The sequence below is a fragment of the Orbicella franksi genome, chromosome 2 (genome assembly GCF_964199315.1).
Source record: "Orbicella franksi chromosome 2, jaOrbFran1.1, whole genome shotgun sequence".
In the NCBI taxonomy this organism is placed as follows: domain Eukaryota; kingdom Metazoa; phylum Cnidaria; class Anthozoa; order Scleractinia; family Merulinidae; genus Orbicella; species Orbicella franksi.
In genome coordinates this window covers 18,839,937-19,089,511 of record NC_138146.1, presented here as the reverse complement: position 1 = coordinate 19,089,511, position 249,575 = coordinate 18,839,937, and the positions used below count along the sequence as shown (strand labels likewise).

General features: G+C 39.3%; 18 protein-coding genes and 2 long non-coding RNA genes across 28 annotated transcripts in view; 10 read left to right on the top strand and 10 right to left on the bottom strand.

Moving 5' to 3' along the window:
• The window catches only part of LOC145478471 (uncharacterized), a 14,183-nt gene extending 12,794 nt beyond the window's left edge, over positions 1-1,389 (bottom strand). Inside the window, exons 1-2 of the long non-coding RNA XR_014048267.1 lie at positions 972-1,389; positions 781-862 (exon numbers count right to left, since the gene is read on the bottom strand). This is a non-coding gene — a long non-coding RNA (uncharacterized LOC145478471). The remainder of the gene's footprint in view (positions 1-780; positions 863-971) is intronic.
• Positions 1,390-13,396: 12,007 nt separating this feature from the next.
• Positions 13,397-16,147, bottom strand: LOC145468563 (uncharacterized). The gene is made up of 3 exons (XR_014042221.1): positions 14,839-16,147; positions 14,379-14,445; positions 13,397-13,771 (listed from the first exon to the last, which is right to left on the bottom strand). It is a non-coding gene; the product is annotated as an uncharacterized LOC145468563 (long non-coding RNA).
• A 953-nt stretch (positions 16,148-17,100) lies between these two features.
• On the top strand, positions 17,101-19,351 carry LOC145478446 (uncharacterized). The gene is made up of 2 exons (XM_081456473.1): positions 17,101-17,541; positions 18,530-19,351. Exons 1-2 carry the CDS (start codon positions 17,445-17,447, stop codon positions 18,694-18,696), a joined length of 264 nt encoding a protein of 87 aa, XP_081312599.1. The 5' UTR covers positions 17,101-17,444; the 3' UTR covers positions 18,697-19,351.
• Positions 19,352-19,456: 105 nt separating this feature from the next.
• Positions 19,457-29,187, bottom strand: LOC145478445 (PACRG-like protein). Its single transcript, XM_081456472.1, has 7 exons — positions 27,984-29,187; positions 27,725-27,789; positions 24,628-24,718; positions 24,062-24,196; positions 23,820-23,927; positions 21,893-21,973; positions 19,457-21,338 (listed from the first exon to the last, which is right to left on the bottom strand). Exons 1-7 carry the CDS (start codon positions 28,215-28,217, stop codon positions 21,282-21,284), a joined length of 771 nt encoding a protein of 256 aa, XP_081312598.1. The 5' UTR covers positions 28,218-29,187; the 3' UTR covers positions 19,457-21,281.
• A 31-nt stretch (positions 29,188-29,218) lies between these two features.
• On the top strand, positions 29,219-30,233 carry LOC145478444 (uncharacterized). Its single transcript, XM_081456471.1, has one exon. It carries the CDS (start codon positions 29,349-29,351, stop codon positions 30,177-30,179), a length of 831 nt encoding a protein of 276 aa, XP_081312597.1. The 5' UTR covers positions 29,219-29,348; the 3' UTR covers positions 30,180-30,233.
• Positions 30,234-30,566: 333 nt separating this feature from the next.
• Positions 30,567-32,559, bottom strand: LOC145478443 (uncharacterized). The gene is made up of 2 exons (XM_081456470.1): positions 32,484-32,559; positions 30,567-31,574 (listed from the first exon to the last, which is right to left on the bottom strand). The coding sequence occupies exon 2, from the start codon at positions 31,562-31,564 to the stop codon at positions 30,659-30,661; it is 906 nt and encodes a 301-aa protein (XP_081312596.1). The 5' UTR covers positions 31,565-31,574; positions 32,484-32,559; the 3' UTR covers positions 30,567-30,658.
• Positions 32,560-34,467: 1,908 nt separating this feature from the next.
• Positions 34,468-37,867, bottom strand: LOC145478442 (G-protein coupled receptor 157-like). Its single transcript, XM_081456469.1, has 3 exons — positions 36,822-37,867; positions 35,068-35,280; positions 34,468-34,647 (listed from the first exon to the last, which is right to left on the bottom strand). Exons 1-3 carry the CDS (start codon positions 37,482-37,484, stop codon positions 34,468-34,470), a joined length of 1,056 nt encoding a protein of 351 aa, XP_081312595.1. The 5' UTR covers positions 37,485-37,867.
• A 2,679-nt stretch (positions 37,868-40,546) lies between these two features.
• LOC145478441 (tetratricopeptide repeat protein 1-like) lies at positions 40,547-52,872 on the bottom strand. Its single transcript, XM_081456467.1, has 8 exons — positions 52,384-52,872; positions 48,394-48,454; positions 47,084-47,196; positions 44,508-44,544; positions 43,847-43,936; positions 43,483-43,541; positions 43,045-43,099; positions 40,547-41,779 (listed from the first exon to the last, which is right to left on the bottom strand). The coding sequence occupies exons 1-8, from the start codon at positions 52,756-52,758 to the stop codon at positions 41,664-41,666; spliced, it is 906 nt and encodes a 301-aa protein (XP_081312593.1). The 5' UTR covers positions 52,759-52,872; the 3' UTR covers positions 40,547-41,663.
• A 2,242-nt stretch (positions 52,873-55,114) lies between these two features.
• LOC145478454 (fibroblast growth factor receptor 4-like) lies at positions 55,115-81,301 on the top strand. 5 transcript variants are annotated; one of them, XM_081456489.1, is made up of 15 exons: positions 55,115-55,271; positions 65,158-65,354; positions 71,086-71,367; positions 71,775-71,810; positions 72,545-72,841; positions 73,343-73,720; positions 74,589-75,137; positions 75,600-75,710; positions 75,946-76,109; positions 76,498-76,620; positions 77,334-77,404; positions 77,652-77,692; positions 77,958-78,054; positions 78,288-78,393; positions 79,388-81,301. In XM_081456489.1, exons 2-15 carry the CDS (start codon positions 65,279-65,281, stop codon positions 79,730-79,732), a joined length of 2,676 nt encoding a protein of 891 aa, XP_081312615.1. In that variant the 5' UTR covers positions 55,115-55,271; positions 65,158-65,278; the 3' UTR covers positions 79,733-81,301. The 5 variants fall into 5 exon arrangements, with proteins under 5 accessions (XP_081312615.1, XP_081312614.1, XP_081312613.1 ...); XM_081456488.1 differs by lacking the exon at positions 55,115-55,271 and adding an exon at positions 59,765-60,139; XM_081456487.1 differs by lacking the exon at positions 55,115-55,271 and adding an exon at positions 61,889-62,435.
• Positions 81,302-83,110: 1,809 nt separating this feature from the next.
• Positions 83,111-96,376, top strand: LOC145478465 (uncharacterized). Of its 2 annotated transcripts, none has more exons than XM_081456506.1 (2): positions 83,111-83,754; positions 92,451-96,376. In XM_081456506.1, exon 2 carries the CDS (start codon positions 92,600-92,602, stop codon positions 93,356-93,358), a length of 759 nt encoding a protein of 252 aa, XP_081312632.1. In that variant the 5' UTR covers positions 83,111-83,754; positions 92,451-92,599; the 3' UTR covers positions 93,359-96,376. The 2 variants fall into 2 exon arrangements, with proteins under 2 accessions (XP_081312632.1, XP_081312631.1); XM_081456505.1 differs by lacking the exon at positions 83,111-83,754 and adding an exon at positions 83,768-92,263.
• A 76-nt stretch (positions 96,377-96,452) lies between these two features.
• Positions 96,453-115,071, bottom strand: LOC145478466 (fibroblast growth factor 18-like). The gene is made up of 5 exons (XM_081456507.1): positions 112,922-115,071; positions 112,718-112,817; positions 112,465-112,633; positions 106,050-106,153; positions 96,453-100,419 (listed from the first exon to the last, which is right to left on the bottom strand). The coding sequence occupies exons 1-5, from the start codon at positions 113,017-113,019 to the stop codon at positions 100,144-100,146; spliced, it is 747 nt and encodes a 248-aa protein (XP_081312633.1). The 5' UTR covers positions 113,020-115,071; the 3' UTR covers positions 96,453-100,143.
• A 107-nt stretch (positions 115,072-115,178) lies between these two features.
• Positions 115,179-126,172, bottom strand: LOC145478464 (fibroblast growth factor 18-like). The gene is made up of 5 exons (XM_081456504.1): positions 125,301-126,172; positions 125,092-125,131; positions 124,839-125,001; positions 123,330-123,436; positions 115,179-121,175 (listed from the first exon to the last, which is right to left on the bottom strand). Exons 1-5 carry the CDS (start codon positions 125,351-125,353, stop codon positions 120,741-120,743), a joined length of 798 nt encoding a protein of 265 aa, XP_081312630.1. The 5' UTR covers positions 125,354-126,172; the 3' UTR covers positions 115,179-120,740.
• A 12,067-nt stretch (positions 126,173-138,239) lies between these two features.
• LOC145468553 (uncharacterized) lies at positions 138,240-145,518 on the top strand. The gene is made up of 5 exons (XM_081452296.1): positions 138,240-138,746; positions 138,982-139,039; positions 139,140-139,317; positions 141,323-141,426; positions 144,570-145,518. The coding sequence occupies exons 1-5, from the start codon at positions 138,646-138,648 to the stop codon at positions 145,017-145,019; spliced, it is 891 nt and encodes a 296-aa protein (XP_081308422.1). The 5' UTR covers positions 138,240-138,645; the 3' UTR covers positions 145,020-145,518.
• Positions 145,519-163,064: 17,546 nt separating this feature from the next.
• Positions 163,065-176,957, bottom strand: LOC145478462 (uncharacterized). The gene has a single exon (XM_081456501.1). The coding sequence runs from the start codon at positions 167,524-167,526 to the stop codon at positions 166,543-166,545; it is 984 nt and encodes a 327-aa protein (XP_081312627.1). The 5' UTR covers positions 167,527-176,957; the 3' UTR covers positions 163,065-166,542.
• A 1,302-nt stretch (positions 176,958-178,259) lies between these two features.
• LOC145478463 (uncharacterized) lies at positions 178,260-182,294 on the bottom strand. Its single transcript, XM_081456503.1, has 2 exons — positions 181,366-182,294; positions 178,260-178,912 (listed from the first exon to the last, which is right to left on the bottom strand). Exon 1 carries the CDS (start codon positions 182,291-182,293, stop codon positions 181,400-181,402), a length of 894 nt encoding a protein of 297 aa, XP_081312629.1. The 5' UTR covers position 182,294; the 3' UTR covers positions 178,260-178,912; positions 181,366-181,399.
• Positions 182,295-182,372: 78 nt separating this feature from the next.
• On the top strand, positions 182,373-191,626 carry LOC145478461 (ADP-ribosylhydrolase ARH3-like). Its single transcript, XM_081456500.1, has 3 exons — positions 182,373-182,870; positions 188,729-188,928; positions 189,826-191,626. Exons 1-3 carry the CDS (start codon positions 182,418-182,420, stop codon positions 190,241-190,243), a joined length of 1,071 nt encoding a protein of 356 aa, XP_081312626.1. The 5' UTR covers positions 182,373-182,417; the 3' UTR covers positions 190,244-191,626.
• Positions 191,627-198,853: 7,227 nt separating this feature from the next.
• Positions 198,854-216,394, top strand: LOC145478456 (fibroblast growth factor receptor-like 1). 3 transcript variants are annotated; one of them, XM_081456495.1, is made up of 8 exons: positions 198,854-198,954; positions 204,238-204,374; positions 208,857-209,150; positions 209,392-209,445; positions 210,586-210,681; positions 211,234-211,524; positions 212,153-212,539; positions 214,044-216,394. In XM_081456495.1, the coding sequence occupies exons 2-8, from the start codon at positions 204,308-204,310 to the stop codon at positions 214,667-214,669; spliced, it is 1,815 nt and encodes a 604-aa protein (XP_081312621.1). In that variant the 5' UTR covers positions 198,854-198,954; positions 204,238-204,307; the 3' UTR covers positions 214,670-216,394. The 3 variants fall into 3 exon arrangements, with proteins under 3 accessions (XP_081312621.1, XP_081312620.1, XP_081312619.1); XM_081456494.1 differs by lacking the exon at positions 198,854-198,954 and adding an exon at positions 201,526-202,920; XM_081456493.1 differs by lacking the exon at positions 198,854-198,954 and having other exon boundaries at positions 203,346-204,374.
• A 3,141-nt stretch (positions 216,395-219,535) lies between these two features.
• On the top strand, positions 219,536-234,661 carry LOC145478459 (fibroblast growth factor receptor-like 1). Of its 2 annotated transcripts, none has more exons than XM_081456498.1 (7): positions 219,536-219,672; positions 224,679-225,115; positions 227,985-228,059; positions 229,703-229,990; positions 230,661-231,035; positions 232,703-232,783; positions 233,509-234,596. In XM_081456498.1, exons 2-7 carry the CDS (start codon positions 225,040-225,042, stop codon positions 233,697-233,699), a joined length of 1,086 nt encoding a protein of 361 aa, XP_081312624.1. In that variant the 5' UTR covers positions 219,536-219,672; positions 224,679-225,039; the 3' UTR covers positions 233,700-234,596. The 2 variants fall into 2 exon arrangements, with proteins under 2 accessions (XP_081312624.1, XP_081312625.1); XM_081456499.1 differs by lacking the exon at positions 219,536-219,672 and adding an exon at positions 222,066-222,365 and having other exon boundaries at positions 233,509-234,661.
• Positions 234,662-238,957: 4,296 nt separating this feature from the next.
• LOC145480105 (fibroblast growth factor receptor-like 1) lies at positions 238,958-241,453 on the top strand. The gene is made up of 3 exons (XM_081458570.1): positions 238,958-239,860; positions 240,064-240,441; positions 241,104-241,453. Exons 1-3 carry the CDS (start codon positions 239,533-239,535, stop codon positions 241,451-241,453), a joined length of 1,056 nt encoding a protein of 351 aa, XP_081314696.1. The 5' UTR covers positions 238,958-239,532.
• A 718-nt stretch (positions 241,454-242,171) lies between these two features.
• On the top strand, positions 242,172-244,813 carry LOC145478458 (fibroblast growth factor receptor-like 1). Its single transcript, XM_081456497.1, has 4 exons — positions 242,172-242,613; positions 242,817-243,194; positions 243,857-244,144; positions 244,348-244,813. Exons 1-4 carry the CDS (start codon positions 242,352-242,354, stop codon positions 244,731-244,733), a joined length of 1,314 nt encoding a protein of 437 aa, XP_081312623.1. The 5' UTR covers positions 242,172-242,351; the 3' UTR covers positions 244,734-244,813.
• Positions 244,814-249,575: the final 4,762 nt, after the last annotated feature.

Below are 249,575 nucleotides of genomic sequence, written 5' to 3'. Positions count from 1 at the left end.
AATTTCTTACTTTCATTTAACCTATCTTGATAAACTGAAATTGACTGAAATGGGTAGCATCACTTGCAAGCTTTACGTTGCATGTACAAAACATTCTTAAATGTTGCCAAGTCTGAAACAGCTAGAGTATTGGGGCAGTATTTAAATAGGGTATCAAATTTTTGGTCAGGGCATCACTAGGGTAGGAGATATTGTAGCAAAAAGAAAAATCGATTTTGCCCTTAAATAGGGTAAGGGCTTTCGGAAGTGCCCCCACCCAATTTTTCTGGGAGTACCCCCTACCCTGTGGGCATAGGGAGGGGATCTGGTGGTTTCAAATTGACTGATACAAATATGTACTTTACAAGTAAAAGTATTTCCAACAAATTAATTTCCAAAACATATAGCAGTTTACACATAAGCTTAATTGCCATGTGTTGTCCCATTCCAGATAAATTACTCTAAAAAAATCTTGTTATGATTAAACAAAGACAAATAATTCATCTGAGACAAAATTATTCACCTTCTAAGGCAGACATAGCCATTCTATATATTTGATCTTGTCTGCTGTGTGTGTGGGGGGCGGGGGGTGGGGGGCGGTAACTCTCACGAGAATACTGAAGATATCGCCGGTGGGGGGCAACACTCACGAAAATACACATATGGGGGGGGGGGGATGGGGGGACATACATGATGATGCTTCATGCAGAACGAAGCTAACTTAGCAGCAAGCTGGAACGCGATCAAAAAGGGAAGAAATGCATATTAATACAGTTAACAATAAAAATAAATCAAATATACTTTGTTTGTCCAAAAAGCTTCCTTGCAATCCGAGTTCAATCGCTCGCCAACAAAGCTCTCCAGCTCCAAGCGCAGTTATTCCCTGAATATAACACAGGTACACTGATAAGGAGAAAGTCCTCCATACGAACAAAGCATGAAAGCACTACAAAGAAAGGTGCTAAATACACAGTGAATAAGACCAAATTAACCTTTTAGTCTGCCTTTTTTCGGAATCGTTTAACTTTCGCGGTTCAACATCATGGAGGAACTGTTGTTGCAAAGAATGCTGGGAGTGTTAACTCATCTCGCGCGTTACCCGCGCGAGTTGGTGTCGTGACTGTCCACATTTGATACCCTGTTTATGACCAAAACTGCTGAAAAACCATATACCCTTTGGGGGCTAGTATACCTATATAGCCCATATAAAGCCTGGTTCTCATATCCCACCGTCCTACCTGCGACGTAGTCGCCGGTTGCAGCTGAAAATGTTCAGCGATCTGTTCCAGTGGGTCTCCGGCGCATCGGCGATGGATCGCTGACGTACTCAAATTTGCGCAAAATGCAAAACAAATGGGCGCAATTTTCAACCATTCCGCAAGTTAATATGGATCGAATCGTCGTTGCATATATCCAAAGATGAGGTTTACATAAAATATTTTCATCGTCGACAGCCGCCGACAACCGCCGGCTAGCTTGCGAAGTTGAACTCAGCTCAACTGCGCAGGCAATCCCGCGGTTAATGTCTGCGACAGATTATACTTCGACGATAAATGTTCACATATGCAGTAACGGTGTCCCAGGTAGGCTTAAGGGAGATCCTCTCCCCCGGGATATTTTCATCCACTTTCAGTCATGCCTTCACGGATTGATATTTTACTTGAAGCTAATCAAGAGAGCTTAAATGAAAAAAAAAAGACATAACACGATGGATCAGGAGCCATTTCCCCCACGCGACATCCGCAAAAATCCTCGAAGCATGTACGCGCGTGTACCGCAGGCGATGGCGTAATTCGTTCTAAAAATAGAAAATTGTCCCATATCATTGGAACTCTTCTTACCACTAAGTTGGCTTAAAGGGAAAAAAAGAAGATTGAACGAAAAAAAAATAAATGGAGTCCATTACAAATATGAAAAACAAAAAAATGCTGAGTCCCTCTGGGGGGCTGCATGAACGCCATGCCTTTCCGAATCGAAGTTCAAAAATGTAAGCATTGGGCTACAAGGAGACTCCTTGAATTGGGTAGCCAATTTAACGGTACCAATATGCACATGAAATGTAGTTTTTGTTGACAGCCCTATTTTTCTTTGGAAAATGTGCTATAAAAGAAATGACAGACCTAATGGAGACTAACCTCTATGTAATTTGCAGCCTCTCTAACAATTGTCTCTTCTAACAATAGTAGTTGGCCTTTATTTAACAATTCAGGCCATAAGTTGTCCGAGGAAAGCTTTAATAGCTTATGAGGCTTATTTCTGGGCTGAGCCCAAAAGCATTCAAACTAAACCCTGAAGCATTTTAAATAGCTTTGCACCAGTTTATAGAATATTTTGAAATCATTTATTGCATTTTTTCCAAACCGAAAAATATTGGAGTACCAAATGAAATCCTTACTTTTTAATGTCTTCACCTATTGACTAGGGGCTAAGAAAGAGGGCTTAAAGCAAATAAAGGCATGGCTACATGGGTATTTTATGATTAGCCAGGTTTAAGATGTCTTTCTCTTAAAATAATTTTTAACGCTAACTTAGTTCAAAGGGAAAAAACAGAAAATTGTACGAAAAAGAACACTATTCAGTCCTAGCCAAATACAAAAAGAAACAAAAGGGTCCCCCTGCGGGCGCTGAACGCCGGCCCTTCCGAACCGAAGCTCGGAAATGTAACCACTGGGCTGCAGGGGGAATCCATGACATGGTTGGGAAATTTAACGGTACCTACGTGCACATGCAATGTAGTTGTATTGACAGCCTAATCTTTCTTTGGAAAATCTCCTATAAAAGAAATGAGAGACCTAAAGGAGACTAACCTCTATATAATTTGCAGCCTCTCTAACCATTGTCTTTCTTCTAACAATAGTAGTTGGCCTTTATGTAACAATTCAGGCCATAAGTTGACCGAGGAAAGCTTCAATAGCTTACATAAGGTTTATTTCTGGGCTGAGCTCAAAAGCATTTCAACCAAACCCTTCAGCTTTTTAAATAGCTTTGCATCAGTTAATAGAGTATTTTGAAATCATTTATTGCATCTTTTCCAAACCGAAAAATATTAGAATTCCAAATGAGATGCCTACTTTTTAAGATCTTTACCTTTTGGCTAGGAGCTAAGAAAGAGGGCTTAAGCAAATAAAGGCATGGCTATATGGGTATTTTGCGATTAGCCAGGTTCAGGATGTCTTTCTTTTAAAATAATTTTTAACGCTAACTTAGTTCAAAGGGAAAAAACAGAAAATTGTACGAAAAAGAACACTATTCAGTCCTAGCCAAAAAAGAAAAGAAACAAAAGGGTCCCCCTGCAGGCGCTGAACGCCGGCCCTTCCGAACCGAAGCTCGGAAATGTAACCACTGGGCTACAGGGGGAATCCATGACGTGGTTGACAAATTTAACAGTACCTATATGCTCATGCAATGTAGTTGTATTGACAGCCTAATCTTTCTTTGGAAAATCTGCTATGAAAGAAGTGACAGACCTAATGGAGACTAACCTCTATATAATTTGAGGCCTCTCTGACCATTGTCTTTCTTCTAACAATAGTAGTTGGCCTTTATTTAACAATTCAGTCCACAAGTTTCCCTAGGAAAGCTTCAATAGCTTATAAGGTGTATTTCTTGGCTGAACTGAAAACCATTCAAACTAAACCCTTAAGCTTTTTAAATAGCTTTGCACCAGTTTACAGAGTATTTTGAAATCAATTGTTGCATCTTTTCCAAACCGAAAAATATTGGAGTTCCAAATGAAATCCTTACTTTTTAAGGTCTTCACTTATTGCCTAGGTGCTAGGAAAGAGGACTTAAAGCAAATAAAGGCATGCCTAGATGGGTATTTTACGATAAGCCAGGTTCAGGATGTCTTTCTTTTAAAAAAATTTTTAACGCTAACTTAGTTCAAAGGGAAAAAACAGAAAATTGTACGAAAAAGAACACTATTCAGTCCTAGCCAAATACGAAAAGAAACAAAAGGGTCCCCCTGCAGGCGCTGAACGCCGGCCCTTCCGAACCGAAGCTCGGAAATGTAACCACTGGGCTACAGGGGGAATCCATGACGTGCTTGGGAAATTTAACGGTACCTATATTCACATGTAATGTAGTTGTATTGACAGCCTAATCTATCTTTGGAAAACGTGCTATAAAAGAAATGACAGACCTAATGGAGACTAACCTCTATGTAATTTGCAGCCTCTCTAACCATTGTCTTTCTTCTAACAATAGTAGTTGGCCTTTATTGAACAATTCAGGCCACGAGTTGCCCGAGGAACCAAAGCTTTAATACCTTAAAGGGGTTTATTTCTGGGCTGAACCCAAAAGCATTCAAACTAAACCCTTAAGCTTTTTAACTAGCTTTGCATCAGTTTAAAGAATATTTTGAAATCCATTATTGCATCTTTTCAAAATCAAAAAAATTGTAGTTCCAAAGGAGATGCCTACTTTTTAGGGTCTTCACCTATTGGTTAGGAGCTAAGAAAGAGGGCTTAAAGCAAATAAAGGCATGGCTACATGGGTATTTTACGATTAGCCAGGTTTAACTTGTCTTTCTTTTAAAATGATTTTTAAGGCTAACCAAGTTCAAAAGTAAAAAAACGAAAATTGTACGAAAAAGAACACTATTCAGTCCTAGCCAAATACGAAAAGAAACAAAAGTGTCCCCCTGCAGGCGCTGAACGCCGGCCCTTCCGAACCGAAGCTCGGAAATGTAACCACTGGGCTACAGGGGGAATCCATGACGTGGTTGGCAAATTTAACGGTACCTATATGCACGTGCAATGTAGTTGTATTGACAGCCTAATCTTTCTTTGGAAAATCTGCTATAAAAGAAATGACAGACCTAATGGAGACTAACCTCTGTGTAATTTGCAGCCTCTCTAACCATTGTCTTTCTACTAACAATGGTAGTTGGCCTTTATGTAACAATTCAGGCCATAAGTTGCCTGAGGAAACAAAGCTTTAATAGCTTATAAGGTTTATTTCTGGGCTAAGCCCAAAACCATTCAAACTAAACCCTTAGGCTTTTCTAATAGCTTTGCATCAGTTTATAGAGTATTGTGAAATCCATTGTTACATCTTTTCCAAATCGAAAAAAAATTGAAGTTCCAAATGAGATGCCCACTTTTTAAGGTGTTCACCTATTGGCTAGGAGCTAAGAAAGAGGGTTTAAAGCAAATAAAGGCATGGCTAGATGGGTATTTTAAGATTAGCCAGGTTCAGGATGTCTTCCTTTTAAAATAATTTTTAACGCTAACTTAGTTCAAAGGGAAAAAACAGAAAATTGTACGAAAAAGAACACTATTCAGTCCTAGCCAAATACGAAAAGAAACAAAAGGGTCCCCCTGCAGGCGCTGAACGCCGGCCCTTCCGAACCGAAGCTCGGAAATGTAACCACTGGGCTACAGGGGGAATCCATGACGTGGTTGGGAAATTTAACGGTACCTATATGCACATGTAATGTAGTTGTATTGACAGCCTAATCTCTCTTTGGAAAATCTGCTATGAAAGAAGTGACAGACCTAATGGCGACTAACCTCTATATAATTTGCAGCCTCTCTAACCATTGTCTTTCTTCTAACAATAGTAGTTGGCCTTTATTTAACAAGTCAGGCTACAAGTTGCCGGAGGAACGAAAGCTTTAATAGCTTACAAGGTTTATTTCTGGGCTAAGCCCAAAAGCATTCAAACTAAACCCTTAAGCTTTTTAACTAGCTTTGCATCAGTTTACAGAATATTTTGAAATCCATTATTACATCTTTTCCAAATCGAAAAAAAATTGAAGTTCCAAATGAGATGCCTACTTTTTAAGGTGTTCACCTATTGGCTAGGAGCTAAGAAAGAGGGCTTAAAGCAAATAAAGGCATGGCTAGATGGGTATTTTACGATCAGCCAGGTTTAACTTGTCTTTGTTTTAAAATAAGTTTTAACGCTAACTAAGTTCAAAGGGAAAAAACAGAAAATTGTACGAAAAAGAACACTATTCAGTCCTAGCCAAATACGAAAAGAAACAAAAGGGTCCCCCTGCAGGCGCTGAACGCCGGCCCTTCCGAACCGAAGCTCGGAAATGTAACCACTGGGCTACAGGGGGAATCCATGACGTGGTTGGGAAATTTAACGGTACCTATATTCACATGCAATGTAGTTGTATTGACAGCCTAATCTTTCTTTGGAAAATCTGACATAAAAGAAATGACAGACCTAAAGGAGACTGACCTCTATATAATTTGCAGCCTCTCTAACCATTGTCTTTCTTCTAACAATGGTAGTTGGCCTTTATTCAACATTTCAAGCCATAAGTTGCCCGCAAGCGTCAATAGCTTATAAGGCTTATTTCTGGGCTGAACTCAAAAGCATTTAAACTAAACCCTTAAGGTTTTTAATAGCTTTGCATCAGTTAATAGAGTATTTTGAAATCATTTATTGCATCTTTTCCAAACCGAAAAATATTAGAGTTCCAAATAAAATGCCTAGTTTTTAAGGTCTTTACCTTTTGGCTAGGAGCTAAGAAAGTGGGCTTAAAGCAAATAAAGGCATGGCTAGATGGCTGGGAGCTACGAAATAGGGTTTAAAGGGAAAAAACAGAAAATTGTACGAAAAAGAACACTATTCAGTCCTAGCCAAATACGAAAAGAAACAAAAGGGTCCCCCTGCGGGCGCTGAACGCCGGCCCTTCCGAACCGAAGCTCGGAAATGTAACCACTGGGCTACAGGGGGAATCCATGACATGTTTGGGAAATTTAACGGTACCTATATGCACATGCAATGTAGTTGTATTGACAGCCTAATCTATCTTTGGAAAATCTGCTATAAAAGAAATGACAGACCTAATGGAGACTAACCTCTATATAATTTGCAGCCTCTCTAACCATTGTCTTTCTTCTAACAATAGTAGTTGGCCTTTATTGAACAATTCAGGCCATAAGTTGCCCGAGGAAAGCTTGAATACCTTATAAAGTTTATTACTGGGCTAAGCCCAAAAGCATTCAAACTAAACCCTTAAGCGTTTTAAATGGCTTTGCATCAGTTTATAGAGTATTTTGAAATCCATTATTACATCTTTTCCAAATCAAAAAAAAAAATTGAAGTTCCAAATGAGATGCCTACTTTTTTAGGTGTTTACCTATTGCCTAGGGGCTAGGAAAGAGGGCTTAAAGCAAATAAAGGCATGGCTAGATGGGTATTTTACGATTAGCCAGGTTCAGGATGTCTTCCTTTTAAAATAATTTTTAACGCTGACTTAGTTCAAAAGGAAAACACAGAAAATTGTACGAAAAAGAACACTATTCAGTCCTAGCCAAATACGAAAAGAAACAAAAGGGTCTTCCCTGCGGGCGCTGAACGCCGGCCCTTCCGAACCGAAGCTCGGAAATGTAACCACTGGGCTACAGGGGGAATCCATGACGTGGTTGGCAAATTTAACGGTACCTATATGGACATGCAATGTAGTTGTATTGACAGCCTAATCTATGTTTGGAATATCTGCTATAAAAGAAATGAGAGACCTAATGGAGACTAACCTCTATGTAATTTGCAGCCTCTCTAACCGTTGTCTTTCTTCTAACAATAGTAGTTGGCCTTTATGTAACAATTCAGGCCATAAGTTTCCCGAGGAAACAAAGCTTTAATAGCTTATAAGGTTTATTTCTGAGCTGAGCCCTAAAGCAATCAAACTATACCCTTAAGCTTTTTAAAGAGCTTTGCATCAGTTTATAGACTATTTTGAAATTCATTATTACATCTTTTTCAAACCAAAAAATATTGGAGTTCCAAGTGGGATGCGTACTTTTTGAGGTCTTTAGCTTTTGGCTGGGAGCTACGAAAGAGGGTTTAAAGTAAATAAAGGCATGGCTAGATGGGTATTTTACGATTAGCCAGGTTCAGGATGTCTTTCTTTTAAAATAATTTTTAACTCTGACTTAGTTCAAAAGGAAAAAACAGAAAATTGTACGAAAAAGAACACTATTCAGTCCTAGCCAAATACGAAAAGGAACAAAAGGGTCCCCCTGCGGGCGCGGAACGCCGGCCCTTCCGAACCGAAGCTCGGAAATGTAACCACTGGGCTACAGGGGGAATCCATGACGTGGTTGGCAAATTTAACGGTACCTATATGCACATGCAATGTAGTTGCATTGACAGTCTAATCTATCTTTGGAAAATGTGCTATAAAAGAAATGACAGACTCAATGAGGACTAACCTCTATGTAATTTGCAGCCTATCTAACCATTGTCTTTCCTAGGCATGGCTTGATGGGTATATTACGATGAGCCAGGTTGAGGATGTCATTTTTTTGAAATAATTGTTAATGCTTACTTAGTTCAATGGAAAAAAACTTGTAAGACCTTGTTTACGTTATAGATCATCTTGAAATCGCTTATTAAATCTCTTTCAAGCAAATAATAAAAGGATAAAATTTTGTATAACATCCGTTCTTTTGCTGTTTTTTGCCTATTGGATACAAGCTAATCAAGAGAGCCTAAGGTGGGTGGTACCAGTTTTCTCGCGGCGGGAGTAGATCACCATCGTGCGTCACGCGTGAGTAACACGCTCGATAGAGGCGCGAGATTTAAAAGTCGGAGGACCAAAATGAATATGGCGGCGCGCGGCTTTTTACGAGCAAGGTCACTTTTTTACTGTTGGAAACGAAATTCGAATATAAAGGAGCCTTTACATGCTAGAACAACTTTACAAAGTTTTGAGCCGTCAAAAACCTGAAAACTGGTACGAGCCACCTTAAAAAAAAAAGAAAAGACTTGACAAGAGGGATATATTTTAAGGTCAGCCAGGTTTAATGTTATATCTTAAAATGTCTTCTCACCCCTAACTTGGTTCGAAAGGGAAAAAAAGAAGATTGGACGAAAAGAAATAAATGGAGTCCAATTCAAATATGAGATATGTATATATAAAAAACGCGGAGTCCCTCTGCGGGGGCTGAACGCCATGCCCTTTCAAACCGAAGCTCGGAAATGTAACCACTGGGCTACAGGGGGAGTCGTTGAATTGGGTAGCAAATTTCACGGTTCCTATATGCAAATGAAATGTAGTTTTTATTGACAGCCCTATCTTTCTTTGGAAAATGTGCAATTGGAAAAATGTAAGACCTTGCTTAAGTTATAGAGTCTTTTTCAAATCCCTTAGGAAATCTCCTCCAAGGAAAAAAAAATATTTCCTTCAAGATCAGTTCTTTTGCTGTTTTTCACCTTTTGGAACAAAACTAATCAAGAGAGCTTAAATAAAAAAGGAAAGACGTAACAAGATGGATATATTTTATCGTCAGCCAGGTTTGATGTCATATCTTAAAAAGTCTTCTCACCTTTAAGTTGCTTTAAAAGGGAAGAAAAGAAGATTAGACGAAAAGAAATAAATGGAGTCCAATACAAATATGGAAAAAAAAAAAATAGGCGGAGTTCCTCTGCGGGGGCTGAACGCCATGCCCTTCCGAACCGTGTGTAAATGTAAACCACTGGGCTACATGGGGACTCCTTGAATTGGGTTGCAAATCTAACGGTACCTATATGCACCTGAAAGGTAGTTTTTACTGACAATTTTATGGACAATTTATTACGTCCTGCAAGGCGCGTCATGGGAAATTCAACTGAGATGATATCTACCGAGAATTTTTAGTAAGGCTGCTACATTTTGCGTTGTTATATTTCGCTTTAAAGAAGCTGTTACATTTTACGTTAAAAAGTTGTTAAAATGTCGTTAAAGAAAGTGTTTCGTTTTGCGTCAAAAGTTGTTACAATTTGAGTTAATGCTATATTTCACGTTTATTTTAGCTTTTGCGTTAGTTGTTACATCCTGCAGCGTAACATGGATCTAGCAGGGCACACAAAGTCTGACACTCGCCGGGTGATACGCACCTTTGTGACTCAGGCCCCGTCCACCCCGGGGGACGGCTAGGGATTAGGGACGTGGGTGCTTGTCGGCAATTTTGAAAAGAACCCCTAAGAGATACCAAGGTCCTGTTTTTTTGGGCGTGGCATGAAATGTTCTTTTACCCCATAAGAGGTACCACACATTGTCCCTCCTGTCACATCTGTTTTTCGGCTTAGTACCCTCTTGGTTTCCATGTGACCTAGTCATATTCCAAAATTAGAAATTATCTTTCCTTCTGAGGTTTTAGTTTCATCAGATAAAAGACCCATAGGAACGGGACGTTTGGCAATGTTTTAGCTCGACAGAGTTGTTCTGGGTAGAACTTCACGAACTGAAATGCAATCCGAGCATTAAATTTTTTACCCTGGGTACCAGAGGTTTTTTCTCCCGCGCGGTGGACGAAGACCGACACAAGCAATAGAAATAAAGCACGCAAGAAAAACCTCTGGCACCCAGGGTATAAAATTTTGTCCACAGACAAACATTTCTGGGCTTGTTCAAGCTGATACACTTTGACACTTGAATGGGCTGATGAGCTATCATATCGCTAAGTCACACAACAGCTCTCGCGAAAAGCTTTGCTGTAGCAGAGTTGCTTCGATCTTATTCGCAACCTATTCGCACTCAATCTAACGGGGCTGAGTCGCGTAAAGCAGGCTACGCTTTTGTCTTCAGGCGAGAAGAAAAGTATGTTGGGCAAGGCGACGAGAGGTTGACGTAAGACTGGTCAGCGGGTACCTTGTTTTGACAGGTGTCAATTAACCATAACATGGATGTCAAATATCAAAGACGTACGCTGTAAACTAAGACTTGGTATTAGCTGGAGTATGGCCGCCATGTTGCGCGACGTCGTCGTCGTCGTTGGACGCACGCGTCCGCGCTTCAAGCCGCTAGCCGTGTTGACCATGAAAAAAGAGTTGCATGGATTTCTATTTCTATGCATACATGTGGCTCCGTTCCTATAGTTATGGTGCTCCGCCTGGCGGCCCTTCGGGCCGCCGGAGCTCCGCTATTACTTGTTTTGTTGCGAACATAAGCGCGTGAAATGTGGACGTATTTTTCGTATTCTTCGTATTTTTTTCGCGAAGTCTAAAACCTCCAATAGATCAAAGGGGTTAGGTAAAGGAACTTTTCATTAGCCGATGCTGTTTACTGTTATAACATGAATTTTCGGGTCACTATTACCGTTGATTGCCAGCTTAATTTAGTCTTGGAAATGGCTTGTCCGCCATTGGGGTTGTTTTAAAATTTGTAGCATTACCAGAAACTACAACTTGAGTCACGGAATTTATGTAACAAAAAAAATTTTCTGTAAGTAACATGTTGAAAATTTTTCAATTTTCCCGCCAAAAGACTTAAAAAAATACGGGCGTTTAAAATACGCGTGAGCCGTTTTTTTATTATTTTTTTTCTGTTTAAATATTTATTAACGTAAATACTACAAATAAAAGTTACAACTCAGCACACTGGTCTTATTACTTCTCTTTGTTGTTGTCTTTATTTCTTTCACAATGTTTAATTAAAGAACACAATTAAAAACCACCACTTGTAGTATCTGATTTCATCTTTGTCTCGCTCTCTTTACAATAAATAGTTAATTAATTAAGTAAAAATCACCTTATCTGATTAAAAAACTTTTTGGCGGGAACATTTGATAAAATTTGCACAGCGTTTCCCCTAGCAACCTTTTCCAGAAAAATTTTAAAGAGTTTACCTTTCAGAAGTTTTTTATCGCAAAAAATTTGTAAAGGGTAACCGTTAAAAAAATTCCCGCCAAAAACACTATTGTACCATCTCGCACAAAGAAACAACTTTGATTTTGTTAAATCAAACACAAATTTGTTTTCTCGTTTTAAATCAATCTATGCCACTCCGTTTTCAATTTTGAACGATCTAACTGATATTTTTTGAGCGAAATGATACAAGAGTTTCTCGAAAAAAATAAAAGAGAAAATGGCAAGCCGCAAATCAAGTTTAAAAAGTAAACCGAAAAATAATTTTACTCGGAATCGGTAAGTTTTAGAAGTCGTGTCCCATAGTAAAACGTTCTTTATCCAAACACTTAATTTGACACCCGCAAGATATAAGATTTTGATTTACAGCCATCTCTTGGTCTGTTTAACAACTTTGATCTGTTACACAGGAGCAAGACGACCGTTCTCGATTAAAATCAAATCATTCCCTCCACAATTTTACCAAGTTTCAGTCAAGTGTAAAGTGAAAGATCCTCTCCCTGACAGGCTCCGTACGGGCATCGTGCACAAATTTTCTTGTGCAAGCTGTAATGCTTGTTACGTCGGCGAAACAAGCCGACATTTCTCCACGCGCGTGCACGAGCACTTGTCATCGGACAGATCTCCTCACGTTTATAAGCATTTGCAGGCTTCATAGTCGTGCCGTACCTCTTGTAACTTAGACTGCTTCAAGATCTTAAGACTCTGCACCTACCAAGTACCAAGTCAAGCTTAAGGAGTCTATGTACATCAAGTGGGAAAAGCCTGACCTTAATCAACAGGTCAAACACATCAATTTGACGCTTTCCCTATAGCTGCACGCGCACGCGCATCTTTTTATTTCCGTTAACTTCGAAATTTATCTAGCGTATTGATTTCCAAATTATAATTAGAAACAACTTTATTCTCTGTTCCGGCAAGATATACTGCTCCGTTCTCTTGTCACTTGTAAAGATCAAAAGTAAAACAAACCACGAAGTCAATATTTGGTCACACGAAGATGTTTATCCCAAACAGTGAACAAAAATTTTCTAACTGTAGTAAGATCAGTAAAGGAGTTTATGGACAACAGATAAAACTAAATTGCAAAATGAAATTTCTATTCGAACTAAACGCTAGCTGTTTCCAACTGAGAAATGTTACTTGGAAGTTAAAGTGAAAATTGACGCGGACCAGGTGTTGAAAAGCTACAATCACGAACAACTAAGGAAAAGAGGAAATCCCCACAAAAATCGGACGTCAGTCGATCACGAAATTTTTAAAGCAATCTGTTTCATGAAGAGCCCCTCAAACAGTCATTGCAACTTACAGTAAACTGACTGAAATTGCTGATGGTTAAACAAACATGAAAACATCGAAAGGTGGCGCTTTTAATTCGGAATTAAAATTTTAAAGTCTAAAATGACAATCCCGTTACCCTCCCCTTTAAACCCAATTTTCCCGTTACAAAAACCACCGAGTGCCCAATCAAATTAGCTACTACTCCTATGACATAACCGAACTCGCATAACCAAAGAAGCAGTGCCACTTTAAAGAAAGCTCCACGCTGTTGAACCATCAACAAATTAAAGATTTAGGGAAAAAGTACAAAGCGGTTTGAGAAAAATTTTCAATTTGTAGCGACTTCTGACAATTCAATTCAGATTTTGTATGATCACGAAAAAGCCTGATTTGCACCTATTTCTGACAAGTCAATTTCCAATCGGAGAAACGATAATGTTTAGTTAGCCAATCAAGCAATCCTCCCTTTTAAAAGCTCTGATTAGATTCGTGGGAAAGTTCAAAGATTTTCAAATATATTTTATTTCTTTTGAATCCTGAAAGCCTATTGGAAAACCGCTATAAAGTATAGTTACAGAATCCTTTCGACACAAATGGTGGCTAGTGTATCTCGATAAACGAGTAAAATTCAATTTTAGTCCTGCGATCGACGAACGAGCGAACACGTTACTGTGCTGTTCATTGAAATAAAAAAAACTGAAGAACCGAGGACGACGAACTAGTAACGTTCTAAAGCAAAAAAATACAATACAAAACAAAACAAAACCGAGAGAACTAAAAGCATGTTTAAGTTTCAATTGTATTGCCACCATTTTAATCAGAAACTTATATGTATTCAAATTCTTAGCTTTGTCGTCTTTAATATTGAATTATCCACGGATCCTTCGTGAATTCCATCCTCTCCTTTCGTTGCGATTTCTTCCTCCTAAGATGAAAAAGACAAAGAGAAACTGCAGGTTAGGACAAGAGAACTTTGAGACATATAGCACACAGGGAACAAACCATACTCTCTGGTGCAAAAGATTTTACAAAGTTCCGAGGAAGAAAGTAAGGTTGAAAATCCCGTTCTCAAACTCATTAATAATTCATCAAGTTTAAACAAAGGAAATCATGACCGCGACGGTGTTTGGATATCTGATCTTAATTAGCTTTGATTTTTACGATTTTAATTCTCCGTTTTCTCCTTAGTTTTAGTTTCGATTGAGAAGATATATCAAATACTCAAGACAGTGTTTGACCACATTTCCAAACACCTTGAAGTTCGCCAAAAATATTCCGCTGCGCATCGTATTTTCAACTCTCTTCTCGGCGTTTGGAAATGTGGTCAAACACTGTCTTTCGTGTTTGATATATTACTTTCACATTGCTTTACTCTTCTACAAATAGGGTGGAGTCATTCCTCAATTTCTTACAGAATTGTCAGTCGTAAAACCGCATTTTCTTGTCTGTGTACAATTTCGAGGGAACCAGTAGGGAAAAACATTGTACTATAATGTAAAGGAGAAAAGAGAACGTGCAAAAATGTACACTTACCATTTATTTCCATGGAATACTAATGAATTACGTTCTCTTCCTCCTTTCGGCCATTTTTTGTCCCTAAATTAAGCAATGTAAAAATAACCGTCACGGCGATTTATAGCTAGAGAGCTTACTGCTAGTGTTAAAGAAAATCGTTGGGTAATTTTTCTTCAGGTTCAATTTCCAAGATACACTGCAACCAAACCCTGCACGACTCGGCTGCACGTGGTAACGGTTCTCTACGTTTACTCGCTCAGCACAGAAGGAGAACACCATGAAATATTGAACTTATTCTTCTAAATTATTTCTGCATCTGTTGTTGAGTTTTCAGTCGTGAAACCTCTACAGTTACCGAGTTTAGCAACGAAGCGATTTGTAGTCCAAGTAAATAAAGAGAATGTGAAAACTTGAGCGGTGTGAAAATTGTTCCGTTATATGCCGGGGAGCAAACATAACGTTCATAACACTCACCATTATTTTCAGTTTCAATGTTCCTTTTCGTCGTCTTCTTCAGGGAAAGAACCCAGGAAAGACATCACCAAGAAGAACCAGAAATCCACGTCTTTATACACCCGCGAACTGTTTGGTCTGACGCACATTCCACAAGTTGTGATGAATATGGATTACTAACTAGAACCATGGGTGCAATATAACTAGAGAAATAATTGAGAGTGTTAGTAAAAACTATTTTGATCATAACTACATTTTCACATGGACCTTCCAGCAGATGCATTTCCAATCATCTCAGATTTCCCAGTTTCTCATAAGAATATTTCCAGACTGCAAAATACCCTGCACTGAGACGCACTGACCGGGTTTATCACTGAATCATATCTGACTCCCAGCTCTAAAATAAATCCCATGGGAACCCACTCGGAAGCCATGCAGAATAGGAAAAACAGGGAACTCAAAGGGGAGCACGCAAGGAGAAAATGCGTGGTAAAAGGAGGGGAATTCGCAGAGAGCCCAGTTAGGGATGAGCAGAGGGATAGTAGAACCCACAGCGATTTCCCGGGAAAGTTATTGGTAAGCCGCCCACGCAAAACCTATAATGAAGCGCACGAGGGTGCGTGTATCGGAACTCACGGGATACCCGTGGTCCTGGCCCTGGGTAGAACCCCGGGGGGGTACTTCCAGAAAAATTGAGTGTGGGTGTGCGGCCCGCTTCCCAAAACCCTTGCCCTATTTATGACCAAAATCGATCTGCGATATTTCCTACCCTATTTATGACCTGACCCTTAAATCAAAACCCTGTTTCAGACCTGCGTTATGATTGGTTCCCTGGTTCAGACCAATGTTAAGTTACCATAAACATAATTTGTGAAGGGTTTTTGTTGTTTTTCTTTTCGATAATGATGAAAAAGTGGCTTCTTCTTAAAAACGTACCCATATGAAGGCTAGAGTGCAAAAACCATATCCTATTTATGACCAAAATCAGCTAAAATCTATATCCTATTTATGACCAAAACGGCTGAAAAACCATACCCTTTGGGGCCGCACATACCTATATAGCCCATATAAGGGAGTACCCCCCGGGGGTAGAACACACGCAAAAATAAGGGGATTCAGTGCATGGGATCAAACGATGGACGGACAAACGCCCGGAGACCTTAAGGCAAATAGTCGGGAAAAGTAGACGGGAACTTCAGTCGGGAAACCAAGAGGAAATGCATGGGACTCGGTACGATCGAACTGAGAGCTTTCATAGCCCCTATCTGATAACCGTTAGTTTTGGGCTAAACTGAAAAGAAATTAGCCTTGCAACTTTTCAAAGTTTGTTTATTAACTGAGAGCTTTCATAGCCCCTATCTGATAACCGTTAGTTTTGGGCTAAACTGAAAAGAAATTAGCCTTGCAACTTTTCAAAGTTTGTTTATTAAGTGCATTGTTGACTCTTTATCTAAACAAAGTCGTCCATGCTTTCTTTAAGTCTTCGCATATTGGTTAACAAGAGCTTAAATGATGGAGCTTAAAAAGAGTAAAGGGATTTTACAGTAATCCAGCTCTCAATCCTTTTCTTTGAAATCATTTTTACTGCTAAATTAGTTCAAACGAACGAGCAACACGGTTGCCGTACATTGCAACTAGGCTACAAATAGACGAAGAAAGTGAAAAGAGATGACAATTCAGTATTTCATGTTTTGCAACCCAAGGCCAAGAGCCCCGGAAAAAGACCTCAGACAGCTCAGCACTGTATTATTATATAAAATACCATCAAAAGAAAGCATGGGATTTCGGAAACAACTGTGCACGTAGGGAGCTTTTAAAAAAAGTAAACACTATCACACGAGAGAAACCCTTTACAACTTTCAACTACAGAATGCACGACAGCTTTGGACCACCCCATTTACGTGTGTCGAAATATGTCGGGGTAGAACGAAGCATAACACAGAGACACTACATCTACAATGTATCATGTATATATTTTAAACTCTGCTTTTTTGCACGACCCATAAGCTGATGACCTTTAATTTTGATCGCGCTTAAAGGTTGTCTGTCGTAAGTAGTCCTGTGTTTTGTAGTTTAGCTGACATTTATTACTTGATTAGCAGTTGACAATCCTCCACAAAGTTGCTCTTGTGAACTAATCAAAAAGCGCTCTCAACAAGCTATTTATACAGGGGAGTTTACAATGTAATGTGGTCATTCAAGCAATCACTTTTGGTTTTAGCAGCTGAAAATATAGAAGAATGACCAGATTTATTTCAGATGTTTAGACCTTCCCCACCCACCCCCTCCTTAGCCCACCAGCAGTGCCATGAAATTTTTGTTGCTGCAAGATTTCACAAACGAATGGCTGTGCCTTCAGCTGTGAGTTGTTGAAGATTAGAGATCTATTCTGTGTCAGATTGGTCAACCGACTGATTATAAATTCTGATCTGATTGTTAACTTGATTGAGTGAGTGATTGATTGATTGATTGATTGATTGATTTGATTGATTGATTGATTGATTGATTGATTTGATTGATTGATTGATTGATTGATTTGATTGATTGATTGAGTTTTAGGTAAATGGCATGGCTACTTCAATGATAACAGGGATTTCCCAGATAAGCCCCCAAATGGCAAGTGGAACATGGAGATAAATATGGAGTTTACAAATAATAAGCAGTTCACTGCAACTGGAAGTGACGAGGTTGGACCCTTCACTTTTAAGGATGGAAAAATAACAGGTATGGTGTACATGGTCTTATTTAACAATATTTATGCATAGCACCGAGTTGGCTATAATCATCTCTTATTATATGGCTGCGTCTCACAAAGACTGGGAACTACCGAATTCACGAACATGATTGGCTGAAATCGATATTGACCGCGGTCTAGATTTTCCCATCTAGACCGGCATCTAGCTAGACCGGTTTCATTTTGCGTTGACAAAGTAGCAAACTAAAATACAAAAATGTTCACCGTTTTCTTTTCTTTTCTTCTCAATCATTTATGGCACTGCCAAAAAGCCTGATAACAAAACAAACAAGTAAAGAGAACGAGCAAATTTCGGCAGGTTTAAGTTAAGCTCATCGCCGTTCGCAAGCAAACTGTCGGCAAACCAGTTACATTAAACGAATTAAAGTTTTCTTCTTTGCCACATAATAAACATCTAATTAACCGAGCCAAGTCGGTCTGTATGGGAGAATCTTGACCTCGGTCGTGGGTACAGACCTCACTGCGCTCGGTCTGTACTCACGACCTCGGTCAAGATTCTCCCATACAGACCTCCAGCTCGGTTAATAAGAGCTAAATATCCAACAAGCGGGGGAGAAATAATTGTTTTATTGAAAGTGACCCCAAGATATAGAAAAATAAAATAAAAATAAAAACACCCCCAAAAGTTATGTGTATGCTTACCTTATTTGTAGAGTATGGTATAATAATTTGCTCTTAGACCATGATGGCTAAGCCAATAAACTTTTGAACTGCATTATCCAATGATCCTGTATGATCTATTATTAAATGGCAAATTAGTCTTGAGGTAACTCTGATCAATCTGATTGGTTCATCCTTGGTTGGGATTTTGCTTTACAGAACAGCTCCATAAAAACAGTCACAAGTCGTGTGTTTTTTAGACAATGTGCTCCAAAAGCAATGTTTGTCGTGATGCAATGATTTTGTTTTGAGCTAGAAGCTCAAGGCATTACCAAGTTATAACTTTTTTATTCTCAGATGGCAAAGTATCGTTCGTCAAAGCATATGCTGGTCACACTGTGTGCTATGAGGGTGAAACCAAAGGAGTACAAATGGCAGGGCAATGGTGGTTTGATACACATCCTGAATGCAGGGGAGACTGGGCCATGTGGCCTGCCACAACACAGTCTGCAGGAACTCACTAAAACTACAAACCCCAACGATTGCTTGCAATTAGTTTGTATACCATAAAACACCATAATAATCACATTGGAGACTATTAAATTCTGTTAAATAGCTGATGCCATGTTCTTTTTCAATAATTTATATTTACTTTGCTTTATAATTGATGCGTGAAAAGCCAGCTATAATTTAATTCTGCTCTCTTCATGTATAATTGACATAAACAGACTTATTTCAGAAATAGTTATCAGACAAAAAAGTTTTTTTACCACATAAAAATTTTATTTACGTTTCTAGGTCTGAAAAAATATGTATCATACCATTGCCAGATTTAGAAATTACAACTTACAGGAATCCTGTTATTAACATTTGAACAGCATCAAAATCATAATGGCCTTTAATAAACTTAACTTAAGAGGATGTCAATGCTGTGAATGTTGTCTCTGCATGACAGATTTCCTTCCACGATTTCCAACACGAAAGACACTTAATTACTGTGTGTATAAAATGCAAAATAACCATCAATCAACTAGTATTTTAGAGATGCCAAATGTTGCCTAACTAAAATTATGGGCCACAATTTTTTTTTTGTCTGACCTGGAAAACTGAGAATTCTTTATGATGAGACATCCTCATTTTTTTGTGTTCATTCATTTGTCTCTAGGTCTGAAATTAATGAATTTTCAGACAAGGGTCTTGACGTCTCAGTGAGTCTAAGCTTTAACATTTATTATCCCTTATTTGTATTTTCTTTTTATTGTCTGGGGAAATAACATGACTGTATTGACTATTTACCATTTCCTTTATTTTACACATCCTGTACCATGTATAGTGCTTACAATCTGAAGAAGCAGCCTTTGCCACTCATTTTTACAAAACACTATGTTACATTAAAGCAAAGGAAATTTGATCAAGGGAAGGGTAATAAACAAAAAGGATTGTCTAAATTATATTGAGGGTCTATGTACATAATCCATAAAATATGTTTGAAAAATAAAACTTTCTTCCATGGTAACTTTATACTCTGAAGCTGGACAATTCACTAACATCATAATTTTTCTCAAGAGTAAATGTCTCTGCTTCATCAATCATATATGACAACAATAATAGATCAGGACAAACAGACACAGTGATAGCTGGTTACAACAACAAAGAAGTAATGCTACTTAAAGATGATTTTCAGTCCATACACAGTCTCGGCACCCCAGGGCCAATGTTTGTGAGTCTCACTCCACGGAAAGCGACAACCTCGTTCCCAAGGTCTCTCATCTTACCGCCCCCTCGTTCGCTCCAGGGGGCGGTAAGATGAGAGACCCTGGGAACGAGGTTGGGAAAGCGAATAGATGCTGCTCATACCTTATCTTTGAGGCAGTTTGAATTCTTTTCCCAAGATTTTCTTTGATTTTCACAGCTAGGAAACTGTTTCATAAAGTGATTTTGAAAGAACAAAACATTAAGCTTGGTATCCGTAACATGAAACTTTGAATTTACTTCATGTTGGTAGTAGCAAAATGTTACATTTTGTGACATATTACATGAGTCAAAACAAAAACATAAACAAACTCTCGAGATTGTGCTGTATGGACTGTAAATCATCTTTAAGTCCAATTCGTTCCTAGCCTTCTGCATCTGTTAAGAGTATTGCCCCCCCCCCCCCCCCCTCACCACCTAGATGAGATACCAGTCCATCACAAGTTAAAAGCATTTGGTCCTGAAGGGTGCCCCAACTATTTGCCATTACCCGTGAATTTACCTATTTACATATGTTTCTGGGTGAAGAGAGGCATTGTGCGAGTGAGATGTCTTGTCTAAGTCTCAGTAAAACCAGGGCTCAATCTGAATTCAACTGCATTAACCAATATTAAGCCACTGCACCTCCCTGGTTACAGATTGAAAATATTATTTATAAGTGATTTTGTGCTTGTAAATGATGCAAATTTTAAACAACCGTTTTGTGAATTTTGTACAACCATGCAGTTGTTCCGCACTGCAGCCAACGTGCTAATTTACAATATTTAATTATTATTGATAGATCATGCAGTTACATCAAACCAGACACGTGAGGGTAATTACTTTTAAAACTCACAAGATGACCATTACATTTCACTCTGACTAATAAATATGATGTGTCAAACTACGGTACAACTTAATTCTCTATACTAACACTTCATAATCAGGGTGCAAAGAAAATCAGTTTCCAACTTGCCCAAGATTCCAGCTTGCCCTTTGGCAAAGGTGTAACTAGGGTGTTATGTGTACAAGCCCAACAGTTAAAGTTGCTAACCCAAAAAAATTCTCACTAGCACTGCACAATGAAATAATTAGTTCAAGATCAAAATTGAAACTTACAATAATTAGCTCTCTGTTACAGTACTTCAATCTGTAATTTAAATTTCCTCATTTTTTTTTTTTTCACAAAAATCTTCACTTACCTATTGGGTAAGTAAAGGATAGAATCTTCTAACCTGAATGCAAAATCCACTAGTCCTGGACTATTGGATATGACTATCTTTGCATGCTGATAATATATTCGACACCTTTGTTTGTTTCTCTAGATAATTTATAACTTAGCTATGTTTTTAATTAACCCATATTTGATTAGACAGTGCTATAGACACACTGATTGATATGTTGGTATCTTTGATTTGATGATTGGAACACTTTCCTAAGAGGGAAAAAAAGAAAGTTAAAAAAATTAAGACTAATTAATGACTATTAATGACTACTGGTATGTTACCATGTTGTTATCAAGTTTGAGGTCTGTATTGTAAGATGTGGATTTTAACAAGGCTTTTCCTAGTGAGTTATTGACAAAATACAAAGCATCTAGGCCATGAATCAACCTTCAAAAGTCTAAGATCTGTTTGTTACAGTATGGACCAGGAGAACAAGACTAGCGATGGGATTTTGTTATATCTCTCATTCTTGAGCAATGAGAACATTTCAAGTCATTGATCGTGCATAGGAATCAGGTTATATACCTACACTGTAGAACATGGCCTAGTACAAAATTGATCAAGTACAGTACATATAATTAATATAATTAAAAATATTGTCTGACTCAGAGACAGATCAGTAATGATTTTAAGTAAAGAGTGATCAGCAGGTAAATTCAGTACCATTTACTGTTTTCATTGCACAAATTTCAGACACTTGACAATGCTAGGGTAAGATTGATGGCAAGTCAAACATCATAACAGTTAAGTCTGCAAAACTTACCTTTCCAACATTTTGTTCCAGTCTTTGTAATGCATGCAGGATTCTTTCTTTTTGAGTTTTGTCCATAAAACGTTTTGACACCTGAAGTAGACAACAGCTGGTGACTTAGGGATAATAGATTTATCCTGTCAGGTACGCCCCATAAGCTCGAGCCTGACAGTCAACATGCAAATTTTCTGCTTTTCTTATGACAAATTCACATGTCATTAGAATTGTACAAACTTGAATCTCTGCTAGCAGATCTATATCTTCCACAAAAGGACACAAAAGCTGTAGACCCTGCCACTCACAGGCGCATCTGACATATCACTTTTAACATACACGTAGATTGTACAGTCATGTACACGTACATGGGTATTGCTTCTCTGTAATTAACAGATTCTATCATACATCTGTATAGTAGTATATTTATCTACTAGCGGTCTATCATGAATGCCGTTCTTTGATAGGCTACTCTACTCGCTATCTATTCTATGATAGATAGTGAGTAGCGTAGCAGTGTACCCTTGCTAACAAAATGACAGCCGCTTCTTGGCGTATTCAAAGTGTCTGTGAAGAGGATTTAGATAAAGTTTTGAACAACTAGTAGATTTATACTAAAACAATAATAAAAAGGGCGTATAGCATTTTGGGCTGATTTTTATTTTTTGCAGGATTGAGCTAATTTTTGGCAGACAGACTTGTTTTGACATGAAAAGCATCATTACGTAATTGTTTTTGTTGATTTGTGCTTTGTTTTTGAGAAATAACATATGCAAAAAAACTCAGTTTTCCAAGCGGCATTTTTTGGAGGGAATCCTTCAAAGGTGGATTTTGACGCAGCGTGAATTTAAACTGTTACTTTTAGCGGCTTCAACGGCCCGGTTTTTTTTTTTTTAAAAAGATGTTTTGATTTTTGAAAGAAGTAGAGAAATAGACCGGAAAAAAAAATCGACCGACTTGAATCCGACCGGTTCAGCGCCTTATTCCCTTGCGCTAACGAAGCAACAATAAGAGAATAGTGTAATTATATGAATAATAAAACTAGCGGCAAATAACACGCTTTGGTGACTTCATCGTTTAGCAAAACAAAAGGTTTCTTTTGTTTTTCACTCAACAAAAGATCTCCAAAAGATACCCTTGGAATACTGAGTTTTTTGCATACATTATTTCTTGAAAACGAAGCGCAAATCAACAAAAACAATTACGCAACGATGCTTTTCATGTCAAAACAAGTCAGCCTGCCAAAAATTAAATCGATCCTGCAAAAAATAAAAATCAGCCCAGAATGCTATATATGCCCTATATATGCCCTTCAAATTATTAGATTATTCGCTGTCAATTTCTATGCGTGATAGTTCACCACTAAATTTTCTCTGATTCTTATTGGTTTAAATTGATCACGTGACGCGATAGTGTTCGTCCGCGGAGAAACACTATCAGCCCATAATGCCCGTCCATGGAAAATACCTGGATGGATAGTACTCGTCCATGAAAATTTTTCTGTAAAAAAGCGGACTTGTAGAAAATAAGCAATTGAAATTGTATTAGTGGGTTTTTGTCTGTTGTCTTTTTTATATTTCACATTTGGCTGTCACGGCTAACATCTCAAAAAGTTGAAAGTAATTCAATATGATTTTTGAATTGGCGCACAGAAGAAAATTTAGTGGCAAACAATAAAAACGATAGAGTGTTTATGTCTCGGAACTATCGGTCTGATAGTTGCGCCTTGGAAATTTGATTTTCTTAAAACTAGCATATTTGCCCTCCAAGTTTCGCTTCTCCGGCAAATATTTGTTTTAAGAACATCACATTTCCGCAGGGCAACTATCAGCCAATAGTTCCTCGAGAGAAACACTCTATTGTTTAAACAGAAATCTCGAGCTCATAATCTAATTGTTAAATATAACTTGTACAGTGCACATTTAAATACAAAGTTCAAAGTTACCTGTGGAAGGAGGGCTTTTAAATGAGGGTTAAGTGCTGAACCAACAACTTCACTGAGTTGTACCAAAGCTTCCAATGAACTGTAAAAAACTTGTGTGTCTGATGAAGCCTTAACACAGTCAAACAATTTAAACAGCATTACGTCATTCAATGTAAATGCCATGCATCAGGCCTGCATGGGATGAGACCTTTTTAATTTGGCTCAACAAGGCACATATATACACAGCAAGGATCAGATCTTACCAGTGCAGCCCTGAGAGGGACTATAAGTTTTGATAAAATCGGTAATGTCTGAGATGCAGCATCGTCTACTTCAAGCATTTCTCTAAATCCTTCACAAGCAACGAACATGTAAGGGTGTTTGGTCTCTCTAAGACCCTGTAATGAACAAAAATGGTTTTGTAACAATTACTGGGATTCCGGATCACTTTGCACATTGAATCTTCAGCATCTTCAGAACCATCATTTATTATATGATCTTGCAGGACCTTCCATGTATTCTTAACAATCTTGTATGATTCTCAAGGACCTTGCAATGACCCCAAGGGATCCTCCAAGATTCCACAAAATGTTTTGACTGTCTTCCTCAAGATTTTTCCAATTAAAATCCACATCCCATCAATAATCTTTTTTAGATTTTCCTAAAGTTGTTTAAGGATCCTTGAAAGATCCCCCATCCCTTTAGCTCGTTGGCAATCTTGCATGGCTTTTCAATGATGGGCTCAACTATGGAGTACATAATTGTACAATGTACAACCACCAAATTGAATTGAACTTGAACATAGTACTTAATAAAGACTTACATGTACCTCTGCTAAAGTAATTAACACAGGATCAAAAGACAGGTTATCAGGAGGAGTATTCCACTGAAGTTTGTGTTTAACAGAGCCATGAACCAACCTTGGAATTATAATAAAATAAACAAAGCAATACTGTCAAATGTAACCATTCAAACATAAATTGGGAATAACATGCACACTTGGGTTTGAGCCTAGCCCATCAGACTGGCACGTATCTCTGGCTTCTGTGTAATGAAGTAACAAGGAGTACTAACCCTCCCTGGATGGGCTGCTAGTCCACCGCAGGGTTATTTTACACCGGCCTGGGCTATAAGTCAGTATTGGCAAAACAAACTATGCTGCCCACTGCCTCTAGGCCCAGTTGATCAAAGGATGGATCACTATCCACCAGATCACTCTATATTGCTATCCAGTGGATAACATACTTCATTATATAAATACGAGTGAAATACCAAGATTTTTCCTTTTACTAAAAAATCGTATCTTCATCATGCACAGTGAAGATACTATTTTTATCTTTCACACTGTGAAGATATCATTACTTTTTGATAACATTTTTCTTTTGTCCCTTTAACTACACTTAAATTTGTTGATGTATGATCGAAACATCTTCGGATCTTCTTCGGTCATCTTCGGCAATCTTCGACAATCTTTGGGAAATGTTCAGAAAATGTTCAGAACCGTTCATCTGGCCTTCGGAACAACTTTGGAAAATCTTCGGAAATCTTCAGAAGGTGGTCAGACATCTTTGGAAAATTGTCAAAAACGTAGTCATTACTATGTTTATATAATAAACAGAATATTACATGGCTGCTTGTGGATACAAATTTACACTTCTCTTGTTCAACTCAATATCTCACTTGTTGGCTGCACTCACTCGTGAGATATTGAGTTGAACACTCGAAGCTAAAATTCATATCCACGCATGGGCATGTAGTATCCTCTATTTGTTTTGCCAATTTTTATCCACTGGATAATGATTTGTCTAGTTAAACAACTAGCGTGGAATAGCATTATCCAGTGTTTGTCAAGCCCAAGAACACAATATACAATGGTCCTGGTTATGACATCAGGACTCACATGATCTTAAGTCAAACAAACCAAGCACTTGACTGCGGTACCATCCAGTATATACATTGCTGTCATGAAAGTTGTGCTGGTCTAATAGTTAGTGCATCAAACTCCTAAGTTCAACAGACTTGATCATGACTGATTCTCTGCAGACACGATCACATGAGTATCCAATTACAGGTATCCATTTACAACTTGTTGTAATTGGATACCTATAATCATTGAATACCTATATTATCCACGTGCCAATTATGTGCACTTGGAATGAATGGCTCCCTTCTTAATGGGGTGTTTCCCTACTGTTTGAAACTTCTTCTGACTTTTGCTCGAAAGATGTTCTTAAAACTTTTTAATCTAGATTAATTTAAATTAACCTTTAATACAATTAATGTATTTCATAATTGGACCTCGTTTCTTACAAATTCAGGGAGTATTTACTACTCATAATTTCAGTTCGGCATTGCACTACATGCTCATGCGATTTTGAAATTACTTGCCTGATTGCCCCCTAAAATATTATTGTATGCAACTCAGTTGAGTTTTATATCAAGTAATTTATGTTTAAGCATTAGTCTCAGTATGGCAATTTATAGTCAATGCCTCTCTCCACCTAGGTGTACATGTACTTGTGTAAATGGATACTAGTGAATTTAGTGCTAGGGGAAACCCTGTGATGGACCAGCACCTAATCCAAGGAGAGAAGCAATTTTGTACTCTTGGCTAGTCCCTTCATGCTAGAGGACCAAACTACTATGTCAAGTAAGACCATCCTTGAAAAATAATATAACTCAAAGGGCCACATGTACATGAGCTCAGAGTGTCTGTGTCAGAAATGAAATTGTCCAAAATGTGAAGCCTAAATTTAACAATGATCACCCTAAACATTAACCATGCTGATATACCTGTAGGGTAATTTAGAGTGATTTATTTATATGTTTGTGTTGTCTAAATCAGGATCTTTAAGACTGTAAGTTGTTATTGGTCGTAGAGACATGGAAAGTTGATTGATCTGTCAGGAGCAGTAATTGTTGTCAGTTTTGGTCTGCCTATATTTCTCAGTTCAATTTGTGCCACAGAAAGGTCTATTTAGTGTCTATTTAATTTGCTTTGGATTCTTCACAACTAATGGCATCACAGTTAAATTGATCCTGACATAAATCACAGATTTCCATACACGGTAGGAGTCTGGATAAAAAAAATATTATTATATTCCCTTAATGTCATACCAAATGAATTTGTTAAACTACATTTCTCTCTGCTCATCATTGCTTAGTTGAAAAGATATTAAAGTAATAATGCAAATTGAGACAGATTATAGGTCTTAAAATGAATTATCTGTCTAGTTACACTATTCCAGACATGTTGATGAATTAATCTCGCAGATTATCTCCTGCTATTTACCTAAAAATATATTTTAATTGTTTTTAAAATGGACAAAATGCAGACAGACTGATAACATATATTTCATCACTAGAGATAAATTTGGCCAGTGTACACATACAGTAGTTCCAAGCTTATCACCACCACAGGCTGCACTCTACCATTTTTTTGTGTATGTGTGTGTGTGTCACCTGATTTTGGCTGGGATGTCATTACTAGCAAATTGCCCATACCCATTTACAGGTATGCACCACAGTCTGATATGACAGGGTACTTGCCAAACTCAAATCTGGAGCTCAAAGCCAAAGTTCGACATCCAATTAGAATTATATTTCAAGCTGGAAATACATGTATTTACTTTGAGTCTTTCTCTCAGACAGCAATACTAATTATGCCTTGTTTATGTAAGCTTACAAAAATATCAAGTAAATAATAAAACACAAAAAAGTAGTGATATGAATTACTAGTATTTCTGGCATGTAATAGAGATTTTAAAACTCATATACTGTAAGCACTGCAGCCCTTAATGTCAGCAAACTGAGTTTGGGCCGCCTGTATCACACTGATTGCACTTAATTTGACCTAATTCAATTTGCTGCTGCAATAATTCATTAATTTAATGTAGCAGAAAGGTTTTACGATTAATTAGACCCACCTGCAAGGTACTCCACCATTTGCGTAACTTGTAGCAAATGAAGACTTTGGTGTCTTGTCGTTGAACTAAAATCAAGGCCATAAATTATTAAGCTTTGTTTACTATTGTCAAATAAATTAACACAGTAAGATGAATCATTTACAAGTTTTACTGAAATCTTCTACACACCAAGATAATATAAGGTCTCAGCCAAAAGGACGCCACCAATTTAACTAAAGATCTACCCAAATGTGCAACAAGTCGAGCAAAACATGCTTACTGGGTCAACAGTCTTTGGATTCAAAATGTCTGAAGGACGTTGCTTCGCCGCTGACGTCGAGACTTTTGCAGCCGAAACAAGCTGTTTAGAACCACCATCAGAGCTTTTAAGACGTTTCTTGGCTTCACTAGTTCTTGGTATTGGTGTCTTACTACCTTGGACAACAGGAGAAGGAGTTTTCTTTCCACGAGAAACTACATAACTACGGTCGCCATGAAGCGATGCAAAAGCCATTTTCTTTTTGACAAGCTTTCCCCAACCGGGGTGGTGTAGAACCAAATGATGGGATATATTCCATGGGTGGGTGGGTGGGAAAGCTCTCTTAAAGAGCAGTACACTTGTACTTGAAAGTAACTATAGGGTTCTAATTTTTGTCTCGGAAAGTACACTTCAACAGCTTCCTCTTTTCTCTTAAATTGTCTTACGAGAAGCGAAAAATAGCGTCAAGCAAAATGTGACCGCGCGAAAACTGAGCCGATAACTGGGGAAAAGAGGGACTGCCTGTAGTCTATTCATATCACGGAACCAGTCAAGGGCCCAGTGAAATTATCAACTAGAAGTTAATGAGTCCACCCAGGTAATTGTCCCTCTTTCACACTAGGCCGAGTTACTGTCTTAACGGCGAACTCCTCTATTAACTATGTCTGGGAGCACGTGTCGCCAGGAAGAGCTCAGACGGGCTATCCACCTCAAGCGAGAAAACAGGCTTTAAGATCATCCAGTCAGTGCTTCAGAGAATGGTTCAAGTATCGATAAGTACATTTTTCTGCCCTTAGCTGTTCTTTAAGTTTTAAAATTTATTGTGGTTGGCAAGGCTTAGTTTCTGGATCATTGAAGTGTAGAGCAAACTTCAAAATGCATCTGAATTATTAAAATCAAGTAACAGATCAGGCGATCAAGTATAGTCTGAAGATGGGAGAGGGTGGAAGTTACCCCCTGTAATGGACTATACGTAGGGCGAGGAACTACGCTGAGTTGGTGTATAGGAAGGAGTGGGAAAACTATCATCTAGGTATCTAGAGGGGCTTTTTATAAGATCATTTCAAGAGAGAAGAAAACGTTGTGGAAAGGTGTTCGCAGGAGTAATTTTCTATCGAGGGGAAATGAGGGTGACTTTTTCTGTCAAAAATAGTATATAAAAGACTAAGAGCTTCGACCTCCTTGTGGAGCCTTCCCTTACAAAACTTTGTTGAGTTTCCCTCCCCCCCCCCCCCACCCCACCCCTTACCCAACGATCCATTAGTAAGCTAGCTAATAATAAATAATGAAAGTAAAACTGGTGTCAGCTGTGTGAATCTTGATACAACACAGAAACAGATAAGTATTGCGCTACTATAGGCAGATGGCTTTCCCGCACGACAGCGGATGCCTACAAGCGAGGACGGAGAAGAAACTAGTAGAAGTAGGGACGCTGAAAACTCAACAAAAAATGGGCTAGAGAAGAGTAGTCGACATCCAGATTACACACTAAACAGAGGGTGTATTTTAGTAGGGGCGTATTTCGTCTTCTTGGTGTGGAGGTTTATTAGCCTCGCTCTGTACTCTATCTACGCCACGGATTGTTTCTTACGCGCAAAGCTTGCCACTTTGAGATGCGAGAACTTCACGGTATATCCAAACCCGACGAGATTTGAAATTGCTTGGCAATCGTGTTCGGCTGTGAACAATTTCATCGCGATTGGGATTTTATTCAAACTGCCGGAGTTTCCTGGTTGGAACGTTGTGTCCGCTCGTCTCGTTAGACTCGCTCGGTTTTGGTCTTTCCTCTTTCAACTGGTCGTGGTGATTAGCTACAATCTGATGCTCTACTGCCACGAACATTTGGCTGAGAGCGCGATCATTGAAGTTGGGTTCATTGTCGATGAAATTACCATCACGGCGGTGGTTTGCTTGTGGAATTTTATACCCGCACCTCACGACAGGTCCGACGGCTTCGCGTGCCTCTCCGTGGCTTACAAACTGACACTTGTTGTGTTCTTTTTAGAAAACTTCTTCCTCTTTCTGTTAATGTCTTCTCAAGCTGCGTTGGACATTACTGGAATTCACGAATTCGAAACTAGATCGAAAGGTTTACAGGCGTTGGGAATTGTCTTCAACGCAACGGAGGCGACATTCTATTTTGCTGTCATGAAGTTCATGTGGAATAAACTGTTTGAAGGAGATGGGGAAGACCTCTTAAAAAAAGATACAATTTGAGCAAAAGTGTTACAGACACTTTTATATAAGACTATACGCCAACACGGCAGGATAACTCAGGATAACTCAGGATAACTCAGTCGTAAAAAAATAATAATAATCAGCAGGTGACACTAAAGATTTTGTGGCTCAGTGATACGTGCGAATTAGAACAAAAACTAATTACAAAAGTCAAAACAATACGAACTTATTTTAGTAACAAAGAAATAACAAGGCGTAGTGCCTAGAGCCAAACCACTTTTACTTCATGATTAGTCGCTGTTTGAATTTGCTCGAAAAAACCCATACGCAACGGGGGAACAACAAACGCTCGCGCGCTAGCAGTCTATCGCCACGGAAAGATTCTAGAAGTCTCACTGTACTCACAGAAAATTACTTCCTAGGCTTATCACAGACAATTCATGACAAAAAGAACCGGAATATGTACTTCATGAAGATTGATTTTTTGTGAGTACATTGAACCTGTTGGCACATGCGCATCAAACAGGCGGAAGACCCCTTCCTGGAGGCATGCCATAAGACTTAGGAACCCATTTTGTTTGCGTACTCTTTGGGCTAGATGGAGGGCTGTCTGTTGTTACACCTCGCCTCCTGTCCAGTTCCCGCATAATGGAAGGATCGAGCGATCCTCGGCGATGCTCGGGCTTGAAGCTTGAAGGCGCTAAGTTTAGGTTGACTTTAGGTTTAGTGGGAGGCGAAGATGTCATTCGGGTTATGAAGGTCGAACCAGAATCGTCCGACGAGTCTTCGATTGATTTCGGTCGTGGGGGCGTCGATAACGATGGCAAAATAACCTTGCCGTGCTTTTTGCCAAGAGTCGATAAATCCTCACAGGATCTCGACAACAGCATGTTCGATGGTGGGCTCGCATCCAAAAGGGAGGATTCCGAGCAAAGATTTTCGGAAGACTTCGACAAACTTCGGCTGAGATCGAGAGGCTCAAGATATGGCATTGATCCAGATCGTGGTCGGTGTTTAAGTAGCGTCTTGCCAGTCTTGCGATCGTTTAATGATGACGTCGAATGCGGCCTAATGCGATGATCACCTTTTGTTGACCCAACTTGCAATTGTAAGCGCTGTTTTCTTTTTTCCATCATGATCTGTTCCTGTTTTTCCTGCAATTGTGCCATCTTTTTAACCATTTCTTTTTGCCTGTTAGTCATCTGAGACATGTTGTATTGCTTCTGTCTCTCCAGATCTTTTACCTGCTTAGCGTGCCTTTGACTATGATAAATGTTTGACGCGTACAGATTCTCGATCGCGGAACGCGACTGAATAAGGAACGATTCATAAAACGCGTTTTCTACGGGCGAGCGTTCCTTTTCGGTGACATCTTCACTGTCGTCGGTGACAGTCACTGTCGGTGTGTGAGGCTCGTTTGACATAACGTGATAGCTGCAAGAAAAAAAATGCAATTGAAAATAATTTAGTTCAACAATGTGTAATCACAAATAAACTCAGCACATTCCTCGGTTGCCGCGCTGACTTGAATGAAACGCGCGGAAACGAACGCATGTGGCGCGTCCAAGTAATTAGAAACGCCGCGTGTTTTGTGTTATTTCAATCCCAACTTCTGTTTGTTGCATCCAAAAGAAAGCAATTTTAACTTAAAATATCGACTGCAAAGACCAGAACGAGTTGACTTTTTCAACAGAAAGAGCTCCCCTTCAAACTAGTAAATTAAATTTGAAACAGAAGTGCAAATCAACTTAAAAGTTCTTTTCATGGACATAATTAGCTAAATGATTTTCTTTTGTCTCGATTTTGCTCTTTCATTAAGTAACATCGGGACTTGTCTTTGTATTAGTAAACGGCCGAATATATACAACTTTCATTGCAAATTATAACTATTCAAAAGCGAAATGGAACATTATGAAATCAGCGTTATTGCTTTCTGTCCTTCAAGCAGAAATAATAGCCCATGAAAAAGTTTAGCTCATGCCATATATTTTTATGGCGCAATTGCAAGTGAGAAACTTCGGTCTAATGCAGTACACACTGTTGAGTATTAAAATGCACTTTGTGATACTAATAGAGAATACTACTGACACCAAATCAGCGACGATAAATAGGTTAATTAGAGTGAAAAACCCGCGGTCAGCCAGGCCAGATTTTGCGCGATAACTGAAGGGGTGCGATGTACAACATGCAATAAACAAATTTTTCCCCTGGAAAGACCAGGGGCAAGTGTTGGAAGTTGATGTCGTGTACAATACTTTGGCGCCACAATAAATAGACGAAGGCACCAGTCAAGCGGTACATTTAATTAAACCTGCCTGTTACCACAAGAAGTATCCTACTCACCTCAATCAATTCTTCTTCAGAACAGAACGTCTTCGCTAGCCGTGGGTTTAATGACCGATGCAGAGTTCGCTTTACTTTAACGTAGTAAAGAAGACCAAATCATGTTCCATTTACTCGCTGTTTGGCTGGAGATTGATATGTTATTTGCTATAGTTAACGAGCTATTATGCATTTGATGTTGGCGGCTTTTGTTCACAAAAGAAAGGTGACAGCACCGGCGATTGCTTTTAGCGTGATGACACGCGGCACGTGAAGTTATCTTTCCCCTCTCCAGTCCCCTACTTCTCTCTCTCTTCCTCTGTCCACAATGAATCCGGAAATAAAGAAGCCCACAGTGCAAAAGTTTGGCTAAAGCCCGGGTGGGGGAGGGACGGGAGGGGAAAGGGGGCCGGAGCGGCGGGGGAGATAGAACTCCCATCTGAAAATATCAGGGATGCTCATCGAATTTTTTTTCGCTGTTCAGAAAAGGAGCTTGCGCTTCTGGACCGGACTAGCGAGACCGGCGGAAATCGAGCCTAAAAATAAGAGCGTCTTTTGTTGTTACTGATTTCTTCGAGTGTACCCTAAAAGATGCTTTGACAGCTAAAGCTAGTGACGTTTCGTCATGAACACCCTATCCTAAGTGAGGCAGACGAGGAGCATCCCCAATCTTTTCATGTGGCCGTGATAGTCCTCCTGTGGGCTGCAGCTGTTCCCAATGCTGAATGGGTTTATCTGTTAGCTTCCCTTGTTTAGCTAAGGGCGCTTTCCATTTGTTAGAACTGGCCGGTCGGATTGGTCCGTCCGTAAATGAAATGCGCGAGTTCTGAGAATTGTCAGAACTGCTTCTGGCCAGATTGGCCCTCCTTATGGAGTAGGGCCGCTCAGTTTTCCCGGTCCGGGGCGCAACGCGGAAATTGCGCGGGAATTCTACGCGTTGAAAATGACTGTCAATCATCTCCGTCAACGATGAGCATATATAGTCGAACCACTCCACAACGGCCAGTTTGGGGACAGAGCAAGAGGAAAGAGGCTGTTGCAAAGAGGCGGTCGTTATTGGGAGGAAAAAGTGTAATTTGACACCCGTTTTTTCGAAGCTGTTTTTTTCGGGCTATATTTATTGTACATAAACATTTTAAATACAACACCATAAAAAATATATATGTAGGATTATGTGTCTTAGTTACCCTCCATCTTCTCTTTTATATTTGTTGATGAAGGATACTGAGTGCCCTTGGCGAAGAGTTCAGCGATAACTTTCAAACGTTTTGCGCGGACCTTTTGCGACTGGAATTAAGGTTGGTTGCAGAAATGCTGGCCCCGAAATTAATTTAGAATTTATTTCTTTATTTTGAAGGCTATGAATTGAAGTACGTGTTTCCATGTATTTTGCCAGCAGCAATGAAAACTATTGTTTAAAACTCGCTTAAACTCAACTACTGATAAGCTTAATATTAATTAATTCAAAAGAAATCTTTTCCTTGCTTTTTTGTCAACGCAAATTGATCAGTCTAGCCTAGCTGCAGTCACTTCGTCCTCCAAAGACCATGGAAAGCACTGAATAGCGCTTAACACTTCCTTAATTTCTTAACTCAAGCGTAAAATCTCTTCGTGTTATTGACAAGTCGGCCAATGTAAACCGAAACTGTTTATTACAATTGTTATCGCTAGTGTTCCGAGTTCCCTAGTTCCCGGGTAGAGTTGTCATATCGGGAACCATGTGTTTACTAGCCTGCGAACGGGCTCCCGGTGAGGACGGAAAAAAACATTCGGCGAGCGCGAAACAGAAGAATTCGGAGAGCGGAGCGATCGGGGCGGGGACAGAGCTCACTGGGAGTCTGTTCGCAGGCTAGTGTTTACCTGTACAATAGAACATAGATATGGAACTCTATGGACCAATCAGAGCTCGCGTAGCGTCTCAATTATTTTATAAAATCGGTAGAAACACAAAGACAATGTTTTCGATTTTTTTTTTAGAAAACAACCTAAAAAAATTAGAGTAAATTTATTTATAATCTATGCTACCATACGAATTTGTACTCCGAAGCAGTGGATCTTCCTCTACAGAGTTGAAAAAAATTCGCTGGTGACGACCACAAAGTTGCTGGAACCTTTCTCTTATCTTCTTAGAAAAGAAGCAAAACAGGAGGAAATTGGCAAAACCCTGGCTGTTGTCTCCAATGCCCTGAAACAAAAGCAAATTTGGGGAACGTGAAAGATTTCTACTATTGCATAATCTTTGTGAAAGTTATTAAATGATGGATTTTGATCTTTGCAGGATCTTTTAAATTTGAAATTGTCACCTTTAAAATCACATGCTACTCTAGCTAGATCTCCTAACAAAGTGTCCAGTGAGGGACCTACAGTGTACTAAGGTTTTCATATATCAGATTTTGAAAGTGTTTGAAGTGTTTTTTCTTTCTCAGGGAGAATAAATCAAAGTTTTCACTCTACCGTACCATGACAGGGGGAAAGGTCTGGAGGGTATGGCAGAGAGCAGGGGACAGATCTGACTGCTCCAGACAATTTTGTTACTAAAGAAGTGCCACGTATATCATAAATTAAACTAAGCCTTGCACATAAGGTAAAATGGTCCAACAGTTACCTGAAGTATGACGAGGACTTGCAGGGCATGGCTGGGACCAGTGTTCTGACAATCTGGCAAACAAGCTAGAAAGCGGAAAAACCTTATAGTCCCCCAGATGTGCACCAGTATAAAGACTACAGGAATGAGTATTAACTTTTGATCTGCCCTCTTTGCTACCTCCACAGATCTCACTGTTATAAAAGGACTGCCTGGCAAAAATCCAGCGCTCACCTAAAGAATCAAAAGCACAAACTGTCCACATCACTTGAATCAGATTTCAGTTGATCTCAAAGATTTCAATTTTTGTTCAAAACAGATTTTAAAGTGGCAGTCACCAAGACTTCAACTGCATGTTTTAATTAAGGTCTGTCAACGTTTTCCTAGTCATTCAGAGGCTAGTCTCTTGTGCAGATGCTCGTTGGACTAATCACGCAATCTTTCCCTCCCCCGCGTCGCGTGACAAGTTTTAAAAACGTCTGAATAAGAGGCTTCTCAGAGGCCGGACAACTTTATTCTGGAAGCGCCAGGATTTCAAAGCAGACCTTACGATATCTGAACATGGTCATTCTACAGACATTCCATAGCCATTCTAAACATTTCTTTCCCAGTGCCAGGATGTGTTTCCAGGAACAACATCGTTGCTAGTACCTAATTTCCCTTGATTATCAGAGAATAAAGGGAAGAACCATCATTCACATGAACTTTCTCCATTTTTACACTACTTCAGTTAAACAGCGGAGAATGGATACTTTCTGGAACAACACAACTCCTCCCATATATGGTATGATTGACTGACAAGTTTCCAAACTGAAAATTTGAATTAAACTTCTAAAAGTCCGGACGTATGCTTTGGGGTACGTAGCCTGTTTCCGAATATGCCGGCCTTAGAGTTACAGAACCATCTGTCAGGGAGTTTGCTCAGTGTTGCCATTGCAACGACAAGTTTAGCCTGCGTAGCAAACGTTCCCTTACGAAGAACTTTTCCGCATTCTGGCCGCGCGTAAATTTTGAAGCAAGAGCAAAACATCGACGAAGCAGGGGTTGATGCCTAGGGGAACGCTTGCTACACAGGCTACGACAAGGTATTATCACAGGACTTCGCCGCATCTAAATTACCACTTCATCGTTTATCTTTTGATCTACGTGACAGCCTTCTCGTTATTTTTAAGTCACGCAACGTAAAAGCTTTGAAATTTAAACGTGTTCTATATACATGTATTGCCAAATGACTTATCCTGTAGAGCTACAACTTTGTAGAGCGTAATTTACAGGACCTCATATCTGGTTAAACTAAAACCGCAGAAAGATATCGATAGGAAAATTATGCGTAAATTTAAATTGCGCGTAAATTGGAGCGAGAGCAAAAAAACGACGAAGCAGGGGGTGGTGCCTCGGGGACAGGCTACGACAAACTTCGACGCATCTAAATTACTACTTTAGACCTACGTGACAGCGCTCTCGCCATTTGTAAGTCACACAAAGAAAAAGCTTTGAAATTTAAACGTGTTCTATATATTGCCAAACGACGTATCCTGGCGAGCTACAACTTTGTAGAACGTAATTTTTTACAGCACCTTATATATGGTTAAACTAAAACCACAGAAGGAAACGTAAGTTTTTAATCTGAAATATGACAATGTCACATGACAACCGGCACTAAGAATGTTAGGTCCTCCACCCCCACACCCCCGCATGCACATGACTTCTTCCCTTTCAATATTGTTCAATCCCCACAAAAACTACAGTTCATAGCCCTAAACTATTTTAAATACCTGTCGCCGTATGTGCGTCTTCACCAACACGTAGAATATAGGAATGGTAATATAAGCTATCATTTCCCATGCCTTTCCAGTAACGCACATCCATAACACCATCATCCACCAGGCTTGATCATTTGAGATCCAACACCAGCCAGATGAACACACGTTTCCTGCATACCCAAATCCCTCCAACGCTAAGCATATCATTGCAATCGTCAGAGGAATTCCCAATGCCGTCACGTGAAATAACCTTAAGACCCGCTTTTCCCGTTCCAATGAAATCCCTCTGCAGATAATCAAATAAAAATATAACGACAAATAGACGGTCCAGAAGAAAGAAAATAGAAGGGCGATCGCTCCGACTGCTGCTTGAATTCGGCAACCGACGCTTGGCCCTGGACTGGTTCCCCATAGGCCTACAATATTTGCTCCAGCTACTAAAAAATCGCCAACAGATATAAACACGATCATTCGGCGTGAATTCGTTCTCAAATCAGGCCACATCCAGAAGGTAGCAAATATTGCCAACGTTCCAGCTATTGACAGTGAAGCTGTCGTGGTAGATAAGGCCTTATTTAAGCTTCCCTTTGCAATACTTGAGTGATTTAGCGTGTTTCCTAGAAGTGTTGGTTCGTTGGCCAAGTCGGAGAAATTCGCCTCGAAAAACGCGTCCATGCTGTGAAATTGAACTATGTTCGGAAGCGTGACCTGTTCTCGTCGATTTTAATACATGTAATTAAACCTTTAGCTTCAACGATGATAATCATATATATCATATGGTGCCACAATCATTTATAAGGTCCAGAATACGGTTTATTTATTCCTCGCCGCTCACTCGCACTAAAGGGTGACCTGACCTGATGATTTTTACATGTTAGTCACGCGTTAAAATCGTAAATAACAAATACTGTATTAATCGCCAAGAACATTGAAAAGTTAGGGAAGAAAAATACTTTGCTGACGCCCAAGGTAAACTACCAAGAAACTATAGTATTAGAAACTCTTATTATTTTAAATTGCTTATTAAAAGGCGAATCAAATCGTAAAACAACGCGTTGAATAAAAACATGCCCTTTGACAGGACGCTCTCGGCACGATAGTCAAGGATCGGCCGAGACAGGTATTTCATCAACCTACATATGTTCACATATCGTTTCTAAGCTTATTCATTGTCAGATTTATCACTTTCCCAACTGTATTTAGTTTTCGTGAAATTTCGCGCCACGGTTGAACTTAAAGATAGAGTATAAAAGTCCAATATCATTAGTACATTGATCACAGACCATTCGATAATGGTAACTTTTCTGAAAGCTGATCAAATGATTACTGACAACCACTGAGTGTCATGCGGTCATTGGTTGTTTCCTCGTTCGACCTCTCTCCTCGGCAGAAGCTTGTCCCCAGCCTCCGAACTACCAGCCTACGGTCAACAAGGCAGCACGAAAGAGGCCTCTGCAGAGGAGAGAGACGCCATGCATTATAAAAATGTCCTTTGCGGAAGATTGACACGCGGAGTTTTAATTTTATACCATAGTTTTGTCCAGTGGACTATTGGGCAAACTACCTAAAACTGCCGTGTTACGACCCGTGTTGCTATATGGCCGCGTCTCGCAAGGACTGAGAACCACGAAATTCAGCTAATCCGGTCTAGACTGGCATTTAGATCGCTCTACCAAGCATTTACTTGTACTTTTCACTTACTTTTTAGTTACAAAGTTTGACCCACCTCGACATTAAAGCTGAGCATTTTGTCACTTATGCCCTCCCACCTTTTCGCCGATCAAACTCTGAAGAAAGAATTTAATTCCGACAGCAATCCCTCTCCTGAGTAGAAGATAAATAAGAGGTTCTAATAATACGTAAAGTCAAAGAGGCAATTCACCTTAGCGCATGAAGGTGTTAAAAAATGGTCAAAATCTCTAAAGTTTCCTTAAATAAACAGAAAACCCACTGGTCGAGGAAAAAGAACAAGAAAAAGTTATCTGGGTTATGAGGAATGCAAGAGGAATTTTTTCCAAGGTGTGGCGATGTGTGAGCTTGGGAAAATAATTCCTTTTGCACCCAGGGTACTGTGATCAATACCCAAATAAGAAAACGTAACAGCACCGAATCTTTTGTGGTTCTTCTGCCTAACTTATTTGGAACCGGCCTATCGCCCTGACTGACTGTGTGATTTTTCGGAAAATATTTCCAGCTTTCGTTTTAAGGATGGTGTTAAGAAGTTTGAAGATGTCTTTCGAGTCTGCGATGAAAAGACGTTTGATAACTTGAACTGGCAGGAAGCTCTGCCTTTGGGAGTCAGTACATCAATGAAGCTACAATTGAAAAGGTAAAAGCAATCAGTGCTAAGGCAGCTAAAGGAGCCCCGTTATATCAAGACTCAGTGATAAAATGATGTGCTGAAAGACACGTTCAAGGGTTTATTATGCAAAGCAACTTAATCAGATGCCAGAACCGTGAACTCAAAACTCAGTTAAAGAAAACCAAGAAGAAAGAAAGAAGTAAAAAATTAATTAGAAAGCGATTGTGCTTCATAGCATGGTTTTTTGATTCCCATTGATTCTGCTTGCCCAAACCGCCCAGGTAAGCCCAAGGTAAGCCCAAGGTAAGCCCAAGGTTTCCTTAAGTCCCAGCCAAACGATCACAACATTTCAACGCAACATATCACAACGCTTAATATTGCTGGAAGCAACATGTTGCGCACGTTTGGCCACTCTGTTGCTACGTGTTGCGACATGTTGGGTGTTGTTGGCTCGAATTTGAAAATAGAATTCGAATTTGTGGATGTTGCATGATGTTGTAGTCGTTTGGCCGGGTTCGTGCAACAATGTTGGTCCCGGGCATGCGCAATGTTCCGGCTGTCATTTCTAGTATCAATAATGTCACACATATACAACTAGTTATTTTATAAGTTTCATTCTTTGCTTAAAATAATGTCTTTTGTCACTGTCTTTTTTTAAATTTATTTTGTTTCAATGGACTTGTATTTTATAATTTTCCTGCTTTCCTACTGTTCGGTGTTTCGTATTATATTCTTACCACTAAATTAGCTTATATGTGTTGTAGTTTGCTTTCACATCCACAACCCGAAGTAACTGTGGTCCTTCAAACAGAAAAAAGCTGAGTTACATTCAGTGGTTCGAACTCTGTTCTCGTAACAGTTCTTGTCGCACCACCGAGCTACGCTGAAACCAGTGACTGAACAAAAGATTGTGTGACTAGCCCTGGGAACGTCTACATTCGAGGCAGTCTCCTTCATTTTCATTTCAAATATAGTGGACCCTGCATTGGGCGTCATTTTACGATCATAAAAAGGCATAAGCAAATGTAGAACGAAAATATGTTCTGATTGATCTCTCGCAAGATTCCACTTGAATTTAAAAAAACAGGTGTGTTCCTATGCACTAATCACGTGAAAGTATCAACGCGATTGATCAAAGTTCAATGTCCATACTTTTTTTTTTGGCAACCTCTGCATCAGAACCAACAACAAAATAGACAATAGGTATAGGTTACCTTAGACGTTTTAGACTACGAGTAGTCCCTCTTTCGCTTAGTCCGTCGTGCGTGACGCGAAAGAAAACTGCGAGAAAGAAATGGCTGCGCGAAATCCTGGGGGGCGAGGAGCGCGCGAGACCATACTGAGGAGCACGCTCGTGATAACAGAGGTGAAACAACCAGGGGCACACTTTCGATCAACAGCGCAATTACCCCTTACGTTAATTAGGCAGAAAACAAACAGGAAAGCTAATGCTTTCGTGAGAGCTTTTCACAGATCAAGCGCTACCTGGCCATGTAGTCTGTACTTACTGTATATACTGACTATATCGTTAAGGCTTTTAGGGATACTCAACACACCACCCCAAATAGACCCTGAAGTGTCAAAGGAAAGACATTTAATTGGAAAGGCTTCTTATCCGTACAAACAAACAAACAAACAAGCAAACCGTGTTTCCAGACATTTATCAAACTCTTCCCTAGGGAACCATCCCCTCACCCTTTTCGCTACATAAAATAAAAGGGCTGTATTTAATGGGGCACCAAATTTTTTGTGTGCACTTTGCACGTTTCACAAAGTTCATATTGTTCCTTGTTTTCCATTAGTTATCTTTCAATTTGAGTAAAACATTACAATAGTTTTCTTTTGGGGGATCACACCTTTTGTCCACTCTGAAGGGACAAAATCGCAACCGGATCGTTTCACGTTGGGATTTGAAGCAGTAACGTCACTTAGCAGGTACATATCTATAACAAAGTTCACAGAAAAAGAGAAAACCACTGGAACCAGGGTTGCCATACATGGACAACTGAAGTACAATATAGCTCCCTTTGCTTATGAGAGTTAAGGTAAGATTACAAAGTAAAGATTCAAAAAAGGACACGCATCATTTTCATACGGTGCGCAGACATTTCAGGTAATAGCCACAGCAGTAAGTTACTTGGCAACAGGTGCTTCATTTTATGATGTCTGTTTTTATTGGAACTGAACGCTTAGATAATTACTTAAATTTTGATAGCATAGACTGCGATACAACATTTCATTTTTTAACTTATTTGAGCTTTTTAACCTACTATAAGCGGTATTCCTCTACCATCATATTTGACTCAGTCTCATTGATTAGAAGTGACTGTGTGCGAACGCGACCTATTGTCAGTAGCATAATTCTTTAGCGCGAGGCCTCAGTGCGCCGTGGCTGAATAACTGCAGCTAAATGCTGCAGTGCTTCCTTGATAACCCATAAAACCTCATCCTTAGTACAGCAGATATTGATAATAATTTCAAATTTGTACACTGGGATTACATGTAAGACCATTTAGAGTCCGCTGTTTCTTCTAGTTCGCAGTCATTCCATTTTACTTTTGGAAATTAATAGAATACCCTCCAGAACTCGGATCTTGTTGAAGTTTGAAATTGTCCGTGGACAAGCCGAAGGGTCGTAGGAAAACATTCCCCAGATCTTTAAGTTTTCCTGAGCAAAAGTGGAAACAACATGAAAATAAGTATAGCTACCTCAAAAATGAAACTAAATGTACCTCTCAAAACATTCACCATACGGTATTGAAGGCTGTTTTTGTTTTCCTTTGTTTTGTTTTGTTTTTTTTTTTTGCACCCTAGCTGAGGGAATCTTGCTAACAAGACTTGTCGCATACAGTCATGCTAATCACTCTCCAGGATTATTCAGATTTTGGACCCAAGAAATGTACATGTATATCCCGAATATCGCAAAAATAGTTTAAAAACTCGACAGTGCAAATTACTCTTTTGAAAAAAAAATGATAAAAATAAAAATAAAAACTTGTTGGAATTGATACATGTATGTGCAGGTAGCATGGGGAAGTATTGTAAATTAACAACTAAATATTTATCTTCTAGTAAATACAGACCTATCATTTCCCGAATATCCCGAAAATAATTTAAAAACTTGGTGCTACAAATTTTGTAACCACTGTCTTTTTTCAAGAAAAAATATATCAAAATTGTTGAAATTGATACGTGCATGTAGCATGGGAAAGTATTGTAAATTAACAACTGGTGATATTTGTCTTATACAGACCTATCATTTCCCGAATATCCCGAAAATAATTTAAAAACTTGGTACTGCAAATTTTGTAACTACTGTCTTTTTTCAAGGAAAAATATATCAAAATTGTTGAAATTGATACGTGCATGTAGCATGGGAAAGTATTGTAAATTAACAACTGGTGATATTTGTCTTATACAGACCTATCATTTCCCGAATATCCCGAAAATAATTTAAAAACTTGGTACTGCAAATTTTGTAACTACTGTCTTTTTTCAAGGAAAAATATATCAAAATTGTTGAAATTGATACGTGCATGTAGCATGGGAAAGTATTGTAAATTAACAACTGGTGATATTTGTCTTATACAGACCTATCATTTCCCGAATATCCCGAAAATAATTTAAAAACTTGGTACTGCAAATTTTGTAACTACTGTCTTTTTTCAAGGAAAAATATATCAAAATTGTTGAAATTGATACGTGCATGTAGCATGGGAAAGTATTGTAAATTAACAACTGGTGATATTTGTCTTATACAGACCTATCATTTCCCGAATATCCCGAAAATAATTTAAAAACTTGGTACTGCAAATTTTGTAACTACTGTCTTTTTTCAAGAAAAAATATATCAAAATTGTTGAAATTGATACGTGCATGTAGCATGGGAAAGTATTGTAAATTAACAACTGGTGATATTTGTCTTATACAGACCTATCATTTCCTCTTTCATTTTCTCGTGCTTGACCTTGATTTCTTCAGGTAGTCTCTGCATAAAGAAAATAAAACAATAATAAAACACAGAATAATTTATGAACCATGCATGTGTCTGCTACATGTACACCACCTATGAAACAAGTATCACCAGTGGCGGATCCAGACCTTGAGCTAAGGAGGGGGTGCGGCGCAGCGGTTTTTTTTTTGCTTGCCTTGCCGGCTTTTCTTCCTTCTGTGATTTTATCCTTTTTTACCTGAAATAAGGGGGGGCCCTAGATCCGCCAATGAATTCACAAATACACACTCATGTCACAGACACTACACAACACATGTACGATTCGGCTCTTCATTCTGACAACTAACTATTCTATAATCCCCAAATGATACATGTATTGTAGCATAAGAATCTACTACCTACAGTATTTCTTCACTTACCATCAGAGCTTCTCTGGCCACATGGGAAGAGCGATCTGCATCAAACACTTTCTGGTAATCTTATAACATGGATGAGAAATTTAAATAACAAATGAGTGGGAATTGTCTACATTAATATGGCCATGAATCTTAACTTTTTCCTAAAAGATTGCTATTTTCTGCTTTATCACAGTTCCTCAGATAATTCAATTAAACATCATTATCATGATGCATTATCATCCTGCATTATGTGGATAGCACAACCCCTACAACATGAAAATATCGTTTCAGTTGGTATACAAGTGAGGTGACACTTAAACATGTACATGTTTTTTTTTACGTTTTATCAAAGTTGTAAGCAGGTAAGAACTTCTTTAAATTTTACCCTCCAAAGCTTCTTCCAATCTGTTCTCATGTTCAAAGCATTGAGCTCTTCTAAGTCTCACTTTAAGGTATTCTGGGTTAAGGTCCAGGGCTAGAGAATGGAAAGCAAATAAATGCTACGGCTTATTGGCTAGGAAATTATCCACGTAGTTACATACATGTATAGCCACTAGGCTACAGTACCAAACAAATATTAGTTGTCACTCCATCCTCGATACTCACAAGGACTGAGTATAGACTCTTGATAGCATTCTCTCTGAGTTACAGTCGGTAACAATGTAGCTCAATTACATGTAGTCTTTCAAGGAATCACTGAAGAGACAAGCTCAATCATTATTTTCTTGATCTCACAAGACTTTATTCTTGACTCAGTTCTCACTAATTGATTCCTGATACTCGATTCTCATAAGAATCAAGTATTGTGTATTGAGTCTTGATCCTTGACTTGAAAGAGACTGTCAACTTACATTTGCCTGCTACCGTATCAATGAACAAGCACAAGCAGGTAAATCCATACTACAGCCAAGAAGTGTTACGGAAGAAATATCAAGTTGTAAGAAGAATAGTTACAATACACTGAGTTCATTGAAGTTGTAAAGGAGAAACTCATGAGAATTTTCAACTTAAGTAGAAATCCATAATCAGTAATCTCTACCATGTACCTTTTGTGCAGTCATCTATTGCCTCTTTATGTTGGTCCTATAAATAATTAAGTCAACAACTTCGGAGTAAGTCCCAATTTAAGTGGGTAGAGCATAAAATGATGTGGACATTAATAACACTTGCAGTCAGCATCAGTTTGTATATATACACAATATAACTGTAGATGAGCATCTCACTTTTTAAAAATAACACTTTGCATGTCTTCTGTTGTCAATCTCAGACTATGGGGAAACATATCTTTAAATGAACAGTCACTTAAGAGCAACCATCTCAATATTGCCTTGAGGGGTGCAAAATGACAAACAATTGAAAATCCTCAAACTCAGCCAGAATGTAGGTCTAGTGGAACTATACTGTACATGCATTCAATTTTTTTGAAAAAAATTACCCTAAGTTCAATCAGATGTTTTTGAGATGCACACCAACAGCTCTCACATCAGTTTTCAAGGCCTGAGGTGTTTACAACACATGACTTCAAAGACTTGATAGATCATCGCAGTTATATACACAACTTAAGCAGTCGTGAAATTAATGCCTGAAAAAAATTCAGGCCTGAACAGGATTTGCACCCATGACCTCTGCGATACTGGTGCAGTGCTCTACCAACTGAGCTATCAAGCCAAACTGGTCACATTGTGAGTTTGTAATATACCTGTAGATGGTGAAGAATCCAAGTGAATATATGAAATGTCATATATTTGAAGTGCAGAGAAAGATATGAAGACATGATTGATCATCGCAGTTATACACACAACTTAAGCAGTTGTGAAATTAACGCCTGAAAAAAATTCAGGCCTGAATTTCTTTTCAGGCGTTAATTTCACAGCTGCTTAAGTTTTGTGTATAACTGTGATGATCAATCATGTCTTCATACATGTATCTTTCTCCACAGTTCAAATATATGATATTTTGCATATTCACTTGCACATGACTTCAAAATTACCAACAAATAAACAAAAAGATATTATTCAAACAGATAAATACAATTATTATTATTATTCAAAAGATGATAGATTGCTTAACAATTTGAATGTTATATATTAAATAATTTGGCTGTACAGACAAGAATTTCTTTAAAATTTCTTTTAATTATATTATTTTTATTTTTTGGCTTATTTTACTGATTTTGGTGTGACTAAAACTGGCTAAATTGCAAGCAGAAATAAACAACTTGGTACATGACATGGTATCATAAAAATAGAAGCCAAAGAATGAGCACCCTTGTTCTTGAAATATTTGCAACAAAATTTTTGGGCAACTTAAAGTGGCCGAACACAATTTCCACACGTGCTCTTGCTAATGCCATTCAGCGCACGCACAAGGATTACACAAAGCAACCTTGGCGTCGATACAGCAATTATTTTATTTGGTCAATGCCCTCGCTATCTGCACTTTTTTTTTTCTTCATAATTGAACAAAGTGTATTTATGGCTTTACTCTTTTATCAAAAATGTGTGTTAGAAAAGGTAACAATGCAAAGAACCCAGCAATTCTCAGATTTTTCATTTTTACCGAAAGAACCCAGTGCAATGCAGCGCATGCATAGTAAGGCAAAAAATTGTGATTGAATGCGGAATAGCTTTCTTAGAAATACGCCTATTTCTCCAGAACCACTCGATAGAATTTTACGAAGTTTGGGCCGAAAATACTTTAGAAAACAAGTAACTGAAATATGGAAAAAAATTGAAAATTGACAGATGTGATTCTAGATATTCTAGTTAAACTTCTACAAGTGATAATTAAAGATCCCTCTGTTTAACCATTATTAAAATAGTGCTAACTTGTGAGCATTGTTACAATCTTGTTGCAAGCAAATGAAAAAGAAAATCTAACGACTAGATTTTCTGCAAAGAAACAGGACTGATTTTAAAGGCCTGTTTATATTTATTCATGTTTTGGCAATGGCACATACGTCAGCCTAGCTATCAAAAATCCGAAGTTTGTGTTGTTAACTTGCGTGTGGCCATTTTTGGTGACCAAAGGATCAAGCATTTTAGAGAAAAAGGAAATTGAAACACAGGTATCAAAAGTGTGTTCCGCCACCTTAAACAAGGAAATTTGACAACCCCAACTGAAAGTGGTACTGGGCTCAAAAATCCTCATTTCATGTCACTGTATTCTGATCGATAAAATGGTTCAGGGAGAGTTAAAAAATCTCACTTATTGAACTTAGTAAGAATAATTTTTTCGTATATATATTACATGTAAATAGTTCCACTAGAGCTACATTCTGGCCATTTTTGCAGATTTTCGATTTTTTTTCATTTTGCACTAGTCTTCCTCGGGCAATGACCGCTCTTAAATTCCTAGAGAATAAGAGATTAAGACTTTTGTTAATGGAGTGGAAGTCATTTCATTTTCTTTATTAACATATTTCTGTATGGCAAATGTTTCGGGGGGAGGAGAAATATTAAATGGAATATTTGACAAATTATAGTACATGTACACGTAACTTTAAAAAGTATGATCTTGCAAGAGAGAATTCACATCTATAAATGAAGCCGGTCTGTAGTTACAGTGTACTTGTAATGTGAGGGACCTAGTAACATGCATGCGGTAAAAACATTTCTCATACCATTTTGACTAGACAAGCTGCTCTGTTTGCATGGAATATAGATTTTTCCTTAGCAAAATCATTTGGACAGATCATTATTGCATTTGTGTATAATTCTTTAGCTTCAGGATATTCTAAATCAAAACAGAATAATATCAAAGTCAGGATAATGACTATACACTTGGAACAGATTTAGTTCAATAATCATGTGTAGATCCATGAAATGCATGCACATGTATCTCTCCTTGCCCCAACTACTTTGAAATAACCAAGGAAAGGGAGGTTACAAAAAGGAAAAGTTCTAAAGATACATGTAAGTATGAAGTTAAACTAGAACTTCCAATGGGGTGGGGGGTTTCAAAACAAAACACCTTCGGTATAGCAGTACATGTTGTATATTGATATATTTTCTGTATTCCATTTTTTTGACCCATAAAGATGCTGCCAGCAATAACTGGGAAATAGACTTTCAAAACTATGCAGTATTTAAAAATATAAGCTTCACACAAAACCAAGGTCTCTCTCCAATCTTGCTGGTCCCTGGAAGGAAACGTACAGTACTACAACTTGCCCAAGGCTAAGAGTTACATGTACAACATGTGTATAACTAAGATGACAGTGTGCAGAGAAAGTCGGGTAGCCTGAGGCTTATGGATTTTGCAGCTGAGCTGGTGGATTCAATCTTTTACTTGATGAGCAAATGAAGTTTTTTTAGGAGTAAAATTCAAATTAAAGAAGTACTGTAAGAAAACAATTTAATTCATTGTTTTGATCTTAATTTTTAATTATTCACAATTAATTGTGCTAGTGTGAACATTTTGGGGGGGCTAGTGAAAATGGCTGCTGGGCTAGTATTCATGTACATGTTACCGCTTGCCTAAAGGGCAAGTTGGAAATCTGGGTTGTTTACCATTTACACAGAGAAGCCGGTTCGGTGTGTGAAAATGGTAAGCAAAAATCCCTGATGGTATTGTAAGTTACATTCAGTTTGGCAGCTTAACATTTACTCGGCAATCCCCAATTTACTGAAAGAGCCCAGGACAAGTTTGAACTACCTTTCAAGACATTCTGTTTAGTTCGAATATTCCACGTCAGTCAAGCCAAATTTGTCTTTCCATTTACACTCTGACTGAATTGTCTGGAATTTTTGGGTAAATAGTACACAATATTGGTTTTTGTTGCACTCAGGGTAACTGTTTATAATTTGTAAAAGTTGTCTTTTAAAGTGAGTTGTCTGCAAGGGGGTTAGGAATAGGGAGTTACATGTAAGAGTAAAGGGATCAAAATAAAACAAAAAGTGATAATTATATAACAGTTAGTATTTTGCTTACCAGATCTTTTAAAGTAGTCATTGCCTCTGTCTTTATAATCTAGTGCCTGTGTCTTTCTTTCCTTTCATATAAAATAATAAAATGTCTGATCACAAAAGATTATTATTACTCTTCTAAATACACTTCTTGAAAACAACACTAAAATGAGCTGTAAAAAAGGAAGGGAAGAGCTCAGAGGAGTTGCTGGCCAGTAAGAAAGTGAATTCCCCTAGTTTTAAGAAATAGCAGGACACTGGAGCAGGATTAAGGTTGGTTTTCACTAGTCCACAAGCATAACCATAAGCACGATACTATGCTCAGATGCAGTAGGGAGCTGTTAAAGCAACATGTATCTACATGTAGAGTCTTTTTTGAGGAAATTGTCCCAACAAAGGCAGTAGTTATCAACATCTTAAGCTGCAAGCAGCCTCTCTTTTGCTTGAAAATCCAAGGGAAAAATGCAAAACAAGTGAGCGTGCAGGCGTGATATGCGAGTGGTGAAGCCACGAGCCGCAAGTAGCATAGGCATTGGAAGACAAGCGAAAAGAGAGACTGCAATAGTTTCATACAGCATTGACAGCTATAATCAAAATTATGATGAAAACGTTCGCTGACTAAAAAATTTCAAAAAAGTAATTTTGATTATGTCTCATCCTGGCTGCGCATCAATCTCTAATTGACAGCTCTGCCCATTTTTTTCTCAATTTTTTCCGCAAATCACTCAAAGCTGTATCTGGTGAGATGTGATGAGTGGTTCAACACCAAAGAAGCTTTTATTACTCAAGGAGAGCAGCCATTAGTATCTGAGGTTTGTTTCTGTGCAAGTGTTTGCATATTGATTTTCCATTGAAAACCGCCATTAAGGAACCTTGTGAAATCTTGAGCCAAGCAAGACAAAGATAAACATGGTATCCAAGATAAGAGGCAACATTACTTGCAACAGCATTAATCAGACCTAGCATCACCTGAATGCCAGTAACCAACTTGTACGGAATGGAGAGGGCAAATGGAGAGCTTAAGGTTACTCCAAACCTTTGCGGGTGTCCTCCAGAAAAAAAATCGCACATGAGGTTTTCAAGGAATCCCCCACAAATTACATATCAATAGAAGGGTTATGAAATGTAGAATTCAATAAAATTATATTCTGTTTTGCAGATTGCTTTCCTAAGGTGACAGAAGCCATAAATGGCAAATTGACTGACTGAAATTCCGGCAAATTTAACGCAATCGTTCATGCAAAATAACTGAGCAGTGTTAATCACAAAGAATCAATCTCTCAAAGTGTGTCAGTATTTTCTTTTATTTCTTTTGGTTACCTTTTTATAGATCTGTCAAGTTCCACTATCAAAAAATTCACACGACGTGTTGCATCAGAGTCCGCCATGAGAAAAGTATTTAAAATAAAAGAATTCGCCAACATGATTTTGTTCCTTATCTATCAGTAAAATAATGTTCTGGCCAAATTTCATGAAAAACCATCAATTCTACGTACCCTTTTAATTCATTTAAAGAGGAGGGATTAAAACTCTCAAAAAACGAGTGCAATTTTTTGCTTTCTAAAGATTTAAAAACGTGTCACATCTTCTCGGAGGGAGATGTCAACCTTAAAAAGCCGCCAGCCAATGAAATAGCAAAACCCCCAGCATTCACAGTATGCAAACTTGAGCTTCGTGGGAAAGCAATAGTGTTACAGTCACATCTTAGGCGCACATGTTTTAGGCCGGTAGTCAACAATAATGCGCAAAACAGAAAGAAAGTGATGTGCAACAAAACAAAAAGAAACTAAGGAGCAATTGCCAAAGCATGATTACAAGGAGTCACTCTTGACGGACATGAAATCTAAAATTAAAAGTATTTGATAACGGATCTCCAGATTAAGCCGTTTACTACGAAAAGGACGCTGAGGAGTCCATGCCTTTTGGGGATTATGACACCTTGACAGTTAATTAACTTTTATTACAAAAGTCTCTTTTCCCCCAAACTCGTGTGCATTTAAATATTTTATTTTCATTTTTTTTTTTGGAAAATCTTACCTTAAATAATGAACTACAATTTGCTTGAAAAAAAGAAAATTTGGCAAAAGTGGCCCCACAAAGGTTTGGAGTAACCTTAAAATGTATCTTGTAACAGCAATGAGCTAATTAAGCAAACTACACTAAAGCACATGGTAAATGACAGAAAAACAAGCATGAAGCATAAAACTAATAAAAAGATCCAGAAATCTAAATTGAAAATAGTAAGGCAAACATACAAATGTCGCAAGCCACAGAAGTCAAACAGAAGGAGACAAACTTAACATGTTCTGAGTTTGGTGTGTGTTGCATGTCACTTAAACATGTAAAGGTTACTAACAGCAGAGATTGGGAAGGCCGGGCGCCATGTGCATATGGCACATAAAGCTATGAAATGATGCATTATGAAAGTACCTACCGGGCCTACAACACACCCTGGCCGCGAAACAGGTAGTAAAATATACACTATTTTGTGGAAAAGATTTTCATTTGTAAAATTTTCAGTGTAATGACAAATAAACACAGGAGAAATCCAGATGCCTTTGCTCTTTAATTGACGTTATAAAAGCGTTTGTTTTGTTTCATCCCCAGACCTGTTACTCGGACTCTGCTTGTAAACAAGGTTCTTGCTCAATTCATGTGCTTTTTGTTTTCAAGGCAGATAGAATTGGCTGATTTGAATATGTTTTGCGTGCTACAATTAGCCAAATAATATGCCTCCGAAAGGGAAAGTTGCGAAATTGGAAAAGACTCAGAGATTGTTGCCGTTTTGAACTACGAATGCCGAGTCCGCCACAACAAATTGTGATCCTGAAAGTAATGACCAAGGTAAAGTGTCCAAGCCCTCTAGTTCTGAGGAACGAAAAAATTTTTGGTTAACATTTCATTGACTATTAGAGAGCTACTGGTGTGTTATGTACTGTTCATTCATAGCTCAAGTTTTAAGTTACAAATGCAACATAAATTGTCACTCTAAATCTAAAACTGGGCATGTTTCAGCGATATTGATGTCAGACTACTCGGTGTGTTAAGTTTAATCAGTTCCAGTTCAGAATTTATAGTTTAACCTCAATGAAAGGTTAATATATAATTTGTGGTAGCTATATTCTGTAACTGTACACTTAAACTGAGCTTGAAGTCCAGTAAAAAGTATAAAACAACAGAAATCAAGAATCACGTATCATTTTATGGCCCATTTATTTACCTTATTAATGGCTCAAACTTTTTATAAATGACCCATAACTTTCCAAAGCCATGGGCCATAGGCTCATTTGTCTGTTTTGCCTTCCCAATCCCTGTAACAGATGTGCATCATAACTTTATAGAACGGCCAATAGAATTACTCCATCACCAGAGTGCCGGACTTCAGAAATGCTGTATGAAACTATTGCAGTCTCTCTTTTCACTCATCTAATCTACCGCCCGATTCATTTGCAGCTCACGGCTTTGCATGTCAAGCTCGTACACTCACAACCACTCACTTGTTCTGCATTCTTCTTTGGGTTCTTCCTCAGGGATTTTCAAGCAAAAGAGAGACTGCTCACAGTATATAAACATATGACTGTGTCAGGTTATCCTTACGTGCTAGTTAATAAAGGCACTTCACGAATGTCAAATTTTCACCCCTGAAAGGAAGTTGCATGTCTGCATGTCTGCATGCAGGCTAGAGAGTACTCTGTAGCAAATATAGCACACTGTGTGGTAAATATGATTACAAAAGTACGCCATAACTTGTGATTGACTGCTGAGAGCAGGGAATTTGTGTCTTTAATTTTTAATTTGCAATGCAGTCCAAATTTAGACGGATTTACACTGCCATGCTATTTGAAATTTTCTTTCTCATTGCACTTGTCGAAATGCTGGTGCAATTTTCAGATAATTTCTAACATCACCAGTAGTCTAAATCCTTCTTAATATAGCTGTACTCTGCTCAGATTCGCACGATTATCTACAGTGTCTAACTACAGTGTCTAACTAAGCTCAATAACACTAATCAAACCTCTTTTTCTTCAGGAGACAGTTTTTCTTGCTCTTCAGCCACCTCCTCTTCTGGTTTTAGCTCATCATCATTTTCATCTCCACCCGGTGATGTTTCACAAGAGTCCATTTTCTCGTTCAATTCGTCGACAGCATCCTGAAATGTTTCACTTTCGGAATCCTCCCCGGAAAAATTAGCAATCACTTCTTCGACTATGTTAGCGTTTTCGAGTAATTTATACTTTTGCTCTCTAGTTTTGTCCGTTTTTGATTCTTCCCCAACATCTCCTTCGTTTTTTCTCTCTTTCCTCCGCAAAAGTTCGCTAACAGAATTCTTTCGTTCTTCAGAATCCTCGTCCATGTTGGACGCCATATTGAAAATGAGATAGTACGTCATATATTCGTCATGGAGTCGATGTCTATTCTGTGAATACCACGGGCATCTCGTGGGATCCCCGAGTGTTCACGTGGGAATGTGAAGTTACCCCTACGGCACCCCACGGTTTGCACGAGAGAAATTTTGTTGAAGAAACAGATGTTACCCAAGTTTAGTATAAACTATTGATACGAAACAATGATACGTAGCCAGTGTGTTGTACTTATTTATTTTATTTATTACTTATTTGTACTAACAATCAGTAATGGCAAAAAAAGAAATAAAAATATTAATTATAAACCATACGGTGAATCCGTACAGGAGACTATAACGCCATATGAAAACACCGTGCTATATAAATGTATCTAAAAAAGAAGAATAAAAATAAAGCATTCAGAAATTTGAAAATATAAAATATATAGGCTTATCGTGGTTAGATATGTGAAATTTTAAAAAAACTAACTGCTAATTCGTCCGTTCTATGGTCTAGTGGAAGGAATTTTTCTAGGACAGATTCATACTAACTCATAAACTGTAAGTATTATATTAAAGCTGGGTGTGAAAGAAAGCAAAAGACATGTGATAGGAGTGGAAATGCTGGGAAGAACACAGCAGTTGACTCCGAATGCAAATGTGATGGACAAGGAACATTACAGCCATTCGAGGTGCGTGACTTGTAGATAAGGACACAGCAGTATTGCAGCATGTCGAGCACGTTTTACCACTGCATTCAGTTCATGACGTGATGAGAATTCAGAACATGCAGCTTGGTAAACATACATCTACTCGGCTTTGTAAAGCGTTGCTGACGTCACAAATGATGAAGTTAACGTGAGCAATGGGTTAATGGGCACATCACGAACAATACGTTAATAAAGTTTTTTCTCCATATTTCTGTAATGTAACCTTTTTAATCCCCCTTGCAAGGACTTCCAGTGCAAAGAAAATGCTGAAAAATCAATATCACTTGACTCAAATGACTAAAAGAACTTTGATGAAAAATGTAGAGTCTGAAAAATAGAAAAAAGGAAGAGAAGAAGAGATCGTGTGGCATTCTTCAGCTACCGACAAGAATTTAAAAAATAAAATACTATGAAGTGTCTTTAAATTGTTGTATGCAAATTTGAAGCCAAACACAGGACAGATAAAATCTTTGGCAGATGGTATACATACTGAAGTTCACAAACCATAGCTCTCTTATAAACTTGGTATCATGTTACATTATATCAATCATTAAGTCATTTTTTTCAGGATGAAAAAAATTGGCTTCAATTCAAGAAAACCACAAAATAATCACAGTTTTCTGAGATAGAAACTCTGTGGACACCAAAAAGGTAAATAAATATTAATTAAGCAAACAGGAACACTGCGATATAAAGACGTGGGGGAGATTGAGAGTAAGATTACTTCAGATTACGAACAGCTAATTTGGATATTATTTTAGATTACTGAACTGTTTCGATATACAGATCTGTGACGTCTAGATGATGTCTTCTGAACGTTAAAACTACTGATAATAAGCTTTGCTCCTAATCTAAACCTACGTACTGAAAATCAATTCCTTCACTGACGTATATATGCCTCTTTAAGAGATTCGCGTACTGACGTAGCATATATCACATTAATTCATGGAGCGAAATCCTAATTAATACTGATTGTAATGCATATATTTTCCCAACGCGAATATTGAGCCTCAGACACAACTCACCGACTTCACAAGAAAGAAGCCTTTTACAAGCTGTATGTAGACTTACAGATGGGGTATAAACTGGAATTAAACTATTCCAGGGAGTTTTGAATTGCAACACCTTCGATTTCTTCATAAAGATATTTTACCCAGAAGGCATTGCTTTGAAGCTTTCGTTTTCTGTTGTTGAACCTCGCAATTTGATTGGTCTCAGTATTTTTAATATATTTTTGCTACTGATTTGAATATAAGTGCCTTGGTGCCGTGTACGAGTAGCACAAAAGAGACATCTGCAGTTTGCCTTGGACTTAGCTTGTGATCTGGTAAGTAAAAGTTTAGCTCATTTTCCCGAAAAACTTGCTTTTCCAGCATCCATACTCTCTCATAAAGAGCCTGGCAAAATGATAGAGGGATTTTGCGTACATTCGCGTGATTTATATTATTTGTGAACCAAAAATAAATGGACTTCAAAAGCACTATAAATGGTTCTTAAAATCCTTGCGTGTTTGAAAACTGAATTAAAGTAAACGTGTCGACATTCGATCAATCGTGAGTGAGTCCATCAAAGCATTTCAAAAGGTCTTTATCTCGTGTGTCAGTTCAGTTAGTGTCATTGAACAAAGAGTCATATTCGCTAAAGTAGCACCATTTTTCCTCAAGCATTGTCAGGTGATTTCTGCTCAGTCAACTTAAAATACATACCAGTTGACAAGTGGTTTCAGACACGAAGCAGATCTAGACATCCGCGTGAAGATCATGCTGAGTTTACGAGGATAAAAGTTCTTAGCCAGAAGGAGCCTGGAGATGTCGATGTAGGATACGACAGCTGAGAAGCCGGGCTTGCTAGGTATGATTTCAGAGTTTTATAATGTGCGCTCCTTTGGGTGATAGATATACTTGGCTGCTGGTCCTCCCTTCAGAATTGCCTAGCACTGAACTCATTCCGCTTGAGCATTTTTTTGATGCGAGGCTGTATTTTGTTAGTCACTGTGGTTGCAGGTTTTATTGTCTTCAGTTGAACATTCTCGCGACCTCTTCCCACTTCGATCATGATATTCAGTTAGAATTTAAACTAGATATGCTATCCTTGAAGCCTGAAAGGCTTCACATTTTGCCTAAACTGAACATGCCGCTCAAGGTGGTCGGTTGAGCCTATCATCATATATAAGCTGATACAACAGGTATTCATATTGACATCAAATTAATGTACTCAGTGGAGACGGCCAATTTATGTATCGGTACATGTATGGTTGAAATGCCGGTTCACATGTACAAGAAAAGATAGATATATCTATTCGTTCGTCTTCAATGTTATGAACCCTAAATTGCTTTAATCTAGATGGCTTTTGCAGTGATGTGTTTTCGGGAAATCTCTTAATTTACGCGTGAAATATGTCCAGATCATTTAAACATAATTTAAGAAAACGAATACAAGCTGGGATAATTTTAATTTAATACAGTCGACAAACAGCTCGGAGGAAATATACTCACAGAAAACGAAGCGAGGTTTTTTAGTCGTTATTTGCGAGCAAAAAGACTCGTTTATTTTTTGAGCGGCAAGTTTCAAAAGAGCTGTTACTTTGTGCTAACAACTTGCTTAAGGCTACACATCGCTTGATATCAGCTAACAGCCGGTAATAGAAAGGTCCGCTGATCCAAGTCATGCCATGACGGATCGATGGAGAACATTTGCGGTTAACTTTACTTCACGGAACAAGGCATGGCCCGTTTTAAGCCCAAATAATCTCTGGATGTAATTATTTTGACCACAGAACATGCAATCCAGCAAAAGGAATATAACGATTTTTGTTCTTGCAATAAAGGAGGACAGATGCAGTTCAAAAAGAACTGATCGAACAGATTACTTTTAGCACTGAGGTTCTTTCTGTATTGCGTTGTTCAGTACACCATAGTGACATTCTCAATTTTAACCGAAATTTAGCCTGATTAGTTATTCATGATTTGGTTAGCAATCTGCATTCTATAAAACTATACTTTGTACTGAATTAATTCTACATCAGTGAGTCGAGTTTAATTTGTCGTGAAGATTCGGTTATGGTCTAAGGGGGATCTAAAGCGAATTTGGTCTTGTAACGTATCAAGAGACGATGCTGAATGTATAAATTTTGTTTACATCTATTTCAGTGTCTATTTCTTTGCGTGGAGACGTTCTAAAATAAGGCCAGCAAATCCCTCCGTAAGCGCGTGATAGCTAGGCACCTGGAGAGGTTTATCACGACCCCAATGGCCATATTTTTGTGGCGGTGAGCTTGCCCATAATTTATGATTTCAAAATGGTATGACAATCGACAAAAACTTGCTAGCCTGTAGCTATATTGATTCATTTGTTTTAAGTTTTCTTTTCTTCCGATTTTTCCACCTGCGCTTCGTCAGTTGCACTTCCGCTCTCCATCGTAAAATGTGCTATTGATCATTTTGGAGCCAGTTGCCATCAAACACCATTAAAGTAGTAGCGGAGTTTTGAACGAATTTATTTTTAATCACAACATTTCTAACTGCCAAAGGCTAGCAGCTTAGAGCTATGGGTGGCAATCCGTTGAGCTAAAAGGCAGGTAATGGCTAAATAGTATAGAAAACAACAAGCTACCATGAAAAGCCTTTTAACTGGACATAGGCCCCACAAATTTTAAGATAATAACAAGTCTCACCACAAAAATGACGGAAATAACCAGCTTGGGCAAAAACAACTACCAGTGCAAATGATATGTAAGAAAAAAAAGGACCTCACAACTGTAATAATTAAAAATGACGAAATTAACCTTAACTGAAATAACGTAGGAATAGTTAAAAATAACTGCAAATGATGAAGTGTAAGCAACCTAACAAATGAAATGAAAAACAAACCAAGTAATGTTGTTTATATTCGTTACATCTGTGTCGCGTTCAACTTGCCCTGTTCACGGTAAAAATTTCTCGTTTGCATTAAAATATAATCCAACATGCATGTGAGCTATTTTCGGGTAATTTTGTAGTTTTTGCAATTGTTTCAAGTCCATGTTTACATTGAAAGGGCTTTTGGCTATATGTGCATGACACCCTGTTTTAAGTAGGTCGGTTGTATCTTACTGTTGAGTGATTGAGATAATGTTTTCTTGTGAATACACTATAAATAAATCATATGTGAAAAATGCAAATCGCACGATATAGAGCTGTTTTGAAAATGTTTTTCCCACAAAAGTGTAAAAGCTTACGCGACAATGCCGCTTGGTATTATGGGTAGTTATAGCTTGTCGTTGCTAGGTTGAGGTTCACAGTGGAAAGGTGAAGCATGAATACTCGTGATTGCGTTGTTTCCCTCTATCACACTGGAAAACCTTTGGCTTACATTCGATCAGGGCGACATTACACCACATTATCCACAGTACCTTTCAACATTGTCGCGTACAATGAGACGCTTTTGAAGGACAACTGTAACTTCCTCAAAAGAACTGTGTTCAACGGTCACACGCGTACCGACAGCTTGTCAAACACCAGGCTAACAACTGACTTCCTGCGGACAAGGTTTGTCCACATGAAAGATTTTGATCAATAAGGCTATTAATTAGTTGCTCTGTAATTTAAGATCAATACTTAAAACATGTATTCAAAGAAAATCTAAACCTGCTAGTTTCTTTTGTTGGCTAAGGCAATAGCTCGTCAAATGCAAGAAAATTTGCACAACCATTCTGTTTCCTAAAGAAAGAAAGAATAACAAGTGAAGATCTAAGGAAAGCCTTGAAAGAGAAAAGAAACGAAGCGGAGAGTTATTTATAGTACGTTATTTGCAAACGGAAAAGCAATATTGAGCGCACACTTGGATAGAGTCAAAAAACGTTTTACACGAACCTGACAACTGAATATCAAACATCTTAAGCATTATGGACAACCGTTTGTTCAACTGATTTAAAATGTACGTAAAGAGTGCTAGTCAGAGAAAGGATACATTTTTGAAGTTGCAGCACTCAGCAAGCGTCTGTCAACAATATCATGAGCTAACACTTCCAAACTCTTTTGGTTTTACATATTTAGTAAGTAATATTCACTATTGATTAATGTTGAAAATAGCGGCGTAAATAGTAAAGAATATATTGGCCTTTAGTGACAAACACGCTTCAGACATGCTTCTGTACCGAACGGTGCCACCACCAATAAACAACAAAGATATTCGCCGGCAAGAAAATGCTTCTGATTAACGTTACTATTGTCTAGAAACGATGTAAAAGGGACTTTCTTGTGTGAATCCAAGTTTCAGGTGTAAAATGTATATGACCTGTTAACGTCACTTGCCTTGTTGGAACATCCTCGTTTCAATTGTCTCTCTGCCACCCGCCACGCCGAGCTGGGGCAAGCCAGTTTTATATGTAATAACACTGATTCTCACACCATTTTTAAGCTTCTGTTTTACACAAAAAGGAGGATGCATAGTTATACAAAACATCGAAACAGTTGACACTGGTTGATAAAGTGGATATGCACAGCGTATTGTTATATCAATGATTTGGCTGTCGCCAGCAAGTCTAGATTATCAGTCTTGTTGTTTTCTCTTGTTTTCCCACTTTTGCAACTTCTAGGGAAGAAATTTCCCTTGAATCATTCTAAAATTAAATAATATCGAGCAGTTACAAAGTGATTGAATTAATTAAACTGCCGCGTATGCATAAAAGACATAAAACAACAACCTTGCAGTCAATGTTTGTGGTAATATAAGATTACTTGTCCAAAACGGGAAAAATGAAATACTTTACAACTGTTTCAGCTTTCACCCTGTCGTTTCACAATTAACAGGACGCCTAAAGTACATGTATTAGAAGCTAATGGAATAAGTTCTTTATTTTTAAGATCTTTTAAGTACAGTATACGCTGTCTGGTCGATATCTAATTTACAAACACTTTCTGTGAATAGATTAGCCTGATTATCGTACGCGCCACAGAGAACATCGCTACTTAATCTTATTATGGTGTGAATGAACTAAGAAGTTGTGGAACAAGTTGTTTTATAAATGAGTCTAACATGCCAAAGTGTACATATACTTTGCTGATTTATGTGCCAATTTTCCGGGATGTGACCTTAGAACTAAATTATTAAAATGACAAAAAAAAGTATAAGTAATATGGCTATGATAATTGTAGCGTTGGTCTCTCTAAGCAGTGGCGGCTCTAGGGGAGGGGCGCGCCCCCCCCGACTTATTTTGGGTAAGAAAAGAAGAAATCACAGAAGCAAGAAAAGCCGTTGGTGGCATAGGTGGTCTGAACAGCCAGCAACCAATTCTATACCAGTACAGAGCCGTTACTGATGTGATGAAAAAGCCCATCCTGCTTCATGTTAATTAATTTATCTTTTTTGTTTGTATACTGTTTGATTTTTCAAATCCGTTTTTTAATTACTTTTTATTTTTCTCCATCATTTGTTTTGTGAAGCGTGAATTACTAGCTTACGTTCTTATCCAAATATGTCCTTTAATTACCACCTTACGGATATTCTCTCGTGAGAAATATAATATCATTGGCTGGTTGTTGCTAAGCAATTGTTACAATCACAAACCATTTAACGACAAATATTACGACTAGACAGTAAGACCTAGAGGTAACATGCTATGAACCAAATGGTAATGCATCAAATAGATTGATCACTCATGCATGTGAACTGTGAATAAACAGCACAGACGAAGGGTTCGTCGGTAGCAGTCGTCTACACCGGGATTCAAAACTAAGAACGTAAGTAATTAAGGTGGAGCGATAACTTTCATGGGCTGTCAAAGTTTCATCTTCATGTGCTACAAATATCGTGCTATTTTTCAATTAGAAGTTGTAAACATTCGGGAACAGGAAAACATTTGGTTGATTTTCGTCGGATCTGTAGGTTAAACTGTTGCAGTTTTTATCAACTACCAGGCATTTATGTGATACCATCGTTGCATTATTAGTTTATAAAAGAGTAGAATCGTCCATTGTATCAAAAAGACAGACCGCGGATTGAGTGATTACTATCAGGAGTGCGAGTTTGTTAGTTTGCCTCAACTACGCCTACAATCGATAAGCCCAAGAAGCCAATCAGTATAAGAAGCTAGTGTTAAGTGATCCATACAAAATGTACTATTATGAAAAATTCTTGAGGAGCTCAAACAGGTAGGCTCGAACGTATCGCGATTACTGATCGTAGACGTGCGCTGCACACGATAATTTTTAGCTCATATTGTGTCATTCGTGGTCGCCCCTTGCTCATCGTGTTTACGTCAGTGTATATTTAGAAGTAAGCTTATGAACTTGTTAAACGGCTGATTAGTTCTTTTGTTTGACCTTTTCCGGACGTTTCAAGTGTGTTTTATGTATTAATGATTAGCATTTCTATTTAAGTTTTTTACAAGCCTTGTTAACTTTCAAATGGGAAACTTACTGTCACCGGTTACGTACATGCGCAAATGACCGTCACCTCCAAACATCGAAGAAACCCTCAACAATAAACACTAAAGTAGTGATGAAAAAAAAAGTCAAAAAAGAGCTAGCATGGTTAGGAATGATTAGGGATAAACAAGACAGATTACGAAGGACGAATTTGAAAATTTTCGTCCTAACTTTCCAAGACTCCCAACTTGACTGATTTCGCATAGAGTCTTGAACGTCGGTGACTCTGAAGAAACGCGGTGATGATCTCTCAGTTGACAAGAACAAGCAGCTAACTGTCTATCAATCCTCCCGAAAGTTCTCAGTTACTCTAATATCCTAGATACAGCTGAGCTGTTTTGAGAAAGGTTGTGTATGTTGTTGTTCAGTGTGTACGTGACAGCGTCGAAATGTATTATGGGCAATTGTGATCTACTTAACAAATAGATTCCATGCTGCTGCGAGGAAGAACGAATGTTAATGACGTCATCTATGCGTCTGTCTTCCAATAGATCATAATTAAGTAAGTGCCAATTAAAATGGACATTATTTTGGCTTATTATTGCTTGATTATCGTGATAGTAGGAAACAGCAGAAACGCGTGTATTCATGCTTCCTCTTCCTTCTTGCTGCAACTCCGTGACAAGCAACGATAAATTATTACTACCCATAATACCAATCGGTATTTGTGCACGCGTTTCTGCAGCCTTCTATAATCGTGTCCCGGCATCACAGCTCAGTTCAATACGTAAGTAGCTATAGGTACTTTGTCCATAGTTCATGCACACACAAAAACACGTATCAGGCCTTGTGGATGGGGCTAAGAAGTCATAACGGATCATACCGAAAATCATGCAGTGGTGAGAATATTTATAGCATTTTCCAGTTTAAAATTGGAAACCTGTCTTTGTGCACAGTACTTAAAAGCAATTATATTGGTTTTTAAATGGTTAATGTTCACATTCTTCAGAGTGCAGAGATAAGAATTGGCAATTAAAAGTCTTCAATTCATCAAGCGAACATTTATCTTAAGAGGATCCCAAAGGGATAAGTCTGCTGATCGTTTTTGGGTTTTCTGTTCATCGTTGATCAGTGATAAGAGAGTACGTAAACTTTAATATCCTGATGAAAAACTTCTTTCAGGAAAAAGATTCGATATTCTATGACTGAATGAGACACTAACCGCGATGATTAACATCACTAAGTTTTGTCTCAGCCTGTTCGTTTATTAACGATGTTGCTTTCGTTAGATGTTTAAGAATTTTCGATTCTTAGAATGTGTTATATTATTTCATAAATATCAAGAGGTTTAACTGAAGTGCATTTAACACTTTAAATATTCTGAACTGGTATCGCATTCAGTTACTTTTGCGATAATATCTATTCGCCGTTTGCGGTTTGAGGATTGGAGTAATGTTGATTACTCTATCCATCAGTTTGATGTCACATCACAGTTCTGATATCAGAGCCACAATGTGAACCCATGGTAATCACAAGGGCATTAGCTGACTAGCTATGCGGGCCAAGTATGCACCACTCCATGCGCGCCTAGCCTGCATGCTGCGAGCAAACTCCGACTCTCTTGGATAAGCAGTGTGGAGCCGGTTTACTCGTAGGCAACATTCCTCAGGTAAATTTTCTTGTGGTATATTTATATCGTCTTTCTTGGCACGAGGTCAAAACGGCTAGCTGTTGTATTGAACAAAGGCCTAAAAAACAACACGCTTGCCGCGTTGAGGTGCACGATATGGAGACCCCACGTATTTGAATCATATTAATCGAGCAACAAGTCTGTAAAAACAATCTTGTATTCTTTTTTCTTGCGTGCAAATGGCTTGTAAACAGACTCTTGAAATATCAAGGGGCAATATGACCAGAAAGCAGAAAAAAAAAATTGGCCGGAATGTCTACCGTTTGTTGACTACCTAGAATAACAGCGCACGGTGAACAAGGAAGACTACTCGAAAGTGCTTTTAAAACATTCGAATCCCACTCGAGTGTTTAGCACTCATGTAAGCTGCTACTGGCAACCGTTCTCGTGGCCTTCATCATGGTCTATCATAATTTGTAACTCCGTTAAATCCCGCCCTCGCAGTCGTCGTATTTTGTCGTATTTTCAGTATTTTGTCGACAGCGCACGAAGTTCAGTTCAAAGTGATAGCACCATATTGTATTGTTTTTCGTTTTTTTTTTTTTTCTCATGGTTTTATTTTTAACTTCTCCAGTCACATAAAAGCTTTTGGCATTGCTGCCAAACCTTTTTGAAATCAGAAAGTAAAGGAATGAAAGCGCGCCGGTTAACATTTCAGTATTTGTAGATGTTTTTTTAATATATTTTTTAGCATAAAAGTCGTAAATATAACTAAATGCAGACGGTCCAGCCGACGTCTCCAATTTTGCGCGTAAATAAAGCTCAATAGCGCCTACGTGTAGCTCTATGCAGTGAACAGGACTCAGTGGATTTCAAGGAAAGTTGGGTAGAATCCTCTGAGCGAGACTCTAGTGGTATGTAGTCTAGTTCGTGTTTCCGCAAGTGCTGAAGCAAGGTGGGTCAGGTGGAATTCAGCTAATCAAGGGCGCGCGTCATGCGATCACGAATGTCTTGAACAAACCTTTTAATGTCCTTAAAAGCTTTCACCAAACTGTGTGCACTCAAGATTTATCTCGTGTTATGTCTAGCTGTGGGGCAGGTGTCTTGACTCTGTTTTTTCTCCGAAGCAACAAGTGAAGCAAAAACAAAGAAGGTCTTTATCGTTTATAAATTTATAAATAATTCCAACTGATCACAGTTAATAGCTGTGCCGTTGTCAGCGGTGGCCAGCTGGTGCGATCTGCTGGAAAAGAAACTCCGCTCAGTGTTCCATGAAAACACACATGATGCGAACTCGGTGAGCTCGGCGAGATAGACGTTGGAGAAAGTGGAATTCAAATTAAGATCTGAAGTTATGCTATGTTGGATGATACCCAAGAATATTAAGAAGGAATTAACTAAATCACACTTCATTAAAAGCAACTTTCTAGAGAGATTTACGTTGCTCATTTGAGCCATCCAGGGGATAACTGGATCAAAACAACTTGTTTTCGGTCGACAGCAGGTGAACAGCATTTCACTGATATTGCACTATTGCGTACTCTTGCACGTCCAGTTTTTCAAGATTTCACTCAAAACTGGAGTAAAATTAAGGCAAGAGGGAAGTTTATTTTCTTGAAGGCGCAGCTGTCCGATTTGCAGGGATCTAAATCTCTCGCGCGCCATTGGCTAATAGCTCTGAGCCTCTTGGCTTTATATACTATTTGGCTTTTTGCACAACAATGGGTTGTGGATAATTGATCTCTTGAAAAAGCTTTTTGTATCAAGATGCCCGAAGTCTTTTGTTCTGAAGCTGCTATATTCGTAAGCAGTTGTTAAGCGCATCACTAACTGCAAACAAGAGCTTGTCATGCATCAGGAACGAACCTTCTGGAAAGGGGCAGCCCTCTCGGGACATGCTCGTACCCACGCCTCGGAACTTCGCAAACTCCAAAACGGTTTTTGCGCGTACGAAAACCCCTATGTCTCGCGCTCAACGATGTTCTTTAGCTCTGTTGGATCTCTATACTACTTTAGTATTCTTTAAAGTTGTAGCCTGTGGGAGCCAAAGTAAAGTGAACAGCGCATTCACTAAACACCGCAGGGGTGGCATGGAGAGGTTTTCTGTCACCGGAAGTTACTCGGCGTGTTATCTCAGCACGAGTGCATCTGACCGCTGTCAATGCGAGGGTAATTCGTGATCATTGTTCAGTTGACTGCACCTAAGAGGTCGATTATTGAATTCGTCCAAGTGTGGACAATCAACAACTTCGTAAGCGACCTAAATTACCCCTCGACACTTCCTAGAATTCGCAAAACGATTTTGGAAATCGAATTGTTGCGCCGTGTAATCTATGTTCAGGAACAGAGTTTTTCCAGGTATGTTAATTTTGTCTTGTTTATCAGCAGTAGACTTCGCAGGAAGTCGAAGTATTTCATTTCCTCTTCTCCCTTCAACTCGATTTGTGTGTTGTCCGTCTGTTTGACACAACAACGCGTTAAAGTCTAGGGCGCGATCAGTTACGCTGCGATTTTCTTCGTCAAGTATTGTTCGGCCACTACAAAGTTAGCTCATGTCTAATGCCCAATAACCCAAGAGTAAATAACTGGGAACGTGACATTTTGAAGATGCCGATGCATTCATAATTCATGAGTGTTTCCAGAGAAGTGAGCGAGTCATGTCTCATAACACTGCGGCGAGCTAGTTACTACAATTGACTCGCTATCAGGAGTTGCGAACGAAACATTTGTCCTTCTAACACTGTGATATTCATTATGACAGATTGACGAACGCCGCTGCCGAATATTTCACTGGATTGTGACTTCGTTATTGGACTTAACCTCGCTGAGGAAGAAATCAAGAGGGCTAAGATCAAGAAAGGGAGGAAACCGCTCGCTTTAAGATGCTGCTGTGGTCAAAAGCCTTGGTTTTTGCCTCGATCTTCATCGTAATGACAAAGGAAGTGAAGTCCTGCCCGGGTAAGTCGAGTCAACATTTTATTTTTAACCACGTTTTACGGGACTCACTAAATCCTCGAAAATGCGTGATACAGGAATGCGGTCAACAACGCCAAGTATAACTTTTACCCCACGAGACGAAATTGATTTGTAATCTTTATTGTTCATTACTACATGGTGTAATTCCTACTCGGTGCCAATTTCCTTAGAAATCGACAATTATGCGGCGCCAATTTGTATATGTTCATTTCAATAACAACTTGCTGCGCACCTAAGTTTTGTTTCATCCTCGTGTGGTAATTCACATGATCCACGCAACAGAAATCCTTTCGCTTTTCAGTAATAACAAATTTGCGGCATCCTTTCGCATATTTTCCGCCACTTATGACGAACTATTAAAATTTGTTACCTTTTGTAAACGCGGTCTCCATGTACCGAGCTTAGTTGCAACGTTTTAATTCATTGGAATTCCGTGTACCGGGCCGACGTTTTTCAAGAGTAGCTGTCATCTGAAGTGACCTGCAGGATTTAGAGTACGGTGTTTTAATGGAAATTAAGAGCAAAAATTTACTGAAACTTAACCTTGACCACGAAATATACCTCAATTTGAAAACAAGAGTTGATTTCATTGTATTACACTGTTATTGTTCGCGAACAATTGAAAGCTATTGTGGTTTCCACCTCCTTAGTGCAGATACGCATGATGGTTATCAGCTAGTCAGGTTTTGCGGCGCTCTATCTTACTTCTGGTACAGTAGATAACTGCATGTATAAGCTTTCTCTTTTAAGTTATATAAAACCAAGCAATAAATACGGAATAAACACCCAAGCCAGTGGCAGTAAAGCGTGTAATATTCCTAGGCCTTTGAACTGTAACTGGAGCTTTCAACACCATAATGCTTTAAAACGAAAAGTACAGCTACAAACTTTATTGGTAAACGAGCTCGAGCCAAAGTCGAGTCCATAAACAACACAGATGACTTCAAGATCACTTCTAATTTGCACGTTGTTCGAATTTACAGAGAAAGGCAGCGCTCGCTTTGAATCGAAATTACCCCAGATGGAACGTAATTAATTTTAAGAGCCAATCAGTTATACAATGGAAGGGTTAGATCACCGATGGAAATTGACACCAAGCAACACAAAGTCATAATTTATCTAAATACTGGTATTACAATTCGAAATCTCTCTGATAGCAATGTTTTGCTTTACGCTTCCATTGCCAAACGTCACTCAAATGAAAGGAAATCCTTTGACTGGCATCAATTTGATGCCACAAATATTTACTCGGGTTTTTTTGGATGGGAACAGTGAAGCCATTGTTCATAGCCATCTGATCTGTTGCCACGTTTATTTTGACTTGCAGAATTCGATAATTCGAACCTTGATTTGTTCTAGTCAGAAGGACCTTAAGCGGGCAGAATGGAGAGTGTTTTGAGTTTGGTTGTTCGGTGCTTGTAGTGTACTCTTTGCCTATCTGGTTGCGTGTAAACTTTAATTGTTTGCCAGTGTGGAAACCGGGAACAATGCTCGTTGGGTAATCACATTGTCTTTTGCAAAGGAAATGCCACAATGGCGTCATAGCAATCAACCCACGCGAGACCATTGCAGTTACGAGTTTTCCCAGCTTTTTCTTTTGTCAATAAATGTCAAAAAGCGGACAATTTCTGTCCGTATGGCTTAATTCTCTCTCCTACTACATGTATTCAAAACGAGAACAGAAACATTCACGACACTACAAAAGAGATTTGGCCACTCGTGTATTTAGTCTTGGGTCTTAATATAAATTTAAGATTTTCCTCGTCAGTTAGCCACCCATTGTTAAATGGACAGTTCCCTTCTAGCGTTGTTTTCTCTCTAAACAACGTTTGATGGTTCAAGAGAGCTTTTATCTTTGGAGATAAATTGTAGCCAAGAAGGCGCTGAATATATCTCGAAGTGAACAGCTGCCGACCATTTTTTTTAAATCGATCATTTTTAAAAACCTCTGTGGTAAAAATACAGCTAAATAGCTGAAACAAAGCTCAAGACTAAATCTATTCAAATGCTAGTTGTTAAGAGGTTCTTCTTTTTTACTTCAGTTCTGCAAAAAAAATACATTTGCCTTCTTTTTTGAAGGGCGGGGATATCTTAGCCATTACCTCTTGTTTTTACCTGAAATCATTCTACTATTTCTGTATTCGTGAAATCGTAATTACTGGAAAAGCACTTGTGATTTTGTCGTTTTCGCGTCCTGTTTGAAATATTATTCCTGTTTTTAGGACCCTCAATACCCGTTGTCCGGAAACATTTGCTCGTAGATCTTGCTCAAAATATCGTTTCTTTGTACAAAAATAGGATATTTTTTAAAACAAACCTTCCTTGACGTGAAAACGTTTAGAATTACGCAGGCATTCAAGTGGAAACGGGGATTGTTGGCTCGTCTTTATTTTAACGCTTGTTGAGTGCACAGCTCAGCATAGCCCCTAGAGCATTTTGGATTTTGTTTAAATTCTACCTATATACAAAAACAGTAAATTATTTCTGATGAGCATTTGACCTTGTGACTACAACACGAAAGTTAGACAAGTACTCTCTCGTGTTTTTCCATGTTCTGACCAGTGACCAATATAGAGCGGAGCTCAGCCGAACGCAACGCCCAATTAGCCAATAGTGCGAAGCCAAGGTCAAAATCTTGACGAACGTGCTGATTTTAACGGACATATAAAACTAAAACAGCAAGTTCTCAATTGTTGTTATCTTGTACAGAAACAAAATTAATCAGTTGGAACTTGCCGAGACAGAGTTTATTGGGTCCAACAGCAGTTCGGCACGGTGGTGAAGTTGTGCTACGTGAAAAAATTTCACACCTTAAAAAATAGTTGTTTAGTTAATCCTTGATTCTTTAGTTTCGAAAGTGCTCTCTTTAAGCGCTAAACAATGTGAGGTAAACTACACTGCATGTGTTGCTGCATCCCCGGAGACCCAGGGGCAGCAAGTCGGCACGATGTGATATTTCGGGCGACGCGATATTTTCGGGCGAAAGTTTGCATCAAGAATGGGAGAGGGGCGTCGTGTCGACTATTGTAGCTACCCCTGGGTCTCCGACGATGGTTTTTCTGTGAAAAGTGCAATGCTAAGGCTGAAGGATAAGGAAAATTCCGATTAGTACGTTTTCTCTCTAATGGGCTATTAGTTATTTCTCATCATTTTATTCATTTTCCTTGCCAGCGGTTGTGATCGCGCCCACTGCATCGAGGCGCTCAATGTTTTGATTTTTGTTCACTTGTTAATCCGTCTAAGATGTGTAATATAAAGAATATTTTATGGTAACATCTGCCATATTGAAAATGAACCAACCTGTGGAAATTAAAAATTCGAAATTTGCGGATCAAAATTTATTGACAAATTTAAAACTCCACAGATCTGCTCTGAAGCGGGCAGTCGTGTTTGTCAAAGTTCGCGGGAAAATATTTACAGCTGAAGGCATGGATATCGAAAGTCCAAAGCGCATTGCATAGTTGCCTACACTACACCTCATATTTACGCAATCACCAACAAAATCCCTTACCGGATATCTTGAGTTTACAGACTGGGAAGATTTGAAAAATCGTTTTGTCTTACTCTGATTTGCCACGTAAATGCATTGTAATATAGCCTAAACAATACCAGATGCTTTTGCATTTTTCTTTGATCCTAACACATGGTCAAACGCCGGTAAGTCTGTAGCTGTGGGTGTCGAATCGAGTTCGGTCGCCACTACGATTTCTATTCCCAGCGGTTCTTTAGTTTGAACAAAATAAGAAAGGCAACCCCGAGGGCAGGATCTGGGAACATATTGAATAGAGATTTTACAGTAACAAAGATTTGAATTCTTTGCTATTTTCGTGAATTCCTTCTGCCAGTTGTAGTATGCCGAAAAAGTAACCCACGTTTGACATAATTACGATAACTACACATTTCAATCATGTTTGAGGACTTTCGTAATCAATTTACAATCAGATACGTCGGAACTCATGATTGTATGTCTTACAACATATTTGTGTGATTATAACGATAACTATCAGAACTATATTTAATATATTAGCTTTCCGCACTAAGAGGTATTGCTCATGAGAGCGTATATTGCCTTTCAATTAAAAAATTCAATCATGTAAGATGTTTCTTCGTTCCACTGAAAAGCGAGAAAAAAAAATTAAAAAGAAAGATCTAAATGAAGATTTTAAATGCCGATATCTTTCGTCTCTAGGCGTTATCCCTTCAGTTAATTTCTTTACAGCATTAAAATCGACAGATGATCTCTTGGCGTCTTTGTTTATGTTGGAATTTCTTTCTTCCATTGCGGTCAAGAAAGACTATTAACCCACGATCACGAGAGAGAGAAAGAGAGAGGGTGAAGACCAAATATAGACTTACGTTTCGCGTCAAAGCAATTTTGATATTAGGCGAGCAGAGCCATTGAAACCGCAATTCCTGTTTTTTTTTGTACGAAACAGGAAAAAAGATTATTAAGGCTTGAGCAGTGAACGCGCCAGAGTTCCTAAGGATTGCCTGACTATAAAATTTCACATTAAATATCTTAGACGGAAAAACTGTGTCCATTCCCTTATTGATGTTATGTCATCTGGAGTGCTGTGTCTCAAAAGCGGAATTTCCTGCTTATAGTACCCCCTTGCCACCTCTGCTCTTTCAAGAGATTGAGCCTGATTGTGTTTTCACCCTATTTTTTGCTTGAAATTAAAAGTTACAAGCAATTCCAGCAACAAAGCTAGTATCAAAACTTCATCGGTAATTTGTTTTAGGGTCGCGTATTTCGGCGATTTACAATGGACTACTTCATAAGTGTTATTATTTTTTGGACTTCGATGTTTGCGTCAGGTGATACTTAACTGATACGTCCAAAAGGATGTAACTATAAATTCTTAGATTCATTTGTCGGAGATATTTTAAGGTTATTTAGATCAAGCTTCTTTGAATTCACGATAGCGGGTGCCGCGCTTTAAGCATAATTACGAGTTTCTCATAGTACTTACGAAAGAGTTGTCTGACTTTATCTTATTAAAAATTTTAGGTCAAGGTTAAGCTTCTCCAGCTATTTAATAGCATTTTTATAATAAACTTACAAGCATTTTGTGCTAACAAGATGTCAAAACACAGATTTACGGCAGTGATTGAGACCAAATTCTCTTAATTTATCACGCAATAAATTCAGAGCCAAGGTTATTGAAATATTTTTTAAACAAATAATGAATTAAAAGGGAACTGATCATCTCTCACAAGTTACATAGTAAAACCCGTAGATTAACTGTAATATCGAAAACCCTGAAGATATTACGATCTTTTTTTATTCATTTTGAGAGCTTGCAACGTTTATTTGCCGTCGGGTTTGACCCTCGTGCGGTCAGAGACACCACCATGTTGAATTTACAAGAGACTGGGAACAAAGATCAGAAAAGCACTCTGCTGACCACATAAAAACAGGTGGTTGGGGTCTGAGCCCATCTTTAACGTCAGATTTTACTTCAGCAATCAAACAGTCATTTGCATAAGTGCAAACTTGCAACTCCCTGAAGTTTGTGAATAGATAGACAGACGAACGCAAACGAGAGAAAATGCAAGAAGTTTACTTTCTTTACAAAATCTCAACTAAAGTTAAGAGATATATAAAGCAGAAACGATGACCCTGTTGCCAATGCGGCAAAAAGATTGCCGCACTTTGCGTCCAAAAATATCGAGCGCTTGGTTGATAAGAATTATTCCGCTTTTCTTTCAGTTCCTAACATCCGCAACAAGAGGGGAAACGAGAAAAAGATTGTTGACGTCATCGCAGGAAAGGATGTTCGACTTACTTGCCAGGTTAAAGAAAATGGCGTAATTACGTCTTGGCTAATGAATAACAAGACAATTAGTCCATCAGACCATCCGCGGATGAGACTCAAATTGAACAAATACTTAAAGATAAAGAGCGTTCAAAAAGACGATGCTGGATTCTACACGTGTGTAGCTGAGAATAACTGCGGAAGAAACACCTACACAATGCAGCTTTTTGTCGGAAGTAAGCTAACATTAGATACAGAAGAAACTTGCGACTAGCTATTTAACATATGACCTTCTCGTCAATACAATCACTTCCCTCTCGCCAGAAGTAAAGCTCAGTCAGTCGTTTTCTAGTTCATGGGCGTTAGCTAAAAACGTCTTTGAACTTGCGCTTTTCAGTGTTTATATATATATGAAAACCAAGCTTCAGTGATCGGATTAACAAGGGTTCAGTATTGAACTGAATTTCAGTAGTAAGTAGAACAACGCATGCGTACTTCTGCATCGTATCCCAAGGTTTCTGTTGTTTGCTTATTTTTCCCCAGCCTTCATAAGTAATTAGTCAGATAGTCAGAAGAGGCTCAATCCATACAGTCAGTTCTATTAACTTTATTCCGTCTTTTTTTTTTTCTTTTTTTCTTTAAGGTCCAACGAAAGACCCAAATCGAAATTCAACGCCTGGTAAGATGAAGGTTCTCTCAGTTTTAAGCCAACTATATTGTGATAATTACATGTATGATACCGTAGTAGTGAAGTAGCGGAACCAGGTTAGCATACCTTACTCAGTGAAAATTTATATTGATTTCAACTATTAAGGGAGCTTGCATCACGGATGGCAAATGTTGTGAGTCATAATGTTTCAATCCCATTAGGAGGGCCATTTGAAATCCGAATTTAAATTGTTTCTTCTTTGGTATTTAGGTTCACAGTCTGTAGACATTATTATAGCATTTTCCTTCGAATCCTGCACTTGGGCTCGTAGTCTAATTGTTCTATAGTCCTAACCATAAAAATTCACGGATTCACAATGGACATTGTTTTCCAATTAACTATTAGATAATGAGCGCAAGATTTCTGCTTACTACAGATGACTGGTATTGTGTGGTAGCTCAGCCAACCTGAATGCAGCATTTGCATCAGTATACTACAGTAGAAAAAAAAAAAACGTACTACAGTGAAACCTCGTTAATCCGGTCACCAACGGGCCACAAATATCTACCTGTATTAAAGAGGTGGCCGTATTGAATTGGTTTTTTAAATACGAAAATGACTGACTAAGCTTTGGTTTGGGCTAGAATAAACTGGCCGTAATAACAAGGTGACCGTATGAACGGGGTGGCCGTAAGGGGAGGGGGTGGGGGGGGGGTTCTACTGCAGTAGAATTCTACTAATTGTGGTTATTCTCTGCTTGTCAGCTGCTCCAAAATTCACGGTACCAGCGGATAAACTATCGCGCAGCCTACTCGCATTACCAGTCGGCAATTCAGTGAAGCTAGACTGTTCTGCTGATGGGCACCCCCGTCCTACCGTGAAATGGTATAAAGACGGGGCGCGGTTTCTGGAGAGAAAAGGTGGAAGCAGAATCTACTTGGGTCGGTTTACTCTCTTGCTAAACATGAAGGACTTAGTACCGACTGACACTGGGAAGTACACCTGTAATGTGAGCAACGCGTATGGATGGATCAACCATACTTATTTTGTGGATGTTCACGGTAAATTCAACTGACAGTCGTAGCATTAGAATTGTAGGAAAGAGATGTTTATCTTAAATCTTCTGATCACAATCCTTATTTCGATGCTTCATCAAGTCTCTACGGTGGTCAGTGTCATCAACAAACTCGTTCACGTGGATTTCCCTTAAGCTAAAAGTTAAAACTATGAGACTTTGTCTAAAAAATTGAAGTCACGATCCTTCATACGTGAGCTCAACCAGCAAGTCAGACAGTAATCATTATTCATCCAGTAATTCAGTAAGTTATTCAATCTGTCACACACTTACTCCATCAGTCAGTCAGTCAGTAAGTCAGCAAGTTAGTCAGTCAGTCCATCAGTCAGTCAGTCCATCGGTCCATCAGTCAGTCAGTCAGTCAGTCAGTCAGTCAGTCAGTCAGTCAGTCGCAATCACTCCAGTAATCCTTCCCCACATTTTTGTCCGTATTCAGTTCAGTTAACTATGTATTTTTTATTAACGGTAATCCCCTCTTCTCTTTTAGAACGAGCTCGTGCTGAGCCAGTGGTCTTGCCGATGGATAACGTCACAGTTTATGAGGGCGAAAACGCCACATTGTTGTGCAAAGCGTTAAGTGATTCTATGCCTCATTTCCAGTGGCTGCGATGGCATTCATCTCCTTCAAACGGTACGACCAACAGTACAATCGAACATCCACACTACGAAGTAATTAAACAGAACGTACAAGATCCAAACGAACATTTAGTTTTGCCACCAACCAACAATAAGTTTGATTTCCATGGAGTGAAGCTGACTTTGGTTAATGTAACAAAGAAGGACGAAGGAAAATACACTTGCATCGTGGGAAATGCTGTGGGTTACGCCGTGGAGCTGGCCTACATCATTGTTCGTGATCGGCCAGGTGAGAGCAATAATAATTTATTATATGGCTTGTTCTTGCAGCCGATATAACGCGCACTCTGATTGGCTAAGTGTAGGGCATTTTTCCCCCATGATGCCCACGGGCTGATTACGGGTCTTCAAAAACAAAGCAAAAAGCCATATAATAAACAACGTATTAACCTCGAATGTTCGGTCTTAATGAGAAAATCTCAAACCTCGGTCTGAGATTTTCCCGTGAAGACCTCACGCTTGGTTAATAAGTTATTAATAATAATAACACAACCTTTATTTACCCTCAGCAGTGTTTATAGCACAAAGGCTAGTGGGGCCGAGCAAAAAACTGAAACAAATGATTCAAATTGAACATAACATTGTTAAGAATCCTAACTGGCTAGAGGTAAACCAGTTGGATATTTACAAGTGTGGCCGACAATTTGAACTCGGGCCTAACAACAGATCCAAGTAGTGGTCAAAACAAATAAATGAGTGAAGGAAGGAAGGTCCAAGGAGGGGAGGGGGGGGGAGGGAGGAAGGGAAAGAGGGAGAGAGGGGAGGGGAAAGTGAGGGAGAGGGGAGGTAGGGAAGCAGGGGGAGGAAGTGAGGAGCGGAAACGTCATGAATTAATTGAGTGACTGGCTGACTGACTGACTGACTAACGGACGGACGGACGGACAGACCGACTGATTGACTGACTGACTGTATACAACTGCATATACATACATGCAGTTTTTTATTAAATGAATGGATCAATCGATAAAGCAACCATCAATCAATCAGTCAGTCAGTCAGTCAGTCAGTCACTAAATCAACCAATCAATCAATCAATCAATGTACTGTCACTAAGAATTCCATTTAGTACTGATTACTAAGTTTTTCTTGTGATTCAGAAACAACAACGTCGCCACCGGTGATCACAGACAACGCTTTAAGCAATGTCACCCATCCCCCCAACAAGAACTACGTTAGAACAGTAGGAGTCAGTGCCTTGTCAGCGCCAAAAAAGACTATTTATATTGTGCTGTTCGTAGCTGCTGCCGTTGTGGTTGTACTGATTCTTGGAGCGGTCATGTTCTACTGCCGTCGCAAGCTACAGTTTGCGAAAGGAGCTGGATATGGCGTCGTTACCAGCGCTAAACCAAACGAGCCCGCAGTCCAATATAGGACGCATGCGCCATCGATAGGTTCCTCTTCTTCTTACGGATCCACGGTTCCTCTGTTACGTCAGCGGAGTCTGCGTTCTAGACTGGGTTCCAATCTTACGCAGGTGTCAGAAGTAGACATGCCATTGGACGAAAAATGGGAAATTGACAGAGAACACATTATTTTGTCAGGGCTTCTCGGAGAAGGTGCTTTTGGCAAGGTCATGAAGGCTGAAGCCATAGGATTACCTAACATGCCTAGTTACAGATTCGAAGTTGCAGTGAAAATGCTAAAAGGTAAGATTTGTTCATATTTTCATGTTTTGCCATCCCTGGTGAAGATTCCTCCAGATCCTGGCCTAATGAAGAAGGATATAACGAAGTTCCGCTTTACATACCGCTGAAAAAAGTAACAATCTTAAGCGAAACATCTTATGGAAATCCCATTCCTTGTCCAAAGTAGTGAGCACACAAAGCGCGCAACAAACAAGTTTGTTTAATTCTTGTTTTGGCGAGTAAAAAGACGTAGTCAATTACAGACGTACAGGAATGGGTTTTCTGTCTGTCTAACTGTCTGACTGATCGACGGATTGTCAGAGATACAGATCGACTGACGGACAGACTGGATATTTTCATTATTTCGATGTACCACTTTAGTTTCGCTATTAACACTGTAAAAATGTTCTTATGTCCCAATCAGAGAGGAAAATTGATATTTCACGTTGGAAACTTAAATGTTAATTCATGGATTTATTTCAGAGGACGCCACAGATCACGAACTTGCAGATCTTGTCTCAGAAATGGAAGTGATGAAAACTATTGGAAAACACAAGAACATTATCAATCTCATAGGAGCCTGCACGCAGGGAGGTTAGTTGATTTCTAAAAGCAAATTAAACCTGGTGGCAGTTTTTTCCCCCATCGAAGTGTACGTGTGGAAATATTTCCCCTAAAATTTGATATGGCAACTGAGAAAAAATAGAGCAATGAATTATTAAGTACATTCAGTCGCCCTGACAATTTGTCTTTCCCACTTTATCCCTCTTGCTTTTCCACTAATTGTTGTGCAAAGAGCTTCATCAGTTTATCTCCAATTTTTTTCTAGGGCCGCTGTTTGTTGTTGTCGAGTACGCGCCAAATGGTAACTTGAGGCAATTTTTGAAAGACAGAAGGCCGACTAGGGAATACACGACAACTCTTACTCTCAAGGATCTAGTATCTTTCGCCTATCAGGTTGCGAGAGGAATGGAGTACCTTTCTTCGAAGAAGGTACGTAAAACTGATGATAACATTTTTTTTTGCGTGCAGAAAAGGTCGTAGACAGATTCGGCTAACGTGTTTAAATCCTTGTTGCCACCCATCATGGGATGCCGTTTTCTTTTGGGAGGTTACGGTTGTTCAGTTTGTACATACTCCCATGCGATCAGTTGCGAGTGGAAAATTGCACAATTGTAAACCTCCCAAATGAATCTTCACGTGATCTGAATTTGGTGGCAATGAGGATGTAAACAGGTTAGCCGGGTCCGTCTATTTGGCTACCAAAGAACACGAATTACACTATGTTGCATTTGTTTGTGTTTGGCGATGATATTCAAGATTTATTTTCTTTGAGTTACATTTACAGATTTACATTTTGATTTTTGTCTTAATTACTCAGTGCATTCATCGCGATCTTGCGGCCAGAAACATTTTGGTTGGAGATGATAATACCATGAAGATTGCAGACTTTGGTCTGGCACGGGACGTGCATCAAGTCGATTACTACAGGAAAACAACAGATGTAAGTAGCAAGGGATGTAGACCTTTAGACCCAGATCACACTTCGAACTTCACATGAGACGAATTAAATTGCAATTTGAGTCGATCCAAATAGGTAAAGCTTGACCGTTAGGTCCAACGTCGAACTTGATTCGAATTCAGATCGACCAACACGTTCTATCCGTCTTGGACGATCTAAATTCAGTCGGACGAACTCAGTTGAGTCAAACGTCGAACTTAATCATGAACTTAATTCGCTCAGCTTAGTTGGTCTCATGTGAAGTTCGACGTTTGACCTTCGCCTTAGTAAAACTAATTAGGAGCTTTGTGTGGATTCTAAGAGGGAGAATGAAATTGAAAAGGTGAATCATACAGTTACCTGTAGGACTAAGACTTGCAATTCTTTCTGATTCTTCGCAAAAGGCTAGTAATGACGTGTTTGCGTGCGCTTCTTGCCACGACTCAGTGGGGGGAGATGTTAATGGAGGCGTGAGTGTTTGGAGTAAGATTGGATGTCCCTCTTACGTGAAGTGTCCCCTTAGAGGACTTTAGATAATGTGTATGAAGGTGGCTGATTGCACGGTTCATTGTTCCCTTTCGAGAGTTGTCCCCATGCTAGAGACTATATCAAGAGATTCTGTAATCTCATGACCAGCACTCAATGCACCCTTTACATGTTGAGCAGCAGAGGCTCAACTGCAACAATTAATGTATGTCTTATTATCTCCTTATCAGGGTCGTCTTCCAGTGAAGTGGATGGCTCTTGAAGCTCTTTTTGATCGCGTCTACACAACTCAGAGTGATGTGTAAGTGAACTTGGAACCCTACTCAATACCAAAGCTGTAGTCCAACATTCTGTCATTCACATGCCTCACTAATAGCTATTCTTACTGATGCAATTAAAAATGTTTGATAAAGCATGTCTTTTTGTAAAATTTTCTCAAATTGTGCGCTGCGCCAAGACTCTACAATAAAGTTAAAAGAAGCTATTCTTAATCTAAATGTTGTTTCCATAGTTAATAATGCCTTTTTTGTATTCTTTTGTTCGTTTAGGTGGGCCTTTGGAATTCTTGTATGGGAAATAGTTACTTTCGGTAAGTTTAAGTCGATCTTTAATCTTTACTTCATATGATTGCCTCGAGCGAAAGCTAATCTGGTAATGATTCATAAGACTACAAAATGACTTGGGTACACGTTATAACATCCATTAACTACGAAGGAAAATAGACCTTTAACGGATGGGAATTGTCTTGATATTTCAACATATTCTCCCAACCAGTTCCACAAGATTTGTTCAGAGACTAGTTTTGAGAAATTGTCATTTCCCGTTGATTAATAGATTTGGTTTTGTGTCATTAGGTGGGTCACCCTATCCTGGCGTACCTTTGGAGAGCCTATTCGAACTTTTAAAATCTGGATTCAGAATGGAACAACCATTAAACTGTCCTGAAAATATGTAAGTAGTCATAAAGTTGTAACTGTGTGGTTTTCCATATATTTTATCTTTATGTTGGTCCAGTTACTGCGAAACGTCCAGACGCAAGTGTATTTACATCTTAGAGTCAGCAGACTATCAAACTTTCATAGAAGTGGATTGTCTCGTACAAACTTTAATTAGGACAAACTCAACTCGTGTAGAGTTTGTCCTAATTAAAATGGGAAATGTAATGTTTCCTTCGTTTCTCTTAGGTACGAAATTATGATAAAATGCTGGCAAGATTCGCCGACACGGAGGCCAACGTTTGAAGAGCTAGTTCAGGAATTCGACGCCATGTTGGTGTCCCTGTCAGACAAGGTGAGGGTTAGATATTACTCCACATGATCCCTTTTCAAGTTCTTCCTACTACACTCTATTTCATTTATTTCTCTTACTGTTTCTTCTGGTTTTGCGTCAAAGTGTTTACCGTGCCTTCATTTTCAATAAATGAACAAAATTATTATTTTTTGTCTGCGTCGGCAGACAAGTGAAACATTCGCTATTTGTGACCTTGAAGCTGATTAAGGTACAGAGGAAGCCCGCCTTACAGCCACCCCGTTAATACGACCACCTCGTTATTACGGCCAAAGCTCAGTAGGGCATTCTCTTATTTACAGAACCCCTTTAATACGCCCACCCCTTTAATACGGTTAGACTTTAGTGGCCCGTTAGTGACCGGATTAACGGGGTTCCACTAAAAATTAACCGCCCTAGCTAGTTTGACGGTGAAGCTGCCATTTCCAGCGGTAGCTCCCCATCGGATCAATGTAGGGGATTGCGAGTTGAGTGTTTGTTTGAGTGGAGTAGGGAGTTACACTTTTTTGCATCGACGTCATTCACATCACCCGCCTAGATGTATGTCCTAGAAAACGGTTAAGAGAAATTTGTTATAAATTGTTTTAATAGAAAATTGCTATACGCGAAAGCAGCGCGAAATTACTGGAAGTAGCTGCGAGTTTTAATCAGTCGATTAGACAATCAATAAATCAGTCAATTGGATCGATCAATCAGTCAACGAAGAGAATTAATATTGCACTCACTTCCACGCTGTTCCAAGTGTTTCACGAGTGTTGTCTGGAGTTAAACCAGTATGTCTTACAAGACGATAATTGTGTATCTCTAAGATAGCGTGCGCGTATATGATCTGTAAAGACTGGTCGATGTAGGAAGGGACTACTGGGCGCGTACAGGAAGGCAAACGTGAAAAAACAGATGGACAGACGGTAAAAGGCTAGGATTGTTTCTCTAACTCAATAAGAGTTGCGATTTATTTTACAGAAACTAACCCGATTTTGTTTAAATTATTTTCCAGGAATATCTTGATCTGGATGCATTGGAACCACAAACACCCACGTCTTCAGAACCGCCTTCAACGCCACGAAATTCATTAGGAACTGAACATGACACAGACAATGATGACAGAGATATTGACAATGTGTTCGTTGACAATACCAACGATATCTTGGAATCGCGTGAGAATGAACTTCCAGCTCGGACAAAAGAATCAGAGAACCTGGACACGACAATACCATTAACTCAAAATGGACATCATAAGGACACAACATGCGCGCTTCCTAAGTCGAGTTCTGACATGGAAGGCGATAAAAAACAAACGCGTGTCGTTACTTATCGTTCACCCATACACAGCGACGTGTGAACGCAAGTGGTATGAAGTAATTGTGGAGTCACGCGAACCGGAGTCACGCGAATAATCACAGTCACGCGATCCTGATCTATGGTTCTCGCACAAGTATTTTGCGGGTTGTGCACAAATATGGAAACAAAGTATTCAAGGACTGTAACACGAAGACTATCCGAGAAGATCCTCTCAGTGATGTACTGTACAACAAGCCAGCATAGATATTGTTCGAAAATATACTGAAAATTAGTCAACTACGATAATAAACCGAGTTAAAACGAAAAACATTCTTCTAACTAACGCAGAAATGTTAATCAATTGCCCATTTCCGAGTCGCCTTAAGCCGCAGTATCAAAACGAGTCTACGTGCGAAACCATTCACATGAAAATGCGTTTGGCCTACAGCTTCATTTTCATGCAAATCAAACTAATTTTCATATGAAAGGTTTTGCAAGAAGACTCGTTTTGAAATAGAGGCAAAAGGTAACTCAGAAATGGCCTATTTCTGCAGTGTTGGAAAAACATTATACCGAGTTACTTGAGAGATGGTTAAAGTGCTTTTAAAATGTGGAGTCTGCAAAAGGCGAAGGAAAAGCTGAAAAGAAGAAATAACTGATGCTTTTGTACAGAGGGCTGAAACATTAGTGTCTTTCTTCTACAAATAAGGAGAATAAGCACTGACAAATAGATCTATTATATCGAATATATTAAATAAATTTACTTTTATAGACAAGCATTTGTTTTTTTGGTACAGTAAACATGATTAAATGGCTGATGATTAGAGGTCGGGAAAGATAAAAATTCTTTTCGTGTTATACTGGAATTTTCACATGAATACATCAATCACAGCCAAAGAGAACAACAATGGAAAGAAAAGATTTCGCTTACTCCCACCACTCCCCTGTGTTCACACCTATTTCTTCACTCCATTTTACTACTACCGATTCCTCTCAATCAGCACACATTCTGTACCGATTTCAGAAAATTGAATAACCAGAAACCGTGAAATAAATGATGATTGTGCGGTTGTGCCACGAAATTTCCCGCAACGTTAGTGGACATATCTACTTTGTTATACCCAGAGGAAAATTTACATGTAGTTCAACGCACAGAGTTGCACCATATGTGCGTACCTTAATCTTATCAGCTTCAAGTCCATGTTTATTCTCACTGACAGCCAAACAGTTTTATTAATGTCAGATCGAAGAATTTGAGAAAAATGACCTGGCGGGCGAGAGCCTAGTTTGGGAAGAAAGGGTTCTTTGGAGTCAAGAAGGTTAAATAAAAAGGAAACAAGCCACAGGGTTACTTTCAGCCAATCCCCTTCCACCTGTCAGTTTGGCGCACGTGAGACGGGATCAGATCAGAATCACGTGACCACCAGTGACATGGGAAGCAAAAGCTCATGCACAATACCAAGTCTTTTCCCGTTTCTGACAATCACCAACCAAACATTTGATGGACAGGTCTACAGTGTTTCCGAGGGAGTCCTTCTAGTTGGAATTTGCTGTTTTTGAAGGGTCACCCTGAACTGATTGTTCACCGCTACTCTTACATACCTTCTCTTCATTCACTTTGCAAGAAGAGGTTTGTTTAGTGATAACTTCTATTTCGTATATGTTCATGTACACATACATCTGCATTGTTGTAACTGAATTTTAGACCGTTAGCTAGATCTATGTCCCTGTAGCGCTGGCGCTCAGGGGCGTAGAGAACTTTAGCACCCGCACTACTACTGTAGTGGAAACGTTGGTCATGAATCTCCCAATTTCCGTAGTACAAGCCTTGAATTTCAAATTGTTTTATTCACACTCTAAGTGAAGCTTGAGTGAGTTCTGGTGCGTATACAGCTGTTTCTAGAAAGCGTGCAACACAATGTCGAAAGGTATTATGGGTAATGGTGTTTCATTGTTGTTCGATCGATGCTCGTGGTGTTTTAGCGTCATTGAAGAAGACAACACAAATACGGGTATTCATGCCCTTTCCTTCGTTCTTACCGAAACACCATAAGCTTCAATCATGCAAGCCAAGATAAACTATCACTACTCATAATGCCTATCGGCATTGTTACGCATGGTTTTTACGCCTCTGTAGGACAACCTTTGCCGAAGCTGCAGTATTTCTTGCACTAAATCCGGAACAGACCAGCGCCCAAGACTTTTTGTCTCGTGTATCCCTCTTATCCAACGCTTTCACTTATTTGTAAGAACATTCCTTTCCACAATATTCCTTTTCACAAGATTTGAACTTTAGCATGAGTAGGAAACCACTCATGTAGTTCACGTTTCTAACGTCACAGTCGTCAAACAATGCCTGAGAGGGTTCCGGCATGTTAGAATCAATCAATCAATATATTTAACGTGGTCGGTACGCTTAGCTAAAAAGCTAGTTTACAGGTACGCCACGAAAAAAATTAGCTAAATTGTTGTCGTGTTACGTTTTTGCCAATTTCAACAGCAGCAAAGGGAAAATTTAATTACTCTCTCAATTGTCAAATGACTTGAATACAATTTCAGTGCATTCTTTAAGATTTTGGCATGTCTCTGTCTCTTATAAGTCTCGTATAACAAGGTTGAACCGCCCTCCATCTCTCTGACACCTCCCAATTAATTAACAGGGGTTGAACGAAATATTCACCCTTGCCAGGTCCGGAGTTTTGATCAGAAAAAATGCTCATACTAATAATAACTGGCTCATCATAACTGGCTATAAAATTTTTTGCAATAATTCTTGGCTCTCAAAGAAGTGAGCAAGATTTCAACTACTGCACATATTGATTTAATGTTGAAGCAATTGCTTGTTGGGCAATTTTCATGTATGGTCACGTGATTTTTAATTACGAATAAGGGAAACTTTTGATCAAATTAATGGACTTGGATGAGCGAATTTTGTTTCCCAACAGATAAAAAAAAACAAAGGGTTATTATTAACTCGCAGAAATTTTCAATCATGTTGAGGAACCGTTAAGTCAGTAATCTCTGTAGAGCGTAAAGTCTTGCCAGTAAGATAAACAGGAAACGGGACAAAGAAAGTAAGAAAAACAGGAAACTCGAGTTTGTTTTGTTCTCAAAACAATGGCAAATGCAAGTTAGCTAGTGAATATGTAGTGGGAGGTCTGGTTCATGGTTAAGGTATATACTTGGTTTTGTAAAGGATATGAACATGGACAACGAATGCACGTCACACTGGAACTTTGTTGAAGGCAAAATGATAGTGCTTCGCTTTTGACAAAACGCCAAAAGGTTTTCTGGTTCTATAATTACAAATATAATTTGCACTAATACTCGCCATCTAACAGGAAATGCCTTGAATTCATTTACTTGATAGTCTCGAAAAGACAATACCTGAGCCTTTTAATTGGAGTTATGAAAATGCATCCATAAAGATTTAACTACGATAAACCCTAAATTGGGCGCAAGACTACGAAGTCTGCTAAACATTAAACACGCATTTTCTAATGTCTCCCTTCTCCTTTAGAGTCGAGACGAGCTGCGTTTGCACCACACCTGATTACTTTCAAAACTCGTTCGGAAAGCTGAGTTGTTTACCCGTTTAAGATCTAATGATAGCTAATTTACTTTAAGCACACAGCACCTACAAGGTTAGTTTTTTAAGGCAATGTTTTTCGTCATCAGATACGCATGGAAAAACTTTGACTATATGGTATTTTTAGACACCGGTTAAGGTGCATTCTGGCTAAACTTCGTTCACAGATAATTTGCGTGATTAATGCGCGGGAAAAGTCCGCCTCTCAGTACACGGCTTGTCTTTGTTCACCGAACTTCCGGTCGAATAGGGCTCTTTGTGGCGAAGGTCCTAACTCGCTGAAACAAAAGTCTCCTAACTTTTTATGTCATAATTAGGCAACCAATGAATCGATCAAGTATTGTGCGAGTTGTCGTGGGTTAATCACTGCGAACGAACGGAAGACTGCACTAGTCCAAAAGCCTTCTGTAAAGTTTTCTAACTGCTTGCAGAAAGGAGCGTAGCCACTTTATATTACAGTACCCAGATAAACAACCAAGCAAGACTTACGCAAGGTAAGTTATCGAAGTCCTTATCTTTTTTTAACCGTGAAATTTATGCACTACTTTGACCAAAGCTGCAAAGAAAGCGCAACTGATCTTCGTAGACGCGAAAGAGCGGAAATCTGGTGTCGTTTGGTCGGTTTTGTGAGACCCAAAGTCCATAACCATGTAACAGATTTTGCTTATTGGGTGGCAGTAATGATGAAAACGTTAATCACAGATCACGCATGCAGGGCAGACGCACATTTTACCAACTTTGATGAAAGAATAGAGGTTGCATAAGATGCAGCCGGAAAAAGTTCAGAAGCAGCAGCTAAATTCGCGTCACTAAACTGAGCTATCCCCGGTGAAGCCGGAGAGCCAGGGAGTGTTGCTTCGTGAACGAAACAAAATGCGAGGCTTTAAAAGCGAATAAAAACACATAGGTGTCATCAGTCAGAAAAGAGATATTTTCATTCTTCGAAAACAAAGAAAGAATACTTGAGCTGTATAGCAGAAAGAAACCCTGTGTCGAATCAACTTTTGCCCTTGGGTCGACTTTCAACACAATCACTAGCGGGATTTACATGAATTTAATACCTTTGCTGATGATAGGACAGACTTTTTCGCCGGTGTCGACGTACAATGGACATACAGAGGAATGGATTACCTACTCAGAGTACCATGCATACAAGCATTGCCTTAATCCTTTGATTCTAAGAAGGCGAGCCATTGTAAAGATACAGTAGGCTTCCAGTAGCTAGTCCAACCGTTTTGAAACGTTTTCGGTCATTAATCGTGAAGAAGTTACATTGTACCATCAAAGAGTTAGAAGCTTGGCCACATGCATGCATGTATACTTAGGAAATTGCACCCGGCTCAAGCCTGGAAAACGCCTAAACAGTTCGTAGACTCTTTCGTACTGTTTCAGGTTGGATCGATTAAGTTAGCATGCTAACCCTTCCGACTGAAATGTCTCAGAAATGTGAACTTCTTCCGTCCGACGGAAATATCTAGCAGAGTCGAAACAGTAACTAATTTTGTTACTGACCGATATTGAGACGTACTCTAGTGTCTCTACTCGACAGTTCTGTCTCCGTTGATTCCATCAATCATCATCAGTTTATGACTAATTGCTAAACTGTATTGGCAATTATAGTACTTTCGTTTTTGTAGCTGAACACGCTGGCTGATAAAGAAAAAAAGTCGACTGACAAAATTCGCTTTAGGTGTGAAAGGGAAGTTAATTATGGCAGTAGAGAAAGGAATTGCGGACGATATTTTAGTAGTTAAAGAAGTTATACCGCCTCATTTATTCAGTAAGTTTAGAAAATTGCTTGTCACTGTTTATACTGATTCAATTCTTTTGCCAGCTAAACATTACTCTAACTGATTATTTGATAAAACTATCTATCAGCGAGAGATAACAATTAATTTGAGTTGCCGACAAAACTAATAAGTAATGTGTGTTGCTTTGGAATGGCCCCTTTTCGTGGAAATGATTTGCTCAGCTATGCAGTAGAATGGAATGTCGCCGTGTCCATTGGCTACATCAAAATCATGAGTGAGTGCAGCATGGAAACCACAAATCTGTTTAGATCTCGAAAACCGTCCAAGGAGGATGAACCTTTTCAACAGACCCTCGCAATGTTTACGAAAGCAGAAGGAGTAGTTGAAACTCCATTCCAGTCAAGAGTCAAAGCGATACAATTCTTAGTACAGTCCTATAGATATTTTCAGGTAATTGATAATAAGATCAACTTACAAAGCTTTCAGCAAATTCTCAGGCGATGTTAAGTGCACTTTAAGGACAGATACGCCTTTAACGCTACTTGTAGACGCCAGTGTTCTACATCTGTCTTTCATCATTTTAAACGTTTTGTAAGGAGGCAATCGTTGTACATGTTCCTGAACTCGTCCACACCCTAAAACGTTCCACCGTCTTCGAAACAGAGCAGTGTACGCTGTCATTTTTCACTGAACGTCTTTTAGCCATGGCTTAGTGGCCAAGATGGTTTCTTATCAATTTGTCATCTATATAGTCGTATAAGATGCGCTGGCAGTCTTTTAGCTCCTTTCCCCTTTTAGACTGTTTAAGTAGGCCGACCAGTCTTGGGCCCACGGAATACATGTTCTTGCGTCAACTGCTTTATCTGAGTGCCACTGAATTATTGCGTATTCCTTCACAAAGATAATTTTACAGAGCTATAGTAATTGACTGAGCGTATATCTAAGTAACGAAGACCTCATTTTCCCATAGAAATACACTCAAACTTGTTTTTAATCGGACAGACAGAAGTCAAGTTATGACAGTTTAAATCTCGTCCAGGCTAGATTAGACCATATTCATGGCATTCTAGTGAGTTATAACGGCCTTTCTTAATTGTTTCGGACGGGTATTTTTGACTGAGCTTCATCCGGTTTGAAAGACTTGTTTGCCTGTTATAGAGTTCAAACGGACTAAGTGAGCTCGCCAGTACCCAAAGCAGTCGGAGAGGCCGAGTGTTTTCCAGGGATGGATTTTTTCAAGTTACAAAAGCTTGGACTACTTCTAGTTTGACTGATGTTTAAACCACACGAGAGACTATGATCTAGTCTCTTGAACTATTACAATTTAATATACACTGTAACCGAGAGACCTCGATAGAATGCGAGAGAAGCAAAGCGCAGAGGCAGTTAGTGAGATGCGCAGACTAGTTCTTGCTCAAGCCACTTCGATGTTTTACTTCCCATTGTTTCTGAAATTTATGATTCTCCTGGGTTATATTCACTAATAACGTAACCCAAGTATAGGCTTCTAGGCGTTTCCTTCCTTCAACGCTGAGTCGCTTAACATTTCCAAGTGGACTTTTTCAAGCCTTAGTGAACATTAGAGGGTACAATCTGTGCATATTTTGGGGTTGGGATATTTGCTGGGTACTGTGAGTTCTCCAGCTGCAGAAACGAGTGGGCCAGGTAGCTCATCTTGGTAAAGAAATCAAAGTGCAAAGGAAAATAAAAATGACTGCAACTTTTAGTTATATAATGCATGGCGCTGTAGAGCTGTCTCTGAATATAAGAGAAACGTTGAAGCTAGAGAAGACATGTAAACAAACAAAGATACGTAAAACAGGTAGATCTGGGAGACATCAGACAGGAGGAGTCAAGGAAATAGATAAACACAATAAAGTTTAAAAACTAAATATGCATGTAAATTTTATCAGACATAATCCAGAGCTAGAGGGATCAACGCAGTTTTTAGCAACTGCAAAATAAAGTGTAAAATCGGACAGCATGGATATCAGACCTGAGCTAACAAAACAGCTAAACAAACAAACAAACAATCAGACAAACCAGCAAAATAGGAAAAGAAGTTACTCTACAGAAACGAGGTTTATATCGACGCCCATATATTAGACTGTATGATAGCCAGCTCTGACTATATTACTGAAAGGGTCACAATGTGATAAAGAGACACGGGAATAGGCCAAAAACTTCAGCCAGACAGTTCGCAGTTTGCAGGACTGAAGACCACTGAAATGAATTAAAAACATTAATAAACAAAAGAACAATCAGTTAGAGAAAAGTCTATATATTCAGAGATTGAATTTAACTACTAAGCTACTAAAAAAGCACACACACAAACAAATAAATATCAGGACAAAACACTTAGACAGACAACTGATAAAAAAACAACAGACAGATAGAGGTAAGGAGATCCACAACAGAAGCTTGCAACTGCTGAACTGACAAACCAAAAGTAATTAACTATGACTGAAAAAATGTACTTTGGCTGTTGAACAACGTTAATTTACAATATACGAGTGGAAATAAGGTTGTTGTCATAGTTTAGCACCGCAGGTAAAAACATGCGCGCGGATTTGGCATCACTCTTTTACAAAAATAAAAAAGATAAGCAAGGAACTGCTTGTGTTCACTTTGGTTGTTCATTTGTTTACTTCAGTTCCACGGGCTACAGTCTGTCAGTCATAAAAGGTTCAACCAGAGACAGTTTGGACTTATTTATAATTACTTGACGACTTGTTAACCACACCAGTAAGTCCGGCAATATTTTAATGTCGATTACATAAGTCTATCTGACTGGCTGTTTCTTGACAAAAGCCCTGCCTTGGCTGTACGTCGTTGATTTCTTGTTCGTAGCTGTTTTTGACTGACATAATTCAATTTTACGGATACTTTGCTCGAGAAATCAGGGCGTGCCATGCGCAATTCGGTGTTTGTTTAAAGTCGGTACTAGAAAAAAAGAGCAAAGCAAATATCTCGAGTACTTAATGAGGACACATTGAGTATGATCACTGAGAAAGCTGTAGTGTCTTGGAGTGCCACCTTAACAAGCTCTGACAAACGTACGAACAAGGAATACAGAATCATCACTCGATTCGGTAGACGTTACACAAATTCCCTTGCGTGAACAAGATGTTTTAGAGCCAAAGGAATTTGTTTAAGTTTTGCTCTTGGGTTGCGGTGAATATCGTTGCGATAAATCTCCTGTGTTTGATAATCCAATATGCCGCCGGTGTTTGTGTTACAAAGCCAGTACAAATCTGGTACTCGACATCTGTTCTTAACTGTGATAAGACCCTTAGTCTTTTAACTTCTAAATGAGGCGATTACTTGACTGGCAATGCCTTTGAGACAATCAAAGTCACGGAAACGATTTTCGTTTGACTCAAACTGCTTTAACTTCTACTGAGATCTAGATGTACTGAGTTGTGGAGGTTTTACTGTTGTTAAACTCACGAGACCTTAACAGAAATCAAGACCATGAAAGAATATTTCCTAACTCAAGTTAGTGGCAAAAAGTAAGAATTCTGCCGCAGCGAGACAAGTCCTTCAGCGGCTTGAACGACAGACTGATCGTCGACACAGCCATGCGCAATGCTGAGAGAACTCATTAGAAGCAGAGATCAGTGAGAACAAGAGAAGAGAAAAAGAACTTTAACCTCTCATCTTAAGTCGTCCTTGCATTACGTAACGCCTGATCCACTAAACTACAAGGGCACGTCTTCTACATGTTACTTGATCATGTTTCATACCATGGAACATTCTATAAACTTTAATCGCTGAAAAAAATTTTAAGAACTTGAAAATCCGGAAGGATCGAAAACGGCAGTACACAAATAAGTAACTTGATAAAATAAATCCTTTACATCAACTAATTAAGACGTGCTATGAAAACGTCTGTGGTGTATTAAAAAGACAAAAAATTGCTTATTTCCTGGCCTTACGTCGTCGTGTTAAGAAAATTGTCCATGCCTTGTCTACTTCCTATAAACACTTGTTTTATCGGATGTTTTATGCCACTTATCTCCTCGTCAATAAGCTTCCACTTTGTGTTGATATGAATGAAATTAACTGCCTAGTTGTATACTTGCTTTGCAAAGATTTTGAGTTCAATCTGTATTACCCTACACGATCGCTTTTAATTTTGTTCTGGCTTCACGGATCTCGGATTAGATATTTCAGTGCTCACTTATCATAACCCTATTCATGTCTTTTTCAATCCAATTTGTTTTTCCTTCAACGGGTTCTTCTGAGCTATGTCAAACAACATTTTGAGACAATTGGCTGTAGTCATGCAGTTACAATAGATCATAGTATTTTTCAGTCTGGCAAGTTTTAATGTCATCGACTTAAATTATACATGTAAATCGACCTCTACAGATCCTTAAAGAGTGTTATCTCTCTAGAATAAAAGGTTAAATAAGAATAAAAGGTTAAATAAGGAAAAAAATCTTCCAAACAAGCCCAAGACACTTCTACTCTTTCAACGTAAGAAACTGAGACAGGCAAATTGGCAGGTTGGTTTAATGATGGTCTCAATAGAGCTCAATGTCTATTTGGTTCTTTATCGTGCACGAGTCTTCCAATAGAAAATTAGGATTAATTCACTGGGTTATTGAATACGCACCTGGTATTTGTGCTCTGGGTCGTGCATAAGCCAGGTATCACCTTTGATTTACAAGAAGAGGAACATTTCACAGGATATTCGTATGACTAGCCTGTATAACTATGATATCTATCTAAATAAGAAATATATCTCGTACAGTTGTGTTTTTCTTATTGAAGGCGAACAACAAAAGTACGAAGTGGCTCTATCAGTGGCGTATGCTTCCCACTGATTCCAAAATTCTTTCATTTCGACTTTCATTTGCAGTAAAAGAAACGATAAGTATCGTAAATGGTGAAAGATATTGAAATGAGTATGAGAAAACACGCGAGAATCGGCTTTAATGAAATCTTCACGTCGGTAGGGAAAGCCTACAGTTTATCTTTTTTATCACCAATTTCTCTGTCTGTTCGTTCTCCAGAGAAAGTTGTTACCATAGTCTGGGTACCCTGTGTATCCACAAATAACGAAAATAAAATTTGCATGTTATTTGGTCGGGCGCTTAGTGTATCACGCACAAGCAATTATTATTTTACGCTCCCCGCGGCTCTGAAATTACGATTCATCCAAACTGTCATCCCAGTTGATTCATAAAAGCCCCCCATGTTTGCTGAATCAAGTTCTGTCGCATTTGGTCGCCTGAATTTAATTTGCTTGTGTACACACAGTGGCATTCCTTCGCAGCTCAGCTTCGCGGAGACGCAAAATAATTGGCAACGAGATTGCTGGCGTTAATTCAACGTCACGAACCCCTAAGCAGGTGTTTGTTTTGAAGGAAAATAGACCTATGGACAAAGCAGGAAACCCCTAACAAAGACGCGGACACTCTTCTTGAGCCATAATTACATTTTGGCACTTTCGGTTCCTTTTGAAGTGCAAAGGACTCGGTTTTTCGGCAGTTTTAGAAAAGAGATCGGCCCGGTTGAAGCAAAATCTGTTTAAGAAGTCTACGATCACGTTTAGAAAATTGCATTAGGCTCTAACCTGATCGAAAGTAAATATCTCGAAGAACGTACTGGAAAAAAGCGAGAAAGCTGACGACCGGAAACTATATTGTTTATGGAGATGCAAATGTGTATATTGTTCTTTTTCAGTTGTGAAAGTCAAGCAATATCGTTTTCTTTGGTTGTTTGAAAACGTTGGTAAATAACTGGACATTTTCTAAACAAAATTCCTTTTTCTCTTTCCCAAGTCAAGGAAAGAAGGATTGTAAAGGCTTAGTTGCTTTCCCAAACGCTAGCCTTAGAGCAGATCTCAAGGCATCTAATATTCATACATCCCTCCGGGCCAATACGCCACTTTCAAGTGTTGGGTTACCGGACTTGAAATGACGGTCTGTTCTCATCTGCATGCGCCTGACTTCAAAGCGCTCCACCAGATGATTAAATCTATTGAAAGTTGACATATTGGATTTTTCTAATTTCGCAGTCGCTTTTCTCGAGTGCTTGCTCGTTTCTCGACAGACACAGTTGTCAGCTTAAATCCCATCACACAAATCGGAAACTGACATCGGAAGTGAAGGGTTTTGATGGCATAGTGGTTGATGTTCATTAAGGGCGACTGGAACCCCCCCAAACGTGGGTCATCAATTACATCCATATCAAGTGTCTTAAAGGCTAGATCCAGTCCTGTAGTTTCTCTTACCGCACGTACAAAGCAAAGAAAGAAATACAAACATCCAACCTCCTGTCGCCGTCAAACTTGATCGCAAAATTAATGCAAGAAAAATGTTTTCAAAAAGTTGACAGCTGAAAGGAAAACGCGTCGTTAACTGAGAACCCTAAAAAGAAACGCAAAAATCGACGAAAACCGGTACAAGACTCAACTGAACCAGCTCACAGGCAAGACATGATAAACCTCTCTGGACTTTTAAGCAATTTGCAGAATATGTTTAGTATGTTCATTATGTAAATCTAAAGACACACGAACAAACCCTTTGTCTGCAGCCTTTGTTCTGACCAGAATGAAACCGGAAGTCACATTGAGAGAGACTGTCTTCAGCAAGCAATATGGCGTTTTAATAAACAGATAAACAGACTGCACTTCGAACGTGGAAAATTTCGCAATCGGTATTAGCTATACATCAGTCGAAGGTTTAGAGTAATCCTAAGGTACACGGGTTATCGTTTTGACCGTTTTTCCTTACCACGCACAACGCGAACGAGGAAAACGTAAATATCAAGCGAAGCAAATCCAGCGAAGGGGCGTGTTAGTGACGTCACAAATCACAATAACACAGATATGGCTTTAGTTCGTGGGCGGTGAATTGCATTAGCTTGTTTTGTGGCTCAAGGCAGTCGTTGCATTGTCAACTCATTCGAGTGCTCCACGCGTGTCCTACAACGTTGTCATCGATCGCTCGCAAGCCGTGAGCCGTTACGAGCAGGGTTGAAAAATTGTGCTTACCCACGCGGGCCGAGCCGAAGTGTAACGCGAGTTGGTATTATCTGCTGGCTGAATGGATAAGTTTACTGGCCAATGTCTCGATCAGTAAGAATCCGAACTACTGGCGGAAAAATTCCTTCATTTCCTGCGCGTGCTGGCAGTACGTTGGCAACACGGAACTTTTGTTGGATTTCTCTGGGCATTCGAGAACAATCAATCGTGCAAGTTTTCAATTAGGCGACTGTATCTTTTCTATCTTCGGTGTAGGTGAGAAAAACTTGTATATTATTTTTCTGCGGGAACTCCAGCTGTATGGCCTTCACCTCTAGCATTCTGATACTATATATAAACTGTATTTTGATTAACGTAATGTTAATTGATGAAAGCTTTATTCATGTTCATTTAGTCCCAAGGGTTTTCATTTGCTCAACGTACTTTGGGTTTAATTTTTCAGATCGCCTGTCGTTCTCTCGCTCGCTGTGGCCATATGATGGCGCTCGGAATTCATTCGCTGGATGTGGGTGACTTCGAGGACGCCTGATCCCGGCGAAATTAATCCAAATTGTTTTACGAGACGTCCATTTGAATGGGGATCAATGTTTGATGGCGGTAGAGACAGCGGTCACTCTTCACGAGAACCCACTGGAAAAGACAATTGTTTGGGAGAAAAGGAGCGTGGAAAACGACTCAAAACATCGCATACGACCACAGAATACTATTAGCAAAATTGACACGATAGCGAAGAAGGATGAATATCACTCCGATTACTGTGTTATCGCGGCCGCTACCAAGCGAACGTCGGCTACTACACCTCGCCAACCCATCTTAGTCGCGGATCGTGACAATCGACTCCGTTTATCGACACCCGCTACTAACAGGACGTTCAACGCATTTGTTAGGAGGCACACGGGAGGAACTTTACGCGCTCCACCGTCACAAGTTGTAACTTCACAACCGCGACCCACAGGGCCGGCAACACCGGTGCAATCGCGACCGATGTGTCGCGGTAATGTACTCCAATGCAAACATCATGAAGATGACGATATCAAGTTGTTTTGCTGTAAACGGGACGTGGACGTGTTAATCGACTACGCAAGTTGTATGTGCGGGGTCAAAGCAGTGTTGTATCACTGCTCAAAGGATTCCTTCAATGAAGGCAGTGCGGCAGAACACCCGTGCTCCTGCGGTCCCCCTCGTAAATCTTGCATCGGTAGATGGGGGTGCTTAGCGGCTTGTTCATTCTTTCTACCTTGCCTCCTTTGCTATGCACCTCTTAAAGGATGTTCTGAAATATGTGTATGTTATAAAAGACAGAAAATTGCAAGTAGGCAGCGACAAAGAAGACCCAAAGATCCCGTCTGAAGTGTCAATAACAGTGCGGGGCCCGGGTTAATTTATAATTTAGCTAAGCGGGTTCGTATCGAGCTCTCAAATTGAAATTTGTCTATCAAATACATATGCCTTATTTATACCCTCCTTGTAAATATCAAATTTGTTTAAAGAAGGCCTTCTGTTTTATAACTGTGATAGTCAGCGCATAATTATGCGAAGCTCTCTGGGGAAAAATTAAATCCTTTTACCTTCTGTTGTCAATAACATTGGCTAAGTATCCGACTTGATAGTAAAGTTAGAACAGCGTTTTCCTAGTAGCCATTTTGTGGCTTTTCTGTGCAATTTTCCCCAATTGGATTCTTCGACACTATTTCCACAAACTGAAAAATTGTGTACATGAATTTTCTCAGAGATAAACAATTAAAAATTCTTGTACAGTTTACAGCATTTGATGGTTAGCGTATACACGTCTTTAACTGTTACTCAACTCCCGCGCAACGGAGTTTGTATCGCTCAAAACAAATTGTGAACGCAACACAACGATATTCTTTAAGCGTCGAATGCACGGTTTATAAGTGATAAGCTAGAATTCACAGTGCTTGTAGTATCGGGCTTCATCGGCGCTAAGCTACAAGTAGTAATATCAATATTCAAGGACTGAAGAATCCTTCGTATCGCTGCACAGCATGGTTAAATCTCGGAAAGAATCACTCTTGTTTTGACGGGCACGGGGTGACTCGGGTCAATTTTTTTCGCTCAGATATTTCCTATTTAGAATATTGACGTGCTTCTTTTACATATTGAGCTCTAAGGAGATGTGATTTTTGTCTCATCCGGACCGAGCCCTCTATCAAGTTTCTATAGACATTTATCACAGCCCACTTGCTGATATTTTCTGTTAAATGCATGTGGCTTGAGATCGCGGCCCTGTGGCTCGGCAATAAAGATTTTCTTCGCGAAATCCGCAAACTTTTTCGCTTGGAAAACCCAGCCAGGTTTCTAATACTTAAATTAGATGATGGATATTCGAGTATTTTATTTATTCTGTTGATTTGCCCAATGCGAGGCGCTTTTCGCAGTATTGCTAATTCCAAACGAAGTGCGAATGTTTGTTGTTGTTGTTTTATCCTTTTGTTTCGCAAAGAGCTCAATAAGATTTGTAACTTTGGATGAATTATTTGGGAACTTAAGTTATTGCCTAGGCCTTTGCTACTGGGGCGGCTGGTGGCTAAACAAATTCCTGACTTATAAACCGATTAATTGTGGTTGAAATTTCTATCGCAACTGTCAAATTTAAGCCAGCAAGAAAGAGCTATCACATGATGGCTAGTGTTGCATTCATTATACTGCGGAGAACGTACGGACGCGCGCACTTTGCTACGTTAGTTAGAACTTACTACTTAAAGTTATCGTGTTTTGCGGTTTTTGAGAAATCCATATTCATGACACGAGTTCACGATACCCTAAACTTCATAGAGGTCAAACATGCTGATTGATGTACCTAATTACCTTTCGCTTCTACCGAGTTCAGGCAAAAGACGAGTTTAGGAGACTACACATAGAACAGACAACGGGCAAAGTTTATCCTCACCATTTTTTTTAAGTTGTTCATCGTGTTGACAAAGTCGATATTTAGTGAATTTTTCTATGAATCGCTGTCGACTCATTTGCGTACATTTGTTTGGTAATTTTGGGTTAAGGAGACGTATGTACTCTTTTTCTTGTCAGAATTTGCATCGGAATTTTTATGCTCCAAACAAAACATGTTCAACTAAAGCAGTCTGTTTGCAGAAATTTTTCGTGAGCTAGCGAAGGAATTCGATCAAGGATCTTCAAACCATCTTGCCGTTTTCCGGTTTACCCGTGATTTCTTGGTGTTATTTGTAACGAAAACAAATGAAAAATCGAATCCTTATTCTTGTATCTCCCTCTCGTCTCTTTGATTGTGTCTGTTAGTTTGACATTGCTAATGAAGGTGAACAATTACAAGAGGCTGAGAGGACGAGGACTTTAACATGAGTTTGTAAATCGACTCAAAAAGGAACAAAGTACAAAAAATGATTTCAACACAATGGTTTGGCGTGATCAGATGCAGAAAGCACATGTGAGTGTAGAATTCTTTGAAGCTTGAAAATTTACTTCGAGCAAAGAACCGTTTGAAATGAATAAAAACGTTTTTGTCAGAAACGGTGTAAAGGGTCGCGTTTCAATGGACAAAATTTACCCTGTAAGCAAAAAAGAAAAAATAAACATGATAAGAATAACATCAGGCGATGCTCGCTCCAACAATGACACTTCCCGTTATATTGACAAGGCGGCGTGAGAAAAGTTGATGGACAATGACGAGTTGGCGAGTCACTTTTCCGTTTAATAAACCATTAACAGGAAATGGTTCATTACAAGTTGCCCGCAAGACAAGCCATTAGGGCAGACCTTTTCACTCTTAAAGGAAGTTTGATGATATTGAGGTAGGGTGAAGGGAACTGAAGTCTCTAGCAACTGCTGGCAAACGCAAGTTATCAGTTTTTCGATAAGACATTCTGCTTTTTAGAGTTGAAAATGAAGTGTTCAGGACTTCGTTAAAAATAATATTTTGAAAAATTAATGGTATTGTAATTTTGCTTTTAATTTTAATTGAGCCTCCGAGAAGTTCTTGAGTCCTGTTTTAGAGAATCAGACGTCATTGCAAGCCGCAAAATGATCCGATATGAGCCACAATCGCTAAAATATTGATAATACCATAATTTCTTGTTCTCCAGTTACTGATTTTCACTTTTTTCTAGATTGTCTGATAAATAAGGAAATCGTACTTAATAACTCGCGCCACATTTCCAATCCGCAGGCTAGCATGTCACTTCTTTTTCATAACAAGCGTGTCGTCTTCCATACACTGAGAATTCAATGGCTTTCTAGTAACAAGTTTTTTTTGCGGCAATGATTATTCGAGAAGCACATCCGTTCGGAAGAATGGTAAAATCAACTTCAGAAAGCGAAGCGGACAATCGTAGCTTTGTTTCGCTCCGCGTTGCGGTCGAGCATAAAGCTCTAAAAATTCCCTATCTCTTGCATAATTACTGTAAATAGTCTGAGAGATAGGAAGTTCGTTATCTAATGAAATTAACGTGACGCTCTATAAGCTTCCTGCTGCATATTTCTGTGGGCTGACATCTAACCTCAGTCTCTGCAGTGCAGTCGAACTATGTGCAGGAAAAATTTCCGGTCCGGTTTTTTAATAGCGAAGAATTCAGAAAAGACAAATGGAAAAACTAAAAACAATAATAATACATATACAGAAAACAATAGGATCACACAGCAGCACACAGTACAGCCTTAGCTTAGAAAGAGTAAGAGAAAACAGGTCAAAACAGACCTTTGTTGAAATCTGTAGCTTTAGTATAAATAGTTTTTTAAACCTTTTGCTGCAAAAACATTCGAGTTGTGGATCACCATATTTGTGTTTCCTTCCTTGACAATCAGAAGTGATACTAGCGGGCCAAACAAAGGGGCCATAGTTTTATTCGCTCTCTGCTTTTCTTTACCAGCTTTCAAGCACGTGATATATTTATGGCGGTGAAAATGAAAGCAGCGGAAATAAGGTTATAAAAATCATTGACCCGGATATACCACTGTCAGATAAGAATTTAGATTTCAAGTAAATGCCAGACTTTTGGCACATAATTTAAGTTTGCAGTCTTTCTTATAATTAAGTGCCTTTTATAGAATTACTACGCGATATCTTTTTGTTACTTAACGGCAATCTCGCTTACCTTATGCATTTACCCCGTATGCATAACAAGGCCTCGTAACAGCTTGCAGCAGCAACCTGGCTCACAGATTCAACATGCGGGGAAAATGTAGCTACGCCAGCACAGACTTGAAAGAAGCCTGTTCATAATCAGCAAGGCTTGGGGGATGCTAATCACAGCAGCTCCAAAGCTGAATTGCGAACACAACTTTACTCTAGCGATATCAATAACCTTGATGATCATTAGGAGCCCTGGAGAACACATCATTTACAATATTTTACCAATTTTACTTATTTGCTTTGCTGAAAAAAAAAAAAAACGTCTTCCTAGCTTTTTTATAATTTCAGGATCCTCTGATTTTAATGAATAGTGACAGTCTTGTTAAGATTGTTTTCTACCTGTATGTACCATCGTGAGTTATGTGTGGTGTCATATTGCATCACTACCTCCCCACAACAACTAACGGTCAATAATAAGGCGAATTATGTACCCAGGGTGGCCGTTTTGAGGAGTCCAACGACGTGCACGTGACTTCTAAAGAAACGTGTGGTCAGCGTGTTCGGAAATGCCTCCTCGTCATCTTTTGCATAGTCATGTCGAGACGTCACGTGACATATTTTTTAAACAGGGATCATGGAGCTGTAGACTGAGGGTTGACCAAACTGGTGTAAAACGTCAAAAGAAGTGATGGGTATTTTGAAGATGGATGGGTCCCCTAGTTACGGCGTTTCCCTGGGTGGTTTAAAAAGAGATTTTGAGTAATCAGTAGATTGGCTTGTGCAAACGAGAGCGTTCCTCTAGGTTGTTGTTGGTGGTGTTTGCTATTATAGTAGAGAAGCAATGCTAACACTGCGTTGACATTTGTTTTTTGTTTTATTTTTTTCGTTTTTTAAATTGACAAGGGATTAAGTTGTTAATTCAGGGGGTGTTTTCTTGGCCCGAAAATCCGGAAACTCGAGAGAAGGATTTACTGAGGTATTCGAATATTTGAGAAACCGCGATGGAAGACCGGAAGGATACCAACAACTCAAGATGGTGACGGAGAAAAAAACACTTTCGAAGCTGAACAGTTTGTAGACTTAAGACAAGCACTTTACTGGCACGTTGGATACAATAACCGTCTGCTGCCATCAGTAAAACACTTTGTGAATACACGAGAACGAGAACAAAACGAGAAATTTCCATGCATTCGAACGCTCCAAAAATTAATGTTGTTGTGGATAGCGCAGAAGCCTTGACTGATACCATGTGCGTTAAAATTCTTTCCGTTCCGATAAGATATCTTTCGAATCTTTATCTGAAAGCAGATTGGAAAGAGGTCCCTTTCTTCTAGCAATACCGCCGTTTTTGGTTCCTGTTTATCGGTTATCTGCATCATGGAAGCCGTCTGCTGTGACGTCTAACAAACACCCCAACTCATCCCAGACCAACAACATGGCATGTACGCAAAATGAGCTGTTTTTTGAAACGCTAGAGCTGTAAAAACGTCATACCTCCCTGGCTAAATAACGTGTTAGGTTATGTATGCAAGTTTTACATATTGGAATCCTCTCTCACTTCCAGGTATAGTGTGGCTTTTACCACGTACTCTGTAACGATTGCCTTTGTAGCGCGAAAAAGCGCTGGAAAAGACATACAAGTCACGATTGGGTTTGGTCTTGTTCCTGATTGGTTGAAAAACACACCTTTTCCTTTCCAACAACCAATGAGAAGCAGCTCTAACGCAATTTGTGAAAGTTAAGTGATTCCATCGATATGAAGTTATTACAAAAAAGCTTTTACCAAGAGTGCTATTATGCTTTTCTGTAACATGAAGCTACTGTACTAGGAATATTTCTACTCCCCTTGGATGGGATGCTAGTCCATCGCAGGGTTACCCCCAGCATTAAATTTGTTGGTACCCATTTGCACACCTGGGTGGAGAGAGGCACTGTGAGAGTAAAGTGGCTTGCCAAAGAACACAACAAAATGTCCCGGGCCAGAGCTCGACCGCGCGATCCGGAGACGAACGCATTAATGACAATTAAATCTAGAAGCACTAAAAATTATCAAAAGCAAATAGCCAACGGCCACCATTCCACCGAAAGGTTATTAAATAAAAGACAGTATTGAAGGATAAATATATAGAAATAAATATATGAACGTTCGAAGCATTTACTTCAGTGAACTACATGCAGTCTGCGAGCAACTCTTAACTAACTTTTTGACAAAAGTTAGTACTAGCCAATATCTCCCTACAATACGAAAATAAAGAAGACCCACGACTGCAGATAAATTGTAAGAACCAACATTGAAAGAATTTTATCCAACTTGATACAGTAGATTGATTCTTAGAGAGGTACATTTTTCCCCCTTTCGACACAGTTTTGGTTTCCTTATTCTTTCTCCTTTAATGTCACAGAAAGGGAAAAAAATATAAATTTTAATTATTATGATTGGTAGGTGTCTTAGTACATTCTATATTGTAATGTTTGGCATGTCCTCGAATCGACATGCCAGGCAGTTATACGGCCCTTCAGTAAATGAAAGTCAGATTAGTTTTGTTTCACCCTGAAGCCTCGCTTTCTAACTGCAATTTTCTTAATGAGCTTTTTATAATAGACGCACTCTCAAAGCAAACAAGGATAAAAAGGATTTTCACGTGGAAACGGCGTAATGATGCAAGACTGTCCTGAGAAAAATTTCTGGTAGTCAAGGCTTGGGGGAGAATTTTGCGGAGCAATCATACATAAGTAACTTTCATGCAAAGCTTCTAACACGTTAAACGTTTTTACTCTAACTTCGAAACCTAAATAGCAACAATGTTCCGTTGCTTAAAAGGCGACTTCTTTTTCAATGACAAAGCAGGGTCCTTTCTTTGCCTGTAATGTCAGTAATCTCCCGCCCTCAGCCTAATTGCCGGGCGAGAAGATTAGGCTGAGGGTGGGAGAGGACTGACATTTCAGGCTAGGTCCTTTCTGCGCCCAAAAATTCACAGGCTTCGATTTAAAATGGAAGCTGTTTTCTCCGTTTTCAGTGCACGTGCGGTTTAGACCTACGTAGTAGCTCCAGGTGGCGATGTTGTCATCTTCATGCCCGTCTCCTATGAAGTGTCTTCCGAAGTAACTTGATGATTTTTCTAATTTTGGCCTCTCGGCGATACTTTCTTCTCCCCAACGACCTTGGTGTGAAATGACGGTAGATTTGCCGCTTGGCGCTCACGCTTCCGCTCCTTGCGCGCCCTCCTTTGGAGAAACCGATGTACCACTGTGGATACCTGACAGATTTGTATTGGTTGTACCCTTCAGACGTGATCTCTTCCTCAAAAATACATCTTTTCATTGTGGCAAATCTTTGCTTTTTCACCTGGATAATTCATTAAGTGGGACAAAATAAATGGCTGTTAGGAGATTCATCTAACTTTTGTAATTCTACAACTCTAACTGTTTTATTTTGCAATGTCTGTCTTAACAACCTAACAAACTTGCAATGCTCGCAAGTTTATTAGATTGATCAATTGATAACTAGTATTCTTGATGTGAATTCTCCTCACGCGTGCCATGGTAAAGGAATAGAAACCAGTAAGGAGAAGTTGTTTGTGGGTTTGGATTAAGAAATTACGAAAGCTCTAAACATTTTGAAACGATAAGCACAACGACATAAAACGTACTAAGACGTTTGCTTACTTCAACAATCGCTTTAATGTTAGAGAAATACCACTTTACTTGATTCGTGACGACGTGCTGATGTACATTCCTTTTTAGATAAAAATAAATGTTACAAGAACATCGAGGCTGAAATTTGCGAAACTCTAATTAAGAACATTTTAAGAATAAACCCGAGGCTGAGATTTTGAAAAGAGTATAATTTGGGAGCTGAAATGATTTGTAAATACAATACAATTATGTTTTTAACTAAACCGTCTAAGCCTATGAAGCATATAATCGGCAGAAAAATAAGAATATTCAGCCTGGGCCGGAAGAAAAAAAATTCTTATAGGAAAAAAGAATGTAATTGTAAGTTACGTCAGTCCTATAACGTATTTTAAAAAATAATTACGGCTACCCACACATGGAAAAGGCACCACTCTGGTGAAATTCGAAAAATGGTAAAGATGCGACGATACCCGATTAGCACCAGAAACCAATCCCGTAAATACATAACTATCTATTCAGAAGAAAAGGGTATGTTGAGATATTTTAATCATCGCCCTAAGACGAATTGAAAAGATCTGCTTGAAATTGGTTGGGTGGTACGTCTTCAAAAATTATGTTCATATTTGAGCGAAGAACAACCCTAATGACATGGTAATTCATTGTAAATTCCATGAATTCTGAATCACCTCCCCTACAAAACACCATGGAGAGAAAGATTTAATCCTCTTTTCGCTGTGGAAAACACAGGAGCAATGGAAAATGAAACCTGGACTGATGAAATTATTCTAATTTTCTTGAATTTTCGATTTCACCATTAACAATACAATCATCTCGCTTCATTTTCGCTTTTCAGTTCGTGTATTGTCGGGAAACCTCGTCACTTTTGTAAAGATATTACATAATCGTTATCTCGAGTAAAAGTCAAAACTTTGTCAGGTAGTTTCCATATGGGACAAACATTAGATGAAAATCTTCAAGTGTCGGCTTGTTGACAGGTTTTCAAGATCATTGTCAAAATGGGTAATGACTGTTTAATTTTGGATCGTAGAAGTTGTATTTTTAGACTGCTACTGTAACTTCCAGGGAAGTTTGAATTTTTTGAGAAGCACCCATGGAGGATTTCACCACAGCAACGATCCACAAATTCCCCCAAAAAGGACAGGGTTGTATTTCATTGCACCTGTGTAACTCCACTGCAGTTTTTAAAACTGACTGATTATTTTTCTAACAAACTGGCAAAAGACCTGTTTACACCCAACTATGTTGATGTACTGAAGTGCGAACAGCTATAAGGTATCACCAAGAGGGAACTGCACTAAAATTGGAGCGGTCTCTTTTAACTAATCAGTCGCGAATTTGCTAGAGATCATATTGGCACGACCCTCGCGCTCGCCCCTGTTAATGCTTGTTGACGGTCTGATCCCTCGGTTGCATCGTAATTCTGCCTTGACGGACAGACAAGTAATTATCGAATTACTTCTAACATGTTTAAAAATCCCCTGCGAAGATGAGCAATGGATAACAGGACATCCCAGCGGCGAGACAGTATATGGTGGAGTACATGTAAGCTTGGTTAAAAAAATACGATAGAACAACAAATTTTAGGTCTCAAAATGTTCAATTGTTAAGCTGTTAATTCGCGCTCATCAGCATTAAGTTTTACACCAGGGCTCAATCCAGTTCGCGATGAATTCTTTTGTAAAATTGTTTTGTATGGCTCGGTTACCACTAATTGATACTTTGAGAAGAAACTTGAGATTTAAATATACATAATTTTAATGCGGAAAGATTTATTAGCACTAATTGAAATGGTGAACACTGGTGTAAGCCGAAAGATCAGTTTCTGAGAACAAGGGTGTCCTACAGACATGCGCCGAAGGTCAGAAAATTAAAAAATTGGTTGACCACTAAATGATTTGTCTGTCCAATTCATCTGTGCTGTGAGGTTTTTCTTCTTCTTTTTTTTTTTAATTTTTTTTTGGTACATTCATAGTAAATTCTTTGTTAGGGAATTCTTGCCAAATATTTGTTCACAATGGGCGTACAGCTGCGATCAGAGTGATCAACTACCTGACGGCCCACATCACACGCATGGGGGTTGTAAAAATACAAGATTAGCGCAGCGACCAGTAGAAGTCAACAATAGCGAAGCGGCTAAGGAGCAGCCAACCAAGCCAAGAACATGAAACATTGCAACCCTGACACCCAAGGCAGGCTTGAAACAAGTGCACAATAGATGATGGGCTGGGGGGATAAAAAAGAGTGTTATGCGGAAACATGAGGCAGCCTTATGGATTGAGATGAGTCGATCAGCCACCGTAACATATTGTTTCTTACAGAGTTTGGCCCCTCGTAATATATATTGCGTGAAACAGCGTGAAGCGCACGAGCTGTCCGTGGGATAACAATCCATGGTATACATGACATGAATAGAATCTCGTGCAGTGAGATGAAAGCATTAATTATATTATCTGAAACATTTCGTTTTAGGTCTGAAATGACAGGCTTTTGAAGTGTCCTCACTAAAACATGTGCTCTGCTAACGTCATGGCGAGGCTTATTCAACAAGCGCAACACATGTTTGAGATCACCATACTGTAGTGAACCTCCTCAGGGCTGTAGCTTTCATCAGTCACTTTTTGTTGTTTTTGTTGCTTTTGTTCTTTACAGTCATCATAAACACCCTAAATACCTAGGAAGAGAATTTAACCATGAAAGTTGCCTCAGTCATAATTTTTTTTTTCTGGCTAAGGCCCTGTTCCTCAATTAAGCACCGCGGCTTATTTCTAAATTTAGGTTTTCCTTGGCAATCTCCATGACTGGACTATTTTTATTTCTACTTTTTAAAGCGCTGGAGTGAGTCAAGTATATTTTTAATTCATTATACTAATTAATGGAAACTATTTTGAAAAGACTACTGGGGTAAATTTAGTCTTCCTCCCGTTACGATTTACAAACTGCAATACTGAAAGTCTTATGTAATTTAAACTATGGGAAATAACATTCTCACTTATTCAGGGAGGGGCGCTCTCAGGGAGATGCGTTATTGGGCCACCAGTTGGGAGAAACTGGGAGGTTAGCCCAAAATTAGGGGACTGTATACATGCATTTCTTTTTTTCGCAGCGGGTATCATTTCTTTCGAACTAGGAGATTTTATTGACATAAAATTGATGTATAATGACTTGCTAAAATTAGTAACCACAAACATTTCAATTGCCAGCATAGCGGGCGTAAAACGGGGAAAACAAGGAGGGAGGGCGGGGGCAGAAGGATGGAGGACTCTCGTACTTTTTCCCTGCAGGCTAACATTTCTAAATACAGTGGATCCTCAGTCACTAACGGTCATCAACGGGCCACAAAAATCCGGTCGTCTTAGCGAGATGGCCGTATTAAAGGGGTTCGTTAAATAAGAAAATGACTGACTGAGCTTTTGTTCGGACCAGAATAGAGTGACCAGAATAATGAGGTGGCCGTATCTATGTGGTGTCCGTAAGGCGGGGATCCACTTATCTGCTACACCTGGTACAATCTGCTATCATTCTCGAGTTATCCAACTGGGGAAGAACGCTCGATGTATTTCGTACCTGTTCGCAGCATTTAACCTGCTTAAGTGAGCCTTAAGTCTTGTTCACTTAAATACTGATGCATATTGAACAGCATAACAGTGAACAAAACTTAATTAAAAAGCAGCTTTGAGATTGCATTGATATGCAGTATCTATTTAACAAATTAAATTCGAACCTTTGTAATTTTTTGATGGGCCCACCCCTGTAGTGAAAGGCTTGTTCACCCGAGCCGCCTTATTTCACATCTTTTAAAAATGAAAAGGGATTGTTTTTATACACCACTCTGGTCTGTATAAACAGGTTAAAAAATAGAAATGTTTAAAGATGTTTAGCTAATAGTGTGTTTCTTGTATAACGAGAAAATTTACACATGCATAAGACGTTACATTTGTCAAATGGCGAAATCTCCAATAAAAGACCTTATAGAGTCGATCAAAAGAAGCAGCCATGACCGGCAAGGAGGCGTTGAAATCTTTTAGTGGTGAAAGACGCTTGATAGCCAATCGAAGTCATGCTCGCATGCATTTACATTTCATGAGAGCAGCAATAAAAGGTAAAGCATGGATACGAGCTAAGTGGCCCATCAGGCCCGGGCTTATCCCAGTTTCTGTAGCATGAAGCGACTAGGAGTATTTCTACTCCCGCCGGATTGGATGCTAGTCCATCTCAGGGTTACCCTCGGCATTAAGTTCACTGGTACCCATTTATACACCTGGATGGAGAGAGGCACTGTGAGAGTAAAGTGTCTTGCCCAAGAACAAAACACAATGTCCCTGGCCAGGGTTCGAACCCAGACCGCTTGACCGGAGACGAGCGCACTAACCATGAGGCCACCGCGCCACCCATGAGAGCAGCAATACGGTAGCTTTATTTCAGCTACTGAGAGACAAGCTCATCACGGCAAGTTCCATTCATCAAAACCCTCAGCAGTGATCATAAATTCGCCGGTACCCATTTGTACACCTGAGTGGGGAGAGGCACTGTAAGAATTAAGTGTCTTGCCAAGAACACAAAACAATGTCCTCCGGCCAGGGGCCCGTTTCTCGATCGTCCCGAAAAGCTTTCGCACCCGGAAAGCCGTAGCAAAATCTCAAACCTTATGATTACATAACTGTTTATTTACATATTCTTAATATGACCAGAAGTTTCCTTCATACAAGATGTTTCAGGCGTATACACCTTTCTATTTTAGATACATATGAATTAAAAATGGCTTTGCGGGCCCGAAAAGTTTCCGGGACTTTCAAGAAACAGGCCCCGGGGCTCGAACCTGGACCGCTCGATCCGGAGTCGAGTGCATTAACGATGTGGCCACCGCGCCTCCACAAAATGCATGGTAATCACAAATTGTTCAGCGTAATCCTCATGTAACGAACAACTCTTGTGGGTGTGTCCGCACTCTAGTCTCTCTTTAGATAGTCGCGCCAGGGCAGTTCGAGCAAAGAGAGAAAGCATGGCTGGACAAACGAGAAGCTTCAGCCTTCGACAGTGACTGAACATTTGTCACACTATGTATTGCAAGCCAGGGTTTTCAGTGATACCAAATACGCGAGCTTGCATGAACTGTATAAGAAGAGACAATAGCACATTTCTAAGTTACCCTTCGCCTCTGTTTCAAAACGGGACCTACAAATATGAGTTTGCGTAGCCTAAAAAAAAATAGACGTTTCTGTGGGAAACATTTTTGTATGGATATTTTTGCACGGACAATCGTTTGGACGCAGAGGCAAAAGGAAACTAAGAAATGGCCTTTAAGGGAAACCAAATTCTCACCCTGGCAACGAGTTCACCCTTCTTGTTCAGGCAGAGATAGCGATTTGTACTCTCTCCTCGAATCTTTATTCGACCAAAGTTGTCAGACTCCAACACCAGCCTCGCTACAGAATGAATGCAGGATGATGTCAGGGTGGTTTTAAAGGAATACAACATGAAAACAGCAATCAAAATACAACGAGAATATAAGATGAATCTAAAGTAACCGAGAACCAACACTGTCTGTCTGAAGAGCGATGATGAAAAAGTAACAACGTATTGAGATTATGTTCATGTTATTTAAACAAACCTAAACTTATATAAACTTATACTTCTATAAAAAAAAATAGAGCTGTCCAACAGCATTATTTCATAACCCTCTACTCCCCAGGTGATTTAAAACTTAACCATGTAAACACACGGCTGTCTTGCAATGGAAATTTAGTTCGTATATAAACAAGCGATGGGAATAAAGCAAGACATTAGAGTGAATTTGTAGTATTCAACTAACGGGCGATAATTTCGTGGATAGTGTAATATGGGGCCGTTAAGTCTTTTTTTCAGCAGCTTTTTCTTGAGCGGGGGGAGGGGGGAAGTGAAAACAAATTATGGTTACTACGAATCAGTAAAAATCAAAAAAAAATAACCGGCCGTTGTTTCGTTGGTTATGAAGATAATGTACAAGAAAGTATTTTTCTCGGTGGTACAATGGTCAAGTAATCGGTAGCACCGGACTGACCTCTTCTGGTATGTTTACGAGAATCTATAATTATTTATGAGAATCTATAAGTCTGCGCTTAAAAATCCCAAACTACTAAAAGTGCTTAACTTAGGCCGGTTTTTGTATCAAAAAGTCACACTAGGTATCACCATTTGCTACTCCTCAAATAGAACTTTCTCAGACTTCCTTGGCATGGAATCTCACACTTCCTCATAGCATTTTCAAAAATTTGTCGGAAGCCATCGATCCTGGGTGAAGAGGGATTCATAATTGACACGATCTAGATCTAGGGTCTACAGGTCTAACGCTGCGATTAAGGTCATTCCCCTGTATTGCATTGCACATCCTTACTGCGCATAATTTATGGCGTCATTAGTGCGCGTTCGTGCACGCGCACATTGAAAACATGGCGGATTTGCCTTGATATTGAGTTCTGTTAGTTGAAAAATGGCTATAGCTCACGATCGAGCTCGGGCACCCGCAATTTTTTTCCAGTCATTTTAATCAACTAATCATTAGCTTTGCAGGAGAAAAGACTGATCGGATTTCTGTTGTTGAAAATTGAATAAATAAGGAAACTAGCAGCTGTACTGTAGTCTTTTCTATTTTGCAGTTTGATAGCCGTGGCAAGCAGTTTGGTTCCAATATTTTAACAAGGATATTGCTGTCTGTCAAAATCAAACTTAAAAAGTTTATTTGTCTCCGACACAAGTATTGACTGTAGTTTGAGGCGTGTTTTCATGAGTCTTGGCTCACAAAGAGTTTACAATAACTTGGAATGCGTTCTTGTAAAAAGCATTAAATAACTCTAAAATGGGACATTTTCAATGCCTTACTGGTTCTTAACGAGCATGGGCATCCCCCTTTTTTATTTTATAATTTAAGTTCTCATATGATAAATATTCATTGGACAAAGTTTGAATAAAAATCTATGTGCAGTTTTATTTCAGGGGAATTACCTTAAATCCAAAATTGTTTTCTGGGCCAAACTATGAAAGCACTGGGAATCAAGGAATGTAGCTGCGAGGAGGATTACTCCCTCTGATGGACTAATTAGGGAGGTTTCAACCGAAAGAGTATCTTTCTCAGCCTGGGGTTTTATAGGGGAATGGATGGGAATTTGAAGGTTAAAAAAGGATAGGAAAAACTGTTATTCAATTTAGGCGCTATTGATTAAAAGGGCCTTTCAAATTGTGTCAAACAAGGATATAGAAAAAGGATGTAGTGCTGTTATTGTAAATATTTAAAACGGTTACCATGATGTGGGATCTATTCGACAGGGCTACCTTACGGACAAAATGGCATATAACTGTGTAACGGTTTGGCAGAGCCTAACTGTATAAAACTTTGCTGAGTTGCTCCACCTGGGGCGGGTTTATAAGTACGACAACTTTCAGTTGTATACCAGATGGCAGAAGCAAAAACAACCTAACGAAGGTTTCTTCAGCTGCATAGGTTAAATCTGCTCCCTTGATAAAAATCGAGCGGACCAGCCTGGCGACATATATGTGTCCGAGCTTATCATGAGTTCCCGTCAGCGAAAAACTGTCTGAAAATCTGATCAACATGCAATGTTTCAGGGAAATACTAATTCATGCCGAGAAGATACCCGCCATTGTTTATTTTTCAAATTGTACAGACCAAACTCGGTGGTCCATTTGGTGGAACGTAACATACGGTCAAGTTTGAAAGAAAAGCTATGCTGAGGCAAATCCATTACTGAATTTGTTTTCATCAAAAAGAAATACTAAAAAATACATCGGTTTTCCCCTTGAATTCAAATTATTTACCGATAGGTGACTTTTTGTGATTTGCAGAATACCTCGTCGCGTGGAACTGGAATTACAACAGCTTTTTTTCCTTTTTAATTTGATAATGTGGCAGATCAATGGAAAATGTTCCTTGCGGATAGTGGAAATAATACAAAAAAAAATGCAAAATTCCCCGTATCCTCATCTTCAGAATAAAATAACTTTTCTGAGAACTAATTTGATCTTGAACCCGCTGCGTTTTTCACTGAGTTACACGGTTGTTTGTAATAAAGCTGGAAATTCTTCCACTCACGTTCAGTGAGTGCTTTGCTTGCACAGCATAGAAAAGTCAGGCGTGAGAGTGAAAACAGAAATAGAGAGAGAGAATAACGATAATGGAGAGTAACGGTCAACCTCGTTCCCAGGGTCTCTCATCTTACCGCCCCCTGGAGCGAGCGAAGAGAGACCCTGGTTGGGTCTGGTCACGTGTCTCCCAGAATCTGGGAGATGACAATTAAATTATTGAAGGGATGGGCGGCCTAGTAGGAATTTTGTCTATACTTAGCCCACGGGAGTGCGGGATGTGTTGTCACCAAAGTAAACCAAGAACGATATGTTCTGCGGCAATGTCCGGCGGTAGTATTCTGCAAACGTCGAGGAAAACTTATCCATCATCTAATAGCGGAAATCCAAGTCGCTGAAGGCTCTATGGTTCAGTGAAGGACGTTACATATTGTAAAAATCTCTTCAAGAAGGCGAATGGAGAATTACACACCGCGACCGAGGCTGTGTATGGAAGATCTTTGACTCAGCTTTACCTCAGAATGAAGTGCAGGTCTTGTGAGCGGCGATTAAATAATTCTAGAGAATTCAGGGCCTTTTAATTGATCTCTGAAAGTTAAGGTCACTTCGAAAGGAGCGTCAAAGGTTGAAAAGATCTATTGAAGTTTCACCGCGCCGTCGACGCCCCGAACTTTGCAGAGCGCGAAGGATAATACAACGAACTCGTCGCGGTATGCATTTCGCCGTCGTTGCTGATAAACTGGATTTATCTTCGACCGAAAGGAGGCTAGAAGAAGAAAAAGAAAAAGAAAATTTTTATTGTGTCGTTAATAAATTAGTGTACGTGACTCCAACGGTTCGTGACAATTGTGCACATTGTCATTTAATTTTCGATCTTTCGACCTTTCTTTACTTCACGCGTGTTTCTGAGGGGCACTTTTTATGCTGTGTTATTAGAAGAAATGGAAATTATAAGTAGAGTGGAGTCGTTTGATTATGTTACAGCATATTTTTAGAGATCGCAGGTCTGCATGGTTTCCGCTGTAAACTGCACGTCACTTCTCAGAGTGACACCTCTGTATAAATTTGCCATGCCGTGCTTATACTTTGTTTAGGTTCGTTTCTATTGCAAGATATGTTTTAAGGCTCTAAGTATTGGCTCTCCAGGGACAAAGATTAAAATATTCCTTGAACATCAATTTGATCAAGTGCATTCAAAGAAGAAACAACAATTACTCCGGGATGAAATTGCGCTGCTCCACGTCCACAGTTGAAATGACTGACTTTCCATAAATCCAGTGGGTAAGACGGCAACACTGAAAATCAAGACCACTAAATTGCCTCGAGACAGACTTGCTTAACCTTTAGGTAAACGTTGGAATAGATATTATTCGAAATTTCAGCCTGAAAGCTAAGTATTAATAAACGCCGCGGGTAATGGCAGTCGCAGCGCGATACTTCGAATTCGACAAAGCTCAACGTGACAAATTGCTGATTACAGAGGACCCCTCCCTGATGTTCTTAATTGTCAAAGTGGCACGTGACCAGACCCAACCAGGGTCTCTCTTCGCTCACTCCAGGGGGCGGTAAGATGAGAGACCTGGGAACGAGGTTGAGTAACGGTATCACCAATAGGCCATATAGGGCAGGGCAGGTTATTTTTGTTCCTTCCCGCCCTCTTCCCCCTGTCCCTATCCCTCTACGTCATGATCAGACATGCCCTGTAAACAGTTTGAAACGGAGTGGTTGGTATTGTTTGTTTTGCTTTTTTTTTTTTATTCTTATCCTCGCCAATAATAATAGTAAACTTGAGATGATTTTCTTTGTTTTAAGTTTGAATCTACTGAAGTCAGAGGAACTGTTAAAGTCCACTGTGTGTAATAGTAGAAGGAATTAATTTGATCATTCTTTCCTCCTTAGCACATCACTCCTATTAGTTTACTTAATAAGAGATTCGCTCCGCTTCCGGACAAAATTAGTCAATGAAAAATATGACCTTGTTTTTGACTCAAAGCGAGAGGCAGCTGCAAAATCGCAAGTCATAAGCTTTCTCTAAATGATCACAGAAGCGAAACAGGTGAAACAGTGCAGTGGTCGCGCGGATACTCAACAAAACTCCCAACACCGAACAACTGAGAAAATAATGTCAACGTTCAAGATGAATTAAGCTGAGAACGCTCATGATTTGTTGGACAAAACGATATCCATTACAAAAGAATTTATAATGTCAACTGAACCCGCAAAAATGATTGCACCCTACGATCCGTTTTGTCAGGCTATTAGTACAGGCTAGCTGAATAAACAGTGATATCAGTGCTTAATATAGAGAAAAACGCCTCAGACGAAAACACAGTTACTGGCTACATGTGACAAAAGATCTTGAACAACATCGTTTCCCAAACTACGTTTTTTCGGACGCATACAGTTATATACCGGTGAGAAAGCAGAAATAATTAACCGTTCGCTCCGGGGTATCAGCCAAAACAGTTTACACTAAATTACACTACTTGATGAAGAGAGCTTTGTGGCTTGAAATTTATTTTGCTTCGTGGCTTTAGATTTCTTTTTCGTCGCTGTCGATAGATTGGTATTTTTCTACCCCTGGCGGTACTGACTAAATGAAAATGGCTTTCTGTTTTGTTGAAGATCTTTCCTGTTGCAGAAAGGACAAAGGCAAACGTCACGATAACCTTTCTCAAGATTCTATGATTCTATCATCTAGCATCATCACGCCATCTGGCAAGACATCAGTTTGGATAACGTATTTGAAGAAACAATGCAAAAACCACAACTCACGAATCATTAGACGACAATTTCAAAAGAGACAGGCACCGCATTCACGCGAAACGTCCCACTCTAAGAGAAGAGACCGAGAGGAAAACTGAAACATGTGGGGTCCAGTTGGTTCCGATCCCTGTGGCGTAACGACCCAGCCCTAAAACCGGCAAAATTTAATCGAATAGGAAAAATCATCACGTCTTCCTTTTTACTTTTCTGGAAAGAGGCTTTTGAACTAGCTGTTTTTCTCTCACTTTCTGTGCTGCTTTGTTGACGGAAGAAGATGCACATGCTGAGAGACGCCGGTTATTCGCTTTACTTTGTAAACAATAGCGGCACATTTTCGCACTTACTTGAAGAAACGTGACCCGTAATTGAATGGAACAAGCCGCAGAATCCGTTCTTTGTGACGATACTGTTTTTTTAATATCCTTGTTAAAGAACAAAACGTACTTGAAGCTCACAGCAAAGCACATTTTCAGCTTTCGTGAGCGCATGGCTTCCAAGGAAGCTTTTCCATGTGGTACCCAGATGACCCTCAACATTTGCACTAATCACGAAATGCGGTTACCACGATATTTATCATAATGTAATAAAGAAACGTCGACAAAGGAGAACAAAATGATTGAAGGTAACACAAACGTGTCTTACGCCTATGACGTCGAGAAACTTAATGTCACTCAAGTAAATTGCTCTAGTTTAGCTGGAATATAAATGTTTTCTCTGAAAGCATCCGCCAACTTATGATACCCCAAAGAAATCACTGATAGAATAAGAAAACAATGCGAGTTTAAATTATTTAAAATACAAACTATGAATGGCCATTAATAGGAACCTTAATTCGCAACTACCAATCATAAACGAATCATTGATCATAAAAGGAGTTAACTTCCAATGCTCTTACCGAATCCTGAGCCGTCTCGACCGCGAGCGTCCAGCTCCGTTTTCATGATTTGAACGTGGAGTTTTGAAGCTCTCGAAAAGAGTTGAACAGTTCTTTTCACAGGATGATTGTTGTTGTCCGTTTGGTTTTTTTGACTCTCAACAAAATTGCACATGTTTCTCTCGTAAATCTGGAATAACGAATGGAAAAAGAAAGGTTCGTTAAAGATCTTATCGTGCGTAAGTGAAGGTGTTGATCAGTGTGTCTTACGTACCGGAATGGACTTGTTTGTAGGACAAGGTAGCGATTCTCCGCTTCTAGTTTTCCAGCTCCGGCTATTAGCCGCAGGACTGGTGCTTAACGTTTCTGGAAGGCTGAAAGAGATATGGAGATTTTTATCAGCTTAGACTGAAAGAATTAGTAACACACGTGTGACTGGTTATCTGAAACAGGACGTTTTCAAATTGTCAAGACTTACAGGATTAAAATAAGACCACAAATACCCAAGGTTGACAGGCTTGCCTTCATCGCAAAGTAGCAGAGAGTACAAACCAGACTAGAAGCTTGCAAAGACATCCGATGTGAAGATGAATCAACGAGGTCTCTACAAATTGCCCGCTTTTATACTACTCGTTGCAGGTCGTAAGTGGGAGGTATTGCCGACATTTTATCACCGTATCGAGTGTAAATGAGAAGCTTGCAGATGAGAAGCGATAGCAGTGGGATTTTATTAACGGTGTCCTGTTACGTTTAACCCCTGAAGTGAGAGAAAAGTCTCCATTGTTTAGGCAGTATGACAAATTGTTTTTCTAAGGATAAATTTCGAGGGCGGCGTTCCAAAAATACAAAAGTTTAAAACCAAAGAAAGAATAACCCGGATTATGTGGTAAAGTTTGAAATGAAGGATTTACAGGAAAGAAAATATTTGTTTTTGTCGTACCACAAACGAACGTTCACAAAGGTTTAAAACTGTAATATAATTGTATGCTCAGCTGAAGATTCAAATGACTCTTTAATTACGAAATAATTTTTGCTCATTTTATCGCCGCAATCATGATAACTGATCTGCGTGTAACGAACTTTCCATCATAAAAAAGGCGAGCCGGAACACTACTTCTTCACCACTCAAACAGTACTTCTCAAACAAACAAGATTATACAGTTGATCGTCTTGCATTATTAAGTAAGAGCACTTGACTATACAAAGCTTATTCTTCCAGTTTAAAAAACAAAAATGACAGGGAAAAAGGATTTATTTAAGTCTGATTTACAAACCGTTTACGCACCCACACATTTCCCTTTTTCTTTATGGACCCGGGTTCGATTTGGTCCTCCGGAAAAAAAAATCGATCTTGATCAAAAACATCCCGTCTCGATTTTTCTCACGTGGCGGCGAGAAAATGCGGGCAAAACATGCCTGAAGCAACGTGCCGGGTGCTTTTCTGAATAATTTAACAGATGTTAATGAAATAAGTATCTAAAAGGATAGTTTAAATTAAAAACAGAACTAGAAGCTTTGGATCGATTTGGCAAGTTGTTTTGCAATTATTTACGGGATTAAGCAGGATCTTGTTTCGACTGATGACTAACGCAGAGCGGTTTGAAAATTCTCACGGTGATTTCTCTCACTTCGTGTTTATGCAAAAACGTCCAAACAGCCTCTTAATCAATTAGGTTTCTCCTGAGCCTTGTTATCTGTAACCTTTTCAACTGCAATTTCCGGTGCTAAAGCGCTCTTGTTTTTACACACTTGATACCTGAAGCCTTGTAACATGTCAGAATTATACCGGTAAAGGTAGTTGAATGCTATATGTGCTCCAAACTAAATCTTGTCTTTGGAAAAACAAAATGAGTCGCCGGTATTATCACAAAAGTATGTCTCATTATATTAAACATATCTAAGAGTGGGATAACTAGTTGTTACTGAGAGCATCTTTGTCCTCTGCCAGGATGAAGTACAAACTGGAGTTTTCGGTAGGGTTATCCTTGAGATTCCGATAGTCCCACCTTAAGTCTAGGCTCTTTTCTCTACGCTCAGGTCTTCTGTGAGATACCGACTTCCCCTTCCCTTTCGCCATTATTTGGATGAAGTCAAACGAAAAGTCTTTATACACAGTTCCTCTTTCCCAAACGGGTTATAGGGCTGGGAGACCTTTAAAAGCAAAAGCCATTACGCTTTGAATGTAGTTCTGAATGAACAACCGAACAATTTATTCAATTTAATACAATGCATCTGTTGCGACAAATTGTTTTCTTTTGTGGAAACGGGGACTTTCACATGCAAGGCGCGCAATTAGCTAGTTGTCTGTCAAGACACACATGGTGTTGATGTGAGCTTTTCGGCAAGAAGTGGTTTTTGATTGAGAAATCTGCGCTTTGTGAGACGAACATTTTCCTTGCCAAATTCCTTTGGTCTCTCCGAAATTGACGCGTGCGACCTGTTCCCTTTCTGCATGGTGAGGTTGTTGAAGAACATTAATACTCCCACTCTCTCTCCGCAGTGCAGTTTTACAATTTTTAAAAGGTCATATAAATGTAGTTTGACCACCCAAGATGAGATTGGATACGGGACTTGATCAGCATTTGTTTTACTGTCCTCATTATGAAACTCTTTATTCTCACAAGACAATCAAAGTTATGGAACAGATAACCTGGGTGCAGACGTCTGCTATATCACGTCTGCACGCAGGCTATAGAACAGATTAGGTCTGAACAGGATATAAATGAAACCGCGCGAGTATGGTGGGAAACTGAAGAATAAATGACTGTTCAATCTATGCATAACAATGGTCACTATGCAAATATATGAGAGTGAGTTTTGGTCGTGGAACATTGGGATAATCTGACATCTGTTTAAAGAGTTCATCATGTCACACGTTCTATTGTCGGAAAGAGACAACCAGGAAGTTGTGAATTTATCCTCTTAGTTGCCGCAGGCATAATCACGCATAACCAACAGGATGATTTAATTTTCGAGATTTTGCCAGAAATATCATGGTTCAAAATCCTTCTCGGTTAGACTTAATCTGTATTAAAATTACAACAGGAAGGCTTACTGCTGAAAGGAAAAGAAACAGAGACTGTGATCGTTATATGGAGGACTGTGTTATTCACTTATTAGAGCGAAGCCGTTCAGCTTTGACCAAAACAGCCGAAGTTTTTTTAGAGTGCATTGGTCCACACTTATGGCGGCACGGTGAATTATACCGCCAATAATCAAAGAGCAAAGGGCCGAATGCGTGGCTGATCTCCCGGGATAAACCGGTATTTCACACCAAGTCGGTGGGACATACGAGTATTCCAGTTGATAGAAAGCGCGCTCAAAACGTTTGCGTCAAAACAACAGTGCTTCAACTGCTTGATGCCGCTTTGTATTCCTGAGTGGAACATCGTAAAATTGATGCCAGATGAGGCTTCCTTCGTCAAGTATCCGACAAGGATAATGGTAAGTTCTAAGATCACTTTACTTTTGTTGTATTGATATCCATAATGTATAATAGACAACACGACGGCAGTCGCCTCTCATCGTCCATAGCCATAAGAGAGACGGCTGATTAGGAATGCATTCCAGTGCGGGCTAACAATGGTTCTCCTTGTAGCTCCTTGTGATCAAAACCATCTCTGAAATATTGCCGTGGAACCCCATGGTATACTTTGTGTTACGCTGTTGACTAGTTGTATTACCCTTCGCACAGCACCGGCAGAAGAGTGATCATCCCAGTGGCGTTCTATTTATTTCCTGAACATAATCATTGAAGTATTAAAGACTACTGAAGCACGTGTGTACGGCCGGGGATCTTGCAAAGCTTGTTACAATTAGCAAAGAGAGTCACGACCACAGCTATGCTATAAAGATAAATGAGGATTATCTTGGAGAAATTAAAATCCAAAATGCGAACGTGATTTTGCCTCTCCCAGTCGTACAATGGGTTTGGTTTCCGTTGCTCCCTCGTGCCCGGTCGGAGGGGAAGTTAGCGGGAAGACCAGCGGCGCATTGCGGGCTAATTTCTATGTGGACTAGGAATTTGTTTTCGAATTTACCACGTTAGCGGTGGTTAGCAACAAATATTTTTTTAGCTGATTCCGTCATGTGCAAAATTTACCTTAAAATTAGCTTCGACGAGTGTGACTGGTAGAAATTCACGATCAAAACATAAGAATTGATTGCGGAATCCATAGCATGATTTCTGTCCAGCCGACTTTTATAAAGTATTTTTTTTTAAGTGCGAGAGTGCTTCAGGATAAGCTATTGCTTAGGGACACTGAGAAGAGAAAGTTTACAAGCCGAGGATAAGAACTCTGGTGATCTTCTTTAACGTGATAATTTAGTACTATTATATGAAATGTAAATGAACAACTAAGTCGATTCAACTTTAAAGCTTAACTTGGAATATCTCAGTTGGAAAATCATGCAACGAGAAGAGAAAGAGGAGTCTTTCCCAGCATGGAAGTATCAGTGAATTTGATTGTGTCCCCGAAGTTATAAAGATTAGTCAGAAAACTGTTTGTCTGACACACGCCTTTGTTGTTATGACCTTTTCCAAATTTTACGAAAATACAGCGCAAGAGAAAGCCCAGTAGACAGGCCAGAAACACGCACGTGTAAGTAAGTTGTTGTGCGCAATTCTTATAGAGCCTGAAACATTTGGTAATCTAAACGTGCTAACCTATAAAATTGCTCCTTTTATGCTGGATCCTTGCCGTGTTCTACAACAGATTCACCGATACCCGTGCAAAGAGTTTGAACTCCAGGGGGAGGCTTCATATAAAAAGGACAGGGATGCTCGTCGCACCTTTAGGGGTTGAAAAAGCGGTTTTGGTACCTCTCAGGGTGTTCAGCCTCAAAAGGTCCATAGCAGTACCTTTTAGGGTATTGAGCAGAAAAAATATTATAGGAGATAATTTATTTGACAATCAACTTTACGCGATAGAAGGTATTCAAAGCATCGTCTTTATCGTTATTGAAAATTATGAGTGTCAGTAAATGAATTGTTTCAGAATTGGTGCCTCGAAGGGGTGAGAAGAATTTGAAGCCACGCCCACAAAGCAGGATCTTGGTAACTCTTAGGGGTTCTTTTCTAAATTTCCGATGAGCAGCCCCCTCCTTTTTATATAGGAGTCCCCCCGGGGCTTGAACTAACTAATCAGACCCGATGTTCAAAATTTCCCACCCTTTTTTATGACATCAGCTTTCTTTGAATCGAGACTGGTTTATCAAGGAAGTTAATTAATTCCGAGATTACTTTGGATTCATGAGAGTCGTAAGAAAACAACAGCATATGGTGAGCTTAAAGGTGAGAACCTCTTTGTCACCTTCCGTTGTACAGTTAAATCGAAGTTTCGGCCATTTCTCTAAATTATTAAAGAACAAAAATTGAATATTTTAGAGAAAGTCTTTTGGTGGAAATTCTCGACGGAAAAACTCGGTAATTATTTAATTTGTGTGTACCTGGAATTAATTTAGCTCGAAGAGAATGAGTTTCATTAAGTTTCGTAGTTGGTGTTATTGTAATCTGGACGGTTATCTTGGTTTAGGCTTAGTGTTCTGGCCAGGTCAAATACTAAAAAGGAATTTTACCCGGCCTTTTTCCGGGAATATTTTATTTCTATTGCTGGAATGTTCTGTTCTTAATTTATAGTTATACTTTCTACTAACTATAGCCACAGCAGACCTTATTTCTTTAGTGGAGATCACTGGCATATGGACAGTTTTACCTAATGTTAAATATCTTCTTTCACCTCACACTTCTTGGTAAATGGAAGTACACTTTAATTAAGAAAAGGTGCTTATCCTCAGAAACACTTTAAAAGTCGGCTTCCTTCAGAGGAACTCTTGTAACACGTATTTTAACACTTAGTGAATTAATTTCTGTTTTGGAACTAATGACTACTTTTAAAACATTAAAATATTGAAAAGGCCTAACCAGTAAGACCACCTGTCTTCTTCAATAAGCTGGCCGAAATTGTTGTTTGTTAGAGATTGCATAACAATCTTTGTTTTGAGTGTTTCCGTACATTGCTGTGACTTATATTTTGATTAAATTCTGTAAAAACAATTCTTGTAGTTTTTATATCACTCTCGTTGTTTTATTTTGGTCAGACTCTCTTGGAATCCTAGAGAACATGAAAAAGATTTCGACTTTGTTATTTGATAGAAGGAAAATACGGAAATGATTCTCGTGCGCAAGCGCAGTACTACTTAGCGTGGACTGAGCAGGCCTTTACGTAAGCCTAGATTTCGTGGTACGGAGCGTCAGTTTGATACTTGATTGACAGTTTCTACCAGGTCAATATAAAAGAGCCGAAGCAGGGTTTCAGGTTCAGAAGTGTAAGAGATAGCGTTGTTACAAAATGAATAAAAAGAAAAAGATTAAAGAAGATGTTAGACGTCCATTTGCATGTGGAAGAGGTCGTTCCCCCCACGATCATTCTTTAACAATATCACCCAGTTGAATAAAGATTCAGTAAAATATCAGCCAAATTAAGTAAGAAAAAAATAGTCCTGAGTTTCATTATTGGAACTTTTAAGTCGTTAATTCGGTATACTTTTAAGTAATAGTTCCCTGTGCATCTTTGAGGCCGGGCCTTGAGATACTCTGCACGGATTGTTGCCAGCGTGTGTGGTCATTCCCCTTTAACTTCTCTTCCATTTGTTGTAGTATAATATTGACAATAGATAAAGGACGAACGTAGTTCTTACCTCATTACTGGTGTTCGTTTGTGAAGTGCGTTAGATCCCTAGTTAGATATCAACTTTGTACACATAAGACACAAGCAAACTCAGATTTACTCTTGCTTTGAGTCGCTGTTTTCAACTGGAACATTGTTTTCGATGTCACTCAATAATATACAGTAAATTCATATTATACAAAGCAAAAAAACATCAATAAGCCGTACATTTATGATCTAATATAGTGAAAATGTAAGTGGAAAGAACTACACCGGAATTATTTATAGAAATGAATTTCAGTTACATTTAACATCCATGATGATTATCCATATCTTGTAATGGCGGATAATCGCACTCACGATCGCTATCGAGCCCTATCCTTTTTACCAATAGTTTGTTATGACATAGGTGACGACTCAAGGGTCAGCAACACTCTTTACTCACGCCATCTGCGAAAGTCGCTTTTTATGTCAAAAAGTAAGAGCTTTAAAGAGGACAATATTCTTCTCTAAGTGAAAGTATTTCAAAGCCAAGGCAATTTCCCCAACGAGCATAAACATGAATAACCAATCACGGTTTAATTTAGATCTAATTGTTGCCTTTTAGCACAAAATAATAATTCTCTCGTGCAAACGCCGAGTAATTCAATTAAAATTAAGCAGCCTAGTCATAGTCAGGCGTCGTTATTGAATTCTTTGGTACTCGGTGCAGTTACAAGATTGATGATGCCTTTTGACTCATTTCGGATTTCTTTCTTTTTTCGCTGAGTTTAGCAACTGGTTCATAAGTCTCCTCGATGGCTAATTCCCTCTATGAGACTCGCCTGCAGGGAAACATGGTAGTTGTATCCATCAAAACAAATATCCAGTCCAAGATGATGGATATACTTACCATGATTCCCTGCAAGCACGTCTCGTAGAGGGAATTGGCCATTAACTCGTGTAAAGTGCTCTAACTAATCATTGTGCAAAACCAAACCCAACAACAAAACCAATCGCCAATCGCCATTCACAACGCATGGCACTCCTCGCGCCTGCCATGTCACCAGTTGCCAGTTTTTCGTTCGAGTTCTGATTGGCTCGTTGCACTTTGCGCAGCGGTAACACAATGATTTCTTTGCTTTCAGTCCTACCGCAGTCATAACAAACTTATACAAATTCCCATAGTTCTTCCACGTTTTGTCAAATCAATTTTCAGCGGTCGTGCTGCCGTCCGACCTGCATTTGTCTCCATGCAATTTCTGCTCGTTATTCTAAACTGATAATAAATTTAATCCAGCTATAACGAGGAGTTTTCCTGTACTTCACCTATTCCAACTTTGTTTAGCCACTCTTAAATTTATGTAACGAATTTAAAGATCGATTATGAAGACTCTAAGTAACTGAAGAACATCGCCTAAAGCATGCATGATCATGCTCATGCCAAGAGATTAGTTTCTTCGGCTAAAGACTCTTTTGGTGTGACCTTTTCCAGGCTCGTAAATTGAGAGAACAGAATCGTTGGCTTGAAAGATTACATGTAGGAAAACTGGTCTCTTCGACGCTTTTTCTAGAATCATGGGTGGCAGTTATTTATGAAGAATAAAGTACAGGCTAAAACAAGTGGACAAGGTTAAGAAATAGCAGTACTTAGGGTTTATCTTTCCTCTGTTCCCTGCGCTGCTCTTTCCGAAGCATTTTTAGCAACCTGTTCATTTTCTTCTCTCTCCTTTTAATCTTGGCTTTTTGTTTCTTTGTCTCTGGGTAGCCAGGGTGTGGCATTTTCCTTGTCTTTTCTTTGTTATTATCGCCTTCCTTAGCTCTGTACGCGCGCAGCAGCTGCTCAATGTGATCACGAAGTCCGTGATAAAGTGACTCTTGGACATTTTTTGTTTGAATAATGATCTTTGAAGCTCGTTCAATAAATTGAACGGTTTTTTTTCCCCTCTGTCCCTTGTGTCCAGGCCTCATCGTGCCCTTTTTTGACACTGCTATCGTCCAGCTCTCGTTGTAAGCCGAAAGGAATTCGGTGTAGTGGTTTTCCGCGTACTTCTCGTAAAAGACGCATCTTTTGGACTTAGTGGCCTGTAAGAAAGAACCTCTCTTTTAACCCATACATTAAATAAATTCTCAGTTGTGAAAGTATAACGGAATTACATATGGTGCTGGTTTAAACAAATGCTTGTAAACTTCTCTATAGTGCGCTAAATTTCGAAAATTGTCTCGCTAGTTTGTTCACAAGAAGCTCTATGTTACTTGAAAACACCCTCCAAGAGGAACAAAAAGAAAGACAACTACGCTCTTAATTAGTTCTCGGAGACAGCCTTATCAGCTGGACACAACACAATTGGCTTAAGGTAAAGCATACGAACCAAGTGGCCCATCAGGCCGGAATTTATCCCGGTTTCTTTAGCGTGAAGCGACTAGGAGTATTTTTACTCCCCCCTTGATGGGATCCTAGTCCATCGCAGGGTTACCCCCCAGCATTAAGTTCGCCGGTACCCATTTATATACCTGGGTGGAGAGAGAGGTACTGTGAGAGTTAAGCGTCTTGTCCATGAACACATTGCAATGTCCATGGCCAGGGCTTGAACCCGGACCGGTTGATCCAGAGACGAGCGCACTAACAATGAGGTCACCACGCCTCCCTAAAAAGTATGGGGTGAGTGTCTGGAAACTGTCGACTGAACGGCCAAACTTTTAACTGCCGACTGAACACTACCTAACCCGCTTTGATCTAGAACTGAACGAGCAAAATCTGAATAACTTAATTATAAGTAGACAGAATTTTCAGGGACACCTGGCTAATAGGCAAGCGACGGTCAACATTTGTCTTATAGTTGACAATGGCCAAACTGATAACTGAAAAGTTGGAAATGGGCAAAGATTTAGAAATTAACTGGAGACTCAAGTGTCAGACGAATATAATTTTGAAATGGGTAAACCATGTTATTTTGCTGGAGAAAAACGATTTGCTCCTTTGTTTTTTGTTCATAATGAGGGTTGAGCATTATTTAAATTTGACGGTGATGTGGATATTCTAACGTGGAGGTGCACTGACACCCCAAAGTCATTAATTAAATAATAATAGGTTCAGCATTCAAGGCGTGTAATCATGGCTGTCATTTTTGGCACCGAGTAACATCTAATTTTGTCATGATCATTTGAGGGAGAATTCATGTTTTGAACTTGAAGGGCAGTCAAAGGCAAATCTTCTTGTAATTACTTTGACTTTTTGAGTGACGTTTCCCTCAGAGACGCATTTTTACTTCTGGTTGTGTGTTCTTAAATTTTGTAATTTTACTTTGGAATTTGACTTGTAGTTAAAAAAAGGTAAAGGTAAATTGCGAGATAAACGCTTTTAAAAGCATTCTAAAACACGCCCTGTGCTAGAACGCAGCTATTTTATAACAGTTGGAGCCTAACCAGTACTTCTAGCAAGTGTATCGTGTTTCGAGATTAAAATTAAAGCGCCTTTTAACTTTAAGAACTTTCAACTATTTTTATTGGTTTAGTTAAGTAAGATTAGAGGGTTGTGACTATTGAAACTGATAAGATAACTATGTAATCTTTTGGGCGTCTTCGTGCCATTGCTGAAAAAAGTGAATAGCTACTTAAGATGGACATCATGCAAAATTTCATTAGCTCGAGCTAGCTCGTAAATGTAGCCTGCGTACAAAACCGTTAATTGTGCTGTTGAAATGAGCGGCCAAGAAAAGCAAGTTCGTTTGAGTAAATTTGGACTGACCTTGACACCAATCTTTTGTTGTCACGAAACCGTATGACACTCGCATCAATAGCGTAAAGTTTGCAAAGAAGATAATTTGGAAGTTCAGGTGGCCATACACGTTTTGACATGTTCAAGAAATCCGTTTGACTCTCTTTTGTCCTATCTACAGGGAATTTTCCCATGCGTGGGCTATATTGACAATGTGTCAGTCATATCCAAACATCTGGGCATCTTAATGCGAGGTAATTCTTTCAGGTTGCTGTGAGTTGATTGCAATGTTTCTCAATTCAAAATTCACCTTGGTAGAAAGACACCCCTAAGATGCAAGATCTTAATTTTTTGCCGGAAAAACGAAATTTCCCAGAAAAAACTGTCTCCCCGGGCCCGCTTCCAATGCAAATTTGCCGTATTCCCATGCACATAATCCTTCCTATTAACAAAGAATACACAGCATTTTGTAAACATTGGGCGCATAAAATAATGAAATAACCATAAGCAATAAGAGCTACCTTTCGTCCGATCAACGTTGCGTTCCTTTTAATGCACAGGTAATAATTAGTTAACGCTCCGCGGATCCGTACTCGCCCAAAGTTGTCGGATTCGATGACCAACTTAGCTGCAAACAAAAAAGAGAGGACACACCAGTTAGCGGCCATTTTTAATTTGTCAAACACCTCGTTCTGTTTGTTTACACAGGCTAAATTCAGAAAATTCTTTCGGAAACTTTCACATTGTGTCTAAGCACAGTTTAATTTATGATGCGTGTTACAGTTTATCAACTTGGGATAACACGCTTCTTAATCCTTCATGCTTTCCGACTTCAATTCATGATCACTTCACTGAATCTTGTACTGTTTCTATACCCTAAAAGAAACTAAATTAGCTACATGGAGAACGAAGCTGCTGCACAATTCTTTGCCAAATTTATTTTGAAATAATGTATTGTTACTACTTTAACGTGGTTCTTGTAATTGTATGCGCCACCTTGGGAAGGCTCACGTTATGTTCAGCAAAGCACAGGCAAATTCCTTGCTGCCAAGACCCCCAGCGTTGACAGAGTTGCACTAAAAGGCTTGATTGGGATCTCATAAAGCTATCATCGTTATATCCTGGCGCCGCTTTAGCGCAAACAATCGCTGACTGGACATAAATAGATTAAATTCCTTGCCTTATGCGATGACCTTAGTGTTTCTGTAGGGATTAGACTTTTTGCCGCTAATAAGGCTCGCTCTAAGACAGTGCACTGTTCTCGGTCATCAGCTACCCATCCTGTTCAACCCGGAATAAAGTACATTGTCAATGCCGTGTGCATGCTTTTTCCCACAATTTAATGATAGCATTAGCTTTTAACATTGCTCTGCTAAAATTTAGCTCATATTTATCCATGCTAAGCGCTTGTCGAACCGGTTACGTAAATGAAGTGCTTTTCACACCAAATAAAAGTAGCGCTCGGAACTTTTGAAACGGCTCCCGAAACCTCGCTTAATACTGGTTATTTATCTTGAGCTGGTAAGCTCTGAAGAATAAAGCAATAAATATAGGTAGTGCTTCTAAACGGAAGCAGAAAATAGTAACACTGTTGGAAAATTGTCTACAGAATATTTTGGATACGATCCTATTAAATGCCTCTTGTGAAACGTGTGAAAACGATGTCATGATCCACTGTTATGATGCGCTGCTGTACGTAACTTTAGCACTTGATATGCATAATCGCTTTACCTCGTTTGACGCCATTTATTTCAGTGTGTCAAGTGAAACGTTAGGTTTCATCTTAGTCTTAACCCTTTCAACTTGCATCGCAAGCGATTAGTTAAGTCAATTACCAACAGCCCACAACGAACAGCAAAAACAATAACTACGTACTACAATTCATACGAGCGAATTTGTGATGGGGCTTTCGTGAACTCGAAGTTGCCATTTCCCTGCTGAGTTCTCCACCGTGAGGCAATCATCCGCTTATCGTCTGGAAATTTTGACTTTAATGTTTATTACGGGAGCGACGCCAGAGTTTTGCCTACCGTATTTGTCACCATCTTTTCCTAGAGCGTCGATGCGCTTTCCATGTATGCGAAGGTGACTCCGACTGGACCTCGAATACAGCTGCGTCTCGCGGTGGAAAGGTAGGCTCCTCGTATCGCTTCTTCTTCTCTCTGCCCTGACGTGGTCTCTGAAGTAGTATTCCTGTGGTTGCATTATACACACGATGGTTATCTAACGCCAGTTAACAGTATTTTTGAATGAGACAATAAGTAATTAACTCAGTCCTCCTACCTCGTGGCTTCTTCCCAAAATGAAGGCAATCCGACAAATCCTTAAAAAAGATATCAGAAGTTAAATGATGTTGTACGCAATCGATTTTACTGGCGCAAAAATCGCACAAAATTCGACTGTAAGATCGAAAGTGTTCCTTTCACATCCTTTGGATGCGAAATCAAGGCAACATCTTGTATATATCAAGCGAATCGCTGCTCTATACTTACAGTGAAAACAACAGCAGGTGAAGTTTAAATGTCGCTGTAGACATCACATTCATTTTGTCTCAAATTGGAGCGCGAGTTACCAGCCGATCGAGAAAAACACAGCGAAGAGGAGAGAAAAATGTCCAGCATTCCAAAAACCCACACTCCTTGGTCCTCTTTCAATTATACCCTTTGTGATCGACCGCAAGGATGCCGCCTTTCTTTTTTGTGTCGTTTTTGTCCCATTATAACGTGGTGAGAGTTTGTACGTACCATTTTTGATATGCAGATAACAAAATTAATTAAGGTAATCGCTTACAATTAGAGTTGCGGTAGGTGGGCATGTCTGGTCTCCTTAAATAAACAACACGGGAGAAATGGAACAATTGAGTCGTCACAAAACGCCGCGACGTTTTACACGACTTCCACTGCATGCCGTTATCACGCCTGAATTTTGAAGAGAAATCGGAGCTTGGAACGCTAACTTTTGACGTGACAGCATTAAAAACTTGGCTCAATTATCCCATTTAAGAACGAATTAAGATGGGCGTGAAAGGGGGGCGGTAGATGAGCGTTATTGTATCATCATTGCGTAAACAACGTGTCAACATATCACTTACGAAAATTTCTATGGGAAAATTAGGCATGATCGATCCAATGCTGTCACAGTTTTTTTTACGTTACGTGTATAAATTTTAATGAAACTTGGCACCTCGGAGACACAATCAACTTCCCTGCGCACTGATTTCATGATCGTTTAGAGGAAGAAGAAGGCAGTACCTGCTGTTTGGCTACAGTGTTCACACGCAAAGCCATTGAGAAATGACAAGGGTGCAATCATATCCTGCTGAGATAATGAGCATTATAGAACTCATTCGAGGCCAAACGATATCGCTAGAGGACTAAACTGTGAGTTTCTAGGAAAACATACCAGCTTATTTGCTCGGAATAAGTTAATTTATAAACATTAAAGGTTCTCTCACTTGCGTGTGTAAGATTTTTGTCTGAGCTATTTAAACCTTTAAACCGTTTTGACGATCTAACATTTACAAGACTACTCTCTGATCGACTGGTTAAAATTGCCTATTTATACGAAGAATGAAAATGAAACCGATAATTGTTTTGCGGTCATGTCATCTCCCTCTTGGTTTTTTATTTTTAGGAACGTGCTATTTGCTCAAACCTATGTACCAAAAGAAATCTTCGAATGGAATAGAACCGAAGTCGATATGAAGTTTGTTAAACTGTTTTAGAAGACTACGTTTCGTAAACTCCCCACAAAAAAAAAATCGTTTTTACATGCATTTGTTTAAAGTGGTTCTTCATGATGTAGTTTTGGTTTTAGAAACGCGATGATTCCAATTTAAATAAACTCTATCCCACACGTTGATGTTAATTGCTTAGCTGATTGCGTGACTTAATTTACAATTATTTTTTTCCCAGAGTGCTGTGCGCTACTCAGTCCGCTTGCAATCATCTACACTGACTCTAACAGTTTAATACAAAGGAGTTAAAACTAGACGTTCATTTGTCTACTGATTTTTGGCTCAAAATGATAAGCAAAGATAAGTAGAACGTCTTGAACGGAAACTCTTTACTGTGTTTGGATTCAGCCATGACAGAGCCGGATAAAAACTGCAATGAAAGCATTACATTGGTGCAACAAAGATATAAGGCCATCATTTTTATTTTTCTGTAATTTGTTATTAATAGTGGATACCATGAAAACCATACTCTTGGGTCAAAACTGCTGCATAGAAGCAAAACTAACTTACAATAAGAGGCTTCTGATTGAAGTTTTTCTTTTGCTAGTGGTTGAAGGAATAATCCGAACAGAGCTTTTTTTCCTTTTTCTCTTTCTTTTCAAGTGTTGCATAGTTCACAAAATATTCTGTGCTAATAACCAGAAACTATTTACTTAAATCTCGACCCAAGTAAACCAAAGAAGAGCAAAGAAGGCATATGTTTCCGGGGAAAAAAAAATCTGCAAATTGTCACCGATCTTGTAAGTCTTTGGAAATCCGCGTAGTCCACGATCAAATGCTGACGTTCTGCCTCGGTAGTCCTCCAGGTTCTCAGCAACTTCTTAAAAGCTGTGCATCCGAGAGTAACTTAAGTGATGTTATGAGCTTTTGACTCACTACAGCTGGCTCGTGCTCCGCCGGACGATCCAGCGTAATCCTAGTGTTGTGATTTTCAGTTGTGATATTATCAAAATTACGGGGGAAAGGTTATTAGCACCTGCTACGTAACAAGGGAGAGGAGGTGATGGCAAAGTTATATACGCAGGTGGGAACAGAAAATGAATTACGAAACATGCCAGTTTCTACAGTTAATCTTACCGTCTAACAAGAACTTAATAACAAGGGAAAGGAAAGCAAAATGCAAAATTAACGGTGGTTAAATTACCTTTCTTAATATATTTGGAACTCGAAGACGCTTTTGGAAGGCGAAAGGGGCATACATAAACTGAAAGTTGGCCCCTCCTTGGAGGAAATCAAGGCCAAATAGTTTATACCATTTTGTAGCAAATCCATTGCCGGTGTGTAAGCATATACAGCTATAATATATGTGTGATATTTTATCCCTTGCACTGAAAAAAATTCAGACAATTTTACAAATTAACGCACCCTCAAGTAATGACCCAAAGTTAACCTTTGTATGAAGCTCATGAGTGATTTTTCCGGGAGAAAAAGATCTGTTTATGAGTAGAAACGGAAAATGTCTGCTTCTCCCCAGAGCTTGTCATCTTGTCATCTTCTAATCAACCTTCAGTGAAGGTCAAGGATGACTTGAGTGTTAATTTGGTTTTTATGAAGAACTGATTTAAGTTTCTTTCCTTTCTGTGTCGACTCACGGTGAGCGAAAAAAATAAAATAATAAAATTATTATTGAGTATCCTGACTCGTACACGAAATTCTTCTGGAACAGTAAAATGAATACATTAAGTGAATTATTAAAGGAGAGCGAATTCAAGATAGCGAACTCAAATAAGTTCTTAGCGATTTATCCACAACGCGTGAACGGAATTTGAAAAAGCTGCCAGGCTTTTTCAATTTGACATGAATCTTCATTGTACATTCGTAACTCATCGTAACACTCCTTTAAGGCTTAAGTGCATTCATATAGTAATTTTAAACAAGAGTAGACCAATAAATTTCAGTTTTATCTATGAAAATTTGTCTCAGTTAGGCATTGAATTTTCGAGGTCATGTTCATGTCAGTTTCCTTTTAAGGACGGCGAGCGCGTGGGAATGTTTGAAAGGGTGCGCACAGTGACGACAATTAAGAAAATTATCAAGTATGGGACCGTATGGGGTGATAATGATACCTCTCTCCTAACCCCGTACGTAGAATTGGTTTTATCCAAAGACCACACTGTAAACGTTTGCGTGCGTGCTATTTACATGTGGTTGCCTCCGTCTGTACTTAGTGAGACATATTTTATTGCTGATAAGTATGAGTAAGCACTTCAAAAATCAGAGAAATCAGCGTAGATAGATAGATGAGGCCAGTGGCTTTAGTACTTCATAATTATTGTTAGCCTCTTAGACCCTAGCTATCTAAGATACAAATCCAAGCATTGTTACTTTTCATTATGACAAAACAATTGCTTACTGTAAGATCAAATACAAAACAGCCTCAACTTGTTCATAAACTCGGTTTTAAGAAAGAAACGCAGATTTAAGTTGAAATTTTAGTCCCTCTGTTAAAAAAAAGAAAAGAAAAGCAATTGAAAATGACTTTTCTTACCTTTAAATTTGCGTGCGAAAATCTTCAATTCCCAGGAATCTGTGAGCAATACAATGCGAGTCAGGAGGATAGCAGAATCAAGAAGAGGATACCGTTAATTTAAAATCTCTCAACTGGTACTTTCAAAAATCTCTAGAAACCAGACACGAAATATCTGTCTGTTTTTTTTTTTTTTTCAATTCTTTAGTTGAGAAGTTTAAACTTAGATACATGTAAGGCAATCAAAAGAAATTAAACTGGGAAGGGAGCACCGCTGGCCCACATGGGTGTTCATACCTAATCCACATGCAGCAGTTTTAGACCTCTTCAAAACGAGTGCGTCAATTGGTTACCCACAATAGCGTAATGATGAAAGATCAAAACCAAGCTAACATGCCCCACCTCGACAATTTAATTAACAAGGGATGAATTCATTGGGCGTCATCGACAACTACCGCAATTTCTCACGAAACCTTTAAGACCACACACAGTTTTTAACGTCAACTGGGATAAAAATCATTGCTCCTAACTTACTCTTACTGAAGTTTTTAGGAATCAAGTCGAAGGAATGATCAGATTCCACTGCAACTGAGGTTTCCAGAGACCAACAATCGAACATTCGCGATCTGCATAAAGTGTTAAAGGCTTTTGTTTTAATCTGTCGTGTGTAATGATCTGAAGGTTGAATTGACGTATTTACATCATTTATCCATCATGGTGGATCACATTTTAAACCGCTTATTTTCAAATGCCATTATCTGCCAAATGTGCCACTCAATCGATTATTGAAACATTCCGCGTTACTGTTATAGAAATTTCATTGTTAGTTAAGCAGAAGACCTCAGCTCTCTTAATAAACTGACTCCCCAAGCCAAACTTATCACTTCAAATCAGTTTCCTCTTAGTTCTCCCACCAAGAATTATGATTTTCGGTGTTAAACTCCGTCATTCATATGATTAAACGCCCGACTTTTGTGCACCACACCAAACAAACATTTTTTTTTTTATCGCGGGAAAAATTATTATCTCTGAAGTAGTTAAGGTTATACGTTCCATGTGGAATTAAATTGCCCAATCTGACATTAAGTTCATCGATAAAGATAAACTAGTTTTAATCGAACTAATAAAATTACATCCCTTTTGATCGCAAAAGCTCATTTCTGAAATCACCGAGGGGATAATTTTATCACCGGTGAAGCATTATCTTCTTGATGACTTACCACCTTGTAAATCTTTCCTGTTGTTCAGTTCATGACTGAGTTATTATTATAAACTGGACATCTCTCTATCGAATTCCCAGCCACACCCATAAACCATGGACCAAAATAAGTGACCCTGGTAAAACTGTCTATCGATCAAGAGAATCTCCCACGGAATTTTAAGCGTTTATTTTACTCTTCTAGCACTGTGAGGCTTTTTACGGTATATGCACGATCGACACTTTCAGCAACCAAAAAGATGATACGTTAGTGCATTAGCCTTTAGGATAAAACATTTTATTTTAAGTCGCAATTGATAAAGAGGGAACTCTAACGTTACAATTTTATTGAATTGGTTTCTAAGAGTGTGGAATGCTAAGCCTGCTTATTAGTTTCAATAAAACAAGACAATCAATGTAAGAAACTAATATTTTGAGTTTGTGCTGTTCGCGTCTCTTGCTAGACGTCTTTTCTTGCCATAATTTCACTTATACTACATTTACCAAGTGTGCATAGCTACATGAACTTTTACAATTTATTACCCAGGGGAGACTTACCAGTAAGTAAAAAAAATCAAATCTTCTCATAGGAAATGAATGGAGACTAGTCGAGATTAGTCATCTCAGTTTATTCAACTCGTCAACATTAGACTTCGCGATTGAATCTCAAATGCAGCAAATATAAGACCTGAGAAATGGGGTGACTAGATGTGCTGTAAATTGGATAGAACTGGGAAACGCACGGGTAACTATCACCCTCTCGTTATCGGCTGAATGATTAGTTGTTGGCATGACAGATTTGGGTCAGGTACTTTACAACTGAGCTATCTTTTAAGATTGAGGAAAATATCTGTTTAAAAAAATCTGAGCAGGGTTAACTCACCCTTTGAAACTGTCGCCATCTATCCGGCAACCGTCATGTAGTGAGTCAATAAGCTCCCTTAATTTTGGAAAACTAAGGCATCGGACAAAAAATTCATCAATCAGTAATTGTACCTGTATATTCGTCAGTTTGCTGGAGAATATACACTCGTGATCTGTAAAAAGAACTTCCCTTTATTCTTGGCTCCTCACGTAAAGGTTTCTGAAGTGTCGCTAACGAATTCAAACCTCTGTTGTCATACTTTTGTTATTAAACAACCATATCTGTTTATCTCAAATAATCGGCTACTTGTTTATGGATAATAATATCAATGGAGAACTGTCCATCCTGGTGAAGTCCTATGCCATACTCCCTGCCATACTCTGGCACTCCTCGTAAACTCTTCGGTCAGTTATACGTCTCAAAAGTCGATAAACCTCCCCAACTCGACACTGAAAAGAAACTTAAACTAAATTTGTATCATTTGTTTTACGAAATATTCTAAGAAACCCCAACGCCTGCAAGAACTTTTCAGTAGCTTTCCTTTTTTTAAATGTCAAATAACAATGCAATATATTTTTATGAGACGTGCACAAAAGTACTGCCAGTATCAACTTTATTTCATTTGGGTTTTTACATATGTTTTTGGGACAGGAAGACTTAAACTCAATACCTGAGTGCACATTCTCACCGAATGAAAGACGCTCCTTTTTTTGTGTTATCGATGACAATCAACTCAAGGAAAGTCCTTCCATAGTTTTAGCTCTGAGGGAAAAACGAACAAATGGGCCACTTTTATCGTCTGAAACACGAAGGCCTGTCTCTTGGCATGGAATTCCAATTTGCGTTCAGTTTGTTTGCACGACATATAAAAACATGTACAAAATCTATTTTGGGACCATTTTAGTTTTTGTAAAACCATTTTGAAAATAAAATTATAATATAGAATTTTCGGGCCACTAATCAATAATGGGTCTGCAGCTGGTTTCTATTCGAGCAGAACACGGTACACATCATTTATAAGTTAGTTAATGACCTTCTTTGTTTCGACACTTCCCGAACATTACAAGACCTCACAATGCTTTTGTGTATTATGTTTACACTCTTTGTACGAAAGAACCCGAAAAACTGTTCCCGTGTAGAAAATACATGTGCATCTGCTGATAAGAAGCCTGGCAAAACAATAATAACAATAATGCTATTTTAAGTTTGTTATGGTACAGTACTTTTTTTGGGGAGTGTTTTGTTAAGGTTTACAATATGTAAAATGCAGATGTTCAAAACATTCTTGACCTTCGACCATCTGAAAGATCAGACCGCAAAAGGTTTCGAATTCTGACAAAATTCGAGCTTATCTTTGGAATTTGTTGTTCAAAAAATAGTTTTTTGGGTGCTACACGTAAAAGTATGTCTTCAAGGAAGGGTGGTTCGGTACTTACCTAAAACATTTCAAACGACAATAATAGCAAAAAAAAACAACAAAAAAAAAAAAAACAGTAGAAGCTTACAAATTTCAAATCATTGTGAGACAAGGTGTTTTCGCAAAAGGTTGTTTTGTCAGTAGAAGACTCATTTCATTGCTATGTAAAAACGATGGCAATTGTAAGCTATGTGTTGTATAATTTAGGCACCGGTACGTACAGATAACAACGTAAATTCAGAATTTTAAAAAGTGATCAAAAGCTTCTGCAGGGAGTTTCTCCTCTCGAGTATCAAAAGGCATACTGAGTTTAAGTTGTCCCGATAAGTAAAATATATTCTCTATCTGGCACTGTGAGGAACGCGCGTGCAGACCGTAAATAAAGGGGATCGTTACATAACGTACAAACTTATAAACAAGAAGCACAATATTACAATACTATTTCAGATATACTCCATCACTGAATTTATCAGTGAATGTCCGTAATCATACCCTTTTTCCATAGAGAGAGATCGCTACGTGGAGAACTTTATTTATTACTGAAAGATATTCAGGTTCATGCTTCTACAGACTTTAGTGGCTGGATTAATGAGTTCTGACACTGACCTCACGAAATGATTTAACGCCTAAATTCAACCACATAAATCGACAGTCGACCAGTTTATTGAGCCTTAGGTACAAAACCAATATATCGATATATCGATTCTATGTAAATCATGGTTGCTCGTAAATAAATGAAAGATCTAAAGGTCCTTAATTTGAAAAACTTGACCAGTTCGGGAAAGAAGGCTGGTCTTTAAGTCAGGGAAACAATCGCTATAAACCGACCGACATCGTCTGATATGTACTACTCCTTCGGCTGTAAGCGAAATATAGTGATGTGAGTGGATAGAATCTCTTGAACTATTCTGTCACATCGCTGACTGTGAGTTCATTACCTGCTTCAGTGACACAATGAATCATTGTTCAATATGCCCTATGGGCTAGATGAGAGCCTAGAAATTGGCCAGGCCATATTTGTCAATTCGATGAATGCGCTAACCGGCCAAATTGTATCAAAATAGGAACTGTTAGCAGTTCATTGAATCACATCGGAAGGAACCGTTCCATTAACTCTATTAGAGGAATAGGAACTTGATTTAAGAATAGTAACATTTCATCTGTGTTTAGCACACAGCCGCGCGGCCGGCTTATGACGGCATTCCCTGACTTACCGCAAAGCAAAGGTCTTCGGCAAAAAACGTGACGGCACGAAGTTTAAAGGAAAACAGTCGAAGCCGAAAATCTATTTGCAGGTTCAATAGGAAATTGGAAATATTAGTTTTACTTCAAATAGCATGCTGAATATGTTTGCTATAGTGGAAGGAAATTACTGTGATAATGGTCCGTAACACGCGTGCAGCGCTAACTGCGCGGGCTAAATAAAATTACGCCGATACCGCCGCTGTGTTTTTTTAGTTTTCACACAGGAGAAAAGCTAATCCTCTAAAATTCAAGTACGTGTGTGTTTCTAGAGCCAAGTTGTCTAAGAGGCCAGAAATTGAGCTATGTTGAACGCTTTTCAAGTTGTTGCTCTCTGATATATTCATTCGAAACTCACTGATGAAATTCCAATAAGGGAGGCGAAAATACGCATTGTATGGTGCAACTTGGTGGCCATGTCTAATGGTGCAAATTCATGACAAAAATCCATGAAATTCATATTGGCAGGAAGAAATGATTCTAAGAACAAGTGCCCCATATCGACGGTCAAGGGCTTAATCTGTTTGGTACAGGGAAAATGAAAAGTAAACATTTTTCAAATGTTTTAATGCTCTCAAGTGAGTTAGTATCTAAGAAATCGATCGCTCATGGCCGACTGTCTGTTGATGCTTTGAGACCTTTGGCAATTTAGTACGGATCGTCTGAGTTGGATTTAACCGCGCGCATCTCAAGAATTATTTTTATTATCTGAAATAAACACAGAAACAAGTGAAAACGATTAAAACATCAGTTATAGGTGAAGTGGAGGTCTTCCAAATTTACCAAAGGAAGGATTTAACCTCATATGACCGTCAATAATTTTGTCTTCAGGAATTCGTAATTAGAAATGACAGGAAAAGAATCATCAGAAATCCATTGTTCTGACTGAGCTTTGGCCACTTTCCAATAAAAACACTGCCCCTGAGCAATGGTGAAAGTCTATGACCACGCCTTTTTCGCATGGGAATTCCTCCAGGGTAGTTTTATGTTCCTTATCTTGGCCAATTTGTACTAAATGCGATCGACAGGTCTTTAGAATTGTGGCTCCAGTGTAAACATCTGCGTCTCACCTGATGAATAGTTTTGCTGACATAAAATTCCGCATTGTTGGCTTAATGGCTATGAATTCCAATGAATGAAAAGATCTTCTTTCCCCCAAAAAAGACGGACGGCAATGTTTTAAGCTTGTTTCGTTGGAAGTTGTATTAAGAAATAAGGGTACTAAAACATTCCTCCAGTTTCAAGATTTATCTTTCCTCATGAAAGAGTTATTGGCTTCAGGTTATAAAATGATAAGATCTTGTTCTCACAAACAAGGCGTACGGGTCTGAGTATTTCTGGGAACCTGTTTGTGGTTGAATGTGTCAACGAGGAGAGCTTCAGAGAGACCCAGAATCCAGGAAGATCCCAGCACAGATTTCGAAAATAAACATTCCAAAGATTGGCAAACCCCAAATCCTTCCACGCACAGCCGTGACAGGCAGTCATAGACAACACAATTCTTGTGTTTTGGTTCTTTATCGATGCAAAAGAAGCTTCAGAATGGAGTTATCCACTACTCTATTGCGACAGCTATTTTATCAGATTTAGTCGTGTCTAGCTGTTATAATCTTCATTATCAGCGTATTATGATTTGGTCATCATTAAGACACTTTCAAGTCGAGAACACTGCACGCCCCCACAATGTTGCTATCGTTAAAACTATCTCGTTCGTGATTTTGAAAGAAGGAAACTTTGAAAGTCGACCAGGACGCATGGGACGTTAAGTATGACACACAGGTCTATTACTAATTCAGCTCTTGAGATTTAGATGAGTCTAACGGGTGAATGTTGGTTACAAAAGACCAAGCTTAGTAAGTATTACTCTAAAACGTAAAACTTCTTAAAATAAAACCGATAAAAGGATTTCAAATATCGTTCAATGGCAATACTCTTGCCAGCTTTTCTTTGCTATATTGAAATATTAAATTCAGAGTCACAAAAGTATGTGGTGTGGATCTTTCATAAAGAGACACCTTGGAATTAGTTTTCTGTTTTTCACGAAACGAATTCCCACGTAACAATATACGTCACAGCTCAAACTTGGCGCCTCGAGTCTGCCGAAGAAGCAGTTTTCTCTTTCACAAAAATCCTTAAATGACCCTCCAAGAAGGAAAATGGGCCCATGCTGTGAAATAAAACTGTGTGTAAAATGGATTATAATCCCGCCATCGTATCGAGTGTCCACCAGAGGACAAAATATTCAGAGCATTCTAAGAAGAAAGTCTGCAATTTCTCGAAGCTCCTTGGGAGAAGTTGAGATAACAGGTGATAGTTTATGATGGCCTTAGCAAATCTGTTGTATCCTTCGACGAGTTGGCCTATTACCCTTTCGGAAATCTCCTGTGCGCGAAGATATCGATACGCGGTTATCGGTGATAGCTGGGTGACCAGAGCGGAAATCTGAAAAATGCGCCTTCTCTTTGACGAACTAAATTGTCTGGAATCATCCGAGATACGAAAAAGAGAAAACGAAGTTCCGTTTAACGAACATCAACACGTATAGAGAGATCGGAAGAGAGTTGCAATGTTGCAAATTACATTAGCATCATAACAGGTATCGCTCAGTGAATGGGGGAGAGGGGGAGGAGGATACAGTACCTTGGAGCTGTCCTTGTCAGTATTATATTATGACTTAAACGTTGTAACTACTTAACATTTTGCGCTTCCCCAAAGTAGCTCAAGCTACAAAGAACACTTTCAACGGGGTAATAAATATTTCGTCAAAAGGATTTTCTTTCGTAAGCAGGTTAACTACGGGTTCCCTTGTCAAGACACCACCCCTCCCTTCCCCCACTTTGTCATTAATACCTTGCGATATCCTATTAGACCACGATCTCTCGAAAAACTATACTTTTTCAATTGATTTACCGTCTCCCGGATAATCCGGTGCCAAGATTGTATGTGGAAGAAGACTTTAGGAGCCAGTGAAACTGCAGGAGGAGACAAGCTCTGTAAATTCTCACTTTTAACGGCACAAGATAAAGGTTCTACACCCGGATAATTTGCAAAGGCATTTCTCGGTGATAAGCACTGAGAAATCAAGACAGGCCCAAATTTAAAATTTCCCTGTGTCAGATAAGTGTTCACGCCCTGTACTTTTATTATACTGACTTGAAGATAAAATTAAACCTCTCAATATCCAATTAATTCGTGTTCTGTGTTACTCTCCAATCGGCAACAAAACTCTACAACATCGTTTGTTTCACGTAAGGCAAACCATCTAAATTGAGTGCAATAAACTCAGCAATCATCCCACCTTATTACAGTAATAAAGACATACAGATTATAATCTTAGCAAATCAATTATGGACATCGTCCACATGGCCAAAGTCGACCTTAGAAGCCCGGTGACGTCACTGCTGCGAGGCGATTTCCTTTAGTTTACGTCGCAGCCTTCTGCGGCGAGAGCCACTGCAAAGAAACTGACAAACAACCCTTAAGATGCATGTTTGCCGAAGGGAAATTCTTCGAGGTATTTTGTACAGGTTTGAGATTTTTCGGCTATAGGTAGCACTCCGAGAGGCTGGAAGGAAGTGCAGATTGTCACCTTTTTAGATTTCAGTAAGAGAAGCCGCCCGGAGGCCCTCATAGGTGCGCTTTCCGAGATATCATTTCTAGTCACTGAAAGGAATGTAAACTGTCATATTAACCAAGCTTATTCAAGAACGTTCAAAGGAAAATTCAGGGCTAATTTTTCCTCTTACGGAATGTTGGCCGCGACACGCGCGCATAGATGATAGCACTTTTCGATAAGACAAAAAAGAGGATATTGGTTTTCTTTGGCTTTTTGTTTACACAGTTTAATGAGCTGTAACACAGCAATGATGTGGGATTCTGTAACTTGTTTGGTTCACATTGTATATTAGCCAATAATTTGGACATTTTATTATCTGCTTTAATTTACTCTAACCATTATCTCACTGTACATAATCCTCCATCTCGTATTTCACTTTAGTGGCAGGTTAACTGCATTTCACGCTTTTAAATTGTTTTGTTACAAATGTTAATCGACCTAAATCCGTCAAAATCTAAAACTGTACGACAAAAGTGGCAGGCAATGAATGAAATAACAGCTTTGTAGCTTTTGTTGCCTGCAGGAAAAACAAACTCGCAAACTCTAAATAGCTGAATAATCAAGCTAAGAAAAATCTTTTGATATCGCTCGGTCATCTAATCTTCCAAACATCCGCTTCTTTTTTCAAGTTGTTAACTGAAATAAGTCGGCCGCTTTCAGGGACTTTTATTGACATATTGTTCTTTTAGCCCAATAACAGACGAGACTTAATCGATAGGTTATCCACACGAGCCCTTCATGTCGCCGCTGCTGCCTCTAATGGGCTTGAAAGAATTTACTCTGAACTCGCGTTTTAACACCCGCGTCCCTTTGATCGCTGTGGTCCGCAAATCGCTGGCACAAGAGACTTGCGTCTAATACCCATGTCATCGAGCCTCTCTCGACCGCAGTGCATAACAATTCAACATTTAAAATTTAATTAAGGCGTAAAAAGCTTAGATTGACACCTAGAAAGGTCAAACCCAGCGGCCGACGATAGAAGATTTGATAAGCATCTTAATTACATTTACAGTTAATTGTTCTTAGCAAGTACAGGGGCACACCTTATTAATGGGCAAGATTTGTGTCTCCGTCGTTTATACATGTGCAATCTGACTTCGTTTTGTTTTTTTGAATCGTCCTAGATAGACCACTGGCTCGGTTCCTTCCTTCGCTGAGAAGGAGTGGGTTACACTTGTCGTACATTTCCGTTAACACTTCCTAATTGTTCTTTGCGGCCAATCTCGCTGATTTCCCACCGTACCAAAGGCGCGCAATTCACCGGTATACGTAACGGGTGTGTGATCGTGACGCATCATGATAAAAGGGTTCTCCGCGGCACGCCACTGCCATTCAGTTCAGTGCAGTATGGCTTTCGGGTTGAATCTCCTGCGAGCGTTAACTCTCCTCGCGCTTCAGTAAGTATTCACAGCTGGTTGTTGTAGCACTTCAAGGCTTTGAAAAGAAGAGCGATTTTAAGCTTCCTTTGAAGACGAGATCGATTAAGATTAGAATTTAGCGCCTAGTCAAATGAATAATGGCGCCTTCCTGAAGTAGCATCAACAATTTTTCACTTGGTTAAGTAATAAACAGCGGTTGCTGTACTTTAACAATCTAGCAAATCCTTTATTGACGTCATGTTTCTTGTTTCAGCTTGTTATTGCCAGATGGTCTCGCTCAGGAAAGCAGTTTTAATCATCAGGTAAGCCAGGTAAAGGAAACTAATAAAAAATTTTAGATGCATTTGCATTTTCTCTCACGTATTTTCAAACTTATTAAGTATATCGTTCCTTCTTCTTTCGTCTTCCCAGAAACCGGAAGAAAAGAGAGTATTCGACTACTTTTACAAGGACCAGAAGATGAAAAGCGACACAAAAAGTTTACCTTTCCGCAGATTCATTCAGTTGTATTCGAGAAATAGTGGCCGCCATGTTAGGATCAAGGCAGACAGAAGCGTAGACGCCATCGGTGAAGACGGAGATAAATACGGTACCAGTTCGAAAACTGCTATGTTATTGTGTAATTATATTGTAAAAACTTGTTTACACTGGAGTTTATTACTTATCTGTCGCCTTTCCTTATGCTTATTGTAAAAACGGTGTCTTAATCTTCTGTTCGGAAACTTGACAGCTTTTTACGGCAGTCACACGCTTCCCAAATCGCTTGCAGTACACTGAGCTCCTTTTCCTCTGCGTGAAAAGGTCTAATCAGTTTTTTTCGCTTGATTTGTTTTGCAAAGCATTGTTCGAAATTAACGTTAATTTCCTTTCGCTAAGTAGTTTTTAGCATAATTTGTCTTCTTTGTGATATTCCAAGTTAGTTGATTTAGCTTTTTTTCTGTTTGCCATGAGCGTGAACTCATCGCAAAGACAGTTAAATGGTTTTCCTTTTTGTTTAGTTCGACCACAAGAATGTTTTGTTCTCCCTTTCTTTCTTAATTTGAGGTTAGGTTTACGTGAGTGAACGCTGCGAAAATCACAGCAAACGACTGTTTGTCCATGGTTTCGGAAAACGGCGAAATTTTTCGCATTCTTTTCTGTAATTCAAGTTATCGCATACGTACAAGGTTAATTGTTGCTATTATTAGAACGAAGGCAGGTTCTTTGAAAGGAAGCACAAATTAAGAATTGGATATTTTTAAACTCTAGCAAACTTTTATTTTCTTAGGAGTATTCGTGCTCGCTTCAAACAAAGTAACTGTGTATGTTCATTGACCTGCCTGTGAGTAAGTAACCCCTTTCGACAGTACCTGCTAAAAAATTCAAGGGTTCCAATATTGTTTGACGAGACATTATTTGATTGTCAACCTATGGGTGCTCTGTTTACACAAATCTGAAAGCAGAAGGATTCAAAGAATTTTTCAATGACGGTGCCGGACAGTTTGCAAAGGAAGTTTCTCTCCGTGTGTCTAGCTTATTGGAAATGAGGTGGTTAATCGACCTCTTTAGAATGAGTCTTTAGTTAACAGACTTACGCCTCGCTGCGGTTGGTTCATTGTTACCTTTCGAGAACCCGTTTTCAAATACTTAATCCTCTTTGCGTTAATTGCATGAAAGAGATTTCGGGACAGGCAACAAAGAGCTACTCCACACGAGGCTGTTTTATAGTTATCTTCACTGCATGAAGCAAACTTGTGTCTGCGCCGACAAGTAATTAAAACAAATATAGAAGTTTTGCCTCGGCACAAAATTGACCCCTTTACCCAGATACACGACAACATTTGAACACATTCAAAAGTCGCGAATTTATCGACTGTAACATTCTAATTCCAACCTTTCATCGATAAAGTAAACAACAAAGAAAAACTTGACGGAGCGGATTTGCGTAGCTGCCATTTTTGAGACCGCTTTTATTGATTTTGTTTTGTTGTGGGACAAGGGGGCGAAACCACAGAAACCTGCAGCTGGCTGCGTGCTTGGTGCGAGCTCTGTAACACTGGAAGTCGATGTTATCCTGTTTTTAAATGTTGGGGTAACAGCGTCTCACTGTGTAAAATCTACGTGTTTCAACATCGACAAGTCCATGTCTACTTCTTTTCAACACACGGGTCAACACACCCGCTGACTAGGAATAAAGCTACTTCAGAGTAGTTGAGTTTTGTTCACTGATATAACCATGCTTGCGTTTATGCTGACGAGAACTCGACTCGTTATTACAGACAGTGATTTTCGGAGAAGCTCCGTCTTTGTTTAATGAAAGCCCACATATTTCCTGTAACATACGGAAACTGCTTTAATATGCACCATTATCACCATTGATTTATGCTCTGATTTCTTGGACAGAGCAGAAATGTATCTCCTATTTGTATAATATTTATATAATATATCGTCAATTTTGAAAGCAGGTCTCCCTTAAGTTGTGCGTGTAAAGTAGCCGCACTAACAAAACTTGAAGAGGCGATAAAACATGAGTGACAGATTCATTCGCAGCAGGCCTATGAACAAACGTGGTTTTTGCCAGCGCGTTCTGATCCTATTCATTTGTTTTATTACAGCAAAGTTGGTGATCGAATCAGTAAGTTTTGGGCGAGTTCGCATCCGCGGCTCAGCGACTAACTATTATCTCTGTGTGGACAAGAGAGGAAGGCTGAGAGGGAGGGTAAGTTTGAAACCTTTCTTAGGATCTAAAATGCAAAAATCACACATTTTTCTTCGCACTAGGCTTTCAACAAACGATCCAATGAGAATATCGACTCAGTAATTGTTGGCAAGAGTTCTTAATGTCATGTTTGTTCAGGACGTTTTTGGAACCGGAACTTCCCTATAATGGCTATTCTAATTATGTGATTAAATCTATTTTCGTTTTATGTTTTGAAAACACTGTCACATCGTGAGCAAAAACAAAAGAATCACCCCTCAAAGAGAAGGTGTCTTTGTCAACTCTGATGTAAGTCAGCTCAAGGACTGAACTGCATTTTCATTCATGACAACTCAGTCGATTCTTACTTACGCACCGACGTAGCTACTCTCGAGAAAAACTGTGACAACCTTTTCATTTATAAGTTGTTTTGGATTAAAAAGTGATTTAAATCGAAGGAAACAAGATTCATCGGTAGTATTTCCCACCATAGTTTCCTTCCTCCATGCGCAAGTCCAAGTCTTTCAAAACGTGAAAATTACTCCAAGTTCTAAACTACCGTAGTTCGGTATTGCGTTGGCGGCCGCGCGTAGCCACTTCATTTGTTAAATTGCTCTTCTTTGTAGGACTTACTTCAGCTAGTGTCAGACAGTCTTTCGATGATAGACTGACGTTCGAACTTTTGAGCGGACTCAAGACTGTTTAGAAGCCTGTAAACTAGTAGTTGCGGACGTAAGTCGCTTTCACTGTGACGAATGCAAAAGGAATGCCATGCATGTCGGGATGGTGTACGCCTATGTAATGTGTGCACGTTAATTTGGGGAATGCCGTCTCTCCAACACCTTTACCGGTTCCTCTCTTTCTGCCATAAATGAAGCCTTATGACGCACGTGAGGTGAACGTTCGCAAAGCAACGTTTTGTCCCGAAGAAAGTAATTAGGCCGAGGTAACCCCTGCCCCGCAATTTGTCGTCAACGTGACATTTTTCACCAACTCATTTTCCACATGACGACGCCCCGATTTATTTTAAAGTAATTGAAGGATCTATTGAAAATGTAATTAGGGTCGCGTCTGTAAAGTACTTTTCGCAGAAAATGGAGCCAGCATTTAATTAATACGACTCTTGCAAGAGTTAATTTGTTGAAACTTAAGCGGAAAATAGGCAGTTTTGAGACCTTCGTGAAAGAAATTACGACATTAAATTAAAGCAATGACGGCAGTTAGAAGCAGCGAGATCGCCTGGAAAATATCGTCACCATCTTAGAATAACAAGCATAAAAGCAAATGTAGTAGCGAGTGTTAAGGTTGAATGAACTAGTGAACCAATTGTCCAACCCTAATTCCAACATGTTCTAAAGCCGACATTTACCGATTTACCTAAAGCACAGAGGTTTCACTCTGAGAATCATTAGTAACTGAAAAAGAAATCTAAAAAATCTTCGTACTGCTGACAAATTCCTACACTGTCTTTTGCAAATTAAAGCATTTCAAGTTTTTTTCTCAACAGCAGCCTCATGTTTGAACTTGGTCAGCTTTTATACTTGTTATCATTGTATCTTAAACTGAAATTTTATGATTTATTCGCCTTCACTAGTAATTCACCAGAGGCCCAGGACAGGTAGGTAGATAGATTCTGCCGCCATTCTAACCATAACGTGATTACACAGACATTCTTTTTGCAGTTTCTTGGCTCAGAATTACGAAGCATTGAAAATCATCTTTGAGAAGGAGGAATTATTTTCATCTACCTGTCCGGGCCTGTAAGTCTGAACACCGAATTCGTGCTCCGAAATACACAAACACAACACGACACAGACGAAATCAGTTTGAAATCACGCCCGTTTGCCCACATAAACAGCGTGAAGTTGGGGCAACCTTAACGGGAGATAAAACCAGTGCATTCAAACAAGCCAACAGTTCTACACAATAGGCAGAAAGCACCGCCCGGAAAGTTCAAACGGCTCAATTTAGGTACCGCAAAATCTCCGCTGTACACTGAGTTAATCTTTTTAATGTCTCTTATGATGCCGATTTCCTTTTACTTTTAAGCGTGGGAGGTGTTTACCATGCGTGATAGTTTGCTAAAGGAAATAACACAATTTTGAATCAGCATTAATAGCAGCATTTGTCGCCTGTAACTAGTAACGCGCATTTTTAACAGAGTGATGGAATTCTGGCTGGTTGGCCAAAGGAATTGAAAAATTATTTTCGCAAAACTACCAGCTTTTAGCTGTCAGTAGACAAATCAACGGCTCTTTTGGCGGGTTATGCTATTCTTTGATGTAGCCATGGTTACTGAAAGAAAAACAAATACACAAATTCCAACATACTACTTTTGAAAATACTAAGTGATGTCCGACACACAGCTCAGTCAAGGCTCGAGTTTGACTATTATTTGCCCTGTTTTGTGGCGGTCGCATCTTTCTTGGAGTGGAGCCTGTTGCAGTACAATGCTGCGCTGTTGCCGTCTAGCAATTGAACTTGTCCTGTTATGATAAGACATACAAATGAATACCCAGAATCATCGCCGTATCAAACAGCAATTGTAATATCGCTGAGAAGAGCGGTCAAAATGATCGCAAATCCATCATACTGCCTAGGAGCGAAATGTTTTATTCTTTTGCAGATATTTAAGACAGGATTAACCACATATATTCTATAAATGTTTTATCTTTTTAATTTCTAAATAAACTGCTATTTTTAAGTTTGGTTTACGAAGAAAATTGCGTGATCACGATACGTCCTTTCTGGGAGGTGCAGTGTTCTAATCGTCAATGCATCAAACTCTACTGACAAGAATTTACGTTGTGCGAGCCACTTTACATGTCACTGTCCTCGTTTTGTTTCTCCACCTGCAGAAACCTGTGTGTAGACGGCTCCTATTTCTTTTGCTTTACACTTTAAGCAAAGGAAATAGGGGCCTTCTGCTCCAAGACTACACCTGCAGTTGTTTAAATGGGCCGCCAAATTTATTTGGGACGTCACACCCAAGGAGAGTACAATACGCTTCCGCGCCCCCAAAATGGTAGCTGCAGCTCTCTGGGCCCCTTGGCATGTGAACGCATCTTACCACGTAGCAGAGTTTCAGTGATTTAACGCAGAACGACCATTTATTTGACTGAATGGTATTATCAAAGCATTAACATTGATATATCCTTTAACAGGCGCGGGGTAAGTGGAAGGATAACTGCTTTTTCACGGATCGCGTCGCTGAAAACGCTTATACAGAATTCAGCTCCGTCAAATACAACGACAGCCTCGTGGCCTTTACCAGAAAAGGGAGACCAAGGCAGGTGCGGAAGACAGAGAAATCCGGGGGAGTCAAGGCTGTGCAGTTCATAGAACGAGCATCAAACATCAGGCTTTACAGAGCACGAAAGTACAAGATCAACAGGAGAAAGGGAGGCACCACAATCGAACTTTACCGAAAAACGCAACCTTCTGAGAAGATCACTGTGTCGTTTAAGACCTGGAAAGAATTCAAGCGGTGGCGCAAGTTGAGAAAGAGAATAGATGCCTCTAAGACGAACTCTTCAAAGACCACAGCTTCGCCGAGAAATACAACCACAACAGAGTTAAGTAGCACCCCTACGAAAGCTGTTAAGACACTATAGATAGAATACTGAAAATAAGTTAAGAAACTAAGAAAGATCAACATCCAATCTTCAATGTTAGCAGTACGTCATCCAACAAGCACTCATTCTGGTGATGGTTTTTTTTGTTTGTTTGTTTCACTTGAAGTGTTAGAAGTAGGATCTAAAATAAGGTCCTGAGGCCCAGGAAAAACGTCGAACTTCACATGAGACTAAGCTCAGTTTAGTTCGTCTCATGGGAAGTTGGACGTTTGATCTGGACCTGCGAGTAATCAGGAAACAGTGCAATGGTGAACTGGGACGTCATTTCACGCTCCGATTGAAAAGCATAAACTCCAAAGGATCATCATAAAAATAGTTTCAAGAACACTAAGGAGAAATTTGATGTTCATCTCAGGGTTGAGGTCCTTTTGACCACATTTTTTTTAACTTTACCATCAGCAGACCCTTTTCATAGATGACTGACGTTTGAGAATAAAAATGAGCTTAGTCAGGCTATTTTTATTACTTAAAAAAATGTTGGCGACAAAGAATAAAAGTAACCTTTTTTTTTCTTAAACACAGTAAATCAACTTAGTAGTTGAATGGTTTAATGCTAGCAGGTGTACTTTTTTGCTTTCTTTGGCCTACCACAGAAACGTCTTGAATTTTTTTCGAGCTTCCATTCAAATCAGTGAAAAATCAATCTGGCAAGTTTTTGGTCTGGGCGAAATCTTGAAAGATTACATTTGTAAATTAGTATTTACACCTAAATATAGAGTAAATACACCTAAGACTTTACACCTAAAATTTCGTGCGCTGTAATTAACACCATAAATAACACTATTAACTATAACTATGTAAAAAATTGTAATTGTTAAAACTTGGATAACCATAAATTCTAGCTTTTTAAACAAAGCATAAGGTAGGCATATTTTAATGCCTTTATAAATTAATTGGGACCACTTTGCTTTACTTGGTGCATTTATTTTTTTAAATTTTAATTGCGCGTCTCATTTTCATAAGTAAGAGCCGAAAAAAGTCAGCATTTCTGAAGGTTTGTGCAACATTAACGTGATCTTTTAAGTACCACATATATAAACTGAATATCGAAAAAGGACAGATATATGAGAGCGTATATATTTATTTATTTATTTCTCGTGTTAGGAAATAATCTTTACGGAATTTTATTTGTCTTTCACGCACTCATTCAAGAAGATAGGTTACTCAACACGAGTCCTATGAAAAAAAAAGCTATGAAGTTTAGAAACTTTTATCTCTTAAATATAGATGTAGAAATGCATGGCGAGGGAAAGGGGAGGGTGAGGAATGTTAGGCTCAAGAAAATGTTGAATTAGCGATATCATTTTAGGAATAGTTGTATTATTATCTTATGTCCGAAAAATGAACCTAATATATTGTGGGCGCATTTTGATCATCAGAACACTTTAGAAAACACCCCTCCAGGTCTTTTAAGACGTCTGAAACGTAACTTCACTTTCTCAGAACTTCAGCCAACCAGTAAGAGAGAGGTTCTAGAAGTCTTAAAAGGGATTGCGTTCAATGCCCAACCACAGTCTTCCTAAGCTCGGTGTCGAGTTGTTTGTAACTATCATGACAAGAGTTCTTCTATTCGTATTATGAAAATATATAATTTCCAGTACACTGCAAAGCTTTACGTTGGTTACGACCACAAAATAACTCAAGAGTTCTGTTAACATGACGCCATGGAAGTTGCATTTTTTGAAGTAAAAACAAAACGAACTTAAACGCAATAGACAGCCGCAAGTACCCACGAACTGGCGGACAGCTTCAAAACATATTTTACATAAGGTACTACCGTTTTAGAGATTTGTTGAGCAGTAGCGCACTTGAGTCATAGTTAATAAAGGGAAAAGGTTATAAAACCTGGCGAAGTTCTTTGTTCTATGTTTTTGTTGGCTATTTTGGGGGTTGACCCTGCACAAAACCTGGCAAAATACAAAAGGTGGTTACGTGTGCTCACACAACTAACCAATAGAAGCATTTCGATTATGTAATTCATGCATAGTCTATGAGCTTAAAACAAAAGATGTCAAGGACCTTCCAACATAAATCTTAGCCTGTTTGTTTACTTCTTTGATGTTTACTGGACTTCTTAACTATTTCCCTCTAGTAACTATGCTTGAGCAAAGATGATCTGTTAGGACTGAGTCCACTTCTCCATGTTAGCCCGTGTAAAAATAAAAATGTTAATATAATGTAAAAATAGCTTTTTAGCCGATTGCCCAGAAGAGAACGCTTAAAATAAAAAGACATAATACCTGGCTTTTGTGTAACTAACTTCTTACGGTCACCACCTTAAAAGAAAGGAATGATAATCAATTCACTGTAATCACGCTCTACAGACATACGAAACTTGTACTACACCTACTGAGCGCTGTTTTGCGCAAAGTCACCAACAGAATGGACTCCAGACAAGGCTCATTAGCGAGGCTTTTCGTGGTCAAGAGAATTTTACACTTAAGGTTATCACTCACAGAGCGATTCCCTTCTTCACGTCCTGAAGAATTTCACGGACAAAAAATACTTTTCATCGGATTACATAGTGATTATGAATGTACAGCCTGCTTCGCAGTAGGTGCAAAATTCAAATAACGTCATGGGCGGACGTGTGAGGAGTACCCTGAGTACTCTTCTCATACAGGCCGGAACCATATTAGCCGCTCCCTATACACACAGCAAACATACAATTGCAAAATGGATCTTAACCTCTCAACATTGGGTTTCACATTCCAAAGGAGAAAAGAGAGCGAGGCACATTGATTTCATTGTACAAAACCTCACTTCCAAGGTCCACATCTGGTTTTATTTTGACATTCACCATGGTCAGTGGCTTTATCTGAATGGAGAGAAAAGAGATTCGATCAATCCATAATCACTTATAAATTTGTATTACATAGAACAGTCTGATTTACCACAATCTACATCAACTATATTAAATTTTGCACAACACTGAGTGGCTACATTTTTTTATTAGACCAAAACGAAAATAATAACAACCAACTGACCAAATATACTGTCCCTTATACACAAAACTTAACTTTTTAATATATGCCCACTACCCAAACTATATTATCTTACAGTCAACCCCTATTTTACATACTCTCATGTTGCATACACAGCTTAAACAAACCTATATAGCTAATCCCTTTAAATAACACCACCACATTTACAACTAAAATATTTGTTTTTCTGTTAGAGAAAATTTATCACCCCACCCTAAGCACTCATACAAACCCCTAAATTATTTGTACCATTATGATACCCTTCATCAAACCTCCAAAAGTTAGTGCACTATTTTACACTCAGGTTTTCTAAAAATTTTTTTTTTGCTTTGTGTGCTGCCTTGTGGTTGACGTGGCTGCACTGCAGTTTGTTGGTCCCTCAACGTTTGCACACCGATTAACTTTTCAATTTTTCATTTATTTTTATTTTAGTTTTTTATTTTTATTTATTTATTTTGTGTGCAACCTTGTGGTTGACGTGGCTGTATTGCAGTTTGTTGGTCCCTCAACATTTGCACACCGATTAACACTTAATAAACCATTTTTATTTATTTTATTTATTATCATTTTTTTTTTTGTACTACCTTGTGGTTGACATGGCTGCATTGCAGTTTGTTGGTCCCTCAATGTTAGTGCAGAATTTAGCAACTAATCTTTCAATCTTATTTTAAATGATTTTTGTCTACAATCCCCCACCTCCTAGCCCCAACAATACACTGTACTTTTAATTTCAACCAACATCTATCCTGTTTGCCCTTTTTCCAAACCTTACACAACCTATAAGGAACCTTTTTGCCCTTTTCCCAGCCTAATACAAACCCCAAGGAACCTTTCTACCCTTTCCCCAAACCTAACAAACCTAACATAGCCCTAAGGAACCTTTTTGCCCCAATCCCGAAACCTTACACAAACCCTAAGGAACCTTTTAGCCCCTTTCCCGAAACCTAACAAAAACCGTAAGGAACCTTTTTGCCATTTACCTAAACCTGACACAAACCCTAGGGAAAATTTTTTTTTGCCCTTTTCCCGAAACCTAACACAAACTTTAAGGAACCTTTTTGCCCTTTACCTAAATCTAACACAAACCCTAAGGAACCTTTTTGCCCTTTACCTAAACCTAAAACAAACCGTAAGAAAATTTTTTGCTCTTTTCCCAAAGCTATATTACCTAACATAATCCTAAGGAATCTTTTTGCCCCTTTCGCAAAACCTAACACAAACCCTAAAGAGCCTTTTAGTCCCTTTCCCGAAACCTAACACAAGCTCTAAGGAACCCTTCTGCCCTTTACCTAAACCTAACACAAACCCTAAGGAACTTTGTTTGCCCTTTTCCCAAAACTAACACAAACCCTAAGAAACCTTTTTACCCTTTCCCCAACCTTACACAAACCCAATAAATTTTTTTTACCCTTTTCTTAAACTCAAAACTAACCCAAAAAACTTTTTTGCCCTTTTTCCCAAACCTAAAACTAACCCCAAGAAATCCCAAGAAACCTTTTTACTCCTTTCCCAAACCCGAACCTAACCTAAAGGAACCTATTTCCCCTTGCTTTTCATATCATACCATCTCACACTTATGGTTGCTTTCGGTTAACCTATTAACATTTCCTTATTTCATTTCATTTCATTTACTTCTTTTAATCTGTAATTGAGCTGGAGAGTGCTGTGTTACAGAGATCACTCGCTCAATTTAACCATTAATATTAACATTTCATTTTCTTAAATTTTTTTTATTGTTATACACACAACATCCCTTATTCCCCACTGATTTCTTATCAGTGGAGTGGGAACCCTATTTTACGGATTCCATTTTCAACACCTATAATGCCACAAAGGTTGCTAGTTTTACTACTGATAAATAAATATACTAAAACGTTCTCATACAGGCCGGAACCATATTAGCCGCTCTCTATATTCTCCTCCTGCACAGCAAACAGACAATTCTGCGACGCTAACATTACCAGTATGGATAGAATATTACAACTCTTGTCCAGCTTTTTAAATATCTCTGTTAACACATAACTTTAAAATATAGCTGCTGTATATCCGCTACTGGAGCTGCCCGAGAATTAGGGTCTTTTTTATAGATAAAATGGTTGAAAGTTATATAGCACGTATGTGCGGGATGTTATGTTGCTGGAGCAATCAGCGCCCTTCTCAGTTGTAAATATTTTCGCTTTTTCATGCTATATTCTAAACCAAATAAAAGATGGAGATCTTATGTTTTCTAAAAAAAGATGCACTTTTTAGGTCTAGAAAAACTGCTGAACGCACTTACGTTGCGCTCGCGCGTCCACTATGGCGATTTTTTCCGTACACCTTTGAGCACGTATTATTTTCGAAGAGAACATGGAACACCATCTTCTTTCTGATAAGTAACCAAAAAAATACTAAAACACTCGATATCGAACCAAAGGAATGCTGGAATAGCAACTGGTGTTGCTTGAATAGTATATGAGCGGACCAGGAGCGGACTGGTGTTCAAACTAGACTGTTACAGGCGAGTCGTATCAGAGAGAAAAAGGGTGAGGGAGAGGGGCTCTGAACTTTAGAAGCTAGAAGCTTGCAATTTGAAAAAACAAAAAGAAGATAACTGGGAGGTACATTTTCCACAGACATCACATCATCAAAGGATAATAGGTTTCTGCGTGATATCTTTCTCTCCACCCCACTCAAAAAGAGTGAACCAGTTCCCAGAAGTTATCGGATAAAAACCTTTCACCTCCAAACAAAAACGCATTTTGATGAAAGGAAAAAAAGAAACAGAACTGAAGAAGTGACCTGGTGCCAGGTGCACTAAAGCAATAGTATGTAAGATATCAGTTTTCTAAAGGTTTCTTAAATGAAGTTTTAAAAATTGCTTGTTTTTGTCACAATTTTTCACTTGTGTACATAAATATATTATTACTTAAATTGGCTGCCTGGCTACTCTAGCCCTTTGGTTATTACAGGCAGTCAGTAAGCTACTCAATTCCCTTTTTTTTTAATAATAGTACTAAGTTGTCACGCTCAACTCTCCTGCCAAACGCAATGAGCGGTCAGTTAGCAGAAGAAGAGAGGCAGCTGAGGGTGCGGTTATTTTCCTTACATACTTACTAAATGTGAAAGCAAGAAATGGCTACATCTAAAATTTGAAAGTGGGAAGAGGTCGTTCTTAGCTTAACCCTCCTCTATATTTACGAGCTGAAGATGATCCATGGCTATCCACAGCAGACTGCCTTTAACATGGAAGGAGGTTAAGGGTGAGAGCTAAAAATTAGGTAAATTGTAAAACAAAATGTGTCAAATACATTCACAACGTAACTAGTTGACACTTTTTCTTGTGGGAATCGTGTCACAATATATTTACTCTTTCAGTTAAATTTTAACACTGTAGGAAAAAAAAATCAATTTTATAAAATTTTGATAAGAACCGCTGAGAGTATTATCGTGTTCCCTTGTTCAGTTTTCATGGTACAAATCAGGCTAAAAAAAGTGAAAAGCTGGAGAAAATCGGTTGCAAGAGCGCGTTTTTGTCGATTGACTGTTCAATTGTGTCTGCCTCGGTTTTGCACTTGCTGAGTTCTCTACAACGCATATGAATGATCAATAACTTTGGACAAAACCAATTCATCCAACGTACTCCAGCTAATAACAGCGAAGATGCCGTTTTTGTTTTCAACCAATCAGGAACAAATACAAAGCTCAGGCTTACCTAGTTAAGGCGCGTTTTCCCTCGCTTTGTTCTGGTTGCTTCAAGTTCTGATTGGCTAACTTGTGAATAAGCTGCATTTACCAGTGGTTTGTTGTGATTGAACAAACATGATTAGTTTGGTTTCATCGAAGACGAAACAGTCGCTAAAAGACGGCTCTTGCGTGACAATAATTATCTATCATGTGGCACGATATTCGGTAACCGCGCATGTCTGTAAGACGTTGACCAGTTGGCAGTTTTTGTTGGCATGTTCTAAAAACACTGTTGGTGCACACATCAGGTTGCCATAAGAAAAATAAACGCTGCTTGAAACGAACTAAAACTCTCTCTATATATTTGACGGCTGTAAAGTTCTTTCTGTCTGCTTATTATGTCATGCTGAGTAAGATTTTGTTAACTTTGATACACTCTTTCAGCGATAAGGTGAATCTAATGAACATGCAGAGTTTTTCGGGTTACGTTTAGAAAGGTAGAACAAACTGATTTTCTGTAAGTGCATGCCAGTTACGATTACGGCGAACTTTCCAGAGGAGGCATCCAGTGTCCACGGAGAAAGAGGTCTTCTCTGAGTCCCTATTCTCTCGGCAGATCACGAACACATGGGACATGTGGAATATGTTGTTACTAACATCGGTAGTACTACGACTCGTAAAACATTCTGAACAGAGTTTGATTTGAAAACCAGCCGGTTGGGTCCTCATACGGGACGATTCATTATTTATTTCATCGGCAAGTAGTATAACCCTAGTCCCTACAGAGGTGAATTTCCCTAGTTTTGACTGACGCATAGTAACATCGACTGGTTTTCCCTTAATTTGATTCTTAGGCTTTTCTCCTCGAATTAATACATTTATCAAACATTTCCACAGATACAACCGTCACCTCCGACCATGACTGCATATAAGACCTACAATTTTGGTGCGTGTGAGGTGTGATGCCGTGGGAAGCACACCTTATTCCCTTATACCCTAATACCCTTATACCCTAACACCCTAATACCCTTATACCCTAACACCCTAATACCCTTATACCCTAATACCCTTATATCCTAATACCCTTATACCCTTATGCCCTAATACCCTTATGCCCTAATACTCTTATGCCCTACTACCCTTATACCCTAATACCCTAATACCCTCATGCCCTACTACCCTTATGCCCTAATACCCTTATACCCTAATACCCTTATACCCTAATACCCTTATACCCTGATATCCTTATACCCTTGTACCCTAATATACCCTAATACCCTTATACCCTTATACCCTAATATCCCAATATCCTAATACCCTAATACCCTAATACTCTTATACCCTAATACCCTTATACCCTTATGCCCTAATACCCTTATACCCTTATAATTACAAGTATGATTACCCTTAGAATCAAAAATAAGGATTAGAGACAAGTCTGAAAATGTTTGTGGTAGGCGCAACTTGATTTTGGAAACAATCAAACGTACACGCTTTTGATCCACGACGTGCTTTGACCGTTTCCAACAGGCTGTCTAAAGGAACTGCGTAGATATAAAGAAGCAGGAGCGTCTTCGTATTGCTGAACTTAGGATAAATTCACATGCAGGGCTTTTTTAGCATTCCACCATTGGTGACAATCCACGATAAGGTGTTATGGAGTCTATATTTCCCACAACGCTTCCATGCACGTTCATCGAAGGTTGAAAACGCGAAATGCGTGATATTGATATGACTGCGCTGTTACTGTTACAAATAAAGTTCTCATGATCTGTCTGTTGAAGAGCGTGGTAGCCATATTGCACCCAAGAGTCCGATTAACTCTGTTTGTGGTTTCTGTAATAGGTTAGCGTTTAACGGAGGTCCTCAGTCCTCAATCCAACCTCCAACCTGGAGGGCCAGGGTTTTTTTTCTGTTTGGATATCCTTCCCTTACGACGACCGCAGTGTCAGTGCTAATGTGCGTTAGAGACCGTTCAATTTTTTAGGGAGCGGGGTGGGGGGAAGCTGGTGGGATTTGAGAAGCACCATTTAAAAATCACATGACGCCCCCTCAGCTTACCAATTTTTTCACACGGCCCCCTTACAGCTGTCATTTTTTCGGATGAATCTTCCTCCCCCCCGCCCCCAAGGAACAATTAACCCGCTCTCATTTGGTGACTGCTTATTTGGCAAGTGCCGTATTTGCAGCTAGCCTCCATTTCCCTATCCGCAACCTGGGGACGCGCCCGATGGGTGACGGTCGCCACAAGCGGCTGAGCTATTACTTTGCTGTGTATAAATGGAGTTGCTGTATGTCAGTAATATATCAAGATCAATTAAGATTTCAATTCAAAGAACCTGTAGAAAACACTTCACAACTTTTATTGACTTTGTTAGGTTTTGCAGTTACGTTCTAACCGGTCGTGTTTTAATGAATCTGGTAATCGAGCGCCTTTTCCTGGCCTTGGGACATTCATGGCCGGAGATTAACCTCGGAAACCTGAGGTATCACATCAGTGGAAGGGGGAGCCATTGCGAAATCACGTGTCTTTCCCAAGACACTGCATGGTGTATCAAAAAGTTCTCGAAGAGCGTGTAGCGAAACCAACTCTACCCAAGATCCGCCACTACAAGAGTACTCGAATGAGCAGTACTTTAATAAACCAATAATTATTGGCCCACCACCAAATCCTATGCTCGTCCACTTAAGTCTGGAGTAAAGCTACGCACTGATGAGCAGCTACTATAGGCTCAATAAAACAATAAACAATAAAACCTAACAAATAGTTCAAAGTATGAAGAAATTGGCACACAGCTTATGGTCGAGTTTGCTTCAATAGATACACATCTGCGGTGTCATTTAAGGTTATCGCATCGCCACCGATTTCCCCCCTTCACAATAGAGACGGAAAAACGTGCTGTGACTGAAACAGAATAAGAGATATTTCTTGTGAACAGCTGCTTTCTTTCGCGCACAATTGGTCTAATAACTCCTGTAGAGATTCAACGTGCGTACTCACGTACAACCCTGAAAGAGAAGTAAAAGCAGGGCTAATTATATCCTTCGACAGATTAATCTGAAGTCTAGCCCAATATCAACCCCCTGTACTGTTCCTGCCTTTTTACATACAAAGAAAATAGCTTATTTATCAATATTTAAAGTATAATAACAATTTGGGGAGGGAAAAAAACACACGTTCTCTTTTAGGGACTTGAAATTTCACTGTACTATTCAAGGAACTTAGCACTATCCGATCATGCATTCCAAGATTCAGGGAATGCTTTTACCTCAGTAAATTGAACATAGTGAGCCTCTGCCACATTCGTTACTCAAATCAAAGTTTGAAATGGTAGGAATGCAATACGCTACTAGATGACAATGCTTTTTGAGTGTTATGAACAAAGTACTTCATCTAAATCAGTGTTCAAAACCGGTATCGTGCTATATCGCTACACTAAAAAACAGAAGCAATATGAAGACTTCGGACGTGATCATGAAGTCTCTCAGGACAGCTTCTTTGTTTATTTAACAAATATAGCACTGTTCCACCCACAGTTAGGCTCAGTCGCGCATTTCCTACGCTGTTAAGCTTACAAAGCAGCGTGTGCTCAGGAGCTTTGTCACGAATGGTTCATCTTAAAAAAAATACACCAAAAGTTTTCACGTTTATTGCTCAAAATCCGTCTCAGTTTTTCCGGACTTGAACCACCCTTAGCTTGTTACGTTCTAGTTTGGCTTACTATCTTTTATTGTGTTCTACCCTGGTAATATATTATTTTCATCAGTGTTTCTTTCGATTTGAAATTTTGTGCTTCACTGAATAAAGCCTCGGTTGTAGTCACTTTTTGGCAAGCTCGATGTTTACACTTTCGAGACCAACTAATCTAACGTATAAAATGGTCGTATCAGATTAAAGAGGAGCGTCTTCTTTCCAAATAAAATTCTTCAAACACTTCGGAAAGTTGTGCTCAATGTCTCTCGTACTTAATTTCACCGAAATTGTATCATTAATTAGTGCTATCCTCTTTAAAATGTAGGCCGGGGAGGCCTTGCTATTTATAAAATTGATATTAGTTCCAACAAAGATATCCAACACCTGGAGTTCTAAGGTATTTACAAAGTTATATTGCATAGGTCGTTTCATTCAAGCTTGCTATTGAAAGCGTTTTCTAGTTGTTTCTTTAAAGGATCGAGGTATTCCATCAGAATTACATTCCAGAATTTTACGTGTTTCGGATATTCAATGATATTCGCCACTCTTGAGCTTTAAAGTAGAAATAAGTTTTTTCAAGATTTGTTCATTGTAGTACGAACTACCCCAGTCATATAAGAAGTGGCCCTATACCAAGTACTAAACAAACCAGAAGAAAGCCGCTGACATTCCTAAAACTAGTGCTCGATATTGAGGCACTTTTGCTTCCTCCTGTCATCGATTACCTTATTAATACTCCCATAAAATGTGGTAAGCCTTAAGAAGATTCATCATACGAAACAGTTCTGCAGCTTTACTAATCTCTTATTCAATTCACGTCGTTTGAGCGGACTTCATTTTAAATTGCTGCGTTGCAATCTTGTACCCAAGACGTAGCATTCCTTTCTATACCACGTGACTAAAAAGAACTGAGCGTGAGTACGAGATCCAATAAAGGGTCTAGAAATTAGACAATAAAGCCAATATATGTATATCCAACGATATTAGTTGAATAACATTAATTTGAAAAACATCGAGTTCTTAAACTGCATTGTGATGTTTTTCTATCGTTTTCTTTCATATCAGGGCACGGTATGCATGAAAAAGCATAGCTCGAAACAACTAAGTACCTTGGTGAGAATTGAAGTATTTCTCAAGGCACTTCAGTTTCAAAGAGTTTCTTGGGTTATTTTGGATTCATACATGTACCCCAGGATAAGCCAGTACTTGTGATTTAAGTGCATGATATCCATGGCCCTATTTACGAGTTTATTACGATTTATATAAAGCAAGGACAATTTACGTGATGTCTTTCTCCGCTGGCTGCACCGGTTTGCCTGGGCCGGCGATTGAATCTTGAACAACTTGATGATTTTGATGACGTAAGGGTAAGAGTCACTTGACAAGAGGGAACTCAACATCCCTCCCCTCAAGTGACTCTTCAACACTAGGCTCGAAAAACAACTCTGAAAATAGCCGCTTCCGAAAAAGACCGCCTGTTTTTTCGGCCTCTGTGGTCTGATGCAGAGAACAAGGTCACGGGCCCAAGACGAGTGATTTATTATCTCTTCGAGCGTTCTACCAACATCACAAGAGGTTTAGGTCGCCGAAAAACCACAATACTTCGTGCTCTGTTGTTTTGTTGAAATGTTGTGGTTTACTAACCATTCTTATTCTCTACTGAACTGAAACAGAGGACCTGTTTAACCAATCACAGCAAGCGTACAGCAGGATCGAGCGTGGGTCGAGATTAACCCTTTCATTTCCAGAGTCAAACCGCAAGCACATTAACGTGATATTACTTTTTCGGAGTCTGTGGATCAAACCTTAGTGTGAGACCATTGAAATGAAAGCTACTGAACATTACTTTCACGCGGCAATGGCTATGGTTGTCCCGCAGAAGTTGTTTCTAGATTTTAAGTTTTTCAACAGTAACGTCCTAATATGGGGCCTAATCAGCTGAACGCTCAAATTGAGCAGTCCTTTCACTTCGCACCTAAGTAACCCGGCCAACTGTTATGAGGACATTCAAATGTCAAGCTTTTGAGTCTTTAATAACTACTATGTGTTGCTTGCTTCGGAATATTTTGCTTACGAAATCTGGCACTTTCACAAAATTTTGCTCATGGTCACTATGAATAATGGCGGGTCAACAAGTTGGCAGAGACTTACAAATGTAAAAGAGGGGGGAAAAGTGTCTAAAATCCTCAGTCCTATCTGGAAATCGAACCAGCATCAACGATTTCTTTTTTCGTATCTCTAAATTTACAATACAATCACTTTGTGAAAAGCCACTGCAGCTAGCAACAAACATCGAGCCCCACCATCGAGCGTAACCCGACAGAGGTCAAAGTCCATCTATAGGACTGTTTTGACCACTTCAGGGAGCCCCCTAAAAAAAGGGCGGGGACCAAACCGATGAGTCTACTGTACACAGTAGAATATTGTTGATATCGATGGAATGTTTGCCTAACCACATCAACTAAACTTGTCATCTTAATGCCAGCCTTGATAATTGACAGAAAGCAATAATAATAAGCCTTTCCTTCCTCTGTGCCTCACATGACAATGAACTAAATGACCACGGCGACACAGAGTCTGCCGAATTATAGCACCGGATCTGTATGATTGATCTGTTAGATCAATAACTTAAAACCATAAACACTGGGAAATATTTTCTAAAGTGGGATCCACTGATGGACAGAAAGTGAAACTTTCAATTCAAAAGGAGCCTGATTTAACTAATCGCATCCACTCTAACAATCTTGATTTTTCTCTTTTCAACTTGTTTCCTGAAGGAAGCAGTGTCTACGAGCAATGCTCCTGTGGTTAGCAGTGGGTTTCAAAACAATGCGGATAAACTAACCCATTGCACCTGTGATAATAAAAGATGTCTGAGCTGCAGCTTCATAACACTGCTTACAAATAATCCTCCTTTATTACGGTTTCCAAAACCATTTCATTCATTTTAATAAAAGTTTAATCATTTTTACCCTAACAGGTCACCGAGAAGAGAACTCTGGAAACAGAAAAGACATCTCAATTCTATTTTAAGTTCTTCGCTACAGCAAACCAAAACATTTGCAAAACCTTGCCAATCCAGCAATTTCTTTAACATCACAACTCGGAATCCATCACAAAAAGCACAATTAAAACAACGCCCATTTCCTTTAGGTTAAAACTCGACTTTTATTTACCGCTCTCCCATACATGAGGTATTTATATTACATTGTCATTTTTCGTTCGACTAGAACCAAAAAACCATTAGCGGTAAAGACAGGGGCCTAAAAGTGACTAATGGCAACAACATTAATATCGTTAATGGCCATTTGTTTCACCTTGAGTGGCCCTTCAAAAAACACTTCCTTCCTGATTTCCACTGACCACCGCGGAAAGATTATCAGCAAGTTATTTTCTTTACTATCCGTGTGGGGATCAAAGATCTCAGAAAATGTCAACAATCAAAAAGTGTGAAATGTTTTGTTACTGTCAAAAATGAAACAAAGTTTGTAAACGAAAACGATACATTCTATTAGTTTAGACCCAGTGAGTTCCATGGTTCTTATCTGAGAAGATCGTAAAAACTGGGAATGACACACAATTCACAATGTTCAGTGATTAAATTCTAATTTCTCCTAACATTTCCAAACAAATTTCAGCAGGCATCTGATGAGAATAAAGCTTCCAATCGCACGAACAGAGCTGTCTCGGCTATCGAAAACAATCAAGGGAAATTTTGCTCAGTGAACCCGGAGTGAAAGTCCTACGGAAAGAAAATGTTCATTTTTAAAATACATGATATCTTCCTAAGATCGCGTTTCTAATGGTCGAGGCACAGTATTATAGATGATCTAAACCGGTTTGTATATAAATCATCTATAAAGATACAGTCAACAGCAACTTATATTGTTTCAAGACATGACCATACTTCTGTTGCCGACTGAACGCGGCCAGCCGCGAAAAGGATTTTTTTTTGGTTCTAATTGTGTGCCAGATCACCTTCAGGAACCCAGAGGCAGATCTTTGGAGGGGAAAAAAAAGTTAACAAGAGCGAAAGCAAACTTTAAATTGCACTCGTGACGCGTTAATATATCAGTATTATTAACTCTTATTTCTACTGACCGGTTCCGGCTAAGGCCTTTTAATAACGGCAAATTCTAACAATATATATCCACTCAGAAACCATGGCTAGAATCAGTAATGAGGACACTAAGATGTGCGCAAGAGACAAATTGCTGAACTATATCAGTTTAATTGACTGAGTTTTTGAGAAACAACAGAAATGTATGAGCAATGTTAGTTAACATAAAACTTGTTCCTCGATTTCCCTGAGTCAGTCTGTGAGTTTCTCACACGATTCCAACACGAATGATTGTTGGAAGCTTGCAAACGAATGAAAATTAACAGTAATGAACTTACTTCTCGGCTCTTAACGGTTAAGTTAAGTTGGGAAGTTTCCGTGCAGTTCACTTTACCAACTTGGTAAAACTCACAAAGCAACGAGGGGCGGAGATCTAGACTTTGACTGACAGCAATCAATCATGAGTGCATGTGCTCTTTTTTTAAGCAACAATAGATCCCTCAATAATTATAGGTGTCGGCGGACAAGTGAGGACACTTAGTTATTCCAACCTCGGTGATGAGAAATTTGATTAAGTCGCGCACAGCAAATTTTAGATTTTGAGGGTTTGCCCTTTGCTGACTTTACTATTTTAGGCCGTCCCTTTCCAATCCTAAGCGGGAGGAGGGGGGTAGGTACCGGATGCCGTAGCGTCAATTTCGACTTAACCATCCCCTTCCATTTCCTTAGATTACCCGAACAATTCGTCGAACTCTGAGTAAGCGTGAGTTATAACTAAGTCTTTTGCCCAAGAACACAACATAGGGAATTAGCAAATATCCCAAGTGCAAACAAACTGTATGACAATAACACCTGACTAATAACGATTTGTAACAGTAGAAAAATTACGATTAAAAATGTACTCAGCGATAGTTGCCTGTTGTAAAGGCTGAGATGAACTGTTGCACCGACGGAACGGACGCCAGAGAACGCAGCACGAAGTTCACATGAAAGACCTAAAGTATTTAAAACCCTCTTTTTCTTTGCTTCGTTGAGATTTGCTCACAAAAAAACATTATATTTTTTCTTCGCGAGTGCGTGATTACAAGGCACAACTTACGTCGAAGTAGCGTGACCTAGAAGTAGAACCGAGGAAGGAAATGTACGGAAAACATTGTATTTGACGTGAGGTTTGAACAAGAGTAAGGAAACGTCACGTAATATATTATAAAGAAGCCACCCACAAAAACTTGAGCCATATCAAACACAAATCTTCAATTATTGACTTTCATCAACAGAAATGAATTCTAAAACACTGCCCACAGGCAGAAGCTGATGCACAGGGGTGGGACAGGGGTTAGGGTCTGGATTATAAATATAACTTCGAAGCGATGAAATTACAGATTACAGACAAGTCGGCGGGCTGCATTTTGCCCTGGTTACTATCTAATAATGTGAACGATAAGCTACCAAATTATTAATATAACCAAAAAACAACGAACCAAAATACAAAACAAAAACAGAACACAGCAGGACACCTTTAAGACAGGAAACCCGAAAACCCATATGGCACGTCCATGCAATACGAAAAGTAGCCGCTAATAAAGAATGTATTTAGCTTTGGTTAGAGTCACGCAAAGCGTGAACGATGATGCTTCGTAACCCTTTTCACGGCAGCAGGAGAAGCTGAAAGTTTTTCGCCAATGTAGTGTCTGTAGTGAGTCACGTTTCATAAGGGGACGGCGAGGGGTGGGGCGAAATAAAAGATAACGGAAGGTACGAAGCATGGCGATTTTTAAACACGCAATAATGAGCAAATGAACAACGCTACCTGCACTTCTTGGTCTTCTTTCTGTGCTACAACTCTATTACACGTCTACCTTTGACGGCAAAACAGTTCGTCCAGAGTAACTCCTGTTGATTTCTAACCCGAAGTCGTGTAAATTCCCCCTTTGCAGTCTCTAACAGTTTTTGTTCGGTGTACTATATTTAACAATTACATTACGTGCTCAAGATTTCGTCGACTATCGCGCGATGGTCGACCAGGGCGCAGCCCGAGTCAAAATCGAGAGCGAGTAATTGTTTAGGTATTTCATACCAGACGTTCAAATAATTATTTGAGTCCTCTTCACGGATACTCCGAATATGCAAAGAAGCGGCCGCCATTTTGTTAACAACCACACATTGCTAGCCTACGCACTTCCTTCAACAGATCTGATAAAGAGTTGGGTAGCTAATAAGAGAACGGCACTGGTATTAGTGTACTAGTAGATTTATACTAAAATGCTATTGTCACTTTCAGTAAAGAATATTTTTAACAGAAAATTACCGTTAATTAACTGTGATTGATGATCGTTATTTTCTTGCTTTCTCATAAAAAGCGACCTTACAGTAAAACACGTTGGCATCGACCGCCATGCCTCGTAAGCAAAAAATAAGGCATGTGTATTGCATATCGGTAAAAGATAATCGAATGTTTAATGTTGGTAATATTTTAACATGATAAGTCGCACAGATAAAAAAACGTAACTTCAGTTACATTTGACGGCCTGGAGTCTGAAAAACATAATACGGCCGTACCAAACGAGTTTAGGACATAGTTTAGGACACATTCTTTAGGATGGTCAATGTTAGGAGGACTGACAGAACTAGCTGGGACGTGACAGGATCACATAGCCACAAGTAATAATACCGGCTGTAAGGATGAAAGGAAAAAGATCAGCCAACGCCTTTAACTGAAATGAGCACAAAACAGCGATCGAGATCAACACAGGAACACAAACAGCCCTTTCGCTTCCTTGAAGTTGAAGATCATTATGTCAAACACGTCCGTAAAAATCCTTCCCGGACAATGCCGGACAGAATATGAAATTCTTTCAAGTTTACGTCCTTACCCAAACGTAGCGTTCAAAATTTTTAGCATGTGGAGCGGAAACAAAACATCACGAGTATTTTTTAGCCGGCTTTGGTCAGTTTAAAGGCATGTGACTCTGTTTACTGTGAACTGAAAAGACAGAGTAAAGCAAATGAAACATGCGCACCCCACATGTCACTGGCTTCCTTTCTAAGCTGTACAATATGTTTTTTTATGGAATGGCGAGCAGAATCTTGGCCAAGTTCAAGTCACCCGCGTATTCCTTTCTCTCTTTAGCTCCTTTTCCCCGCCCCTTCCCCTTCATTCACATCTAATTTGTCCGGCTTCACCTCTGCTCCCGGCTTGGACTGTTTACTCGGAAGACACGCCCTCTCGGCCACAGGCAAAATTCTCGGCATAGGGTGATTATGATTATTTCGTTCGTGATTCAGCTCGATTAGCACGCTCTGACTAAGTACATAGCGCTGTTAAGGAAATTTGCACGCTAGAAAAGGAAATTCAACTGACGACGCATAGCTTGTTTTTCTGCTAGTAACAAGGTCAGGTGTTGATCATCTACGGTATCCTCCTTCCAGTCACCCAATTTAAATAAATTAACAAACATCGAAAACAGCACAAGATATATATAGATTAACAAATACACTATAGTGACCAACTATACAACTTGACGCAAACTCCACTGCAAGAAGGTCAAGACTCTCTTTCCGCTTAAAGCGACAAGGGGGTTTTTACCTAATCATAGAGAAGCAAAACAATATCACTCCCAATACTGAAACTACAATTCTCTTGTGACTTAGCGACATCCTGTAGGGTTCCTACGCTTTTTCCGTTATATATTGATTGTCTAGACAAGAGATTTGATAGCAAGCTATGTTTAGACAAAAACACTCTCCGTCAAAACTACCCCGGTTACGGCGACGGAGACAAAGTCCTACGCGTTCAGCTGAGGCGGACACGAACAATAGTTGAAAATTCCAATAATGAAAGAACAAGTACAGATCTTTGCTGATAAAGAGTCCTGCTTGTATTAAATGACTTTCTGAAAATATTTTAAGACTTTCCTGTGCTCCGGTATTGCTTAGTAAAACCGATATGAATCTTTAAAATACGATGCTTTAGAGTGTTGACTTGCCTGTAGTGGGGGAGTGAGTGGAGTTCGCATTTTCACCATACTTTTATCTACCAAAGGTGTAGGCAGCCTTCCTGAGGTTTAACTTGTTACAATAATTTTGGTTCAATTGATGTCTTATCTTACAACATGAAATATTGAAAGAATTTGAGCCGGAGGAAACTGCAGCCCTAATGAGAATTATATTCCGAAACTAAACTGCTCGTAGGCAGGGGCGAATAAACACACTTTAATTGCTTTATACGCTCTTTGTTCAACGTAAAAGCAGTGAACAACGAAGGGCTTGAAAATTTCTTGTACGTCGTCTCTAAGAATTAGACAATACCGAAAGAATATCTACGGGTTAACGATTTTTTTTCCATTTGAGAAAACAAAGCCAAACTTTAAAGAAAACTACTTGGTAATAAAAAAAATTGACGTTACTGTAGGTACCCGTCTGTCATTGAGAAATCTCGTTAAAACTTGTTAATTTATAAACCCACTTCATGGCATTGTAGACAATAAGGTTTTCGCGCCCTCCACACAGAGCGTCAAATACGTGAGCCAGAGCAAAAATAGCCTACGAACAGGCTCCCGGCGAGGACGGAAAAAAATTTTGGCGATCGCGAAACAGAAGAATTCGGAGAGCAAAGCGGCTTCCTTCGGGCTCACCGGGAGCCTGTTCGCAGGCTAGAGCAAAAAAGTTTAGCGCAGTCCCTTGAGCGATAAATTCCACTTTAGATTCGCTAACATGATTTTGAAACTTGATTTTTAAACTAGTCGGCGAAGATGCCGTTGCATTTTGCAAGCACTCAGCGAGTCTAATGGTTTTCTTACAACAGAAAAACAAAGTGATCTGTTTCACAATGTGACCGACCAACAATGATCACTGGTTTAATATCATTACAATGTCAAGTAGATGGGTAGCGGGTAGAATAAAGAAACTCAACCAGTTGCACAACCAAATTCTCAAGGCTCGCTTTAAAAGCCTGTAAGGCAATTAGTACGGAGACTTAAGAAACTGAGCTTAGGGAAAGCTGAGAGAGTTCAAGATGGCGGTCGACACGTTCACGTGATCCTTTGATGGATCTAAGTAATAAGAAAACTTCCTATTTTTAATCAGAGCTTTCTGAGAGAAAACTTCTGCTTACCTCCGTAAACTGTTATACCAGTACGAAGAAACCATATCGTAATCACGTTTAAATAAAACCTGATATAGTGCCTTGTTGACGTAAACAACTGAAAAATAAAGTTGATATTGTTCTTCGAGCGAATGCTATTCCAAAACGAAACATCTTGAAACCTTTTCAAAACGACTCAAGATCCTCTTTAAGCTTTGCTCTAAAGGTTAACCAGTCTATTTCCGTCAGTTTATCTGCTGGCTAACAACAGCACGCAACTTAAAAACCGTTTGTCTTATAATGTATCAAAATCATCATGGATGCAAAAAGAAGTTAAGGTCGTAAATTGACGATTTTGACAACAGGAAAAAAAAAAGAGACGGGAAAAAAACGAACTTTACACTCCACTTTCGTCGTCGATAAATCTTATCGCAGTTCACGAACAATATTTCAATCCGACGATTTCTTCAATTAACACGGCGCGAGCAACTAAAATCCTCCACAGAAACTAAGGATTATCCGTCTCGTTTTAATATCCAATTGTCACAAGACGGAACTCGTGCTGGCCTCAAAATCGCGCAACAAACTTGGAGACTGAAAACAGCGTAACACCATACAATAACTCTAAGCGGGTAAGGAAATCTCAAGTTGATATTATTTAAATGACTCACGCTGACGATTCCGGCAAAAATACAAACGCACTGGGTAAGCTTCGTGCGGGCAAATATCATCCTTTAGCGATCTATTTTCGAAAAAAAGACGTTTGGAGTGCAAGCGGAAGCACAGTGACCGAGCTGACCATTGAGGGCTGAGAAGAAACATCGAGTATCGAAATTAGACGCCTCCCACTTCCGTTTCCGACCAAATGCGCGATAAGAAAGTATCAGCACGTCAGATCACAGTGTTTTCTTTGTTATCACGAGGAAAAGAAACATTTAAGGCTCGCTAGCTCTAATCAATTTAGATCGCTCGCTGAAACATTTTCAAATATTCACGCCCAAAGGTCCGAGCCTAACGGTAACTAACAATGAGTGGGCCGCAAATGCTTTATATGCTGAGTGGGTTAGTGCGGGTTTTCAACGTGACCAAGAAAACTTGAGTCAGTGTTGGGTTAGTTTTGATCCAAAATCGCACAAGACTCGCTCATTGCCAACATCTTGGCAGGCGGTTCGATTTACTAACGCAAAAGAAGGAATGAAACAGCTACGCTAGTGAAGAAATGTTCCAAAACTATGACCAAGAAAATAACACGCACAAAACATATCCTGAAACACCCAGTTTTATTCAATTCCTTTCTGAGCGTTCCGCATAACTTCGACCTGAAGTAATAATAAGAGTCTTCAGAAAAGGAGCAATTTTACACACAATAGTCAAACAAGACAAAACTTAAATACAGAGATTAATAACTCCATAAATTATAATTATTTCTGCGCTTCATAATTTAACTATTTCTTTTTTACACTGCTGCATATTCGCAGATGATATGTATTTTTTTTGTCGGGTGAACCTGAATTCAAAAGACGTCAAACAGATTTTTCAAAACAGACTAAATAATAAATAGATCAGTCAATGAAAGAACACTTGGGAAAACAAGAACATTTGATACCCTGAAATTGAATCGCGGGGATATTTTATAATCCATCAGTCATCCTATGATGTAAATAAAGATCCAAAAACTCTGATTTCAATTTTATGACTTAAGATAAATAGAATGACATGAAAACACAACGGCTGTCGTCATAAACGTAAGTTACATAACAAAAGTGCAGATAACGTATCCCCGCGCGCTATTAAATCAGATCACAACTGAGACACACACTGAGTCCTGTAAACGAAAAACTGTTTGAAACTTCTGTGAATTCGTATTTCCCATCCGGTAAATAAAATATTCGATTTCAACTCTTATAATAACTCGCACATAAAATACGGCTGTGTATTTTACAAAAATTACTTCAATGCTCTGACTTATGAAGTCAAAATGTTTCTAATCTGAAATATTAATTGATCCTGGTCTATTAAGGGTTAAATCTAAAGCGTTTCTGCGGTTTTTTCTTCTTCGCGCCCTTGGCGGCTTTCTTGCAGCCCACAGCAGGCAAATAGCAGCACAAGCAGGGAATGAATAGGGACAGAATAGCTAGGCAACCCCAGCGCGGCGCGCACGAACTGACGGGCCCCGCGCACGAACACGGCTCATCAGCGAGCTGTCCTTCATCGAAATTGTCTTTCGTACAGTGATAAAAGATACCTTTCACACAACACATACAACTGGCATAGTCTATGAGCTCGTCTGCTTCCACACCACACAAGAGGGGTTCCTGCTTCTCGTTTGTCCACTGAGAACAGTTCTCCACTCGTTCGCTTTTCATTGAGCTAGTGTCCACAAGTCGAGTCGTAGGTCGTGATGTCGGAGAGCTCGGCTGACTCTCGACTAGACTCGCTTTAGTCTTTGAATAATAACAATCCGAACAGAGTCTCCGTTCGAAGCTAGACAGTTTTGCGAGGCTATTCTTAGACTTTAAATCCACGGGCTGTGACCGAAGAGTTGATAACGGTATGGGAGGCGCTTTCGCAAGCGGTGAAAGTTCACAATACTCGTCAGCATCGTCCGCACTGTCAGAGCTACTTGGAAATTTTGTATTCGTTGTAGCGGGAGTTTTGTGACTCGCCATCGTCGGTTTTTCCGCACAATCGGCAACCTTAACAGGTACCTTTGACTGAATATTATGTCGCCGCAGTTGTTTGTACACTTTGGGGTCGATAACTTTAAAACTCGACCCGTGTCCAATAACAAATGGGTAATAGTCGTCCGCATCGCTCTCCTCTGTTACGCCGGTCGTAGGAAAGTTCGTCGTTAAACGCGGTAATTTATCGACCAAGGCGAAATTATTTCTGTCGTTCGTGCCGTGCATCATCTTGCCCAATCCTTCGTGTTTCATCGAGTATGACGAACTATAAGTCGTTCTGTGATCAAGTCTGTGTTGCCATACAGCGGTGTTCATGTGTCCCTCGGTGTTGGCCGGCCGCGCGACCGTCCTGTGCTGTCACTTTATTCAAACTGAACGCGTCCTACGTCGTGACTGTATTATAATGGGCCTGTCTTGCTTAGCTTGCGTGGCACTTCCGATTATCAGCTTGGGAAATTTAATGTTTCCTTTTATCAAATCTGCCAAAATACAGTTCCCGCGAATTTCCTATTAAACTGAGCAAAGAAACCTCCCCGACAGTGTTAATGTTTCCACAGACAAAGAGCGAGCAAGGATTCAGCCATCGTATCAATATTATCTCTCCGCGATATAAAGACCCTCGACAAGTTGAGAATAAATTTCTTGATGTACTCCTGCCTTTTCTTTCCACAGCTCTGAAGATTCAATTAACCCGCCAGCCGAAGATGTCCGGCGGAGTGATAAAATGTTTTCGAGAAGCACTCTAGTAAAGAAAAACTGGCTGTTTCACTACCCAAACACTTTCGTTCTCACCCCTTTGTCGTCCGTTGTTTTTGAGTAATTTATATTTAGCCGAGGTCGATTATTCTCTATTGTAATTCAAGCTTTAAAATCCCTCAAGTGATAAACTTGTTTTAGCGGAAATGATGGTATGCTATGGCGGGACTTAGTTCCGGTTCCACGAGTGAACGATCACCGACTTACGTAGGCACTGGTATCTCGCTCTCAAGTACAAAACTTTAGCACACGGTTTGCGAGTTAATCGCAGCTTAAATGCGAGAAACAAAACCGATCGAGACACAAACAGAAACGTCAACGAGTCCCGATCTTCGAACGATGGCAGCCACAACAAAAGCTTTAGAGCCTCAAGTTTAATTTCCCGTTGCGAAAGATTAAAATGCAAATGATGCCCTACATAAACACGACACAAAAGAAACCCACTCAAAACGGAAGTCCACACCCAGTCACTGATGACAAATGACAAGAGGCTTTAGAACTTCTTGTGCGCGGTATTATCTCTCATTGGTCGGCTTTGTCACGAACCACAAATCAACTTGATCACCCTCTAGGGAGGACGAGATTTGTTTTCTATCGACACGAATCCCGCGCTCTGTCAATCGCGTTCAATTTGGGCTGAGTGAATCAATAAAACGGAAAACGGCCGCAAATTAACTTGTGATGCGACAAAAGACAACATTTAACTGTTTTCTTTGCTGTTTTCCTTTCTAGGACTGCCCACGACTCAATCAATCAACCCTTAACATTTGTTTATGTTTTTGTTCCATTTACACGCGTTTCAATTTTCGGCGTTCATTTATTTTTTTTTTCGGGGTCTCCGAAATGTCACGTTGATTGAACTCTGTACATACACACTCGAGATGAGACGCTTACTTGTGACAGAGTACTTCAACGTTGTTTAGATTACGGTTGATATGTCTGTTGTGAAAACCATCAAGGTACAGCCTGTCAGCCCAAAATCAAAAGAAATGCAAAGTTGGCAGCAAAAGCTTCGAGATAATAACCATGATTTGGGTAAATCGCTTCCTGTCGATCAACAGAGCCACAACTGCAGCGACAGTACTTTTCCACTTGGTGGTTTTGGTATAAAAAGAGTGAATCAGAATGCGCAGGATATGGTAAGGTAGAGGCGCCGAGATGGCTGCTGTACCGGACACGTTGCTGGTATCATAATCAGACATCACAATTGTACACTTGCGAAAGTATGTTAGTACAACTGATTAGGAGATGGTTTACGAGACATTCTAATTTCGGAATAACTGACATAGACAAGAGTAAAACGGGTGCGGATTTTTCAATAAACAGTATTTCGTGAGTCGTTTTAAGTGTTCAGTTGTAGACCCAATATTGTAAATGACGTATTAAGAAAGTTTGAAGACAAATAGTTAATTGGCTAATGATTTTTCGTATACTTCATGGAGCAGATGTGCCGGCTTTGATAAAAAGCTTTCTTCAGTTGCTACTAATGTAATGTCAGCATCAATACTATCGAAGACGCCTAATTGATGACTTTCGGTATTCTCATTAACTGCCCGCTGGAAAATGTCTTCAAACTATAACGAGAAAATACATGTTGATCATTCTAAGCATGCAAGTGGACAGTTGATAAACCGTTACCTAGCTTGACGTTCGAAAAATGCAACGAAAGCTGTTCGGCCATATCCAGTAATCTTGACGCTAAAACAGAAATAGAAAAGTAAGATGTCGTTATGTTCTCATGCAAAACTCCAAACAACCCGGCATCGATCCAAACCAAGCAAAAAAATTACAGAGATAACTTTTAGTAGTGTTATTGTTTGAAAACATTGTAATGGAAAAGGATGTTCGGTGCTGTTTCAACAGTCATTAATCATTGACTGGTCGGTCAGTTCAAGCATTCAGTTCAAGAGCTAGAAAATTCTTTCCTTTGTAGCAAAAACCTCGAAAACTCATTTGGTGATATCAATTTGTCCAATTAAGACCACAAAATGCTACCGTAAGCATTCTTCGTGTATTGCACCTGGAACAGAGCAATATGACATCCATATGCAATTTATTGTGGAAAAGAGAAACATTTTGACGAAGCAAAATTTAAAAGGACGCTGAGCGTAAAAATGTAATAAAACCGACTTTCAACACCAGTCTCGGTTTCTGCTTGAAACATAGTGTTTAAGCACGCGTTTCGAGTATGACTCTCCTTAATTGTAACCCAAATACGACATGTTAGTATCCTACAACTTCTGCCGGAAATCGTTCACCCGAAGCACGAATTCTTACACCGAAATAACAGCGACAAAACAAAAAAAAGGTGTTGAAAAATGATCAAAAATCCGTAAAATTAAAGGAAGCGCTGTCTTCACAACAAAAAGATAACATCGCAAAAATAGCAAACTATTTACTTGCTCTAATAATAGAACGCTATATAACCGTAATGTGAAAAGGCGAGTTCCCTCATTAGTCGAAACGGTTCTTTCCAACAAAAGAAACGCTGCTGGTTTTCTAACTCGGTACAGTAAAATGTGTGCCCTTTGTTAATAAAAAAACGCATCTTTTTCAAAGAGAGTTCTGTCTTTAGTTACTGTGGGAGTAAAATAAGTAAATGATTCAACGGAAAATAGCAATTTCAGAAATCCGGAAAAAATGTACTCAGTGGCAACAAAACGTTTCCTTCATGAATCGGTCTCCAAGGTGTGCTTCAGTCCTGGATCACTCAAGAGAGTGAAACTCGATTCCGATGAAACGGAAAACAGCAAAATCCGTAGAATCACATCATTTACAATCAAGGAAATCGTGTGTCGGTAATAAAATGTATCTTTTCCAAATAAACAGTACGGGGGTTCTTCGCTGCATGATCCAGTTGATCCGGGCCTCGCTCAGTTCAGTGCCTTTTACTTAGAGCATGACAGGACGCGTTAGCCAGCAACTGAGTCAACGGGGAAATCTCACGCCTAACAAAGCTCTCTTACTAGGCTGTAGTGCATTTGAAACTTTGTAATGAAAGAGTGTATTAAAAGGAACTAAAATGTACCGAGAACGAGAGAACCTTGCAATGTTTGAGTAGCTTTAAATCTTGTGAAGGATAGCTACATAGAGTTATGGATTAATAGATCGACTGAATGAGACGATGAAAAAGGGGGGGAAAAAAGATTTCTGATCATCGATACAGCATGTTTGCTTTCAGCGAATCAAGATTTTCAAACCGTGGTCTTCTGTAACTTTGTAATAAAGAGTCTGTGGAGGTGCTAAAATGCACTCAGAATAAGACAACCTTGCAATGCTTGGGCAGCCTTATTTCTCGTGAGGAATAGTCCCATAGAATAATAGATTAATCGACTGAAACTGGAGACGAAGAAAAAGGAAAAAGGTTTTGAACGACACATGTTTGCTTTCAGCGAATCACGACCTTCAAGCATTCTTCATCTTCCATCGTTCTACATTGTCTCGCCTCTCTTCGAAAAGTTGTCTGACACTGAGAAAAGAAAGAGAGCGTACATGTTGAATTTAGTCAACTTTGGAACGGCTTAAACATTCGTAACTGCAATTTCCGTTCATCTAAGTAGGAAAGATGTTAGAAAATATCTAAATGCACGTAACCTAAGGTTGCATTGCATCTGATTAGTCGTTCTGCGATCTGCTACTTTAGGCCAGACACACAATAGAGTCATTTGAAGTAAATTTTTGCAACCCTTAATGATGAATTTGATTTATAATCAATTTGCAATCACAGAAGAAAGCCCCCTGGGGCGATAGACTTATTCAAACTTCCTATGTATTGTTGAAAAGTGTTGATAAGACTTTTAGATCGGAATTGTCGTTGGCCCCTAATTCCGCTTCTTCTCAACAGTAAGACTAAATCATGTTTTATCTTCAAGTAACCTTTTTAATTGATCGCTAAAATTGGGTTCGCATCTGTAAATGGCATTTCGCTTGACTAGCTTCAGTGCCGTCAACCTTGTTGTACTGTAAGGCGTCGCTTCACTCTTCAAACGCTAACCACAGATAACTTTCGTGACAAAGTTCTTGCAAGGATACCCTACCTCCACGCTTGGTTTGAAAATTCGTGATAAAAGAAATCCCTTTCTGGCAAGGCTCTAGAAATCTAATTATTGAAATGATAAAGTGGTTTCCGCCGTCAAGAAGGTTGGTTCGAGAAACCGGCAGAACGCGGAAACGTGAAGCTACAACATTGGACAAACAAAGGGTTCGTACCCAATCACTGAGAGCCACAGTTTATTCAGTAATGGGCATGAATTTCTCTTGGTCACTCGACAGAACGTCAGTGCTTTCGCGTTCGGTTGTCTTAAGAAGTCAAAAGAATACGGCAAGCCAAGGCATATACGCATCGTAGCGAAAAATCCGCAAATCACTCTCAGAGTCACATAAAGCCGGAAACGGCCACCAGCCACCGGCCACCGGCCACAGACACAACACAAAACCAATTTGAGCTCTACCCAAGTTTTCTATTTTTAACAAGACCAAAAATCTCATCAGCAACAATGTAGTTGCATTTAAAATTGCACATGAAGGAAAAAAACGTGAGTGTCAAAGGCCGGTACAAAGGAAGTCGATTTGGTCCCTCCCTTTTGGGCAATTAGGAGTTTGTTTGGGTTCAACGGTTGAGTAACCAGCCTACTTCCCGACCTAAAAAACGAAAACACAACAATATGGCCGATTCTCACCTCTTTATTCAAAAGCCACTTGTTCCTGTTTGCAATACATCTTAAGAGAAGTCACGTATCTGAAGTTCTGAACACAAGTTTAGTCTTCAAGTGGTTACTCAAATACAGGAGTCGAATAACACACGCCCCTTTACTATGAAAACGTGAGTTTACACATGCAAAGCTTTTATTAGGCTCTACGGTAAAGAGAACGCAACACCGTACATTAAATTCAATCCAAACGATAAATAAATCGCTCAATTTTCTGTAAGCATCTGGGTGAATGAGTAATTTACTTAATTTAATTATTCAAAAATAATAATACTCGCACAGAACTGACAAATTACGTGTAAATATTACGTGCCCTAGCTATCGCGGTTTAACAAAAAATGCATCGAATGTTTTGATGGCAGTATATTCTACTCGACAGATCATGCTTCCTTACGTCATTCAAGGGTGTGTGACAGTTAAGTGTAACTATTAGTTGCCAAGCACTTGCGTCACCAGGATCCAAATTGTACCGTTCTCTCACCCACTCGGAATCTCATCAACTTGATCACGTTCATCACAGTAAGTCTGCCGCAGTTGAGTGGGGTTTAGTAGTAACTGGAAACCACCAGGAAACCGACAGAAAGCTGTCCGATTCAGCGTTGAAGAAGCCCCCTAAATCTTAAGGCACACAAAAGCCCAGTGTTTCTGTGTTTCTCTATGTTCTCTATGCTCAAAAACTTCACGCTTCTAAACTTCGACTGACTGTTAACCGCCTCAAGAGAGAGACCAACTTCTATGACCTTATTCTAGAAATATCAGCGACAGTATCGACAAACAGAATATTGTTTGGATGTACTACCAAATTCTCAGCACTAGGATTAAGAGAATTGTATGGAAGTCGATAAGGGGAATTTTCATTGAATCGAACTTTGGAGTCTCAGTCAATGGCGAACCGAACGAAAATCCGCTTCACCTGCTAACAGAGAGCAATTTATATTTTCACCATTTCCCTAGCTTTGCTCAGTTCTCTGATAACCATTTATATCAGCATTTGGTGTTGCATCAAAAGCAAAATTAAGGTGGTGCGGAACCCTTTGTGCATGGAGGTCTCTTGCTTGTAGAAAATTGGTCGTCAACTTTTAATTCTCACTCTGAATGGCAAAGTTATCTCTAGTTAAATTGTGAACTCTTCTATGTGGTTCAGGAATCCAGTCTTTGCTAATGCTGGTTAATGAGTGAAGGATGAAATAAGGGAGGTTTCAAGACATATTTTCAATGATGTTCAAATAACTTTCCCGCCTTTCCCCTCCCTCTCGGTTTTATGTTTCCTCTTGGTTCTGTACCTCATTATTGAGAAGACTGAAACATTCAGTTAATCCTCCCCATGGTCACCAGAACATTTAAATTCTGTCACAGGCACAACGCCACTATTACTAGCACCGGAAAGAGACTAACGTATGCAAAAAGTACCAGATACTATACAGATGGGAGACAAGGAAAGGCAATTCAGTAAACTTCTACTGACTCCGATTCCCCACACCACACCTTCACAAGTGAAGTTATAAATGCCGTGATAAGGGTTAATTCCACTCTAACCTTATTAAAAACATCATACAACTCTTTCCGACTTCAAGCACGTTATATAGCTCTAGCTCGGTTTAATCTGATTAAACCCAACTTAACTGCGAGAGAAGCCAAAGTAAGCCACATGGACCAACGTACGAGTTGCCACGACATGTCACAGAGAAAACCGGCGACATCCGCAGGGTTTCGTTTCATTAAGCTATCAGCCAAAGACAAACTTGTGCCAAAAGTGACAGCGTGTTCATACAATGAACATAACAATTCAATCCAAACGTGCATCAGATAAACAACGTTTTACTACGACGCCGCTTTGATGAGAAGCGGCCATGAGCGGATTATCTGACTACCGTTTTTCAACTTAATTTTTCCTGATTATGGTAGAGTGAAGTAGCGACAATGATCGAAAGTCATGCGTTTACTTCTCGGGTGATTTCAATAACTGAAATCAAGCAAACAGGACAAATTTGTGTATGCACGTTCTTCTCTAATGTTGTACCAAGGCTGGTCTTTCTAGATAAGCGTTAGAACAAATAATACGAGTTTTTCGTGACGCTGTGCCATTCGTGACACAGTAATAAGTAAACAAACTGTTTCCTTTTGATCAAAAAACGCAAAACTGACGTAACCTTAATGAGGGCTATACGGCGTGTGGCATCCCTTGCTCAACATCGATTTACTTCTCATCAAATGTTTTGTTTTCCTTTTGAACATTCTTAAATTACAAGTAGCACAAAACATTCCTGTATCTCTCACGTTCTAAAATCTTACTTTTTCCGGTAGAAACAAGCAGCTAACAAATGCCAAAAGAGTTACAGCACAAGTTCCTTTTTTTCAACGAATCTATTCTGATCTCAGCCTCGGGCGATCTTCGTTAGACTTAACAACACCTACACGGTTTAACACAATGGAAAATGAGTTGACGTAAAGAAAAGTGAAAAACAAATAAAAGTTATCCGAGCGAGAAGTTATGCTCAGCTTAAATAAAAACAACAATTACAAGTATGCTGAAACACACGTTTTGAAACCGTTGAAAACAACGGCTCGAAAAATGTTTCCGTGTTGGTTTTGCGTTGACGTCAATTGTTGGCGTAAGAATAATAGCAAACGCGAGCGCAATATCAACTTTTTCACTGTTCCGACGTTACACGATAGTCAAAATTTCAATAACGACACGACAGAGAAATGCTATTTGAGATTGATCCAATGTATAACAAAGCAAGTGTATTGAAGTTAGATACATATGGAGTAGAAACGGAAAAAAGGACATTGTTTGAAATCACTGATTCATTTAGTTTACGCTGAATCGCTGATTTAAGTTTATAGTACCACTATGAGATACGAGTACAGTTTAGGTACGTGCTATACAATCTGCCTAATCATTCAACTATTTTTGCGCTTTCCAAAAATAACTGAGTTGACCATATTTTCCCTCTACAATTGCTAAGGCCAACTCAGTCATTTCCCGGTGATTCGGACGATATCTCACTAATCGAATCCACGTTAATTTGCAGCTGAAATGAAATCGCAAGAACTTTTCAGAAAGGGTGGAATTTATCAGGGGGGGGGGGGGGGGCAAAATAATTCATTCCCATACTTCAGCAGCTTTCTCGGTTCCTGACACGAAACGAATATAACGGATTTTCCTGTGGCGGAACCGGATTGCGCCACTCGATATCCCACGCAGCAAAACCGTACCAAGATTTCAGCTTTTTTTAAATACGCGGAACGCGTCGATTTTGCTCCATCTCAGCGGAGGCGCGACAATGAAGAGGAAAGAGATCGCGTGGCGGAGTAGACCACAAGAATGGGTGAACGAATCTAGAAAAAAATACACGCTGAACCATTCGCGTCGTTCTGGTTCAGTTCATGTATTCAATAGACCAAAAGTGTTGTGGTTAGACTTCGGGACTCGCGCGCTAATCGCCGTTTTGCTAATTAGACCTAATTAGGCAAGTAACTGGATCAACGATACATTACCGGATGACGACTTTAACATCACGTAACGAGCTCACTGAAACGTGAGAGTTTTTGTTCTAAGGGAGCTCTATCTAATCTAGTGCTTTCCACGTTACTCCGTGAATGTCGCAAGAAAAGGGCGGTGAACTATGAAAGGTGCTACATTCATAGGTTGCCATGTCACGAGCAACAGGTGAAAAGTGCCGCACACGAAAGAGGGCTTCGCGCGCGCGCTGAAAGGCTGCGTGGGAGACACTGTCACGTTCTCTCCCCGGGCTTCAGCCGTCCTTTGATCGATCAAAATAATCTAGAACAAACCGTGTCCGTTCCGTTCAGAGTTTGTAGTAGGCTATTATCCAATTTTTGCGCAAAAAGAGTACTCGAAGAGCAAGAAGCGTAAAATAAAAAATTAAAATACTGAAAAGAAAAAGCAAGGGTCAATGCCTGCCAACAGTTACCCCGTTAATCTACGGATGAAGAGATTAATTGAGTTATCTTATCTAAGAAGACAGGCACCGTTTGCTCAAGGAGTGATAAGGGTGTACAATCGATAAGACATTGTTGGATTTAAGTATTTTAAACAAAACAAACTTGATTATCCGTAGATAGTGATCCATCTGGTGAATTCCGGTTTTTGAGTCAACCGAGCCCAAGCCGTGAAAATCGCAAAGGCCTGACTGACTGTTCTATTTCACGTTCAAGGAAATTCCGCGCAATAGTTTCTCTTTTTACCCAGTCGCGTGGCTGCAGCGTACGTTCCTTTTCCCACAGTTTGAATGCTCGTGAAACTAGCCTTCAATCCCGTGGGAAGCGGATACCTTATCTGGCCTGTATAGGTTTGTGTGACGCCAAAGGGTATGGTTTTCTGAGCCGTTTTGGTCTGTAACTTAGGTATGTTTTTAGAATTTACTTCTTTATCATTGTAATCAAGACCATCAACATTGTACGTTGTAAAGTATTGCAGCCTACAACTGTACTTATACAAGCGTATAAACTTGCCTTTAACACTGGTCTTTACAAGGGAACTGATTATAAGGCAGGTCTGAAATGGGGTATCAATTTAAGGGTCAGGTTTGAAATTGAGCATCGAGTTTTGAGTGGGGTCTAAATATAGGGTAGGGAATGGCAAATTTTGGTGTGAAACACGTTAAAGGTTTCAAGTACCTCGCTGCACACCGACACCCAATATTTACCTGCTAATTGCTCACGTGCAAACATTCAGATACAGTACACAATTTATTTTCTCAATAACTATTAATCATGTATTCACCCTATTGCAATCTAACTATGTCATATCATGTAACAGGCATAAAATGGGCTTAAAATTGATCTGCTCCTAAAGCCAGCTTTGCAAAAGTAGTTCAGTTGGCAAAGCATTTGCACAGGTACCACAAAAGTCTTAAAAACAAGTCATATAAGCCTCATAGTGATACATGTACTTATTTTCTACATACAATATATTCACAGTATTCTAAATTATACTTGCCAACACCTACACCAATGAATTGAAGAACACAAAGGATGGGCAGTTGGAAACCACCTTAGCGAGCAACATGACAAGAAGCCAGACGACAATGAGTAAAGTTTTAAAATTAACACAGAACAAACAGTGTGATTCAATTCACACTAAATTATTTGTTTAGATCAGTTCTTTAGGCTTATTAGTATTGTTTTATTGTCTCACTGGTTTAGGTCCCCTCTTCAACTCTGTAAATATGTTTATCACTTATCTTACATATATTATTGCATTCTACTGTTTGTGATATTTTTTACTATTTTTTACTGTCAGAGACATTTATGCTTATTTCATATATTTTCTACACACACTTGAAAATGACCTTGGAGTGGTCGAAACATTATGACTTTTTATTGTTATTTATTATTACAAAATCGATTTCTAAGATATTACTTATCAGGGTACAGTATTGTAAATTACACAGTATTTGCAATGTAGCACAAAGTAATGAAATGTATTATTATTATCACAAGCATATCACCTAGGTGATATACTTCTGTTATTATTAAATATAATGTACTGTACTATAACATAATGTTACTAAAAGAATTATAATTAGTACATTACATTATATACCTTATGGAAATCTCAAAAAAAATTACAGGCAGAAGAGAGACCAAAACATTTGCTCATAATCAGCTTCAAACAGCTTCACAGTTGAGATGGCTGAGCCTTTGTATCAGTATTGTACAGCTCTTGGGACGTTTCAAAGAAATAAGCGGGATGTTTCTTTCTGTAACGTGAGAGGCTTCAAGTATTTCTACCTCCCTTGGATGGAATGTAGTTTCCATTGAAAGTATTCTCAAATGAGGGCTTCCTGACCACAGACTGTAGAATAACCCCTCTGGTCATAGGCTCCTGTGCTCAATTTCATTTAATTTTGTTTCATACATGTTAGCCCTGGTAATTAATGCCTGCTTCTGCAATATTATGCCTCAAGCCACAGGCACTGTTTGGTTTGATTTTGTTTGATTTTATTTGGTTTTCTTTTGTTTTGTTTTGTTTTGTTTCGTTTGCTTTGTCTTGGTTTTGTTTTGTTTCATTTCATTAAGTAACTAGCTTATGTAACATTAAGCCCTAAGCCACAACCAAAGACCACAGACTTTTCAATACTTTCCCAACAAGTTCTAGCAAGTTCTAGCAAGTCATAAAAGAGGAAATAATATTGTCAGTAACAATGATTACTCACTCACAAGCACTAGAGTTACAGCTGCAGCAAGCACTTGTCCTCGTCATCATCCTGCAGCACAAGGAATAACATGTACACTAAGACTAATTGCAATAATAAATACTGTAAAATACATTACAATTTTTAATTAATCCTTGGCCAAGTACACATGTACCAGTACATGCAACCCCACCCAATTCATTTACAATTACACATTACAATTTTTAATACTGGGCCATGTGCACATGTACCGATGCACCCGGTTGCATTGCATTGTGTGTAGCACTGCATTGACTTTTTGGAATCGAAGAAGCCCTACATATACATGCACCTCCATAGACTTTTGAGTTAACTACAGTCAAACCTCTTCACCATTTGTCACCTTGGGAACAGAGGAAAGTGCTCATTGTTGAGAGGTGGCCGTTATGGAGGGTAGGGGTGTAATATGACACCTGATCTTTTCGGGAGTACCAAAAAAAACGCTTATTTTAGCATATTATCAATAACACAGCAACTAATCAGAAACAGAGAACAACAAATCCTGGTACAGATCAAGTTTGGTGACCTTCTGTGTACACCATTTGTCAGTCGTTTTCATTTTAAATGCGTTTTAGTGGCCGTTGCCATTGTGGAGAGTTGGCCATTGTAGAGAGGTTGAAATAAGACTGAAAGTATGGACTGTCTACTTGAACAAAAAAAAGTGGCCGTTGTAGAGAGGTGGCCGTTAGTGGAGGTTCAATTTTATGCTAATTGAAAATGACCCTGGAAGTCCAGCTGTGTTGAACAGCATAAAAACCATGCCATTTGTCTGGTCTTCTGCTGCCATCAGATAGCAATGTGATCAAAACCACTTTTCAATTCACAGTGTGTTATCCAGCTCATGTACAGTACTGGGCCAATGTGGGCAATCTCTTTTAATTCTCCAATCTTGAGAGTATCGATTGTCGACTTACATCTGTCCTGCACAGTACATTTACGAAAGGAAATTCTCCTTCCTTGTGTTACACAAACTCAGGATAAGCAAAGATTTTAGCTTAGCTAGGTCAAAACTATACACTTAATCATTGGTCTCTTGGGAAACAGTTTTCCTCGACTTCATCTGGGAAACATTGAGATTTGAGGGAAAACAAATTAAACTAACTGTTTCACGAGGGACTGGTGATTAAGTGTTTGGTTATAAAGCTGGAGTTTAGCATAAAGTTGTAAGTAAAAGTAACCTATGCTTGGTGAGAAAGTTGGTGACAATTGCTTAATTGTAGCCTGCCAGGTAACATTTAGATTTAGCCATTGCCACATGACCATAAATCAACCCATGGGAATGGGCATTTGATTCAACTAAACTCCAGCTAGGTAAGCTATATACGTGTATGCCCTGAAGTATTGACTCACTAGGATACAAACTACATAGCAAATTATTTTTGTCACAGGTATAGCATTGCATTACACCTATTGGTAGGATTGCAGTAAACACAAGAAGAATACCGGCAGAAAGCAATACTGTAGAATAACAACAACTTCAGAAACAGTTTCATTGAAGTATTAGCCTACAAACAGGCTCCCGCCAAGCGCAGAAAAAAGAATTCAGCAAGCAAAGTGAGCAGTGCGGATGGGGGAGCCGGTAGACATTCTGTATACCACTTTCGATATATTAAAATTCAGCTTGACAGTGAGGCTTAGAGGACACAAACAAAGGAAATTGAATGACCATGTTTATTCATTTCTTTGGTTTGTGTCCTCTAGGCCTCACAATCAAGCTGAATTTTAATATATTAAAAGTGGCTTTTGATATTTCGGTTTTAGCTCTAATTTATAGATTTTAATTGTATCATTATATAGTATATATCTAGTATTAGGACCTCTATGTAAACCACTTTTAGTGATGGAGCTTCCTAATAAAAGATTGTTACTACTACTACTGCTTATATTGATGCTACCATTCCATGATACCAGAAACTGGTACATGATCTGATTGGTTAAATTGCTGAATGTTGACAGCTTTAATTTGCCTTTTAGATAAATATTGAAGAATCTTGATGACTGCTCAAAAATTTGGATAATTTTTGCCAAGAAAGATGGCGTCTGGGTGCAATGCACAGTTTACAAGTTTACATGGAATTCCAGGCAGATTGGAACACTGATCAGGTGAATCCTTCAACTTCTCCAAAGGCTCACTGCAATGGCTTGTTTTTAACATGTAGGGATGAGCCAAACAAAAGACTTGTCCAGCACAAAAAAAGGCAAGGCAGTTCAGAAAAAAATATTCCATGCTGTAAACAATGTCCCAGCAGGAGAGTGTTGTCAAAAGCTGTTGCATCAGTGTGGGGAAAAACAAATTTTGACAGTTCTAATTACCTTCTTGACTGATTTGTCACAAGCCAATCACCAGGATGGATTGACGCATCAAAAACAAAGTCTACAAGCTCCCTGCCCCAAACCGTTTGCTTCGCCCACTGAGTATTTTTTCCCTGCCTCGCCAGGAGCCTGTTTGCAGGTTAATGAAGTATTGAACAGTTGTTGAACCCTACCTGAATGTATTCTCCGGAGCCAATTCTTCTGTTCTCAATTTTCATTGCTCTTTTCAGCCCATATTTTATTTCTCATTGCAACCCATGGGTTGACATCAGCTCTAAGAACAGAAGGAAGTTTTAGTGACACCTTGGTGTCTCCAAACTGTCTCGCTGTTAAACACAAATGACCAGCAGCCTTCACCATCCATTCAGTGGTGAGCATCAGAGAAGCCAAGCCATCGTCATTGTACATGTTCTCTTCACGGTCCTCGACGATGCTGACAACATCTCCATTTTTCATTTTGAGCCGTAGTTTTCTCTCCTCCCATGGTTCAGGGGAGAGGAACACCTGGATGTGATCAATACCTGATAGGGGGATATCTTCATGCACATGTTCATCAAAGATTCTAAAGTATCTTCCTTCTGAATTTGATTGCCGAAGCTGGCAGCAAAATCCAGAAGCTGAGAAGATCGAAAAGACTGGTTTATGAACAAATCCGAATTTCCAAGGCGAGTCCTGCACACTGTCTAACTCCCCAGAATGAAGTAACCCGACCAGTGGCAAAGAATTCAGTTCATGCTCTAACTTTACCACCTCATCGCGGTGTAGAGTAGTATCGTGTAGCATAAACGGTGGCCTCGTGTTTTCATCGTCTCCTAGGGACAGGATAATAACCCGTTCGTTGGTCTCGTGTTCGTAATATTGCCCTGTTCCCACGAAAAGCCGCGTAGTTTTGCTTCTCACCTCATCGTTGGATTTGGCAGCCAGCAATTCCTTGATTCTTTCTATAGTCTCTGAGAACGAGCGTGAAAAACTTGAACTAAATCTATTTATCTTCGAATTAGCAAGTAAAGTCCTCGAGACACAGCATAGTTTGCTCGAAAAAATCCGAAATGAGAACATGTTGTTACATAATGTAAGGACACAATTTTGCCGCCATGACATTTGAGCGAACAAGCTCGCTTTTGCCGATGGGACATAATGTAAGACCGCTGGTCAATCCTCTTTCTGAACACGGAAGTGAAAAGTGTACATGTAAGAAAGTTTTGGAAAAGGTCCCTGCAACAAAATGAATAGAATGTTAAACAAATATCGCGGTACACTAGTTGGTGCCTTGGTCGGCGATTGCCTTGGATCTCACTACGAAGGCACTCCTTTCATTCTTCCCTGGGGCGAAGTCACAGATTACACGTTAACCAAAATCAAAGACAACAAAGAGCCCATCAATTACACAGACGACTCGGCGATGACTCGAGCAATCTGCAAGTCTTTAACGGAGCAGACGAAATATGACAATCGAAGCATGGCCCAGGAGTTTGTGGAGGAGTTCTTTCGGGAACCTGGCCGCGGTTACGGCGCAGCTGTCGGGACGGTGTTCGAGCGGTTGCGGGATGAGAATCCCGACGACGTGACACTTCCAGCCCGGAGTCAGTTTGATGGGCAAGGTTCCTATGGTAACGGTGCAGCTATGAGAATCTCACCTGTGGCACTTTTTAGTCAAACTTCTGCAGAAGTGCAAAAGGTGAGTGATGACCACAATGAAAACTGACAGAAGCATAGCTACAACTAGGAACCTAATTATTCAATTTAGCGAGCACCCTGAATTGGGTGCTGGGTTTTTTTCCTGATAAGTACCCTTATTCCAATAAGCATGCCCCTTCCAATAGCCATTACCATGGGCCCTGGAGGTATTCCCTTATATGGGCTATATAGGTATGTGCAGCCCTAAAGGGTATGGTTTTTTGACTGTTTTGGTCATAAATAGGGTATCAATTTTGGCCATTTTGGTTATAAATAAGGTATGCTTTTTGCACTCTAGTCTTGAATGAGGTATGTTATTATTAGAAAAAGCTACTTTTTCAGCATTATCGATAAGACCATCAACAAAAGCCCTTTGTAACTTATGTTTAGGGCAACTATGGTCCTAAATAGGGTATCAAATTTTTGGTTGGGTCATAAATAGGGTAAGGGTTTTGGGAAGTGGGTTGCACACCACCACCCAACTTTTCTGGGAGTACCCCCTGGGACCATGGGTAACTTTTCTCATTTGCATTACACTATAATCAAACATGAATGTGGGGCATTTCCAGACAATTTTCTAGTTTCTGCCCAGAATTGCCTTACATCCATGGTTGGATTACATTGTAAAGCAGACAAGAAAAGGGCTTTAAGACCCCTTTTGCCATAGTGAGATGTAGACTTCAGAGACCTTGGAATAAACATGAGAATGGTGTTTTGAGTGTTGCTGGACCATTGTTACATTTCTTGGGTTATTTGTTGAGAGCTATCTAAGACCAAATAAGCGTCCTATTCCAACATGTAATAAGCACCTTTACCTTGTGCTACCAAAAGTAAATTAGTGCCCCTTGTACTAAATTGAATCATTACACAGTAGTTAGGATGTGAAATCAGAAAACATGATTGTATAAAATAGTGCGGTCCGGTATGTCCACAAAATCGCTCCCGTAGGACTTTCGTGCCGAAATTGAATTTTTCGCTATTTTGCACTAATTTTGGGTAGAATAATAAGAATCCGATGGGGTTCAAATTTTCCGATCCCGTCTTCCCATGTTTCTGGCTCCTCAATGACTAAATTTATGCTAATGTATGCTAATTGGATGCAAAAACAGGTTTTGCAAATGTCTTTGCTCTTAGATTCAAGGTAAAGGGACCAAACGTTACACAAGCTTGCTCTTGATGACGTTTGTCGTATGACTTAGATTGGTTGCCATGGCAACCAGCGATGACGTCAGGATTAACTACCTACTATTTTGGTGGCGGCCATCTTGGATCCGCCATCTTGGATTCTCGAACTCTCGTACTTCTAAAGGAAAACAGTGCATTTTTAATAAACTTTTAGGGTAGGTTTCTTTCAGAAAATCCAAGATTGGATTCTTAAATCTGAAAACGGATTTTGCGTTTCTTTTCTAAACAGATTAATCTAAGATCTATCGGATCAAGGAACCGAAGAATCCACTCTGGGCAAGGATTTTTCGGTTCCTTTGATGCATCATGATCTGAGTGATCTCGGGTTGATCTGTTTAGTAAAGAAACGCAAAATTCGTTTTCGGATTTAAAAGTCCAATCTTGGATTTTCTTAAGGTCATTCCAATGGAACAGAACCTGCACTGAGATTTTTGTCAAACTTTGCCTATTGATTGTTTATATTATAGGAACTTAAATTTTGAAATAAAAATGAGAGGTCCCCATGTTCGTTTAGGAGCAACAGCACCTTGTTTGTACCTAATAAATCCTTATAATAGCACCATGATTATAGTCACAATTGTTTGCTAACTTCACGTTTCCGACGATTGTTTCTTGTTCTACACTGAGAATTGGTTCATATTTATTTTACACAGAGAAATTTATTACTCAATTCAAAACAACAGAAAAAAATGATAGGTCACCGTAGTCGTTTTCGAGGAAATAACAATTTACCTCTATGGCGAGGACCAACCGTAAAGAAAAAGCTGCCATTTTTTAATGCACGCGCACTAATCACGTGTGAAATTATGCGCAGCAGGGATGCGCAGTGCAATATTGGGGAATGATCTTAACAAAGAAACGCACCCTAAGTAACGAATGATAACATATGCTGCTGGAACTGACAAGTTTCTTTTCAGGGCTTAAAATTGCGAAACATGCCTAGAGTTTGGAGTTTTACAGCTGTTTTTTTTTTTCTCACTTAGGCCTGGTTTAGACGTCAAATTTCATATGCACTGAATCAAATACCAATTTGAGTCGCTTGGAATTAAACACATGCGGCATTTGATTTAGACGTGGCATTTCACATGTGCCAAATCGTGAGCGCAGGAAGCACAGTGATGGGCATAATAAAGTTTAGTTTTTTCCTCCCGATGGCATGTTTGAAATGGAAATTATTTAGGCAAGGCTAACGCAGAGAATGGTGAACATCTGGATAAAATGAAACACTCTATTCGTATCTTCGTATCCTTTAAAGGAGCCCTCCACGAGCGCAGTCCAGAAATGGTTAACATCTATGACGAGCCCTGGTACTCTGAAATGGTCAAACCACAAGACCGTGAAGAACAAGGACTTGAAATCTTGCGCGATTTATGATAGAGTATCTCAAGTAATTGCACAACCTGTTACAGCTCATTCATGCTTGCCACTCTGGGGACTGGGAACGCTACCTGGCAGCGATGGAATGCCTGATAAAGTACTTCTTCTCGCACGATCTCTTCAACTACGCTCGGCTAATGCCAGTCCACCTCGCGCAGATTAACGCACTTGAGCAGGAGGACCTTATGACATATGAGGCATTGAAGTCCGAGGATTTTGTTGTAGCGAAGTCAGAGATCCTGTTCACAAGGTTGTTCACAGATCAGTCGCTAGAACAGGAGCTCAAAGTATTAAAGCACCACGGAGGTATGTTCGGGTTAAGTCAAGACAAAGCCGCCCTAGATCACCTTCTTGTCACATCACTGGATCTCTACTGTATGGTAAAGCAATGAAATGCTTTCCTTAAGTGTCCGAGGCTTCTGAGCGGAACGAGCACTATCAGCTCTCTTGCGATGTTGCCGTAAGAACGCAAAAAAACGCAATGAAACTCCGCCAGTCGATACAGCTGCACTGCAAAGGCAACCCATTTACAGTTGAGTCTGCCTTGAAGAGTGTGTTGTCGTCAGCTCTTGTGCCTGAAAAAGCAAAGGAAGATATCCTGTGCTACGCAGAGAAGGGCCAAAAGCGATTTGAAGTATTTTTTGAAGACAGACTGTTGCATTCTTCTAAGCACTCCTCATGGGACGCTATGAAAAAGCTGAGACTGGTCACTTTGTTCGCCAATAGATTATTAGCGTGCTTCTCCAGCAACACAATCATCAAGCTCGTCATGGTTTACAATAATAAAATCAAATGTAGTTTGATTTTGTTGCGCTCATCTAGTGAATGCAACACCTGCTGATCCCTAATGCTTGTCTCTCCCTGCATCCCGAGTTGTTATTGAGCTTACCAAATGCGGCTGCAAGTCAGACTGCAAGGGACTCTGTAGCTGTTTCAAGAACGGAATTCCATGCACTCCTCTTTGTTAATGCTTTGGAAAAACCTGTACAAATCCATTCACAGACGGCAAACGAGTTGATGACGAGGATGGTCTTCGTGCGTAAGCACTTAAGTCACATTTTATGCATGAACACTTTTAACGGAGCTGTACATTAGTATTATACATAACAGAAAGAAGACGAAAAGCGTCGGCGTTCTTACTATGGGACTAACAAAAATCAATGATATTTTTGTATGAGAAACTGAAAGAGTACATGTGTTTAGCAAAAAAGGAAAATAAAAGAAAGTTCTGCACTTAACTGGACATCGCTCATAACGGAAATCATTCGTTAGTTAAAGTTTATTTAAAATTCACTGTTTTGCTTTAGAAAAACGAGAGTTCAAAAATCCAAGATGGTGGATCCAAGATGGCCGCCACCAAAATAGCAGGTAGTTAAACCTGACGTCATCGCTGGTTGCCATGGTAACCAAGTCATACGACATACGTCATCAAAAGTAAGCTTCGTATAACATTTGGTCCCTGTATCTTGAATCTAAGAGCAAAGATATTCGCAAGACTTTTTTTGCATCTAATTGGCATAAATTAACATAAATTAAATCCTTAGAGTAGCCAGAAACATGGGAAGACGGGATCGGAAAATTTGAACCCCATCGGATTCTTATTGTTCGGCCCAAAATAAGTGCAAAACGGCGAAAAAAATCAATTTCGGCACGAAAGTCCTACGGGATTACACGCTGTACCGCACTATATATATGTGGCTGGCATTCCAGACAAGTACTGTAAGTCAAATGAACCAAGAAAGTGGACAAAAATAGTAAGATATTATTTACTTTAATTTTTCTTCTGGCTAATATATACAGGTCAGTTTTAAACTTCAACATTCACCCACCACCCCCTCCAATCTGGGATAACCAGGCATTTTACATCTGGAATTTTCAGCCAGTTGGTCAAGCAAAGCTTTATAACCTTCAAACACAGCACAAAGCTTTTGATGGCCTACTTTTCAAGACACAATCTTATAGAGAACTGTGCTGTCCAGCTTCACCATCATGATGACTTCAAGGCCAATGGTGTCAAATTTCCCAGGGTCCTATCAGCTAGTCAAATGCCCAGGATGTACCAGGAGTATGATTTTGATGTGGGTTGATTGATACATTACATGGTGCAACAAAAACTTCTACCTGCCCAGGCACTCTGGGGTAGGGACAAATATAATCAAGCATGCCTGACAGGAGGGGGATGTTAATGGCAAAATTGACAGGGGGGCGCAAAGCCCTTTTTGGGGCTGGTTTGGAGTGTTTTGAGAGGTCAGAATTTTGGGGAACAGTGAGGTTTTGGGGATGATACATTTTGCAGGGACTTTTTGAAGGTTAAAAAAAATCCATTGTTCTCATATTTGTGTCAAACAATTGGTTACCTTGTAGACCATAATTTGGACTTTTTCAGCGGTCCCCATTTAGCTCATTCACACCCCCCACCCGCTGGGGCAAGCTTACATGTGTGAGTGGTCCAGTGGCCCAGTGGTAACTCAAAAAGTGCACTAGACTCTGGATTGAGCAGCCTGGAGCAGTCCAGCCATCCAGGGTTAACATTGAGGCCCCTATATAAACAAACAAATATTGTGAATAAATATGTTATTTGCCAGCTGAGGGGTCTGTATATGTCTTGAAAATGTTACCCAAATTCAGGCAGCATTTTCAAGTTCAAGGTCAAAGTGTTTCACTGTATGGACAGATGTATCCCTAACCAAGATAATAACATTTCTTTTTTCCTCTTTCCCTCAAATCACTCTGATAAAACTCACAAAAGCATTATAATGATTGTTGGTAGAGATAGGAAAATCCGTGTTGCACTAGGAACCAATCAGATTGCAGGATTCATTGCTGTGTTTTTTTAGAAACCAAATTAGAAGGTTTAGATTGATTCTCGGTGAACTGACTATTGTACTCTCCAATATGAAGTAAGGACTGGAAATTTGAGTCTACTTGTAGTTTTAAACAAATTTCTCTTTGTGTTCATTCAGAAAATATCCATACTCCTCCAAGAGAGAGTTTTTTGGTTTGAATCCCTGCCATTCCCCACCCTCCCCAATCCCTCTGATAATTCCAGTTTGGTTAGATTTTCTTTTAAAAATTTGGCTTTTGAGACCCCTCCACCTTGGAATTTCAACTAACCTTCCATGAGTATGGATATTTTCTGGAACGTGTTACAAATTTACCACCATGAACACTTCAGCCATAGGTAGAGCATTAATTAAGGAGAATGAAGATTCTGCATTGGTCAGAAATGGGTAAGAGTCTTAAATAAATTATTCTTTTCCAATTATAACTGCATCCCTTTTCCTTTTATCTTAATAGAATGCCAGAGAGAATGCTCTGATAACACATGCTCACATCAATGGTGTTAATGGTGCTATCTTACAAGCATTGGCAGTATTTAAAGCACTGTCTCTGGAACCTCCAAACGTGAACACAAACAAATTTATTGATGAGATTTTGGAGGTGGCAGAAGAACTTGAGAAAGAGAAAGAAGCACCCATTGAGAAAAAAGAAAACAGGTTAGGCCACACCTTCCAATGTTCTCATGTCTCACCACTAGGATATAAAGCTGCATTCTCAGGCATACAATACCAATGTATAGCTTACTCTACAGATAATATCTGGACTATAGTGAATCCAAAATTGGTAGAAATACAAGAGAAATGTGATATGTAATCAATCAGTGAGGCAAGCTAGTACTCAGAAATAAAATTCAACAGAAGTTAAACCTATGACTTGTGAGCCACTCTGTATGATAATTGAACTACCAACCTGGGGGGACTCCCATATAAAAGGGACGGGGGTGCTCCTCATACTTTTTAGGGGTTAAAAAGCGGGTCTGTACCTCTTAGGCCCACAACGGAAGCTTTCACGTTACGTTTTACAGTATTGAGCCCAAAGAAGTCAGTGTCATTTAATGGGTTGTTTTGGCATTGGTACCTCTTAGGGGTAAGATTTTAAGCCACACCCATAAAACAGTTTCTTGGTAACTCTCAGGGGCTCTGTTCAAAATTTCCAATGAGCACCCCTGTCCTCTTTATGTGAGAGCCCCCCTGGGCTACCAAGGGTAACACAGACTTATGGGAGCTGGTTGAATTATTCGGTTCATATATTGTGGCAGAATGTGTGGAGAAAATGAGGGTATGTATATACATGTAATAAGCTTGGTGGAGATTTTAAAAATATATAATGTTAAATGTTAAAAACGGATTTTACTCCAAGTATATTGTGCAATGTAGGGTACATGTTGTCAGGGCTGCATGATTTAGCATCTGCCTTATTTTATAACAATTATTCTATAGTGACATGTTTGACTTGTGTACATCCTACCCCAGTAGTTACACACAAACAATACATGTGTAAGTAATTTATTGAATAAACCTATTCTATTATTTTTTTTATTATTATTTTTCTAGTGGTCACAGCACAACCCATTCACATTCTGTATATGTTGGGAAGTTCAAAGAGATGAAGGAGCTACTTTGTAAAGGTGACAACTTGGAAACTAAGACTGTTGTAGAAACATTTGGCAATGGGATAAGAGCTGAGGAAGCAGTGCCTGCTGCCATCTTTTCATTCCTTCACAAAGGCAGAGTGTCATTTGACATGTCCATAAACTATGCCATCTCCTTAGGGGGGGACACAGACACAATCGCTAGCATGGCAGGTGCGATAAGTGGAGCTTACTGGGGATTGGACAAGATTCCTGACTTGTGGAAGAGCAAATGCGAAGGCGTGGAAGAAGCTATAGAGTTTGCAAACAAAATCTTTGAACTCCATGAACAAAGAAGGGAAACTAGCAACAATAAAAGGGCGAAGTTAGACGAAGATTAAGGCAGCTGTTGGCCCTCAAATTACAGAACTTGAATGATCGTCCTCCATGTTCTCTATGTATCATCAATGCATTGTCAAGAAGAGTGATGTTGGGAATATAGTTACTTACTTTACGTTGCCTTATTCCCCACAGTATTTTAGGATGTCGTCTTTAAGAGTACAACGAAGTTCTCCTAACGTTAAAAGAAGTGTATGGCAATCGGTATGGAGAACTGATATTTAACCCATTGGACTGAGATTGTAGGGTTAATGCACTACGTGTTACCTTATGTAACGTCTACATGAAATTCAGTCATAGATCCAGACTAGTGGTACCAGTTAACAGGCAAAACATGCGTTATGCCCAGTGCACCTCAGTGTATTACGAAAAGACAATTAATTTGTAAATGATCTTACAGAAAGGTTTTGAAAGCGACTGCCGTGCTTCAGCCCAGATTTGGAAATATTGTCAATGCACGGTATTGGCATGGGAGGAGAGAGCAAAAGGTAGCAAATAGCTTGAGGTACCCCTCCCTTGCTTCCAGGTACGAGGTGTTTGGAGAGAAAAGAGGGAGTGCCGTTAGCGCTGGCATCATAAATATTTACGGCCGCGGTAGTTCTTATAATGAATTTGAGTTGTACTATTTCTGCTAGGCTAGAGATACAGTGGAACACCGTTAATACACGGCCGCCATTGGTTCATGAAATTACGGTCCGTTGAATTAAAGGAAACAAACAAAAAATATTGACTACGCGTTTTCTTCAGGTTACAAAAAGGTGCTGAATTAACTAGGTGGTTGTGTTAACGGGTTAGTTGTAAGGCGAGGTTTCACTATTATACATATAAGGATGAGAGTTTTTGAGAGAGTGTTAAACGCATCCATTGCCACCGAAAAAAAAGAATGGTAAAGTTCTGTTGCATTTTTCTCGATGCAGATCATTGCTTTGTAGTATAGGAATTGTATTTTCACGAGGCCTGCAGATCTAGCTGGTATGAGATCAGAAGTAGCCTTAGTCGCATGCAGGCTATGAGAGCTCGAGATTGTCAAACTGTGATTCCAATGTATGTAATGAATTATTCAGAGCGACCCATTTCTGTCTTTGAGATCCTAATGCAGCGTTGCGATTGCTTCTTATAACACTTGTAACGCCACTGACAAGGGATTTAGTTGTTACTGCTAGAACACAAAAAGATTTAGACCTGGTACTGGCCAGCAGTATTTCCTCAGTTATCAGCGAACTACCCGGGTTACTCAGTTGCTTGCGGCTGTTAGTGACAATAGCAGCTGAGCTAGTTTTTACGCGTTCATTTTGAAGGTAGATCACACGCGGCCTACCTTACGGAGGATAGAGAGTTTTAGCAATGACCACGGCGACGCCGGGGACGACGCCTTGTACAAAAGCATTTATATTTTACCCTTGAATGTCGCAACTGTGTAGATCTGTTCAGTACGCCTATCGATCTAAAAACCGGCTCAGGCTAAATATATATGTAATGACAGCGTTCAATTCCAAATGAAGACACTAAAAATTATCCATGCAGTACACGTCCTCCAAAATACGTATAAATTTTTCAATTCAAGTTATTGTTTTGCACGGAACGGCAAAGAAATGTACAAAGATTCGAAACACACGTGCAGAATCTTTAATTAAATCTTTTATGTGGTGACGTTCTTGTTGCTGTCGCCGTCGTGGTCTGCTGAAACTCCCTAAAGATAAGTGTACGGAAACGGGAACCTGATCGCAGGTTCAGTATACAACGTTCAACTCGAATTGAGACTCTTCAAGAGCTGAAAAAAGAAAGTCTTTGAGTCTGATATCGACTGACTCTCATTATAGCGTGGTTAAACGAGGGTGATACCATCACTCTTTCTCCCACATCCAATTCAATAACTAAAACCTTGTCCTGTCATGGTCTTAGCCTCACTCGGACAGGAGAATGGTACAAACTGCCGTGTTGCTCAGTGGAGGGAGTATTTCAGTTTGAGAACGCGCCGTTCTTTTGGTGACTTAAGCCTTTCATCCACACCAATAGATCGATGGAGGACTCAAAATGCTTTCGATGAAGGCTTAAATGTGGCCTAGTGGAAACGAATCGAAGAACTTCAACTTTTGTGTATGTGCAGGCGGTGTCAGACTGACGAAATCGAAGCGTTTGCAGTTGCCTTTGGAGAGGTGAAACCAGTTCGAAAACGATATGTGGATGCAAATTGTTTGCTCTTTTTTCTGCCAGTCAGTAAAACTTTAAGTATTGATAAGTTACTATTTAGTTACAGGCCTCAGCATTTAAACTAGCTATCATCGGCTGAATTGGACCGGCCTGTATAAGTATTCCCTTAAATAAAGAAATAATTAACAAATAAAGAAGCCTAAGCCGTGTATTACACTGTGATAAAACACGACGGGCTTTTGAGAACAATCCAGAAATGTAGCAAACACTCGCCTGCGGCTTAGGCTTCTCCATTTGCTTTATGATATAGAGTTAATATGGCGAAAAACAATAAAATACGCTTTTTCTATGTTTTATACTCTGATAAAACATGGGTCTTTGACCAATCAGAGCGCGCGCAGGGTCCTATCCATATCATAAAAATAAAATAAAATGAGAAAATGGCATTTGTGTCCGTCCTAGCATCATAAAAAAGATAGGCTGTGGCTGTAACGAATATCATTACGATGATCGAAATCACGGAATCAAGCGCTTCATGTATCATTCTTTTAATTCTGATTTCGTCTTTCTTCGACACAGAGGTGCGGTGTTCAATCCAGGGCTCCTGCTCAATCCGAATCACGATCCGCTATAGATTGAAAAGTTTATGATGTACGTGCTATAGAGCTAGGTTTTGGCGGGTTTTCAAGCTGAAAATAACAGTGATTCGGAGGAAGAGTGCTAAGTAGTTAAAAACAAGATCATAAAGACTATTTTCAAGGACAGAAACTGAAAAATTACCAACGAGCCCGTGACTCAAAACATTCAAAATACATGTATTATTTTCTTACATAATCTTGTATAAAATTTCGCGTGTTTAGAATTTTCGCGCGCTCTATTAGTTTTGTAGCCTGCGTCTTTTTCGCGAGCGTTAACTTTCACGATTTTTTTTCAAAACGCGAAATTTAGTGCGCGCGAAAAGTAGTAAGAATAAGATACTTGTTTGTAGAGATGAGCGACAGCGACACATTCTGTTCATTGTTTCTTGTATTTGACATGAATAATCACTTTCTTTCAAAATCTTGTATGTCTCATGAGTAATCGGGGCCATTGATCTGAAATGTATTCTTCCTTCACACCTTTGATAGCTTTTGGTCTCTTTTCAGTGGATGACAGTATGGTTTAATTGTGCACGTGGCTCAATCAACAATACTGATTATCTGATGAAGTCAGCGCCGTATTCAATTACCCGTTTCAGCTTTCTGGTTCGAAAGCCAGAGTCTATCGCATCTGATCAGATAACTGTCCAATTCTAGCGACTTGTCTCTGGGTGCGATTGCATCAAAAATTTAACACTTCCAGTGTCAAATTTGTGATTGATTGATTGATTTATTTCTTTGAGGGATGAGAAAAGTGCAAGCACTGAGAGACTGCAACGAAGGATGAGAGGTAACTAATTCAAAATTTTATTTATCACAGACTGTTCCGAGCAGAAGCGTTCCCTACGAAGCCCGTTTTATGATGTTTCCCGAAAATCTCGCACTGGCACAAAAACACACTTGAGCCACTCTTGAATGAATGACTTTCAGGAAAAAAGAAACGGCTTAACTGAGCGAAATTGGGATTGAAAAACATTGAAAGAAGGTTTGACAGCTATCAAACTGTAATCCTTCACAATTACACCTCCACAAAAGATGGGTGTTTTTTCAACTGCTAATCCCTTCCTTTAATTTAAACAAACCGTTTTAGATAACCGCATCAAATCCAGTTAACATTGACAACTGGGTGCGAAACGATCGTTCAAGCGATCCACCACGGCGCCTTCTTTTCAAAACGAGCAGTTTTCCTTTGTTTTACGATTGACATAAAAACAGACAGCTCGTTTTGCCTTTGTTTTGAATAGAACTCAAGCCCTGAGGCGGTGTGATTCACTTTTGAGATGTCAAAAATCGAGACGAGTTGTCAGTAGTCGGTTTAGCTAGTCAAACGCTTGGAGACTGATTCTTTTTGTGGTATGTGACACGCAGGACTTCATTATGAACCAACATGGCCTGAACTTTTCGTGCGCTAGTAATCGATCTCTTTAAACCGCGTGCTTCATGGAACAAACATTTTGATCAATTGTGCAAACTAATTTCTGAACAAAGCAAGCTGTTGGTAAAGAGTGACGCCTGCAATCCAAGCGATGACGGTTCTTTTCGAGTTATATCACGTGCTACGGCGTTAGCTGAGGAGAAGCAAGAATATAACAGCGGCACAAAACAGACATTTCTCTACAGGTCGAGTGATATCCTCGACAATTACAGCGCTGGAACTTGTGACGAGTACTTCTCCGATCGTATTTATGATAAATTAAGAAGGGGCTGAGCATGAACATGATAGCTTTCCGGCTCGAATTTTTGATTAATTACTTTTTCTGTCTTTGGGGGACTGAAACCATGCGAAAAGAATTCTGATGAAATTAAAAGAGGTATCAACATCAGATGAACTCAAAAGTTGGCCGTACGGAATGTTAAGATTCATCAAAAACACCGAGGCTGTTTCACCTGTTTATCGAGAATTCGTGCGACACTAATGCGTACAGCATTTCTGAAATAAACTTTCCCGTGAACGACATTTGCAATTCTGGCCGAAACTCAGTCTCAACTCATAGCCTAATAATAATAACAATAACAATGGTAGCTGCTAATTGAAGACATAGTGGGAGGTATATAAACAATGATCACAATGTTTTGAAATCAGGTTTTATGCTCATCATGACTCACATGAAAGTTGTCGCCGGCAAGAAACAAAACTCCAGTTTGCGGCCATTTTCCCAGTCTCTCGTTTCTCGTGATGCTTAGCTTTCTACCTGACATTCCTCAAAGAGAAAACCTGACGATGGAGTGGTTTACTTGCGTCGCGACTTCGTTGGCGATATTTTCTTTAGTTTTTATGGCACACTTATGGGGTACCCCAGTACAACTATTACGTAACTTGCAAGTTTGTTTTCCTGTACAAAACACACTCTTTCAACATGTTTAATAGAGGTTCTTTTGAATCGGGTGACACAAACGTCTAATTGAAATATTAGACAATCCGATTCAAGCTCAGTTATTTTAAAAAGGGTCATATAACCGGGTTTTATAACCGCAGTCAAACGAAATGCAGAGGCATATTTTTAAGTTAACTTATCCTGTCGGCGTTTGACATCCTTTATGAAAACAGATCTAAAAAGACAAATTTTAAGCTTTAGGATATAGGAGTGAGTCGGACATGCTCTGTTAGTGTGTTGTTGTTTTTTTTTCCTTGACCGGAAACTTTGTCAGTAGTACTACTGACAAAGTAATCTTAGCATCGCAAAATATTAACCACCGAAAATTTCCCGCCATGTTTTCCACGATTTTCGCTAATCTAATCCCTGAACTCTCCCTTCCCCGTACGTTCTATTTTCGAGCTGAATCCAGGCGAGAAAAGAGCGGGGTTAACTTGCATGCACGCATGTTCAGAACGCCACCATTTTTACCCAAAGAGCGAAAAAACCATACGTGGAAGAACTTGTGAAAGAACTTGTGACCATGTATTAAGAAAAAGCTTCCGTAGCTAAAAACTAACGGCCAGACGATAATTTGTAACCTTCAAATCGCACCAATGATGGATAACTCGTTATTTGCACTTACATAGTTGCTAGGTTCAAATCACTCGCAGTTGACAATAAATTTATTTGTTTTCGGCTTGTCGTGTATGGCTAAGGTTTAAATTCTTAAAATTCTCGGAATGCATTCCGGCGTTCCTGGTCTTAGTACGTGAGTAGCGACAAGAGTTATGATCTCAAGACATTATGATCATAATCTTTAGGTAGCGATCTGTTGGGCGCTCCTGAGTGCGCCTGAGATTTTCAGGATGAATGGTAGTTAAAGCACAAAAAATGTAAAAAGTCGGTTCGCAGTGTTTATCAGTGTCTTTAGCCCTAGCCTGCCATGACGCTGCAACAATTTTCTTTCGCCTAGCTCTTTTATTATTTGAGCAACGTATGACTTGTACAGAGCAATTTTCTCTGGAGCCATACCCTTTTCAACCCGTTCCTAAAGCCGGACATATTCAAGATAGTTCCATCTCGGCAAGTGAAGCCATCACAGGACGATGGCCAGAATTATAAAATGAACAAACAAGATTGCCAGAAGCGGATATATACCAACTTTCCTAACTTTATTCATTTTGTAGAATTGTTAAATTGACTTTTTTTCGCAGTGCATGGCCCGCCGCAGGTGCAAGACCGACGGTCGAGGGAATTTAGTTTTTTTTTTCAGCTCCTTCTACTGAGAAGGAGCTTCTTTGGGCCATTTTGTCTTGAAGCATCAGGCAATATAGAAATTTAGATACTGTCATTGGTATGTCGAGTTTTTTTTGTCTTTCTTTGCTTCTTCTGAGAAGGAGCTTCTTTGGGCCATTTTGTCTTGAAGCATCAGGCAATATAGAAATTTAGATACTGTCATTGGTATGTCGAGTTTTTTTTGTCTTTCTTTGCTTCTTCTTTTTATTAGTCTGTCGAAAGTGAAAATCTCTTGAGAGGACTGTTCATGGTGGGGGTGTGAGTGAGAAGAGGAGCTGAAAAAAACTGGAGGAGTTGGTGGAAATGAGATATCGTGGAGATTTTGTTTAGGAGTTTTAGTTGAATTACAAAGGGACATCAAATAGACTTCTATCCACACTGAGCAGACTAAGTGCTTTCGTAGGCGAAAGGAAGGATAGTCTAATAGTTTACTGAGTAGTGTATTTTTTTTTCTAGAAAGAAATGATGGTTTATGTTAAGCAGACTGGTAAAGAAATGAGAAAAGTGCTAATTGGTATCGCTGACTCTATTTTTCTTCTACTTAATGGGCTTCTGTTTCAGCGCAACGACTTCCGCAGAGAAAATTAACATCACACCCCCGCACCCAATCCCCGCATGTAAAGTTTCTTTTTCTTTCGAACAATTAGGTAGCTCCTAATTAACGAACATACACAAAACCGGTCCAACTAACGCGACCGACGATCTCCTTCAGTAAAAGCCGAGTGCTGGGAGGTTTTAGAAAGAAGTTCAACTGACTTTCTGAAATTGACAGACACCCCAGTTCCAGCTGAAAGAACTTCGGATCAAGGCTGTGTAAACTTAACCTGCTAGGTTTTTTTTCTTTTTCTCTTTTTTTTTTTCCAGAATTTTCAGTATATTCTCTTTACACACGACCGCGTAAGACAGAGCGAGAAAAGCACGATAAACTTAGCCAGATCGTCGACTGGTCGTGAGAGAGCCTGCGTAGCAGGGGTTCATTTTCAAAAGCACGCGAAGGGAACAAACCCGCGAGCGAGTGCGAATATAAGGAGCAAGCAGGTGCTCGCTCGCTTGCTCAATCCCTCCGCCTGGAAAACGGAAGGAAAATGTCTGCTACGCAGGCTACTCGTGAGATAATTCTAACGAGGTTGGAGAACATTATGGTCTATCTGTCAAGAAATACTTTGTGGTTTCTTAATTCGTGACGAAATGAATATTTTATTTTGATTAATTTGTTTTTTGTGTTTAGAGCTCTTGTAACAAGGCAAGCACGAAAGCATTTAAGATGACATCGACTGTAGGCAGGAAACCCTGTTTTAACTTCACTCAGCGTCCTTTCTATAACAAAATATCGTTTTAACGTTTATCTGACATGAAATTGAAATATACATTGCAAATCCTAGGAGACGAAACACAGTATTAAGCTCTTAAAATAGGCCCCAAGCGCAAAAGCAGCTGGTGGTGATGTGACGTTGTCAATCAAAGGAATAATAATGGTTGTCAGAATAAAATTAGGGGCAGGTCAAAATTAGTAAGTAGGCGGCCATTTTAGCATTATACTCGAAACAGTCACGAAGCTATTTGAAAAACAAACTCTCGAATTGTCCAGCCTTTTGTAAAGTTTATATACAGTTCGATTCTGCTGGATAAACATCATTAAGTAAACTTTTCCTCAGGGAAGGCGGAATTGCGGGTTTGCTTTAGAGATTTGGAAAGTTACACTTTGTCCGAAATCCAAATCCGTGGGAATAATTGTTTTCCTTAAACTCCTTAGCGATGCAGAACCTCATAAAAATTAAACTCTGCGGATTACGAGGTTTGAGCTTAATGTCAACACATCAATTCTAGATGACTTATCTCCGAGTGTTCCTTTCAATTCAGAGTAATGTGTCACTCTTCATACAATGGATTACTCGTTCATTCACGAAAGCTCTGTCTTGCTCGGTCACGGGACTAAATTAGCCCGATTCGGTACAAAACAACACCGCAAGCCTTGTTGTGAATAAGGTGAATCTCCTGAGGAATTACTTGCACAAGTAGCCGTCTTTTAAGACATTTCGATTTCTCTTGGATCTCTCGGCATTGGAGAAAAGGTCAGAGAGCAGGCGTCTAAGTGCTATTTCCACGTCAAGCAAATTATTCTCTGTTTATTCTACTAATGGAACGCGCGCTGGGTTTGTGTCAAAACTGCCAACGAGTGAGGCACGCTATTAGAATAGGAAGGAACTTAAGGTGATTCCGACGACTGGCACGCGTTGGCAAGAGGCTGTACTGTCTTCGCAGCAAAGAAAAGTAAGTTTAAGCCAGAACGGGTAGCTATAACTTGGCTAGTTTACAAAGAAATCAACGAATGAATGCGGACAAAGCAAATCCTCTTATTCCTTGGAGGATTATATTATAGCTACGCGCGTTTGAATTTGTGTTGAAAACTAAACCAAAGACAACAATATTCATTTTGAGTCTGCGTTGTCAGGAAACTTGTCTTCGTTGATGTATCCGGTCTAACGATTTCAGCGACGAGAAACTGTTACTGCTTGTATCACTTCTTCTACTTCGGACTAAGTACGGCCCGCGAACTAAACATGAAGGCGCATTTTTTAAGCGAGACGCTTTTGTGCTTGGGTGATATGAGCACTTAGATCCGCCATATTCATAAGCTCGTCGATCGGTAATGCTCGAATTAAATAATTCCATGTCTCATTTGTATGAGGCTTTTCTTAAAATGCTCTTAAAACTCTTTAGCTTTCTCAGACCACTTTGGCCAATAGAAATCTGGGCTTAATAGTGGTCGAGTTGCAAGTTTCATAGTCGCATTTTTGCCTGTGTTATTTAAGCAGTGTATTCGACCAGGCTAGGCGGTTAACTTAAAGGTGAATTAACTGTAATTACGTGTACATGTACCAGCTCTGCGGTCCTCTACACGTGTCTGAATATCTCGTCATCGGTGTTTAAACGATGTGTTTCTGTCTGTGTCCCGCTTGGTTCATCTCAGGCTATTTATATTCTTGTCTCATCCGTTTCATAAGGCTTTCCTGAATCGTAATAACTTAGTTGCCAGCTTTTAGCTAAATTAGCCAATAGAATTCTGGGCTCTTTATAACCGGGCGGTTAGCTTAACTGAATTTAGCAAGTGCTTTAGGGTTTCAGTTTTTATTTTGTTATTGGAGCAGTAAAGTCATCCGGACTAGCCCTGGGAAGTGAAGTTTTAATTGAAAGATCGACGCGCAAGAAGAGACTTCAGGTTCTAACCAGATAACATTATACTGTATGATAACTAGTACTGAACAAAATTATTCATCGAGATATATATGAATATGAATATTCTTTGCTGCTTATTGAAACTTGGGTGATACATCGTGATGGATGGTTTTTGAACTTAAACCGTTAGTTTGAGACGAAAATCGAAGAATTCTAGTGCCAAACAGGGTGAAATTTTACATACCAGTTTAAATTGTAGGAAATAGCGCAGTTTATGATAAACAAAGCGCGCGAAAAATAATATAATGCTATCTCCTTTGGCATAATTCATTTCTTAGCAATTATTGAAATGTGAATTTGAAAGCAAAAGGCCGCAACTCGATAAAAAGTCCCGGGGTGCTTTGACAGGTTGATAAACGCTGAAAGTGCTAACGAATGACTTGACAAAAGGGTGTTTAAATTTCAATATTTGTTTTGGAAACAAAAAAATGAGCTGATATCAAGGTTATTTTGAGGTGAGTATAAACTGGTCGTTGTATCGCCAGAGAAAACATGATCGGTTGAAAATTATTGGTAATTAAAGCACGTTCTAGTTAGGGAATAAGAGAAAGAAACACAGGGTTTGCTGTACGGGGTTTGCTGTTTAGCGCATTGTTCAAACTTCTCAAATAGTTTAATTTTGGATAACTTTATGCACCGTATAAATTACGACATCGCTATTAATGCGTTCATGTCTTATTGCTCAGCGGGAAAAAAGGAGTTCTTTTGCTTGTCCTTTCCTGTTTCAGTTGGCAAGTCTGCCAACAATCATAAAATTATCATATCTTTCCTCCACTAAAGCATTATAATGCAAATTATAAGACGCGGGAAATCATATGTTTAAAAACAGCTTTTCTTTCTTTTTCTTCAGAGCTTGGGGTAAACTAAAAAATGAAGAGGTTAATGAAGCCGTTCGGAAATCGAAGTGAAACACAAAGATTAACTAGAAATATTAAGTGGGACATTTTAAGTAATGTAATATCTTCCTTTCCCCAATAGTTTGTCAGCAAATTTCCCTTCCTCTCCCGATCAACTATCACAATCTTGACAGTGGTCAATCATGCCACGTTCGAACTTGCAAATCAGTCAATAATATTAGTCGCAGGTTTCTGCGGAAGTCTTACAAATACCATCCTGTATAATCCTGTATTTCATTTAATCGGTACCTTAATTGATAAAGAACCTTTTTTAGCGCGAGTTTTCTGATGGGATCCCTTCAGATGCGACTCAGCGTGTGGTTCACCGTAATCGGTATTCATACATCAAGATAAAAGACGGCTGTAGGTAAAAACAACGCTCAAAATACCGCTTTCAACGACGAACTGAGAATCAGTTTAAAATTTTAAAAATTCTCTCCTGCCAGGAGACCATCAGCTGGCCGGAACCCTTGTAAGGACTTTTGCATTCCGGTCGGTAGGTAGAGATATGTTTCTGTTATCTTTGTTAGCGGCACGGAATTTATAGTTCATCATCTTTTAGCATTGAAGGGTCCAGAATTCCCCCCCTGTCGTGTTTTCACCTGCTCTAGACAAAATAAGAGTAAGCAGTTATTTCGGCGTTTTAATTTTGTTGTCTATTTTGATTCTTTCCTGCGTGGCAAAGGGTCCAAAATTACTCGAAAAGTATGTTATTTCTTTTTAGATATTTTTTGCGATTGGAATTCTCAGTCAAGCTAATAAAAGAATGTATTCATACCCGATAGGGTTATTTTTGGTCGAGAGGTTTTCGTTTGTTCTTAATTTTTAATCTCATGTCTTTGCTGCCTTCTTAACATTCATTGATTCTTCGATGAAAGATGAAAAACAAAGGGATAAATTTCTGACGCCGCGTTCCATTTCCAGAGAAACTCAGGCAGAGCACAGGTTTTATAACGAGCCAAAAGATTGACAATGGCAAAAGTTAAAGGCGGTTCTCATTTCATTACTTAAAAAATAGACAAAATCGTGTAGGAATCATTTCTTTTGTGATCAAATCACTGGTTGGAATCTACCCTATCGTAAACAAATTTCCGTACTGAGCTAAAGTAATGAACAGCTGAACAATTTATTACATCACCGTCAGCGCGCATTTGTTCCCTTGGTGGGCCAAGCCCGCGAGACATTGTTTTGAAATCGTGATGAAAACATCGAAGAAATCTTCAAACTGTATCGCGATAAAAATCGAGATGATAATCTCTGAGCAGTTCGCGAGGTGAACAAGCGGTACACATCAGACGAAAAGATTTGTGCTTTATGGACATTTGCAATTAAGTCAATTAATTCGCGCCGGTCTCGGTTCTCGCTGATTGGCTGTCCAATGTGTAAGTATTTTCTAATTCAAATCAAATATTTGTGTATACATGAACAGAGAAAGGTTCTAGCGGATTGGGTTTCAGTCAACAATCGCTCATTTTACATTTTGACGCATCACTCGCCTTGTGGAAAATTGCACAGACGCTAATCCGCGAGATCGACACTTTCCTTATCGATCTCCCCTTAGTGTAATTCACTTTCGCCACATCATCCGTACAGCATCTGATTTGACCTCCAGACGACCATTCGCGATAGCGAGAAGGCTGTGGCTTCGCTTTACCTGCACTGTATTCAGCGGCTTCCGCTGAATCTGTCTATGTGACATTTAAGCCGCTCGATATGTGGCCACGAATGCACGAGAATGGCTTAAACGATCTCCTACACTCGCAGTAATCTTGCAATTTGACGTCGAGCGTCTTATTTATTTAGATGTGGCATCCACGAACGTAAGGACAGAGTCGTCAAGGAAAGGAAAACAGCTTGCGTAAAGACCGCCTTTTCACTTGAGCTGGGAACTGTTTGGAAACAATAGGTTATCTTTGTGCTGTAATCGGTGACTTGACAGGCAGTAATTGTCCGACTGATTGGCATGCGCCTTGCCTTGCCTCGAGCGAAATGAATTCTCGGTTGGACAGTGAAATCCTGGGCATTACGAGCTTTTCTCTTTATTGTGCGATCTGATCAGCATAAAGGGACACTTGGCTGCCGATCTCTCAAGCTTGAACACTGCGTAAGTATTGATGATGTGTGGCTTGTTCGGATATCCGTCCTGTAGGCGGTGCTCTCGGGTCAAACACGGATTGAAATACCATAGTTAAACCATAGCAGCTCGAATTTGTCTGGGAAGCACAGGCAGCCGGGGTGTTTTTACTTCGTCGTTAGCCATAGCAGGCTTCGGTGTTGTGGATTGTTTGATTGCTGTTAGGCACTGCAGGTGAATGTATGTTCCGACTGGTCGCGATTGTTTAGCATGTCTTGTTGGACCCAAAATTTCAACAGGACATTTTTCATTTGTATGTGAAAGCTTTCTTCAAAGTGGCAGAGTAACGTGAAATGATTGATGACTGCGCCTTGATTATTACCGGCGACACCTGAACGTCATAATTTACACGTGTAGTGACTATTACAGAATTTAGTAATATTCTTTTGAAATCAGTTTCGAAGACAAACTCGCCAGCCGTCACTGGGACGTTTTGCCGATTGTTTTTCCAATTCTGTCTTGCTGTGAAGTGCTTCTCCGGTTTCCATACATCGAGAAGTTTCGTTTCACAACCTGTGACCCATTATTCCATGTTGAAAGCACGAGTTAAGTTGATTTATTACTTCGGCCTCCTTGGTATCATAGGCCGGATTACACCTGAATTTGCTCTTCAATGAGTTAGAATTTCCTCATCCTGCTGAATATATCCACACTTTTGGCACAGTCATTGCATGAAACTGGACCCCCGCTTCTTGTCCGTCTGCCATTACCTGCAAAGGCCTCTCTCAAAAAACCGATATGGGCTACTTTTATTTTTGTTCCAGAAAGGGTTTCGTTGACAACTACAGGATTAATTCTATTGGTCGTTTTGAAAAGCGAGTGTGCATTAGAATCGCCAAGAGTGTTCGGCAAATCGGTTTTAAATTTCTTCTCTTTAGAATGTTTACACCGACATCAAGGTATACAAATAACAGTGGACACAAATCTCTTGGAATTGCAAGCGTAAGAAGCATTAACCTAACGTCTCCTCCGCTGTGTTTTTAATGAATTTAAATGGTAGCTTTTGCAAATGATATTGGGAGGGAGTTTAAGCAGATGTTAAAGAATGTAAAATCGATCCGACCTTTGAAAAACGTATGCTAATATTCTACCCTGTGGTGCACTGGCAAGCGAGTGAGATGTTTCTGTCTAAGCCCCCTTCTGATGAAAAGCCAACTGATGAATACCTCTTGCTGTAAGTGGCTAGCTTACTTGCAAGGTCAGTGTACCGGGCAATCGATAGCTTCATTCATATATGCATAGAAATTTATTAACCTGCCGCCGTGTCTCTTTGTTATTTTTCGACAGCCTTTGGACTTGGAAGGACCGCGGGGCGCAGCTGTGCTTGATTGTGGACGGAAAAGCCCTTGGTCGAAGAATGCGCTTTGTCAAGACGGTTTCCTTGGAATTCATTTTATTCCTTTTTGCGGTTGTTCACTGTAAAGGTATGTTCCTTTCGATTGGCGTAAGCGCGGGGTATGGTTTGATTAACTGCGAGGCAGAGAAACAAGAGCGCTAACATCATGCAAATGGCCTTTCAATTTGTTTATAAATATGCCCTTTCTTCAATTTTTACCGGATTCCTCTGTCACTTATTAACACATTTAACTTAATTTCGAAAATTTTCTGACAGTGATCGAATAAGATAACTGAAATGAATTGCGTGAGAAGTAATTCAAAGCGATCGATTGATTTCCCGCGTGTTTTGCTTGAGGAACTTTGCCACGTTTTCCTTGGATCGAAACCTCGCTTTGCACGTCGCATTCACAAATAAAAGCTGAAAAAGTCGGAAACACGTGGTCAAAACTGTCCTTCCAAAATACGGCATCACGGAACGGTGTTAATTAGCGGCGAAATTGGAGAGCAGATAACATAAATTAATTTACTACAACCTACCCTGTTCAATGTCTGGTTCCACGATGGCTACTTCAAAACGACAATTCTATCAAGCCAGCAGCATGATTTATGAAGTTACAACCATGTAATAAACTACATGTAAACGTTTGCGGATTTGTTTGTTATTGCCCTGTTCTTTGAGCGTACTTTACTTAAGACGACTGATAAGACCAATTGATTCAATGACCGCACGATAAGACAGTGGTTAACTGTACAATATCAGCAATTGATGCTTTAACTTGTCTGGGAGAAAAACAAAGGGGGTAGGGTACAGAAGGAAACAGAAGTTAGGAGTATTCGAGCTGAAACAGAAAGCTGTTGCATTCGCCTAATTCTTTGGAATCCAATTAACACCTTGAGCGTTAAGGTTTATTGCTAATTGTTTTTGAACTCATTTCATATCGCGAAAGGTACGAAGTGGGCGTTGAGGGCAAATTGAGGCCATTGTTAAAGCTTAATAGCTTCTTGTAGGCCGCTAGAATACTTATACTCTTTGCTAAACAATAAGTTAACTCGAAACCGCGGCTACTGTAGGTCTGAATTAACGATACTTGTGCATTCAAATCGTACCAGATTTAGAGAGCAAGTTCCCGAATCCGGACGATAAACGAACTCAATATGGGTTTATCCATCGACAAGCTAGAGTCTCTAATTAAATTAACGCTGTTTGCCTCTCACACAAAAAAGGTTCTCTCAGTTAATTTTTCCAGCAAAATATTTATACAAAGTATTTTCGCCTACAGACCAATTGCGTTGAGAAAGCTTTGGTTCGTTAGCTTTTCATTTAGTTGTTTACATTTGGAGCTGTAAAGGAAATTATAATATACTCATAGACGCCAAAACAATTTTTTAACTTAATTTATCACAGATCAACCATCAGCTTAAAGTGTCTTATCTTTGAACAGGGTAAATTGTTATTCGTTCCTCGGTTCTGTAGAATATATAGAGTCCTTATCAAGGGAGTGCTCAAAATTTATTTTTTCCTCTGAAAGTGTTAAGGTTTTATTGGAAGACTCCGTTGGCGGTATACATAACGAATTAGAGCAAGAACAATGTGCGATTGTTTTTAAGTATTATTTACCTCACAGCTGTTTTCCAACTTGAAATGAAAACTCTATTCTCAGATTTTATCGCACGCTGAGTAACGCTAATAAATATTTAAACAGAAGGCAAAATGCCATTTTTCGTTTATAAAACGCCAATAATGGATATACAATAAGATGAGACGAAAACTGCTATGATCCATTTTACAATTAAGAGTGAGCTGACGTTTCAGGCGCTTGCAGCAAATCTGATCGATTTTCTCGAGTTGCTCGATTGAGGGGTTGGCTAGCGCTGCCAACGACACCTGTTCTTATCTCAAAACGTTGGTCAACACAACCTTAACTCCAGGTTGACAGTAACCTAATGATTTTTCGTTGCTCGCCGACTAAGCGCAGCATGCAGATCTTTGAAGCTAATCCGCTGATCCAATAAGATTGAACAAAGCCAAACGAAATTGTCTCTCACTAGCCAGATTTTAACTGCTTCTTCCCTTTCCAATAATCACTGACCATGGCCCGAGGAAACATTGCCCCCTGCTGCTTAAAGTGCAGTTTCCGTCGCAGATGGAAAACATTTGCTTTACGAGAATTCCAAATATTTACGATTAACAAAAGAGGATCAGGTAAATTTTGATGATAAGGATTGTTAAGCTGCCATGGGGCTCTACTTTCTCTGGGTTGCTGCATATTTTTGAGTCGGCAACGCTGTAAAGTGGCACAGATGACACAGTCTTGGGAGCCAAAACAACAAGATGAAAGTGAATACGCCATATATTGTAACTGACATAGTTGCTGACAAAGGCGGCAAAAGGAACCCCCCTACTTTGTGTGTGGCCTGCAAGGTCATCGCTTTTTAGGAACAAACATCTCTGAGAACTAAGATCACGTGCGAGTTTGAATAGCGCATGGTTATTAGCTCGCATTTGGCGAAAAATGTGAACTTACTTTGAAAAGCAATCACGTAGAAATACTTTTTCTTGTGTTACGCAATGGAATCCATGAGTACTTAAGTCGAAGTACCTGACAGATATAAAAGTAATTTACTAGTTCAAAAACAATTAAATATAGGTCATGAACAACTGCTCTAAATGTGATTTTTTTCGTTTATGTACAATATAACTAATCTAGAAGCACATGTAACTTTGACAAACCGCAAGTGTGCTCATGCAGTATGAACAAATCTGAGCGCAATGACCATTCAAAAATGACCTTTGGATAGGACGCAGAGAACTCATCTCAGCCTCCCCCTAAATCTTTCCATCTGCGAGCGAAACTCGCGAAGAAATTAAGCGACTGCTGTACGAGAAACTACCTCATAGCATACCCACACTTTGTCAAAATGCAGTCTTTCACTTTGCGATTCAGAAAAAAACAAAATAGTTTTTAGAAAAGGAAATGTCGTATACGTTTCTATGGAGTTTAATTTGGTGGATGTTCGAGAGAATGATAAAAGATATTGAGTTGAGGATTTGAAAACGCTGTTGTTTTCCCTCAAGATTTCTTTTTTTAAAAAAAAAATTCTTGTTTTGACCAAATAAATAAAAGCAAAACAGAGCAAGAGATCCCCGCGCTTGGAACTGGTTCCAAGGTTTTGCTTCATTCTGATTGGCTAGGATTGGCTGCAAGTCGAGAGAATTACTTTCTTAGTTTTGGACAGCCATTCGCAATTTTTGTCTTACTTTACTTTTCAATCTCAAACGTTGTCCTGGTCTGAGTAAAACGCATGTGCCTTGTGTCGTAGGTCAAAGAGTTGGTCACTTAAAAATGTATCAATACCTACAATCAGATGTATGGGTTATTGAACAAGTGTGAGGTCAAGATGGCTGGATATTGGCCAAGTTCTTTTTCTTGCGTGTTTATGGACCGAGACGGAGTCGAGATCCATAGACTCGCAAAAAAAGAACGGATTTATTATATGCATGGCTTTCGGGGAAATTTTTCCTGCGGGACACGGCGGATAGTCCCGAGCGGGCAAGATAGCTCCATCTTGCCCGCTCGGGTAGCCAATCACAGCGCAGGATTTGATTCATCTTGCCCGCTCACGGAGCTAGCCATATAATAATGAATTGTTAGGCGGACAGGATTTACCGCGTAAATGCAATAAAAAACGGGCAATGCCATGCCGTGAACTACAAAATACGAGAGAATTTCTCAGTCACGTAAAGCTTGAACAAGAGATTTTACTAAAAGGCTTGTGACGTTCAATAAAAGTGACTCAATGGAGAAGAAAGGCGGCAAAATCTATGGGAAGATCGAACCAAAACCGAAAGAATTTCGTTCTGAAATCGAAATCATATTTTCGGTAAAAAGTAAGCTTAGCACTTCAGTTAAGTTTGTAACCTGACATTTGGGCCTTGCCCTTATTATTCGTCTTTGAACTTGATCGATTCTGAACAACATTATCGTAGTCTATCTATCAAGACAACCGAATAAACAAGTTACCTCTTGCCGGATTTCCAGTCCGCAGTTCGACTTGCACGCGACTAACAATTTTCAGCAATGTTGTTCGTTCGGATCTTCCCATAAACCTTTCTCGTTTGTCACAATTTTCCCTAATGTAGACGGCTTAACCTTTACAAGAGATTATGTGGATAATATTGCAGAAGACTCTGTCTCGCTGGCTCTCATGACATTCTTCATTCAACCCTAAAAATTGAACGCAAGCAAATTTTCCCGCCTTTTCACAACGTGAATTGCTTTAGATCAAATTGAAATTAAATGTCCACAGTATCCAATCGAGTGATGATAATAACAATCTTTTGATATTAATCACTTAGTATCCAACGCGGGTTCATCGAAGAGTCGTTGAATGCACTTAATCTACTGGATAGGTATTTATCTGATGAAAAATTGAGTCATTATCTATTCGATTAGTGGGGCATGTTGGGTTCATCTCATCTTTTACGAGTGTAGAAAACTGCTAGAGGGGGGTTTGCAAACACTCACTAAGAAATTCAATCGAATTCACGTCACCGTTCCTTTCATCAGACCCTCCAGTACTCCTTGGAACAGTGAAGCCAGAATACAGAGTCAAAGAAGGAGAAACGGTCAAGTTATGGTGCAAGTTCTCTGGAATTAATGATTCAGTGGACAACAGGACGCTGACGGCATGGCAAAATCCCGATGGGCAAATTATCACTGACCAATATGAGAGGTTTAAAATGCGGTTGGGAAGATATCTAAAAATCAGAAGGGTAAAGCTAAAAGATCAAGGGACGTACGTTTGTATTGCCTACAATCACTTCGGGAAAGTCAAGGAGGAAATACAGCTTGTTGTTCAAGGTTAGGAAAGTGATCTCGAGATCATTCGAGAGAAAAAGTACAAATTTGATATAATTTCTTATCTTTATGCATACAAAATATTGAAAAATACTTCAGCGTTGTTGTATAAAAATCTATCCACCCCGCCTCCCCGCCTCCCTCCGTCGATTCACACATGCATGCATTCGTTCGTTGATTGATTGATTGATTCATTCATTCATTCCGGCATTCATTCAATCCTTTTTCTACGTGTGTTTTGCAGCATCGAACAACAGTACTGTAAGAAGTCCGCCGATCACCAAACCGACCTCAACAGGTAATCTAAGTTTATTATACAAGCAGACAGCATTTCTCACGAACTATACCGTTCTTCAGCCATCGCTTCTGTACTCGCTTTCTAACCGCACTTTGTGCAGTGAGGATAGCACATTATCTCCGAATAAATTTTGTCTGCTTTTGTTTTCGATGATCTGAAATACAGTCGACTTCCGATAACTCTAACCTTCAAGGGAAATTGAAAAAGGTTCGAGTTATCGGGAGTTCGAGTCATCGGAAGTTGAGAACAAATGACTGGAAATAAGCAAAAAACGGTGTTCAATGTTTTTCTTTTCATGCAGTGTACATTTTAATCAAATTTAATTACAGAATGGAGAAGTCGGGTGAAAATAAAACAATACATCTTTAAATTACTGCATAAATCGGAACGTAACGTAATGCGAAAAATATAACAAAGGAAAGCAGCGGGGGAGAAGAGAGTCCAGAAACTGTGAACTAATGTTTTTTGTTTTTTTTTTTTGTAATTTCTGGCCACGATTAACATATTGATTATATAGTAAATCGAGAGCGAGTAATCCAAAGTATAAATCTTCTAGCCTGAACTCTCAAATTATCTAAACCCTTTTCACGGTCTCTTCGAAAACGCAAAGAAGTTGCCCTCATTTTCTTAACAACTGCACACCGCAAGGCTGCTCACTATCTATTTAACATTTAGATCATTCGCCCTCAATGTCTATTGGCTGATAGTATACAAGTAGCTCAGTCAATAAGATTGCAGCATTTACATTAGTGTACTAGTAGAAATCTACTAAAACAGAATAGATAGTGGGTAGCATGGCCAAAAAGAGAACGGCATTCGCGACAGAACGCTAGTAGATTTATGCTAAAACTCGATAGAAACAAGTAGAATATGTCTTCTATTTCTCTTAGAAAACAGCGCGAGAATAAAAAAGGAAACTCACTTGTTTATTTCGATTATCAAAACGTAAATTATCTTATGTTTGCTCGCACCATTATTTCGACGACAGCTCGCGCTAGTTCTGTGAAAAGCTTGCAAATCACTCGCCCAACACTCCTGATTTACAACTGCGCTTTCAGTTCTCGTGTTGGTAAACCTCTAGAAAGAGCGGTCTTTTGCTTAAATGGAATTCTAATTAATTGTTTGTCGCTTTCTCCACAGCTTTAAGCATCCAGTCAAGATATCCGCTTGCCGTCAGCACCACCAAACGACCTCCACGGAGATGTAATATAAGGCCTTCAAAAATCCCACTAATAGGTTTGTTGTCTGTTTTTCCGTTTCTTTGCGCTCGCACATCACTTGCTATCATCTCAGTCTTTCTTTACTTTCTATCATTTTATTCACTGCGTTATGACTATAGTTCAAACTCTCTATTTTGTGTTTTTGCTGTTTATCTATTGTTTCTTTTGTTTTCTTTCAAGCAATCCACATACACGCTTACTCAAATAGAGAAGCCCAACCATGGAAAAATTGTCATCCAATTAAAGAGTAAAAACTCAATTTTAGTACATACAATCCTGGTCTTAAGTCTTGGGACACTTAGCACTTTTGCCAACATATAGTCTTTCTGTCCACCTCCCCTCCCCCCAACACAGTGTTGATGTTGATGCATCCAGAGTAGACCGGCCCACTAATTGAACATTGCTCTGGGGGGAGGGGCCTCGGAAAGGTAAATTATGACCTCCTACTTCAAAATAATACGTCACCAGTTGGCATTTTGTCAAGTGTCTAAAGGACTTTAAACCAGGATTGTAGGTTTCAGCACAAAGGTCTTAACATTTAATTTCTTTAACCTTCTTCTTTTCGTAGATGATAATCCACCAAAGTTCAGAAATCCATCAAAAAACCGCGATCGTTTCCTGGAATTCGTCGAAGGTCAACAGATCAAACTCAAATGTCATGCGCAGGGAGCGCGTCCACTGAACGTGACATGGCTAAAGAACAACAAACGGCTGAGCAAAGCTGATCGTAGGCACTTGAAATCCAAAGGATGGGTACTCAATTTCCGTGCATTAACTTTCAGTGACGCTGGCACATATACTTGCACTGTGAGAAATGCATTTTGTAGTATTCAGAGGACTTTTGTCGTCAAAGTTGTTGGTAAGATATGTTCTTGTGTTTTTATATTGTAACATTTACTCCCCAATTTTTGCTTCCTCGCGTGACGTGCTTGGTCCAATCGCGCGCAAGAAAAATCTCTCACTGATAATAAGGGATATTGGAAACTAACGACAAAGACCAAGTTACTTGTCAGTCTTGCACAATTTTGCCTTTCCACATTTCCTCTGCAACTTCCTCGAATTTCTTTGGTGTTTTCTTTTCGTTTCAAGCATTGTTTAAGAGCTTTAATTCCCTGTTTTTAACATGCGTTTACTGAGACCCTTGTGTTGTGTTGTCGCGTGAGAACGATGCTCAACTCACACAGTGCCTCTCTCCCCCCATTGACAAAAATTGGTACAAGAGAACTGCAAGGACAAGCTGACGGAATGTTAAGGGTTTACTTGGACTAACATGCTATCTGGGCGGAGTAGAAACTCTCCCAGTCCCTTCATGCTTTAGACACCGGACCGTCAATGTTGATGAGCCAATTGGCTTATCCAATCTGTTGAACTGAAACAGACTAAAGCGCTATTCCACATCAAGATCAGATCAACCGCAACATAAGGACCAAAATAGCGTGATCCAGCTTCTCAGCGTATCCTTTCACCATGTTATTTTCTTTATTTAGAGCGTGACCGACCAATTCCACGGGAACTCCAACCTAAGATTCTAGAGAACGTTTTAAAGAACGTAACAGCCACAGTAGGCGAGGACGCCACGTTTGTGTGCTCAGCTCTCAGCAAAAGCCATCCAGAGTTTCACTTTCTCAAATGGAAGTCCTCCAAAAATGTCTCAAATGGGTCTGATCCTTTTGAGTTCGTAGACTTTTCCAAATCAAAGTTCCGTGAGATTCGGGAGATAGCCAGGCAGCACAAGGGACAACGACAAGTTTACACCCATCGCCTGATTGTGAGAAATGTCACGTTGGCAGATGAAGCCAAATACACATGTGTGGTGGGGAATTCTGCTGGATATGTGTCCGAGCACGCGTTCCTTACCGTTCTCAGCCAAGAAGGTAGGTGGATCCGGCGAAAATTAAAAAATGGGCTTTAACGCTCCATAGATTGCGAATAAAGCGACTTCTTGTATCACCCCGGCTTTTGCGCCTGTTTATTTCAACAAAGGGGAGGAAGGTTGGGAATGACAAAAAGTATGTAATGTTTCTTAAAAGAGGGAAATGCCAGACCGGCCAGGAGCGATGAGAGGTAGCTGTATTTGCGGGCTAACAGCTACAATATAGGACTTCTCATCTCTGCGAATGCATTTTGTTTCTACGACTGTACGTAATACTTGAAGATTCATCCCAAGATACAAGACGTTATACCAGCATCTTGTTTTTTCCCCAAGAAAACTTTGATTGATGGTGATTTGTTAAATATTGATTACTTCATAGAAAGTGCGACGTACGGATTTTTATTCACGAGTTGCAAAACTTTAGAAAACGAACGAGTGAGCGCAGCGAACGAGTGAGTTTTCCAAAGTTTTTCAACGAGTGAATAAAAATCTGTACAAAGCACTTTCTATGTTATAATTGTTTATTGTATATATAACGAGAATTAGACATATTCGTTAAATCAGTTTTAGTTTTCCCGATACCATAAGTCTACATGCAGAACAAGAACAAATTCAAAACTGATCTAAATGACCGAGCGTAATAAAAAACAAATCTGCTTTCCAGTCCAGCAATAGGCGGACAAAGAGCCTACACAAGCTTAAATATAATACCGGAGATTTCGTAAATACATAGAGTGAATCTTTTCGCTTGTCCCTAATCACTCTCAGATTTAATCATGTAATGGCGGCGCTTCGCGCTGTGCAAAGACAAATTCGGACTCTTTGACTCACACTGTTCCTCCTTGAATGTTGTTGGCTTCCTGATGTTAAATTTACTTCCTCGGTTTCTCAAATGGCCATTGATTCTCAAACTGAAGTTCTAGCGCTCAAGATGTTGGATATATTCCGATGCTGTTTTTCCGAAAGTGAACCAAAACGGGAAGCCGAAGTCATGTTCTCGAAACACAAACTTCTAGCGGGCGCTGATTTCAAGACCGCTCTTCTTGGAAGCCAGTTGAGTGCTTAACTTTGATTGGCTAAGTGATTCTACTCTGAACGGTGATTGGTTATATTTTCACATGGGAAGAACGCTCTACGCGAAGCTGATTGGACGTATCGCTTTTTTCACATATGGAAATATAGCACATATAGAATTCTGTTTGCGAGGTTTATTGCCTAAAACTCTCGTTATATGTACAATAAAATAATGTACGGTACGGTGCTATGGGAAGACTATTTGATTTGCTACATTTCATGCACCTTTCCTACACCTTTTTTAAAGGTGCGCTGCATGCCAAGCAAGTTAAGTGCAATTCACTGCAATCCGCTTTAGTAATATAAACAGACCGGTCTCGACCCCTTTCTGCAAGTTGATTTTAAAATCATCTAAACAAACAGTAGCCAGCCCCTTAATAATAAGAAATATGTGACGTGGGATTTATGTAGATCCCTTGGCTTTCTTGCAGTGTTGCAAAGCGATGAACCATACGCAGGAGGAGGCATAGGAGTGAAGCAGTCTTCAATGACAAAAGCTCCAAAAAAGTCACCAAGGACGCAATCAGACAAAGAAATATTAGTAGAGGAAATACCTTTGGCCGCACTAATCGGTGTACCGATCGCCGTCCTCATACTTTTAATTGGAACTATTGTTTGGTGCTATTTTATGACAAGAAAACATCACTCTCGACAACAATGGAAAGCTGAAGACAATGGGCCATTACCTCAAGATCAAACGAAAGACTTATCGGCGAAAATTAGTGTACCAGGAAAGGTGGAAACAAGGAATGTCAGTTTTAACGTCTATGTTGACCATCCAAATGGCAGAGCTAAGACTTGCCTGACTGAGAAACAGTCAGACACTCACGTGAAGTGTGCCTCGCAGCACGTTAAGTATGATTCACAGCATGGGAAGTGTGATTCGCAGCGCGGGAAGTGTGCGATAGAGCGGGCTCCGCCACTGGACGGTTTAATTATTCACAATGAACCTCCAAGAACACATTCAAACAGAACAAACCATCGTAAGCGTCACGAAAGAGAGGAACGTGAATTTAATGAATCGAGTGGTTCCGAAATAAAATGCTCGGGGGTATAGATAAACTAAAAATAGTGCTAACATGTTGGTACTGCGGATATAAATCAACAATGCCCTGCAGATCAACACCTTTGAACCGATGACGTCATCAATCGGTGAAAGTATGCATTACCTTCCAAGCGCTCATTCTTCAAATCTAGTCACGTGTATTAAGCCAGACTTGCTCTTAAAGGAGTTACGTCACGGTTTGCGTATCTTGAAAAGTTTAGCTAAATCGTTCAAGTTTGTCGTTTTGTAATCCGTGTTAATCTTCACTTTCTTTAACCATCCTTGTTTCGTGATGGTATTTAATTATCTCTCTGATGTTTTTACATCTTAGTAAACTACTATTTTCTGGTTTCCTTCAATTGGAAGGTGATTGTGTACGTGGCCAAAACAAATCAAGATACCGTGACTGAACTCCTTTTAGACAGCTGAGGTCTATCGTTCTCGCTTAATTGCGGTAGTGACAAGAAGTTTGAAGAACCCTTTTGTTGTATGACTAAGATAATAACACCAAGACACAACTGGGTTAATTGTGGCGGCTTTTTTACTAAATCTAGTCAAGTCATTACCGCAGTTATGAAATGGGCCCTATCGTAAAGTGCCGAGGCTGTTGGTAGAGTAATAAGCCAATGAGTGCGCCAAGTAGAGGAAAAGTCTCCGAAGACAGAGTTTCTAGCTTGGGACTTACTGACTTAAGGCAAAACTTGAGAAAACATTCACAACTTAAAACATAGTTAACAAAATGCATACATTTCATTACACTTTGACAATTGTCAATCATTTGACTGAAGTGCTGATTTGATCAGTGCTGCTAATTACTGTTATGACCAAGCGTAAGTTACTGGTTTTCCTACTAGCACACGCTAAAATTCCTCCGCTAAGCTTCCACAAGAGACAATAACAGAGATAGCTTATTTCCGTGGCTCTTGTCAACCTCTGACAAACTATTTTTAGACTCCGTAACGTTCGACATAGTTATGTTGCTAGTCTCGTTGTTCGGTTCACACAAGTTTAGTTGAACAAGTCTAATGTTATTTGTATATTTTGCTGGTTTCGGGTCAACGAAAACTGCATTCTGCGAGACTCTTTAGTACCTGGTTCTAAAACTGAACTCTGTTAACTAAACATGCCTCGTTGGTGTAAAAATAAGGAAAGATGTCACTTACGTGGCAAACTGAAGTCTGTCTTAGTACTAGGTTGCCTTGGTAAAAGACAAAAAAAATACAATGTTATGGTTGTTGTTTTGAGGATGTAGTTAGCTCAGGTGGTTCTATTATTGGTTTTTCATCCAGGAACAATGCCAGAAAACTAATTTATAGCTTTTTCCCTACTCAGTTCGTTTGAAACAAAGTACTTACCTTAGTTCTTTTTCAGTAGCTTGGGTAAACAGACGCCCTTTTACTCCCTTGCCGTGTTACCATATTAATGTTGTAGAGACACCCACATCTGAGAAGTGCTTATGATTGGTTGAAATAATTGTGATCGATTAGGAACCAATTAGAAGCACTACCAAGTTCTGCTTGGCTCTACACCATCAGTTCACATTGTTTCGAGGACACATCGTAACCCCTTACACGACGAACACAGGGTGAACCACGAGTGATTACCTGATGTCACAGGTTAATTTTTCATTGAGTTGTAAATAGCTTAGGGAAGGAAGGTTACGTTTCATCCTTACTCGGTCTCAGCCGAAGATACTACAAGACTCCGGCGGTCTCATTAAAAGTACGAAGTGGGCTTAACTGGTTCCACAAAGATCTTTACTTATTTTATTTAAGATGAAATATATAACTTTTTAAAGCAATGAATAAAATTCAACTTTTCAATTTTGGATGTCGTCTGTGTGTAACAAATAGGGACCTGTCCCGGATAGGTGGGTTATCCCTGGGAAACCGCTGACAAGGCAAACCATAATCACTGTACTAAGATAATGTTAGCTCAGTCGGAGTTAACCGAGTACCTGGGTAAACCTCGGTGTGAACACTGACATCTATGAAAACAGGATGAAAGGTTTGACATGGTAGCCTCAGGCATCACTTTTCAAAATTCCGTGAATATTCTCTGATAAAAATAACTTTTCCCTGACTAAATGAATACAAAAAGTCACATATAGTAGCGTCCTCAAGCTTCCCCTTGCAGCCGTCATCTCCACCCATTCATGTCAAACTGATAAGTTTTTAACAAATTTTCCTTGTCTATCTGGGAAACACATCGTTGAGATCACAGTGACCTCACATGTTTCCTCCAGCTCTCAATAGCAGCAAATCAGCCGTGTTAAACTATTTCAATTTTCCCTGACTCAAAATAAAATTCCTTGATTTTTGCCTGACCTTGACAATTTTTTTCCCGACCAATTTTCCTGATCTGTGGCAGCCCTATGTGAGTGCTAGAGTAACGAGAACCCTCTTACTGACAGCAACAATGCCAATAAGGCGACCTCCTCGTTTTGTAAAGATAGCCTAAAAGGTTTTATTTCTTAAATCACTAATGGTACCTGCTCTTTATAACGTGACAAGTCGTCAACTGGAAGAGAAAATAAGTTAATCTTATCTTTATTTTCAATCCCTAAGCAAACAGAAAGCACGTCAAGAACTGATCAGGAGTCAAGTTAAAACTTGAGATGGAATGGAGGTGGTTTATGACAGAGAAAATAAAAATTTAAGCCAATAATTTGGATAATTTTTCGGCTTCTTTTTACCACTACAGTTTAGAGCTAAGGTAAGACAGGGAGAGCGCGATCGTGTGGGGATTGGTGCCAAAGATGGAGGTCTCTTCTCCAGTCTCCTCGCTGTCGCGCTTGCTCATTTTTTCCAAGACTTAAGATTTTGATGGGTCATCTAACGACTCTTTTCTCAGTTGATGCCACAAAGACTGCCCAATTAAAGGGGTGTCGTTATCATTTCCGTGACTCAATAGGTTACCACAGCAACATCAAGGCCTGCTAAAACATCCCTAATTTTAATTAGCAGGACAATGAAGACGCAACTTTTGGCACAGTTTAAAAAATCTGTACGTGGTGTTCAGAGCCACCTTTTAAATTTAAAATTTTTCGAAAAGTTAAGGTAGCTCGGATAAATATTTCCCTCCCATGATGCAAACTAAAAAGGTCTGATTACCACGTCAAATTAATAGCGCGGGTTTGAGCTTCTTTATTTAGTCTGAAGTAGGAGTATGGATTTTGTCATGATTTTGCCTTTTGGGCCTGAAAGTGGGCACGTCTTTTAACGGGAACGTACGATAAAGCGATGAGTCTAACTGCTAGCTGAGCCAGGATCCCATTCACGATCTCTTTCAACAATAACTCGCAACAAGACCGATTAGGATCCAATTCAGACCTTCTTATTGCAGGTTTGAACATTATATACAGTCGGAAATAAACTGAACGGAACTCTAGAACTATGTAGTGAAAACCCTTTCAAAAGATGCTACGCTGATAATATAAATGCTATGATTGGGTGATCCTCAGGGTCTGGAAACTCTTAATCTGATTGGTCTCCTACCTCGAATGAAAATTCGGAGAGTGTAAGACAAATTCTCGTATGTGTTGTTGCTGTTGCTGTTTTGTTTTTCACAAATACAACGATTACACAGGACCCTGGGAATGTCTATTAAGCTTCGAGTGGAAGTTATGGCTCCTCTTCAGTGCGAATTTGTAGATTTCAAAATCCAGTCATACCGAACGTGAGGCCAAGTGGTACTTGAATATTTGGTAGGGATTATACCAGTCTATCAGAAGTAAAAACACCAAAGTGGAGACCGTCAGGAGCCGTATGTGATGGGCTGCTGAGAACATAAGACAGCCTTAATTGATCTGGTTTGGCTAAGCGTAAGCCGTCTTTTGTTGTTTTTATTGAGACAAATAAATTGTAAAGCATTTTGTTCGTAATTAACCCCTCGAACCCCGATATCAACATTGAAATTCTCCTTAGGGATAAGAGAACATTTCGTACTATACCAGTAACAAGGATTCGCCGTTAAGAAAGAGCCCAGGTAACTTTTCATTGTAATGATTTCCTTGATGCTCACAAAACTGTACAAGTATGTCCATGCATCGATATTAATGGGAGAAACACAATGCTGATCACACTTAGGACTTAAAGGCTTAATCTAGCTTGCACAAGAGAATATTGATCTTCGTTAGTGTTTTGGCTTCCATGAAGATTCTCCTTCCGTTTGAGGTTTGAAAAACGAACCGCACAGCAAGAAAAAAAGACCACACAACTGAACATGCAGCTACTCATGGGCATTGCTAATGTGGACCTGAAGCATTCGTTTCAGCAAGAACGCACTCAACGCAAAATCTCTTCGTTTTTAACCTAACAAGCATGACAGCGATGGTAAAAATGTTCCTTTCTACAAGATCCGAAAAAAGAGTTCTGTTTCCCAAACTACAGCAAACACACAACTACATTTTCACCAGTTCGTGCTGTTCATGAGGAATAATCGAAGTAAAGACCTTTCATGTGCACAAGAATAAGAACAGACCTAATCCCCATTACAAACACTTTACATATTTAACAGTGAGTTGCTGATGATTTACGGAAATCTTAAAACGTATCCATATCCTGCTTAGCTACCACCACTGGGGTGATAATTACAGCAACAAGCACATGGATCACGCAAAACAATAAGCGATCAGTTATTTCTCAAACGTAGTGGGCTTTATTCGAAACGTTTGCAGATGCATTGTTTTCTCTATTCGTTATACAAACAGAATTTCTGAAGAGATCTTCACATGCCTGAATCGCCAGCGTTTCTTGCATGCGTACGTACGTGATAGCCTGTAATCTTTCAGTCCTACGTTTCCGCTATCTAGCTAAATATTTGTGGAAACTTACATATTTACCCTATGTTATATCTGTTGACAAATCTTTTAAGCTGAGCTGTATGTTCTATCTGGCCAACAGATCAGTATATATCTGGCACAAAGGCTATAAAAGCTCCCTTTGGCCTTTTACTAGATGCAGTGACAGATTTGGCGTCACCAGTTTGCGGAACCGTTCCACTAAAGTTAACCGGTAAGTTCCATGTCTTGACTTTTTCAGAGGTGGAAATGTTTCCAACTGCTGTTCCCAGGGTATGGTTTGGACTATACAAAGGCTGCACTGCATTTGGGCTTAATTTCTTTATTGGTATCAAATTTAAGCGGTAACTGAGCTTACTAGTAAGTAGAAGCTACGCGAGGTAGTGTTGTTCCGCTTATCCTCATGACAATAGCCCGCGACAATAGCGCGTAGGATGTGTAGATATTGGAACAACTGGTAAGAGGAAAGTTCGAGATCGCCGTAAATTGTCAGACAAGGACACGTGAAATCTGCAAGTTTTCTTGAGTGTTGCAAAATCTCAGTCAAGTGGTTTATTCTGCGCTGTTTGACGACGTAAACCTACGGAAATCCGTGGTCGGCTGCTTTCAACTCAGAGTTCAAACCTTGAGTCAATTAATGTTGATCGTACATTTGAGTCTGTGGATGAAACACCAGTGTGAAAAACAATTGAAATGAAAGGTCATGAATGTTGCCTTGTACCTCCATATGACGTTTGTAGTTCACTGATCAGCTGTACTCGATGAAATTTGTGAGGCTTTCTTTTTTTGCGGGGTTAATTTGAACTTATTAGGTATATGGGAATAGTGGCAAAATAAAGACGAATTTTGTCACTGATAATTTCTAAGGTTAACAGGATGATCACAAGACTTGGAGTAAATGGCAAAAATCGGTGTAGATTTTAAACTTGATTGTAATATGATCGATCAAACTCATGGAAAGTTCGTGCAAGAGTTAACCTTGGTTTTTACTCCCTTGAGTAAATTTGAGATCTATTAGTACAACAACAACAACAGTCCTTCCGTTTACAATATCAATAGATTGTCAAGCCAACGGGTGACAAGAATGGAAAAAAAGTCCTCAACAAGGACATACCGTCTATTAAAAGGAATGTATGACAGTCCGGCCTGATGATCATAACTAATGTCAAGCTTCCGGTACTGATAGCAGCAAAATAACGCGACGTCATATAGCTTGAATACAAGTATGACATATATTTGTATCTACAACATGTAGATATCTGTTTTATTCTCTATTCAGGCATTTCTGAACTATCCTGGCTTCTCATGCAAGATTTCAGTGAACTGTTGTTTGACTTTGACCTTGACTGAATATTAGATAAGTAGTAATCTCATTGGTTACGCAAGGGCCGTCCATCGATCCTCAGTCAATCGACCTAGGATCTAGGAGCGCACTCGCGGCTTTTTCTTAACCGCAGCTAAAAATATCACACAAATCCATCAAAAAATCAGTGTTATGTGTATCTGCAGATTTCATATGTCAGTAACTGGGACATGATAAAAATAAATTTTTGTAATCCAAAAGGATCAGTTGCTGCGTGGCACGGTAAACAGTTCAAAAGTTGTAAATAGTAATAATTCAATGCCAAATTAAACTCAGTTTTACTCAATTTTTAAACTTAATTCTTAAACTCAATTTTTAAACCCAATTTTTATTACTGTATCCTACAAAAATTGAGTTCAATTTGGCACTGAATTATTGATTTACATGCTTGAAATAGACTTTTATTTTAATTAACTTTTATTACCTAACGGTGAGCAGATCAGCCAACTTTAGATCGCAGTCTGGGTATTGTCAAATAGGATTGTGGTAATGTCATTCTTCCCAGTGGAAAGTGGGCGCCTGCAGTTATCACTAAGGACTTCGCAACGTGGCCTACTATCAAAAACTTTCAAACCGTTCCCGATGCCAGTGCCCAGGCTTCCTTCCGTTAATAAACAGATGCGCAGATTTGGGAACGAGAATGGGGTAACATGTCGATTATCTTGCGCATGCCCAATGCGTTTTAAAAGACATTCCTCTCGTGCCATGATTTGTTATTCCCTGCCATCAAAAATGTGCTTTCAATCGTCGTCTAAAACTAGCGTATTGGGTAAATACCTTTCAACAGCACAGAGCAAGCCATGTTTCACTGAACAGACTCCAATACAAACTGGAAAATCTTCGGTATCCAATTCAATTCTCTCAAGGAAACTAAGCGACAAAAGAAGCTTACAAAAGGTTTCTATTTTGGTGGTCATTAAATTGAAATTTACTGCTTTGTTTTCCCTCGATTACATAATCCACTCTTTACATTGTAGGCAACTTTTAAGTTTAGAGGTTTAACTGTTTTCGTATGTCGCTAGAATATGAAAAGTAAACTTTTAAAGGAAATTTTAAATTTTGTCGGATTGAGTCGGGTGCCTTTTGATATCTCAACCGTGGCATCGGCCGCAAAACTTTGGGAGCAACGATTTAGCTAGGTAGAAGCTCATGATACAAGAAACAAAGCTGAGATGAAAAATCAGTGAAAAATGGCGTTCTCCAGTGCAAGACAAATAAGTTCAAATTAACGCGCATTAAAGAAAATTAACAAAGAGAATTTGCCGACGGAATTTGATCATAATGAGCTTATGCCAAAAATGACTGAAAAGAATGACAGCGGATTTACTAGGATTCTGACGCTACCTTTACTTCACATTGCATCTTTTTGTACACCATCATTTTACTTTTTGTTTAAGATCACCTCTAGGTGGTTGTGCATCAGTCAATCCGTGATATATTAACCATAGTTCTTGAGTCAATTCCATGAACCGATCAACAATCGCTTACTACTTTTAGATCCTGATGTCTGTGAACAGCCGTTTTTATCATGCAACTGAACTGAGGTAAATTTACCATTTTAGGTAACTAAGAACATAGTCCTTCTCGGATGCCCTCCATCAATTATAAGATTACCTGCCCGTTATTCTGTTGACGTTAGTAATAACGGCGCATAAGACTAAGTCAAAAGCCGCTTACTCTAGAGGTACTCTGTTTTTTAATGAGCTTAACAAGTGTACATTGTGTAATTTACGTTGTTGTTTTAAAAGGCAGGAAATCCAACAGGTTAATGAAGAGCACAAGTCTGTAATCCATTAGCTCAAATTTAATTGCGTTTACATTCAATTCTGTTTGCTTCTGTGGACTTCCTGAAATATCATACTGAGCTGTAGGCAGAAGAGTTCACGAAATGGGAGTACGTCGTTCAATGAAATGTTTAAAGAACAAACAGCAACGCGATATTTTCGAGTTAAGTACGTCATGATTTCTCTAGCTTGTCAGCTTGTTTGTTAACTGTGTATCGATTTCCACGTGAACGATCGAGGTCTATAAAATCTTAAAAATTCTGTCGGAAAAAACATCTTTTCGTAGTTCCATAAGCGACGAACATATTTGAACGAAAAGTGTAATTTTATTTGGCATCAAAAACACCACATATATCAAATTCCGAATACTACAAAATCTTTCTTGAAAGATGTGTTCTGCGGACACACATAAATCAAGCTTATGTTTCTTGATAACAATGAACATACGCACATGCGAGTCCTGATTCCATTTTTAACTTGCACATCAGCCGTTACAGATTTACACAGAACTAAAAATACACTTGGTGTCAGGATGTCAATGCTTAGTTTTGTCTTGGTTTCTATTGCAACAGATAAGAAACAAAATTGACCGGAAAAAAAAAAATCAAAGATGACGGAATGCGATGTCTATAAACATCATGTGCAGCGACGGTGGAGATTGAACAGAGACTGAAGCTCAGACAACTCAGTCAGGTTACAGCCTTAGTGCCGTCAAACATAGCATCATATCAAGTGTTTTAAGTAGTCAGTAGTAGATGACGTCGATGGCTCTAAACGATTCAATAACTTATCACAAAGTCCAGAGCCCCGGGGGGGGGGGAGGTACCGCCATATATGGGCTATATAGGTATGTGCCGCTGTGAAGGGTATGGTTTTCAAGCAGTTTACTCTAGGATAGGGTATATAAATCAGAGCGTTTGGGTCTAGAATAGGATATCATTTTTCACAAAACTGGCCGGTGGTTGAAGATTTTATCTAGAGTAAGGAAACCAGGAAGTGCCACTCAAAAATATATATAAATCAAATCGGCAAGTTTAAATTTACGCAAATCAGCCTCAACAGTGTCGATAGATGGGGGGATTTGGGGAGTTCACTCTTGTATAGGTTAGCAAAATTCAGCTGAACTAGCTCTGGTATAGGCTAAGGGTTCCAGGGTCCCAGCGGCACATCCCCACCCAGAAATTCCCAAAGTACCCCCCCCCCCCCCCAGGTTCCAGAGTCAATGGGATGTTGGAAGTCTGTTGGTATCCTTATGTAAAATCGCTCTTAAAACTGGGGCATGTTTAAAAGAGTTCATCCCGTTTTTTTCCTTAATGTCATGATCCATGGTCAACCATGGGCTAAGGACTAAATTGAAGGTCAAGTAATTTAACTGAGTGAAGAAGAAAGCCTCCTAACAATGCTTCCTACAGGTTTTGTTTAGTTATATAAAACAATAGTGGGATGAGTAAGCAAGGATGATAATTCAAGCTGCTCACAGCAATGTGCGTGTCATTGTCCAGAAATTCAACTGCTTCTTCCGTTTCTTTTCGACGAAAGAATCCATTAGAAAACTCGTCCACTTGAAAGCTTTCGCCTGCTTTCGTCAGGACAAAGTAATCCCTTCCAGTCGATAGTTAAGCTGATCTGATAGCTACGTTTCCTTTATCGATTGCGCACCCAACAGGCTAAAATTTAGTCTGCATCGGAACTGGACGCTGTGATATCTGAAGATCTAGTTACCAGCCGTTTACCTGAAACGATAGGTAGAAAGCATAAGACATCCGCAAATTAGGCTTAGGGCAATAATACCCTCTCCCAGCAGGCCTCCAAATACGCGATCTATTACAAAACAGTTTCGTTGTTTTCAACAAAATCAGGTGCAAAACTCGAGCCTGATTTTCCCAGTAAGCACAAGGGCAATGACAACACTCGCGTGAGAAATAACTTATTTTGAGCAAGATAACAGACCTTTGAAATTAGCCAAGACGGTAAGCAGACAGCTGGAAACTAAACACAAGATTTCATTTATCTCAACAGTTTACCCCTTGAATCCCCTGTTTGTAAATATGACCAACGGTATTTAACCTGCAGGTTGTGGAAGATTACGTCAATACGTGGAACGAACATTTCTGGCCTTTCAGAAACCGTGTACTTGTATGGGCGCTCTTCAGGTGACCTAAAATAGGAAAGCCTTGTCAAACATTAGGAAGTTGAGAGATCTTAACCATTCCAGTGCCAAGGAATGAGCTTGTAACACAGATAACTTCCTTCCTGATAAAACATCAAGGTTCCGCCGTCTGGCGCCAGCCCGCACGATATCTGGTCGCACTTCTGGCTGCAGCGCGTCAATTCTAATACAAACAAGCTGCAGAAAACTTTAAAAACATAAACGCGTTACGGAGCTGGAGTAAAGATAAGGCAGCAAAGTTGCCATCAAGGTGAGGTGCACAACATGAGGCAAAGGGCTGATTGGAGAGTCGTTTTCGCTGCATGTACATTAGCGATGCAAATCACGACGGATGCGGCAGGTACGACAAGAATAAATAATTTAGATTGCTTTGTGTTTACTCTGTCTTTCGCTAACTGCATCACAGTATCAAAGAAGTAATAATATTTAGACACCCTCCCTCGGGCGATGGTTCTCAGTATGAGGCGGATGTTCCTAATTTCTGTCCTTATTGCGCCAGGGAGGTGCGTGCGATTCAACTGCCAATGGGTGAAAAACTTCCCTTTACTTTAAATATTTTGCAAACGAAAAAATAAGTACTCGGCGAATAGAACCGCGGGTGTGATGAGTTGTTTTTCTGGCACTGGTACAAAGTGTCAATGTTACCGTAATTCGGGTGGCGTAGGAGCACGATCGGTACCCGGCAAAGGTGCTCACACCTCCCATCTCACGGTCTGTATTTTGTTATCCTGGTGGGAACATGCTGTTCTTTTAGTGTCAAAATATGTTTACCATAAAGGGAAAAAACATGTCTTGCTTTCATCCTCATCATGCAACAAGAACATTTGCCCAAAGTAGTTTATATTCGACGCCCGAAACAGACCATCGGTGAAGAACAAATATAAATATCATCGAATAAGTTGCTGCGCGAAAAAGAGGTTCACTAGCTTTTTTTCTCATCTCTTTATAATTCTTCAGCGCTTACCAAAGGCGTTGTGATATACTGCCCCTTTACGAGATGAACGAAAGATCTAGAACCAAATTAACTACGTCAGGGATAAATGTTAGATTGGAATCAGCAGGGGAACATATGATGAGGGGCGTGAAATTTTTCTCAACAAAACCTGACAGCTTCCTTTCCCAAATCGCAGCCTGTTTAACTGTTTCGTACTATGTTGGAATTCCTGAACTTACAAATTGTAACTACGAAAACGACATCAGCTGAGAATAGTGAAGAAATGCACTCATATATAACGACCCCACTACGATCTTAATTTGTCCAAGTCCTTTGCCCTTTAATTTCCGTAAAGGATACTTCAAACCGGATTGTTTTGCACACCCTGTCAACATTAACTTCAGGCCTGTCTTCGACCAAAACAATAACGGTTAGATCAACACTGTGTCAAAAAAAATGTTAAGTCTGCTTGTTACTTACGCCGTGACGACTGCTAGAATCAGCCCGCTTAATAGTCTGTGGTTTTCCACAAGAGGATGATCCTTTGACGACAATCAATCTCGTGTACAATTTCGGTTCGACGACATGAAAATCAAGAGATCGCTTTGTAATGTTCACACGTGCCTGCCACACAATTATTCCTATAATGGCACGCGACTTGCCAGCCGTTTGCCAAATACCGGAAAGTTCTGTCAGTGCAAAAGATTGTACGTCAGTCAAAGTTCGCGATGAACTTGTATTTCTCGATGATGGAAACACTGTTTAACTTTTAGGTTTCATTCCTTATAAGGCATTACACAGTTGTTCAGAACTAAAGTGGCAATACGTAACTCTCAAAAAGATGTTGACCAATTTTCTGACCTTTTGCAAAGTTTTACACTTCACTTGAGAAAGACTAGTCTTCACTGGTCGCGGAACAATGTAAGCGGTACACGTTTCCACCAACAAGCCGTTAATGCGACTGAAACTGACATGGCCAGTTTTATCAAACATAAAAATTTTGACCGAGTACAGCATCAGTCTTTTAATCTATGTTTCCCAGCGTCAAGATGTCGCATTAGCAGTGATAACATTTCTTCGTATTATCTTGTGTTGTTTCAGATTTGAAACACTTGTTTCCCGAAATAACCTAAAATTAATGCCTTGAAGCGAAAGTGATACATTGTGGCAGTTCATAAGAAATATCAGATGTAACATAGGAGTGAGTACTGCTTCCTGTGAAACGAAAAAATAATACAGGTTCTAATGGTATCATTCGGGAACGTCCATAATCGTTTTATTTGGGACTGACGGCGAAATAAAGTTAATCTGTAAAAAATCCCGTTGATTGAAAATGGGAGATGGCACTAAATTTGCACGAATTTTATTGTAATAAGCAAAACCCTTAAGAAATGTAGCCTATCTAGATTTATTTGCTAGACGATACATCTCGCTCTTCGTACACCTTATAAGCGACCCAACTCAATCGTGGTCCTTACTCAATAGAACTTGCGTCAGGGAATGTTATAAACCCGGCTGTTCATTTGACAGGATACAAAAGAGCTCTTGTTATCAACTGAAATCCTCAGACACATTATTTATCAATTTCCAGCCTCTTTTCAATAGCTCCTTTGTTCCCGTGTAATCAACTCTCAATTACATGTAAAAGCTCCATTCACGAATGCTCCCAAGTCCATTTGCGTCGTAAGAAAGATGACACGAGCAATCCCGCCAAACCATGCCAGAGTAATATGCCCGTTCCTGAGTGTACGTTTTAGTACCCTATTCAAATTAACCAAACAGAAATCGTTATGGTACGTCTTACGAACATACAGGGACTGACCATTGTTACGGAGATAACGACATCCGCCCAAGGTTGTAACCTTTCACTTGGCTGTGATCTGAAAGAGGTTTGCGTTCTCTGAATCAGTATTCTGGGCTTTCGCGTACTCCAATGAAAGTGTTAAAGTGAATGCCTACCTATTCAATGTATACCTCCAGTGCCTTAAATACCGTAACTGCGATGATCTAAAACTAGGAGAGAAATCTAAGCAGAAGCGTTTTTTGATTTATTTGCGGACAAAGTTAAAATGAACGACCAAGCTATTTCCCAACGAAACCGTCCATTTCACCGCAACCAAGTTACAGATTGGCCCCATTTTCATGTATTAGTCTGTCAACCTATCAACAAATCACTTTAAAAGAGAATTGCTTTCATTTATATTATGATGTTAACATGAAAATAGTCGCATGTGTATGCATTGCCAACTCATAGGTTTCTGTTCTTGATCTTCAGGGAGCTCTACGTCGATGAGTTACATGTCAACAACGTCGTCATCTTCTTCAAACACGAATTCTGGAGATGCTCAAGGTTGGTCTAGTTATTAGGGAGTGGAAAAATATTGTATATCTTGCTTATCCTACACTGCCTTTGAAATCTATTACAGCTCAGTTTGTATCTTAACGCAAACAGCTAATCTTAATGTAGACAGCTAAAATGGAGAAACGGCGTTCACGGAGAAATAAAGTCAATGAAAATTTACTGCCTCGGTTCAGTTCTCCAGATAATACAAAATTTGCTCATTTCACGATGTCGTTTCAGTCGTAGACGGAATAATCAACAGAGTGTAGCGCCCAGAATTGTACAACGCACGAGAAGGTGCATTCGAGAGATAAGCTTTACGTTGCTTTACTTCAGTTTTGGGGCACTCCAATCCCAGTTACATTCCCACAGTCATTGAATCAATCATGCCGTTAGGAAATTAGATAAGAGAGTAGCTGTCGTGGAAAAAAAAGAATTCCCGCTTCTGACAAACTGGTTGAAATTTAGAAAGGAGTTTCAAACTATAACAATCGAAGTTGTATTGCCAAGCCTACCTCCCGTTTTCGTAAGTCACTCATAGGGAACTTAAGCAAACCGCGACGAGGACGGCAACGAGATCGCCACCAAACAAAAGGCTTAATGAGCAAAACAATAGCTGTGCACGTGCCTCATAAATCTTTGTACATTTCTTTGCCGTCCTCTGCAAATCAAGAACGTGAAATGACTAAGGTTTGCGTAGTCTGAGGAACGCGAACGACGACGGCTAATTTTTCGTGTTTCCATTTAGAAGTGAACGCTGTCATTGCATATTTAGCCTGAGGACGTTTTTAGAGCCATCGGCGTACTAAACTAGATAGTTGCGAATTTCGCTGGTAAAATATAATTTAATTTTTGACATGGCGTCGTCTTCGGCGTTGCCCTCGTCGTTGCTAATGCTCCTATTGCTCTGGTTGTTCGTCGACTCTGTCTTTTGTTTTGTCTCATTTCTTTTACGTTACGTTTTCGGTGCTGACAGACTTAGTTAAAGGGGATGTAACCATACAGTGACAGAGGACGAGGGGCAAATTCCTAGTTATTAGTTAGCTCTTATTAACCGAGCTGGAGGTCTGTATGGGAGAATCTTGACCGAGGACGTGAGTACAGACCGAACGCAGTGAGGTCTGTACACACGACCGAGGTCAAGATTCTCCCATACAGATCGACTTAGCTCGATTAATAAGATGTTTATTATATGGCAAAGAAGAAAACTCTAATCCGTAACTGGTTTGCTGAGATTTCGCTTGCGAACGGCGATGAGCTTAACTTAAACCTGCCGAAATTTGCTCGTCCTCTTTACTTTTTTTTTTGTCCTCAGGCTTTTTGGCACTTCCATAAATGATTGAGAATTAAATAAAAGAAAATGATGAACATTTTTGTATTTTAGTTTGCTACTTTTTCAACGCAAAATGAAACCGGTCTAGATGTCGGTCTAGATGGGAAAATCTAGACCGCGGTCAATATCGGTTTCAGCCAATCAAATTCGTGAATTCGGTAGTTCCCAGTCCTTGTGAGACACCGCCATATAATAAATGTGTATTATTTTATGTTTTCGCAACTGTTACTCTGCACGGTAGGCGACGTTTTCTTTCATCGCCGTGATTCCGTCCTTCACACAGTTGATTTTCACCTGATTCAACTTTCTTCGTGTGCAGCTTCTCCCAGATTTGTGGACTCCATCAGAATGCAACAAACGTTCATTGCGTGGCCAGCACGTCACACTGTTAGACTAAAGTGCAAAGCCAATGGCTCAAGTCCTTTGAGATTCCAGTGGTTAAAAGACGGAGATCCTTCCATACACAGGCGATTACAGCCGAGGCTTAAGACAAACATGTGGTACCTAAAACTTAAAGATTTGGTACCCCTGGACTCGGGCAAATACACGTGTGTAGTTTCCAACGCCTATGGCTCAATCAATCATACTTATACACTACGAGTTGTAGGTAAGTAATCGGAGAATAAAGAAAGAGAAATGCTATCAGATCTAGGATAGTAAAGTAGTACAAAGTGCACTGATGCATCGGTTTCATATCCTGGTGGTAAGTCAAGAGTCTTGATATCATCGAAACATTTGTGGAAAAGAACTGGATAAATGAGATTGCCAAGTTAGGCACTGGGTTGAAAAATAATTAGAACCGATAAATATAAACTGTAGAACTGACATAATCGGACGTTCTATACCAGAACAGTAATGTTCACTACCTCTTTGAAAACATCTCTGCATGCTTCTTGCTGGTTTAGCTACAGTCGTCATTTTATCGAATTCCACTATATTCGTGGACGCTACATCTGAGCCGAAGGTTCTGCCATTAGAACCGTTTGGTAGCTTAAATACGTTGGAATAAAATCTGAGTTACTCAGTTTTTTGGTCCAAAAAATTTACTATTTTGGGTAAGCCCGTGGGGTAGTGGGGTGTCATCGTTCATTCACTCAAGGCAACGATAGGATCCCGGGAAACGATTTTCAATGATCGTAAAGTTTCAAAACCTCATTCTTGATTGGTAGTTGATTGCTTCTTGACCAACTCATTTTTTTGGTTCAACAGAGCGTTCACCTTTCCAATCTAGTTAATATAAACTGTCTACAATCGTTCTACGTTTCTCTCTTACACAGAAAAATCTCGAAGTAAGCCCATTTTGAAGTGCGGTTCCCCAAGAAACACCAGCGTCCAGCTTGGACAAAACGCTTCGATGACTTGCATCGTCCTTGTCAGTGGAACACTTCCAGATTTTAGATGGGTAAAGTGGGATGATGTCCCCAGCACGTACCCCAATTCACTTGACTTTGAAAGAGGTTCGTACACCCTTGTTGATCCTGCGCAATATGAAACGGTTCACGTTGCAGGAAAGTACGGCGTTAAAGTGAACATCAGAAACGCCACACCCAAAGATTTTGGACCGTATACGTGTTACGTTAGTAACCATCTTGGTTCCGACTACAGGAGTGCGTTTTTAAGCGAGAAAACGGACAGGTGGAAAGGGTCAGAAGGTAAGAACTACATCCAGTTCGTTAAACTTTGGGCGTTTTGTGAGAACGATAGAATCGTTCGACTACTTAAATCAGTAGTTAACGAAAAAAACGTGTTTTACTCTTTATTCATCTGAACGAAGTTGTCTTAATTCAGTTCATCTCAGTGAGCTTGTCTGTTTTTTTGGAATCATGATACGACATTGCATTCCAACCCAACGTATGCAATAACATCACCGTTAATCGAAAGTGACAGAAGTCATTGAGGTATTGTAAATATCTTAGTCCCCCTATATCCCTTTAATTAACTCCTTTTGCCGGCCATAGACAGCTTAATTTAAAAGGAAATTAGATTCGACGCTTCCTGTTCTTTTAAATAGTTTCTTTCTGGGTAGTCTTAATCGTGTTTAAGGTAACAGAATACGTGTCGGAAAAACAACGCAAACAATATAAAAAGCATGTCTAGTTCTAAGTTTTGGATAAAAATCGCCTGCCATTACTAAATAGGAATTGATAGGGTCTTTTAGAGCATCCGCATATTTTTGCCTGTTTAGCAATTTGATGACGTTGAAAGACCAAATATATCGACGTGTAATGCACGGTCTTATCGTATTCGAATGAGCAAAATGGCCGCCTGATCATCGTTCTCAACTTAAATAAAAAAAAGAGCTGTTCACAATTAGTAATTTTCCTTTGGTTCCTTGACCCTCTATGTAGAAAGATATCTTGATCACATAACAAAAGTGCTAGTTTGGTCTAAACGAAATGGTTCTTTTTTTTTCGGCGTTTGTGTGTTTACTGGGCCAAAGAAAACATAGTTCACCTTGTTCAAATAAATTTCTCATGCTCCTTCTTTCACAACCAAAAGACCTTTTTGTTTTACAACTGTATCATTCTCATTTATAAATTTTCTTGCCCAGTCTGGATAAATTCAGTGAACGTAACTAGCTCCTAATGTTTGTTGAAACTCTTCAGACGTTTTGTTTTATCGCAGTTTGTCGTTGTATGAATATTAGCTGTTTCCGTTTCAGCAACAAATTTTTGAAACCATTCCGCCTCATTTCGTTCAGTTTCACTTTCGCAAACTGCTTATAAAACAAAATAAATTCCACAACAAATTAACGCAGAGTTTAGTACAATAAACATAAAAATGCGTAGCTAAAACATTTGTTTTGTTTTGCGATGTGCTTTTCAATCAGGTAGGCTTACACTACTCAGTTCATCGCAACTATTTAGCTCACAAACTTAAGTTTGTTTCTGACTTTCGATACTTTGTTTTGTCCTACATTTCAGTGCGCTTTTTTTAATTGAATTTCTCATATGTGCATTTTTATATATGATTACGGACCTACCGATAACAAGTAGCATATGCATGTACATCATTGTCGTTTTTTTAAGGTTGCACAGCTCATTCCGCTGGTCCCTTATACACGTAGGTAGAGAGACTAGCTGTGAGTAATGATCAATTCTAGAGAATTTTGTACGAGGTCGGGTGGCATCCCGAACCTCTGGATTTGATGCAGAAAAACATTTTTCATTGGAAAGCGGCTCTCTTCAAAAGATCTTACCAGTGCAACATTCCTTGAACAAAAGACAGTTATCCATTCCAGGGAAGACCCACACGTTTGTCTATACCTTTGTGAAATGCATACTACTGTTTTAATCCTTTTAATATTACTGATCGACAGAGTCGCTTTCAGACACGACAGCAAATCCTGAGAAAAACTACCTCGCGAAACATCACAACACAGAATCCTCGCTTTCTACAGGTAAGATGAACCTATACATGGATTTGGTTTCTCTTTCAGCTCTATTTGGCTGTATTTTTGGTCACTTCATAGTTTGATGCGATTAAAAGTTGCATCTTTATAGTTTGTCTTTGACGGCCATCTTAGCAACGCACGAATCTCCTTTCTCGTCCAAATATCCAAAACTATAGGTAGTTGACCCGGGTACAACCGAAGAAATGGCAAAGGCAACATCCCGCCATGATATCGCGGTCATCTCAATTCTGAGGTGACCACAGCGTATGATTTAGCATAGCTAGATCCCGGACTGGTGATGGGGGTACAAAGCGAAAATAAAGAACTTGGATAGGACAAAGCGACCAAATCGTCCACGATGTTCTGTTACATGGACTGCGGAAAAAGTAACAACATACGACGCAAGAATGCAAGTTTCAAAGTTAATGCCGCTTAGCAAACTGCACAATGGCAAGCACACCGCCTCATCAGTTTTGGCAGAATTGCACTTTTTTTGTCGCCAAGAAGTATCATTGACTTTCCATATTTTCCGCTGAGTTTTGTTTTTATATAAAGATCTTTTTTCCACTCAGTGTGATCAGTCATCGGTGTGTACTCAATGACGCGCAGAAAAATGATTTATATTGGGTGGTTCTTATGACAACACAATATGACATAAGTGGTAAAAAAGTACGAACAACATTAATTTAAATCTTCACATTTTTTTCTTTTTTTAATTGTTTAATCGTCAGAAACCAACGTTACATTGGACAACCCATCGCCTAAACCTGTGTTATCTAGATCCCGAGAGGCCAAGATACCGCTCAGTGTGTTTATAGGTGTACTGAGCACCTGGGCTGTCATTACAACAATCGCCCTTCTCTGGTGCCATCTGTATCATAAGAGAATCACAGCGACAAAGCCAGGAATAGAGATCTCGTAAAGCATGAGGGACTACATCTTTCTGGCGATCACCGGCAATGTTGGACAAGAATGAGCATATGTGACACTGTTAAAACCTGACGTTTGGGCAAGTTATACCTGCCCACACCTTACAGATGTTGTTGTAGATCGTGCCCATGGAAGGGTTGTTTTTGCACAAGTATAACTATCGTGTATTTAATCTCGAATTGTCTTAATTATATATCCGAAGTCGGTTCTACTTTGTTTTGCTGGTTATTAAAGCCGGTGTTAAAAGTGTATGTTCGACTTTAAATGACGTGAATTTGGGACAACATGCAAATCATAACATTTCTTTTCTTTTCGCCCTTTTACAACTAAACTACTGATAAATGAATGTGTATATATAGAAAAATCCCTTCCCTGATTCAGTTCCGCGCTGGCGGATAAAAACTAACCAAAATTTCAACGACGTAAAACGCAAATTCAAGGTGTACCTTCTACCACAGACCAGTTTGAAATCTTTGTTGGTGCGCAAAATTCAGTTTCATTTCATTTGCGGGAAATATAGCATGAGTTAAAGTGTCTTGTTGTTGCGAAAGTCAGTTCAGAAATAAATACAGTTCAGAAAAATGTCCAGGTGTGCACGTTAATAAGATACATACAGGTGTGTCCTCATTCGTAAACAAGTCATCAAAACACACATAATCTTCTCCGTGAAATATGGAGTAACCTAGCCTGTTACTAACAATTTGAGGTATTTATCAGAAAGAGCATGCATGGATCTCACTAGTGTGCAATCCTCGACATGAGTGCAACGGTCTCGGAGTGTTGTGAACTGAAAAATTTTTATTTCCCTAGTGGCCGAAAACTCCACTGCAATTGTATAGTTAGAGAAAAAAGACCCTATTAGTTTTCTAATATACGAAATCTTCATGAATCGATCTTATTTCTACAAAGTAACGTTTCAAATGCCGCGAGTAAAAATGAAAATTGAAAACAAATCATCTTTAAAAGAAATGTGACGGACAACGCACCACGGCCGGGTATCAAGGGTTCAATACAAATGCTGAAAGACCCATAATTGTGTATTGTTGTGTCGAAATTGTCTTTACTTGTGTTTGCCTCTCACGCAATATAGAAACTTGATGGCCGAGTGTTCACGTTGGTGTCCCCGGTGCAAAGTTCCCTTTCAAGTACGCAGCAGGAGTGCATAATGGTGATAGTATTAAAAACAAGTGTATTCAGGTTTTATGTATAAGTTTCATTAAGAATTTCCTTTTACTGAAACAGCTAGATTCTTTCAGTTCTTAATTTGCAAATGAAATAACTCTCTTGAAGATTAGAAAATGGCCACCGAGACGCTGCATCCTATGTTGACTATAGTCTGTTCCAGGCTTTTACCACGATATATGTAAGCATGTTTCAAAGAAAAGTGGCCATTCTTACTTTTGAGCCCGAGAAATATGTCTGTTTTAGCGCTGGGCACATTTTCTCGCGCGCGACATACTAATTCTCGGCTGAGAACAGGTCGTTCTTTCGTTAGTACTTTAAGGCCGAAACTTCGGGGCAAATGCTCTTTTCCTAACCATATTTCATTAAGTATCGTAACGCATTGGCGCGCAATGACTGCATAAGGACGTAGTATTTCTTGAATTAGTTATCACACTCAAAGTAAAAACTCTTGTGTTCTAATTTCGTGGGTAGGCTGGTCTTAATCGGATCGACAATAAAGGAGATGTCAGTGATGGACTTACAGGTCACCTAAAAAGTGTTTTCTTTTCCTTGACACTTACTAAGCTTGCAAATAACTGCCGTGGAACAATGGGCGGTCTACTTCATTCAGTAAATGTACCCAATCTAGCGGATAAAATATATAGCAAAGTTGGTCAATATAGGTATAAGTTATTTGCGTGACCCACTAAAAGTAAAGTTCACATGCTCTTAGATGATTCGCCGAGACATCCAGTCCCTAGCTATCTTGAACTACTGGAAATAAACGTTGGTTTCCCCTGGTGTCCGTTTTGAGGATGAGGAACGGATGTGTATTAGTGGAGGCACCCAACTGCACTTGCACAGACCAAAAGACACTGAAACGCTTCCTCATTAATACCCTAAGTATTATTAGGCCATTTTTTAACCATCGTGGAGTTAAGCGGAAAGATTAGTGGGCAATCGATGTCTTTGTGCAGGAGTATTTTGTACGTCATTGAGCTGTCGCGTTGTATCTGCGAGTCTTCCGGTCCGAGGGGCATATTATTATTACTGATAAAGCGTAAACCAGGAATCTCTGGATTATCACTCGTTCACTTACCAGAGGTTTTGCACTAAGGAAAGGTTTTAGCAAAGTTGAATGGAAGACGTTTCTTAGAAGGTGTGATTTGCGTGAAAGGAAATCGTTGCCTCCCCAGGCTGTTCTTGAGTACCACCAGGCTACAACCTTGTGCACCTAAGTATAGGAGACAAAAAAAGTGATTCTCTGTTGAATGCTTTTGTAATATAACGGCCAAAGCTCGTATACTATTTAGACAAAGCAAATCTTCAGTTGGCAGTGGTCTCCATATTTTGGTTAAGGTCATTGCTCACATTTGCATCGCGCATCCTTACTGCGCATAATTTATGGCGTCATTAGCGCGCGCTCGTGCACGCGCATATTGAAAACATCACGGATTTGCCTTGATATTGAGCTCTGTCAGTTGAAAAATGGCTCTAGCTCACCAACGAGCCCAGGCACCCCAATTTTTTTTCCAGTCATTGTAATCAACTAATCATAAGCTTTGCGTGAGAAAAGACTGATCTAATTTCTATTGCTGAAAATTGAACAAATGAGAAAAATAGCAGATACACTGTAGTCTTTTCTATTTTGCAGTTTGGTAACCACGTCAAGAAATTTGGTTCAAATTTTTAATCAATGATTTAGCTTTCTGTCTGAATTAAGCTTAAATGTTTATTTCTGTCCGACACAATGTATTGACTGCAGTTTAATGCGTGTTCTTATGTGTCTGGGCTCACAAAGATTTTACAATTACTGGGAATGCGTTCTTATAATAAGCATTAAATAATGCCAAAAAGGGGCATTTTCAATGCCTCGCTGCTCCTTAATTAATGAGCATGGGCACCTCCCTTTTTTATTTCAAAATTGAAGTTATCATATGACAAATATTCAGTGGACAAACTTTGAACAAAAATCTATTGTCACTTTTATTTCAGAGGAATTACCTTAAGTTGTCACAAATCCTATAACATCGCAAATAAGGCTATTAAAGCTAATGAACTTAACGATCCTTTCGAGAATTCTGCAAATAGACCAATAAGCATAAAGCCTGGCCTTTAAGTTTGACCCACGCTTGTGACCTTCTTTTGACTCTTGGGCAGCCTGCCAGACCCCCAGTACACAGACACGAGTCGAAGAGTCGCAAAGTTGACTCGAAGCACGATGGACCCCGGCATGAAACTGTTGGCGATGCTTCTACTCATAGGGTTCTTCTCTTCGATAGTGTATTCAGGCAAGTACCACTGAGAAACTTTAAGTAATAAACGTAGATGAAAGTTCCGCATGATTGTTTAAGCGATTCAAGTCATATAACGCTCAGAATTAAGTTACGATTGCGCAGCTCAGGCAAGAAAAACTAAATGAAAGCGAAGATTTAACCCAAAATATGCGTTGCAAATAACTCTATGGTTGAGGTTATAGCTTCACTGTAAAGCAGAGTGTATAATGAAATATTTTCCTGTGGAAATTCCTTAATTGGGTTGATTAGATCTGGGTTTGGGTTTATTTCGTGCCCGGGGGGGTACTCCCTTATATGAGCTACATAGGTATGTGCGGCCCCAAAGATTAGGATTTTTCAGTCGTTTCGGTCATAAATAGGGTATCGATTTTGGCCATTTTGGTCTTAAATAGGGTTTGGTTTTAGCACTCTAGTCTTGAATTGAGTATGTTTCTTAGAAGGAACTTATTTTTTCATCATTATCGATAGGACCGTCAACAAAATCCCATCATAAATTATGTTTAGGGCAACTGTGCCAGCTTCAAAGTTAATAAATAGAGTATCGAATTTTTGGCCAGGTCATAAACAAAGTAGCAAAAATTGCAGATTTTGGTCATAAATAGGGTAAGGTTTTTGGGATGTGGGCCGCACACCCCTACCCAACTTTTCTGAGTACCCCCCCCCCTCCCTCAGGGGTTGCGTGATACTGCTCTAGCTTCCATAAATAAACTCATAATCAATGATAATGTTAATAATTGCGCTCAACCTGAGCTCATGGAAATCATTTTCACTTCCATGCTTTCGATGTCTTCCGTTTGAAAGACATCCAGCGATTTGAAAGCTTAACCATGTACATTTGAGGTGCCGGATATGTTGGGATGTTGAGTTGTGCAAACAATATTCCTGAATATTCATTATATGGCGTGCAAAGGTCAGCACCTCACGAGAGGACAACTGAAATCTCTTCAGCAAGGCTGCTGGACTACACTACCCCTCTGTTCAAAGAATTCTAGACGCTGGGACCAAGGCGTCCCATCAACTTCAACTGGTTTGAAAAAAGTTATGATTTATGGTTGTACCCTCCCAAGTCCCTGTGTCGCCCTTGTCTTCGAGTCAGGTTTGACCCATGCCGGAGTTACCATGCCATTCGAAAATCCCTTACTCGTTCCCAGTCGATGCAGATGTGAGAAGACAACTGGGCACGAGTCAGCGAATTAAATGCCGCGAATGTAATCAGCACACCAAAATCTTTTTTGTAAAGTTTTAAATAAACGGCACGTATTGGATGCAAAAGCGATCATGTCTAACAATGTCTTGGCTATCCTGGACATTGCAAAAAGACCGAGTGTATTAGGTAAATAAAGGTAACTAAAATCGGAGTAGCATGTGTGTGGACTCAGAAGAATGGAAAGATTTGCGGTTAAAATCAAACCTTCTTCCCCACCCACCTTTTTTTCACAGCTATCCAGATGCAAAGTAGACGTAAGTACGCTAACTCTTAACTTTCAGACACTCTCTCACTTCAAAAGGTGCTAACGTTATAGCTTCCACATGCGTTGAGCCGTGAATCATCCCTTTAAGATATTTTTAAAAAACCGTTCTCCCAGGGCCAAACCTGAACTTTTACCCATTCCTCCCTTGTCAAAATTGCACAAGATACTGGACTTAGGCAGAATTTTTACATAAGGTTTCTTCTTGAAAAATCTATATTTTAATGGAAACGGTAAAGAAAAAAATCCAAAATCAGATAAAACTTTCATTTTGTGCGAGCTCGATTTCCTATAACTTAGGTCAGGAATTGCCAGGCTACCAATATCTCAAGATATGGTGCATTGCAAACGGAATTTCCAAGAAAAATACAATTTTGCATGTTTGATTTCGAACGCACTTGATGGAAGGGCTTCAGAATTATAGTAAAATGTACCTTTAAGTTATCTTTTTAGACCATGAACGTTTTTTATCGTTTGCCATTTGATTGCACAGTGTAACAAAATCAGATAACATGTCGAGATAAAACCACAGCAATTTCGGATTACTTCCGACGTTCTGGTGAAAATTACTACATTCGTTATGTTGCATTGAGAACTATAGCAATTCCCGATTGCTGAAAGGGAAAGTATAGATGTCTCTCTCTTCTCAGTTGCATTGAATTCTCCCATTTCTTCTCTTTCCACAAATTTATTACATTTGATTTTCGTAAAGTGATCATCACCGCAATACTAAATGACTTTTCAAGAGAAATAAGGTAATTACTTCCAAACTATTAACTACAGGTTTTTCCTTTGGCATTTCAATCAATTATAATTCAAAGTCAGCTTTTGTACCAACTACACGAATGGCACGTTCACAAGACTATGTCTATCACATCATAACATTGAGACAAAAATGTTGGTCATATTTATTCTGTTTATGTGTCCTTGTTTAGGAGCACCAACCTTTTCTCAACCAAGTATGTTAAAAAGAGCATTTAGAGCATGGCCAGTATCACACTCGATCAGATTGAAGTGTCAAGCGACTGGAGTGCCACCTCTCAAATACACATGGCTAAAGGACGGAAAGAAAATGCCCAGCCAAAGGATGGACCCATATCTTAGCACGTCCATTTGGTACCTAAAACTGAAAAATCTAGTGCCCGACGACTCAGGGAAATACACTTGCATAGTGTCCAATCCATATGGCAGTATAAATCACACTTACACGCTTCAGGTTGTTGGTGAGTTTAGCACAAACGTAGACAATTATGCACATCTAGTTCAAAAAGACAATTCACAATGAAAAAGTGAGACGATTTTAGTTGTAAAGTAAAATATATAATTCAATTTGCCGAGTCTCCGCACCAGGCAACACTGGCAGTTTTGGTCTTGTTACAGCTGAAATATTCTTTTTTAAAAAAGATTTCCATCATCTTCTCGACAGCTAAACCACGATCACGGCCCATCTTACAAAAAAGCTCTCCAAAGAATACAACCGTACAGATTGGAGATAATGCAACAATGACATGCATTGTGCTTGTTAGTGGAACACTTCCAGATTTCAGATGGCTGAAATGGGACAAATCTGTCACATCAACAAAGAAAATTAGTGAAGACTTGGAGAACGGATCATACCGCATTATAGACCCACATTTTTACAAGATTATCCGAGTCAAGGACCATTACGGCGTTGAGTTGAGAATAGCTAATGTCAAAGAGGATGATTTGGGACTCTACACTTGCTATGTGAGCAATCATGTCGGCGAGGATTACAGTAGTGCTTTCCTTAGCAAAGATGGGAAACCCAGCGCCCCCGTTGAAGGTTTGTATGTACAAATATTATTACTCAAATTAATCTGATACTGAAAATATCTCTGCAATATATCTCTGCAATATATCCTACTATACAGTAAAAGTGAATATGATCACCAATTCGGTATGTATAATGTAGAATTATATTTAAAAGTACCTTGAGGTTTCTACGCCATTAACCTCTTTGGGTTTGCATGTCATTGCACAGTGTAGAAATAAGAAACCAAAGCAATATCGGTTTTCTTCCGATGTTCAGATGAAAACGAGTATACTCTCCGTGATCCATTGCCAACTTTCGTAATTCCTGAGTGCTGAGGAAACTAGACGTCTAACGCTTCTCATATGAACATCTGTACAATCAGTCAAAACTTTCTCATATTTCTTCTTTTCCCACAAGGTTATTACATTTCATTTTCAAAACAGGCAATATCACATGAAGAGTGGTCATAACCCGCATTAATCAATGACTTGTCCTTAATAAATAAAGTAAATACTTGCAAACTATTAACCACGGGTTTTCCTTTGGCATTCCAATGAATTTGAATTATAACGAAAATTAAGCTTTTGCGCCACCTGTGCAACTGGCCATGTCTACAAGATTGTAGAAGTAGAGTCAAGCTACACATCATACTTATTGGTCTTAATTATTTTGTTTCTGTGTCCTTTGTTTAGGAGCACCAACCTTTTCTGATCCAAATCTGTTAAAAAGAGCATTTAGAGCATGGCCAGCATCACATTCGATCAGATTGAGGTGTCAAGCGACTGGAGCGCCACCTCTCAAATACACATGGTTAAAGGACGGAATGAAAATGCCCAGCCGAAGGATGGACCCATATCTTAACACGTCCATTTGGTACCTAAAACTGAAAAATCTAGTGCCCAACGACTCAGGAAAATACATTTGCATAGTGTCCAATCCATATGGCAGTATAAATCACACTTACACACTTCAGGTTGTTGGTGAGTTTAGCACAAACGTAGACAATTATACACATCTAGCTCAAAAAAACAATTCACAATGAAAAAGTGAGACGATTTTAGTTGTAAAGTAAAATATATAATTCAATTTGCCGAGTCTCCGCACCAGGCAACACTGGCAGTTTTGGTCTTGTTACAGCTGAAATATTCTTTTTTAAAAAAGATTTCCATCATCTTCTCGACAGCTAAACCACGATCACGGCCCATCTTACAAAAAAGCTCCGATGTTCAGTTGAAAACGAGTATACTCTCCGTGATCCATTGCCAACTTTCGTAATTCCTGAGTGCTGAGGAAACTAGACGTCTAACGCTTCTCATATGAACATCTGTACAATCAATCAAAGCTTTCTCATATTTCTTCTTTTCCCACAAGGTTATTACATTTCATTTTCAAAACAGGCAATATCACATGAAGAGTGGTCATAACCCGCATTACTCAATGACTTGTCCTTAATAAATAAAGTGATCACTTGCAAACTATTAACCACGGGTTTTCCTTTAACATTCCAATGAATTCGAATTATAACGAAAATTAACCTTTTGCGCCACCTGTGCAACTGGCCACGTCTACAACATTTTAGTATAAACCTACCAGCGTTCTATCACGAATACTGTCCTCTGATTGGCTACGCTACTCACTATCCATTCTGTGATAGACAGTGAGTAGAGTAGCAGTGTGCGCTTGTTAACAAACTGACGGCCGCTTGTTGACATTTTCGATGTGTCTCTGAAGAGGATTGAGATGAAGTTTTAAACGACTAGTAGATTTATACTAAAACATTTAGATTATTCGCTCTCGATTTCTATGCGTGATAGAAATCTCGAGCTCAAGATCGAATTGCTTGGTAGAAGTAGAGTCAAACTTCACATCATACTTATTGGTCGTAATTATTTTGTTTATGAGTCCTTGTTTCAGGAGCACCAACTTTTTCTGATCCAAATATGCTAAAAAGAGCATTTAGAGCATGGCCAGCATCACATTCGACCAGATTGAAGTGTCAAGCGACTGGAGCGCCACCTCTCAAATACACATGGCTAAAGGACGGAATGAAAATGCCCAGCCGAAGGATGGACCCATATCTTAGCACGTCCATTTGGTACCTAAAACTGAAAAATCTAGTGCCCGACGACTCAGGGAAATACACTTGCATAGTGTCCAATCCATATGGCAGTATAAATCACACTTACACGCTTCAGGTTGTTGGTGAGTTTAGCACAAACGTAGACAATTATGCACATCTAGCTCAAAAAGACAATTCACAATGAAAAAGTGAGACGATTTTAGTTGTAAAGTAAAATATATAATTCAATTTGCCGAGTCTCCGCACCAGGCAACACTGGCAGTTTTGGTCTTGTTACAGCTGAAATATTCTTTTTTAAAAAAGATTTCCATCATCTTCTCGACAGCTAAACCACGATCACGGCCCATCTTACAAAAAAGCTCTCCAAAGAATACAACCGTACAGATTGGAGATAATGCAACAATGACATGCATTGTGCTTGTTAGTGGAACACTTCCAGATTTCAGATGGCTGAAATGGGACAAATCTGTCACATCAACAAAGAAAATTAGTGAAGACTTGGAGAACGGATCATACCGCATTATAGACCCACATTTTTACAAGATTATCCGAGTCAAGGACCATTACGGCGTTGAGTTGAGAATAGCTAATGTCAAAGAGGATGATTTGGGACTCTACACTTGCTATGTGAGCAATCATGTCGGCGAGGATTACAGTAGTGCTTTCCTTAGCAAAGATGGGAAACCCAGCGCCCCCGTTGAAGGTTTGTATGTACAAATATTATTACTCAAATTAATCTGATACTGAAAATATCTCTGCAATATATCTCTGCAATATATCCTACTATACAGTAAAAGTGAGTATGATCACCAATTCGGTATGTATAATGTAGAATTATATTTAAAAGTACCTTGAGGTTTCTACGCCATTAACCTCTTTGGGTTTGCATGTCATTGCACAGTGTAGAAATAAGAAACCAAAGCAATATCGGTTTTCTTCCGATGTTCAGTTGTAAACGAGTATACTCTCCGTGATCCATTGCCAACTTTCGTAATTCCTGAGTGCTGAGGAAACTAGACGTCTAACGCTTCTCATATGAACATCTGTACAATCAGTCAAAACTTTCTCATATTTCTTCTTTTCCCACAAGGTTATTACATTTCATTTTCAAAACAGGCAATATCACATGAAGAGTGGTCATAACCCGCATTAATCAATGACTTGTCCTTAATAAATAAAGTAAATACTTGCAAACTATTAACCACGGGTTTTCCTTTGGCATTCCAATGAATTTGAATTATAACGAAAATTAAGCTTTTGCGCCACCTGTGCAACTGGCCATGTCTACAAGATTGTAGAAGTAGAGTCAAGCTACACATCATACTTATTGGTCTTAATTATTTTGTTTCTGTGTCCTTTGTTTAGGAGCACCAACCTTTTCTGATCCAAATCTGTTAAAAAGAGCATTTAGAGCATGGCCAGCATCACATTCGATCAGATTGAGGTGTCAAGCGACTGGAGCGCCACCTCTCAAATACACATGGTTAAAGGACGGAATGAAAATGCCCAGCCGAAGGATGGACCCATATCTTAGCACATCCATTTGGTACCTAAAACTGAAAAATCTAGTGCCCGACGACTCAGGGAAATACACTTGCATAGTGTCCAATCCATATGGCAATATAAATCACACTTACACGCTTCAGGTTGTTGGTGAGTTTAGCACAAACGTAGACAATTATGCACATCTAGCTCAAAAAAACAATTCACAATGAAAAAGTGAGACGATTTTAGTTGTAAAGTAAAATATATAATTCAATTTGCCGAGTCTCCGCACCAGGCAACATTGGCAGTTTTGGTCTTGTTACAGCTGAAATATTCTTTTTTAAAAAAGATTTCCATCATCTTCTCGACAGCTAAACCACGATCACGGCTCATCTTACAAAAAAGCTCTCCAAAGAATACAACCGTACAGATTGGAGATAATGCAACAATGACATGCATTGTGCTTGTTAGTGGAACACTTCCAGATTTCAGATGGCTGAAATGGGACAAATCTGTCACATCAACAAAGAAAATTATTGACGACTTGGAGAACGGATCATACCGCATTATAGACCCACATTCTTACAAGATTATCCGAGTCAAGGGCCATTTAGGTTGCCAATTGACAATAACTAATGTCAAAGAGGAAGATTTGGGACTCTACACTTGCTATGTGAGCAATCATGTCGGCAAGGATTACAGCAGTGCTTTCCTTAGCAAAGATGGGAAACCCAGGGCTCCCGTTAAAGGTCAGTAGTTATAACGATTACGCAAATATCTCTGATATAGCAAAAAATATATCTACAATATCCCCAGCTATAAGGTAAAGACGGTAAAGAGCGTAGACCACTTATGCTGTATAATCGAGAAATGTTGCCCTCCTCGTCCGTAATCTACATATACCTGTCTCCAACAAGCTAGAAAATGATGGCAAATGTTCGAATTAGCTTCAAAACACTGTGCTGTCAATGCTGTAGTATCAGGCAAAGAACGGGGAAAGTGAGAGGGCAATCACATCACGCGTAGCATCGATTTTTGACCAATCAGTCATATATTGTTTCAGATTTATTCTCAATTTAAGGGGAACATTTAAAATATATTTACAGTGAGAGTACCAAGAATTGTAAAGATATCTGAGGACAGCACTGGAGGACCAGCTTTAACTGAAGGTGAGCTGTCTGTCTGTCTGTCTGTCTGTCTGTCTGTGTGTCTGTCTATCAGTCTGTTTTTCCTTCAATTTCAATTATCTCTGTTTTTCTTTTCTGGCCAGGATTTCAAGCAAGAAAAGAGCCTCAGTCAAATTCTGTTCGCATTCAGTTGATTATTTCTATGGCAATACTGTTAGGTGGAGTTCTTGCTGTTTCAGCGGTCGTCGCGTTGTATTTTTGGCAAAAACGAAAACTCATGAAGAGTGCGCCACCAAGAGCCTTAATAATGGGCTCGATTGAAAAATCAGGATCCTCAAGACAACCACGTAACGAGTACGTCTTTCTTCCCCAGTCCTGAGGGGTCTACTTGGTTACTGACCATGCTTAAGTCGTCTCGCGGTTTACATCTTCTAATACAAAGCAACTATATTAAACAATTAAGTGTGTTATTGGTAGGACGGGTTGAAGCAAAGATACCCAACAGCAGAATTAAGCTATAGATTTAAGATATCATATTTACCCCTGTAGAGAATACAGCCAATCACAACAAGACTAGAAAGTAGTTGCCTCTCCCAATATTCATCTCGGTGTGGCAAAACTGACGTGAACTGTATGTTTAAATGTACGTTTATTGTCAACAAACTTCTCCTAAAAAGCTTACAAAGGGCACAAAAACTGACGCCATCAACAGAAAGAAATCACTTTAACATAATGCAAACACGTTTCGCCTAATTCGCTGTGAATTAAATGAATACAGGAATGAAAAATTTTATACTGTGTTGAAATTGTAACTTTCAATGTATTTCTCTCCTGAAAGGGAGGCTTCTATGATGTCTTCTTAATCAGTGTTGGGTTTCGCAAAATTGCTTGATGCAATGTGAACATGACGACAAGCAAGAACACCTTTATCGTTATCCACAAAACTTTAGAAACAACTTCATTTCCAATGCACATTTCAAGAATCTCTCTCTCGCGACACAATTTCCGATAGAGGAGATGAGATGCCTTTCGCAAGTTTACCCAATCAGTTTTATTCAGATGGGAATTTTCACATTTACGAACTAATGAGACGTTTACGATATATTAAATGGAACTATCGCGCACTTCTGATAAAGACATTAACTAAGTGAATTCTACGAAAACTCTTGATACTAAAATTTTCTATTCTTTATTTTGACATTTTCTTTCAATTTGATGTTCTTTCGTCGATTCATGTAACTAAAGGCTATTAGTATTTGCTATAGCGTACGTGCTCGCCGCGGTCTCTTTGTTGTGAGTTCATCTACCACTAAATTCTAGCCGGAACGGAGGATAGGGAAGTGCATTTATTGAGCTGTCGTTTCGTCCGCCCCTTCCTCCCGCAAACGTTAATAACTTCTTAGCACGCATCACTGTCAGCTAGTATTTTAGCAGATAAACAGGTTGTATTCCAGTTGTCTTTTCATTATATTGAAGTTGTCCTTAGAAACAAAAACCCAAATTTAAAGTTCTACCCGTCGCGTGGGATGAGAGCACCGAGAGATCAGAAATGCAAAACAGCTACCATTAATTACTCGGTAAAATATGTATTTCAATTTATCTGCACTTCGGAAACCCCCTCGTCGTATTTTCACTTGTGAAATATCGATCTGAAAGCTTGACCTTCAAGTCCTTAAACACTCACTCTTCAGCAATATCCTTATTTCGGCGGAAATTAATGAAAAGCTTACGATATAAATGCGTGCCGAAATTGTAAAAGATTCACAACCGGCCATGAGCAATTACATTATTGATATCCAAAACAGCCACTGACGAATTAATACAAATAAATGACAACAAAGTGGAAATTTCCATTGCTTTTGATGAGGATGACAAATGAAAAGAAGGCAGTTCATTCGTATAACACCTGCCTTTTGCCCTCAGGTAACGATAATGCCATTGTATGCCTGTCAAGCCACCGTTTAGCGAATCAATTCTTGTCAGCGAAACCCTCTAACGTCTTGACAATCTACCTGTCCACGTTTTTAACCTGGAAAAAAGGCGATATTTGCGTTAATAAAATTAGAGGTTACACCGAGCGATGAAGATCCGCGACGATTGCGTTGGGGTGTCGGCAGAACACTGTGGACAATGTTAAATGCGTTTTAGGAGCTTGGAAGGGAACTACAGTTAAAACACTTGCAGGTATGAAACAAAACATAACTTAGTATGGTCAGAACGTCTCACCTCATTCTGTGAGAGAGGGGTTTAGAGAACTCGATAAATTCTATTTCTCCATCACTTTACAGTTTTTCCATACATATTTCGAAATCATTTATTTACATTTTCCTCATCTACGCCACTCGTGATTGTTTCACCCTGTTCCTATTCGATATGAATACTAAAATGAGTTGGAAAATAATACTAAATCCTACGAGTGACTACATTCTGTTGTTCAAAACTAATGTGTTTTGACTGAAGGTGGTCAATATTGATTATCTTCAGGACTATGGAAAAAGCTGTTTTGGGTGCCCTTAATTTAGATTTTACTGTCTTGTAATTAATACGAGGTTGACTAAACATTTTCTTCTACCACGGCTAACTTGTATGAGATCGACTGGAATCATTAAGGAACAAATCGTTCTCTTACAGAATTGCCATTGAGGAATAAAACACAACAAAACATCTTGGATAACTCAGTGCAATTTTCTTTACAAAAAATAACAAAAAGAGGCCACTGAACCCACTATTTTCTGAACTGACGTCTAACTTGTTTCGAATCGCTATTGTCGCCATAATAGAGAGCTTGACAGCTAAAAGCCGCCGATTTCTCAGAGATGGGAAGTTAAAGTGGTGTCATAGGGTAATCATTTATCGCTAGTGTTATATCTTGAACGCTGTTTTTGCATTCGTTTTACACCCAGTCCTCTCAAACTTAATAAATGTGCTAAGCAATGATGAAATAGTGTTGTACAATCATCTCTGAAATCAGAGTGTTTTACAATCAAATCTTGGCTACTAGTGTTGAATTATAATTGCCCAAACAAACGCGTTTTCTACCGTTCATATGGCTTTATTTGTGATTTTCTTGAATTTCCTTCGCTGAAATCTTCCACAATTTTCACAGTACATCCGGAACCCGGCGGGATACGAATTTTAAACACGAAAAAAGTAGGGTTTGTACAGGCACTTTTTTTTTATTTTTGTAAAGTTAAGCCTTTTGTCGCTGGTGAAAAAAAACTGGTCGAATTTATTTCCCTCAAAGAAGAGCTCCAACTAAAGGAGAATGTTTGCTAACAGTTTGCCAAATTTTACGGAATTTCACCAAAGAAAACGCGAGGAAACTCATTGTCAGTTTTGCTTGTCTCGCTCATGTTAACGTCATAAAATATCGCAAAACACTGACGTTTTCCTTTGAGTGCGCGCAGATTACTAAAGGTTTCGTCCTCAGCGCGCGAGCGATCGTAAAACTATAGGGAGCCTTTAGTTTTCCGCAAAGACAGAGTGGTAAAAGGTTAAGTCTGCATACGAGCCCATCAGGCCGGAGCTTATCCCAGTTTCTGTAGCATGAAGCGATTAGGAGTATTTCTACTCCCCCCTGGATGGGATGCTAGTCCATCGCAGGGTTACCCCCAGCATTAAGTTCGCCGGTACAATGCACGAGAGGCACTGTGAGAGTAAAGTGTCTTGCTCAAGAACACAACACAATGTCCCCGGCCAGGGCTCGAACCCGGACCGCTCGATCTAGAGACGAGCGCACTAACCATGAGGCCACCGTGCCTCCCACAAAGACAGAGTGCGTCATATTACAATTGATCCGGATACATTCAGAAGAAGCTTTTGAAATCAGTTTAAAACTTCAATTCGATCAAGACACAAAGAGCACCACAGACCTAAATGTAACTGACTTAATATATCTTCTATAACTTAACCATATGAGGAAGTAGCAGATCCCATTAAAATAGTGCTCAATACACATATAGTGTAGAGCTGAGTATATGAGTAATAACGAAGAGGCAAGATTTGCTGTTACTCCGAGTTTCGTGCTTACGCACTCATCAGACAGTATTTAATGATAAGCATTCCTATCAACTAGATATATATACACGGTATTAAACAATAGGCTAATTGCTGGACTAGTTGCATTACAATAAGTGATAGTTATACTGGAAAACAATAGGTGTGAAGACAGAAATTACGGGGACGAGTATAAACTGCGTGGGTGCAGTACAATATAAAGAAAGTGTCAAGCGTTCTTCAAGTAGAATTTGTTCTCGTGCCGGCATTTAGAAATAAGTTCTGATCTTTTGTTTAGTAGATTGTCGTTGCTATGTTTGATAATCATTAGTTTTTCTGTGAGGCAGAGGTCGCATCGTTTGGAAATGTTGTTGTAGGGTCTTGCACGGCTAATAATTGACCATTTGATGTTGAAGTCTTGTTTTTTGTCGTGTAGTTGCCAGATGTATTTAGAAAGCTCGGTGCTGTTGATGTGT

What these genes read in the sequence shown, in the direction of transcription:
- LOC145478446 (XM_081456473.1), top strand. Translation starts at nt 17,445, where the DNA reads ATGGAGATAAATATGGAGTTTACAAATAATAAGCAGTTCACTGCAACT. An exon ending in TAAGGATGGAAAAATAACAG is followed by an intron (nt 17,542 to 18,529) that starts GTATGGTGTACA and finishes TTTTATTCTCAG; the next exon opens with ATGGCAAAGTATCGTTCGTC.
- LOC145478445 (XM_081456472.1), bottom strand. Translation starts at nt 28,217, where the DNA reads ATGGCTTTTGCATCGCTTCATGGCGACCGTAGTTATGTAGTTTCTCGT. An exon ending in ATCCAAAGACTGTTGACCCA is followed by an intron (nt 27,790 to 27,983) that starts GTAAGCATGTTT and finishes CCTTGATTTTAG; the next exon opens with TTCAACGACAAGACACCAAA. An exon ending in AATGGTGGAGTACCTTGCAG is followed by an intron (nt 24,719 to 27,724) that starts GTGGGTCTAATT and finishes TATAATTCCAAG; the next exon opens with GTTGGTTCATGGCTCTGTTA.
- LOC145478444 (XM_081456471.1), top strand. Translation starts at nt 29,349, where the DNA reads ATGCCTACAAGCGAGGACGGAGAAGAAACTAGTAGAAGTAGGGACGCT.
- LOC145478443 (XM_081456470.1), bottom strand. Translation starts at nt 31,564, where the DNA reads ATGTCAAACGAGCCTCACACACCGACAGTGACTGTCACCGACGACAGT.
- LOC145478442 (XM_081456469.1), bottom strand. Translation starts at nt 37,484, where the DNA reads ATGGACGCGTTTTTCGAGGCGAATTTCTCCGACTTGGCCAACGAACCA. An exon ending in AGACGCACATACGGCGACAG is followed by an intron (nt 35,281 to 36,821) that starts GTATTTAAAATA and finishes TTGATTCTTTAG; the next exon opens with GTGAGCGCTGGATTTTTGCC. An exon ending in AAGTCCTCGTCATACTTCAG is followed by an intron (nt 34,648 to 35,067) that starts GTAACTGTTGGA and finishes CTTTTGTTTCAG; the next exon opens with GGCATTGGAGACAACAGCCA.
- LOC145478441 (XM_081456467.1), bottom strand. Translation starts at nt 52,758, where the DNA reads ATGACGTACTATCTCATTTTCAATATGGCGTCCAACATGGACGAGGAT. An exon ending in TGACTACTTTAAAAGATCTG is followed by an intron (nt 47,197 to 48,393) that starts GTAAGCAAAATA and finishes GTTTTGATTTAG; the next exon opens with AATATCCTGAAGCTAAAGAA. An exon ending in AATGAAAGAGGAAATGATAG is followed by an intron (nt 41,780 to 43,044) that starts GTCTGTATAAGA and finishes ACTTTTGCTCAG; the next exon opens with GAAAACTTAAAGATCTGGGG.
- LOC145478454 (XM_081456489.1), top strand. Translation starts at nt 65,279, where the DNA reads ATGCTGCTGTGGTCAAAAGCCTTGGTTTTTGCCTCGATCTTCATCGTA. An exon ending in TTATTTTGTGGATGTTCACG is followed by an intron (nt 72,842 to 73,342) that starts GTAAATTCAACT and finishes CTTCTCTTTTAG; the next exon opens with AACGAGCTCGTGCTGAGCCA. An exon ending in AGTACCTTTCTTCGAAGAAG is followed by an intron (nt 76,110 to 76,497) that starts GTACGTAAAACT and finishes TTAATTACTCAG; the next exon opens with TGCATTCATCGCGATCTTGC.
- LOC145478465 (XM_081456506.1), top strand. Translation starts at nt 92,600, where the DNA reads ATGGCGGTAGAGACAGCGGTCACTCTTCACGAGAACCCACTGGAAAAG.
- LOC145478466 (XM_081456507.1), bottom strand. Translation starts at nt 113,019, where the DNA reads ATGTCTTTGCAAGCTTCTAGTCTGGTTTGTACTCTCTGCTACTTTGCG. An exon ending in TGTGGTCTTATTTTAATCCT is followed by an intron (nt 112,818 to 112,921) that starts GTAAGTCTTGAC and finishes TATCTCTTTCAG; the next exon opens with CCTTCCAGAAACGTTAAGCA. An exon ending in AGGGTGAACTCGTTGCCAGG is followed by an intron (nt 100,420 to 106,049) that starts GTGAGAATTTGG and finishes TGAATTATCCAG; the next exon opens with GTGAAAAAGCAAAGATTTGC.
- LOC145478464 (XM_081456504.1), bottom strand. Translation starts at nt 125,353, where the DNA reads ATGAATGTGATGTCTACAGCGACATTTAAACTTCACCTGCTGTTGTTT. An exon ending in TTTTGGGAAGAAGCCACGAG is followed by an intron (nt 125,002 to 125,091) that starts GTAGGAGGACTG and finishes ATGCAACCACAG; the next exon opens with GAATACTACTTCAGAGACCA. An exon ending in CAACGTTGATCGGACGAAAG is followed by an intron (nt 121,176 to 123,329) that starts GTAGCTCTTATT and finishes TCTTTCTTACAG; the next exon opens with GCCACTAAGTCCAAAAGATG.
- LOC145468553 (XM_081452296.1), top strand. Translation starts at nt 138,646, where the DNA reads ATGATAAAAGGGTTCTCCGCGGCACGCCACTGCCATTCAGTTCAGTGC. An exon ending in TTAACTCTCCTCGCGCTTCA is followed by an intron (nt 138,747 to 138,981) that starts GTAAGTATTCAC and finishes TTCTTGTTTCAG; the next exon opens with CTTGTTATTGCCAGATGGTC. An exon ending in TGAAGACGGAGATAAATACG is followed by an intron (nt 139,318 to 141,322) that starts GTACCAGTTCGA and finishes GTTTTATTACAG; the next exon opens with CAAAGTTGGTGATCGAATCA.
- LOC145478462 (XM_081456501.1), bottom strand. Translation starts at nt 167,526, where the DNA reads ATGAACACCGCTGTATGGCAACACAGACTTGATCACAGAACGACTTAT.
- LOC145478463 (XM_081456503.1), bottom strand. Translation starts at nt 182,293, where the DNA reads ATGTCATGGCGGCAAAATTGTGTCCTTACATTATGTAACAACATGTTC.
- LOC145478461 (XM_081456500.1), top strand. Translation starts at nt 182,418, where the DNA reads ATGAATAGAATGTTAAACAAATATCGCGGTACACTAGTTGGTGCCTTG. An exon ending in CTTCTGCAGAAGTGCAAAAG is followed by an intron (nt 182,871 to 188,728) that starts GTGAGTGATGAC and finishes TTATCTTAATAG; the next exon opens with AATGCCAGAGAGAATGCTCT. An exon ending in ATTGAGAAAAAAGAAAACAG is followed by an intron (nt 188,929 to 189,825) that starts GTTAGGCCACAC and finishes TTATTTTTCTAG; the next exon opens with TGGTCACAGCACAACCCATT.
- LOC145478456 (XM_081456493.1), top strand. Translation starts at nt 204,185, where the DNA reads ATGCATAGAAATTTATTAACCTGCCGCCGTGTCTCTTTGTTATTTTTC. An exon ending in TGCGGTTGTTCACTGTAAAG is followed by an intron (nt 204,375 to 208,856) that starts GTATGTTCCTTT and finishes TCCTTTCATCAG; the next exon opens with ACCCTCCAGTACTCCTTGGA. An exon ending in CACCAAACCGACCTCAACAG is followed by an intron (nt 209,446 to 210,585) that starts GTAATCTAAGTT and finishes CTTTCTCCACAG; the next exon opens with CTTTAAGCATCCAGTCAAGA.
- LOC145478459 (XM_081456499.1), top strand. Translation starts at nt 225,040, where the DNA reads ATGAGGCAAAGGGCTGATTGGAGAGTCGTTTTCGCTGCATGTACATTA. An exon ending in AATCACGACGGATGCGGCAG is followed by an intron (nt 225,116 to 227,984) that starts GTACGACAAGAA and finishes CTTGATCTTCAG; the next exon opens with GGAGCTCTACGTCGATGAGT. An exon ending in AGAATCCTCGCTTTCTACAG is followed by an intron (nt 232,784 to 233,508) that starts GTAAGATGAACC and finishes TTTAATCGTCAG; the next exon opens with AAACCAACGTTACATTGGAC.
- LOC145480105 (XM_081458570.1), top strand. Translation starts at nt 239,533, where the DNA reads ATGTTGGTCATATTTATTCTGTTTATGTGTCCTTGTTTAGGAGCACCA. An exon ending in TTACACGCTTCAGGTTGTTG is followed by an intron (nt 239,861 to 240,063) that starts GTGAGTTTAGCA and finishes TCTTCTCGACAG; the next exon opens with CTAAACCACGATCACGGCCC. An exon ending in ACCCAGCGCCCCCGTTGAAG is followed by an intron (nt 240,442 to 241,103) that starts GTTTGTATGTAC and finishes TCCTTTGTTTAG; the next exon opens with GAGCACCAACCTTTTCTGAT.
- LOC145478458 (XM_081456497.1), top strand. Translation starts at nt 242,352, where the DNA reads ATGCTAAAAAGAGCATTTAGAGCATGGCCAGCATCACATTCGACCAGA. An exon ending in TTACACGCTTCAGGTTGTTG is followed by an intron (nt 242,614 to 242,816) that starts GTGAGTTTAGCA and finishes TCTTCTCGACAG; the next exon opens with CTAAACCACGATCACGGCCC. An exon ending in ACCCAGCGCCCCCGTTGAAG is followed by an intron (nt 243,195 to 243,856) that starts GTTTGTATGTAC and finishes TCCTTTGTTTAG; the next exon opens with GAGCACCAACCTTTTCTGAT.